This window comes from Colletotrichum gloeosporioides (genome assembly GCF_011800055.1).
Source record: "Colletotrichum gloeosporioides strain Lc1 chromosome Unknown consensus_42, whole genome shotgun sequence".
Lineage (NCBI taxonomy): Eukaryota > Fungi > Ascomycota > Sordariomycetes > Glomerellales > Glomerellaceae > Colletotrichum > Colletotrichum gloeosporioides.
In genome coordinates, this window is record NW_025544687.1 from 1,957 (window position 1) to 270,540 (window position 268,584).

Here is a 268,584-nt window from a genome sequence, read left to right on the forward strand (position 1 = left end):
TTAGTAGGCATCTATCGAAGCATAAACAGTTTTCTTCATAGTGTGACGTAGACCTCCACAAATTGGATGTGGCTGGGCTCAAAAGGTAGAAGATCACAGAGTTGTCGGAATATCTTGTCTATCTCGATTTGTGGTGTGACAATTCTCGTGCTCCGCGGACACGTAGAAGACGGCCTCGGCAGACGCGATTGTAAATAAGCCGTGGCTTTTTCCAACCATGTTGCAATGCTTCCTACAATTGTGCCTGCTTGTAATTGCAGGACGGACGCTCGTAAGTTGAGCTCACCAATGGGCGAAGTTATGTTACCTCAAGAATGCCCGACATGGAGTTACAGATTCTTCTGTGAAGAGAGTAGAACGAAAACTGTGGCTTCTCATGAGATCAGATGAAGACTTCCTCATACTTTCAGAAGTAGCATGGACTGTTTTCGAGGCATCTATTCCACCATGACATGGGACTTACTCGCTGCAACACCCATTGTGGTTATTCGTCGGCAGGGCTGGGCCCCGAACCTCATTGGCTTGCGTTTCCAGAACACGGCATCATGAGCCGTTGTCTATGGCGATCACGGCATACCGGCAGTGACGAGGATGGCCAGTCCGGTTCAATAGCATCTGAACATCCAAGAAAGCCGCGAAAAAGCCAGCTCAGTCCTGCGATGACTATGCCGCTCTGCAAGTCCAATGAAAGGCCAATTCCTCGTCTGTGAATACATCTCCATAATATTTTCACATGTTTGGCTACATGTATAACGTGCTTTCCGAGACTATCTTGCTGATTGATACGCGAACAGGAAACTTGTGACCGTATATGGGTGTAAAGATGTATGTTGTTGGATAGCTTTGCGTAGGATCTGTATACTAAACTAGACAAGTGGTAATAGTCAAACTCTTCCCATTTCACAGTGTCTCTATGTTCTCTTACTTCGTCAAAGATAATTTAGATCGTATGCTGATAAGCACGTATTATGACGAGCAAATGGAAGGCACTATAAAAAACCACGGGATACAACTAGCTCGGATCCTGTAAGTCTGGTCGCGACACAATTGTAGACCATGAGACAGCGTAAAAAAAACACGATAATCCCACGCAGAGACACAGAGAATAACAAAACCGCAGGAGGCGGTAACGGGGGCATCAGTAGAGACAGGGAGGTCATCAGTAAGGTTTTGAATAAAGTTGAAGCTGGCAGGTAATATTGCTGATTCATAACCTTACACTTAATCCAGATGTCGAGAAGTGGCTGCTGGTATAGCTCGAGTGGTGCAGCCCTCCGCATAAGGCAAGTACACGGAGTGAGCACACAACAGGTCGATATCAAAGGGGAAGGGAACCCGTCATATCCCCACCCAGTTGTGGCAGTTGAGTGCCTACCAAGCCTCCTGCGTACAGCTTGCGTGGGTTTCGGGCACGAGAGTCCCCAGGGCGGGCAGCGAATATATGGGCGTGTGAAGAGTACGGTGCGAGTGTTATGTAAGAAACATTATCAACATTTGCAGTTGCGAGCTGGAAGCTATCTCGGTTATACCCAAAGTAAGACGTGCTCACTGACGATGGTTTGGGACGAGTCAACTTGAACCACCGCTCAAGCATTATCTCAAGAGACGAATCTGGGCAATAGGTAACCTACAACGGCCTCGCATCAAGGAACAAAGGACACCAATCGCATTCAATCATTGTTTGGTAACCGAAGTCAACATCACATTATAGAGCGTCTAATTATTTGCTCATCTGATCGTCGACCATGCCCTCCATACATACGATACAAGGACCCGACCTTCGACTTCCCCGTCAAAAGGTATTGTGCACCAGCCGTCATAAACACCGTAAACTTGCAAGCGTACAAGAAAGTAGGCAAGATGCCGTCTCGAGCACCAGGCAAACCTTCCTTTCATCTAACCCTTTGGGTAATTTCTTTCTTCCGCCCGCCAAACACACGTTTATATCTTCATCACTCCTTTAACCCTGGAACTCCTGGATTCCGGCCGCCTCCCACTTGCCGGGGACGAGAGCCAGAGGGACGATACCGGAGACGTGCATCTCGGGGCCGAAGATCTTGGCGTTCAGGCCGAGCTCCTGTGTCGCGGCCTTCATGTTCTTAAGACCCTCCTGGTAGTTGGGGCCGGCACGACGGACCCAGATCTGAACGTTGTGCTCGTTGAGCTGCTTGGAGTAGTCGCGAAGCGCCCTGATGACACCCTTGAATGTGCTGGCGACGTTGGTGAAGTTGGCAATACCACCACCGATGAAGAGAACCTTGCCCTTGTCCGACACAGGTGCGCGGAGCATGAGGTCGAGGACGGTACGGGCGTAGTGGTAGGTCTGAGACTCGGTGGGAGCACCAGAGTACTCACCGTAGTTGGCAAGCTCATCGGCGAAACCAGCAGAGGCGATAGCGTCGGCGTAAACGACGGAAGCACCACCACCAGCGACGAGAGTCCAGATGCGGCCGTTGCCGTTCAGGACAGTGAGCTTAAGGGAGGCACCGGTTTTGGCGTCAAGGTCGGCAATGTAAGCCTCCTCCTTGGTCAGCTCACGACCGAAGGGAGCAGGGAACTCCATCGGCGGGCCGGCGTCGATGTTGACCTTCTCGCCGTTGGTAGAGGCAACGTTGGTGAGTCCGAGAGCGGCGGGAGAGCGGGCAATGGCCCACTTGACACCGCACTCGAAGTCGGCGGTCTGGTCGAGCTTGGCAGCAAGATCCAGGAAGTGCACGGAGGCGGAGGTAGCATCCTCGTTGGGGATGACAACGAGGGGGTTGATCTCGAGGTAGGTGAACTGGCAGTCAACGTAGACGGCGTACAGGCGGCTGATGAAGTCGATCAGGACGTTGTGGACACCCTGGGGAACCTTCTTCAACAGAGTAGAGGCAATCTCCTCGTTGGAAGGGTATTGTGAGAGGTCAACGGGGATCAAGAGCTTCTCAGCCTTGGCGTCAACATCACCGACATCAACACCACCCTCGTGGGTGAAGAGAATCCAGTCGCCCTATCACATCATGACTAATTAGCATCGTCTATCATGGTGTTGAAGCAATGCGGCGTTGTGCCCGCCGCGTGCATACGGGCCTTCTGCAACGGGCATGGGTGGACGGAGGTGGACGGGTCACAGGCCCTTTCTCGTGGCATCCGTTCGTCCGGTTCGGGTGGGAAATTACCGGAAAAGGCAGTCCAGCGGCCAGAATCCACTTATTTGACCCATGGGCAGGAATTGCCATAAAGCATGCAAATTCCTTCCAACGTTGCCAAACCAAGTTTCCTCCTTTCGCCTCACTTTCAGCAATCGACAAGTCGACTTTGCTGAATTGTGGGTGTGCGTGATGCTATTCACAGCTCACCGATGGACTGCCCCCCTAGGGCCCCGCCTACCACGTTGGAGAAACGACGACCCGCCGAACATCCACCACGACTGGCAACCAACCAACAAAACAGCTCAGGAAATCACGGCAAACTTACGTCTCTGACGGACATGATGTTGATGTAGTACTCGGTGTCTTGGGGGTGAGGAACGAAGGGCTCGACGAGGAACTGGCGCAGAACACCGGTGGTGTGCTCGACCTTCTGCTCCTTGCCGGCGCGCTCAGCGATCCAGGCCTTGGCCTCGGGCCAGGTCTTGTTGAGGGCCAGGAGACCGCTCTTGCCACGGCGCTTGATCAATTGATCGGGCTTCGCGACGAACTTGGCGCCGGACTGGAGGAGCCAAGGGTAGGTGACCTCAGCCTGGTTCAGAACACCCTCGACGTCGGCATCCTCAGCAAAGTGCAGAGAGCACAACCTGGGGGGAGGGTTGTGCTTGGAGGGGTTGGGGAGAGGAGTGGGCTTGATGACGGGGGCGCGGGTGAGGTGGTAGTTGAGGATGGCCTTGCCGTCGGCCTCGAGGATGGACTTGGCGGACATTCTGGCGGTTCTGAGGTGAGAATGAGGTGAGGTTTCTTTGGTGTTTTCCCTGCTTTATTCTGGTCTGGATTGGAAACGGACTCGTCAGCAATTGCGTCGGGAACGTGGTGGTATTTGTGAAGAGGTCGAGTCGGGAAGTATGCTGCCGGCAACCGCAGGATTTTGGGCAGAACGGAGCTTGGGGGGAAAGCGGCCTTTTTGCTTCCTGGGTGGGCAAGTGACACCGCAAGCGGAACACTTCAACGAGCGCTCGAGTTGAGCTTGGAGGGGCTAATTGGAGCCTGGTTGGGATGGAGACACGCCGGCGGCACTGGGACTGCGATTGGGAGATTTGGGATCGGGGAGGAGGGGGGCAGCGCAGCAACATACCGTGAGAGCGCGAGAGTTAGAGCACCGGACGACGACGACGATGTCAAAGTCTGGGGGAAGGAAGGTGAAGAAGTCCTGAGATCGAGTGAGAGTCAGGAAGCAGATCAAGACGGGTCGAGTCGAGTCGAGGCGGGCGGTGAGAGGAAGAAGAGAAGCGGCGACGTTGAAGGAGAAGTATGGATGGGGAGGGATGGAGCGAGTGGTAAGAGGGAGCTGCGGGAGGGAGAGATCGTCAGCCTTTCACACAAAAATTTGGACTCGACGAAGCTCCCAGGGATTATTTGTTGCTGGGAGAGGACCGGCGACGGGTTGGAGGGGAAGGGGAGGGGAGGGGTGGGAGGAGGGGTGAGTGGATGAGGTACATGATTGGGGGCACGCAGCGCCGCCAGGTACCGACCGGGGGTGTGAGTGGGAAATCGGGTGGATGGTGGATTCACCTTTTGGAAGCTAGGGGACCACGCCAAAAAGTTTTGGGGTGAGGTGCGAGGTGGTACGTGCTTGCGCACAGGGTGGGGTATCTGGCGGAGTGTGGCACTGTGGGAATCCGGCCGAAGGAGGGGAGGAGGGGAGCTCTTCTTTTTCGGACCTTGAGGGGGAATTTGGGGCGGGCCCAGGTACTTTGGGCAGGGCAATTTTTATTTTTGGGAGGGGGGCAATGACGGGCGGTGAAAGTGACGGCACCAACGAGGGGCAGCACCAGCAGTACCAGCAGCAGCTTGGGCCGGGCGAGCTTTCAACAGCACCGAAACGGACTGCACTTTCACTGCACGCAGCAACAGCAACAGCAGCAGCAGCAGCAGCAGCAACGGCACCGGCTCCAAGCAACACCAGCGGTAGCCCAAAGCTGGGCGGCTAGCTGGTCAAGCAACGGAACAGGCGGTGCACGCAGAAAACACCACCAAAAAAAGAAAAAGAGAAAAAAAAAAGGAGGAGGAGGCGGGAAGGACTAGGAAAGGGGGGGCAAGTACCTGTACCTGGAGCTGGCAATTCCTGCACCTGGCCGAAGGTGTTTCTCAGTTCTCGCGTGAGGATGGAACAGGAAAGGAAGGGGGAAGCCAGCAAGGGAAAAAAATTGTCTGGGGGACAACAGGCACTGGTTGTTGAGAGGTTTAAGTGGACCTCGCATCTTTTCAAGTCACTCACTGGATTCACTTCTAGCTTCTGTGAGAGGGCGAGAATTTGAGGTGGGCTGGCCTGCTTGCCTGGAAGAGGTGACGACTGGGAACCAGGAACCAGGGCGGTATTTTTTGCAGCAAGTGTTGGACCACACTGGCCTTGGATGCAACGCCAAAAAGCCCGCCGAATTTCGCAACGACAACGCAACGGAACGGGACCCGGCGAGTGCGAGTCTAAGGTACCTGAGGTAGGGACTGTGGACAACAACAATTGGACACACCACACCGGGCACCACTCCACGACAGACACACACAACCGAGCGACGGGACGGGAAGAGGAGACAAGATGGAGCGCGGCAATCTCGCAGATGATGGCTATTGCGGTTCCAGACGATTCTCTCATCTCAGATCCGAAGCCCTCCGTCGTCCTATTCCCGAAACCTGTCTTTGCACCGCGCACTTGCACCGGTCGTTGACACAATGGAATCCCAGTTATGAGGACCGCCGTTTCGTTTGGACTCGTGCGCTGCGTGCGATAAGCAGTTGGACTTCGGACGTTTCTCCTCGCAGTGGCACAACGGACGGCGACGGTGGCCCGGCTGTGTCAAGTCCCGTCCCTTTCCCAGTCAGTGTGCCTGCTGCCCATGGCGTTGGAACGGGATCCGATGGGAATCACTGGACAATTCCCAAGGGGACGAGGACCGGTGAGGTGGCACAGGCACAGTCATCCAAGTTCCGAGTGAGACCTTTGACCGACCAGTGGCACAGTCAGACTCCCTAAAAAAAGAGATGGTGTGGCATGCCATGGCATTACAAGGACTGGCAATGAATGGCACGGCGTGGCATGGGCATGCTTGATGGTTGGGCATTCTAATCAATATCCTCCAGCAAGGTGCCCAAGCCACGATGGAGCCCTCGCAAGTCTGGCCGACTGTGTGTAGGACCGATCCGATGGAAAATGGGTGCGGTGCATTTCCTCAGTGAGGGTGCAGAGCGCAATGCCCGGTGGTCGGAGTCATGATGGGGAGCACCGAAAACCGGCGGAGGTGGACGCGGCACGCCGGGTTTCGGGGCATGCGAGGTTTGAACAAACATGGATGCGAATCGATGTCATGCCCGTTTGGGCTGCTGGTCTGCAAGATGTGGACATGGGCTGGAATCGAAAACTTCGATCATCGGCGGCTTCGAAAAAAAAAAAAATCCAGCGTCGAGTGTCAGGTAGAGGGCCCTCGTCCTTGTTAAGCAAGTGCGAAAGTGGCCCTCGCCTCCGTCCGCGTCTGTTTCGGCCGTGGTTTTGCAGTGTTGCGCTTCGCAGTTACGATTATCGCCGTCTTGTTCCGGTGCATTTTCAGGTTTCTCGATTTTTTTCCTCCCATGCTTGAATTTTTTTTTCTCGCGCAGAGGGGCAGATGCGTCCAGTTTTCTCTACCTAACTACATAGGTAGTTTCCTGCGGCAGCGAGTGGCCCAATACTCTTGTCATGTATTCGTACATGCAGGACTTACACGCACACTCGGGCACCCTCTGCAACTCTCTTACACACACAAAATACCTTAGCTGACGGATACCACCCCCAACCGCACGCCGCAAAAGGACCAGGAGGGAGGCTGTTCTAGTGACCGCTTCGCCCCCACTAATACAGCTGAGCGCCTCACAAGACGAGTGTTTTCTTGCAGGAGAGGAGTACGAAGACTAGCATGAACAAGTGTTCAGATTGATTGAGTGACTATCGGCCTGCCTGCCCATCAACTCGGCTTGGCTGGATGGGATGGCTGGCCCTGACACCGACCTGGGCACCGTCGTGGCGACGCAGGCCCCGAAGCTGTCGAATGTCGATCCTCCCTGACAATCCAGTCCGAGGGTATTGGTCGAGAGACGAAGGTCACGAAAGGAAGGGGAAGCATCGCGCAGCAGCAGATGCAGACAAGAGATGCGGTCAAACCAAACCTTGAATCTGCCGCCCTGCCGCCATGCCGCACGCTTTTCGAGACAAACCAGCCAGGGTAGCACTGACTGGCACGCGCCTCCCGGCCATTGTTGCGGTCAAGCGCCAGCCGGTTGGTCTCAACTTGGACTGGTCGGGGCGGGGAACCCACGGGAGGAGGGCTACCTACAACACCGACACACCACATTGCGGTGACTGGCGGGCGGGCGGTTTGGACTTGTCGATGCCTCTCAGTACTGCTTATTGCCTTGCAAGCATGCAAGTCTGCTATTCCTTCCTTTTGAGTCTCAATCAAACTCTCAGACCACGCCAGTCCTACCTTGGTGGCATGGTACTCCTCCTCCGGGGTTTCATTTGTTAGCTCAGCAAGGGGGCCACTGTTTATGTCAGCACCCGAATGTTCTGGTCACGTTAACAGTGGACCCCTGTCCAAGCTAACATATGAGATCCCGGAGGAGGAGTACCTTGGCCTTAGTGGGTGCAGGTCGTCTGTTCGTTCGTTCGGGTTTAGTCCGTCGATGCACACCACCTATGTAGGTACCTAGGCGGGTTTGCTCCGTTTAGAAGCTTTGGAGCTCTGGAGTTTTGGAGCTCAGTAGCGCTGGGCTAGGGTCGATTTCTCTCTTTCCCGTATTCTTCTCTTGCAGGCTCACCGTCCCCAGTGAGGGTGAGGTGTCGCTCTCAGCTAGGCATGGGCATAAGCTACCTACGATAGGCATGGGCGTAAGCTAGGCTTGTGCAGGTACGCCGTGAGACGGGGTGCGGACACCACTGCGGCACCGCGGACGGGGCAGGTATCGGTACATGCGTGGCCGCCCTGTGAAATGCCCCGGAAGCTGCGCTGTGCAGCTGTGGCATGGAAAAGTTCATCTTCACAGGGCGAACCGGGCATTGCTCGCAGGGCTGCCAAGTGAGTGTGCAGGCAGGGCAGAGCAGCTCACATTTTGTCCTGCCCGTCTAGCTCCTCACCCTGTGCAAAGTGTTCCAGCGTCCTGGGGTCCGCCAAAAAAGAAGCGGGGACCAAGGGTCCAACCGGTACCGTTTGTCGTTTGCTTGCCGCTTCCCTGCCCGTCCCATCGCTCCCTCCCTTCCCTGCCCGCTGGAATTCAACACTTCAACAATAACGCGGCCAATCAAAACGCCCCATTCAGCCTGAACTTCCCCAACTCTTCGGCCGTCGCATGACGGAAGTCTCCATTCCCCTCCCCATCATCCCCCATTCCACACACCACCAGTGACTTTTTTGTGGTCACTGCGCCAAATTCAGCATCAGTGCCAGCAGCTCCAGCACCAGCACCAGCAACACCCGACAGCACAGCACAGCACACCTCACACGCCAGGTCCGTCATCCGTCACTCAATCTGCCCGCCTGTTCCTGCCGCCGCTGGGCATTGTTTGGGGAAATAACCTTGCACGCGTCTCAAGCATTGGGACTGAATTGGGATTGGACCTTTTTTCTCGGCGTGGCCTGGTCTGCTCCGTTGGTCTCAAGTTCCTGCTTTTTGGCTTGGGCCTGTCTCCCTGACCAGAGATACCGCCCAAAGATACATCTCGACCACCGAACGACGCCGTCAACAATCCCTGCTCACCATCACCTCACACAAACCGCACACCACGCATACGTCCGTCGCAGTGAAGTATCCGTTCTCCTGCGCCCACGCCTCACACCGTACCCTCCCTGCCGATTCCCGCTGGAGAAGAAAGAAAAAAAAGATCCCACACACCCTGCTGTCGTCGACTCAACTACTTACGCCCTCGACCGCCGTCTTCATCCCCTCCCTTCGCATCTCCGACTCTCTTTTCTTCCCTCTTCTTCTCCTTCCTCTCGCCAGCTCTCCTCCCCCGACGTCCTCGAACCTCTCGAACCCTCCGTCAGCTCGACAAAAGAAAGAAGCTGGACTTTGCTGTTGTGCCGCCATCACCAACATCGCTCATTGCCAGGTCAGTAACACCGTCACCAGAATCCATCCCACCACACCACCCCTGTCGTGTCATTCTGCCACCACCTCCGTCGCCTTCGCACCCGCTTCGATCGACATACGCACCCGGTCGCACTACTCGTCTCCCCCAAGGAGCTGGGGCTTCGCCAATTCAAAGGTCCACTATTTGTCTGGTGGTGTCCCCAGCTGCCGATGAGCAGTAGCCTCGCAGATCCAACGATTTCAGCTTCTGCGAACGTCGTCCTCCGACTCCCTCCTGAAATCTCACCTACTCCCCACCACAATTCCGACTCGTTTGTTTTCTGCCACACTTCCTCCTCCTCCACCTACAACTTGAAATCCTCACTTGGAGCAACTTTCTCTCGCGGGCAGACATCTTCTTCGTTGCTTCTGGCGTCCATTGTCTGCTTTGACAAGCTTGCTGACCGAGTTACCCCTCGCCAGACTTTTTTTCCCCTTTCCCCTCCTGTTGTTGAGATTTCCCCCAACGACGAAGCTCGACTCTCACAATGCCTGCGGCCACTCCCTCCGCTAACGGTGCCAATGGCGCCAAGGCAGCCAGCGGCCTGTCTGCCAACGACAACATCACACGCTTCAGCGCTCCCAGCCGTCCTTTGAGCCCCCTCCCCGAACACGCTCTGTTCAACGACAAGACCAGATGCTTCGTCTACGGTCTGCAGCCCCGCGCCGTCCAGGGCATGCTGGACTTCGACTTCATCTGCAAGCGCAAGACCCCCTCCGTTGCCGGTATTATCTACACCTTCGGCGGCCAGTTCGTCAGCAAGATGTACTGGGGAACCAGCGAGACTCTCCTGCCCGTCTACCAGGAGGTCAACAAGGCCATGGCCAAGCACCCCGATGTCGACGTCGTTGTCAACTTCGCTTCCTCCCGTAGTGTCTACAGCTCCACCATGGAGCTGATGGAGAACCCTCAGATCAAGACCATTGCCATCATTGCTGAGGGTGTTCCTGAGCGCGTAAGTTCCTGCCATTGCCTCAGCCAATTGCTCGTACGGGACTAACAAATCTCCCAGCGTGCCCGTGAGATTGCCCACAAGGCCCAGCAGAAGGGTGTTACCATTATTGGCCCCGCCACCGTTGGTGGCATCAAGCCCGGTTGCTTCAAGATCGGCAACACCGGTGGTATGATGGACAACATCGTTGCCTCCAAGCTCTACCGCAAGGGTTCCGTTGGTTACGTCTCCAAGTCTGGTGGTATGTCCAACGAGCTGAACAACATTATCGCCAACAACACCGACGGTGTCTACGAGGGTGTTGCCATTGGTGGTGACAGATACCCTGGAACCACCTTCATCGACCATTTGCTCAGATACCAGGCCGACCCCGACTGCAAGATCCTCGTCCTGCTTGGTGAGGTTGGTGGTGTTGAGGAGTACAAGGTCATTAAGGCCGTCGAGGACGGCATCATCACCAAGCCCATTGTTGCCTGGGCCATTGGTACTTGCGCCAGCATGTTCAAGACTGAGGTTCAGTTCGGTCACGCCGGTGCCTTCGCCAACTCCACCCTGGAGACGGCCAAGACCAAGAACGAGAAGATGAAGGAGGCTGGCTTCTTCGTCCCCGATACCTTCGAGGACATGCCTCAGACCCTCAAGGGTGTCTACGACACCCTCGTCAAGAACGGCACCATCAAGCCCCAGCCTGAGCCCGTCGTTCCCAAGATCCCCATCGACTACTCCTGGGCCCAGGAGCTTGGTCTCATCCGTAAGCCCGCTGCCTTCATCTCCACCATTTCCGACGACCGTGGCCAGGAGCTCCTGTACGCTGGCATGCCCATTTCGGACGTCTTCAAGGAGGAGATCGGCATTGGTGGTGTCATGTCTCTCCTGTGGTTCCGTCGCCGCCTTCCTCCCTACGCCTCCAAGTTCCTCGAGATGGTTCTCATGCTCACTGCCGATCACGGTCCCGCCGTGTCCGGTGCCATGAACACCATTATCACCACCCGTGCTGGCAAGGACCTCATCTCCTCGCTCGTCGCTGGTCTGTTGACCATTGGTTCTCGTTTCGGTGGTGCCCTTGACGGTGCCGCTGAGGAGTTCACCAAGGCTTTCGACAAGGGCCTGAGCCCCCGTGAGTTCGTCGACAACATGCGCAAGGCGAACAAGCTCATCCCCGGTATTGGACACCGTGTCAAGTCCCGCAACAACCCCGATCTCCGTGTCGAGCTTGTTAAGGAGTACGTCCTGGCCAAGTTCCCCAGCCACAAGCTCCTCGACTACGCCCTGGCTGTTGAGACCGTCACCACCTCCAAGAAGGACAACCTCATTCTCAACGTCGACGGCTGCATCGCTGTCTGCTTCGTCGACCTCATGCGCAACTGCGGTGCCTTCTCCTCCGAAGAGGCCGAGGACTACCTCAAGATGGGTGTTCTTAACGGTCTGTTCGTCCTCGGCCGTTCCATCGGTCTTATTGCCCACTACCTCGACCAGAAGAGACTGCGTACTGGTCTGTACCGTCACCCGTGGGATGACATTACCTACATCCTTCCCCAGCTTGGCTCCGGCCCGCCAGGCGCCGAGGGCAGAGTGGAGGTTCAGATGTAAGGGTTTTGAGGTTAGCGGGGGAGGATCATGGGTCGCCACGGGATGTGGCTATAGAAATGGAGTAAATGATTTTAACGTCATGCGAGGGATGATGGTGTGCTAAATGGCGTCTTGTACGACAAGCTATATACGTGTAGTGCTGGTAGTCCTTAAAGGACTGCATTAATGGTTTTGCCCGTTTTCATCATCCAATGGTCTTCTTCTGGTGACTCTAATTTGCGTTGGCCGTTGTTATGCCCGGTCGGAGTTGGCTCCGGCGGGGCCTCGGTTGGATCAGAACACGCCTACGAACAGGCCCAACATGAGTGTCGCATGCGCAATTCAATGTGTCTCGACCAGTTCTAGTGCTGGGCCTATTGGGCTTCTTCAAAGGCGTCTTTCGTGTTGGGAGCCTTGCGGAGAATGCTTGGATTTCCTGTACATTGAATTCAGAGGCTAGCTTACACATGGGGACGCGGAATAGCGCCAGCCATCGTGGTTTTGTTGACATTGGGGAAAGTATACAGCATTAGACTTCCCGAGGTTTAAGAGCGGTAAGCTTTGCTTGAACAAGCACAAAACCGTACGGTTTCGCTCGCTCACGCCGTGAGCTTTGTATCTTTGGAAAATGGACCTTACGTTTGAAGCCATTCTGCAGGGCTTGGAGAGGACAGAGGCAGCATCTTCCGCTTGCTATGCTTTTGTAGATAGACATAGAAAGAAGAATGACCAGCTGAGAGCTTTATACGGACATTGCAATTTACTTGCGATTGAAGATTGCGTAAAATCTGCGCAATGGAACGAACATATGAGTGTCAGATGTTAAGCGATTACAAGATATGACGAATTATTCTAGATTCAAGTGAGGATCGTAAGTTCTTGCGAAGCATATTCAATATTAATGACGAAAAAAATTGAGTCTCATCCAGCGTGCCTGCGCGCATTCGTCTGTGACCCGATTCGGACGCTTTTGAGGCTGTTACACAAGCTTGCCCAATTTCACTGCGATTTTCACCCACCCCGAGGGAGCAAAAAGGCTGGACCCACTATCCGGCAAACTCCGTCCGAATGATGCACGGACCACCAAAATTCCAACGGGAGCTTCAGTGATTTTTGGATCCCTCCAGACCAGCCTCAGTGCCAGGGTGCTTGAGCCTCACGACATTTACGACGGGACGAACGGAACTGCCACGGCAGGTAGTCAATTGTACGCTTTCCAAGCCCTACCACAGTCAACTACTCGGCGAAGCTAACTCTCCCCGCACAGAAACACCACCAAACCACGACCCACGACGCCAGCGATCGAGGCGCAGACCGTCCACCCATCTACCTACCCACCACACACGGCCACCAAAGCCACGCGATCACAATGTCCTTCTTCCGCATCACCCTGCACCGCTCGGCCATCGGCCTGCCAAAGAACACCCGCGGCGTCCTCGAGGCCCTCGGCCTCCACCGCCGCTCGCAGACCGTCTTCCACCCCGTCAAGCCCGAGTTCGCCGGTATGATCATGAAGGTCAAGGAGCTGGTCAAGGTTGACGAGGTCGACCGCCCGCTGAGCAAGTTCGAGATGAAGGAGGCGAGGAGGCCGGATCCCGGGTTCTACGTCGAGAAGGCTGTTGCGCGGTGAGATATTGGACGAAGGTACGGCAACGGAGGGGGGAGGGGGGCGGAGACGGCTGCTGAGATGGGGATTGAATCCGACATGCGAGAAACGTCGCAGAGTATACTGCGAGGGAGGAGGGTAGCCAGATATCGTTGCTCTGGTTATGGGACTTTGGAAAGTCCAGTCGTGTACTAGCATCACGATCTGTACAAAACATGACGGCATGTACAACACCTGCGACTCGAGAATCGGCGCAGTCTTTCACACCATAAACAAAAGTTCACTCAATTTCATGATTCTCTGATTCATCTGTTCTATTGAGCCTGGGTTTGCTAGTAATGACCAAGGCTACCTGACTGATTGACCGTTTGCGGGGAATCACCAAAAAAGTGACTGAAAAGACTTATGCTAAGAACCATGACCAATTTCCCTCTCCCATCGCAGAGGTTCTCTGCGCAAACAAACCTCCGCGAAATGTAATTATGTATTTTCTCAAACTCCATATCGGTTGGGCGAACCTGAGACTAGCAGTCTCCTCTCATGACGACCCTTCTGCTATTCTCAAAAAACACTTCCCCCGAAGCTTGAGAGCGGGGCCCAAAATGATATGAGGGGCGTGCAACAAGTTGGCAAGTCGAATGTTATCAGTGAGGCTTACGCCCGTTGAGCACATCGATGGCAGGTACATCCTTTCTCTAGAAACCCCGTGCCTTATCGATATACTCCTGGGAGGGCGTCTCGTACTCGCTGACGAAGTAGTTCTTCGCATGCTTGCCAAGCCAGACAGTGAACTTGGAGAGCTCCTCGCGAAGACGGCCAACGGACTGATGATCCATGTTCGTCTGGGCAACCAGCTCAGGTAAGGAAACTGCTTCTTGTTAGTGCTGGTACTCGGTGGGATATTCGCTGAACTTACCCATCAGGCGGCACAAGTGCTCGGCACCATAGGTGTCGCACACAGATTTGTGCGTGTCATTCTCACCGGCCTTCTCCCAATCCTTGCGGATCTCGTGGTATTGGGGGCGCTCAAAGCTTGGGTAATATTAGCTTGATGTGTCAATTGTCAGTTATCAGCAGGACTTACCGGTACAGAAGAATGCGGCTGAGTGACTTCTCAAAGTACTCGCGGAGACCAGCGAGGACTTCCTCGAGGATGTCCATGTTGGCTGAGCCGTCCTCTCTGTTAGGCTTCTCGAAAGCCAAGTAGTCGTTCAAGATCTCATCAACAGGATGAGGATGGGGAAGAGGTACCAGCTGGTTGTTCTTGGTGATGTTCTCCCAGTCGTCCACGAGCATCGCCTTGATGTGATCAGGAATGGGCAACTTGATGGATGGACGAGCATGGAAACTATCCTCCTGAAGACCTATTAGCATTTTCACCAGGTGTAATCTGGCAATCGCAACATGAAAAAAAGGAAAACAAAATGCCGCAGCCACTGGGCTCCTGGCCGTGCGATTTCTCCCAGTTGCATGTAGTCCAACATACGGTTACTGGTAGCCATGGGGTTGCAAGGTCATAGTGCTCTGGGCTGACTTCTTCCTTTGGCTTGTCCATCGGTGAGTTGGCACCTCGCCTCTGACGGACCGGCTGTTCCCTCTTGCGGGGCTTGGGCTTGAGAGCATAGCGACCGTCGAAGTTGGTCCTTCCATCCTTGGTGACATATGTCTTGGTGCGAGGAGCCGGCTGGCACAAGTAGTCCGCAGCCAGGCGTGGTTCCTTCCAGCCAGTGTTTTTGGAATCGCGTGCTCGCCGCCTTGTGGCATCCGCTGGTCGAGGTTTGCGGATGCGTCTTTTGCCCGTGGTGCTAGTCGCCATGATGTGTGTGGTTGAGAAGGTATTAAGAGGGATAGCGAATGAAGTTGGAAAGAGCAAGTTGCAATTAGTCGAGGCGGCAGACATTTTGATGTGAAAGGCCAAGATGGAGAACCAGTTGTGTTTGGAGGCTTCGGAGATGTGAGGTGTGGTTTGGGGTGAATAGAGGCTTCGGAGATGTGAGATGTGGCTTGGGCAAGTGCGTTCTTGGGTAGTTCCTGCCAAAGCGTCGAAGCCGGTGCGGAACCAGCCGCGCAGTACCTGTTGTGCAAATTGCTTGTGAAGGATTTAGATCGAATTGTTGTATTTCAGTCTGACATTGCGTTCAAATTCGAAGAGAAATTCGACGCTGTCCTCCCGCTTTCGCTTATTGCTCTCGCTGTGAATAACTGCGCGGCGTAGCGAGTTCACCTGGACTGGATCTTGCAGGCCCTCTAGCGATTCCGACCTCTCACGCTTTGAAGCGTCGGAGAAGGAAGACAGCTGAGTGTCGATGCTGCTAACACTGCGGTTTGTTGACGAATTCCAGGCTTGGCATTCAAAGAGGAACTCAACGCTGGAGTCACTGGAATCGCTGAGGTCATTTCGGTCACTGAGACAACTGGCAGGGCTACCAGGAGGACCAGCTCTGGTTCGGGGCGAGATGGGCGTGTCCTCGCGTTGCCTTGGCTCTTGGTGCCAGTCAACAGACCCCCAACGCTCGAGAAATTCGTCGTGACGGTATGCATTGTCGTCCAGAACCTCGTTATCGTTACTCTCATCGTACCACCAAGACTCGTTATCCTCGCAGTCTCCGTCGTAATGGTCGTCTTGGACGGAGGCTGGGCGAAGAACGTTCTCGTCGACACCGTCGTAGCCACAGCTTTCGTCAGCGACTCTGTAGTTGCGTCCCTCTAGTTCTCTGAGAAGGTCGTGTGGGTCTATTTTGAAGTGGCTTCCGATGTCGTTTTCGCCGTCTCTGAGTCCAGCGGGCTGACTCGACTCGGCTTCGCTGTCCTCTGCGTATCCGGCCCAATCGTCCTCGCCAGTAGAGGGGCTGCCGGCGCCGGCCAACCACTGCTGACGCCTGTACACGTAGTCCTCTTCCTCTTCGTCTGTAGATGATTCGGGCCGACGATAGTCGTAATCCTTCTCTTCTCCCTCGTTCTCATTCTCTTCCACGACCTGCTGTTGGCCGGCCATGACAGGGGCGCGGTAGTAAGTCGAGAATCGAGCGAAAACCTCTGGTGAAGGTTCACGGGTATGGAGGTTTCTTTGCTGTTCGTGCCTCCAGCCACGCTGGGAATCGGCCGATACCCAAGACACACTCATGTTGGCGATGGGAATTTCGGTGTGGACGAAATTATGGAAGAAAACGATTACTGAGAAAAGAAGACCCGAAGCCAGCGGGCTGTATGTTTTGGTGTTGAAAATTTGTCGAGACCAGCGACCAAGGTATCGGAGAAAGGATTTGGTTGTAAAAGTGGTTGGCAAAGAAGAATTGTGTCGAGGGAAAAAGCTGCTCGTGGGCAGAAACGTCGAGGAAAGTAAAGACCCTTTCGCCTTCCGCTTTTGCTGTCCTTCAGATGAAAAAAGACCCAGCCACCTCGACAGGTCAAGGCCTTCGCACAAAGGCCCAAGGTGAGTGGTTCTGCATGCCCTCCGGGTCTGCACGTCGACCCTAATGGCCCCACCCGACCTGAAGCTATTCACCCCTTGTTGTCCCCCAATTCGTTTCCTTTTGATCGTGTCGTTTCACGAAACATCATGACGTGCCCAGACCTTGCAGACACCCAGAAATGAACCAGGCGGGAGAAATCGAGGCCCGAAGAACGCAGACAAAGGAACAACACAAAAGGAAAGGACATTTCAAGCTCACCTGTTCCAGATCAAAATCTCTCGCCCGTCGAGGGCCACGACCGCTGGCAGCAACTCCCGCAGTCCGCTCCTCACTACCGCGGGCTGAGTCGGTTCCGTTGGCGCGAGCTCCCTTCTTTGGGGCCTTGGCACTGCTCTTCTGGCGGAGATCCTTCATCTGGGCGTGCAACTGGCTGGCCAGCTCCTTATTCTCCTCAGTGAATTTACGAATGCGGTCGATAGAAACCCAGTCGTCCCAAGTGTTCTTCCATCCCTTGTAATGGATGCGGTACTGGAAGCCTTCGCCAGATTCAGCGGTCTGGATGTCGAGAATTTTTGCCTCATACAGCATCTCGCCGTGGAAGCAGAGGACCTTTTCGTCCTTTGCGAACGGCTGAGGCGGTTGGCGTGCGGGCGCCATGGCTGCTGCAGAGTGTACGGTGATCTAATATGGGTCAAGCTGATAGAAAATCTGTTTTGCTAGGCCGCACAACCTTGGTCGAACCGGACTTGATGGCGTGTGTGGTTGACTGAATGCTTGGTCAAGGGGGCGATGAGGTTAAATTCTCGGACAGTGTGCAGGACGAAGATGCACAGTTGACGGTGGTATTAGGAGACCTTGCAGGCAGTCTTCTGCGGGCCTCGGCCACTGGCACAGTACGAGATGTCCACTCGACGCGGCAGCTTGGACAGATCCGGACGACAGTGCTTGCTGAGTCGCTAGCACGGTATGCCTATCTCTTGGATCAGTTATTTGTTATTTTTCACAAGGATCATGGAAGAAAGCGGAATCTCACCGTTGATGACCAGGTATGCGGAGTATGATTATCCACGAAAAGAGCTGCTGTTGGAGATTTTGGCTTGAGGTGGTCTCGTGCTTGTATGGGATGAAGATGGCAGCAGAGAGGCACTTGATCAATGATGGGTAAAAGGTGCCACGGAGCACGGAGTGAAACGCGCTGGGCTCATTAACGCGTCCCGCTGGAGCAAGCGCGTGTTGTCCGGCACTTCCCTGATGGACTGCCTACCTGCCTTAGATGCATATATCTACCCATTCTATGCAGCTAAGACATGAGGAAGGATCAAGGGTACCTCAGGTAGGTACCGTACCCATGCACGCTCACTTGCCTCGCTCGACTTGCATCTCATGTTGCTTTCTGGAGGTAGGAGGAGTCGAATGCTAGACAAAAGTACTTAAATGCAGGTAGTCGCTCCCATGGCTGCGAAACACCCGGCTACGAGGCTCCTCGGCTCTCGTTCTGCAACTCAAACCGTCGCACGGTTCTTTCCTCGCGATGCTGGCTAAATTGGTTCGGAAACTTCACAGGCCTGGTTCGTCGGCATCCAGGCAGTCACAGCCAGATTCGTCCCCCTCAGCTCCAGAAGCAGACCTTCCAGTGATTCCAGCAATCCCAGCAATCTCAAGCCCTCGGTCGCGACCGATTACGCCTCCTTCCTGTGAACCAAGCGGCACCTTTGGACTCTTCGAGCGCATCCCCCTCGAGATCCGCCGGCAGATTCTCATTGAAGCGTTTGGAGAGCAAACCATCCACATTGATCTCGTCTACGACCGCCCTAGGATTGAGCAGCGGGATGCACCAAACGAGGAACATCGTTTTCGTCGAGCACCGCGGCCTACCGGGAAAGAACTAGCAGCTGCGTCTGCCTTGTACAAGCTCAAAACGAAGCGATGGCAGTGGTATAGCTGCGTTTGCCATGCGAAACTCCTCTCGGGCACATCTAGCTGGTCACGTTTTAGTGAGCCTTGTGATGATTCTTGCGCGAGCAACGACAATGTCTGTGAACATTGGCCCGGTGAAGCTCCCTCGAAATGCTCTTTGGGCATCATGGGCTGGCTGCTCAGTTGTCGTCAAGCGTAAGCCATTGATCCGTCCCCATCTGGAGGCCTTACCTTAACATGTGTTGCAGCTACGTCGAGGGCCTGGATGTGCTATTTGGAACCAACACGTTCCGCATCCAAGACATGGTGATCCTCCGCCATGCACAGCAGCTCTTCCTACCGCATCGTTGGGCCGCTATTCCGCGCCTGGAATTACAGTGTTTCTTCTCTCCATACGGCTGGATGTTGCCTGCCGAAAACACGCCCCCTGTTAATCCATTACCTCTGTACTGCCAGAAGGAGCCCTTCTACGACCTGATGGGCCACCTGCCAGACGCTTTCCGTAACTTGCAGACCCTCCACCTTTCCTTGAGAAGCACGACGGCGAGGGCGTTCTCCCCTTGGAAAATTGCCTATACTCATTTGCAAGAGCTCATGAAGCCTGTCGAAAGTATGCTGCGGCAACTGCCTCCGACAGTTCGTGAGTGCACTGTCGCCGTCCCTAGCTCCCTTTTTTGGCAGAGCCGCGACAAGGCGAAAGAGGATGGCCGTACCGTCGAGCACTTCTACAAGAAGCAAAAAGAGCGGCATTGGTGTGAGTTATCCGGTCCAAACCAAGGGATAAACGGATACTGGCTCCAGCTAGGAAAGACGGACTTGTCGGCCGAAACCATCCTACCTAATTACTGCTTTGGAAGTGGCGCAGGTCGAAATTGGAGAGACGACATGAACGTTAAGGACGAAGATCTCATTATCTACGGGTTACACTGGCTATGATCATATGAATAGGAACACCTTTGAGCACACCATTATCATCTCAAGTTGGCACGGGTGGTCCACCAGAGATTGTCGTCGCTGGACCGCTAATACCAATGCAGTACCAAGTGTCTCTCCAGAGATTCAAGCAATCTGTACCAACAGCCGGATTCCAGGCATAGAAGTCACTAAGGGAAGTTCAAGGTCAGCAGCGCACTGGATGGCAGGAGGGATTCAGTTGCTTACTTGAGGTCTATGCCAGCGGCGTTGGCAATGGCCCAGCAGCCGTCGCCGTCTAGAGTGAAGTAGAATCTGCGGCAACCAGACACCATACCCTCCTATTACATACAGTCAGCCAATTCTATCCTATACGGAGTTTTGAAAAAGGCAAGGAGAGCCATTCTTACCTGGACTGGAGACGGCGTCTGAATCGTAGCCTCCGTCGTGGTTGTTGGAGGCGCCGAAGATGTCGTAGCAGTGATGGGCGGTGCAGTCAAAGTGGCACTCCCGCTAGATCCTCCAGTGGCAACACAAACATAGACGTCTGCTTTGAGGCCACTGCATGACGTTGTACCGAGGGCAGGGTTCCAGGTCAAGAGCTGCTCGACAGTGATGCCGTTGTGGTCGGCAATGCTGGCACATGTTTCGTCACTACAAAGATGTTAGCGCATCGAGTCCAGCTAGCAACACGGGTTACGAGCTCACCTGGAGACAAGCCAGAAGCTACTGCAATCCGTGGCGATGCCTGTCTGAGTAGGCGTCCCCGTCGGAATGGACGGCTGATCAGGCTCGCTCGTGGGGTCAGTCGGCGTGCCAGGAATGGCAACACAGTACGACCACCCAGCCTGGATGCCAGAACAGTCGCTTCCCACGCCAAGATTCCACTCTAGAAACTCGGCGAGTGAGAAGCGCCCGAATCGTCCAACAATACTGTCACAGGTATCGACTTTGGATGCCTGATACCAGATGGTACACAGGCCTGTGGTGCCGCCGGCAACATTGGAAGGCCGCGAGGTGACGGTGGCCAGAGGCGGCAGGTTGTCGGTGTCCAATGGATCGTATGCTGCTATGCAGTAAAAGTAGTCGAGCCAGAGACCGTTGCAGTTGCCATCGAGGGCCGGGTTCCATTCGAAGAATTGTTCTTCGGTTGAAACGCCAAAGCCAAGGATCACTTGACAGTTGTCATCCTGTCGGGTTTCATGTTAGCAATACTAGAGAGGATGGATCGAGGGAACACATACGGCCTGCGCCTTGTAGAATGCCCGACAGCTTGGTGACAGACCAGGCTGAGTTGGCGAAGGCGTAAGTGTCTCAACAGGCGGGAGAGATGTAGGAGTGTATTCGGTTGGCTCTGGAATGGGTATAGTCGAACCGTTTGCAGTGGGAAAGTTGTATGAGAAAGTGGATGTCTGTGGCTTGATACTGACACAGACCCATGTATCCCAGATCAAACCACCACAGTCAGAACCAATTGCTGGGTTCCACGATAGACTGCAGAATCGATTGTCAGAGAAGATGTATAGTTCCAGAAAGGGGGAGCGTAACATACAAATTACTCATTGTGAGCTCCGGCCCTCCGTACGACTCGACGATGTACGCGCAGGTATGGGCATCGGCCACGTAGTGCCAGTCAATGCAGTCAGCGTGCTGCCCAGCCTGCGTCTTCTGCGGCGGGAACGTTGTGCCGATGGTTGTGCCGGTGATATCCCACTCGGTTACGGGCACTCGAATTGAGTATGTCGCGTTTGGCGTTGTGACAACCGTGGTCTGGGTTATCGGCCCACTGCTGGTGCTCACGACTGAACTCGTCGATGAGGTCGTCACCGCTGCCCCAACGCCAACACAGTAGGCGTTTCCGAGCCAGAAGTTCGTCAGGCAGTCCTCGGAGACGTCAGGGTTCCAGGCTAGAAAGTCCTCGGCGCTGATGCCGTACTTTTGCTGGATAGACCAACAGCCATCACCGTCTACGACAGTGTGAAAGGCGTTGCAGTTCGGTGCAATGTTTGGATGTGTTGGGCCGCCCGGCGTTGATTCTTGAGCACCGACTGTCCCCAGCAGCACTCCGACAGAGATGGCGAGAAGGCTTCGTGATAGCATCATCGCAACGCCCATGGGCAAGCTCTCAGGGTTGTCTCTGAAGTTGGGAAGTTGAGGTATTCTGAAATTCTCGTTTAGCCCTCTCACGCTTCGGAAGGGCAGAATAACTTACAAGTTGATCTTCGATGAGTCCACAGACACCACAGAACCTTCGGAAGTATCGGTTGTTGGCTAAGCTGGAGAGCCATCTGTCCGTGATCACGCCCAAGTAAGGACCCCTTGATGAACTTTCACATATCCGGGACTTAGGTATTGGCTCCTCTGGACAGAATCCTACGTCTGGTAAATGCATAGACTTTCACGAGGACATTTGTAAGACTCGTCACCTCAGCTGCTCATCATCACCCCCGGTGGTGTGCAGCCTAATTAGCAGCCGCCCGCTCGAAATGAGACTTTCCGTCACAAGAGCCAGTAAGAAAAAGACCTCAAGACATTTGAGCCGGTTATCAACATGCCGTTGGACAATAGTTCAAGATCATGGTAGCATCTTGCCTTACTGCCAAGGCGAGCCTTGGATCAGGAAACTCGTAAGGCTGCAATATTCACTGTTGATTCTTCAACCCAGACATTGCAAGGATGAACAAGGATTTGTTATGAAGGGACGGATTTTGAGGTTCAAGTACCGGTACTGTCAGCATCAAGTTGCATTGGAACTCATCACTACGCCGCGCCAAGAATTATATCGGGCCAAGAATTGTTTCGGAGGGACTTTGGCATCGTCCTCCAATCGCCAACAGCAAAACATACGATATATCCGGTGGCAATTACTTAGGGGAGAGGCAACCTTGCATGAGCCCCTGACTAGTAAAGGTTCTCAAGTATTCCTTCATGCTATGCACCGGACCAAATATGCATGCCACCTTAACATCCTTCGCGCCTTGGCGGTTGCTCCCGAATGACATGAAGTAACATCGCAGGGAAGATGTCTTTGGGGGTCGGAACGAGCCATGTGGAAGGAAGGCCGGCGTTAATTTGGATGACATGGCGATGTCGACGGGATCAAGTTGAATGGGATAGGGTCAAGAGCAAATCGTGGCACTCGGAGCCTTGGTATGCATCGAAATATTCTTGAGAAGTTTGGGTTTTCTCTCTTCGAATCACGTTTGTTCTCCACGCTCTAGTTTTCAGTCTTGTACTTTCCTTCAACAATATTTCCCGGGTGTTGACAATGGCCTCTTCTGTCATGAAGGGGTTGCTGTTGCTATCTACATTCGTTGGGCTCTGCTACGGCAGAGTCAGTCGTCAAAATGGGACGTCGCCTTTCGCTCCATCTGCAGTCGAGCTCGTTCGACGAGATGATCGCGACCCAACTGATTTCAACTGGGTCAACCACATGGCTGCGATTGGCGACAGCTTCACAGCTGGAATTGGCGCAGGAGAGCAGCTTGGAGACTTCGTCCACCGACACAACGACTGGGTTTGCTCCCGCTACGACGGCACATATCCTATGATGGTGCATGACAAGATTGGGAGCAGCATCGACAAGTTCCAATACCATGCCTGTAGTGGTGATCGATCCATGCACATCTTCGATCAGGCGAACAATCTGCACAACAATGATGTTGACCTAGTTATTATGACTGCTGGGGGAAACGATCTATGTCTCGTGAGTCAATGTGTTTCGTGATCATGAAAGGCCAGATATGCTGATTCGAATACAGGCACAAATGATCAAGATGTGCATCATGATCCCTTTTTACTCGGAAGATCAATGCAACCAGGTCATTGCAAAGGCCCAGGAGAACATTGACACCATCCTCAAAGACAATCTCAAGCAGATCTTGGAAGCTCTTGACGACAAGATGGCTGAGGACGGCATTGTAGTCTACAATGGCTATGCCGAGTACTTCAACGAGGAAACGGACGCGTGTACGGACGATGAGATTTGGTACATTCCAAAGAAGGGGCCCTTCACCGGTCTAAAACTCACAAAAGAGCGCCGGAAGAGGTTCAACTCTCTCGTCAGAGGCATCAACGACAAGATCAAGACGGCGATCGAAGAGGTGAAAGACAATGTCAGCTACAAGATAGGGTTCTCCAACTGGGATCCTTGGCCAAGGAGTAAGACAGCAACTTTCCACCCGGCATACAGTGTTTGGCTAACGGCAATAGATGGTGTTGACGGGCAATACTGTAGTCCCAGCTCCACAGGAGAGTATCCTGACAAGAAACAACCGGACCTGCAGTTCTTCAAGCTTGATACTCACGTCCAACCTTATCTTCATGATGAGCTCCGTCGCAGAGAGGCAGAAGCTGCAGAGGCCCTCCAGTCAGAAGAAGTCAGGCGCAAAGTAGAGGCTCTGAAAACACGGAGCATCTACGAGAGCGTCCTGTACAAGTCGCCTGATCCTCGAGCCGTCGCGCGCTCCAAACTTGATTCTCGTGCTCCTGAGCCTCCTGGCTGTCCTGGTGACGACAACCCCGATACACTGCCCTTCCCTTACAACAAGCTTTGGGACTACTTTGGTCTCGGTGCCCCTGACTCAATGGGCAAGCTGTTTCACCCCAACGAAGAAGGCCACCGGACTATCGCGTCCTTTGCCATGGCGAAGATTGTTGATCTGCGTGCTGAGATTCTTGGGGTTGAGAGCGATACCTGCACGCCCCCGGAGAAGTTCACCTGTTGGTCTGGCACAGGTAGCAAGGGGTATGCTTCAGTGAAGCGTCTCGATGAACACTACGGCAACTTCTGCGACGGAGTCAGTCCTTCGACTGGGTCTGGGGAATGGACTGGCAAGGAATCTTACGACAAAGGGACGCCTGACGAACACGAATTTGTTGTCAAGCTCGCCGAAGGTGCGGGTAACTTCGACAAGGCAATTTGCAAAGAAGCGTTCGCGCGGATAATACATGGCTGTGATGGCGGAGACCAGTGAGTACCCTGTTTTTTGCTTTCCCACAGCTACAAAACTGACTTATGACAGCAACCCATTGAATTGGAAGTATGGCGGCGAATATCAGCAAGGGCTGTTCACGTACCAAATCAACATCAAGCGCGACAATCGACCGCCGCTGATCAAGGAGCCCTACGGCTCCTGCTTTGGGACCTGGTATCCTTTCGAGGCCAGCAGCGTGTACAAGCTCAAAGGCAAGTTTCATTGTCTCCAAGTGTGATGAAATGAAGATGAAAATCATGGCTGACAGAATCGCAGGTGCTGGATGGAGCACTTGGGACTGGGGGCAAAAGACTCTGCTTAGCAACGCAAGGAGTTGCGTTGGTGGCGGCCTGACCCAGTGGAAATTCAAGTATTATGACGAGCCAGATGAGGATGGCATGGAATGGGAGTCGTCCTTCCGAACTGTAGTCTGGGTTGGCCGTTGCTTCAAAAATGAAGGAGTTCAGAAGGCAGCCGGCGGATTGACCAACGGGTGTAGTGGGACAGATGTGTTTTAATTGAGTGATGGGTGTTGAAGCAGTTGAATCTTTCAGCTCCCCTGCTTCGATGAGTTATCAATCATCATGCCATCTCTCTCGTGCATTTAAAGTAGCTTTGCGTTATGTCCATCAATCCATTAAATCATGTATAGTTGAGAGTCAGGATTCAAATACTATTTCAAAGTAATTTTCAAGAGGCAGACGAACGAAAAAAAAGAGACCGTGGTATGAATAATATATTGAATGGTTTAGGACTATGAAAGACTAGAACTGGCCATATTGGTGGTAGCATCATCGAAGTGGAAAACAGCTGCGTGGCCGATTCAATCCCAAACTTCCTTTAGGTGTTACAGCTAGAGCCTTCATCCTTCAGGCGTTCGTCCGTGAATCTGCTGTTGCTGGGATCCTTCAACTCACTTAAGAGCGACTTGTAGGTCTTCCTTGGCACACCATAAAGCTTCCTGATGCCCTGAACATCTTGCTCAGAAGGCGCCGTGTTGTAGTCCAACTCCTTACCGTCGGCGCGCGTGAGGACCACGGCGCGTCCGTCATCAGCGCCCTGCCCGTTGGCCGTCCCTGAACCGCCTGCTCGAGATGGATAGAGCATGATGGAGCGTTCGTCAAATTCCTTGACGCTACCGACGAAATCTTCCGACGGATCGAGGGGCAACCACTCAATCGCGCCTCTGAACTCGTCCCTTATAGCATGTTTACGCTTTAGACAGGACTGCCTCAATCTCGCGTTGCCTTCGCCCTCCCCATATCGTTCGACAAGTTTGGTCTTGGTCGCCTGGTAGTCGGACAGGCTCTCACAGCGAAACTCGCCGTACCCTGGGCCGAATTGGACCCGATCGCCTTTAGTCTCCGTGTGGGGGATGGCCCAAAATTGGGGGTTCTGATGTTCATGATGCAATCCCCAAGCGTGCTGTGACGTACAATTAGCTTCATGGGCGTTTTGAGATGCCGGAGGCGCGAGCATGAGGAATTTGGACTTACACCCAACTCGTGAGCAAAGTTAGCCACGATATTGAGGGTACCAATCTTGTCTGAATCACAGAGATCCATCATTGGTCTTGTGCCACCGTCGTCTTGGGTTGGAAGGCCAAGGGTGGTGCCGAGATAATTGCGGTCATTGTACTTGATCTGCAGAATCTGTCCCTTTTTCGCCTCGTAGTCCGTCTCGCTGGTCACTTCTTCGTAGGTGAACTCATCAGGGAGACCGGCCGCTGACCAAAGGGCTTTGGCGGCATCAAGATAGACTTCCAATTTCTCCTTAGCTTCTTCTGTCTCGTAGTGGAAGCGGATCTTCTTGTTTGGCCATTTGAAACTTCTCGCCAAGCGTCCGCCGCCGTCTTTGATGGTGACCCATCGCTTCTCTGTGCTGTTGATCGAATGAGTTCCGACTTGGGTGACGTTGACGCCTTCGAGATTCAGGGTGATTTCAACAGGAGCGTCGACAGAGGGATAGTGAAGAGGCGCTTCCCACATGCGAGAGCCCGCGATGACCCCGTGGGCCAACACTGCGGCGAACATCAAAGAGCGTAGGCTGTACATGACGACTGGCCAACTTGTCCAACTTGTTCTGGCTCCTGTGTAAGAAAGAGAAGACGTGAAGAACTCGGGACAGAAATGAGTAGATCTTGGACGGGAGGCAGCAGGATACCCAATCTCTCAATTTCAGGCATTACAAGTCGATTTGCCTCTCGTGAATGCCTAGATAATTACCAACAGGCAGCTGTACACAGAAGTCCCTTTCGACGCTGCGACCTCAGTGTCTTTCGGATGGGCCCCATGTCGATCACAGGTCGATGTTGTTTACATAGGGGGCGGCGCAATGCTGACGCCGAGACGGAGGCAACTCTGAAAACAGGCCATCGTAACGCTCCCGTTTCTCTGAAAGATTGTTCACATCGTTGAAGAATCTCCGAGGCGTTTCTCTGAGTACTCGAGTAACCGCCGGTAAGACTATTGTTTTCGTGCATCGGGAGGATCAAAGTTAATCATGAGGTCTGGTTTATCCATGTAGCCAAGACATGTAAGCCTGCCGATGCTACTGTAAGGGGTTCAGCATTAGTTTGATTGTATTCCTGTCTGTACCGGTACAAACTCGTCTCGTTGGTAGACGATGTGACGCTGAACCTTAGCCTTCATCAGCCCTGTCAACTGAACCAACAACATCAGATGACAATTTTCGCAAGGTTACAGCAGAATCCTTCCTATTTCTGGGCATCACAGCGAAAGGATCTTTGGTTATAGCATTCTTATGCAACATATCGAGGATATCGTCAACTCGAGTCAATATGACGCCTGAGACTTCTTTCCTAGCTCTCTCAGGGGGTCTGGCCAGTGAAGAGTTACGTTGACGAGTTTGCCTATTGGGTTCTGAGTCTCCTGGTCTGAGAACCTTCCTTCAACCCGTGGATTCCATTTTACAACTGCTCCTAGTTCATCACATCCGCACTTCAAGCCTGGCCGCAGAAAACCAGATTGATTGTTCATCATGTTCGCAAGGTCATGGAGCTGTTTGTGGCTCATCCTCCTCTCGTCAATGAGCGTTGTTCAATGCCAAGACGACGAGAAGTACCAATGTTCAACAAGCGAAGGTTGTGATGTTGGATGCTGCGGTCCACTGTGAGTAAACCCGAAAAATTGCGTCCTTTCATCGTGCACATGTATAACAAGACGCTGATCTGCAAATGCCAAAAGCAACGCCGAGACTGGCAAGGGAGTCTGTGGCCTTGGCCCTGAATACTGTGGCGAGGGTTGTACGTCGCAATGCGATCAGAAGAGCGAGTGCGATCCTGGCTGGGGAATGGAGTGGTCGGAACTTGCTGAATGCCCATTAAATGTCTGCTGCAGCAAATATGGATTTTGCGGTACGACGGCTCTCTTTTGCGGTAGCAACATCCCGCCTCAGCCTCAGTGCGATGCTGGCGCGAGGTCTTCCGATGGCAGGACGATTGGGTACTACGAGGGATGGAACTTGGCAAGGCCTTGTGGCAGTAAGTGTTCTCATGCTTCCATGCTGTCTCGTGAGTTGAACGAGACTGACAATGAATAGGAATGGCACCGGAAGACATTCCATTAGGTAAGTCACATGTGGCTTAGAGTATGAGGAATATTCTTTGCTCACGCGTAGACAGGCATTTACACGCACATCAACTTCGCCTTTGCTCTTATCAACCCAAAAACCTTCCGGCTGGATGATATGGACGCCGGGACTGCATCGCTGTATGGAGACGTTGCGGCACTGAAGCTCAAACAACCTGATCTGGAGGTTTGGATCGGTGAGAATCAGGCCTCCTGCAGATGACCGAGCAAGTCGATTCTAATCATACTCTTAGCGATCGGAGGCTGGGCCATGAACGACCCAGGCCCGTACCAAACTGCATTCTCAGACATGGCCGGTTCAGAAGCCAACCAAGACGCATTCTTTGATTCCCTTATCACCTTCATGAAGAAGTACAACCTTGACGGTGTTGATCTTGACTGGGAGTATCCTGTGGCAGATGACCGTGGGGGCATTCCGGAAGATTTTGATAACTATGTGAACCTGCTTCGAAGGTTGAGACAACGCCTCAATGCCTCTGGGCGCAAGTACGGCATCAGTCTGGCCGTGGTAAGTGAACAGAATGACTAGACAACAAGAATGAAGCTCTAACCTTGTGCAGCCGGCCTCCTACTGGTATCTGAGAGGCTTCAATCTGCAAGAGATGGAGCAGTATGTGAGCTGGTTTAACATCATGACATATGATATCCGTAGGTCGATCTTCCAAGCTCGTGACGTTCGCTGACATTTCCATCTTTCATCAGACGGGGTATGGGACAAGACTATTGATGTGAGTTTGTCAATCGGCTTAAGTCGCATCCGCAACTGACTTTTCGTGTAGGCTCTGGGACCATATGCATTGGCCCACACCAACTTGACTGAGATCGAATTGGGCCTTGAGCTGTTCTGGAGAAACAATATCAACCCGGAGCGCATCAACCTTGGCTTGGGATTCTACGGGAGAAGTACGCGGCCCTCTCAAAATCCAAGACGTGGTGTGTCAGGTAGCTAACACGAGCCCGTCAGGTTTCACAATGAAAGATCCCAACTGCATGACGGCGGGCTGTGAGTTCACAGAAGGTGCCAAGGGAGGAGAGTGCACCGGCACCCCTGGTGTCCTGTCCGCCGCCGAGATTGTGAAAATCATCGACAATGGCGCGACGCTTACATTTGACGAGAAAGCGGGCGTCATGATTGTGACTTGGGACACGGATCAATGGGTCAGCTGGGACGATGCCAAGACTCTGGGGATGAAGGTCGATTTCGCGAATCGGCGTTGCTTGGGAGGGTGAGTCTTGCATTGAAGCGGGAACACGATGACTGGGTTCGAGCTAACTGGGCTGCAGGACGATGGTATGGGCGATCGATCTGGACGATGGTACACTCATTGATGCTTTGGGCGAGAACATTGGACGACCGAAACAGGATACTATCGATGAGTGGCCTTTGGTGTTTCCTTGTCTTGGAACGGAGCAGCCAAAAGACGAGTTGTAACCATACTCGTAAAAGTTGGGTGGCTTCATAGCAGCTTAGTGGTAGCAGGCAAGGCAGTCCTAGTTGTTGTAAATGCAAGAGTGACATTCCATGGCTGCAATGACGCCGGAGCTCCACGGGGGTGATAGCGACCCATTTCTATTGCTGCCCGTGGCCTAAACCGGGCAAGCACGGTGGGGCAGCCTAAAGTGCCCTTAACGCGGGGTGCTTTCAGCACTTTCCTTCTGTCGCGTACAAGCATGTTCAACCCCGATACGCGCCGGCGATCATCAAGTCCTTCTGTGGTCATCCAATTTGTACTCACTACATCACATCCCTCACCAACCCAACGGCCAGCATTCCACCATGGCGCCCACCGAGTCTGCCATCCTGCACAACTACCTCACGGTACCGGCCCAGCTGCCGTCCGTAATCAGCCTCGAGGAGTTCACAGAGCTTTTCCCAAAGGCGCAGCGGACGAACCCACAGATTCGCCTGCTGTATCGCGACCTCCAGCACCAGAGGAGGGCGCTGGTCGACACGGTCACGGAGAACATCGCCGTGGAGGAGAAGCGAGGAAAGTACATCAGACGCGACATCGCAGTTGCCAGACGTAAGGCCGCGAATGAGGATGCGGACCAGGAGCTTGAGATCGAAAGAGCGGTATGTCGCATGTATTATTGTGGCAAGAGGTGGGCGGGCTACTGACACGAAAGGCAGCTTTTTGGTTCGGTAGGCGCGGACCCCAAGCACACGCTCAATTCCATTATCCCGGAGATGGATACCGCCATTGCAGATTTGGAGGCAGAGATTCAGCAGCTTGAGGCGCAAGAGGCCGCGCTGCTCGAATCCGTCAAGCAAACGGTCGGCACCATGAGCGATCTCCGCTACGGCAAGCTCTCCAATCCCCGGCTGAAGGAGGACGTCCTCGAAGGTCTCAAAAGCGTGCAAGATGCATGTGAAGGGAAACGCTGATCCAACTATAATTACTATTTGGCGCTACCTGGTCCAAAGGGACGTGAACCTTTCCTGGCCATCCAGGTGTCTATATCGCCTGTCATGCCTACCAGACCCATCCTCTCACTCGCTCCCCAACCCAAGTAGCATCATTTATCGTGCAGCACCGGCAGCAGGGGCGGCGCCACCGGCAGCAGCCTGGCGGCCGTCGAGGGTGTTGTTCATGCGGCGGTTCATAAGGGTGCGGCTACCGAAGGAGACAAGGAGCATGAAGAGCCAGTTGGGGATCAGGTTGAAGGCCCAGAAGAAGTAGCCAACGGGGATGGACAGGTTGTTCTGGGCGACCCAGCTGTTGAAGGGATGGAAGATGTTCTCGGTCAGAATCCAGTCCTCCTTGTTGCCCTTCTTCCACAGGTCAATGATGTCGTCAGACGTGGTGGTCGTGACGTTGAGACGCTTCCTCCAGATATCGACCTGCGCTCCGGGGGGCAGCATGCCGATAGACCAGAGAGAGGCAGAGCTGGCGGAGAAGGCATTGCAGAGAACGGGCTCGTCGTCGCAGTTGAGGAGACCCAGGTGAGGTGACTCGGGCAGCTTGGCGAACTTGGACGCGGACTCGTTGAAGGCGGTCTCGATCTTATCGCAGTGACCTAGAATAGAGTTAGCACCCAATGTAGCCTGGAGGCAAGATGCGAAAGCGACGTACCGAAGCAGGTCTTGTTGCGACCAGTGATCAGAACCCACCACTCCTCAGGTGTTGTGGCCTCGGCCTTGACGGGCGCGTAGAGGACATCCTTCCAGTTGTCAACAGTCAGAACTGAGATGGACTTTGCGGCGGCGTCGGGGGCCGCAGCCTCGGGTGTATCCTGCTTAGTCGCGCTAGGCGCAGAGGCACCGAAGGAGCTGAGGAAGTTCTGGAACTGGGCCTTGTACTGCTCAAATGGCGACTCAGCCGCGGCCGCGAGGAGCGGCAGGGCGAGGATTGTGGTGGCAGACACGCGCATGTTGTCGGTTGTGGTGTGGTTGAAAGGAGTTGTGAGCTGTTTGAGACAGGTGTCGCGGTTGAGCGTCCAAGCGACGGGATGCTGGGTATGCGGAAGTTGGCGTGAGGGGAAACAACGCGAACTAGCGGATGTGCAAGAAACAGGGCAAACGGAGATGACGCCGATTACACACGCTGCCGGAGGCCAAGGGAGGGACGATGAACGGGATGGGGGTTTGAGGGAAGGAGAGGAGAAAGAATTATCTGTAATGGGATCCGGTTGGAGACAAAGAGGACACAGAGTCGGGACGAAAAAAAAGTGGAAGGGGCGCAGAGGTGCAAATGCTGAAATGACCCTTTGGCACCTCCTGAACCTTGCCCACTTCCGCTGTGGTGTGCTTGCCTTTGGTGATCCGGCTACCTGACGAAATCACGGTGCAAGGAGCTTGGGGCGCCTGGGGGGACCAGAACACTGTGAAACCCACTGGCCGGGAGACCAGCAGCTGCAGAACCACTGGGCCAGTCGCTGGAACGCCAATGGAAAATGGAACCCTGCCCGTTTGCTGCTTCCGTAGCCCCTAACCCGAAGAGGCGTAGCGTCCACCGCCAGCTAGGACAACGGTCCGGGGAAGCAGCCACATTCCGTGTCACACAGCCACATATGTCTGTCGAGCTGTGGCTGAAAGCTGTATCAGATACGTACCTGCTGCAGTTCCATTGTCTAAGGTAGAGGGGAACGCGTCTGAAGCTCCGAACCGACTTGGTGATTTCTAGAGCAACCACCAATGCGCAACCCAGATAGGAGTGCATCCCATCACAATGGTATGTGGCCCTGAGCATGATGTTCTGACATATGTCTGACACCACTACAGCCTCCAAAACCCGCAGAGCAAAAGAAGAAACGCGGTCGTCCTTCCAACGCGTCCAAGGTCGACGACGCGTCGGCAGCATCCCCAAGCGCTGCGGATGCTGAGCCCACTGCTCAGGCCGAGGATGCCGACGAGACCCCAAAACCAGCACGGCGAGGGAGACCAAGCAAAAGAAAGGAAGCAGAGCCAGAGCTCGAACCTGAACCCGAGCCAGAGCCATCGCCTACAGACGCCTCCAAGCCCAAGAAGCGGGGCAGGCCGCGGCGCGAAGAGGCCAACGAAGCTACGGCCGAGGGACCCGAGCCTTCAGAGTCATCCCAAGCGAAGAAAAAGAAGAGAGCCGCTGTAAGGGAAGAAGATAACGAGCCTGAGGACCAAGAATCAGCTCCTGCAGAGAAGCCAGGCAGAGGGAAAGCCGGCCGACCAGCCGCAAAGGAGTCTCAAGAGGAAGTCGAGGTCGAACAAGCGGACGCAGGAAATGCGGGCAAGAAGAGGCGCGGACGGCCAATCAAGGTCGCTGAGGAGCAACAAGAGGAAGAGCCGGCACCGGAACCAGCTACCAAGCGGAAACGTGGTCGTCCGTCACTGAATAAGCAGGCCGTTGAAGCTATAGAAGAGCCGGAGGCTGCAGAGGAGGAGGCAGCGCCTAAGAGGCGTGGAAGAAAGCCCAAAGAAAAGGCAGTTGAAGCTGAAGGGAACGCCCCTGAGGAGGAAGCATCACCTGAAGCAGTCCCGAAGAAGAAGCGCGGACGTCCAGCTGCGGGTGACAAGGAACAAGCCTCGCCCGAAAGAGGAGCGCCCGAGAAGGAAGCGCCCACGAAGAAGAAGCGTGGCCGTCCCTCTCTTCAATCTCAGGAGGATTCCCAAGAAGCCTCACAACCCGAACCAAAGGAAGGCCGCAGGCGCAAACCCAAGCAACCGACCCCGGCCGAGGAGCAGCCCACAGAGAAGCCGACTAAGAAGCGGCGTAACAAGCCTTCTCAGGAGGAAGAACCTGAGGAGCCCTCGCCAGACACAGCACGCCGCCGCAGAGGTCGTCCGCGCACCTCTGATGCATCAGTGGACCAAGAGGACCAACCTGCAAAACCTCGCAAATCCAAGAAGCGCCCCGCAGAACCCTCTGAAGAAGCCCCTGAGCAACCAAAGAAACGTCGCCGCCGCACATCCGACGAGCAACAAGAACAGCAACAGCAACAACAAAAACAGAAAGACGCAGCCCCAACCCCCAAACCCCACCGCCCGCCTGCGAAATACCGTCACATCGCCGAACGCGTCCGCCAGATCCCCCGCTCGACAATCGAGGAAAAATGGTCCCCCCTCCTCCCCCCTTCCCTTTCCCTCATTTCGAGCATGCTGCGTCTCGCAGAACGCCCCGTCCTCCAGCGCCTCGCCTCCAACGAGAAACGCCGCGACCAGGCCTCCTCCGCCCTGCGCCTCGTCACGAACCGCCTCAACAAGAAACTCTCCCGCGGCCTCCCCTTCCCGCCGGCCTCGGCGCCGCCCCGCGCGGGCAGGAAGAGCCAGAACGACGACGCCGGCCGCGCGGAGGAGCTCGACTTTGAGCGCGTCGTCGACAGCGTGCGATCGCTCGAGAGACAGCTCGATCCGCTGCTGCACGCCGTGCGGCTGCTCGAGACCGAGAAGGAGCGCGAGGAGCGCGCTCTCGAGGAGGACTACAAGACTCTCAGCACCCTGGAGGCCAATGCCAAGTCCGAGGCGAGGAACTTCAAGGACAACCTGCGCAAGACGCACGTTCTCGTTCCCGAGCAGAACAAGGGCGCCAAAGACTGGGCTGTCGGGGATGAAGACTTTAAGTTCGTCCCCGACGAGAACGTGGGCGACGGTCTTTTCAAGGTGAGCAAGCAGCCTCCCACCCCGCATAGCGGATGCCTCTTTCGTAGAACTACAAGTGCTAACTTTTTCTTCAGGATCTCGAGGACGAGGAGCTCCAAGGACTGGCCAGCCAGGTTGGCAATCACATGGAGAGCATGCGGAACAATCTCCAACAGATCGAGGGCGTTGTCCCGCAGATCGGAAAGAGCAGGGCCGCGCTCCAGGACGTGCTGTTCAGGCACCTCGATCAGCAGGCTTACGAGAACGTCTTGTTTGGTTAAGGTATAGGAATCCTTATTAAGGCACTTGTATTTCATTTCGAGTTGGCTTTTGGGCGGTTGTGTCTATGTATGTGGAGTTCGGGTATCACGTTGGTGTATTGGAGATTACGGACGGACATCTTATGCAGGTCTTGGGCACTTCTGGGTGTGCTCGGCAAGACTTTTAATTAATGAATCATGACTACACAGACTCGGCAATGGGGGCCGCATCGTCTGATCCAGCAGATTTGGCGTCATCGTGAAGTCGCCCGATATTACCTACCCTAGGCCGCCGTGGCGTTTCTATCCGTGTTTCGTGTCCGCCAGCTTACTCTTGCTTAGTTTCCATTATCGGCCATCATGAGGACGTCTCTTCGAACCTCAGCTCGTCGACGAAAAAGGGACGGCAGAAAGGCAAGAGCCTTGCCGTGCCCAGTTTGAGCTACCACTAGAATTCGGTGTCTATGAAACTATACACTTGGGGAAAATTCCAAATTCCATCCTTCGACCCCAATTTATACCGTACAAAAACCGTGATTCATGCCCTGTTGATTTCTCGCGTACGAGACCTCCAAGCCACAAAATCACTTCGTTTACTCATGACATTAAGAGCCCTCGATGGGCATTATCGTTGGTGCGAGGGTTGAAACTGTCGTCAACCTGGATGGATGATTAGCATAACACAAATGGCCGCGAGCCAACAAGACTGACCAGGAACACACTCTCATTTCGTATCGGCTGGTACCAATCCTTTTGCCAAATCTCAGTCTGGCCAAATATGAAGAAACCAAAGCGTTGAACTTCAGCTTCGCTGTTCAAGTTCCTGGCATGTCATGTCAGCAGGTTCATCCAATTGTCACATTGCAAAGCAAGACTTACCCAATTTTCATCTTGCAGCTGAATTTCAATCTCGTCTTGTGATCTCCTTTCCCGTCCTCAAGAAACAAGACAACCAATATCGAGTGGCCCTCGGGTCTCACTACAATTTGCCACTGGACTCGGTGTCATCCACCGCCGAAATGTATCCCTCCTCAGTGTGGGAGGTAGAGCTGAAAGACAAACGGCTAGCTGGAGTAGCCCAATGATCCGTTGTGGTCGGGGTCGTCAAATCACCGTTGGGGGCAATGGCCAGGCTGGCAGGCGTGACCGGGCGAATAGACAAGGCAACTTTGGCGGATGTAGCAACATCCTTGCTCACGTCGTTTCTAAGAGCAATGGTGTCAGCAGAGCCGTCGCTAGTGTGGTGGGCTCCCCCGTATTGTCTCGATTCGTTCTCCATATCAGCGAGCGCTTGGGCCGGATGAGTGGCCATCTTGGCCCGCAACCTAGGGCTCAGCGTCGCGACGCTTCGCTGAATGGCCTCGACGTCCTTGTATCCACCCTTGGTCGGCATAATCTCGAGTTCGGGATACTCCAGCTCAGCGGACTTGCCCTTCGGCTTGGATTGCACCATCTTGGTTAGACCGGTCTTCATCGCCTTGCCAAACTTCTTCGAGAGCGAGTGAGCTGCTTCCTCGTCCTTGTCACCATTGGCGCCCATCTTCTTGTCTGTAACCCAGCCTTGCTGATCGGTCGTGCTGGCCAGAGCGAAGTCCTTCTGCTTGACAAGGTCGGTAGAGCCAGCAGCGGCGTTGCGCTCCTCACGGGTGTGAGATGCGAATCTAGCCCACGAGGCAGGAGGTGTTGCGCGCTTCGCCGGGCCCGAGTTCTACTGGGTGCCTGCAGTGACTACGACGTTGCCTCCGTCTATGTCTCCGTTGTCCTTGACTGCAACATCTTTATCCGCATCATCATCAGGGACTGGACTGACAATTGTGGTTTCAGAGTTAGCCGGTCCGACAGATTTGTCGCGTTGATTGTGCTCAAGCTCGAAGGCACGTTTCCAGACAACGGTAGCACTCTCCTTCAGCGGGGGGGCAGCGAAATCATCAGCAGCTGAGATCGGTTGCATATGGGATCTGATGCTCAAGTTGGAGAGCTTCTTAGCATGGCTGAGCCGCTTGGGAATATCCAGCGCCTCGGACGAATTGTTCAGGGAGGCGAGCTTAGCGGACGGCTGGCTCTTCGACTTTCTATGGCCAATAGAGCTTGACTCAGCGCGATGAAGCAAAAGGTTGAGGAATGACGACTTCCGGCTGTGGATGTTGGTGGCAGTAGGCGCAGTTGTTCCGGGAGCAAGCTTGTTCTGGGACTTCTCAACGCTGCCCGAAACAATTTGCTTGACTGCAATGGGGGGAATCACTGGGTCTGATCCAGAACGTTTGCTTGCGGCCGTGCGGTAGGTATCGTCGGAGCCCTCCTGGCGGGCGTCTTTAGGGACTGTTTTTTTTTTGTTAGCTGACTGCGTTTCATGGACCATCATGCAAAGTTCCTACCGCTGAATGGGGACAACTCAAGCCCCTTGAAGCTTTCCAGGCTGTATCTCGCATCTTCGTCGCTGCTGGGTTGCTTGGAGCCGACGGGGGAAGGATGACGAGTGTTCTGCGTCGAAGAATAAACAGAAGAAGACTGATACTGAGGAATGGAATCCAAGTTGGTAGCAACGATGATCTTGCCCTTCTCCTCATTGTTGTCGTGGCGGATCGGATCCTCCTGGGCGGGAAGCGCCTTACCCTTGGGCTCGTGTTCGTTGTTCTCAGCAGTCTGCTTGGAGACTTGCTCCTGGTCGGGCTCTTGAACGCTAACACTCATTTCCTCTGACGTGCGAGTGTTCCGATCCATCTCGTCTTCCATTTCCAAGTTCATGGCCAAGGCACTCTCGAGATCGGTTGAGGAGCTTTCATCTCTTGGGAAAGCCTTGATTGTGAGTTCACCAGAAGTTCCAGACGCAGGAAGGCCAGCGGAAACCGGGGAGTGGGTGTTCTCCTTGTCAGTGTTGGGCAAGTTTTCGTTGCAAACAGTCTCGCGAGACACAGGCTCGCCCTTCGCAGGCTGTTCATTAGCGGGAGCTGAGGTATCTTGGGAGTCCTGAGTAAGCAGCCAGATATTCAAAGCCTCGCCTTCTTGAGATTGCGAAGACTCTGAAGCGCGAGAGTAGTTGGAAGCGGTGACACTGTCAGGGGTGCATGCTGCCTGCTTGTTTCCTTGGCTGAGCTCACCGCGACGAGTGTTCGACTGCGAAGTGCCTTGGATGTCGGAAATGGAGGTGTTCTGTGTGGTTCCGGTAGAGACATCTCCAGTGCGGTTGGAAATTGTGGCCTGGCTGTCACCCTGAATGGTGTTCTGGGAAAGGTTCCAGCTTCTGAAAGAAGCGTCATCCTGGCCGTCGGGGGTCTGTCTGGCAGTCAAGACCGGAGGAGGGGGCATAGCAGGCAGTGAACCGCGCTCGCGCAGCACGATCTGAGACGCGGAGGCCCTACCGAGGTCGGGTCTCGGGAAGCTGCCTCGACGGCGGTCACCTCTGATGTTGCCGGTGTGGTCGTTCCTAAGTCTCGCAGCAGGGGGCCTCGTGATCGGGTGTTGGGGAGTTCTAGGTGGCTGATATCCGACGCCTCTAACTCCTTCGCTAGTAGCAACATAGAACTCGAGTCCCTTTCGCCATTGCTGGCTGTGGTGACTGGTAATGCTGCTTGTCCGATCGTTGGCGCCCTGGTCGTTGGCATCTTCCATAACTGTTGCCAACTCGCGGACTCTCTTACTTCCACGCGTAGACACAGACCGAGAACCGCTGTTCTCGCTCCTAATTTCGGCCTGAATCCGCGCATGGTTTTGGAGCCTCACTGATGCCCGATAATCCTCCGCCGCCTTCCTTCTCTTAAGTTCCTTAAGAGCCTCAGGGTTTTGGTTGGCCGGGGGGTTCGAGCCAGTGACGTTCTTGTTGTCTGTGGACAAACGTCGAACCAATCTGACGATAGGGCCATCGCGCGGGTTGGGTCCGTTGTCGTCATCCTCCGCGTCGTCAGCGTATTCAGCAAGGTTGATATCCCCATCGAAAAAAGAGTCGGGAGTTCGGGCATTGCCGCGCGATGAAAACGAGCCCGTGTTAGCTCTGTTCATCGGGGCGGCCGGGGGGTAGTGATGGGGACCGGGGGGCACCGGGAGGGACACATTGGAAGCAGAAACAGGACGCGAGCTCGGCACAGGGTCGGTCTTGGGAGTGTCCGACTCGGCCTTCTTCGCGTTCCATCGATACGGCACGAAGCCGCAGCAGGCGAGCTTCTTCATTGCGGCTCGAAGCTGTCGTTGTTTTTTTGCCTTACTTGCGCTGATCTCCAAGCGAACGTGAGGTGGTGATAATCGGATGGGTAGCAAAATACCGAAAACCAATCCAAAGATAATTGCTCAACGGCCCAAGGAGATGAGATAATGCAATGAAGGTATCGAGCGAACGAAAAAAGAGTGTCTTGGGAGGCCAAGAAGCCAAAAGTGAGAGTTGTCAAAATCTTGGCGAGGTCTGCTGGGGGAGATTGATGCAGCAGGAGGGAAGAGGGAAAGGCAGAGGTAGGGCAGAGGGAAAACTCTGAGGCCAGAAGGCGAGGGGTTGAGGTGGCTCGACGATGTCATACTTTGGTTTCATGGGAGGGAAAAGGGCGAGAGCCAGTGGGAGGTCCTTCTCGATGGCTTCTCTTTTTGCACTTGTGGCAGTTACCAGGGGCGACAGCATCCCAAAAGGCGGGCACCTAGGAGGTCAGACACCCCTCAAAGGCAAGCACCTTCCTCCCCTCTCGATGCTTTGCAGCTGGTGAAAGCGGGTATCAAAGACATTGTGATATCCAGTGAGCAGTCCTCCTTCGTGGTGTTGCAGCTGTGCTTTTGCTCTGGCGCGGCCATTACTCTGTAACCTAGTCCAGTCTGTTCCAAGCCTGCTCGTTTTTGATGCCCTTTCCCGTCGAGACACACGTCTTCGGATACGAAACGTGGCGGGAGTGCAGGTTGCAAACATTGTTTGGAACATTTCGCAAATGGGAGCTGTACCGATGATGAAAAAGAACTCGAGTGTCTTTTGAACGCTATGCATCTGCTCTTGTTGAAGTTCGACATGCCGAGATCATGTTATTGGAGTCATCCCATGGCGTGCCGAGAGTGGCCGAAGACGGGACTCAAGTCAGATCAAAGTATCTGAAAACGAGCTGCGTCCATGTCAATGTTGCTGTAAACGCGCCGTGCAATTCGATGTGTGTAGTAGCACCGTCGAAACATGACAGACTGGACTTCTTAGTCGTAGTCTCCGTGCCTTGACCAAGTTGTAAGTCGCCACGTCAACGGATACCCAGTCTCGAAGCCAAGTCGTTATAAAACGGGGTTGAGTTGGAAGGACGCGGATTGCAGCTCTTTCTTGAGCATCGTCACATAGCTTGCGTCCTTGGGCGATGTAAGTTATCCTAGGCTTCTGGGATCAACTTTAAGTGATATCGTCCGTTTCAAGGCTCTCAAGCTATAGTGGTCTCGAAATGGGCACACGCAAGCTTCTTCGATCTATGATGACAGGCAAACGCTGTGCGTGCTGTCGCTAGATATAGCCAGTCTCAACGGGACAGAGAAAACTTCCTCTGCCAAGCGAACCCTGCTCATCAAGCAGAGAGGCACCTGGAATCCGTACATCATCCCAACCACTCGGTTCGGAAACAACTCGCCAGACTTAAAGTCATCTCAATCAGCGTCATTAACAGATGAAGTCAACAACAGAGCCTCTAGTTGGTGGGCCAATTCCACCAGGTCCAGTCTTTGGCCCAGCCAAGACGCGGCCACCCGTCCGCCCTACGAGGACGATGCGGTGCGAACCCTGTGGCGCATGCCACTTGGCACGGGGCGGCTTCCTCGCATGCGGACGGCAATGCGGAAGCGATGTCAGAAGATGCGGGCAAGAAAAAAAAAACCCTAAGCCTCATGTTGCAGGTTGAGTGTCGCAGTCTGGACTCTCCTTCCTCCTTCAGCCTTTTTGAGAACCCGGGGTCCTGACTTGTTCGAGATGGAGGTGCGGTGCGGCGGGCTTGGGATGTCGTTGCCGGGTGTTTTATGGGGCAACGGAGCTTCCGCATGAACTTGGCCGACAGGGTTCGGGTGAGCGACCCGAATGTGTGTTCAACAAACAATACGGAGAAGGGGTGACTGAGGTGAGAGAGGGGGGGGGGGGGGGGGGGGGGGAAGGGGNGGGGGGGGGGGGGTGGGGGGGGGGGGGGGGGGGGGGGGGGGGGGGGGGGGGGGGGGGGGGGCAGACAGGAGAAGGGCAAACCAACCCCCCTTCTCCAGGTAAGCAATCCAAGCCTCGAAGGAGGAGACGGCGCCAGGGAGCTACCGTGTTTGAAGTCTGCGACGGCTGCGCCGGCCTGGATCGCCCGGTCGGGCAACTTTTGATTAAGACGCTGTCAAGACATCGGATGCAGGAAGGAACGGACGGCAGAGCTGCAGCCTTGAATACGATGAGCTGCGAGATGCGGTGTGAGGGAGGTGAGGTGGCTAGAAGTTGGAAGAAGCAACGATAAAGGCGGGGTTTGTCTTTGAAAGTCAATACACTAGGTAGGTGGCGACGAGGACAACGACGATGGCGGGGCAGGCAAATTGTGCCTCGCGCGCGCGAGATACGAAAAATGCAGCGGGAGTTTGAGCCAGATATCTCACTCTCGGGCAATTGTGCCTTGAAAGCGGGCTCGTCTCATTTCAAGCAACTTACGCGCCCCCAGGCGGTGGTCCGCGATGGTGTTCGTTCGTAGGCGAGCGAGAGACAGGCACCACCGAGAGCACCAGCTGGGCCGTGTTTCCGCTGGCAGCGGGGGCTTCAGGCCGCAGGCGGTGACAGCTCATCTGTCAATCAATCGATCAAAAATCGAAGCGACCCAGCAAAGGACCGAACCCAAGGCGTATCCGTAAGCTCTCACGCAATCATCCAACGTAGCGCCTACAGAGCGAAATCAGCCGAAGTGAAGGCGTACGAATCCTTCATAAAGGCCTGTCCGGGGTGTTCAGGTGAAGCGCGAAGGACATGTCAGCTCCTCGGCAGGGCAATTTCCAGCGCGAATTACCTGCGAGATTAATCACGTCTAATTGACCCAGCATGAGCAGTTGGCAGAGGCGCAGAAGCTGCAAAATGTAGGGCAGATGGATCATGGACCAGAAAGTTGGGTAAGTGCCGGGAAGCTGGGATAAGGGACGCGGTCGGCTTCATTTAATCAAGTGGGTGAAGATGCAGTAGTGAACTGGTGAGCTGGAATACGGTCGCCTGAAGCTCTGGAGACGCATGTCGTTGACATAATCTCTGCACAATCAGTCTGTGACACCACTTCTGGGGCGAACCCTGAGGGGAGAGATTTGTTGTCCTGATCCCTGCAGAGATATCAGAGTGGGAGAGACTGCGCTGTTTTCCCGCAACCTGGAAGTTTTCCCAGAATCCCAGATGAAGCCCCTGCCGTCAATTCCGGGGAGAAATCGACGGCAGCCTGCGACTTGAAAGAGGTCCCGTTCATTGTTCCATTGTCAAGAGAAAAAGCCCCCATTCCGATGGGCCGTCCACCGGGGCCATCGTCAAGGTCAAGGTCGAGGTCGTTGGGGGAGCAAAAGGTGGTGGTGGAGGGGGAAACAGGGGAGAAGAAGAAAAAGGGGATCGCCTCGGGGGTCTGAAACGGCCCTTCTCGGGGGTTCAATGCTTGGCCCCCGAGAGATGCCAGGCTCTGTGGCTTGCTGGGCAACGGTACCTGGATGAGCAGGTCCTGTCAAGCAAAATACTTCCGTCTGATGATGGTCAATTTCTCGTCAGATCATCCCGCTGTTTCGATCTCACGTTTTCCTGCTGGGTGTTTTTGCAGCCAGGGCCATCCCGGGCTTTTCGTCTGTGCCAGTCAGCGTCTCACAAAAGAGCAGCGACAATGAGAGAGCGCGCAGCAGGCGACCGTTTCGCAGCAGGGCATTACAAAAAAAAATGTTCGGCAGGTCTCTGTTCTCTCTGCCCAGGCCAGCTGAGGACATGGGCTGAAGAAGGGACGAAAAAACAAAAGTCAATTGACGGCATTCTCAGACGAAAAAGCCCCGACGACAAAACTCAAATGCGCTCAGAGAGAACAAAACCAAAACCAAAAACAAAACAACAATGGAAGACCAGACAACAAAGCAAAGCAACCCGCTTTGGAAAAAAGCCTAGACCGCCCTTCATCTCGATCACCGCTGGCGATCATGGAGAAACGGAGATTTCTCGACTCCACGGGACACGTCTTGGCTCTACGGCTTCTCGTGGGCATCCGGGAAGTTTAGAGGTTGCATCCAGCAAAAGTGATTCGCAGTATCCGTAGTGTGCGTGCGCGGTACTTCGTAGATGAGGATGGGACTGAGGAGGAGAAAGCGAGAGCGCATGCTGCACCCAGTGCACAGCAGCGTCGCACTCAATGAACCATTTCAGGACCACCTACCGCGCGCCGATCTCATTCTCCTCAAGAGCCGGCGCCACATCGCCGCCACGACCCCTTGATGAAGCACTTGCGTAGCGAGAGCCTGAAGGAGGAAGAACAGGGACGACGATTTTGACGGCTGTCTTTCGCTGGGTGCGATCCATCTGGAGACTTGCGGTTGGAGAGAGAGATGGAGGAGGGGGCCAAAGGGGCGTCAGGGGCTGAGCGCAGGCTCCATGCTGGTCGGTGCTGCGAGGGTCGGTTCCTGGGCTAAAGCAAGGTACCCGACCTGCTTTTTCGTCCTTAGCAGCGCCTAATAATGAAAGGGAATCGTGACACTGCCGAAATGCTGTAATTCCCAATCCCCGAGCGACGGACCCGGGTCACAGCAGACCAATACCTATGTACACGACATTGCACGACATCCGGTATTGCAGAGGTGATTATAGGCAGGCCTTGTCGGACTATTACCGACAGATAGACGACAGCCGCGATGCACAACTCCTGTTATGACTCGGAGCGATGACGGTATTCGTATGTGCGGCGTTCCTCTGCGGCACTTGTCTTATGCCGGACTCCATCATTGGCATGGCAGAGATGCCGGTGAGACTGCGATGCGAGTAATATGGAGATGCGCGAGAGAGTTGAAGGGCGCTTCTCTTACGATGCTGCAAGTGCTTTTGGGGGGCGTCCAACGGCGTCATAGGATCGACTGGCTGCGGGTGCGTCGCAGATATTTCTGGCTGGCGTTAAGCAAAAAAAAGCCTTCAGCCACTCCGGCACGCGCTGGCTGCAACCCTCCCCCTTTGCATCTTTGCATCTCACGTCACATCTCGAAGCGCAGGGTCAAAACGGTCGGGCTAAGAGCGATTGAGGTAAAGCGAGTTAAGGTCGGTCGCTTATTTTACCTGTCTTACGCTCTGTTGGCGGACGGCAGGGCACGCTACGATGGGACGAAGAGACAGACGTCAAGCAAACGGTCACGACGGTGCCCCCGGCTAAGCGGCAGGTGGACAATTTTAGCAGGTCTGGGGGTTGCGCTCTTTTTTGGCGCCGGGTGAGACTTTTTGTAGCCAACCGTTGGAGATGGCGTCTTTTCTTGTTATTAGCTGCGAGAAAAGAGAGAGCCAGCAACGGGGAGGAGGCTGGTAGTATTAAAAGGGCCGGAAAGAATTACACATCATGCTCAAGACCAGCGTGATCCAAACGGCGGACAACGGATCCAACCAAGAGTTACCTGCATCGAGCTGCACGAAATACGACATCTACTGTCGGTGAGGCGATACGGGCTCAATGTGTTCAGCCGTCAGCCCAGGACGATGCTCACTCACCTATCCTCTGCATACGCGCACAGATTTAGGCGCATACGAGCACATGTTGGTGTCACCGTCTTACTTTAGAGTCGGACCTTACATAAAAATAAGGCTCGCGGATCCGGCTCGGGACACGGCAACAGGAACAACAGAGCATCTCCACAACAACTTGTGTGTTTTTCCCTTTCTTGGATGCGAAAACGATGAACGAGCAGTAGCCAGCAGGTTGTGAGGTGAGATGAGACGGAGATGGGGAAGTGAGGTGATGTGAGACGCGAGAAAGAGGCTCATCATCCCGCGCGACGATTATCCGTGTCTATCAATGCCCATCGGTCTCCATCAGTGCCCACTGGATGAGTTGCAGGTTCTGGACTGCGCCAAAATGCTGGAAGATCTCATGTTTTGGTGGCCTGCAGAATGTCATCCCATCCCCATCACTGCTGATTTTTTGCTCTTTCCGTCTTTGCACGACAGAAGCTCAGGGGCGCTGCGATCTGGTGCCGGGATTGAGTGTTCGGCTCGCGGTGGGGTGGGTGGATCGGATGATTGGCCGTAAGCGTGTCTCATGTTGGGCGGTACCTGCATATGAGGGGCGGATAACAGCCCAGGGGGTTAGCCCCGACAGGGGTGTGCTGGTGCTGCCGCTGGACTGCCAGGGCAGGACCACGACTGCCAACTGGTGTGGACCTGGCAGCAGCAGCAGCAGCAGCAGCAGCAGCAAGAGCGGAGCACTGGGAAATCGCGAGGAAGGTGCCCGCGCTTGAGGGAACGGTGCAGGCAACAAGCAGGCGCGGGTGCGGTGACAGGTGCAAACAACCGTCCGAGCCAGGCGCTACCCAGCCGGCTGCGAATGGGAGGAAAGCATGCCAGGGTACGTACCTGTCTGCACTATGTACCTGAATGTCCGTGTAAACGAACCCCTCCTCCTATCGAGCGGTAAAGGGGTTCGCCCCAACTTCATGGCAACAACAAACTTCTCCCAGAGCCTTAACACAACCACATAATCCCATTGACTTTTCACCTCCTTACCGCTCGCTGCCTTGCCTACCAACATCATCGCCATTATCACCGCAGCTATCACCGCAACTACCACCACCACCACTACCACTCACACGTCGTCGAATGCCGTGCCGTCATCACCGGCGCGGGTGGAGCCCGGACACTCCTGGATTTAATGAAGAGGGCTCCGTCTGTGGGCTGGGGGAGGCGGCTTCATCTCTCGTCCCATGCGAGGGCTGTGCGTGCAGTGGCCGCACATCGCGTCTTCCTTAGCTTCTCCCATGAACGTCGAGAAAGTGAGGGTGAGACGTGCCGCCACACCCACCACCACCACCACCGTTTCCACGGGTGGCGTCCTCGACCCCGAGTCTCACAGTCTCACTCCTGCCCTCTTTTCTCCTCCCCTTCGTGTGCTTGCTTGGTGCGGCCCCTAGGTCCGTCTCTGCCTGCCCTGCTTCCACAGCCAAAAACCCATGTCGTTCTATGCGGGCCAAGCAAGCGTTTGGCTCCATATTCGGCCCACCCCTAATGCGGTGCGATGCGCCTGCGCCGCGGTGCCTGGCGAGAACCAGAACCTGAACCTGGCATGCAAGTCGAGGTGTGAGTGGCCTCGGCCTGCCTGCTCAAAGGCGACCCTGGACCTGCAATTCCAAAAGTCCATCCAACTCTGTGGTCTTGTCACTCCTGGCATTCGCGGTCCCCAAGATGAAGGGCCCACGGCTCTAAGCTGGCTCCAGCAAGGCCCCTCCCTCCTGCTAGGCACCCTAGCCTCCTCCTCCTCCGAGGATTGAGATCCTATCCACAGCCTACAGTCCAGTCCACCACCGTTCGCTGTCCACGTCCGCGCCCCCCCTTGACCCTGGACCAGCTTGCTCACACCCCCATGTCACTTCACTCACATCCACCACCGTCCATCCACATGCTGCTCCACGGGCTAAAAGGACTCTGGCCTCCTCCTCCCCTTCTAAATATCTTCTTTCCCTTCCCTCCCTCACCCGCGCTTTTGCTCTGTTTCTCTACTCTCCACAGTCTTTCGTTGTCAGTCCTCGGACACCTTACATTCCTTCACACAAACCGACGCTCACTCTCGAGTATCCCATTCGTTCTTTAGCGCAACTGAGTCTTGCAGCCACAACCTTGAAAACCAGCATTCGCGGAATTGACCTTTCGCCCCTTTACGAACCCCCTCGATACCGAACATATCTATCCTGTTGGAGATTTATCCGAGAAATCCTCAAATCCAAGCATTCAAGATGAAGTCTACCGTTGCCGCCGTCGGCCTCATGGCCACCCTCGCCAGCGCCAGCGCTCACCAGCCCCGCCACTTCCACTGGCGCCGCGACAACTCGACCGCTTCCGCTCAGCCCGGCTACACCACCCTTACCGTCGAGGTCACCGAGGTCGCTACCATCACCTCCTGCGCCCCTACCGTCACCAACTGCCCTGCCCGCAGCGCTACCCTCTCCGCCTCTGACCTCCAGACCTACGTCGTCACCAACGTCGTCCACCTGACCGAGACCGTCTGCCCCGTCTCCGAGGCCGAGAGCATCTCCAAGTCCCTCGTCCAGGAGCACTCCACCGGCTCCCTCCCCGGTATTACTCGCACCGCTCCTGCCGTCAGTGCCACCCCCACTGGCCCGGCCGGTGTTCCTCTTACCACTGGCGGTGCTCCCCCCGCCGCCGGCGTCCCTTCGCAGACCAACTCTGCCCAGGACCCTACTATCACCAGCCCTCCCGCTGGCGAAGATGAGGATGAGGACGATGACTGCCCCGCCGATGGCGAGGTCGAGACCACCGTCACTCAGATCGTCACCACCAAGACCCTCACCATGACCGTTGGCAAGGGCTCTACCGCTTCCGTCGTTACCACCGCCGTCCCCACCACCATCGAGTCCACCGTTCTCGTCACCAAGCCTGCCACCGACGGTGCCGTCAAGCCCTCCGCCTCTGTCCCCGCTGGCGGCTCCGTCACTGGTGCCGTCGGCTCTGAGGAGCCCACTACCACCACCACTGCCACCTCCACTGGCACCCGCACCGTCACCATCAAGCGCCCTGGTGCTTCCGGCACCCCCGGCTCTGGCTCCGGCTCCGACAACGCTGACGCCGAGTGCTCTTGCCCCGCCCAGGTCACCGTGACCGTCCCCGCCTCCACCGTCTACGTTACCATCGGTGGTGCCTCTGCCACCCCCTCCGCCCCCGTCAACGGCGCTGGCTCTGGCAACAACGGTGGTGCTGCTGAGCCCAGCAAGACCGCCTCTGCCTCTGCCCCCACCACCACCGAGACCGCTGACGACGGTGAGGACGACGATGAGTGCCCCGCCGATGAGGATGAGGTCGTCACCCTCTCCACCACCGTCACCGTTGCCCCCTTTCCCACCAACGGCACCGCCCCCGGCGCCGGCAGCGCCAAGCCCACCGGCGCTCCTGCCTACCGCCGCTCCAACAAGCTCTTCTAAAGTGTTTGATGTAGATTCCCCCCCGCATGTCAAGTTATCATTTTTATGAGAAGAATCTATGATTCATGAACAAACACATTTTTATCCTTCTTCACCACATCTGTCTTGTATACAATTCTTTGGGGCCGTGAAAAATAAAGCGAAAGTTCTTTTCAAAAACAAGTGTACACCAATGTTTCACACGATATACATATATGGGGGGGAGAAGAACTTTCTGCTTACATCTCGGCTGTTCCTTTGTGGTTGCGACAATCCTTTTTAGAAGAGAGGGGCGGACAAAAAGGGACGACACCGGGCGTGGCCAGTCCACGTGTCTTTTGGGGTGTTTCTGGTATTTTTATCAAACGGGTCTTTTCGAATCCATCGAGAGGGAAGGAAAGCATTCTGCACTTTTCTCGCCTTTTTTGCATTATGGCGTGCGTCGCGTGTGTCCGATTTTGCAAAGAAGAATCCAGAAAATTTCAGTTCTTTTGTATATACTTTTGCTATCAATGGGGATGAGGTTTGGTGAAATCATGCTCTCTCCCTCCATGAATGAGATATCTGTTTGATGCCTACATGAAGTCTGCTTTCAAAACCGAGTTTGATATGAGATGTTTGCGTGTAAGTGAGCTGGGTCAAGTGAGGTGAGGTGAGATTTGACTTCTGAGACATGAAACATGAGGGTTGCCTGTTTGGGCAGGGACGATCTGCAAGCAAGCCGGCGTTTGTCTTGCAACTGGAATGGAGTGACTGGTTCCGAGAGCATGTCACCTCGGCTGTTGCCGTCAATCCTAAAAATTTGATGAATTTGTTGGTTTGGTTCTTGGTTGAATCTGTTCTGCAATTCGTCTATTGAAAATGCTTGATTAATGTCTGTTATGTTATTCTAAATATTGCTTCATTCTCTTTTTCGTCATGAATCATCGTGATCCTTTTAGCTCTCCGGTGGCAGCTCATGGATGTTGCTGCGCTCTGTGTGTTATCCTCGTGGACCTTTGAACATACTGTTCCTATATCGTAGGTCCCAATACACTTCGAGAGCCCTATTATGCACCTAATCGATATGCCATCACTCTGGGATTACGGCCATTCCTCTTGCTTCGGTGCCTTGCAGTAGAAGTTTCCCGCAACCATCGGCGGAGACCCGGCCAAAGCAAGACCTTCCACCCGTAGTTTATACCTCCTCTTCCTTCCTCAAAGCCCCCCTCCTCATCTCCTCCCGCCGCCGCTGCGCCTCGACCTTCCGCTCCATCTCCTCCTTCCTCTCCCTCAGCGCGATACAGAACCTCGACCCGGCACGGATCTCCTCGCCCTTCCATATGAACACAAACGGGATGACGCACATGACGGCGCTCAGCCCGCCGAGGAGGCTGCACGCCCCCGCGATGCCCAGCCTGTTGAACATGGGCGTCGTCGCGAGCGGGAGCACCACGGCAAGCAGCGAGCGGCTCGTCGACGCCGCCGCGTTGGCGGACGCGGCAAAGACCTCGTACGCGTCGGTCAGGTAGTTGAGCAGCGCGATGAAGATGAGCATGAACCCCGCGCCGAAGGGCAGGCCCGCGAGCATGGGCACGACGTAGCTGACGCCATCGCGCGCGGACCAGCCGAGCCAGAAGAGAGAGATGAAGAAGAGCGGGCCGCCGACGCAGGCGAGCGGGAGGCGGCGGTACTCCTCCTGCTTGGCCCACGTGTGGCCGTCCGCCTGCGCGCGCAGGTGCCACCGCTCCCAGGCGAGGAAGACGGGCACGGCGAGGAGGGCGCCGCCGCCGATGGGGAGGTAGGCGAGGCCCGCGACGCCGGGGGAGAGGCCGTAGAGCTTCTGGAAGATGATGGGGAAGGCCTGGAAGGACATGTAGAAGATTGTGTAGACGAGGGCGAGGTAGGCGCAGGTGCAGCTGACGATGGGCTCGAAGAAGATCATGCGCAGCGGGCGGGTGAGTACGACGGTCGCGAGCTGCTTGAAGTCTGTCCTCTCGAGCTCCGACGGGGCGACGACGGAGGCGGCGAGCGAGGGGTCTGCTTTGCGGATCCTGCGGGCTCGGCGGACGAGGAGGACGGGGCCGTAGGTTTCGGGGAGGAAGACGAGCGGGAGGAGGGTGAGACCGGCGTAGATGAGCGCGACCCAGAAGGACCATCGCCAGCCGATTGATGTGGAACAGAAGCCCGAGACTATGGGTGCGAAGAGAGGGCCGAAGGTGGTCATCTAAAAATATTTAGAAAGAGCAATAGGGGGGTTGAGGGGACACATACCACCATGAATGCCGTCATTGCACGGCCGCGGGTTTCGTGGTTGCCGTAGATGTCGGCCAGAATGCCTGTCACGATTGCGATGGGAGAACTGGCGAAGACACCGACGAAGAGGCGGAAGACGAGAAGAGAGGGCCAGTTCGGGGCTAAAGCGCAAGCCATTGTCCAGATGGTGAACATCACAAAGGTGACGATTGTGAGGGTACGACGGCCGATGTGTTCGCTCAGAGGAGCCCAGAGGACAGGGCCAAAAACCTGTCATCCTCCACTTAGCCATAGTCACAGAACAGCTGATGAATTTTACGCACATAGCCGATGAGGTAGACCGAGATGGGGAGGACTTGTGCCTGTTGATTTGTGACGCCGAATTCTGCGGTAATGAAAGGGATGGCGTTGGAAGGGAGCGCTGAGCCGAGCGTGCTGTTGATGACTTGCATCATTGTCAAGCAGAGGATGAAGAACTTTTTCTTCTAGAGTCTGCGTTAGCTGTGTCGTTGAGCCAAGGTGCAGCATCTTACATTTGACCAGTTGTATGGGTTCTCAGGGTCGTTCTCCTCCCACGACACTATCGTCTTCTCATCTTCGTCGCTCGATGAGTTGGGGCTGCCGCCTTTCTCGTCATCAAGACCCTTCTCTTCACATCGAGCTTCGTATCTTTCACGGGCGTCATACTCGTCTATTCTCCTGACAGCGTCGGTCAAGGAGGAGCGGTTCCCTACGAAGATCAGATTTGGCAGCAATGGTCACGCATTCTTGAACTCACGTTCAAGAGACGGAAGTCCGCTTTCTATGCCCTCTCTGGGTTCGCTGCTATGTGACATTACGAACCGTTGGTGAATGCGCAACCTCTTGGCAATGGCCTCAAGTGTGCGTTGGGGTTTTCATAGTAAGGGCACTGAGGGGGAGGGCTCGAGGCCATTATTAAGATGCAAATGGATGAATAATGAGCCCGAGGAACATGGGGCCCGAAGATCGGGTGTCTGCATGCTGCATGTGGGTGATCACCCTTCTAGACTTGTGGACTGAGACGTTTTAGCCTTTGTTTCCACCACCTTTTCAGACTCAAGCAACTGAGGGCGCATCGTGAGTGGGCCGGGTGTAACAGAACAAATTGAATCGTTATCCCCGTCATCGCTGACGGAATGGGGGGAGAGGCTAGATGGCGCAAAGGGCGTGGCAATTCATTGGGTCATCGACCACATCGGAGCCGAACCGCAAGTGTCTGACCCACAGCATGCCTCATCCGGCCGTGCTGGTGGAGGATCTTTTCCGGCGTATTCCCCGGGGCCGCCCCTCCATTTGGCGGTCACTCGGCATCTTTTAGGTAGCCCGATGGTTTTGGGCCGATTCGCAGTAGTCCATTTGATGCCGTCACACACGAGACCGGGTCTAGAATATGCAGCTGCTAGTCCCGCGCTTCGTAAAATGTTGCAGCGGGAAGCCTGGCCCGGCCCTTGGACCTCGGAGCGGTGTGCTCGCGAATCGTCTGTTGGTGCAGGGTTTTCTGCGATGGCTGGCTGTTGCAGCAGCGGACTACTTGCGTGTCCCATCAAATTCAACGTTGACTGTCTGTGCCTGTAGCTAGGCGGGGTCATGTGCGCGAAAGGCCTTGTTGGTCGTCCAATTTGTGCTTGATTCATGTCTCGAGGTTGATGCTCTTCCCGAACCTGGCGTACAGCTCAACCTTGAGTTGGGTCATTTCCTCCTTGATTGTCTCCAGCTTGGATTCCAGCTCCTCAACCTCCTCCTCGATCTTGGATGATGCCTTCTCAAGCATCTCGAGTGCCTGGGGTTGCGGGACGTGGAAGTAGGCGTCGCCAATCTTGTATCTGTCGCTCGTGTCAGTGCATGCGATTGATGTGGTCGTCGGAAGGGCTCGTTTGCGTACGGCACGGCCTCGTCCTCGTCGGCGAGCTCCAGTTCTGTGTTGAGGTCGTCGAGTTCCTCCTTCTCCTTCTGCATGTCGGCTCGAGATTAGCTGGGGTTACCGATGCCATAGAACAGCACCACTGACACTCTTGTTCTTCAGTTCATCTTCGATACCGAGCTCGCGCGAGTGCAGACGGCTGAACTTGTTGATCTTGTCCTGGTCCTCCCTCCGGACCTCGACCTCGTCGCCGATGGCCTCCTCGTCGGCCTTGCTAAGCTGTGAGATGACGTTAGCGTGAAACTCTGTCAAATTTCTGCTACATATCGAAGCTCACCATGCGCCTTGACAGCATCTTGGTGGTGTGTGATGCGACTCGTCGTTACGGTCGGAAGGGTGCTGGCGATGCTCCTGGCGGTTGGCGACTGACGCAGGAGCTCCCAAAAAGCTCAAAAGGAGGGTCACAGTAGCTGCACACAGTGCGGAGGGGTCCCCAGCACCAGGTGTGTGCTCCTAGCTCATGTCTTCACCTCGGGAACTGCCGCCCCCAAACAAAACAAACAGCGTCCCCCCACCCTCGGAACGTCACACCGAACTGCGACACAGAGCTCACCTCAGCCAGCCTACCTTACTTTGACATCTTCGCAACAACGCAATACCCTCGCTCGTCGACAGTCATCATGGCGCCCGGCCAGAAGGCTTATCCTCGCGGTACGGTCAAGAAGATTGTCAAGGCGCATTCGAACTGCAACCTCAGCAAGAATGTGGACGTCATGGTCGGTTAACTGCTTTCCGACGCGTCGCGACGCGCCGCTGACTTGCTGGCAGATTTATCTCGACTACGTCCTCTTTATGCAGACGTGAGCATACCCCGCAATCGCTGAGAAAATCTGATTTGCTCACATTTGCCAGTCTCGTCAAAGAAGCGGCCATCGAGTCCAAGAAGTCCGGGGAAAGAGGCATCACCGCTAGAAGCGTCAAGAAGGTCACCGCGGTAAGTTCATTCAGGCGCCAACCATCTGCGTGTTTCACACAGAGGCTGACATCGATTCAATAGGACACTTTGACCAAATTCAAGGGCTGAATCAATCTTAACCCATCGAGAACCGATCCCAGAAATCGCCCGACCGAATTTCGAGTGGCACTCTAAACGTATAAACAATCGGCGCGTTTGACATCGCCCGGAGCAGCTTTTCATTTGAGCGCTGCCCAGCAGTCAGGATTATTGAGCGCAGCAAATGCCACGCTTGGGGATAGCATGCTATAGGCGCGTCCGGATTGGTTGCCGCGTGGTGAATTGGAGAAAATCCATGAACCGGCAAGCCACATGCCTATGATTGGGCGTTTGTTCTGTTTCGGAACCACCATGTCCGTTGGCAAATCATCCATCAACAAAGGCTGGTAAGCGTCGGTTCATCTGAAAAGACGGATAACAGTCTCGTCAACTTTGGATGGCTGCATTGTATGGCTTTGAAATCAGACCATCTCTAGGAGAGAAGATGGTTGGAAAATATGCAGTTGCGTGCAATGAAAACAAACGCTGCGCGGGTGCTCCCAGTCACGAGATGGGCTCAGAGCAGCAGGCGCAGATGAAATGCGGGGGATTAGCGCCCATGTACGGATAAAAAACGGGCAAGGAAGTCACTTTACACTTTATCCATGGGCGTTGGTTAGCTGCCCTGTCTCGTACGTCATCCAATTGATGCAATTGAGTGCCGCAATAGTGCTCCGCGTTTTCTTCCACAGCGATCGTACCAAGTGAGACGGCAACCAAATTCCATTCAAACCATATTATCTGCTGGTCTGATAATTGCTGCTGAAACCAGGCACCCGTCTTGCCGTCGGTACTTCATCATGTACCTTTCCTTCCTCTCAGTTCTAGAACCCAGCTGGAGACAGTGAATGCAGGGGGGCGTAAGGGAAGGAGGAGGGAAGGAGCCCGCAGCCGGCCGCCGTGCAGGGGTTCCAGTGTCAGTCGGGCCCCTAGAGCCCACTTAGCCTCAGCGCACCTCAGCTGCCTTACCGGACCTGACCTCACTACCTACCTACCTGGCCTCACGGAATCGGCCTTAGCCTCCCGTCCCGCCCTCCAGGTCACCTAGTAGCTCTCGCAAACATCCAAAAATCGCACCCGACCAAATCTTGCTCACCTCATCTACAGCTCTACCTGACCTGACCTGCAACTCTCCCCATCACCATCCCTTCACCCTAAGTATCTTTTTCGATCCTAGGGCCGGCCTTCCATCATCACCCATCGAATAGCCTGTTCATCCATCTTACCTGCGCACGCCTGCTACTGTAGCTGGCTACCACGTCACCCGGAAAAAATCCCACCAAGCCCGAGCTCACGCGACCCCGACTGTGTTGTTGACTGCCATCTCACCCAGCTTCAACATGGCCGCCTCTCCCGTCCAGAACCCTGCGGTTCAGTCCGAATCCAAGTCCGCCAAGAAGAAGAAGGCGAAGGCCATCGAGCGCACCGAGTCTCCTGCTCCTACTGCCTCTCCCGCTCCCGAGAAGGCTGATGGCTCCGATGAGTCCGGCGAGAGTCCCTACATTCGCGAGCTCCAGAAGTGCGCACCACCCGTCAATTGATGCTCCTGGTCTACTGTTCTAACTCTTTACCGTGTTCAGGAACCTCCGCAACACCAACAAGAAGCTTGTTCGTGCCTCCCCTTCCCCTCTCTGCGCCAAGCCTCCCCGCTAACACCCTGTCCTACAGACCAATGCCTCCAAGATTGACAGCCTCATCGCCGAGAATGCCAACAAGACCCTTGACGAGCTTGTCGCGTCGCGCGTTATTAACGCCGACCAGAAGGCTCAGTACTTGAAGAAGCCGGCTCTCCAGGCTCAGGCCCAACAATACGAGGAGCAGCTTGCTCAGTACAAGAAGATCGACCAGGAGTACCGTACCCGTGCTGCTAACGAGAAGGCCGAGCTGGAGAAGGCCTTTGCAGAGAAGTTGGAGAAGGAGAAGGCCGAGGCCGTTGCCGAGGTCAAGGCCAAGCTCGAGGGCGACTCCTCCCAGTCTATTCACAGCAAGCTCCTGATTCTGTCGCAATTCCTTCGCCTCGCCGCTGCCCGCCGATCTGAGGAGGCCGACGCCACTATCGACGAGAACGCAGCTCTCGAGGGAACTCTGTTGGCTATCTATGCCGGTGACGATAACGCCGTTGCCGCCATGTTGAAGCTGATTGACGGCACCGACGACAAGACCTACGGAGTCGCTGGCGAAGAGCTGAACACCACTTGTAAGCCTCTCGCCGAGATGAGTCCTTGCTGATCATGCTAACCCTTCCAAGTTGCGCAGGTCAAGCAGGCCTCTCTGGCCTTCAAGGTCACCTACGACGAGGCCGCCGCCGTCGAGGCCGAGACCGCTGCCGCCGAGCCTGCTACCGACCCCACCGTTGCCAACGCTACCGTGAACGAGATCGAGGCTGGTGATGATGTTGCCTTGACCAACGGCCACCCCGAGCAGAACATCGAGAGCCCTGCCAACGCTAACATCACCAGCGGCTCTGGCAACGCTGCCGGCGAGAGATGGGACCAGAACGACAACAGCCTCTCCGAGTCCCAAGAATGGGTCTCCGTGCCCCGCGACCCCGCTGAGACGGAGACTGGCGTCGAGGCCACCCCTGCTGCCGTGTCCAACACCCAGTCCTGGGCTGACGACCAGCCCGAGCACCAAGAGGCTCAGCCCGAGGTTTGTAGATCGTCCAGCCGAGCTCTGACGGGTTTGACTAACTCTGTCCAGGCTCCTGCCCCCGCCGCTGCTGACCCTAACGATGGCTTCCATCAGGTTCAGGGACGCAACCGCGGTCGTGAGGGTGGTTCTGGTCACCGTGGTCGTGGCCGTGGCGAGTGGCGCGGCCGTGGTGGCTTCCGCGGCGAGGGTCGTGGTGGACGTGGTCGCGGCGGCCAGCGTGGAGGTTCCGTTTCGATGCGCGGACCTCGTCGCAACGAGGAGTCGTAGAGGCGCTCTGTTCGACGGCGTCTTCGGGCATCCCGGCGACAGTCAATGGGGTCTTATTCCTACGCGTCGCCGCGTGTCTCCCGACGAAATCTTATGAATGAGGCATGGCGACGCCCTACGCAACGTGATTTACTGCAAGTGCTTTGATCGGTGTCAAGGCCTAGGGTATTGGGTAGGGGGATGTTGTTAATGAACATATAGGCATTCGGTTCCCCTATGGTTTTGCGGTTTACGGGCGGTTGGCATGGTCTGGGGTGTCGGGTGGCGTGGCTTACGCTTGTACAATACATAGCATGACTTTGGGCCGGCATACAAAAAACCTGGAATGAGATGATAATACCCACGATTTGAACTGAGAGAGACCATATGCTGGTATAGATGTGATGAAGACTGCTACCTGCCTAGGAGCATGGCATGGACAACTGAAGGCGAGTCAACAGAAACGATGGAGCTCCCATTAAGCCTTATGTTGCTTGATAAACTCCCCCAAACAAGAGAAACTACCCCCGACATTATAATTGTGCGCACAGAACCTGCTGTTGCTGCTCCCAAGTGGAAGAATCACATCCGGTACTTGACACTGGAAATCAGTCCCAGCTAATAGTTCAAGACTCAGGACTGACACACCTAGACGCCAGTGTAGAATGATACGAGACAGAGTTGTGCAAACCAGCCAGAGCTTGGTCGTTACCGATGTGAAAGTTTTGACGGCGCCCGCAGCAAAGACAAACTTCAACATCAGTGAGTTAAACCCCACACTCCTCAGTCTCGGAGACAAACTTACTGAATCGTTTAGCAGTTGCGGCGTGTCAATTTGCTCCCGCACACAAGGCTCTGCTCCTGGAGGCAGACATGTTGCGAAGTGAAGGGCTCCATGCAGCGAGTGCAGAGTCGCCGGGTGAAGTGCCCGAAGAAGAAGCTATGAGATTGAGTACAGCTGCTCATCTTGAAGAAAATGCGAGGTGGGAATGTCCTAGTCAACCGGATCCTTTCTCTCTCAGACCGCGCATCTCTGGTTGTATAAGTAGCTCCTTTCTTTCCTCCCTTTTTACCACGTTACGCTCATATCGTTACGCTCACATCACGTTCCGCTGTAGCCGCATCACGAAACACGTAATCAAGGCAACGTGCATGTCAGCCGCCCGACCAGGCTACGGGTGAGCTCGAGGACGAGTGGTTGCTGTTAAGCATACCGACATTCTCACCAAGGCTCCCGGGCTCGTTTCCGGGAGTTGCTGACTGGTTCGCCGGCACCCTTGGCGGGCGGCTTACGGGGGGAAACGGGGGGGAAACGCCTTGGACTGCACGACGATTCTGGATTGGGCGGGTTGGGGTGGCTGTTCTGCTCGTCTGACGTGCGGGGGCGATATGCAGCAAGCCTGTCTGGGCACTCGGTGAGCCTGGACAGCCGTAAGCAGTGTTTGAGGTGAGGTGAGATGACGATTCTGAGCGGGACGGGTGATCGTAAATAGTCTGTGTTTGTCGAGGTGTTTGGTACACTGCATGAGGCTCTATGGAGATCGTGCAATTGCTGCTGGCTACCGAAGATCGAGGGGCACCAGGTGAGTGTAAGTGATTGCTTTTGGTGTAATTGGGGTTTATACGAGGCTCTTTGGTTAGAAGGGAGAAAACAATTTATTGGAAGTCTTCGCGGAGTTCCACACGGAGATACGGAGACTTGCATGGCAGAACTGCTTCGAATACTGACGAGAGCATTAGGTTCACCAAAGACATCTGCAGAGCTTCAAACAAGATACAAGTTGCTGTCATCACATGGGCACTGCACAATGCCGCTGCTAATACACAGACGCGATTCTATCATGTCCTTGCCTAGAGACATCAGATAAGCGAGTTCGGATTCACGGTCCGATGTTGTCAAGTTAGACTTCAGACAACAAATACACTGCCATCTCTGGATGACGTCAGAGCAGACGGTCTCGAACCAATCCCGACACCAAAGCTGCAACTGCTTAAGCATATCACAGTTTCGCCGCTGACTAAGAGTTCGCATTCCTCCAACTCCCCGTTGATCGCCAGCGGCGCTTGCGCGTGATGGGCGCTAGACGTGCTGGCGGCTTCATAGCGATAGCGCCTCTCAGACGCCAGAGTATGAGGGTGTTTCCGACTGCATGGTCGGCCACTCAAGCTCCGACCACCGCGTCCATTTTCGAGGCGTCGATCCTTTTTGCAGAGACACTGTTGCAGGGAAACACGGCCGCAGCTGCGGCCGTTGGCCGAAAGACGTGTTCGGCCCGCGAGATCTATGTTCTATCGCCGGGGACTACACACGGCCCGAAGGCAAGCCACTCAGCACCATCTTGAAGATGATCTCAAGAGCTTTGCATCGTCTTTCTTTGGACATACAAAATCATCACTTTAATGACGTCTATAGCGAGAATGTGCGTTGAGTTGCTCTCAAAAACTTACATAAAGGCTTGGCGTTCCGCCCTTGGATTTTGACAGTAGGCATCATCAACACAAGTGAACTCAAACACCTAAAGCACTTCATCTCAAAACGCTTCCGCAATCACACAAGCTTTTCTCTTAATTTCAATAAAAATGCCTTTCACAAGTTCCCATTCTATGCTGGCCGGCGGGTGCGCTGCGCTGGCTCTATCATATCTCATCCTCCGCACTATCTACAACATCTTCTTCCACCCCCTGGCTAAGATCCCAGGTCCCAAACTCGCTGGGGCAACCTCTCTATGGCTCTTTTATTCCGACTTTAGGGGTTATGCATGCAACGACCTCTCAAAGCTTCACAAGCAATACGGCAAGTTTTCATCGCTGCTACCCAGTGTCTGAACGCCATACTAATTCCGAACTCATAGGCCCAGTAGTCAGAATCTCACCAGACGAGGTCTCAATCCACGACATCGACGTCTTCCACAAAGAAATCTACTCCCAAAACACAAAATTTCAAAAGTCAAAGTACTACTATCACGCCTTCCACAGCCCAGACTCGAGCGTCTTCTCCGAGACCAACAAGGAAGTCCACGCAAAGGAGAAGCGTCTCATGTCCCACGCCTTCTCCCGTGCCAACCTCGTCGGCTACCAGAAGAATATGTACGAGAATGTGGCTGCCTGGGTGAAGCAGTTGCGCAGCTATGCGGAGGCGGGTCGTGTCATTCCATTGTGGCATGCGACGCAGTGCCTTACTCTCGACACCGTCTCTGGCTTCAGTTTTGGATCCAAGGCCGGGGCGCTTGAATCGGAGGATTTCCATCATCCCTTGTTTGTCGGTTTTGAGACGTTCGCGCCGCTGGTGGTGATATTCCAGCAGTTTCCGTTGCTGCAGCCCATCTTTGGCGTGGTTCAGAAGTTCATGTCCTTCGGGTTTGGACCAATTCACCAAGTGAGTTGATTTCTTGCAGACGCTTGTGTTCACATGCTGACTCTGAGGAACAGGGAGCGGAGAAGGCCCTCGATCGTCTCAAAGAGAAGAAGGAGCAACAGGAAGAGGAGTCCGGGATGATCATGTTCGACAGCATGGTTGCCCGCGCTGAGAGCAACGGTATTCACATCACACCGCAACGCCTGGTGCAGAACGGGAGCTTGATGCTCGGCGCTGGTATGTCAACTAATCCCTTATATCACACCGTATCTATCAAATCAATGCTAACCATGGTTGGTTTACAGGCACGGGGACAACCGCTCTCGTTCTTACCACAGCCATTTACCACCTCAACAAGCAGCCCAACCTGTGGAGCAATCTCCAGGCAGAGTTGCTGAGCAACTTCCCCGACTCGCTCAATGAGCAGCCGGATATTGTACAACTGGAGAAGATTTCCCTTCTGGAAGCGTGCATCAAAGAGGCCATGAGGATCAGTATTCCGATCAGGGGCAGATGGCCTCGTGAGGTGCCCAAGGGAGGCCTCAACACCCACGGATATTACCTTCCTGACGGCGTAAGTTTCCAGAAACTGATGACATTCCTTAGCATCGTGACTGACACCGTCGATAGTACAATGTCTGCTCCTCAGCTTCGTTCTACTGCAACGACGCAACTGTCTTCCCGGAGCCCAAAAAGTTCACGCCAGAGCGCTGGATTGACGCCGAGAACGCCCACGATATGCAGCGCAACCTTGTCGTGTTTTCTCATGGGTCTAGGGCTTGCATTGGACAAAAGTAAGTTTACAAGTTTCTTTATCGCAACGGCCTAGAGCTCTACTGATACTTGCTAGTTTTGCCCAAATCGAATTGAAGATTGCCTTGAGTCAGATTGTGATGAACCTGGACCCTGGGAGAATAGTCGACCAGGGACTCAAGTTTCACGCGCACAGCATCACCTCACCAGACGGGCTGGCTCGTGTTGTTCTTGGAATCCCTGCATAAGAGATACTGGCGTCATCAGGGTTTAGATTATAGGACCAAGGATTTGTCGGGATGAGAATGAGGTGTTTTGATGGCTCAGCGATACAGTCATGCATATAGATCAACGTCCCAGAGTTCGATGCGTTTTTGTTCCGTCATTAGGTTTTCATTTCAATTAATCTAGTACCGTTACTTTGGAGGTCACGTTTTGCATGGAAGAGGATTTGTTTGTGAACGAGTGAATGAGAGCATTTTAGCCCCTGTCAGCATTAGATATATGTACTACAACCCAAATACGCCTCCCATAATCTCATCATAATCATGCACGGCACATCCTGCCATCAGCGGCAACGTCCCAAACATCGCTACCGACGGTCTTGAGCGCGTAGAAGACGCCAGTGGAATCCCACTTCTGCTTGATCTCCAGCAACTTGTCGTACTTGCTGCCGAAGAACTTCTCCTTCCAGCCGTCGATCCTGAAGTCGACCTCGTTGACGTAGTTGCCGCTGCCGGGGGTCGCGGCCTCGATGGGCGGCATGATGTCGTCCGTCATGCGCTTCTGGTCGGAGATCATGGTGTCCCACTGGGCGGGGTCGTTGCTCCAGGCGGTGGAGTACTGGACGTGGATGGTGGCGTCGCGCCAGTGCGGGTTGACGGCGTTGTCGACGCCGGCGGGGGCGGAGGCGTTGAGGGCTACACCGGCGGAAAGAACGCCGTAGGTGTCGGCACCGTAGCGGATGGCGTCGATGTAGGTCGCGCGGGAGGCGGTGTCAGAGAGAACGGAGCGGGGGACGAGGCGGGAGCCGAAGTTGTAGGACTCGACCTCGACGTGGCCGTAGGGGAGGGGGCCCATCCACTTGTCGTAGTGGTCGCGGTAGCTGGAATAGTTGGTGGCGGCGGAGGAGTAGGGGATGGAGAGGTCGGCGAGGACGTCGAGGAAGGGCTGGAGGATGGCCTTGGCCTCCTCGGCGGTCTTGTTGTAGGCAGTCAGGGGGTTGATGGCGAAGATGGAGCTGCTGTAGAGGAAGACGACCATGGCGCCCTGGTCGGTCATGTTAGGGAGGAGGGAGTGGAAGGAGTCGAGCATCTGCCACCACTTCTCCTGGGTAGTGTAGGACGCGGCGGTCTGCAGACCGACACCGCCGATGTTGGCATCGGGGTAGGCGCGGACGGTGACGGAGGTGACGACGCCATAGGTACCGGGGCCACCACCGCTGAGGGCCCAGAAGAGATCAGAGTTCTCCGTGCGGGAGGCAGTGACGATCTTGCCGTCGGCGGTGACGACCTCAAACTCAAGAGTCTGGTCGGCAGCCATACCGAAGTTGGTGGTGAGGGCGGAGTGACCACCACCCTGGATGTAACCACCGGCAGGGCCAACGGTGGGGCACTCGCCGCCGACAACGACGAGGCCGGCGGACTTGCCAGCCTCGGTGATCTCATAGCCGAGAACACCGGCGCCCATCTTGATAGCGGGGCCGGACCAGAGATCGTCGGACCAGGTAGTCACCTCGATATCCTTGAGCTTGTGGGTCCAGGCGGCGAGGGCTCCGGCGCCGGTTGATCGGCCGAGGTGGCTAGGGGACAAGTGGGTTAGCGGGAGTGTGGGAGAGATTTCCGGACGAAATAAGCTTACTCATGACCCGTGTTTCGGACGAGGAAACGGATGTTGTTGTCGCGGGCAAAGTTGACGGTCTCGACGACGTCCTGGGCGGAAGTAACCTCGACGGCGTACTGGACGTAGTTGCCGATGAGACAGGGAAGAGTGCGGTCCGTGAAGGGGTCGCAGGACTGGTTGGCGAAGTAGCTCTGCATCACGGAAGACGAGGAGGGGAAGCTGGGGCTTGTTAGTGGTTGCGACTTTGTGGTGTTCTACTGTGTGTGGCCTGGACATACTGGGTTTCGGGAAGGACCCAAGCATCTTGCAACGCTGTGCACGCGGCCTCATCGTAGTTGGGGTCGTGGCAGACGGAGCCGATGGGCACGGTCGCGATGAGCTTGCCGCCGACGGTGGTGTTTAGGGTGTTCCACGAGTCGGTAGAAGGCCAGGCGGCATCACCGGGGAGGACACGGCAGGTGTCGTCGGCGCGCTTGGGAAGGACGCCGGCGGCGGCGAAGGGCGCGGCAGCGAGGGCCGTGGCGATGATGGAGGACTTCATCTTGGCAGGGCTGGAGGGGGAGCGGAGAGCCTTGAGGAGAGGGTGTTTAAAGGAATGACTAGGCTGCTGCAGGGAAGACTCCTGACGGCGAGATGAAGCGAGAGGGCCATGACGGGATGGTCTTTATATTGAAGACGGTCCGGCTTTCTTGGATGACCCAGGAGCAATGCACAGTTGGCAGTTGGTTCACTGGTTCTTCCTTGATTGCGGCACAGGCACAGGAGCAAGAGCTGCGAACATCTGGACCGGGCTGTGTAGACGAAGGCCCAGAGGGGAAGGGGATGCTGTCAATCTCCCTCCCGGCCGCAGACTCTCAATCCGCGGCGCCAGGGCCGTGACTAGGTTTATCCCCTTTTCGGCAGCTTGTCCGGCATTGTGTGGCGGCCACGGGGTAAGCCTGCGGAGCTACAGTCCCCATTGTTTTCTCCTTGAAGCAAGGTCCGGGGTCCTTTGGCATTGCGCTCCGCTTGAGCCTTTCTCGAGTTCTTCGGTCTCTATCCTGGAGATCGACACGAGGGTTCTCTGGGCGGGTTCGTGCGTGCGGTTGAAGGAATCCGACAAGTTGGAGGCCAGCGGTTCGGGTTTGGGGCTTAGATGCTGGGCGCTGGAAATGAGTCGTGCGTGTCTGTCGTTCGATCCATAGGGCAGTCTTCTGGAAGGTTTATGGAAGAAAATGACTGGGGGCGTCGCATAAATTCGAATCTCGCCAAGTGCCGGGGGTGCTGGTCAGGGGATGCGCATCGCATGCATCGGACGAACAGCTGAACACGACAGGTCGCAACGTCCAACACACATGCGCAGCAACAACTCGATGTGTGCTCACTGGATCACTGTTGGTGCTGGATTCTTTCGGCCGCCACTGCATCTTCTGCCCTGCAAGTGGGAGACATGTCGATAAGTGATCCCTGACTCGTGGAGTTCACCTCGGTTGCGCCCCCAATCGGCCCTGGCAAAGGTCGTTGGCGGCGAATGCAGCCCTTGCCCTTCCCCCTGATCTGGCCCCATCTCCATCTGGTGTTCGTCCTGTTCCTGCAGCACAGGCCTGATGCTGGCTTCCAAGCCTTCTTCAACGGGGCACTGGCTTCCAGCTTCGAGAATTTCGTAACGACGTTTGAGCCAGCCGAGTTAACGTTGGCAACGGGAAGGGCTGACGGTTTGTGCCCTACGCCGTCGGAACGCCACACACAAACATGCTCGTGTTAGCGGCGCAAACATCTCAATCGTTCGTCGTCATCGAGTGGTCTATTTTGAGTTGACGCAGGGAGAGACCAAGGTTGGTCAAGACATGTGCATGTCAGTCCGTAAGCGTGTGGGGTGCATTCGGTCCCCGAAGAGAGGCGCTCCTTTCTTTTTCTCCTGTCGGATTTCGATAGTCTCAGGGACATGTTCCTTCTTCCGGTGATGGCGGCCATGTTTTCGCAGCACCAACGACAACATGTGCCGATGCGAGATGCGGGTGGCAGCTTTGCCGCCTCTCCCGTCCACACCACCACGAAAACCAATCTTCTCGAATGGCATTCCTTTTCTCGGCCAATAGCACCCACTAGCGTCGCCGTTGCATGGCCTAAAATGGCTCCAACGTCTAAACATCCAGACTTTTGCTCCGAAGCTTAGCAGGGCCGCGATGTCACCGGCCCGGGGCGAAAAGAGGAGGCCCAAACGTTGCAGGTGGCAACATCGAACCATATAACTTCGGCGATATTGATAAACATTTGGTTTAACCCCTCGAACAGAGTCACCAACAACCGTAAATCCGCGTACGACCACTCCGTATCGTCTTCCTTAGCCTCGGATGAGTCCCGAAGTCGGTAGCTGCCGATACACCTGAGCTCTGCAGGAGAGAGAAAAAATACCCCGGCCCCATGCTTCGAGAAGGGCCCCCTCGTCTCCTCCACGCCAGCACGTGTGTGTGTTCGGGATGAGGGGCCGGCGGGCTGGTGGGCTTGGAGTGGACAATTGCGCCGGGATCAAATCTCGGTGGTGAGGTCTGTTTTGAGCTCGTGCGCAACGTGGACGGTCCGTTGGGCTGACGCAATGTCTTATTCATTCCGATGGTGGGACTATCGTTCTATCTATCCTTCCGATTTCTTCGGGTCCGAAGGGTGTTGTGGGCGCACAAAAGAGTTGAGGCTCTGCTGCATGCCTTGCGTTTCCTTATCACAGGCCCTGTCGCGGAAGACTCGGTGCTGCGCCAAGCCAATGGCTTACGTCCTGTTGCATTGCACGAAGCCCACTTCTTCCGGCGGACTTAGCTCGATAGTCGTCGCATGAATGATCGAGACCGCACCGAGACCCTGTCTCCTGGGCTCTGGCTCGAGAAACGCGCAGCGCGCGGGATTGTTGCCTGGAGAGTATATGAAGACGTTTGTCACGATGCCGTTGCTGGCTGTCAAAAGTGTCAGCAGGGGGTCGCTTTGCCTCGGCTCCGGGGATGCGCTCGATTAAGGTAGGCTCACCGACGGGATATCCTGAAAGCGTCTCAGGTACGTCAAAAAAAGTCGGTAAAAGTGCCATTCTCATAGGTGAACGATATGCCGAACACAACGACGGGGTCGTCGTCCTGATGGGTAGGGGCTGTGGCGGCGAGGGTGGCAAGGAGACTCGCGAAGGCGGCGGTGAGCTTCATCTTGACTCCTGATGTGCGCGCTTGTCGCAAATGCTCAGGAGATTGTTCAAGACCTCAAGGCTTCGGTTCATTATATGGGATTGAGAGTCTGGCGTGTGCATGGTGCTGACATAGAGCCATCTCGATGCGAGCACTTGTTCTCGTTCGCTTTGTGGGCGGTGAAGTGGAAATCCGCTCCTGAGTTTGATCAAGTGATGTTCAGGACGTAATGTGCCTCTAGAAAGGCGCTGATGTATCTTCTTACGGCAGTTCGCTGGCTGGCGCATCACGAAGAGGCGACTGGAGTAGGCTTTCAAACACCGCCGAGATGCACGACTTGAAATCCGGCAACTTTCACCCAGCAATTTGGGATAAGAAGTTGTCCAAAATCACATCTAGGCGAGGTCGTGCTCGGTAAGGCCAATGCAACATGGAACTGAGGTCATGACATTCTTGGGGGCGGAATTCCATACGACGCTTGCGGGGCGATATGCCAATTTGCGGGGTGTAACACTGATGATATATTACCCTCGGACTGAATCGCGATTTTTAGAAACTTAAACAGGGTGCAACCAAGCTGACTCGTAGTCCATCACGACGTCAGTTCAACGACAATTCTTGAAGCGATATGCATTTCTCCTAAGTGAACCGTTGAATGAGCCAGTCCGGATGCCACTGGCCGCCATCAGCATCCTGACATCCCGTGTTCCCACCCACTGAGACTTGGCTGTTCTGAGAGAAACCTGAAATGGAATCTCGAACCAGGTCGGAGACGTCGGTGTTGCCGACGTAGCCTGCCGTCGCTGGGCGTGGGTTTGCCCGCACCGAAAAGCCGCAAGTGTTGATGGAGACCAAGCGCGACCACGAGAGACCGTTGACATCGAGGTCGGAATTCTCGACGCGAAAATAGCCGCCAGTGCTCGAGAAGTACTGCTGCAAGAACTGGCAATCATCCACTAGGGGGGCGTTGGAGTTCCAGTTGTTGGTGAACGTGCTGCCACCACATAGATCGTAGAAGGGGGAACTGGGCGTCCAGCCACGCTTCGCACTGGGATGCAGAGAAATCGGAGCCGGAGCGTCAGCACTGTTTTCTGGCGTAAATTCGGCGAAGAACGTGGCAGTTCGGGTGCGGCCGTCTGGGAGGGTGATTTCTTTGGTCACCGGGGTGCTGGACTCGAAGGTCGCATCGCGCCTGGGCAATGTGACTGCCGCCGTGGCAGACGTCAGAAGGGAGATGGCGAAGAGATTGTCGAGACGCATATCTGCCGTGTAGAAACCTGGGTTCATCGTGGAATATTAAAACCACGGCCAAGTCTTGAAAATTGGCCCCTTTTATATGCCCCATTCTGAGAGGGACATGTGTTCTAGCGCTGGAAAGAGATGTTCGCTCTCGAGGGCATCCCGTCGATATGCATCCCACTAACAGTCGAAGGTGCCATCGAAGGAACGGCTGGTCGAACCAGCGCCGTGCATTGGTGCAGAAACTATGCCCAGGAAGTTGACTATAGTGAAGGAAGAACTTTGGTTCAGTCAGATAATCGCACGATTGAGAAGTGGTAATGTGTGTACATGACGGCCGACCTGTGCCATATTGCCAAGGAATCTCGCCGCGATCTTGCATGAAACTTGCTTCATGACTTGCCATATTGGGCAACCGATCCCACCACCGGGTCGCTGGAAAGCATCGAAGCTCTTTCAATGCGGGCAACACAAATTCCAGAGTTGGCTTGTTCTTTTACACACTAGCTGAGTTTTGCGAGGAAAAGTTGTACTTTACCCGGAGCCATTCATAAGAAGATACGACGAGGGTGTAGGTTACCACGACATGCGTTTTGCACAGAATCCATCAAAGCAATCGAGTTTGATTCGAGAGTGATCAATAATCAAATGAAAGCCATGAATGGAGTCCCCAGAATCCTGCCATTCGGCCCGAACTTGATCCCTTCTTTCCGCAGAAGCGACCTCTTCTCATCCAGAGTGATACCCTCTCCGTTCTTTGGCCGCTTGCCCTTGAAGCCTCCAAGGTCTCCACCAGTGGCAATGACTCTGTGACATGGAACTTGTGGTGCGTACGGATTGCGGCGCAACGCGTTACCGACAGCTCTTGGTGATGATTTGAGATGGCTGGCGAGCAGGGCGTATGTCGTGATGTGACCCCTGGGTACTTGGCACAGGGCGGTCCAGACTCTCTTCTCGAACTGCGTGCCTCGATGGGAGGCGGCGATGCGATCGATTTGAATTTGCATCTCTTCGCCCTCAGGAATCTTGCAAGAAGTGATGTCGCGCGCTACTGGCGACGCTTGGGCGACAGCGGTTCTGGCCATTGTGGTGAAGCGGCGGAGAAGGGTGTTGGGGATGTGATGCAAGACGTCGTATGTCGATGATTTTGATCTTCCAAGAAGATATCGGAAAGTTGAAAGGATGACTCGATTAATAGATACGCAGCTGCTCCGTTCTCTGAGTCAACGGCGAAGATTTGGGGATTGTCAAGTGAAGGGCGCGTCGTCAACGCGAAGGCCAAGGGGGGCAGAACGCGAGTCTTGCGCGAGCCACGTGACCTTAACTGAGACGCTTGCTTTCAAAGTGACCAATGGCAACAGTCTCCAATGGCACTGGCTGGCGGCCTGTGTCATAAGTCTTGCTCATGCCCTGCTCATGTAATAATCAAGGGACCGCCTAAGTACTTTTTCTTGTGTTTGCACTGCAATACTTCCTGTGTATTTCATGAGTTCGACCGAGGACGACTGCGTAGAGATAATGACAGCAACGACGATGACGATCGTAGTGCAAATTGGAAGTAAACCCGCAGGCAACATAGGCGGCTTCATCATTAGCATTGAGGCAAGAATCTTAGAGCTACGCGGGCGAGAGTTCGAGGAATTCGACGCGGTACGGCCCAGCCTAATTTGCAGTATGTAAGCATAAATGTTGTTGGAATGCTTTTTACACGTAATTTAATACCTGAGTACACAATGCCATTTTGCACAAGTCTTTGCAAGTCGTTCGAGAATGGGTATCCTCATCTCCAACCATTCAACCCATGATTTCGTGGTCTTCCGATAACGCCAAAGTGAAATCAGTCATGTAGAGGTGCATGCCCAGACGTTCCAAGCCTCCCAGGCAGCCAGCCTCAGCCCCGACTTTCGGTCCATCCACCTGAATCGTGCTTTATCCGCAATGCTTGCTCCTTAATCACCAGTGTCAACCTCCAAGTCGATCTGCACACCGTTGCTGACACCGTAGTCCTCCAGCGTAAGGTGGTCCTTGAATGGCCGCTCTCCCTGGCGCTTCAGCAGGATCTCGTGGGGCTCCCGACCGACTCTCTGCGCCACCAGGATCTTGAACATCTTGACGGGATCCGAGGCGAGGCAGGGAATCGCAGCCTTCGTGCCGAGACGGTCGTTGACGTGGACGATGATCATCTCTTCGCCGCCGGCAGCAGCAGGTGCGGGCGCGGGCTTCTCTCTCTTGGGTGGCTTCGTCGTATCCTTTGAGCTCGAGGAGCCGGCTTTGCTTTCTCTTGGGCCTGAGTCGCGATCGCGGTCACGGTCGCGGTCGCGCGGGCGGTAGCTGTCGTTGCGATCACGATCGCGGTCGTTGTATCTGTCGCGATCTCTGTCTCGGTCGCGGCGTGGCGAGCGGGATCGATTGCGGTAGCCGCGCTCGAGGCCCCGTCTGTCGTCGCGATCATCGCGGTCGTCTCTGCGGCTCTTGTCCTTCCATCGGAAGCCTCCTTGCTTTCTGGGCCTGTCTCTGTCTCGGTCGCGATCGCGCCGCGGCGAGCGCGATCTTGGGCGCTCGCTATCTGCCATGTCGAGTTCGGATGGGTTGTGGCGTTGGAGATGGGCACATTGATTGGCACCGTTGGACGAAGAAGCAGTGACTTCACTGTTCAGGCGAACCTACCCACTAATTATGCACGAGCCACCCGCCGAAGCTGGCTGCTGCAGAGCAATCCGGCTTATGTAATACAGCGAAAGGTCCTCTGACGCTGTTCTACCGACAGTGTGAAATCCTCGTTCCATTCTCATCCCACTAACACTGGACTGACTGCCTCCGAGTGGACGCAGGTCGTAGAAGTTATCCGGATACGGGACCGCATCTACCTGGAGCCCCACGACCGTCCAAGCGCGGAAACTCTTGTGTGATTGCCGTCGTATGAAGCTTTCTTCATAAGGTGCCGACTCGAACTGCATCGATCTGTCGTTCGAGAAGGGCTGAGTAGCTAGAGGGTGTCAGTCTTTTCCGTTCCGAGGGCTAGAGATCAGTCGAACATACCCTGACCGAAGCAGCGCCGTCGGCGGTTGCAGCATTTACAGATGATGAAGACGGTCGATGGTAGTCCCACAAAAAGCGAAACGATTGCGATGATAGCCTCCAGGGTCACCTCCATTTTAGCGATGCCGTCAATATGGTTTGTTACGGAGAGGTTGTCGTTCGAGATCAGACTGATAGTTGGACGGGTTGACGATAGGAAGATATCCGAACCAGACCATGCGTCGCGCGGGTAGAGATCAATGAAGAAATCTAACAAACATCGACGTCAACAGGAAGGAACGAATTGCGACATCAATCCGTATGTTGGGGACTGACAGTGGTGGAGATGGTTGACGAGCTTTAACATAGGAGACTGGAAGGAAGTTGAAAGGTCACGATCAAAGCAGCCTTATATCTTCTCAAAGTGTCCCATCCCGCTCTCACAGGGAATGAAGCATAACAAAGTCAGAGGCTGCTCGCTTTTCAGACATTGGTGTGAGCGAATGGGAAAGCGGCGCCGCTGGAGACTACAGGCGTTGCGATGCGATCTCGCAGGCTGCACAGGTGCTCTGCTAGATCATGTCAATTACTACCATCCAAATCATTTTCAGACTGCGGATTGAACCAATGAGAGTCATCTGTCGTTTCGTTTCGCTCGACTTGGCCAGCTATCCGCTCTTCTCACTTACCTGCCATCGGGCGGAATGTGCAAGCGTCCCAGATGAGCTGAGGCGGTGGGGGAAAACTTGTGCGGACACTGCCTCGTCTGCCTTTCAGATACCGGGTTGAACCAATGGGGTTTCTCGCACCCAATTCAACGTCATCCTTGTAGATGAGTGTGCAGCATCTGCAGAGGACCTGAAGCGACCCATTGCCAAGAGTAAGGCAGGCCGCCTTTCAGATATGGGGTTGAGCCAATGAAGGCCTGACAACACCCACAGCCTCATTCGAATGTTCCGGTATTGGCCACAGCCAATCACGAGATGTTGGCCCGTTTCTGACCGGAATGCCATTTTCGAATAAGGCTCTGCATTTCCTCTTCGCAACACTTCATCAGTGTGATGAAACGAGCCGCAAACCTATAGCACTATTACCTTCGTCTTAGTCCATGCCCACGGTTGTAACGATGGCGCCCACCCGACTGACTGACGCTGAATGGCTTCAGCACAAACCCAGCATCAGGCGAATGATCATCGATCAGAACTTGACTCAAGATGAGACGAGACAGCAGCTGAAAGATGGAGGGATTGAGGTAACGTAAGTCTGCCGTGTTCTGCTGCTAGTTGCTCCTATTAAGTAGATTTAGTAAGGCTCAACTTGAATACAAGTTGAAAATTTGGGGCTTTCGCAAAAAAGCTCCAAAGGAAAAGAGCGATGCGATTTGGCAATTCATCGCTCATCGTGTTGAGAAGAGGAAACGACAACAGAAGGCAAGCGACGTGTTCCTCAACGGGCAACGCGTCGATCCTGCGAAAGCACGCAAAGAGATCAACCGACATCGACCAACTTCCCTCGTCAAACTCAAGCAAGGTAAGATTTTGCCGATAGGTCGAACTTTTCAATTCCACAGACTGACAGGCCGTAGCTGGAATGAGCCCGAAAATGCCCGAGTCATCGGAGGTAATCATTCGCACTCCGGCGTCAATCCCAGATATATCACCTTTGTGGCCAAGTTGCCTCCCATGGTTTCACTTCGAGCGCAGTCTTCCCCTCTGTGAGTGTATCGAGCAGAAGGTCTCGCAGCTTTCATGACTCATCCAGTGTAGCATGGGGCCTCTCCACATTGTCAGTCGCTTCTGGCAACGCACCAACTCAGATCGTTATCAGGGCGGAAAGACCATTTTTACACTCAATATCCCATGTCCAGGGTGGCTTAAACAAGCAAGATCCATCTCGGTTAGCTGTCGAAATCGGCTTGATTATGCCAGAAGCTCACAGAGATGAAAATGCAACGCGTGCGCAAGTACTATTGCATGGATCAGTAGCCGACGTCACCACCGAGCGTTTGAAAATTTTGCTCTACCAGGCATCAAACAAGTTAGCCAATCCGCATATCGACGATGAGGTTATCAAATTACTTGAAGATTCAGGCATCATGCAGATGCCTCTTCAGCTGGGGAGGATGATGGACACGGCACTTCATTCTATAGCGGAAAGCCTTTTCCAGCAAGCCCTGAAGACTCTGTACAGCCAACGAGTCAACACATCAAAAGAGTTCATGTTGAACGGATTGCCGAGCTGGAGAGTCATCAAATGGCTACTTTCATCCGGACAAAACCCAAATGTTCCGATACAAATCAGCGTAGGAAAGCACCTCACGCCTCTCGAAGTAGCGGTTGACATGAGTTGTCTCCCCTTGGTGTCTTTGTTGCTCGACGCGAAGCTGAATACAACATCAGCCTACGAGGATCCCATGAATCTTATCCAGGGAATTATCCAAGCAGGTATCAGCCACACCGAGAGAGTACAACTACTCAAACGTTTCCTCAAAGATGAAGCAATCATCAGCTTTCTCAAAACTGGACGACAATGGCGTCTGCTGGCGAATATTCTTGACGATATCCTGCCCAACTTTGAAGCTCCGAGTTTGGAGTTGATTGACATTCTCATGGACGACGGAGCGAAAATGTGTTTGAAAGGCAAAGATTACCCTGCTTTGGGCTGGACCTCTTCAAGCTGCAACATTTTGGGTTATGCAGCTGGGCTCATCACAGAATCCGTGGCTGTGATCTGTCTGTCGCACTTTTTGAGCAAGGCTCAGCAGTCAGAACCACTTCTCCCTCCGGCTTCCTTCATCACGCCAGACGTCATTTTTCATGCAGTTTTAAGCGGTCACAATAAGATTCTTGAGTTCCTGCTTGAGATTCACGTTGATCTCACATGTTCATATCAAGGAGTCACTGCTTTGCACGTTGCCGCATACAGTGGACGCCTTGAAATGTGCCAAAAGCTTCTCCAACTTGGTGTTCCAGTCGACGGCTATCTTGATTTCCAACACCCCCCAACGCCACTACACCTCGCAGCGTACTACGGCCGTCTCGAAATTATTCAGCTGCTGCACAGTCATGGAGCTGATTTGACCAGATGTCTGCTGGGCATGCAGCGGTCACGAATTGAGGAGATCGAGAGTATATATACGGAGCGTGCAGCCAGCCCCGTCGGTGCTGTCTTACTTAGCCGCAATCATCAAGCGTCAAAGTTCTTTGCCCAGCACGGTGTACCATTTCCCCCTTGGGCTGCTCACCATGAAGTATGTGAACGTGACCCTCAGCCTTACGCTGTGCGATTAGCTTTGGAGATGGGTGCTGACCCAAACTGGACGGAAAATGGCTTCACTGTACTGGAACGCTCTTTGGGGCAGAGAGCATTTGGGAGTGCGAAAATGTCCCAAATGGTTCACATCGCAATGATACTGCTTGATGCAGGTGCGGCTTTGCGTGGCGGAGAGATTTATAGAGCTGTCTTTCTCAACGATTGGGACTTGGTTTCTCGGCTGCTCGAAATGGCTCATTTTGGCACTAGCCAGCAAGACGACCTAATGTCAATACTCCAGGCCGCCATAGTCACTGGCAACCAGCATTTCATCGATCGGCTGCTCGACATGGTTCATTTTGACACTGGCCAGCAAGAGAACCTCATACTAATACTCCACGGCGCCATAATCACTAAAAACCAGCACTTGATTGATCGGCTGCTCGAAACGGTTCATATTGGCACTAGCCAGCAAGGCGACCTCATACCAATACTCCAGGCCGCCATAGTTAATAGCAACCAGAGCTTGACTGATCGGCTGCTCGAAATGGCTCATTTTGACACTAGCCAACAGTTCGGCCTAATGTCAATACTCGAGACCGCCATAGTCGATGGCAACCAGCACTTGGTCGCGCAGATTTTCACACATTTTCCAGACGCCTACGACGCAGGGGCTCTGTGTGCCGCTGTGCTTTTTGAAGATCATGGCTCTGAAACCGTCGAGCTCTTACTTAATAGTCGTCCAAAAGTCGGGGATGCGTCTCCCCTTGAGAGCTTGGCCATTGGAATAGCAGCTGGGAGAAAACGCGATGATTTGCTCGACCTACTCCTCGCTAAGTTACAAAAGCCTTCGCTAGCCGCACTTCCCGAACGCGTTATCCATAGTCTCACAGGCTCTGAGCGCGTAAGGGACTTTTTCGACACATACTATATACACCAGCTCAGCTATCACCGAAGCATGAGTAGGGCCTTTTGGCGAGATGAGCCTACAATCCTTGGTTCGCCCCTGACTCTAGCCCTTATGTCTGGGAATCCGCTCTGCCGGCTTCTTGACCATGGGTTTCTTCCTGACCGGCTCACAATGTCCATCGCAGCCAATCTTGATAGACACGGTCCCATACAAAAGTTGGCACAATATCGGATGCTATCTTCTGGCTTCGACGATTATGAAGGGCCACTTGCAACGGCTGTAAGGAGAAACCACATCGATGGCGTGAGATCTCTTTTGGATGGCAATTATTGCGTCAACGAAGACAACAGTCACGTCAGAGTTGGTCGAAGTCCTCTGCAGATAGCAGTTGAAAATGGCCATTCGGATCTTATTGAATTGCTCTTGGGCGCAGGAGCTGACGTTAATGCACCAGCAGCTCGAGACCGTGGTGCGACCGCTTTGCAACTTGCCGCAATTCAAGGTTATATTGGAGTTGCTAAGATGCTGATCGATCTTGGCGCTGATGTTAATACGCCCGGTTCCGGACGCCGCGGTCGCACTGCGCTTGAAGGTGCTGCAGAACACGGAAGGATCGACACTATTCAGTATATCCTAAGCCAAGGAGTTAAGACAAAGGGTGAAGGGCGGATTTCATACCTGCGGGCTGTAAGGTATGCCGAGCTAGAGGGACACATGGTTGCTGCGAAACTACTCAAAACTTGGCGAGGATGGACTGTGGACGACAATGCGTTGTGGGCCAGATTGCGCTCCTTGAGTCGATGGGAATGTGAGCAGATTATCGAGAAAGTTGAGTATGATGGGGACTTGGAATCGGAATTGGAAAGTCACGGTCTAGAGGAAGTTCATGGCGGCGATGGAATGGCGGACATTGTTTTTGATGGCGCCCCTTTCGGCGATGGAGTGCCGGACGTTGTTTTTGATGGCGCCCCTTTCGACGAAGTGTCTGCACATGAACTCTTGGATACAGCAAACGTCCTTGGTGGAATGGTTGAACTTGAAGATCTGGAGATGATGACAAATGACACCTTTGCGTTCTGGTCTGGATTAGACTTTGGAGTTGACGGAGTTTAGAATCAAGCGTACAACCAGGGCCCGCAAGGTCAAGTTCTTCAATCCATGGAATAGGATTTGTCGACATTCATGGATTCAAAGGATATGTACCATGATGAGCCCTCTGAGGTGTTGCGGATGATTGAATGGCTAAAAGGACAAAAACAAATAGCACAACCTGGTTTCGATCCAGGGACCTCTGGGTTATGAGCCCAGCGCTCTACCCCTGAGCTATTGTGCTTGTATTACTTGTTGAAAATGAGCTCCGTTTGCCAGTCCATGAAGGTAGTGGAGTGGGTGAGTCATTCTCAAGTCACATTTTTCACTTTGGCCAGTCCGGCTCCGCTGTGGGAACAATTCTGTGAACGAACGGTCGGCGACGACTGGATCTGATCGATGGGGCGACTGGAGAGAAGGTCTCGTGAGATTGCGTCGTCCTACACCAAGATCCGGGGTATCTCCACACCTCCAACCCATCCATCCACAAAATCTCCGATACCAAAAACTTTTAAATAATATCCCCGTATGATACAGCGCTTCAATCATCGAACCCCTCAAACTCGTCCTCCTTGTCCTTTCCGCCCGCTGCCTTGGCCTGGTTCCGTTTCCTGACTTCGGCAATCAGCTCGTTCAGCTCCATGGCCTTGATCTTCTCGTCCTCCGTCATCGTCGACATCCTCTCGGCCTCCTTCTTGCGTCTCCTCTTCTCCCGGCGCTCGACTCTCAGATCTTCCCTGTCAGTCTGTTTGCTCCACGCCTCATTGGTCTTGCGCTTCTTCTTCACCGCGTCCGCCGCGGCTGCCTTCTCTCCGTTCCTCTCCGCCTCGATCGCTGCCTGTCGTGCCGCTTCGCGGGTCTTGTCCTTGTATGTGAAGTTGTCCCAGTCGAAGCCCTCGTTACCGAGCCACTTGTCGCCGTCCCAGGTCTTCGTCTCGGGCATGCGCGGGAGACGAAGCAGACCCCAGCCCTTGCCGAGGTCAGCCCAGTCGAGGTCCTTTACGCGGAAGATGGAGGTTGTCTGGTGGGCGCCGTAGCTGCGCACCCAGCTGACGAAGGCTTTTTGAGCCTTGTCGTGGTAAGCGCGATCGCTGCGCAAGACGGCGCGGAACTTTTCTGATGTTTCGTTTGCTTCTTCGTCGGAGATCTCTACTTTGGGTTTCGTGAGGGGGTGAATGGGCGTCTTGCGGACTTCGAGGAAGGGGATATAGTCCTCCTCGTGGCCAGGCTGCAGGAAGACCACGGCCAAGCCCTTTCGGCCTGCTCTGCCTGCGCGTCCGCTTCTGTGGATGAAGACCTTGGGGTCTGCGGGAGGGTCGACTTGGCAGACAAAGTCTACCTGGGGGATATCGAGACCTCTGGCGGCGATATCTGTGCAGAGGAGGATGGAAGGTGAAACTGAGTTGACGAACTTGGCGAAACTCTTTTCTCTAGCCTTGGGAGGAAGCTTTCCGTGCAGCGGCACGAGTGTAAAGCCGTCGGGGAGAATGGTTGGGAGGACGTGTTGGAAGTAGTCCACGGCCGCGCATGATGACAGGAAGACAATGCTCCGTTGCGGGCGGGGGTTGAGGTTCTCCAGCAACTTGCAAAGCGCTGGCAGCTTCTTGCTCGCTGGCGTGAGGAGGTACGACATTTGCAGACTGATGGGTGTCTTCCGGTCCTCGATGATTCCTCCATCCCGCAAGCTCTTGACTCTGACTGCGATCTTGACGGGATTCCTTAGACCGACGGTGATGATCTGAGACACAGCCTCCGAAACCGACGCGCTGAACAGACCCGTTCTCCTCTGCTTCGGCAGATACCCAAGAATTCTCTGAATGTCCTGCTTGAAACCCATATCCAACAGACGATCCGCCTCATCCATGATGAACAATTCGAAGGTCGCTTGCGTGCAGTGGACGTGGGGAGAGGCCAGCAGCTCGACAAGTCGGCCAGGTGTAGAGACGAGGACATTGGGAGCATGTCTGACGAAGAAGCTAAGATCCTGCTGCGTCGTCGTGTTTCCTCCTACGAGCAGTTGGGGGACGATAACCGGGACGTTGGTGTCGGGGCGCTTCTCGTCCTCCTTGAGGTGCGGGAGGATCTCGGCAGAGGGTGGGTGGAAGCCGACGAGGGCCTGGAGAACGGAGTGAATCTGGATCGCAAGCTCGCGGGTCGGTGAAACAATAATGGCAAAGACGTGGCCGCGCTTCGTAGGCTCGGAAAGGCGCATGAGCTTCTGGACTAGGGGGAGGAGGAAAGCAAGAGTTTTGCCGCTGCCAGTGACGGCCTTCAAGAATTAGTCTGATATCGCATTGTGTTGAGGCATTCTTGCATACCTCTACTACAACGTCCTTGTTTCCAAGGAACTGCGGCAGACATGCTGCCTGGACAGGCGTCATGCGCTGGAAGCCTTGACTAGAGACGAAATCGAGGATCCATCTGCGCGCAAAGGTTAGCAGCGCGTCGTCGTCAGATTAGACTTGGGAGTCGTACTCGGCCAGAGGAGGTGTAAGTCCACGCCAGGACCTAGGGTCCTTCTTCTTCTCGTCGGGCGCCATTGCGACAATCGTCCAATTGAGCCTGGGGCGGTTCAGGAGATTTTGCGCCTCAAACTCGGCTCTGCGAAAGTCGTCGCGGCTGGCTGCTGTCTGCTGTCCGAGCTGGAGGGGCCGAGATTTTTTTTTTGGATTATCGATAAGAGCTGATCTAATCTGTTATCGATTGCGATGCAGAGATAAGAGATGCTCACGTGGACTTTGGCTGCTTATCAGACCACCCAGTAACCGGATTTCTTGGCGCAAGTGCCTGCTCCGACCGCCGTCCACGGACAAAGCTAGTGATATCATCCCGTCTCTCCGCCCAACCGTCCTGGGCCACCCCGAGCCACAGATTTCAGATTTCGCGGGTGCAAGTGTCGCACAAGCACCAAGACAAAGTGTCATCGCCCTATGACATGCCACCCAAAAACTCTCAGCCATGATGCCAGCCAAACGCCCGCTTGGCACTTGCACACCCGCACTAGGCGGTCAAGAAAAATCAAGGAAAGACAGTGTGTCTCGCGTCCATGATGTGATGATGCACGATGGCAGACTGGGAGAGCGATATCCGCAGCAGAATCCTCCTGCGAAGAACGACATGGAAGCGGCGGGATGGCCGGAGATGGCTTCGTGGGTTTTGGGTTTTTCTCACATGCTTGCCAGAGGCAGCCCGTACGCAGTAAAAAGCGCTGCCATTCAAATTGGATCGCACTGCGGACCCCTGCAAACTGCCCGCTGCCGCTGGACTTGACACCATCCGACAGGCCGTCCCTAGTATTAGTCGCGTGCACCGGACGGTGTTGGACTTGGGGAGTGGGCTTCGGGGGCGGTGGTCATCCGGGCCTCGGCACACTGTACAGAGGGGTATTGGGACTGTAGGTGTTTGGCTGTCTCGAACGTTATAATTGTCCATCTTGGAAACCAAAACCATGAATACACCATGGTTCATGCCGTCAGAAATAACCATATCTATTCTAAAGTAATCTTAAAGTAAAATGTCCTAAAGATAAACCACCATAACGATTAAACCAAATGGCTGGATATGCCACTACCAAGACCACTACCAAGACCATGTGGGCTTGCTAACAAACAGTGTCACCGGCCCGGCGCACAGTACGCCCCAGGTACTCGGTACCTTAACCTTACGGCGAAAAATCCTCACCTGCACAAGCCCATGTATTGGCACTGGACTCGCAGCGCAACAAGACACCGACGATCCGGTCCAAACTCCTCGTTTTAAACACATGTCACGCCGTCTGCTGACCGACCGCATGTCTGCGTGGTCTTCTTCTTCTTCCTCCCCTTACCAGCCCGGCTCAACATGCGGCGGAGACCTTCTCTGCTGCATCCTCAAACATCACCCTGGATCCGATAATCACGCCCGCCTCCCTCCTCGAACCCCAGGCCCAGCATAGCCTTAACCATCAAAAACGTTATCCACGTTTCGACCTGTACCGCACCCACGCCCGCGCCTCCCAAGCCTCCCACTACGCCGCCGACGCCCTGGCCCCCCACGACCGCCTTTCGAGAAGAGACAGCTATCTCCGGTCCTCATCTTGGCCTCTACAAAGGCTCCTCCATCCCCTCCAACGCCTATTGACAGGGGCAGTGTCTTGCTCCCCTCTGCCCCCATTCCCGTACAACAACATGTCTGTCCGCGCCGTGCCCTCGACACCGCGTGTCATCTCCCCCAGCCCGACACCGTCAGAGATCGACGCAATGTCACAAGACAACTACTTTGGCCCTACAACGAGATCAGCAACGAGAAAGCGTCTCACTACTCCTCAGCCGGTAGAGGAGAGGACAGAAGAGGATGATTATGAGCCGACGACCATGCGCAGATCGCGCACACGAAGCCGGTCCCCCATCGAGTCTCGCCGTATTACACCGATGACGACCGTCAAGACGCAGACGAAACCACCCAAATCACCCGTCATCCCGAGCGAACCGATCTCGAATGGCGTCGCTCTTAACGGCGATGCGAACGGCAACGGCAAGACACCGACGGCCAACGGCCACCTGGCCCCTCCTTCAGCCGCTCCCACAGGATGGAGCTGGCGAGACTTCAGCCGAAGCCCGAGTCCGCTGGGCTTGATACCCATTCACAGGAAATGGAGGACGTTTGTGCACAAGCACGAGGTGCCAAGAAAGGTGTTGCACGTCTCGATCGGATTCTTCACACTATGGCTCTACATTTCGGGTATTCAGACAAGCTCAGTTGCACCGTGGCTCATGGCTGCGCTGATGCCTATCGCGACGGCCGACTACCTGCGTCACAACTACGCCTCCTTCAACCGATTCTACGTCTCGGTGCTCGGTGCCTTGATGCGCGAGAGCGAGTATGCGGGCTGGAACGGTGTCATCTTCTACTTGCTCGGCGCCTGGGCTGTCCTCAAGTTCTTCCCCAAGGACGTCGGCGTCATGGGTGTTCTGCTGCTCAGCTGGTGCGATACTGCCGCCAGCACCTTCGGTCGCATGTATGGCGCATACACCCCGCGCATTCGCAAGGGCAAGTCTCTTGCCGGATCAACAGCGGCCTTCCTGGTCGGCATTGCATCGTCCTACTTCTTCTGGGGCTGGCTCGCACCGAGAACGGGACCTTTCCCCGGCGACGAGCAGTATCCCTTCATGTTCACCGGGGCACTTCACTTACCCCGCGCCATCGCAAGCGCCGTGGGGCTCTCGGATGCTCAGGCCACCATCACCGGACCGCTAGCGCTTGGTGTCATGGGTCTGTGGTCCGGCTTTGTGGCGGCCGCCAGTGAGGTGGTGGACATTTTTGGCTGGGACGACAATCTGACGATTCCAGTGCTTAGCGGAGCCGGTATCTGGGGATTTCTCAAGATCTTTGGCTAGAAGGGTCAGGGAAATAGACTGGGCGGAAACCAAAAAAATTACGCACTAAAGCTCACCGATCGCTAGCTTCATCGTCAACGACGACTAGCACACCGACGGCAATGGGCTGCGAGGCGGGGAAGGGGCGCCAGCCTCCAACGGGGGAGAGGCTGGGAAAAGGAGCGCCCTCTCTGCCTCGTGCAAACGGCTGGCATGGCGTTATACATGCATGATTCATCGGCGTTTTTTTACCGTGCCCGTTGGGATAAGAATCGGGGGAAGGCGGTCGAGGGCGGGGCATGGCATATGAGGGTCGGCGGCCGGGGAGGGGTTCGAGGAAACATACCATACTTATCATCAACGACAGGTACTTAGTCTGTACTTTTTTTGTTTTTCAATCTCCTTGGGACGCGATACAGGATCGGAAATTCTATGGGAAACCACGGATGAAGGGACGACTGCGACGTCCAGGCCCCCGAGGGTATATAATGTTAGCTGCTATTACAAGATAACGAAACAGAGCTTTCCCTCTTCTCTCTTGCATTTTACTCTCGGTCCCCCTCACCCATCTGACATGCATTTGACTTTTTCTCGCGCGATGACACCGGTTGCAAGGACAAGGCTTTTGGGGATTATCGTAGGATCCGGGGCCTTTGAGATGCGGTCACGCTTTCGTTTACTAGCGTTCGAAGCACAGGGAGATCGCCGGTGCAACTTTCAAGTTTGATCCACTCGTGTTATGGCGTAGAGGGCACGAAAGATAAGAAAAAGCCTGGGAGAATCCTGGATGGAAAGGGCATTTGGCAGATTCTCGCAGAAGAGGATCGCTGTCTGAATCGCAACATCTCGGATAATATCCAGCCAGCAGGCAGACAGAGACGAAGCATGGAAGGACGACGTGATGTTCGTCACACTGCATGGCAGCGCAGCCGCAGCAAGAACACAGACCTTGGCCGGGGCTGAGGGGCTGAAGGCTGCGTGCGCTCTGCGTGGGCTGGTGATGTCGTGCAGCTGTCGGGACTTGTGGTTTTGTAACCTCGCTTTAACCATGATTTGTCTACCTTACACCCGTATCTCATGGAGAAGTTTTTATCCCGAGCGAGAGATGTGAGGGACACGGCATCTGGCAGCTCACGAAGTTTACGAAGGAGACACACACGAGCCGGTCTGATGGGCGACACAACACGCACGCGGACTTTTTTTCTTGTTGGCGGACGGAGGTGGTGGACGTGGGATGTTGGATTGACCTTACACGACGGTCGATCCGTGCAGGGAAGTGCAGTGTGCTGCGTTGCGTCGACTTTGCCGTGTGCACCTTTCTCGTTCAAAGTCCCAGGAGAGGGAACGGCGGCGGCGTGGCGTGGCGTGGGCATGAGCATATGGCGTGCGGAGTGCGGCGTGCGGCGTTGGCAAAGAGGCTTGCATGCTGCATTTCGTCCTTGCGAAGGGGAGGCGGCCAGTACCCGGTGCAGGTGGACGGGTGTTGTTTGGAGGAGAGCGAGCAAGCGGATCGCATCGCAGATTTGCTTGGGTGAGAAGCGACGCGGTGAGAAATGGGTGATGCGGAGGGGTATGCGAGTGTATCTGCGGGTGTTGTTGGCGATGGGGGCGATTTGCGATTTGGGTGGAGGGGGAGTGAGAGATGGGAGAGACGACGACGACGTGGGCGACGTTCGAATGTAACGTCGACAGCGAACGGAAGGAAAAGAAGGGCGGCGAAGCGGGATTTGTGGCCATGTTGGTTGGGTTGAGAGATGGCGCCCTCGTGGGGATTGTCCAGTGAGCGTGTGCCCCATCATCAAAAAGTCTACCGTAGTCTCGCCCGGCCTATCCTTCTCTTGTGTGTAGGTGTGTGTGAGTGTGTGAGTGTGTGTACTGCGTGAGTGCGTTTGACTGCATCTGCATCCAATCTCACTTTTTTGCTGCTGGGCTTGCGTTGCGGTTGCGATTGCGGTTCATGTCATGGCATGTTGCATGTGTTGCGCTGTCCCACCCCTTGTCTTGCAGCAAGAATTATACGACTCGTTTGCTTGCCATGCCATGCCATGCGTTCCGGGATACAGCAGACCCGGAGGTGAGGCAGGGCCCCGTCATTCTGTTTGGAGTTCGGCGTCCAACTTTTTGGTGTTTTCCCGTCGTAGACAGCACTTTCCGCATCCCAATGTTGAAGAACAGGACGGGAGAGACAAACGGGCAAAACAAGGTTTGCGGGCTCGTTTTCCGTGCCACAGACCGTTTTCGTTTCACCCGTCACCGCTCGTTTCTCCCCTCTTTAGTCTCACCTCACCTCACATGGCTTGCCGTAGTCTCTCTCACTCTCACGCTCTTGTCCGAACCGGTACGGCCATGTACTGAGCGGAATCTCGGAGTCGATGATGGCTCTGGCTCTGGGTCAGTGCCTACGGTTGCCGTTCCGATTCACCACCGGGATGCCAGAACCGCAGAGTGGCGCATTCGAATGCGGACAAGCCTCGCCAAAGAGGTATTGGTCAACCACCACTCATGCAAAATGAAGCCCCGTCATCCCAGAGTGAGTCTCGACCTATGGCCGGCACTCGGTGCCTCACCTCAAAGCCCCTGACGTGCGTCTCTGACTATTGGCGCTCATCGATGTCAAACTCCAGGTCTACTGCGACATTAACCGGCTAGTCGAGTTCGAGAATGGTCGTCAACGAAGCCCAGACGCCGATTCCTTCTGTCAAGAGTGCCGTTTGGTCTACGAAGAAGTAGTTGTAGCCAAGTCCAAGTCGTCGACGGTGGATCCCGGTGCATGGAGAGCAAGTCATGCCCCTCCCCCTCCTTTCCCTCGCCCAAATTTCAAGGTCAGGGTACATAGGTATCTACTTAGATGTATTTATCCTCAGACCGAAAGGAACTCCCTTCCGGCTCCGGATCAAGGCCCCGGCAAGCCCTTGGTCTGGTGTTTTTTTTGGACGACAAATTTTGCTTCCTTCTCTCTCTCGCACGATTGTTTCTTTTGGAGAAGGCTCAAACGTCAGACTGGCTTGCTCCGGGGTGGCCCTGGCTGGAGACCTCATGCAGCCCGTTCCCCCTCCATTCACACGCTCTGTTCGTTTGGCATGTTTCCAGAACGACGTTCGTCATCCCGGGGATACCTTGCGTGGGGCACCTCGGATCCCTGCCGGCCAAGAGACGAGACAGAGATACATCACGGCGAACCGCGGGCCGGGATGAGGAACGACGCTCTCCTCTCCTCGACTGCCCAGTCAAGTAGGGTTAGCTGCGTCGTCAATGTGTTTTGACCGTTGTCTGTCACGCCCGCATCACCTGTGCCAGACAGACATGCGTCCGGATAACTCTAGGACATACATGTCTTCAAGTGACGATCCCACCTTCGACCGATGCGAGGACGTTTTGGCGTTTTTGGCTCATGGTGGCCGACGCCGGGCCTCGGAAGTGGTCACTTGTATGCCTCGTTGGATGCCTTGCCATGCTCGCTCACCATCGTCGTTGCATCTCAGGTTCCACCCTGGACCCAGTCGACTGCAAGTCCCAGGTCCAGAGAAGAAGTCTCATTGATGAACAGAAAATCAGCCAGTACCGGCGCCAGTAGTTCCAATCCGAGGTACGGGCGTATCATGGCGCACGACATGCAGAGCAGCAGCAGCAGCAACAACATGAAATGGAGTGATGCAAAACCAATGCGCCGCTAGATCAGATCGGAAAGTAAAAGGGCCCCCCTTGGTCGCCCTGTCCTGGGCTCGTAACCCATGACATTAGGCAGATGGGGGGCGTTGGTGGTTGAGGGAAGTCCCCGTCCCAGGTGGTGATGCAGGTGGTGATGATGCCGGTTCACCATTGGGCCTCCCTCTTGGGGCTTGGGTTTGGGTACCTCTGCCTTACGGTAAGGTCGAATTTTGGGCTGCCTCTTCTCACTCACACGCGGCCGGATTGTCAACCGTCGACGGCTGACGATGACGGATGTGGATGTGGGACTTGGTTGGGTGCCCAGAGAGAGAGACCTTGAAGACTTACACCGCCGCTCTTGGGACTTGCAGGTGTAAGATTGCCCCAGGTTGCTTGCCTGCGTCTTCGTCTCCGTTCTGCGGCAGCCTTTCAAACTGACAAGAGAGGAGAGAGGGAGAAAAAACGGTTCGTGTCCTGACTTGTGTAATTTCGGGTTTTCGAGGTTTGCATCTCTGAAGCTCCATCTTCTCGCATATCGGCCTCTGGAGATGCATTCACACCCCCAGTCGTATGAAACTTTCGAGGGACTTGGGAAAACTTGGGGATGGAGTTCCCCCCATCGCCCCCCTCCCACCTTGCATCAGTGATGGATGCTCAGAGGGGCGAAATCCAGCAAGTCGGCGCCGCTTTTCTGCATTTTTAACCAATGGAAAATACAAAAACTCCGTCGATTAAGCCGACGAAGGACGCCCTGGTCAACCTTCTGCATCAGTGCATCTCCATCAGGCCGGGGTGGTGGTGCAGGGATGTCTGGGAGCCCTGCCGGAGCCCTGGACGGGTTCCAAGACTGGCAAAAGCTGGGAGTCTGTTTTCTTTTGCACCAATGGAAAATTCAGAAAATGAACAGATATCGAGTCAATCAGCGAGGGGGAGAGGTCACAGGTAGAGTGTCAAAGAGTCGGTGGGAAAGGTGACCAGAAGCCAGGAGGCCCAATTGGGACAGGCAGCCAGCGGTCGACCACACAGGATGCGGTAGAGACGAAGAAAATGGAAATAAAAATATTATTTGGCTAGAGGGGGGGAAACTAAAAAATTAATTGCTCTTTTTTTCGACCCAGGAAAGACAAAGACAAAAAAAGGAATTAAATAAAAACGGTCATGGTTATCACCTTGACAACGCATCACCACAGAAAATGCCCGAATCTGCTGCACTTCTGCCTGACCTGACGCCAGGGTCAATCAAGTCAACCACCACGGGATACATCACTCCCTCCTTGTCTGCAACTCCAATGCGCATCCGCACGGCAGAACGCAACATTGCCGTTTTGAATGAACAATTTGGCTTCGCCAAAAGTCAGGTTTCCCAAGGTCCGATCAGCGTACATACAAGGGGGCCCCCCATCATTTTTCCCGCATTCCCGATTCTTCCAAGGTGGTTTCTGTTGCAGTCCAACGAGACGACGACACGAGCCGGGTGGGAGTGGAAATCCCACGCTGCTTTTACAAATGGAATTGAAGCCGTCAAAAGGTACTTTTTTCTTGGCATTGCTTGAACATTGACCTGGTTCTGTTACCTTGTTTGTTCTGACCTCTCGTCCTCTCTCTGTACCTGGTCGTACCGTCGAAGCACGCAGACAGAAAAGATATGGCGGCCACGTTGGAAAATACATGCCAGGAACGCCAGGTTCGTTCGCAATTGCGAACGAAGGAAACGGAGAGAACAGACAGGCACACATGGGCGCACACACACACCCTGGACCTCACTGAGCTGCCCCCGTTACATTCCCATCCCAAGCCGTTCTTTTCTCGACTTCTGTCCTGATCCAACCCGCCCTGCCCTGCCCTACTCTACCTTATCCTGTCCTGTCCTCTTCCATCCCGGCCCATCCTCCGCCCTCGTGGCCTCCTCTCTCGTTGGGCCATAGTTTCGATCAACGCCGGGCCATACCTTCCCCGTTGGTCCTGGCTCTGTTTGACTCTATCCTGACGTTTCCGCCTTGTACCTCCCCAGGCCCGAGGTTGCTTGCTTGCTTGCTTGCTCGCTCTCTCTCTCTCTCATTCTCTTTGCAACCCACATTCCTCGCCCACAGTATTCCATTTCCTCCTCGCCCTCTCTCCATCCGTCACGAATCAGAACGCACCCCTCCCCGGTAGGAATACCTTCCATGGCCCCCGTCGGCTTGCGTCTAACTGGGTCGATGGAAACGTTCGACCCGCACGGCCTCCGTCATACTCCCATCCACGGCTCATGGCGTGGCCCCGGAAGGCCGTCATCGTTCGACCCGGAAGCCCTCGACGACCTTCCGTTTGCCTTGCTTCCGAAGCCTTCACCTTCCCCCCTCCAAATGTCTTAGATCCACGCCTCACACTTCAACACCACCTCCCTCATCCCAAGCTAAAGCAACCTCTTCCCATCTTGACACCGCACGGGCGTGGGCGGAAAGAGGTCCCAGGGAAAGGAACCCTTCACGCCATGGTCCATGGCCCACGGCCGCCGTCCCCGTCCCCGTCCCTGCCCACAGAGCCCCATGCCCCTGGCTTGCAGGTGCATCCACCCTCTCCTTGCCTTGCCTTACCTTAGCTGGTTAAAGTAGTTCGGCGTGATACCTGTCGAGATGTACCTCCCCTGCCCTGTCTTGCCCGGCGGTCCATCAAAAAAATTAAGAAAAATTGTGTCTCTGTCTATCTGCAGAGCCCTCCGTCGCCGTTTTACACGACATGCCTTACATGGCTTTCCAACCCGCATCTGTCTCGCTGCTCTTCGCCGGTCTGCACCGGCTAGTCCGTGCCAGTTTCCACGCGCCTCTTTTGTTTCTCTTTTTTTTCCCTTCCCTGGCCCCGGTTGTCATCTTTCTCAAGCCCAAACAGATCCATTGCCTCATCTGGGCCACCCATCCTCCATCGTGGTCCATCTCCACCAATACGACCCATGATAGTCGCCCCTCGGCATATGCAGACACCTTGCTCGGTTGTTTTATTTGCCTTCGATACTGAGCTATTCCTATTGAGTTTTTTTCTATTCTGTGAGGGAAATGGACACTCGGCTTGCAGATGTAGCAATCTGTTTTCCCTGTCTTCTCCTTGGCCAATGGCTCTGTCCATCACCCTTCCACATGCCCCTCAACGTCCCCATTATCCACACCCTCGAGACAACCACTCCGTTGCCTTCGTCTTTGACTATCACTGCCCACCCCGCGAGCGACAGCCATGGAAGCAAGCGGCAAGCGGGTGAAGACAGGGTTTAGCCTCTTTCTCTTCCCTGTCACTAACGCACAGGCTAGCCCAGGTCCAGACAGGTCGGCCGGCTGTTGCTGTTGCTGCTCATGCTCATGGCCGACGTCCGTCCATGTCGTTGCGTGTGTCTGCGGCCATTCTCACCATCCCATCACATCATGCCCAGGGACCATTCCGTCCGTTCCCTCCCTCGGGCGGGGTTCAGTCATGAAGCCATGGCTTGCAATCGGACGAATCGAGGCTTGATGTCTTATCCCCTCCCCCGAGCAAGAAGAAGAGATGGAGTCCGGAATGGGTCTCGGAAAAAGTATAAAAGGGCACAACTTGAGCGGTTGGAATCTGTATTCTTCTTCTTCCTTTCTCATCACCATCTCGGACTATCTCATCATCAAGCTTCTGCCCAACTTCTCCAAGTCGTTCTTCATCAAGCTTCATCCAAGCAAGCACCTTCCTTGCGCCCCGTCATACCAAGTGGCCAGCCATCCCCAGTTCACAACACAACGAACTTTAGTCATCCCTTGTTTGCTTCAAACAAGTTCCCACATCGCACACAGGCAACACGTCACAAGTTCTTAACCGTCTTCGTCGACTACCCGGATATCCATCGCCCATCATGTCTGCCCACTACAACTCCTACGCCATCCCCATGCCCGTCCCCAACCACAAGGGCCAACAATACCCAAGCTACAGCAGCACCTACTCGGTCTCGCCCCCAGAGACGGACGAGTCCGTCAGCTCAGGAACCGGAGCCTCATACAGCAACAGCGGATACTCTGGCGGCTACTCGGTTGCCAACTCCAGCTACGCCGGCAGCAACAGCGGCGACTTTGACAGCCACCACTCGGCCAGCGGAGTCGACTTCAACGACTACATGCAGGACCGCTTCGCCCAGACCTTTGACCCCATCCCTCTGGATCGCAACATTGCGGTCCAGGCGCAAACGTGAGTACCCCATTGAGAACTACACAAAAATCCCCGAGCGGTGTTCCGGCGGCCGGTGCCTGCATAAGCCGCGGGGGCCGATCGCTGCAGCAGTCCGGAAAAGACAAGCGCAAGCAGAGAGAAAACATTTGGCTGACCGGAAAACGCAAAAAATAGATCCGGCAAGCTCAACGCAAAGCACCGTGAGCTGCTGGAACTCCAGAAGAAGGCGCAGGCCCGTCTCGCAAAGACGCGCGAGCGCTTCAACGAGGGCTACCGTGACGCTCAGGACGTGCGCGCGGACCTCGAGTGGACGCAGAAGAAAGTCTCGTAAGTTTGGATCATTTTTTTTTTCTTCCGGTCTCCGAATGCGGGATCCGAGACCTCGAAACAAAAAAAAACCAAGCAAGCGGCAGAAAACGATGGTCAAGATTGACGATCTACCGGCAATCTCGCAACTCCCCTCTTCTCCCCGCGAACTGGCGGGGAAAATGGAGGCACGGGAAAAGCGGGTTTCGGTGGCTTCGGAAGAAGCAAGCTTGTTCGACAGAAAACCGGCGGCGGCGGCTGCGAGATCTGAGACAAGACAGAAAACCGGGCTAACACCTCTGCGCAGATCGCTGAAGAGCAAGACTTCCCGCAAGCACACCAAGGAGTACAACAAGGCGCGCGCTCGCTACCCTTCGCCCGAGTACTAGACGTACCTTGCGAATGCGCTCACTCGTCTCTTCCTCAGCCGCGCGACATCGCGGACGTTGAAGAAGCAGAGACGAGCAGGCGACAAAAGCGTTTCTTTCAGCCTTACCTTTGGGTGTCGGTCTTTTCTAGCGTGTCATTTTCAAAAGCAACCTCCTTTACTCCCGCCACACCAAAAATCGACGCACGACATACACACATCCCTGCCTGCACAGAAACTGCAGGAACCAAGATACCAAAAATCCCCGGATTTACTTTGCATCTCTATTTTTTGCTCGACGATTGATCAGCGCACGCCTCCTCCACCTTGTTTGTTTATTTTTCTTGGGTACATATTGGGCTGTCAAGGAGGTGAGGGGCGGCGAGAAGCAGAGACAGGGGGGCGGGTGGCCAGCTTCTTAGGCGAGCCTGACAGTCGGGATCGCGGTTGACGCGCAGCGGCACGGCGCGGGGCGAACATGGGGCCTGCTAGCGGCCCATCTCACGCTGCTTTTGCGAGCTTCGCGGAGGGCGGCAGCGAGGTAAATGTGTGAGCCGTGGAGATGGATGGGGGGAGGGATTCCGCCCGCGTGGTAGACCCTCCACTAATCCGTCCTCCACACACACACTCCCGTCGTTCTCGCCGAACCTCGTGAGCTTTCCCGGGCTGTTGGATTTCCTCTGCTCTTCAGGACCTTGTTTGGGGAGACTTTGTTCCATGGAACTATGATGAGATATGATTGGATGAAATGGGTATGATTTTGGGCGGTCTTTGTAGTTTAAAAGCACACCTCCCCCTCTTCTTTCCTGGGGACCCAGGGTAAGCGCCCAGGGTGGCCTGCAGTAGGCCCTCAGAGCCGAGAGATTGGTTCGGTGGAGACCTGTGGCCTGGGGAGGAGACAACGGAGACGGAGACGAGGGGAGGGAGGTGAAAAATGCGGTGTCTGTAAGGGAGGCGCTTGTCCTTTTCGGGGCGGTGGGATATTGCTCTTTCGGGAAGGGGAGGCAGCGAGGGAGAGGGTGATGGATCTCTTTTGCGGGCTGGCGTTTCCTGTAGCACCCCGGGCGGTTCTCTAGTGACGATAGGTCTTTTCCATAGTAACATCGTATGCCTCCTTCTTATTCGGTTGAGGGGCCAGCGGACGGGGGGTCGCTGGTCCGTATACTGCTCCCCCCGTAGCGGTGCCGTCCAGCTCCATCGATGCCGTAATGCCACCGTAACGACTCCCGCGACGATGGCCTTGTCTCCGAGACCCAGTGGTGGATCATGTGATGAACCGTAAAGTCCTTCCACGCCCTGTGATGTCTATCCCTGTCCGATCAGGGATGTTGATATCACGTGATGTCGGTCTGGGTCCGGTGAAGGTGACGCTGGCATGGCCAAGAGACGGGTGAACAAAGGAGGGGCTATGTATCAATTCTAGGTCGATACGTAGCTGACAACCTTGTCCGTCGCTCTCTTGACCCATACAACCCTCCCTCATGTCGATAGTTGCTCGAAGGAAAGTCCTAGGCAGTCTGCGCCTGTCCCTCCAAAGCCCAGCTCCCCCTCGGCTCAACCCCAGCCGCCTTCTCAAGCTTCGCCCACGGGTTCTCGTTGGACTTGTGGTCGTAGTATCCCTCCCACCACGGCTTCCCGTCGTCCCTCTGCTGGTGGTGGTGGCGGTTGTTCCTCGCGCCACCGCGTCCGCCCCGTCCTTCGTGCGGCGCATCGCCCTGGTTCCGGCCCGGCATGCTCGTCGGCGCGGCGCCCATCTCCCGCCCCCACGACGCCTCCGGTCTCATGGGCAAGCTCGCGCCCGAGGGCAGCGCGTCACCGTCACCGGCACCGGCACCGCCTTGCTGCGCTTGCGAGGCGGCGCTGCCGACGCCGCCGCGGACGGTCAGCTCGTCGATCAGCGACTGCGCGTGGGCCAGCGCGGGCGCGACGGTGGGGTCTGAGTAGAGGCTTGCGCCGCCTTCTTCGTCGTCGTCGTTATTGTCCGCTGCGGCGGCGGCGGGGTGCGGCTCCTCCGCTTTGGTGGTATCGGGTTCGGCGTCGGAGTCTAGTGTGATCTCGTCCGTGCTCGTCGCGCTGGCTGCTGCCGGGGCAGACGAAGGTGTGCGGGTTGCGAGGGCGACTTGGTTCGCGCCGGTTGCAGAGTCGGAGGCGGCGACGGCGTCGGTACGGTGGTTGTATTTGCGCTTCTTCGCGGCGGGTTGGGTCCCGAAGGAGGCGAAGCCCATGAAGGCGGCCATTTCGGGGTCGATGTCGGAGGCGTCCATCGTGGCGGTGAGAGGTGGGACGGATGGGGGGGATGTGAAAAAGATGAGAAGCGGGTGTTCTCCGGGTGTTGGTTGTAGGGAGCAAGGTCGCACACAGGTTTCCTTTCGACGAGCAATTAATTAGTTGGCAACGAGCGAGTTGAAAAAAAAGAATGGGAGCTTGGGGCGCGGTTAGATCCGTGGCAAATTGCAGCGGGAAAAGGTCGAAATAAGCTGGAGACCCTTGCTCGGCACTGGGGCGCTTAATCCCAGCCTCGTGGGGAGCTCTCTATATTAAGGTAAGGTAGTCCGAATCAGGGGTCCGAAGAGATGACGAGGTTTTACCTGGGACGAACCACAACAGGTCGACTGTCGTGCATATGGCGAATTTGGGAGTGCGGTCGGGTATTTGCGGCTGTTGCGACGGCCTATGAGAAGAGACATGCAACCTCTCCGCGAATCGTTCCTCTGTCTTCCCCCCCCAACTCCTCAGAGATGATTTTGGGGTCAATTGCATGTCTCAGGGCACGCGGTTGAAGCTCATGTGGTCCGGGCCATGCACTGATGTCATTTTTTGAAACGCGTTGGGGGTGCGAGACCCCTGGCGCGGATCTCGGGAGCTTTGGGCGGTGGTTTGCGACTTTGTTTGACCACACGTCTTCCGCTGAACAACATTTTTTGCGACCATTACTATTGATTGTATGCTTATAGACCCGCGCGCGAGACTCTCGCCCCTCTAACTCACACATCAAAAAGCTCAATTGACTCCCCAGCCGACCTCATCCGCCGCGAGCCAGCCCGCCCATCATGGCCACCCCTCCGACCGACGTCGCCCTCATCTCCCCCTCGAAATACGCATCCTCCCCTCCCGCCTCCGCCTCCGCGCCCCCGATAGACTGGCTCCTGCGCACCTGGACCGTGACGCACTCCACCCTCGCCATGTGGCGCGACGCCCGCAACGTGCGCATCACCTACGCCGCCCTCCCCGCGAAGCCCGACGGCACCGCGCGCGTCGACGACCTGGTCGAGTACGAGTCCAACAAGAGCACCCCCTCGACGGGCGTCAAGTCCGTCAAGGGCGTCGACACGGCGTCCCGGCCCGGCGGCGACACGGGCGCCTGGGACTGGAGGGGCAAAGGGTGGCTGTTCTTTGTGGGGAGCCACTGGGAGGTCCTCGGGTGGGGGGAGAAGAAGACGGCGGCCGGGGAGACGGAGAGGTGGGCTGTTACGTGGTTTGCGCCGACCGTCTTTACGAAGGAGGGCGTCGACATCTACTGCGATCGTAAAGAGGGCCTGAGCGAGGGGACGTACGAGGAGATCATGGCTGGGTTGAAGGGGTTGGAGGCCAAGGAGGTCGCCGAGATGGTTGAGAAGGATATGAAGCCTGTTGAGATACTACTGCCCTGGAAGGAGGCTTGAGGCAGCGCAAGAGTTGGGACGTCATTTTGTGGCGGCAGAGACAGCATACAGATGGGATGAGCAGGGCAAGGTTGGGCTTCCCCTTCTTCTTCGCGCCGAGACTCGTTGTCGAAACTATCGACCGCAGTGGTGGATTGCCGGTTTGTCTTTTTGGCTCGACCATATTCTGAGACCATTAGAGCAAGTGCCCCTTCAGGAGTGTCAGATCCGCAGCCTGGACAAGCTCTGTTTATCTATTTACTCTATTTACACATTTTTCGGCAAGGAAAGTGGCAGGTATGAAACGCAAGGCTGAATGTAAAGTAGGATACAAGCACTACGTGAAGGCATGCGATTGGTTAACTTCTGTTTTCTATCAACTAGATAGTAACACAGGAATCAGTTCAATGTCGATGACGTTTTGACGATACCGAAGGAAACGTTGGCCCAGGGTGGTGCAGCCAGTACAATGAGGCCGAGAATGAGGCAGAGGAGCCATCCGCTTACACTGCAATTTCTCATGTCAAGAAACTGAAGTATGGATTGGAATGTGTCATGCGTAAGATGAGTAACCTTGTTGCTCACACCTACAAGGCAGGCATGAAGCTGGTTGACTTTCATCATCACACAACACACGATGCTTATGTGGGAAAAGTGGTTATGAAATGGTTTCATTACTACTGAGCCATTACCATTACGTCCTCCAACGCAAAGCGAACGAATTGGGTATTCTACAAATCATATCGAGCCTGTCCAACCTGGTCATGCCGATCTTGGGTATCGTCTCCTGAACAGGCCAAATGTCCTCCCCGCCATCCGATTCGTAAAAGTACATCGTGTATTTTTGTGTGATTTTGTAGGTTGTATATGTCGTGAAAGCAGGGGTATTGGGAAAGCAAAAACAATCGTGTCGAAAATGTCAAAGCACAAGAAAGCATGTCGTCGACACCGTAGGTGTCATCGCAGAAGCCGAAAAGGGGCCGGCTTAATCAATGGGACCAAGCTGTTCCACATACGACGACCTCAAGTCAGCACCTGGAGCAAACTCAAATGTTTTCGATGACACGAGAGTTGATGGCTTGCTGGAAGCCGGAGTCCTGACCTCCAAAGTCATTGTAGCTGGCGTCACCGCCATGGCCGCTCGACTCGCCGGTGGTGTTCTTGGCGAGGGCCTGCTGGATGTCGGGCATGGTCTGGTTCGCAGCAGGCAGGAAGATGACCTTGCTGTTGGCAGACTTGGCCATCGCCTGCATGGCCTCGAGGTAGCGGATTTGCATGGCAGGTGCGGACGACAGAATGTCGGCAGCCTGGCGCATAAGCTTGGCGGATTCAACCTGCAGGATGTGTTAGTGACGTTCGGGGTTGCAGAAAGCGTTCTCGAATGAAGCTTACCTCGGCCTTGGCGGCAATGATCTTGCTCTCACCAATACGCTTGCTCTGGGCGGCCATGGAGAGCGACTCCTGCAACTCCTGGCTGAAGATGATGTCCTTGATGAGCATGCTCTCGACCTGCACACCCCAGCCGGCAGCGACATCCTCAATGATCTCTCCGATGGACTGGGCAATCTCCTCGCGGCGCTCGATGACATCCTGCAGGATGCGGGCACCGACGACGTGGCGAAGGGTGGTCTGGGTGCGCTCCATCAGAGCCTGGCGGACGTTGGAGATACCGAAGGCTGCTCGGTGCGGGGCGACAATATGGTAGTAGATGACTGAGGTCAGGTGGAGGGTGACGTTGTCCTTGGTCATGCAGGTTTGCTGAGGGACTTCGGCAGTCTGAATCTTGACATCGACCTGAATGAGCCTCTCGCTGAGAGGGTTGACCTTGACAAGACCAGGGTCGACGGCCTTGTAGAACTTGCCAAACTTGGTAACGAGACCAACGTTACCCTGCTGGACGTTCTTGTAGGGGTTCGGGCAGACGACGCAGCAGGGGATAGCTCCCACTGTACCAATGCAGGAACCAACAGCGTTGACTGGATGATTGTTAGCATGAGGCGCAAAGATTGGAACGACAAGGGCGATGCTTACTCATGGTGCCGTACCAGCCCTTGGGGTTGGCGTCGTTCTCGACGATTCTGGCATAGCTGCGCTGGAGGTCCTCCTTGGTGGGAGGTTGAACGGTCATGCCGCCCTGGGCCTTGAATCCAACGTTGCCATTGTTGCCGCCGTTGGTGGTGTCTCCATGGCGTTCCTGGTAGTCGGGAGCGCGGCCCTTGCCGGTGGAGGAGCTCTCGTGCTGCTCGGGGTTGTGTGTGGGAGCGCTCATTGTGGCGGGGGACTGCGATCGGGTGGACGAAGTGGTTGCTTGTAGCAGACGGCGTGCGGAGTTGTTATCAGATGATGAAGCTTGGTTGTGATGAGATGTGTCGGAAGCTTCGTGGATTGAATCGGAGCGTTGAACCATTGAATGTGGAGTGGTTTAAGGATGTGGGAAGACGGGGACGGGAGTCTTAAGTAGCAGATGTGTCACGGCAGAAGAACAGATGTCTCGAGGATGGAAGACGGCACGACTAGGGCGAGAGTGACAATGGAGGATCATAGATGGGGAAACGTGTGCCGGGGTTTGAGTGTCACCTCAAGGTAAGGTAAGGTAAGGTATCGGGCGGACGAGGGCTGTGTTTGCGCCCAGGAGCTTTTGGTCTCTTGGGTCTTGGGCCTGCTGCCTCTTGGGTGTGGAGAGCTTACCTTTTCCACAGGTCATAGAGGTACGTACTGCGTCAGTATCGTTCTCATTGGTCTTTTTGGTCACACTGAGCGTCGATTGCCACTGGTGATAGGCTGATGGGCAGCTGCATCTGCGCGCGAGGAAGTGAAGGAGAGAGAAGGAGCCGGCAAAAGTGGAGCAGGGGTCTCGTGCAGGTGGTGTGTTTGGCAGGGATACCAGCTAGAGGTTAGTGCTGTTGGCCTGGGGTGGGACCTCCCTCGTTAACCTTGCGGGGCTCATTCCACCAAGTGAACTGTGAGACCACGGTGCAGGCCCCAGAGCCACAGAGCCCACCCCCAAGTGCCCGACAGTGGAGAGAGCGAGCAAGGTGAGCATCCAAGTCCAAGACACAGCCCGCGATGCTTCAGTGCGCACTGCAGGCCATCCACTCGGCACGGACATGAGGGGAAGGGCCTCAAAATTGACGATACCTTATCACGACGATACAACGGCGGCTTGACTTTGGTGCCGCCGCCAATCACCAATCGACCGTCTTACTGATCAATGACAGTGTCTCCCGGCTCGTCTCTTCCGCAGACCGAGCACTGCGCCCGATCAACCCGAGCAGATTTGCCTTCAACCTTTAGCTGCCTTTGGCGCCCATCACGAAATACGGTCGCCTGGCTGTGGCCAATGTGTTGGTTGGCTTAGTGGGAAAAAGAAGAAAAAGGCACATGCCACGATTATCTTGAGCGAGGCGATTTTGTGCTCAGCCCTGCGCATCCTTCGCTGCCTAGACAACGACGACACCGACGACCCCATCGATGACCAAAATCACCAAGAATGCGAAGTACTTTAGCTTATTCCATCCGAATCAGCCTTGGCTAACAACAACCCGTGCGAGCCAGTCACCCGCCAGGGATGAACAGACAGACGTGCCTCTCCACATCCAAACGCCATCCCATCTCGACTTCACGTACCTGCCAGGGGTCTCTACTCAATTTGCGCAATCATCGGAGAGCATCTTTTGCGAACGGGAAACGTTTCACAAAACATTCATCTCTGTGTCATGACATTCGGAACCCTGTCGCCTCCTCGATGCGACCCGCCAATCACCATTGCCTTTCGGTGCCGAATTCCGCCAAGGGAGGGCACGGCAAAATCGGATGATATCATGGAGCCACACGCCGAGAATGAATGCCACCCTACGGCCATCATTTGCGCCGTCCCGGCTCCAGAGGCATCGTGACAAACCTCGCGCCGTTCTCGGCTGCCCAGATGCCATGCTATGGTCAATCTTTCTCGCAACTCCGAGGACCACCGGCCTGGATGACTTCACTGTCAATCCGCCAAAGCCTCACTAATGCAATGCGCCTCCTCCCGACCGCATCCGCCTCACACTCGCTCCCACGCTCCCAGCGTCAACTGTGCCAAATTCCAAAGTCTCTTGGCTCGCTTACCCGCCCCGCTTTACTTACCGACCGCTGCGGCGCCCAGCTTCTTAGGCAACACCATTGAGACCACCAGCCTCCGGGTCGGCCAATGCTCGCCGGTGCCCGGTCTCCACACTGCCGAATGTGGCTGTAGCGTCTCGCCGGCACGCCAACACGCGTGACCCGACACTGCCTGCCAATATTTGCGCCCGACAGACCTCGGAGGGGCTTTTTGTCTTTGACAATCACAATCTCCAGCGCCCAACAGCTGTTGACATCATCTCTCAAGGGCCTCAATTCTCAATCTCGGCTGATCACCAGGGCGATCAAATGTGCCACATTGCGCCAATTGCAATTCTGCTCAATCTATGCCATGCTGGGCTCGACACGTTCTCTCAGGGTTCTGGTCACATGGCTGCGGCCTGACTGGGCTTCACTCACTGAAGATGTTCCCGAAACGGGTATTCTGAATTTCGCAGTCGACACGTGGCTCACTTTTTACTGTGTAGTACAGACACCGCGGCAATGGACTACCTTTTCGAAGAATTCTAGAGCTCTTTTCCTCTCGAAAAAGGACAGGAACCCGTGGGAGAGCTCTCTTCGCATCAAATTCCAATCAGCTGATGCAGCGTATGCCAAGCACACGAAGCCCACTCTTCGAATCCTTCCAGAAGCCTTCCAGTTCCGCCACCCCTGCGCCCCTCCGCATCCAACCACACAACACCGTCATCCCTGGAAATCGTTGAAGCCTGGAGTTCCACCATCTCCGTCAGGCACTGCAGATCCTCACTCTCACATGGATCTTTTACACGGCCACGGCCGCGGCCAACACCAGCGCCTTCCAACTGACTGATCCCTCGCAACCCTGCCGGGTCGCGTTCCACCATCTCGGCCGAGCCGCTCACACAGATCGTGGGGATCACCAGGCTAAGCCACGACCAAAGTCCCGAATAAGAGGGTTCCCACCCTTCTAGGAATCTTTCTAGAAACGCTGAAATGCATTAATATGAAGCTAAGCTCGAACGATGATGACGTTGTCGGAGAATATCGCAATTGAGATGTTGATAGCCTAGCGCTGCATTCTGCAGTGCCCCTGAATCCTTCCAGCGCCGATGCTACCAAGAAAGGAGAAATCTTATACTACCAACAAGGCAGACAGTACACACATTACCCGCCTCTAGCCCCACGTAGACCGTCAAAGTCCTCGACAATGGCGGCATGGTCCATTTTCCACGTTGGGCTCATCGACACCATCCAATCACCTTCCAGCAGCTTCTCGTCCTCGATGCTTCTTCGCGTCTTGTCGTTTGTGGCAGACCATATGCTTCGGTAGATCCCTTGAGCAGGATAAGTCACGAGGCCGAACGTGGCTGCCGTGCTCTTCGTCACAAGGCTCACGACGCCCTTGCCCAACCCCTTGACGGCTCCGGCTGCGCCATGCTCCTTTTTGCCCGTGTAAGTGTGCACAAAGATGTCCGTAAACCCGCCCTTCATGTCGTGACAGAAGGTCTTGCCGGCGACGGACACGCCGCTGCGGAAGTCCTCCACGGCGTCGTGCTTCTTCACGGTATCCCCGTAAAGGTTCGGGACGTTTCTTAGACCCTCCGTGACGGCGAGGGGAATGTCCACGAACAGACCCTTCGTCGCATTGCCCGCGAGCTTTCCAACACCGTTCGCTGCTGCTACTGCCATCGCTCCTGGCTTGCTGGAGGACTCATCTCCTCGAGATGAGGATGACGCCGGGCGACTCATGGGTTTGAGGTCTCCGCCCTCTGGAACGCCTACGCCTGGCAGAGGAAGCATCGCGAACGCCGGTGCTTGACTATGTCTGCGAATCTTTTCGGCATCGGCTTCGGCCTTCTCGTCCAGCTCGCCGTTCGACGGTCGGCCGGGCACCGCCAGCTTATCATTAGACTCGCTGCCTCGTTTGTATTCTTCAAACGGCTTGACAATGATGTCCGCCGTGGCGCCGGCCATCTTGACTATTGTCGAAATCGAAGCCGCGGATAGTGCCGTTAGGGGGTCCCATCTCTGGTTCTCGATATTCGTCGGTTTCGACCGGTATCTGATCCCAAAACTGTCAGCGACAAACTCGTAAAAGGGAATACAGCCGACGCTCACGATTTGAGCTGCTTCCTCTCCACCTTGCCATTCTTCACCAAGATCGAAGCAACCGGCCGGCACATCTTGACCTGCTTCTTTCCCCTGCCGTACATGAGGGCCGCAGGCTGGTCAGGGAAGAAGTCGCACTGCATCTTTGGCTGCGGTAGGTGCTTGTGAAACGAGTCGACTGCAGATTGTACACCGTTTTCCTTCTCCATAGACTCGGCGAGCTGCCTTGCGGCCGTCACCGCGTCTGGCGATAGACAGTATTGGATCGCGTGGATGAGTTTCTGCGAGGTGAGGGAGCGGTACGGGATAGGATCTGGGCCGGCGCCTGCCTTGGCTATGACGGCGCCCCAGAAAGGTTGACTATGATTCAGATGTCAGTCTAGATGCTGTCATCTCAGCAAGGGGCTACTTACTCTCCAAAGAACGGCACGATGGTCGTCGGCTTCCCGTATCGCAAGCCGCATGCCGTCGTGCCAGCCCCTCCGTGGTGAACCACCGCGGCAACTTGCTGGAACAACCACTCGTGTGGACAATCACCCACGTAAAACACGTCTGAGGACTCTTCTCCCGTCAAATTACTCCATCCACGCGAGATTATGGCCCTGACGCCAGTCGCCTTGATAGCGCTGAGAACCATGGTCATCAGGCCCTCGATTCCCCCGACTACAATGCTGCCGAAGCCGACGTATATAGGCGGAGGACCAGCCCTTAGGAATGCTTCGAGGTCTGGGTCTGGTGTATACGGTGCCGGGTCTCGAAAGAAGAAGCCACTGATGTCTATATTACAGTTAGTTGAGTGACGATACGAGTTTGAACAGACCGACCTATGTGCGAGCCCCAGTCGCTGGGTTTCGGAACGAGCGATGGTGACCAGCAGTAGGTGAACGGGACTTGAAGAACCTCCAGCAGGCGATGGCCTTCTGTCGAGGGGACCGGCTCCAAACCTAGTGAGGCAACTCTCCACGCGTTGACCAAATCTCCCAACCTACTCAATTGTCAGCAGCAATAACGTACTTGAATGTCACGCAAACCCACCCCTGCCACGTCAGGAACTCCACAGCAGCGTACGACGCAAAGTTTGTGCTCTTCTTATCCTCCTTCGAGTACCCCACGTTCGCCAGAGGGTGCGGGAACGCCTTGGTGCTGCTCCACGGCATCGTAAACATTAGGTGCGCCGGGATCCCGAGCGCCTGGGCACAGTGTACATGCGCGAAGCTCGGCGGGTTGGCAATGATGGCGTCGGCTACGAAGGGCACGTTGGTCAGCGGGTCCGGGTGGACGCAGGAGCGCCAGAAGCCGTCGAGCATCTCGGTGTACATGTCGCGCTTCCGCTGGATGATGCCGGCGCGGATCTGGGACACTTTCGGGATCAGAGAGGGGGATTCGACCATGTAGGCCATCAGGTCGGCGGGGTCGCCGCCCACGGGGAAGAACTCGAGGTTCGGGGTGGCGAGGACGAAGGAGGAGAACTGGGGGTGCGTTGCGATGCGGACGCGGTGGCCTGATTTGAGGAGCGTGGCGGCGAGGGCGAGGAAGGGCTGGACATCGCCACGGGATCCTACCACTTGGATCACGATATTCAGGGGCATTGGAAACTGTTTTTGAGGTGTGTATTCGGGGGTGTAGGCGGGTGGTGTTTGGGGGGGTTGGGATGTTGAGGATTCATCTGGATGGTTAGTTTTTTTTTCCTTTGGAGAAGCTTACACTGGGGCGTGGGCACTACCTTCGATGTAGAGGTCCTCCAGGCCGTAGGCTGAAGCCTTTGATGCCCGGGAGGAGTCGAACGTGTCTCTGTCTTGGTTGCCCATAGCGGCTATCACGTGTGAGATTGGTACGAGAAGGTTTACCAGGTCAGAGAAGGGATGGAGGGTGGTAGGACAGCGGCAATGTCCATACTTAAGCATACGGTGACATGCCAGCCCACAGAGGGGCCGACGCAGCTGCCGCCCTGCCCTGGCAAGCAGGGGAGCCGGCTCTACTTAGCCTGCGGCTGTCACAGATACGAGTTCCGCGCTTGAGTACGCAGCCCTAGGGTGTTCGGGATGCCCGTGGAGTCTAGTTGGCCCAACCCTGCCAGGCTGAGGTAGTGGCTCTGCCAGAAGTGTCCCGTTTGTTGAGCGGGTTGCCTATTTGGGGTCGCTGTGTTTTGTCGGACAGAATGGAGGCGTGAAAATTTTCGTTCCGGGCCTCCAAACACCGGAAATGCCCCTATTCGCAACTATGCTGTTGGAAAAATCTCGATTATGATTGTACTGAGGACATCGATAAGTCGCCCCTTTTCACGATCTACGTATTATTACTGTGCGGTGCTCAAGTCTATCTTCCGCTCGCCTCTTGCCAAATCTTGTCTCAAACCCCTGGATCTAGTATTACAATGATAACTCGAATCTCAAGCATTTTGAGAATCTCTGCTTTGAAGCTCCTCCGAGTTGGTCTTGTTCCTCTGTGGCACTGTTCTGGTGAACTTCCTAGACGCACAGCACCAGGCGCAGCCGTGGATAGCGTTAAAGAGGTACAACACCATAAGCACGCCCGCGATCCATGATCCCGCTGTCAGTCTTGATTTTGCTCCGCCGGTGACTGCTCTTCCTTCTCCCTTTGCTATGACGTCCGAGGCCGAAATGCCGGCGAGCGCGGCCCAGAGGATGGCGAGGACAAAGTCCCAGACGCACCAGACCGCGTGGGTGACTGTCGCAATAACGTGGTACGCGCAGGTCAGAATAGATAGGACTGCCGGAACGAGAGCGAAGATCCAATCCGTGCGACCGATTTCCGAGGACTGGTCCCAGGAGGCGAGGGTCGCGGCGTAGAGGCCGATGACGACGATGGAGAGGATGAATTGGAGGATTCGGAGCGTTGCGCGGACTGCGAGGCCAAAGGGGCCCGCGAGGTCCCAGTAGTCTCTGATCATATTTTTTTGGTTGATTGGAAGAACTTTGGGTGGGTAGATGGTAAAGAGTGTAGTGGTATTAGTGGGGGATGTGGGAGTTGATCTCAGGGGAGGAGACTAGAGGTGGATGTAGGGAGAGCTAGGCCTCGGTAGTCCCTCCAGAAGAAGTTTTTTTGAATTTGAGGAGAAGAAGAAGATGTGAAAGGGAAAGAAGAACAAGATCAATCGCAAGAGTCTTCAGCCGTCCGAGAACGTGTAAGTCGTCAACAGGGGCTTCCGACTCGCGCAGTCCGACCAATCGCATAATTTTCGTATTGAATACGAATATCCGTCGTGTTGGGTGACGGTCTCATCCCCACCGCCCCTGCTTAGCCTCAGCATTTTCCCTCTTTTTCTTCTGTTCATGTCATTGCAAAAACCATGATCGTCTCAAAAAGCCCCATATCTTAGTCAAGGGTTCCTGCAGATGGCTGACGCGGTAGATGGTAGAGTGGCTCGCATCTGCCGGGACATTGCCGAACGGACCCCAACTACAGATGACCCTAACCGGGATGGATTCAACCTAGGACTTGCGGAGAATCTTCCGTTTTGGTCGTCTGGGACTCTTTCTACGAGTCTCTTGGTGTCGTCACTTAGTGACTTAAACACCGATGCTGGTCTAAAGGGGGACTCGGCAGACTTCCCCGTTTTTTGTAGCATAGCCCAGCAAACGTCACCCCGGAGTTGTTTATCGAGCACGAGATTGAACGGAGGGGCGGCATAAGATTGCTGCCCCGAAGCCGCTGAGCCTCATCGTTAAACGAACGGGCGTCATCGGGTTCGAATACGAATATTCCGAGCGGGAACGGCGAGGTCTGGAAATATAAAATGTGCCACTAGAAGAGACATCATGATATCCAGAGGCACAGCACACGCTCCTTACTTCTTTGGGATACATCTACCATGGCAAGCACTGCCGTAATTTCGTTCTTCACACTCTTGTCCGCCGTTGGCGGTGTTTCTGCGCAGGAATCCTGCAAGGTCACACCATTGGATGTCGCTTGGCCGTCCGACGCCGACTGGGCTGCTCTGAACACCACCATCAACGGTGCCCTCATCAAGACTATCCCGGTTGCCTCTTCTTGTTACTCTGGAAATCCCTTTGACTCCTCGGAGGCATGCGAAGATGTCGAAAAGGGGTGGACGAGTTCTGATTTCCACGCTGCTTTCCCCGAATCTATCGACTACCCCCTTTACGCCAACAACTCGTGTCTTCCGCCCGGCGCGACGGGCTACTCGGCCGCGCAGGGCTGCGAGCTGGGTGGCCTGCCAGAGTACGTTGTGAATAGCACCACGGAAGAGCAAGTCGCGGCTGCCATGAGCTGGGCTAGCAAGCGGAACATTCGCATCGTGATTAAGGGAACTGGCCACGATCTCAACGGACGGTACGTCTCTCTCTTCTGGATTCTAGCAGGCTGTTATTGACGAAACACGAATAGCTCTTCTGGCGCCTACTCGCTGTCTATCTGGACTCCTAATTTCAACAAGCTCGAGTTCCAACCCGAGTGGATGAACCCCGCCGACAACACTACCGAAGTCGCCATGATCGTTGGCGCCGGCAACAATTGGGGTTCCGCCACTCGCGGCGCGGCAAAGTACGACAAGGTTCTCGTCGGTGGCACCGTCGAGTCCGTAGGAACCGGAGGCCAGATCCAAGGAGGCGGGCATGGGCCCCTTTCAAGCACCTTCGGACTCGCGGCGGACCAGATTTTGCAGGCTCGCGTGATTACGACGGAGGGTCAAATCCTCGTTGCCAACGACGCCCAGAACCAGGACCTTCTCTTCGCTGTCCGCGGGGGTGGAGGTGGTCAGTACGGTCTCGTTACTGAGTACGTCCTCAAGGCTCACACTCCTCCCGGCAACGTCGTTTCCCTCAGCATCGCTCTGTCCACAGATAAGAACGACACAACCGCCAAGGAAGCAACCTGGCGCAGTTTTGCCGCCCTCCTGGCGAGCATCCCTGATCTGATGGATGCGGGCTTGACCGGTTCCGCACTCTTTAGCACCGATGCCCTGACAAACGCTTCGCTCGCCGCCAACGTCACGCACAAGGTCTCGGGCTCGCTGGGCTTCTTCGCATACAACACGACCGCCGAGAAAATGACGTCGCTCCTCGAGCCCGTCAGATACCGCATGCTCGCCGCAGGAGGTGGTAATAGCTCCGTCTCAGTCACGCTGGGCGAGCCTTCCATGCAGCCTGACTTCATCAGCCTCTTCGAATCCGTCAATGGGGCGTCTAGTGCAGCGGGGGCCTACAGCCTGATGACCAGCCGTCTCCTGGGCCGCAAGCACCTTAGCGACATCGAGCAGCCCACCTTGGTCACGTACCTAAAGCAGATCATGCAAACGCAGAACCCCACGGGCGGAGGCATGATGGTCATCGGGCTTCAGGGCGGCCCCGGGCCGCGCAGTGTGCCGGAGAAGATGCGAGGCGCCGTGAACCCCGTGTGGCGATCGACCTACATCCACATGATGAGCTACGGGGCGTCTATCGACACCACCAACGCTTCGCCGCAGGAGGCGCTCGATGTTGCCGCCAAGTGGTTGGAGGAGACCAAGGAGCCTATTTGGAGGGAGTGGGCGCCTGGTTCGGGGTCTTATATGAACGAGGCCAATGCTTTCAATAGTCAGTTCAAGGAGGACTTTTACGGCGAAAGCTATGATCGTCTTCTTGAGGTCAAGCGCAAGTATGATCCGACAGAGAGCCTTTTTGTGTTAGCTGGTGTTGGGAGTGACGCGTGGAAGTACGACCTCAACAGCGGCAAGCTTTGCAAGACGGCCTGAAATGTGGAAAGAATGATGTTATTGGCCAGATCTGATGCTGCTGTTGAATGATAGGGTTGGTGCTGGGTATATAAATTCGCTTCAGTGTACAAACAATTGGAATAAGTTTAAGCAACGCAAGTATTGTTTTTAGTCGTCACTTCGTTTCTTGCCATCTCTCAACCTGTCACCTCCCCGCGTCAAGTCGTCTCTTCGTCGACCATCGTCACGGCGTCTGGAGGTTGAATCCTTCTCATGTCGCTCTCTGTGTCTCGAGTGGCCCCTCTTATCGCGGCTTCTATCTCTGTGTTGAGACGTTTCGCGCCGTTCCCTTTCTTCGCCATGTCTGCTGCTCCTCTCGTCTTGGTGGCGATTATCACCACGATGCTTGTCGCGGTCGCTCGTGGATCTGTGATGGTCGCGGTCGCGGTGTTCACTGTCGAGATTCTCCCTGCCGCGATAACGGTCACGGTCTTCCCTGTCGCGATGACGATGTTCCCTGTCATCCCTGCTGCTCTCACGCTCCTGTCGCTCCGAGCGCCTCCTGTGACCCCTCTTTTCCCTTTCGTGCCTCTCCTTTCGCTTCTCCTCCTTACGAAGCTGTTCGAGATCCCTCTGCCGCTCGGCCTCGACTTTCTGCCTCTCCTTCTTCACCTCTCGGACCTTGGCGGCACCTCTTTTCATCATCGCTAGTGGGTCGCTCGCCACGATCCTGTCGGCATCTCGCTTCTTCCTTCCTGGGTCCTCGTTTCCAAATGCATCTTTGCCTGGTGGTTCCAACTCGGCGGGCTCTGCTCTCGACCCAGATTTCGCGTACCAGGCACTAACAAGGCCGTCCTTGCCTGCCGCGTTGGAGAAGCGCATGGTGTACTGATCCTCGAATTCCTTCTTCTTCTTTGCGGCCTCCTTCTCAGCCTCTTCGTTCTTGAGGTGCCGACCCTGCTTGCGCTCCTCGCCAAATAGGTCAATGTGCCCCATGCGGTCGACGATGGGCGCGGAGCTCGTGGACTTGCGTAGCGCGTCGTTGGCTGCTTGAACTACATCGGAGCGCTCTTTCGCGACGCGTAGCTCAAAGTCGGTATCGTCTTCACCAGCACGCTTGCGCTTCTTCCGCTCTCTCGGACGGGCTTCCCCGTCGCGATCTCTGGCTCTGGACTCCGATTCATCGGCTTCAGCTGGTGGCAACGGGGGTGGCACTTCGCCGCGGAGGATAGCTAGACGGCGCTCGGCATCGATCTCCTGCATGCGCTGCTCCTCGGCCTCCTCCTGGGCCTTTGCCGCGGCCTCATCGCGACGGACGCGGGCGATGTTGTCTGCATTGTAGACGTTCCAGGACTTTTTGCCCAACAAATGGCTAGAAAGAGTCAGCTTATACGATTAGAATAAGAGATTAGTGCCGGCTTACAGAGGCATGATTGAATATTTCCTATGTCCGATGAGATGACATGCTGCAGCTGTAAAGATTCAATCAATCAAAGCTGTCTAGGGCGTTCCAGTGACGTCCAGGCAGATCAGCGTAGGTAACAGAGGGCAGGCTTAGCGTGCTGGGCGGCATTAGTCAGGCAGTCCCTGAGTGCGTTGGTGGGGTTATTCAGCTGCAGGACGGGACACAGCTGCGGCTGCCCCACTCAAGCTTCGTCTCGTCGCCCATCAGCCCAGCTGAAGACACCGCTGTGACATACGCGTGTTCCATCTTTTCCAGTGCGCTGAGGACACGTTCCACCACTGCAAAAAGGGACCGTCAAGGGAACCCAAATGATTATGTTCGACATGTTCTCACTAGGCAGCACAATTTAAAGAAATACGTGTTTGAAGGCAAACTGAACACATCTACACACCAGAAGTCAGCCACAGTACACGTAACCTTCAGCAGGTACCTTCCAGAGACAGATCTCTCACCTTACCCAACCGACCCCTCCATCAGGCCCCACCCTTTCTCCAAAGAAGCCATGACTCCTGCCTTCCCATTGGCCAGATCCGTCGCATCGGCGACTGTCATTGGCCCTCCTTCCGGGGGGGGGGGTGTCTGACGTCTGTTCGAAGTTGGACCTGGACCAGATGGACATAAAGCCCTCCGCCACTCCTACACCTCAACATCCCTCGACAATCCTATAACAACACCCCATCGTTCGTTTCGTTGACGATTTCCGACTGCGCAGGCAACGAAGGACAAGGAAACAAGCAGACAACCCCTTCCTCACACCAAGACCAGTACCGACACCGCCAGCACGAACCATGGCGTTCGTGCCGAAGAAGGTAGCTGAGCAGGAGCTCATCTACGCCAACGTGTGAGTACATGGGAAGCCTCTTCTGTCTGTGGTGGCCCTACTAACGTTTGCCGGAATCACAGCGTCGGAGTCAGCTACAGAGACTTTGCTCCCCGCAAAGAAGTCGCCGAATGCGACGTCGTCCTCCGCGTCCAAGATCCCATCCGACGATCCGTCTCCGAGTACGTTGTCAGAGCCTGGCCCCGACCCGATATCGAGTCTGGCGCCGTTTGTCTGTCCAACCACCAGAGACAATGGCTAAAGATCGCCCTCACCGACCGTTTCGACGCCGAACCCTTCAACGCCGCTCAGCGCGGTGTTCCGCCCTTGCTGGCCATGGACCTTGAGCTGTCCTGGGCCTCTGCCAAGATCGACCCCAACTACATGTTCAACTACCAGCGCATCCAGAACCTGGTCTACCAACAGTTCATCAGCTTTATTGTGGCCCCGGGACAGCCCTTCCTTGCAGACATCGAGTCCCGCAAGATCATGATGACCGTCAAGTCCGTTACCCTGCCTGGCCGCAGCAAGGCCGACGCCCCAATTACCACGAGCGACCCCCGGGCCCGCGGAATCATCACCCAGGAGACCATGATGAGCCTCTTCAAGGATTCCAACTCTCCCATGAAGCTCGAGGTTGCCGATCACCAGCAGCATTCCGAGCCCATCATCTCCCCCGACTTCAAGTTTGAGGATATGGGCATTGGTGGTCTTCATGACGAGTTCTCTACCATTTTCCGCAGAGCCTTTGCTTCGCGCGTCTTCCCTCCGGCTCTTGTCCAGAAGCTCGGCATCCAGCACGTCAAGGGTATCCTGCTGTACGGTCCCCCGGGAACCGGAAAGACGCTTATTGCCAGACAAATCGGCAAGATGCTGAACGCCCGCGAGCCAAAGATTATCAACGGTCCCGAAGTTCTCAACAAGTTTGGTAAGTTTTGATTGACTCGGGTGGTTTGATCGTGTTGCTAACTACAGTACAGTCGGTCAGTCCGAAGAAAACATCAGAAAGATGTTTGCGGACGCCGAGAAGGAGTACAAGGAGAAGGGTGACCAGAGTGGACTGCACATTATCATCTTCGACGAGTTGGACGCTGTCTGCAAACAGAGAGGCTCCGGCGCTGGAGGCGGCACTGGCGTTGGCGACAGTGTGGTTAACCAGCTTCTTACCAAGCTCGACGGTGTGGACCAGCTTAACAATATTCTCCTCATCGGTATGACCAACAGAAAGGACATGATCGACGAGGCTCTTCTGCGTCCGGGTCGTCTGGAGGTACAGCTCGAGATCAGCTTGCCGAACGAGGAGGGCCGCAAGGAGATTTTTATGATTCATACAGCCAAGATGCGCGACAATAACATCATGGACCCCAACGTCAATCTCGATTCTCTGGCGGCCCAAACGAAGAACTACTCTGGTGCCGAGATTTCCGGTGTCGTAAAGGCTGCGACTTCGTTCGCCTTCAACCGACACACTGAAGTCGGCAACAGCGCTAAGATGAAGGGAGACGTCGCATCAATGAAGATCACCATGGGAGACTTCGAAAACGCACTGACGGAAGTCAGGCCTGCGTACGGTGTTTCTGAGGATGAGCTATCTAATGCTTTGGCCATGGGCATTATCCACTACAACGAAAATATTCCGGCAATTATTCGCACCATCAAGGGCTATATCGACACCGTCAAGGAGTCGGACGTCCTCACAAGGATACCAGTACTTCTCCACGGTCCTCCCGAGTCAGGAAAGACTGCATTGGCAGCCCACACTGCCTCGATGTCAGACTTCCCCTTCGTCAAGCTGGTCTCTCCCCAGCATTTGACCGCTTACCGAGACGAGTTTGGAAAGAAGGACTACCTGACCAAGGTTTTCACGGACGCTTACAAGTCAGAAAAGAGTATCGTCATTCTAGACAACTTCGAGCAGTTGATCGAGTGGAACCCCATTGGACCTCGTTTCTCCAACTCCATTTTGGACCGAATCATCTCCCTGATCCAGACTCAGCCACCAAAGGGGCGTCGTATTCTCGTCATGGTCACGACATCGGAGCGTTTCGTCCTCGGCAACTTGGGTATTCTGAAGCACTTCCGTCGTCAAGTGCCTGTACCTGCCATCTCTGACGTCCGCGAGCTCGCACAAGTGATGGGACAAACTCGCAAGTTCCACACGAGCGACATCCAGCAACTCATTTCCAACCTGCAAAACGATACCAGGTCAGACAAGGTTGGACTGGGTATCAAGACTATTCTCGAGTCAATCGAAGAATCGAAGATCGAGGCCGCCTCGGAAGGTATCAACATGCTGGACAGTCTGGCCGCAAAACTTTCCTCGGCCATTTCCTCCAACGCTTTGGACGCGCAGTAAAAGGATTGCTTCGTTGTTTATCAGTTAGAGTAGAAACACAGAAATAGAGAGGGCGGAAAAGAACCCTAATGTTTCCAGTTTCAAAAACAAAGCTCCCGATCAAGGGCGCACCGTGAATCACGCATTCCGTGTATCTCGATTTGCGACGACGTTGACGTTTACCCATACTAACCCTCCATTGTGTTTGAGAGGGATGACTATTGAGGAGTTATACCTGCATGATGTCTATGCCATTGAATGAAGTGGTGTGGGAGTACCATCGAGGCTACATGTCGACGGCGCTTCCACGTTGCTACTTTATCCGGCAAACATCCCTATCTCCATTGTGCTTCCATAGACTAAATGCACGTATTAGAGCACACCCAGAACTGTTGTAAAGGGAGAAGAGAGGGGAGCGATCGAAAAGGATTGAACGTGGTGCTTTGAAGTTGGACGCTAGAGCTACCCCTTAATGATCATTATCTTTCGTCAAGGCTCCGAAGTTTGTAGACAGGATAGAGCTTCATGGTCTTGTCCCCATCGTGTCAAAGTAACGTTTGGAGTCCCTCATTGTGCTCTGGATTGTATTCTTCTCTCTAATACATTTACTAACAGACGAATTAGGTACGTTAATAGTGTCCTCCCGCACCAGAAAGTCGAGGCCGCCGTCTTCCCAATACCTCGCTCTTCTCGCCTGTAGAGTTTGGACCTTGATCCGCGCCGTGAATTGTTGGACAGGACGCCTGAGAGCTGGAAGCTGAGTCGATTAGTATCAGACCGGCCAGACGGTCCATCCGTGGCAGGCTATTCGCCCGTATAAGGACGTAGAAAAGCCTCAGGCTAGAACTGACTGAACAAAGACCCGGCGTCAGTATGCTCAGTTGTCACAAGACTCTTAGACGCTGTGCACGACGTTAACCTGCTTGGCAGTCCTCGGCTGACTACGTGAATTCCTTCTAGTCATTTTGTGGCTTGTAGCAAAGACACAGGCCTCTGACCAACTTAAATACAAAAGACGGCGATAGGACATTCTCCAATCCCTCTTAGTCGAGTGCCAGTAGAGCAGCCACTCCTTAAAGGTCGTCAATCCAGGCCTTGAAGTTGTCAAGTAGGTAGCCGTCGCAAGTACAAAAGACCAATACTGACGCAGGCCAAAGCCCGGCAATACGTGGTTCGCCAGTTGCGTGAACTCTGAAGTGGACATGTTCAGCCAGAGAAAGTAAGCCTGCCCAAGGAGGTGATGGTGGCGGACTGTGCTACTCAAACAGACTCAACTCACCCTTGGCTCTATCAGTTACAGACGCGTATTTGGTCGAGAATAAGATAGCGATGATGGAAAACACATCAGGCTTCTGGAACCCTGTCCGAAGGCATACTCCAATGTGGACAGTGTGCCAAAGACAAATGAGATTGCAACTGACGGTTCCACAGGATCCAATGTGATCTCGAAGAGCGTCACAATTGCGGTGCTTCTTTCTGTCTGATATATCATGAACTTATGTAGGTGTTTGGGGTCCATAGTCTTGCCCCCTACCACAGCCAGACTTTTGCCATCTCGCGCTGGTGTCACAAGCCTGCGGACTTGTCTCCATGACGGGCTCGTGCGATGCTGCAAACAAACAGCTTGAAAAAGGGCATGGCATAGAGTAGCTCTGACTGAAAAAGCCAAAAAGCAATGGAAATTGCTCTCGATTGGGCGACTCGGCTCATCACGATGACCAATGTCCAATTTCTAGCCCAACCCAACAAACTCCAGTGTTGTTTCGTTAACACAGCAGATTAGTAGGTTTGAGGAATCACTAGCCCCATAGTCAAGAACCACTGCACAACGACAGTGGCCATGTCTTTGGCTATGAGATGGGTGAACGGTCCATCATCGTCTTCTACATCTTGCGCGGCATCATGGAACGAGAAGTGTTCTATCCTTACTGAAGCACAATCCATTGGTGAGAAGAGTTACATCAGTAGAGCTCTCTGAGCTCACCATGCTAAATTAAATTTGAATGAAGACAGCAGGCCAAGTTCAATCGCGAGGTCTCACGAAGCTGAGACCCGCCTCGAAGTTCGAAACGACGACGAGACCTCAAACAACCATCAGCATCTTCCATCCGAACATCTCGGCATCTGAACCACTCATTGTCCCATGAGGTCAAGATCATCGACAGCCCCGTTTTCGCAGAGTCTAGACACGACCATTGTACCCCAAGCGGAAGGTCCCAGTACGCAAGCGTGCCATCGCTCATGCACGGCAGACCCGCAGCAGTCGCCAGCATGACCTGTGGGTGCGAAAGGGCGCAAGACACACAAGCGGTGAGCCGTAAAAAGCGTGCAACTCGCGGCTAATCCATCACACAAGGGCAACATACTCGACAACCTTAAACCGTCTTCGCAACGTCGTCGACTCGCAGAAGCGCGCCCCATCTATTTGATTTCGGCTCTTGTTACGGCGTATGCAGGTTGTGCCCACCACGAGGACTTACCACAGGGTGGAGCGCTTCTGGTGAGCGTACCTGCAATCATCTGGCCTTGCATATGTGATGCCGGCAATGAGCAGGCCGTTGAGACAAGGCGGGTTCAGCGCAGGGCCGGGTCAAAGCGCGCGTGCAGATGGATGGATGCGCCGCTTAGGCCGTCGCCGCCGGCCGCAAACGAGTTGTGTGATTTGCTCGAATGTCGTCGACTCCGGCCGGGTCTCGAATAGACTCGTCGGCCCTTGACGTTATTAAAGCGATCTGCCGGCGAATATAGGTGTCAATATCAACCCGCTCGACCTTCAGCACCCCGAATTAGTTTCCTGACAGGTCTCGTTTAGAGTTCTCAACGGCGGGGGACCCGTCCTTGACAGAGAGACAGAAAGCAAGGCACGCGGCATATAGGCCCCAATCAATCCAGCGGGCGGCAGATTGACGCATCCCATGCTTCGGCTCGCGTGGTTAGCAAGGCCTCCATTCTGTGGTGGCTGTTGCGTGACATTCGCTGTAACGGTGACCAGGGCAGAGGCAAGACCGCCCGCCACATTCTCCCGCCACTGTTGCCACGACGGTGGGCCGCTGGACCAATACTCGAGATTGATATAAGATCTTAGATGGACGAGATAAAGGAAAGACGGTGTGATTGTGTGACTGGCATCAGCACATTTTCGCTCACACGTGCGTTTACCCCGCGGCTGGCTGATACTTTCGCGATACCCCCACCTGTCATCGCAGAGGGCGGGTGTTGCGTCTGTTGCTACCACTCAGCTGCAGTCTGCCGGGATGGAGGATGTCACCGTGAGAGCGACTGGTCGGTCAATAACAGGGTCGGAGTGCTGAAGAAACCGTACGGCTGCGCTTGTCGTTCGGATAGTGACCGACGGGCGACAGCAGACGGAGCAACTCGAGTGCAGCATGCAGGAGAAAGCTTTGGGCAAGGGATTTCTGTCCATGGTTTGGTCAGGGAAGCAACGCGAAGACCCGCGTGCAACTTGCGGTTGCAAGCGGCACCAGTAACAGGATCACTCAGCGGAGCGTACTTTGTTCTTGCGGCAATTGTGGTCCTGAGAAATAGGTTTCTGTCGGTGCTGCCCCTGCCGACAGGCTTCACAGATGAGATTGGGCCACTGCTCGTAGGCGAGCGCCAGGGCATATCCAGGATACCGGGAAGGCGGAGTCCTGATGTCGTTCAAACCCAAGTGACAAGATGGTTTGGCAGTTGGCCAATGCTCCGGGATCCGGATATTGGACGAGCGAGCACTGAGCGAGGGCAACTCCAGGAGAGCATTGTGCCGCAGGAATCACTTCGACGAACCCGGCTGAGGTGATTTCGGAGCTGATGTTCGTCGGAGGATCGAGACGGGGTGACACTCGTTTGCGACGTGCAGATTTGGAGCAGGATCAAGGTTGGTTCCAAGGGTCGAGGGGTAATATGTGCCACCTGTATTAGCCAGGAGGTTATCGCTGCCGCGTAGTCTGATTGTGATGCCAATGTGAAGTAGAAAGACGGCATGATGGCGCCAGGCGACCGGATGGAAGTCACTAGTCAATGCCGAAACCTCCGGGTGGGGGGTTCAACCTTGGGGGACGACCAGTTCGCAGCTTGTTTGCTACGGGCTTCAAGGGTCCTGCCTTGCCCTTAAGCTCAACTTTTTCGTTTGCAATGCCTGAGCGGAGAGCAGACGCAGTTGAAGCCTGCTGAGTCTAGTAGGGACGAGCAACGGATGTTTGGCCTGGCAACGAAGTCCGTCTCGCTGGAGGCCGCGGAAGACCGGATCTGTGCCGATGAAGCTTCAATATGAGATGTGATGACTTGGCGACAAACCAGGCAACGATGAGTCTATTGAAATTAGTGATGTTTCCCACTATCCTGGTTATGGGATGTGAGTCGGTCGACGGCGGAACCCCAGTTGCTGTTGGTTCAAGACGTAGTGTACGGCGATCAGAAATTGAGAATCGCTGACTTGATTATGCAATGACGTTATGAAATGGATGACAATGCAAGCAAGATACATGGAAAGCTGTATTCGAGAGCTGAGCTGAATTGAATGTAGCATTCTCCATATGTTCATGACGCTTGACTCGCGGAAACCTCAGCTGGAGTCTCTGGAAGACATCCGAGCCAGTGAATTGGTCGCCACAAGGCACTGTCAGGGTCAGCCTCCAACACTTCGGGCCATAACGCCGCAAATACCTGCATGCAAGAGGCGATCCAGAAAAATGAGATCCTCATCCTTGTGCAGCATCTGTGTTTTCTCCAGGTTGGGCGTTGGGCATTGAGATCAGCAACGCGAAGCTCTCGCGCGAGTCACTAGCACAGTCTACCAGATGCTCTAGGCTTATCTGCATCGCAATCCCACACGTACCGGGAAAATAATGTGCGTGATATTTTTGACATGGCAGCGAGATCATATGACGGATTAGCGGTCGACTCTCTTCGCACGTCGCTGTTGGCCGTAGCCCCGGGACCTGCAGCAACTTGTGCTTCCTCGCCTCTTGACCGTTGAAGTCGGAGGTTCAATACCGGATAACACGCCGTCCGGTCACGACTTGTATCAACTCCGGCGTTTTCCCGAAAATCGGTCACAGACTTGTTGAGCCTCTAAGCCTCGTACTCAAGTTGGCATTGGCACCGATGGCGTTGCTACAGCATTGCAGAGCGGGACGGCGGTAGTACCCTTCATTGCGCTTCTAGACCGAGCTATGAACAACCGGCTAGCAGACGCTGCTAAAATAAGATCTTTCGGGGCCGAGGTGCTCAACGCCTTGATGGCATTGACAACAGTCGATGGTGGAAGCAACCTTGGCTCCGATCCCTTAGATGGAGACGACTGAATTTTCTTTTCGACCCTCTTCGACGCATGGCGTAGCAAATCTTGACCCAGCTGGCAAACCCGTGCAGTCTGAGAAGGCAAAATTTGGACGGAAACAGGCGTGGCGAACGTCGACAGTCTGGTCGGAGTGTGCGAAATTCGGGCGCCGCCTTAATCCACTTCCCGGAACGCAGAATTTGTAATGGCGTGAAGCCGTTGATTGTTGGCGTCCGCTGGCGGGCGCTGGTGGAGAGCAGAGAAATTCGACTCTAAGTCTTCATATCTCAAGCCCGTCACGTACAGCAGCTTCAGCGGTCAGCCCAGCGAAGACGCTTTTTCGCAACGAGTCCACAAGGCCACAGGGTTGTTGGTTGGTGTTCCGCTCCGGTCGCCGCGGTTTGGACGGTCAGAGGCCGGGGAATCTGGAAGGATGACGAGGAGGGGAAGCCCGGTGAAGGTGAACGGGACCACCTGAAAAAGAGATTCTCGCGTGGCTGCCAGTGGCTGGTGTCGCCAACCCCTGCAACAATTTCCGATCCTGGTCTCTGGTCATTTAAAAGTGTGATATTAAAGGAATCCCAGCGGGCGGGGGCACTGCGTTCTCGAGACCCGTCAACAGCCGGCGAACAGTGAATCAATTGCAAGACGCGCTTTGCTCACTGCTGTGAGCCCTGTATCGTGAAAGGACACGCCACAAATCGACGATGGATTCTCGTGGCCAAGCTCAAAGGTATTCTGGAACACGTCGTGGGTGCGACCAACTCCTTCCATGACCCCTGCCATTCCTTATTTAGCTCCACGCACGTTTGGACCGACGACGCGTTGGTGTCGTCAGTCCCACTGAGACACACAATTGAAGCTTCGTCATGGCCCATTGGTTTCTTCGGAAGACAACTGGATTTTGAGACCACCATGTCGACGGTACCTTGGTGTGGATGTCGGTGTTCTGCAGTGTGTCAAGTTGTCGAGAAGACTGCAGTTGTCATTGACCGAAAACCAGGGAAAAGGTTTGTTAGCCGACCCCGTTGCTGCGCGTCTGCGGGGTGTTTCCGTCCCTTCTTTCGGACTCTCTCAGTGGATGGCCGACGGATGCCACGCGGGTTCGGAGTGACAGTCCAGGGTGCCTGAGGGGTAGCTCAGCATCCCTTTTTGCCCTTTTGAATCACCAGTGTCAGAAGGGCGGGGTGCGTCCTCGGGATAAACACTGAGGGGGTAAATTCGTCGAGCCCTGCAATCCTTTGTGCGTCTCATCTGCAAGTGTACGTCGTGTCTTGGATTCCGGTCCAGCCAAAGAACCTTGTATTGTGCGAGTGATCATGGATCGACAAACTCGTGGCAGCGGCGACAAAGGACTAGGAGGGATTGCAGATCTCCATGCCCGAATGCCTCGTCTGAAGATGGCTCACATCGCATACGTGCAAATTCTTTGGCGCGCGACTCTGGCGCCAGCCCGTTTCTGTCTATCATCAGATGAACAGTTCTCTGCGGAGAAGCCGCAATCGCGGGCAGATTTCCATTGTTGAGTTTTGTTTGTTCCTGCTAATGGTGTGGCATAGCACCAAAGCGACGCGCATCAGAAGGACGAGTACGAATACTTGGTATGACGAAGGAAGGTACTTCTATACAAGAAATACCAAGAGGACCGTTGTGTGCGCTGCAGGCAATGTGATCTGAGTGCATCTCGTGCAGGCCTCCTTCCCCTTTCCGGAGCCCCCCTTCATCTGATTCTGGGCACACAGCCCTAACCAATATCCTTGACTAGAGGACATTCCGTGAGTGTTCTGGGAGGTTTCTGTCGAGGCCATCTCAGGTACCCGTATCTGTGCTGTTTGCGGCGGCGTGGCCCGTCAATCAGAGCCGGTTAAGCGGGCAGCCATCACGGCGAGGGGCACATTGCGATGGTGATTGGCCAGGGAAGGGCTTGACAACGCTGCAGCGTGCATGGAAACGACAGAGGCACAGGCAAATGCAGAGAACCGGTGAGTAGCGCTGCTACAGCATGCTGCGAGTTTCACGCGCATCGTGATCCGGAGTCTTCCTCTTCTGTGCCTCTGTGCCGTCCCTCCGTTTCGGCACACAGCAGCAGAAGCAATGGCTGTATCCGTAATCTGGCACAAATAGGAAATACTTGTACTCTGTAAATACCGAGCAGCCTAGGCGTGGTGCAGGGTATCCATCCACGACAATTGCGCAACACGGCGGCTCGTAGCGAGGTGGATTGACACACGGTCGTGGTTTTGGGGAACGGTGAGCGCGGGATGTGCGTTTGTTGTTGTGGATTAATTAGGACTCGGACGCAGAATGGATCATTTTGGTTGAGCAAGGAGGACCTTTTGACGATGCTCGAGTGGTGTGCGTTTCAGTGCGGTTCAATTGCAGAGACCCAGGGCAGGTTCTTGAGCCCCATTTTGGTGCAAGAGACAGCGATGAAAGGTCGTCGGTTCGCGTGAGACAGAGACAGGGCCGGGAGAGCGGTGCATGGCGACATGGGCACTGGTGTACGTATTGGTTGGTGTTGGCGAAGGGAGCGAAGCGGAGAGGCGTCCAGTTTTGATCGGCTGGGTGCTGGATCTGGAGGTTGCCCTGTCAAATGCTGGGGTTTGTGCCGTCCTCTTGTCTCGCTTGGTCTCGGCCGCCTCGCTTCGTGCGACCGGGAGGTTGGATGCAGAAGATGACATCAATGGGAGATTCCAAGATGTGGCGGCCATGGCAGAGGAGAGGGCGACGGCGAAGGAGAGCGAGGGCGACGGCAATGACGGAAAAAAGGGTCTCGACTGATGGTGTCCGTACCTACGCAGTATCAGTAGGAAGGTACTGCGTAAGGTTGCAGGTGGTGTTGACGTTGGGGGTCCATTGGCAGGCTCAGGAAACACTCCTTGCGTCAGAGAACAGGTGGAAGGATGGCAAACAACCGCCTGCCATTGCCGTCTCGTTTCTTCTTTTCAGATGTTTCTGGAGGACCCCGGTCGGCATGGTGCCTGGCACCGAACAGTGCATTTCGCAAAAGGTGAAGCATTCGGGGCAGGGCGAGATATTTCGTCACGGGATGGTGTCCAAAGCCTGGCACAGAACAGTGCACGTATTGCGCATTGTTGCTGTTTCCTCAGATGATGGACCCAGATCAGACCAGGCACCTCGCGTGATTTGTTTCTCCTTTCTCGGATCCGATTTCATCTTCATCCCCGTACAAGAGGCAGCGGCGACGGCGGCAGCGGCAACGTGAGAATCAAGGTTAAAGGGCCTGTAAAGAAGGTGCATCCGTACTTAAGGTAAGCAATAAGGTGGCAGGCAATACGCAATAGGTGGTGGTCGTGCATGCCATCAATGCCATGTGGTTTGTCGGACGGCAGAACTAGGTTGTAGTTGCTGCATCTGCGTCTGCATCGGTAGTCTTTTTGGATTGGTGCGTTGGTGGTGGTGGTGGTGGTGATGGTGATGGTAACCACGTTCAGTCGGCGATGGATGACTGAGCAATTCAACTGGAGGAGTCAAATGAAGTAGTCACCTCACTGGAGGAGGAACTGCAGGCCGAGGGGGAGTGGTGGACGGGAAGGTACAAGTGCAAAGGACCCTTGCCGTGTACGGTATCTTTGTACCTTACCTACCATAGGTACCTTAAACCCCTGCAAACACAAGACTGGAGCCCCGGGGGCCCTAACCGTGCGCGCGGTACGTCGCTAGCAAAACTCTCAGCACTGAACAGGGTGGCTCGCCCCTCCCCGTTGGCGGTGCCTCGTTGTTGGCCCTTGCTCGGCATCCCAGGACCAGTGGCCCGACCAGCCACAACGCTTGGAAAATTAGCTGGTGGGGTCCGAAAGGTCAGCCCGACAGAGTACGTACCTGGTGTGCCGTTCTTCGAGTGCAATTTAGCAGCCGCTAACCACGGTGGCCCACTGGGCAACCAAGCAACCACGCGAACCGCCGCTGCCCGCCGTTGGGAGGCGCACCCGCAGTTCCTGCTCCAGACCAGACCAGAGGCTGTTTCCCATCCTGTCCACAGTCCAGGCTCCCTGTGCTGACCTATGTTCAACTCACTAGGTACTGCGTAGGTTAGGTTTGTTGTTGCTCCTGGCTGCCGGGCTGGCTCCTGCTTCCTCCTGCTCAGGTCTCCCCGTGGTGTCTGCACCAACCTATGTATTCATCCCGGATCATGTTCCTCCCACCTCTGGGCAATCATCCGGTTGCTTCTCTCAGCGCATTGAGCAATAGTAGAAGGAATATTACACGCTGTTCCCAACCATCACATTATGCCATTGACCACCCCATTGATCAGCTCCTCCAGCCTCCAAGACCTCGTCCGCCGCATCTTCTTATTCCTGTTCCCTGTCCTTGATCTCCCGCCTGACAGAGAGACACCGAACCCGCCAGTGAGGGAACAAGGGCAAGGGACAGGGAACAGGGCACGTTGGGCCTGACAATCAGTCGGCGGTACGTACCTAGGTGCCTACCAGTATCACAGTATCACAACACCTCAGAGTCAAGTCTTCTCCAGGGCAGTGGGCAGCACCCACTGCTGCAGGTCTCCTGCGGTAGGTAAGGTACGGTACCTATGCAAAATGAGAGTACAAGGCAAGGCAGGGCAGTCCCAAGTCCCGTCCAACAGGCCAGGCCCACGGACCACCACCCTCGCGCTGAACTTGGACTTGCCCATTTCCCGTTGTACACAGGTACCTTACCTTATTCCTGGCTTATTCTTCTGCCCTTCCCTCCAATTCCGAAATGCTTGTTGGTCTGCCTCACCTACCTTACCCTCCTCACCCAATTCACCTCTTCTGAGGCATCCTACTTCATTTCTTCCTTCCTTCCAGCCTCGAATCTGCTTCTCCGAATCCCTCGAATATCTAATCTTCAGCAGCAGCACCCGACGAACCCGATAGACCGACGGCCGTTGCGCGATCGAGCCCGCCCATTTGCATCTGCGTCTGCGTCAGCATCAGCATCTGCATCCTCCAGTCACTGTCGAAGCGCACCACCATTCCCCGGCGCCCATCAGCCCTCAACCCTCAGCCCTCCACCGACCGACTTCAAGGTACCTTACTCTGAGGTGGACTATGCCCGTTGGACGCCTGTGCTTGGGTCTTGGTCTTGGTCTCGGTTTCTGCTCCTGCAGCCTTTGAGCTTTGCTTTGCTTTGCGTATCTCCTGCCATCTCGCCGCTGTTGTTGCTTCTTTATGGCGTCAAAACGTGAGTTACCACCACACCCGCCCTGATCCCATCTTTCCCTATCGCCGTCTGTGTCTGCCTCCCCGTTCCACCTCTACTCTAAACTCGCCTCTCGGGTCTTGGGACACCACGGACCCGTGAGGGCCCTTGGTTCAAGTCTCGAACCACTGCTCAAAACCCGTCTCGGTCGTCCGGAGTCTGGAGCCTAGAGCCTGGAGCCTTGACGCAAAATAACCCGCCCTTCGCTTTGACTTCTCTCCAAACTACTACCCTTTTTCTACGCCGCCTGGCCCATCGTCACATTCCGTCGACATTCCACCCTTGGTCTCACCGTTATGCTGACCAAAACACCTCTGCGACCAGTCACTTCAGCGAGCAATACCTGCTGTTCGCAGCTGTAAATCATCATCGCGATACCGGCCGCGGCCATGGAGGCCACCGAACCGCTGTCCTCGCCAACTGGACGCGGCTTCAGCGTGCGCTCTCCCCAGTCGCCTCACTCTCCCCGCTCTACCCATCGCGATCAGCCTCCCCAGAGTCCTCTGAGTCCGAGAAGTCCCATTTTCAGCAGCGCGAGGTTTGGAAAGCCGCCCAAGTCAGCTGGCGGAAAGGAAGGTTCTGGCGCTATTACCGGGGGAAAATGGACCAGCAAGATGCGCATGCCAGGCGCCTCGGCGAAGCCGTTGGTTCCCGTGACTGAGAAGAAGTCGGAAGAATGGAATCTGAATCAGTCACCCGCTCGCCGTTTGAGGGCCAACAGTTCGGCCGATGACAATAAGTTCGACATCACCCCTGATGGAGGCTCCGCTGGTCGGGAAGGAAGGCAGTTTACCGTTGCCAACGTGGGGAACAATGGACGGATATACTTAAGGTGGGCTTCCCCTGGTGTCTGTTTTGCTGGTTGCGGTGACCGTTGTTTATTTGGTCCCGCACGCCGCGGCAGGAATGATGAGACCTGGGCGCAATCTCGCATTTCGACCGGAAACGTACTGACAACATACAGACCGACAGTGCGGCCCGCCAACCAGAGGTTTCCTCAGCCAAATTTTGTTTTTCCCATAACGCCACCTGGGACAGCCGGCCTTGATGCCTTGACCGAAAAGCAGAGACAACAAGACGCAACTGATCTTCATCTCAGCCAGTGGACAGCCACGCCACCTACTCCCGCAACGCCTGCAACGGCCACATCTCCTCCAACGGTGAACAACAAGCTCTTTTTCCCTAGTCACGCCCCACGGCCTTCCCAGCATAGACGTGCACATTCCGACTCGACGGCACATGATGGCGCGACGAGCAGGAACTCCGAGGCCGAGGGCTTCAAAATAATCATTTCCAAGCCAGGAGAGGAGAAGCGATCAAAAACCACCGAGGATCTGGACGCTCCCGACATTCCTTTGCTAGACATCGAGATTCCAAGCTGGAAATTGGGCAACCCACGGTTTACTGCTAGAGGCACGGCTTTCTTCAGAGGATCGAGTTATGCGCCGACAGAAGAGTTTCCCCGCTCGAGCAACGTTTCTTTCCTTCATCGAACTCCCACGGGCGAACTTACCCCGAGAATACCAGAGTCGTTCTCTTCCAGGAAGCCCACCCCCATTTCGATACCTCAAATACGACTGCCACCCTTGGAATCCATGGGGCCGGCCGTATCCTTCAGTCCAGCTCCCATGACAACGCCCCGGTTGCCCCCCATCCGCTCGACCTACCTGTCCACTCATCTGGTCATTGAACCGGCCATGTTCGATGCTCTTACTTTCAAGCCGGCATGCGATGACCGATCTTTGGTTCGCTACTCGCCGTCTACAGGCGCTGTGACCGCTGCAACGCCACCCCGCCTAGTGGCTGAAATCACTTCGCCCAGCTTCCTCGACTATGAGCTTATATCCGACTTCTTCCTCACGTACCGGGCCTTCCTGGAGCCGGCCGACCTGCTCAGGATGTTGCTTGCTCGACTAAGATGGGCACTGGGCCGAGATGATGAGATTGGCATGGTTGTGCGAGTTCGCACCTTCGTGGCAATGCGCCACTGGATCCTCAACTACTTCATCGACGACTTTGTCATCGAGTATGCTCTTCGAGTGACTTTCTGCAACTTGCTGAACGATATGGTTGATGAGCTTTCCACCGATCCGCGAGGACGAAAGGTTCAACTGAAGATTCTTGCTGAGCTGAAGAAGTGCTGGCGACGTGTGTGCGCGCAGTTTTGGGATGGACCTGAGTTCGATTCCTCCCTGGGCCCGAACGTACCCATCGCCCCGGGTGGCATTGCGGGTCATCGAAACGCCAGCCTGGACCCTTCATTTTGGGAGCAAGACGGTGCTGCTCCTCAGCTAGATTCTCTCTTCGTCCCTATTATAGAGGACAAGGAGCAAGCCAGCTTCTACGCAGACGTTTCCCGCGCCGGACACTTTGGGGACTCTCAACCCATTTTGGAGAGACCCTCTACGCCGGAAAACCAAAATGTCCAAGAATTTGACAGGACGCAAGCAGCATCACCCACTAGTATTGTGAGCATGGACGTCATTTCCTGCTCGTTTCCTGGTAAGACCACACGAGGAGCTCAGCCGGCTGGCAATACTACGTTGGGTGCTCACCCAGTAGCACCATCCAGCTCCGTCTACTCGAGTGCTGGTCCGGTAGCAACGACACCGAGAGCCCTGGTCGGGAAGCGCGTCAGGCCCAGCCACGGACACAAGAGAAGCGGAAGCCTGACTGATTCTCTCAGAGAAAAGCAGCATGCAGCGGAAAAGACGATATTCCAGGAGACCGAGTTTCTCATGTCGCTGCCTTTTGCTGGCAGTCTCGTCAGGGGAAACTTGATGCCTCCTGGCCAGCCGTACGTTGAAATGATGTCTCCTAGTCTTAGCGGCGAAAACCAGCGACAGACCACCCTATTCCAAGTGCCCCCTGAGCACAGAAGCACCGCATCGGCGATGTCGGGACAAGGTATGAGGAAGCTGATCGGCAGCGTACGACGTGCGCTCAGCACGCGAGGACAGAACGTCTCCCCAACCCAGGGCAACTTCATCAACCTTTCGCCCATTGGACCCCGTGGAGCCACCACTAACCGGCTGCCTGGGACCGCCATCGTCCCGCAAGCTCAACCACGACTGAATGGCACCCGGCCCCCTGTTCGACTCGACCTATTGGGTGCAGAAATTGTGGAGGACTTCAAGAAGGCTGTTCGAGAAGACGCCGCGGTGGAGGCTGCGGCAGATGCTGAACGACGCGGCTATCTCAATCCGACCATCGGAGCGCTGCATAGTGCACTTCCTGATGGAGCCCTGGATTACTCCGCGGCCCATATCACGTCGGCCTTTGGCAGCAGCATCCACGACAATGACACCCTTAGACCTGTCAGCGACATGGCCATTACCACCGGGAGCAAGTCGATTGTCATCGTCGACGACACAGTGACCAGCCCTCTTCCCGCAATGCATGGAGCAATTCCAGTCAATGATTCCGTGGAGGCCTTTGCCGATTCTTTCATGCCGCCTGCAGCTGATCCGACACCGCCGAACACGCCGCCCGGACATCTGATGGGTACCCCTAGACGGTCTTCATATCTTCTCAATCAGCATGTCATAAGACCGTCTCTATCTGCCGATCCCTTACCGCCATTCGTTCCTGACTTAGCAACGCTGGGCGATAGTCAGACACGTCCCTCTGTAGACACTGATCGTCCCGCATCAGACACTGTAGGACTGATTTCAAGGCGTCCCACTCTCAGAAGATCCGTGAAGAGGCATATTCGTCAAAAGTCGAGCAGGACCAATCGCTCCCTTGATTCTGCTACGATTCCCCGACGTGCTGCCTCTTTCGGAAGTGCTTTCAACCCACGCTCGACAGTGAAGAGCTTCGATGCGACGACTTACTCGGAGAACTCGATTTCTGACGAGGACGAGCCCAGTCCTGTGCCTGAACCTCTCCGCATCCTGAGACGACGCCCCGGCGGTGACCTGCGAGCTGTAAATAATGTCGGCGATTTGGACGCCTTCCCACTGCGTAAGTCGCGGTCTGCTGGCTCCCTCACGACGTACTCGGAGTCTATGCGAAGCTCCTATCTGCAAAGCTCGAACCATGATACCAGTGCCTTCGTCGACGTCGTCTCTAGCGAGTTTTCCCACCAGGACAACGCGGAAACCTTCTCGCTCGGGGCCCTGGCAGAACCGTCAGCCAAACGTCAAGTTTCTCTGTTCAGCACACACTCGTCTAAACCAATCATGCGTCCATCTTTCGAGGCGGAGGCACAAAAGCTGGCACAAATTCCAGACGATGCTGACGATGACGGCGGAGTTGAGTCGGCTCTACTTAAGCTGGAGGGCAAGTACGAGAAGAGAACATTCAAGCTGTCCATGGAGCCCGCCAACACCCCTCTTCCAGGTGTGATCGCAGAGATGGTGGCAAAGAATGACATGGAAGGATCACCCAAGCAGGGCAGACAAAACCGGCACTTGCATGTCTTGCCTGGAGATGCGATCCCGACTCACCAGCATCAAGAGGGACCTGATGCACATGCAAGTTTCCTTGATATTCCTCAACGACCGCCCACAGAAACAGGCTCGTTCCTATCCGAAAAGTCGGGAGGATCGTATTGTTCGATCCCCCTTTTGGAACGAGATTTCTCAGATGACGGCCAGAGCAAGGCAAGCGTTCGCGAGTGGACCAATATGTCCATTCTTCAGGGACCAGACGACGATATCACGCCGGCTGTGACACCTCGTCCCATGGAGGACACTGGATCCCATCATTCTTCCTACGAGTTCGTTCGTAAGACAGAGAGTATGGAGAAGATCAAGTCAGGTGACACAAAGGCGCCGCCGAGCGAGCAGTCATTCCTGGAGGACGATAGTGATGGAGAGGACGACAATGTTTCCGACCTATCTTCCGAGCTTTCGGCAGAGGTTGTCGAAGCAGACGAGTTTGTCGCACCGAAGCCGCAGGCGCCCAAGTCACATCGCAGCGCCTCGATTTTGGAGTTCGACCCTCGTCCTCTGCGAGAATCAGTCGTTAGCCCTGTTGACAGCCAAAATCCTCCCTCGCCGCCAATGACACTCGTCCAGGCTCTTCGTATGTCGCCTGAAGCTGCCATGATCCCGGAGCTCCGCGAGAGTCAAGTCTTCCAACGGAAGCCCCTGCCGCTAACTCCCGACGCAACTCCGACTGATGCTTTGTACCTCAACTCCCCTGCTGATCCCACTGGTACGAAGGAGGCCTTGCGCGGGCAGCCAAAGATACCTGACGAAGAGCGAGAGTCGTCATTGAGATTCTCGGTACATCTGCCCTTCATCCTTGCCTTCGATTCAGAGATCTTGGCCCAGCAGTTCACTCTCATTGAAAAGGACGCTCTGAACGAGATTGACTGGAAAGAGCTCATCGAGATGGGCTGGAAGAACGCAACCAACAATGACTCCAGGTCTTGGGTTGACTTTCTCCGGAACACAGATGCTCATGGCGTTGAAGTAGTCATCGCTCGCTTCAACATCATGGTCAAGTGGGCCTGCAGCGAGATTGTGCTGACCCAGAACATTGAAGAGCGGGCGCGCTGTATCATCAAGTTCATTCACATCGCAGCTCACTGCCGCCGCTACCGCAACTTTGCCACCATGAGCCAAATCACCATTGCTCTCACGTCGATGGAGGTGTCGCGGTTGACGAGAACTTGGGCCATGGTACCGCCTTACGATATGAAAACTTTGCAAGAACTCGAGGGTCTTATCTCCCCCACACGAAACTTCTACAACTTGCGTGCGGAGATGGAGGGAGGCTCAGACGATGGTTGCATCCCATTCGTCGGCATCTACACCCATGATCTTCTATTCAACGCGCAGCGGCCGTCTGAGATTGCTAGCTCGCCGACAACCGCCCCTCTGGTCAACTTTGAGAGGTGCAGGTACTCGGCTACCATTGTCAAGACATTACTTAGGCTACTGGAGGCCAGTACTCTGTACGAATTCCAGCCTGTTGAGGGCATCACTGAGCGCTGCCTCTGGATGAGTGCTTTGAGCGACGAAGAGATTCGCAAACACTCTCACCGCCTAGAGTAGGCCAACATTGGCACTGCTCGCGGCATCTATTACTTAATTACGTCATTTTCATAATGACGGAGCCTATAAGGCAATTACGACCATCGAAAGATACCCGGATTTTGTACATGTGCTTCTTACGGATCACGACCTTCGCTCACGTTTCCTTCCCCAAACCTGTATAACAAGCACATACCCAAACTACACCTTCGTTTAAGGCTTCTTTCAGCGATCGTCGTTCTACACGACCCTACTTGAGGTGGCATCCTCGAGGTAGTGGAAATATACCCTGTACTGTTAATTTTAACAAGATATCACAAGAGCATACACGGCTCGGATTGGAGGGTGAAGTAAGAGGTGGCCATGGTAGGCCCAAACATGCACATAGATACTTATGGCAGTCTATACCCCAACTCAGCGTCATTTGAGCGAGCGAGCGAGCGATCAGGCAAGCACAAGGAGTTGTTAGGAAATGGGACTTTTGGGACGGAACGAAGATGTCGGGCTTCCTAGGCTCAGGGCTTTGTCTCTTGAGCGACGAACGTTCAATACCCCCTTGCATGTTAGATTTATACTCTAGGCGAGTAAATCAGAGAAATGTTTCCAAAATTAATAATGCTACTCCCATTCGTGACTCTTCTGGTGGCCCCTTGCAAGTCATACGCGTGTAGTGATCCGGTTACCACTCGCCAACAACCATTGTTACTTCCACAACTGTCCAATCATGAAACGCGACCAAGGAGATGACCGAGGAGATGACCGGCATAGACAACAAGCCGCCTTAGGCTCGCCTTTCTGCTGCCTTTAAGCCGTCTTGGTTGGGAACGGATTTCAAGATGTCGCTTGACAAACCAAGGGCTAGCTGGGAAAATTCGTCCTGCCAGATCGGCGGATTTTGGTCTGATCTTTTTGTTTCTCGGTAGACTGTTACGATCGACGCATTGGAACGAATGTTTGGCATGCCAATACCGGCAGTGAGATGGCTTACAGAGAACAGCAGATGGATGACAGGACGTGGGCGTTCAGGACAGTTCATGGAGGATACCGAAGTCACGTCACCACTCAAACACATGTGGAAGCGCAGGTGAGAGACCAACGACGGTTGTGGTATTTTGCAATGCGAGTTCTTCATCAACCAGAAGCCTCGAAGAGTAAAAGGGCGGGATAACGATCAAGTCCACCCCTACTGGGCCCACAGGGCTTTCCCTCTCCCCCAATACATGCACAATCCAGAGTATAGACTATATCACGGATTTGGTTCGAGTATCTTTCCCTCATTAGTGCGGCCGAGTTTGAACCCTTTGCCCCAAGATGCTACCAGCAATCATAAACAACTCCGGGAAGACGTATCTACCATTTTTCCATGACCATTGCTGTGTTTTCCCGCCGACCATTTTTGCAAGTGTTTTGACGAATCGCTTTTTCAATCCCACACTCAAGGGAGGGATCTTTTTCTCGTGTTCGTTTTGTCTTTTTGGTTTGTCATTGTCCGAAGTCCCTTTCGTTTGGTCCACTACCTGACCGACACCGCAATATCAGGAAGTTTACCACTGAGACTCCTTGGGAGCGGCAGCGGCAGAGGCCTCGCCGGCCCAGTCGCCAGCGGTGCCGGCAGCGCCAGCGGCAGCCCAGTCACCCTCAGCACCGTCCCAGTTGGTGGCGGCGGGGGCACCGGTGAAGCCAGCGGCAGCAGGGGCAGCGTCCCAGTCACCACCGGCGGCAGGGAAGCCGGACTCGATGGCAGCGGGGCCCTCCTCCTCAACGCCAGGGAGCTTCTCCTCCTCAACCTTGTCCTCGGCCTCGGCCTCAGGGTCGCGGTCTGTTACGGCGCAAGCGCGCACTCGGTTAGCCATTGTCCAGCACCTTTGTCATAAACAGCGAGAAACACATACAGAAGTACAGATCAACCATGACGTCCCAGGGGGTCTCGCGGTTGTAGATGGTGCCGCGGAGGCGGAGGACCTCACGGGCGAGCATCCACCAGACGAGACCGATGGAGTGACGGCCCTTGTTGTTGGTGGGGATGGCAACGTCGACGTACTCGGTGGGAGAGTCGGTGTCGCAGAGGGCGATGACGGGGATGTTGACGTAGCTAGCCTCCTTGATAGCCTGGGCGTCGGTGCGGGGGTCGGTGACGATAATCAGGCGGGGCTCCTTGAAGGAACGGGTGATGTAGTTGGTGAAGGAACCGGGGGTGAAGCGACCGGCGATGGCAACGGCACCGGTGTGGGAAGCGAACTTGAGGACAGCGCGCTGGCCGTAGGGACGGGCGGAGATGACGCAAATGTCGGCCGGGTTGTCAATGGCGGCGATGATGCGGGCGGCCAGGACAATCTTCTCCCTGTAGGTTGGCGCAAAAAAGTCAGCGAATGCTGCAAATCGCTGCTGATGCGCGCGCAAACAGGCCAAGGAAAGAATTTTGGTGTATGATTTTCCCTCCTGCGTCGCAAGCTCGTCGTCTCGGATCGGTTTCTTCTTACCAGGTCTTGCCAACGTTGATCACGTTGACACCGTCGGCGCGGGTCTTCCAGAGGTAGGGCTCCATGTGAGTCTGGAGGTTCTTGCTTCCCAGGTGGGCTTGAGCTGCAAGCAGCATCTCAATGTCCTGGGAAGTGGCATTGAAGACCGAGGGCAGGTTAGCGGGAGCCATCTTGGGCGATTTGGGTCGATCTTCCACGGGGGTGACGAGGGGCGACTTGGTGGTGATGGAGGAGTATTTTCGATCAAGAGCTTCTCGTGAGGAAAAAAGTTCCAGGCAATATTCAGAGAAGTGTGCGCGCTCGCCTGCCCTGACCGCGCTAGCCGAACCGGGACTAGCCGGACTTGGGGTCGCAGCTGGTTCTCCCGGCACGTGATGATACGCACTAGGCCGAGTATGGATTATGGCCCCACCCTTTCGAGCGATTGGAAGACGGGGCCATTGAGGCTGGAAATTTTATGGCGACCCTCCACGCCGATGATCGTGTTGAAGGGGAACTGTCGCCGCCATGCCTCCCAGATTACAGAGCCTGCAACGGCTAGGCACCGTTAGCCGTAAGCTCCAGCTGCGATTCAATGTGTGAAGGACGTGAACCGACGGCTAATTGCTCGAGATAGTGTGCCTGCGCCCAGCTATGAGGCCAGCAACCCCGAGCTTCCTCCCCGTGGTCCAAACCGCCAACCTCTCCCTTAGGGAGCGGAAGCGCAAGGCGAAGTCAGACCCGTACCGATACCAGCAGGCGCAGCAGCGCAAGGCCGCCAACGTGAAGAGGCAGGCTGAGATCCAGGCGGAGAAGGACGCGAACTGGGGCGACCCGATCCATGGCATCCCATCTCCCTTTGTCGAATCGTTCGACTCGGCCGGCCAAGCGCCCAAGACACCCGATATCAAGGACGGAAAGGGCAAAATCATCGCCGAAGGCCATGCGCTTCCGACAACACCGGGACTGCTCAACCACCTGGTCACCCGCGACGAGCTGGAACAAGTGATACAGAAGGCGTACACCCTCACGAAGCCGTTGAAGAGCGACAACCCCGAGACGGCAGACCCCGTCAAAGAGCAACAGGCGGAGCAGGAGCACGAGAAGAACCATGCTAAGGTGGTGGAGATTCTGAACCGCATTCTCTCTCTGGAGAACGCCAACTCCAAGATCCTTCTGCACAGTAACATCAAGAGATGCGTGGAAGAGTTTGGACGTCACAACACCGACAAAGTCCTGAGACAGAAGCCAAAGTCGGCCCTCGCCGACCCCAACGCTCCCCCGAAGCCCGAGAGAGCCGGGCCCGACACAGGAAGCTCAGAGGTGCAGATTGCGATCCTGACGGCCAAGATCAGGAAGCTGGCCAAGGAGCTGGGCCAGAACCGCGGATACAAAGACAAGCACAACAAGAGGAATTTGAGAGTGCTGTGCCACCGGAGGCAGAGGTTGATGAGGTACATGGAGAAGAAGGAGAGAGGCAGTGAGAGGTGGACAAGCATGCTGGAGAAGCTGGGTCTGTCACCAGCAACCTGGCAGGAGCAGATCAGCTTCTAGGGAATGAAGATAGAAGACTTGTAAAACTCAGACTTGTAATTGTCCTCTATGTACAATATAGCGATCGGTACAGATGCTGATCTCCCCGTCATGAACCTGAGCTGCCTCCTTGCGCCGTGATGAACCTGCCATTGAAACGATGAAACACTGGTATTCTACAAAACTTAACAGAACAGTGGGAAACACCAAACTCAGAAAACGCTGATGTAGTTGCCGATCCGGTCCTTCTGGTTCTGGGCTATGCACTCAGCGATCCAAGTAATGTTTCGGATTTCCTGTGGTACGTCAGTTGAGGTTCCAGGTATAGTAACCGGAAGATCTTACCTGCTCACGAAGCCTCACCCAGGCGTAAACAATGGCAAAGGTGAATTGTCTGGTGAAGGCGCTCTTGGAAATTTCCATCTCCTTCTGGTAGAACATATCCTCCAAGCTCCTGCCATCGGCGCTGGAGCCGCCACCCATGTTGCCGGGTCCAGAGGGGCCACCACCAAGACCGGCGGCCTCAAAGAAGCTTTTGTAGTCCGAGACACCATCAACAGCCAGGCGGACACCTTCGAAGTCATCTGCTCTAGAGAGCATCAAGGTGCCCTCCGGATACAGCTTGCCGAAGCTGGGGTAGAGCTTCTTACGGTCGGACTTGTTCAGCTCGGTACCGAAGGAGTTGAGGGTGATGTTAATGGCACGGCGATCGGCCTCGAACTCGAGGATTTCGGACATGATCTCGGAGGTGGGCGAGCCGGACATCTCAGGGTGCGTGTTGACAAAGTTGTAGAAGTCCTCGAGGTAGTTCTTGTACAGGGTATTGCGGACAATCTCGATGTTGAGCTCATCGAGATCCTGGTGGCTAAGACTGCCCTTGAAGTAGGCTGCAAGAGGCGTCTCGATCAAGACACTGTTGTACAGCTCCTCGATGTTCGTTGCGACGCACAGGACGGGCATGGTCTCGAACCAGCCAAGGGGATGGCATCTCTCGAGAAGCTCACGGGTATCTCGCTCGTGAAGGGTGCCGGTAATCAACAGGGCGACGTTGTCGATCATGTAGCCGTAGGTGAGATAGTCCATGAACTTGGCGAGAGTGCCAGTAGCGTTGGCTCGAACATAACGGAACTCGGAGACGAGCTTATCGGTCGTCTTCGCGGCCAGGGCTGACGTCGAGGGGTTGGGAGGGAGGTTGCCGAGGAAGTCGCCATAGGCAGGGCCAAGCTGCAGCTTGAGGTCTGGAAACGAGTCAGAATGTCATCGCATCAGATGGAGTGCTGATACTGACCATCGATGGTCTCGCACTGGGTCAAGTTGCTGTAGCTGGAGCTTGTAAGGAGGCCATTTCTGTAGCCACGGACAATGCCCTCGAGGAAGCTGTAGGATGATCAGCGACGAGCGTAACAACGCCACACGCCATGGTCTGCTGGTGACCTACCCGCTGTTGACGTTGAAGAAAAGACCCTCCATCTTGACGTTGGATATTGCTTGCTGATGCTCGATGCAAGAGAGCTGTAGAGGTGACGCCGGTGTTGTGGAGGCGCAAACGGAGACAGCTGCGGTCGTGGATATTACGCTTAGGACTCGGCCAAACACTGCACTCGAAGCATCCAGGTCCCAGCCTGGCGTCCCAGTCCCCATCATTACCGTGCAGAGAGTGGCGCACGGGCCCACCGGATTCAGCCAGTCGGCGAAACGGTTTTTACGCGCTCCGAGCCATCCCACTTGCCAATTGGTCTAGAGTGGGGGCGCCCAGTTCCGCCGTCGAAAAAAATTAGGTGGAGCTTGGTTCAGAAAAAAAATATTTCCAAACCCATCAACTCGCTTCTCGAGCCTGCCTCCGCGGACAACAACATTTACACCCACGCGCGGAGGATTTTACCCGAGGGATCTGTACGGCTTGCTTGGAAGGGATCAGACAAGATTTCACAATGTCTCTCTTCGTTCTCGCCGAAACGCCGGCAGGGTAAGTTTTTCTACAACAAGAACGAAAAAAAAAGATGGCGTTGGACACCCGCAAGCTAACACGAGACACAGCTACGGTCTGTTCAAGGCTGCTGACAAGAAGCTCCTGAAGCGCGATGAGCTCACTTCTGGTCCTACCTCTTCGGAGAAGATCAATGAGATGTAAGTCGCGTCCACAAAAGCCAATGGCTAACCGTCCCTCGCCGACCAGCCAAGGCGCGCCTCGCGGTGCAGCTCTGGGCTGGAGACCGCGAAGAACGGCCGCACAACTGCGAAACAAGGACGCAAAGCTGACCGTCGCATAGGCTCAAGCTCAAGTCCTTCGTCAAGTTCGATAGCTCCGCCGTCGCCGTCGAGGAAGCCGCTGGTCTCAAGGAGGGTCGCGTTCCCCCATTGCTCGCCAACCTGCTCAAGGAGATCAAGGACGAGAAGAAGGCCTCGCTCGCTGTGGCCGACATTAAGCTCGGTACTGCGATCGGAAAGCTCCCCGAGTTGAACATTCAGGCCGTCTCCGACGCCGTCACCCTGGACCTCTTCCGTGCTGTTCGTGAGAACATGTCCTCTTTGGTGCCTGGCCTCACCACCGAGACCATGGACCGCATGGCCCTCGGTTTGTCCCACTCCATCTCCCGCCACAAGCTCAAGTTCTCCGCCGACAAGGTCGACGCGATGGTTGTTCAGGCTATCAAGCTGGTGGACGACCTCGACAAGGAGCTGAACGTCTACGCCATGCGCACGAAGGAATGGTACGGCTGGCACTTCCCCGAGTTGGCCAAGATCCTCAACGACAACCTCGTCTACGCTCGTCTTGTTGTCGCTGTTGGCATGCGTCAAAACTTCGCGGAGACCGACCTCTCCGACATCCTCCCCGAGGAGCTCGAGGGCCCTGTCAAGACTGCTGCAGAGATTTCCATGGGAACTGAGATCACCCCTGAAGATTTGGACAACATCCAACTGTTGGCCCAGCAGACCATTACCTACTCCGAGTACCGCGCTCAGCTCTCCAACTACCTTGAGACCCGTATGCGCGCTCTCGCTCCCAACCTGACCGCTCTGGTCGGCTACCTCGTCGGTGCCCGTCTGATTGCCCACGCCGGTTCCCTCATCAACCTGGCCAAGGCTCCCTCCTCCACCATCCAGATTTTCGGTGCTGAGAAGGCCCTGTTCCGTGCGCTGAAGACAAAGCACGACACACCCAAGTACGGTATCATCTACCACTCTTCCCTCGTCGGCCAGGCCACCGGCAAGAACAAGGGAAAGATTGCCCGTTCGCTCGCCGCCAAGACTGCTCTCGGTCTTCGTGTCGATGCCCTCGGCGATACCGAGAACCAGGACGATGAGGAGGAGAGAAGCATCCTCGGCCTCACCAACCGCATCAAGCTTGAGAACCTCCTCCGCAAACTGGAGGGCAAGCCTCTCCTGCCCAAGGGTGTCGGTGTCGGCCCCGACGGTCAGCTCACCACCCCTGGTGGCTTCAGCCTGAAGGAGAGCCGCAAGTACAACGCCGACGCCGATGGTGTCGAGACCAACGGCAAGCTTATCCAGGTCGTTGACGAGGAAATGAAGGATGCCGACAGCGAAGACGAGGATGAGGAGATGAATGACGCGAGCGAAGAGGAGAAGAAGAGCAAAAAGGACAAGAAGAAGGAGAAGAAGGAGAAGAAGCGCGTCTCCATCGCCGCAGCCGAGACCCCCGTCAAGGAGAACAAGACCGTCAAGGGCACCCCCGCGAAGCTCAGCGAAAAGGACTACGAGCGTTTGGCCGAGGAGGCCGGCATCAGCGTGTCCAAGTTCAAGCGCAAGTTCGAGCGCGGCGACGTCCAGCTCGGCGAGGACGGCTCTCCCGTCGTCTTCAGCAAGAAGGAGCTCAAGAAGCTGCGCAAGGACGGCGAGGAGGCCGACGCGACGCCAGTCAAGGAGAGCAAGAAGAAGCGCAAGCACGAGGACGACGAGACGCCCAAGAAGGAGAAGAAGCTGAAGAAGAAGCGCAGCTCTCTTGGTGCTTAGGAAGGGACCAAGCAGAAGCGGCGTCGCATTTCTTATTCATAGACGGCACCTTGGGCCTCATGTGGATCAAAATCTTCTTCAATGCGCTGTATGATACCTTGATCTCTCTGGCCGGCGTTATGGGATGGACCTGGGGGTTTTATATGGTCTGATCATTGGATGGGCATAGTTTCTCTTTTTACTGGCAGGAAAAATGCAATGTAATTGCTCGCTTGACCGACGTCCCGCGTCGTGTCCTGTGAACCAACCTCCGTGACATGTACAGCGCGCACACCGCGCACCAAACCCTCGACTACACTCCGAGATCTACCACGCTCCCCATGGTTTATTTCGATTTTTGTTTCGAGGAAGATGAACAGCTCTTCGGAGCAGAGCCCAATACTCACCGCGACATCCAATACACCATGGAAGTCGAGGTCCACCAACGTGGCTCACATGCTAAGACATGTGTGTTTCTTGAGACATAGGTATCCAATCCTTACGACGTGTCAACTGGCAGTGGCAAGATCGTCTGTTGAAACATGAATCACCGCCGATGGCAACGTTGCAGCGTATCCCTTCACATGCGCAGAAGCTATCAAGATACACCAGCAGAAGTAGTCAATTCAATATGATAACCTAAAGTTTTCCCTTGCATAACTGTGCCAACTCTATGTTCACGATCCGACGGGAATGCAGCGGCGGCCCTTGTCTCCCCTGGTACAAATCGGTGGCTTCTGGGCCCATTTGCAGCACTGTTGTCATGTCAGACAGATGGGCGCGGATAAGATGCAGCTAATGACTTACGCGGTAGTGTGCCTTGCCTGGGCACTCGCCACTGCAAAAGCATGAGGTTAGCAGGTTCCTATTTGGAGTCGATGATTGTTCAAAACGACAGAGAGAGGGCGCGCGGTTGACATACGTAACGTAGCCGCCGGGGCAGGAGAGACTGTCCTTCTTGCAGATGCCGCTTTCGGTTTTGCAGTCGGGGTAAAGACAGCACTTGACATTGGCTGGATCGTTGGGGCATTTATTGTTCACGGTGAGACCGTTTAGGGAGCTACACTTCGACGTTTTTTGACAGGTCCCGACGTTCCCCTGGAGAATGTCAGAGTCGGCGGACAAAAGGCTCGACCTTCACCCGCTTACATTGCTGTCCGTGCAATAGTCGTCGATGGCTCCGAGCGCGCTGGAGATGAGCAGAGCTGAGAAGATGACAGACGCCTTCATGGTGATGTACGGTCAAGTAGGTTTACAAAAGATGTGTCTGAGCTGATGAATGACAATGGCTTCCTGGAAGGAAATGGACGGTCTTTTATAGATTTCGGGTAGTTAGCCTCTTCAAGAGCTGGCGAATGAGATTTTCATCAACGTGAATCCTCACGCCCTTAACATACCATCTGGAAAGTGCAAACACCTGGTCTTACGTCCATCGTCTGCATATTCTAGCTGCCCGTCTGGGGTCGTGTAGTAACTGGAACATGCACGTCGCCGCTATCAAGACCAGGGCTCCAGGCCAAAAGTACCGGGCATTGAGACCAGAATAGACTCCAGCTAGTTGCTTTGGGGGTGTTGAAATGTTGTCATTGGTTGACTTAAAGTTGATCGGGCGGTGGACAGATTGGGCAACAACTCAGGGTCAGACAGATGCAGCTGGTTTGAGGCAATTCGCAAAGTTCTTGTACCATAGACTGAGTAACCTGAGAGAGGGGTTGCATTAGTCTCGCGATATCCTGAGACGGAATTGGAAGGAGCTGCTGTTGGTCCAGCAAGGCCGGAATAGATGGCTTACACGGGTCGGGGTAAAGTTGGGCCTGGACCATACAAAAAGCAAATGAGGCTTTCAGCTGAACTGCAGCTTGTTAGCGAAGAACAACTCCACCAATCAATAAAAAACTGGCTAGAGTGTTCTTGGATATCCTCAGCCAACCCTCTCCAGGGTCAGTCAAGTTGCTCAACATCTGGAACTAGGATGTTGCAACCTGGGACAAAGGTCAGGCGACAACTCTGGGCCACCCTGCGAAGTAAGTCAACGCATGCAACCCTGAGACTATTTCAAGAAGTTAAAGCAACGCTGAGTCACCTCGCTAAGACTATTCTTACCCTTCATACCTTGTATTATGCCATAGCCTACTGCTGTACCGTAGACGATGTCTCGGTGAGCAATTCTTCACCGACAAGCGAGCACGTGACTTTGGTTGGCCCCACGGGGTGCCCGTTGCTGGTGCTCTCACCATCACAGTGCCATTTCAGATCACATTTGGCACCCCGATCAGTCCCTGCATTCATCATTCGCAATGGTCAGCGGTATGGATGGCCAGAGGAGGTCGAACGTGAGTGCCACTCTGAACAGGCCAACGCTTCATGCTTCTCCAGGAGGGGCTGAGGATTTCGGCAGCGGACGGAGCTCCCTGGGCCTCGACTCCGGGCGTCAGGAACAGTGGATGAACGATTATTATGATCGCAGGGCGACCAGAAATCACGGCCCAAATGGTAGGTCTGGCAGTTTCCTTGTGTCCAATCAATGCAGCAAGACAGAAGCAGGGTCGTCTTTGCCACCGCGCCAGCAGCGACCGCAGCGCGTACCTTCAGGTAAGGTAACCAGCCCAGGGGTACCTCCCTCATCGGCGTCATAAAACTAGCGCCGCGTCTTTGTCTCGTCGTCTGGCAACGGTTTCGCTGCATGGCGGTCTGCCTTGAAAACGGCAGGCAGGCAGGTGAGGTTGAGTTTGCTCTGCTGCCTCCAATAGGGACCTACCTGCCTAGCTTGGGAAATACCTACGTTACTCTTTCTGGTGGAAAGAAACAAACGGGCAGCGACTGGCAACTGCAAACCAGCTGCGCCTTTTGACGCGACCCTGTCATCGGTTTCGGACGATTCGACAAGCAAGAACCCAGTCACGCAGCTGTCCCTGTTTCAACATCCGAATTCTTCTTCACCTCACCCACGCATTGGATTGGCCCTGCTGCTGACTCATCTCTCAACCCAGGTGGCTCGCATGCAGACGACGACGCCTCTGATGACGGCGAGGCATTCCCCCCACAACGCGTCAACTGGGCTGCTATGAGAGCAGATGCAAGCATGGAAGAGTATCTACGAAATGCACAGATTCCCGAGTACTCGGATGAAGAGGGCGGCAGCGGCCCTCTGGAAGACCTCGGTGACATCTCCGCCGAGGACACCAGTGTCGAAGACGGCGAGAACCACATCGGCCAGCAAGAAGAAGAACCCGAGTTCGATCCTGTTGCTGCCGGCCTGAAGGAGATCTCAAACCTGGGGAAGTTCACCGTCAGCAGCCACAAGCAGGGGAATGGCGTTGATCAGCTCCGGCATGACAGCCTTAAGAGTTACTGGCAGTTTGTCTCCCTCTGCGCAATGCATTGGCAAGGACAGCACGAGACTGACGGCTTGCAGATCCGACGGGCCTCAGCCCCACAAATTGACCGTCTACTTCATCAAGCGTGTCGGCATCAGAGACATCCGCTTCTACGTGGACTATAACGAGGACGAGTCCTACACGCCCACCAAGATCATCTTCAAGTCAGGAACCAGCGAGAACAATCTCATTCAATTCGCCACTATGGATCTGTCTGCACCTTCAGGATGGCAGCTGGTTCCCATCGCTGGCTCCGGCGGTGGTCCTGACGGCAACACCCTGGTGTCGTATGTGTTCCAGATGCAGATACTCGAGAACCACCAGAACGGCAAAGACACGCATCTCCGTTCTATCAAAATCTACGCAGCGGACACCGATGGCGCGAATGTCGAACGCGAACGGGACTCTAACAACGTCTCTGTACACAGCGTGAGTATGATTAATTGTATTGTAATTCGCCCGGCTGACAAGTTCATGCGAAGGACCTCACCATGGAGGACGTTGCTGCGGATGAAAGGCCAGCCGACCCCTGGGACATTTCTGTACTTGAAGCCGGCCTTCCTATTCCCGACTTTATGAAAGAGCCTGAGATTCGGTGAGCGATGGGATACACGGCAGCCCCGGCTCTTGACATTCATTACACCGGACAGTCGTGCCGGAAGCCTGGTTTACGAATTTCACGAACGAGAAAATGCGAGTGTGACGGATATTAGTAGCATCAGTTCTTGTTTTACTGTAATGATACCCAAATCGGACACGGAAAAGACCCGGATGAGAATCAGGCGTTGGATGGGGAGGTGCAGGTCAGGATCGAACGTCGGACGGTTGAAGTCACGCACCACCACGATGATGTGAATCTATACTCATTCACTGATTACTCAATATAATAGGTTGAATCCCATTCCTGCTCCATGGTCTTGGCGTCGTTCAACGACTGGTCGACCCCCGCAGGTTGCAGCAGCATGTAGGGAGCTTAGCGCGAGCGGCTGAGTTTTGGTGTGGCAGGTTTGCTCTCTGCATTCATCGTGATCCCTGCAGAGCCGGACGAATTAACCCGTATCTGACAGCGCGACGGGATTGCGACAACATAACACACGTGATGTGGTGGTGAGCTACTCGCATCACAGTAGCGGACGCGAGGCTGACCTCTGGAACACTCAGATCTGAAGCATCGAAGTCTGCGATACCCAACACCTTGCGATGATGGAACAAGATGAGTCGTATCGTTATCAGCCTCTGCCACCTGTTGTTGAGCAAAATCGTCCACCGCCTTTCACACGGCTGCTGTTACTCAAACCAGGGTCAGCTGAAGACCCTTTCGAGGCACATCTAGAGCTTGTCCACATCGAGCAAGCTCCTCCCTACGAAGCCTTGTCCTACACTTGGGGCAAGCCGACAGAACAACCGAGAGACTACATTTGGCTCGACGGCCATCCATTACCCATCAAACCAAACCTCGAAGATGCGTTACGGTCACTGCGTTTCCCGAACCAAGCTCGGCGTCTCTGGGTTGATGCTCTCTGCATTGACCAGTCGAACCTGGACGAGCGCGCTCGTCAGGTTCAATACATGAGGCTAGTCTATAAGAATGCCGCCCGTGTCATTGTTTGGCTGGGCCTCAAGACGAGTGGGACTCATGAAGCATTGCAAGCTGCGGAGAAGATTGCTAGACTCAGAGAATACACAGACCCGGTTCGCAACGGCGCGGATAGTGCTCCGCCTGACTCGGATACTCTTCAGGCTCTAGTCTCTAGCATGATGGAAGATATCCCTGAGTCTGCCATGACGAATTTGGATGAGGTGTTCCAACGGCCGTACTTCACTCGCTGCTGGTGCGTCCAAGAGGTCGTGGTATCGACCTGGGCCGTAGCCAAGATTGAGGATTTGGAGATGTCGTTTTTCGACCTGATCGCATCATCCTTATTCCTAGTACAATTGAAACAAGAAGTGGCGGTCAACGCACCATGGGAGCTATGGAACAATATCTTGATGGTCCGGCAGCCCAACCATCCAGTGTACCAGACAGAGGTGCAAGGTTCTCTGGGCGGCTTTCTGCACCTTCTGGAACTCACACGAACCTTTCAGGCGACCGATGACCGCGACAGGATATTTTCTTTGCTGGGGATCTGCGACGAGGGAATCAATCCTATACTGGCTTTGACAGCGACTGCGAGTGGCCAGGTAAGCTGGCGCGGCCGCCTGGTCCGTCGCGGGTTGAAGCGAATATCTGATTTCATCAACGACTTCCACCCTCAAGGCACTTTCGGCACGCCCAAGGCGCTGATGCCGGACTACAAGCGAGAGACAGTGGCGGTCTACTGCGACTTGGCCAGGTTTCTCCTCCGCAAGACACCGCGGGTGCTGGACGTCCTTGACCATGTTTCGCACAACGAGGAGCCTGGGACGGGAGAGTACCCGTCTTGGGTACCTAAATGGTTCGAGGGAAGAACGTGTCTCGTCTTTAGAGGAGTCTTCTTTACTGGATTCTACTCGAAAGGCCGCACTGATCCATATCTGGCCGATCTGCACGATATTCCTGCGGTAGCTGCGCCGACGCGACCGCGGGTCCTCTCTGTCGATGGATACCATGTGGACGTCGTGGAAAGGATGAGCGATATATTTGAGTTTGTCTCCGGGTCCAGGCTCGCAGGGTTTGCCGTTATCAAGGCCTGGTTTGATCTCTACGGCGTGCCCATCAACCCCAGGAGGGGAACATTATACCGCGACGGAAGTTTGCTCGACATGGCGTTCTGCAAGGCAGTCTTGGGCGGTTTCTTCGGGGCATCCATAGGATCCAACTACTCCTCGATGATGCAATATGGCGGGTTCTCCATGGCCTTGGACCAAAGCCTGTTTGGGTCGGTCGAAGAAATAAAGCAGGATACACTGGTCAAAGATCTTTCTGAGAACTTCTTGGCCTTTACAACCTTCTTGGCCGAGTCTGGAGTCGTGCAAGAGTCGTTCGGAGACCCCGAGCGCGACAGAAAACTTGTGAGCTTCTTGGTAGGGGTCGCTGTTGCTGCCAACCACCGCCGCGTCTTTGTGACTCGAGACGGGCGCATAGGGATCGGCCCCAAGATGATGCGGCCCGGGGACGAGGTCATCGTGTTGTTTGGCGGCCGCATGCCTTTTGTCGTGCGCCGAAGGGAGAATCACCATCTTCTTGTGGGAAGTTGCTATGTCAACGATGATGAGCTTATTTGGGGGAAAATCACGGATAACGTGAAGCACAACCGAGGCGGTCCTCGGACAGTGACTTTTGAATTTCATTAACACTAGTCTGCAGAGAAACACATTCTCTGCTGCATGGGAGACGATATCGGAACGATTTGGCTGCAAGGCAAGTCAGACCCTCGGCCTAGCCCTCTTTGAGCGTTGAGTAACACGGGCATCAGCTCGCTGAATCCGGCGCCGGGAAGGGCCGAAGCTGCTCTGGCCAAGATCGCAAGAGCTTGGGCCTCTACCGCGAACTATGTTGGTTGATAGGTCGAGAAGTTGGGACGACACATGGAACCGGCAGAGCAGAGGGGGGAAATTCCCCGATGTCGCCCCTCCACCATGCTTTGGCAGGTGGAGGAGGAGTCTCGAACGCAGTCGAAGTTCATGCTTCGGGCTCAGCTGACAGGAAAACTGGGCAATGAAGCAGGCGCCCTTTGGTGAAGCTTTAAGCGTGAAACATAACGCAGCCACTGACGCATCGACGGACTGCGATGCGGGGCCGCCCGGCCACGTCTAGACCGTGGCCCATGATGTCATTCCAGTAACTTGTATCTTTTATATATATCCATCTTGAAGTTCCCGTGAGGCTTATTTCGGAGATTGGGTGATATATGGCCGATGAGACGCCGGCGTGTTCTTCCCGTCACATCACAACCGAAGGCGGACAAGCAAAGTGCGCATGATGCAGATCGTCGTCGTCCCCGCGTCGCCCAAGACTGGGCAAGCCACAATACGAGCGTTGTTGGAAGATGCATCAGAATTGACAGTGACAGGGGTCTATCGGGATATTGGAAGAGTGCCAGCCGAATTCATGGAACATCCCCGGTTCAAGGCTGTCAAAGGCGATGTCGCGAATGTTGGGAGTCTCAAGTTTTCCGGAGCAGACGCAGTGGTGACCATCACGCCGCCACTACATTCCGAATCGAAACCGCTGACCAGGGCGCGAGAGATGGCGGCGAATGTCAAGTATGCCATTGGCATGGCTGGGGACTCGGTCAAGCGGTTGATTTATATCTCAAGCGTGGGGGCACAGCTGGAACACGGCACGGTAAGCTGGGATCTGAACGAGCAGCAGGTAGGAATCGGGGCGAGAGTGGTCTTTTTTTGCTAAGATGCGAGTGTAGGGCGAGATAAAAACAAATTACGAAGCTGAACAGGCACTTGTTGGCTCTGCGCCGGAGGTTGTGTTCGTGAGATGCGCGTACTTTATGGAGAACTGGGCGGCGGCGCTGGAGACTGCCAAAAGCGAGAAGCACTGCTTCTACTCTGTTATATCGCCTGCGGACTACAAAATACCCATGGTGAGTGAGCGTGGTTTATACGCAAAGGTAGGTTTGATGGTTGCTGATGATCTTCATAGGTCTCGGTACACGACATCGGCAAGACTTGCGCCGCGCAAGCGCTCGCAGCCGGTTCCCCCCTCGGCGAGAATCCTTACGTCTTCGATCTCCACGGGCCGGACACGTACTCGACGGAAGATGTGCGAAGTATTTTTGAGGGGAGGATAGGAACGAGCGTCGAGGCGAAGCTGGTCGAGGGCGTTCAGCTGGAGGAGTTCTTTGGCGAGATCTTCCTGCCCCCAATGGCCGGCATGTTTGCGGAGATGACGAGAAGCTTCTTGCCTGGCGGGGTTGCGGTTGAGGAGATTGTGGAAGGTTCAAGAGTTCAACGAGGAAAGACGACACTAAGTGAAGCTGTTGAGAGGATGATGGGTGGAAATAGGTAACGTCCTCGAACGAACTAGCGAGGGCGATGTTAGTAGGGGATACTGATTGAAAATGTAGCATCGAACAAGTCAAACTGCACAGTTGGTAGCAGGAAGCATCATCGTATATTTCTACAAAAGAACACAGATGGACCAAATATACTAGAGGGGAAAAAATCAAAAATTAAGCTGGATGTCAATCGCGGACGGGAATTGAGCCCGACGTGGGGGTCGAACCCACAACCTTGAGATTAAGAGTCTCACGCTCTACCGATTGAGCTAGCCGGGCGACTGGACCCAGCTGATCTGTTGAGGTCATTGGCCGTTTGGCAACCTATGTCGCGTAGCTCAGTATCCATCGCGCCACGTCCGCCCGAACGAGGTTCGAGGTTTTGATGCCGCATGTCGAGTGCGCGATGTCCAGAGTGAATCAGAATTTGTGCAATCTTTTTTTGATTTAGAGAAGGTTTCGTTGCATTCCAGTTAGGTTTGTTTGTCTTGCTTTGCTCGTTCCCGAAAATTGACCCAATTCGTCGAGCCGGAGCCGAAGCCGACACTCCTAAACTCCCATTCCTCCCCACAGATTGGTCTATTCAAAATCTCAATCTTTTCCCCCTCTCAAAATTTCCTTATTCATTTGATCACATGAATTTAAATTGCTACTGACTTATATATAAAAAATACCTTTTCAAGACATTCATCCCCTTAACCGTTACGAACAAGCGCATCGCATTCCACCGATTCGGCATCGGGTCTCAAAGTTCACGGCTTCGTAGGATTCGAACCCCTGCCTCAGTCCCTAACCTTCGGGCTATACAGGGGTCTGCGGTTCCACCCCCGTCGAAACAAACAGGACCCTGAAAGTCTTTTGGCTTTCTCATCGGTTCTCAGAAGCTTTACATTCCCAAAAAAAAAAAAAAAAAAAAAGGAAAAAAAAAAAAAAAAAAAAAAAAAAAAAAAAAAAAANAAAAAAAAAAAAAAAAAAAGGAAAAAAAAAAAAAAAAAAAAAAACCAGATCGAACAAGACCGCAAGCTGTAGTACATATCGCTCTAGGTAGTCCACCAGGCGACAGGGGATTTACGTTTGAAAGAAAAGAAGTTTTACGCCTGCATCAGGGAGATCGTGCAGAACAGCACGCCTTGTAGAGCTCCATGACCCCACAGTCAGCCGGCGGAAGCAGCAGACCCCATTCAATAAGCTGCGAACAGCATGGCAATGCAGTGTCTCGTTGGTTAGTCGATGGTCATCGTGATGTTGTCATATTCTTGGCCCACTGTCGGGGGACTTTGGTTGTGGAGACACATCGGACTGACTTCTCGGTTCAAAAATGCCATGCTCGGCTCAAAATCCCATGCGAGGGGTTGGGCGGAAAATAGCTATTGTATCATCGCACAATATAAAACGAAATCGGCATCCACGCTCATCTGAAATGTTCTCGTTCTCCTTTCCCGCTGAAACGTCGAAAACAGCCGGCTCAAGATGTCAGTGTTAAGAAGTCCAGAAGACATAGATACCGTCACGGTCATGATGGACGGCGAGAAAGCACAGAAAGTATCTGACGCTAGCAGCCACAACTCAGATAAGAATGATCAGGAGGAACTTCAGATGGATCACGGTGCTGTCGCCTGGCTTCAAGTCTTGGGAAGTTGGATCCTTTTTGCCAACACATGGTAAGACAGCAAACCCTCTATACATAGTCGACTTCAACGCCAACTTTCAAGGACGCTGACAACATCAGGGGTCTCTCCAACTCCTTTGGAGTCTTCCAGGCATACTACTCCACGAAACTCCTGCCCGACACCAACCCTTCGACGATTGCATGGATCGGCTCCATCCAAATCTTCCTCATGATGCTGATCGGGGTCTGCGCAGGCTGGCTGCTTGACGCGGGATATCTTCGCTTCATCCTAGTCTGCGGCACCGCCATGACGTCCCTGGGTCTCTTCATGCTCAGCTTGTGCACGAAGTACTGGCAGATCCTGTTGGCGCAGGCCTTCTGCGTGGGAATCGGCAGTGGGCTGTTGGGATTGACCTGCGTTGCCGTGATTCCGCTGTACTTTCGGAAGCGAAGGATGGTCGCGACAGGAATCGCGGCTACAGGAAGCAGCTTGGGTAGGTGCACCTTTGGCATGGTTGGTACTTATCGTCTTACTTTGATACAGCTGGCGTCGTGTATCCCATCATGGAAAGACGTCTCATCGCCTCAATCGGCTTTCCTTGGGCCGTCCGAGTGTTTGCCTTCATCGTCACGGCAAGTCTCATGGTATGCATCGGCGTAATGCGTCTTCGGCCAAACCGCAAGCGCCGCGGTGCTCTCTTCCGGCTGAAGCACTTCCATGACGTCCCCTACGTAACCTTTTGCGTCGGTAGGTCTCTGTCAGAGCATCCCATCGCGATACCTTCCCTAACACATGCCAGCCTTCGCCCTGATGATCGGCTCCGTGTACATCCCCTTCTTCTACGTGGACGCTTACGCCATCCGCCTGGGCGTCGACGAGTCCACGTCCTTCTACATCCTCAGCGCGATGAACGCAGCCAGCCTCTTTGGGCGTCTCGCGCCCAACTGGCTTGCCGACAAATACGGCGGTATCAGCATCATGATGCCCTGCTGCCTTGGATCTGCCGTTATCTTATTTCTCCTGCGCTTCGCGCATGACCTGCCTGGTCTGATCGCGGTGTCCATCGTCTACGGGTTCGTGTCCGGGGGCATGGTCTCGTTGCCGCCGGCCACGATTGCGAATCTTACGGACGACATGGCCGACTACGGGACGAGGATGGGCATGGGGTACACGATTGCGAGCATCGGAGCGCTGATCGGCAACCCCATCGGAGGTGCTGCGCAACGGCATCGGGGAGATTTGGTTGCGGATGTTCAAAAGGAGTTTCAAGGGACCTGGATCTTTGCTGGAGGGTTCATGTTAGCGGCTGTTATTTCGATGGTCTTTTCAAAGTATTTGAGAGTAGGGTCCGTCTTGCGAGGGAAGTGCTGAGGCTTTGAGCGCGCTATGTCTGCAGTAATGACACTGGATCGCGAGGGAATTCTTCAGACTAAGAAATATGTAGCATCGAGCTTGAAAACAATGACGACAGAAACATCAACAAACATCTGAAGCTGGAAGAATTCGTGTTATTCTACACTGTGTTCGGTCAAGACAGTACCAACGGGCTTGCCCGATTTCAGGGGTAATGCCCGAGCTTCTGGGATTTCGCCATCGCCGACCTGCCCTCTTCAAGCTCAAAGAACAACAACTGTTTCAGAAAAGCAACAGTCATTCTCGAAAGATTGAAGGTGAGAATGTTCTCCATCGACCTCAGGAAATGGCAGGTTCTCAAGACCAGCGTCGCACAAAAGAAGACTTCCGTAATGGACACAACTGGCTTTTTCGATGTTCCAACGACGACGACAACAAGATGATGATTTGATACCCCTGAGCCCATTTAGACGAAAGACACGACGTTGGGTGAGCGATGGCTCTTGGACAGAAACCGCTTTGTCGCAGACGTGGTCATTCCAGGCATCCGAAGACAACGTTAGGCCAAAGTTACGATTGAATCTTCCGACAAGTCGTCAGACACTGCATGATATCACACACGCGGCTTAAACAAGAGCCGTGAATGAATGACATAAGTTTTGCTTGGCTCAAAGGAAAAAGAACAATCCGTTGGTCTTCAAGCTCAATGTTTCCCGTCTTAGACGTAGGGGTTTGAAAAGGCTGTGATCTGACATGTCGCAACCTGAGATGATGGAGCAACGTTGCAAACTTGATTTTCCACATCATTGCTTGATACACCACCAAACTGTCATGTCAGAGTCGCACGTTCGAACCGTCTTCCTCACAGAAAGAGAGTCATGATGACACCACATTATATTGACCTAAGCAAGATAGCCCAAAAGCTGTCTGCGGCGGTTATCATCAGGCCGCCCGAATGCCGACGAGATATTCAGGGGTGTGTATTCATGGTCACTTCGTGTGACAGCTACTGTTAGGAGAAAGTGCAACTGCCGCGCTCTCCCTCCCGACACCCAACGCAAATCTCGGCATTTATATCGGACTACCTCGTATTTCTCAGCTCTGGCACCTGTTGGACTATAGTTTGCATCGCAGATACTTCAGAGGGAAACGAGCAGTCGTCACCTGGGTACCGGACGAACCGACTAATGACGAACCCCGTCGGCTCAGAATATTCGGTCTTTGGGAAAATGCGCAGTCACATCGTCACCTGTCGCCCTGGAAAGGGGGAAGGGACCGGCCTAGTTGGTCTACCGGACAGATGTTGATTGTCCAAAAGTTACGTCTAGCGTCGCAACATTTCTCATCACTCACAAATCACTTCATCAAGGGATTCCCCCAGCCGAATGCCCCAAAAGGGCCGACCAGAGGTGACTTGTTAGATCGTTTCTTCACCGCTCCCAACCTCGAACCAACCACTTTCCCCAATTCCCCATCCTTAAAGTATACACGACACACGCCTCACCTCACCGGAGCCCCCTCCGATCCCTCAAGGTCGTTTGGCAAGAACCAACATCATCATCGCGTCGCCCAGCCTCGCGACATTGCTGCGCCGCAGAAACCTCATTTCGCGCGAAAACGGATGGCGAGGCAGACCGCAAAGAGAGAGGGCGTGGGAGTGGAGATGGGGTGCCCTGCACAAGCGAGTCACCCTTCAAAAGGGAGGGGCTCGTGAAATGAACTCTCTCGCGCCGCTGTGCTGGTGGAAAAGAAGAAAAACCAGCTCGCAGTCTCGTAGTTTACGGCGTGGTTCGGGGTCGATCGTCATCCGAGGACGGCAGAGGACGGCGCGCTCGCCGAGATACTCGAGACTCGCTACCACGAGACTGCGAGCCTTTTTTAGCCTCAGACCATTGTGCATATGGAAAGGGTTCTCTCTGAAGATTCTGAGGTGACGTAATGCATCTCATCCATCGTCAGTTGAAGGCTATGCCAAATACTGAGTCGTATCACCAAGCGTCGGTTTCTCAGGTAAGTATGTCGATGAAGCTTGATTTATCCCACCGAGCATAAGTGAATCCCAAAGGAGCGTCCAACATTGTGCATCAGGCATTGGGCACTAGCGTGCAATTCAGACCCAAGGCCCGCAAGGGGGTGGAGGTGGAGGGCATTCCGGCTCCCCGGCACCAGGCCGTTGGAATACACTCAATTACACTGCTTACTCGGGATTTGCAGCTAACTGCCATCAACTCCCTGAATAAGAAGGATGATCTCGGGGCTGACGTTGCCTCGGCCACGAATTACCGAATGACCGATCTGCAATCCCTGAACGGAACGATATTTAGACCACCACTGGGGGGCATGCTGTGCGCCGCTGGAGAAGAGCGACGGCCTGTCGTCTGCAACATGATTCCGGAGAAGGCGAGTACTATGCATTGGGAATCTCGGACCGTGTTTTGCTTCAAGACGTCTAAAGTAGCGTTCTGTCCGTCGCACGCCGGAGGTGATACCGGATCGATCACCAAGCTTCGAGCGAACCGTGGTTATGGGCCCTAGGCCGGCCCCATATGTGATGTTTGCTTCCCGCCGTGCATAACCGGAATATGTAGGTCGCTTCCGCGTGTCACATCGGTCACGTGGCGAGGGAAGCTCGCAAATTCGCCAGAGGCCGCTGGACCTCGTCGCAGATCCGTAGATGCTATGAAGAGGTCACCTGTTTCCTCATGGGCTATCCAATGCAGAGTGATCGTCCGGCGATTCCAGAGACTTCGAGAACGGCCCCGTGCCAATTCCGTCGGACCTGACAGAAAGAGCAGTGCCGCCCCGTCGGATGTCTGTGTTCTGGGGCATTGCATCGTTGTGTTGCCTCACGATCCTGGCGGACCATGTCTTCTGCAACTCGCATCGGCGAAAGAGGATCGCAAAGGCAGACAATTAACGCAATGACTCTGGTGTAGCTACGGCCGATCTTGTGGAGAAGGTACGTAGTTTGGAAGCGATCATGCCCTTTTGAGCTCCGCTCAAGGAAGTGATCTGGAACATTGCAGAAAATGTTTGACCAGGACCAGCACTGGGCGGCTAGGTTATTAAAGATCCAATAAAAGAAGAGCCAGGTCTTCACGACAGTGAGTGTAGGGGTTGGGTAGCGGTGACGGAGGACCTTGACCGAGACAATGATCAGGCGCTTTTCCAGAGAACCAGCCTAAATGGGTCGCTTCGCTTGAGGAACCATTTTGAGATCGTCAAACGGCAAGCTGCTTAGAAACGACAGTGACAGTCAGCGGCGGGCAATATTGTTGGAGTGGAATGTTGGACAAGCCAAAATCTCGAAACCTGGGTACAAGATATTGAACGAATGAGAGTCTTTTTGGGTGGAGGAACTTGGGAGGGAGGTTCATTTACACAAAGACGCGTTCTGCATGTCTGAGTTGAGTGAAAACGGGATGAATGCTTGCAAGCGCCGTTTGATGCAATAATTATTGTTGGCAATATGTCCGAAGAAGCGAAGAGGCATGCCGCTCTCCGAGAGTGTCGTTGCATTTCTGATTCTTGGTGATGTTGTTGCATATTTTCTTGCTTGCAGACAGCCGCATCTAGGCAAGCAAGCACGCCCATTGGGCTTGATTTCAACACACATCTAGGAACGGTTGTAAGCAATCTGGCTCATGGCGAAGCCGCCACATCTCGGCCGACGCAACTCATTGGACAGAGCCAACTTGCCATCTTGTGCCAGTAGCTGCCGGACTGCCCAATCGAGGGCGAGACCCAGCCTTAGCTGACTGTTTTGGGGCGAACTGGTGACCCATGACACCCTTGCTGAAGCGTATTCGTCGAGCTCAACTGTGAACAGGACGCAGTATTTCTTCGCAGGATCTCGTGGCCAACAGGAACAACCAATCGGAAATCCATACAACAATCCTGTCGGATTCGAGTTAGTGGTCGCAAATATCGATGAAGGTAAGGCGATGATAAGAGTGGTCAATCAGCCAGCGAGTCGGGGTGGCTCCGGAGACGTTGCTGCGGCGGCGCACCGGTCGGTGGGTAAGATTAAGCTCCATCTCCATCTCGCATCTCGTGAAGAGCAGGGATATTTGACGGGGATGCGGAGCATGGGACGCAAGGGTCCGGCACATTTATGAAAGGTGAGTGCCGCGCGATGGTGCGTGGGCGATTTGTGCGACGGTGCATCCCAGTGTTCCATCCCACCACCCAACGCACAGTTCAAGCCGCGGGAAGCTCAGGCCAGACTTAATCGCGTACTGATCGTGGTTAGCTGGGATGCGATTGATTATACAGGACGACATCTCTGGATCAGTCGGAGGGTTGAGGGAGGCAAAGCCTGCCGCCGTTGAAAGCAAGCGAAGCATTGGAGATTGCGCTGCTAGCCTCGCAGACCTAGTCGTTAATCCAGCGGAAAGGGGGCTCCTCAGCAAGCCTGTCTAGTTATCGCGGCGACTTCCAGGGGCCAGAATAGGGGTTCCTGAACCCTAGAAGATTACGAAGGAATCAACGGCGGTAGCATGGAACTTTGGAAGCAGTGGAGCAGAGCCAGCGTCTCCGGGTTTGCATCCGTTTGTCGATCTCGCTCCGTCAGACGTTTTCTCCTGCCTTGAAATCGACGGCCGCTAGGGGCAGCTTAGGGAACGGCGAATGCTAGGCCTGTAGATCTGGGTCCAGCGTGACGGCCCGAAGACGTCAGGGCCGGAGTGCCAGGTTCTGGTGCGAGGACAACCTAGAATGTGAGTTGCCAGGTGGCGGTGGTACCGATTCAACCATTCGTATCGTCGCCTTCTTTGCTTGTTCATGATTGCTTTTGAAGGTGACAGCGGCTAGTTTCCCAGCGCTTGGGTTGGGTCGTCACACCAGCGTAGAGTGAAGCGACGAGATTAGAAAAAAGAAAGAAAAAATCCCGACGATCCGTATCAGACACACGAAAGTGCTGCGTGAGCATAGATCTGCCTTGACGATTCTCGTTGGGCAATACCAGCAGAGTTGGATGGCGATGGCAAGTGACAGATGAGATCCATGGATGTTCATCTTCGGTGGGTTCGGCGGTGCGGCGAGTGCGAGCACTTATCCGTGGAAGCCCAAGACAGAAAAGAAACAGGAATCGGGGTCCAAGAACCTTGACCAGCGTGCCACGCGTATTCGACTCCGCGACCAAGGTGCTGGATCGCCAATGGGCTTGCGAATGATGTGGTGCGGTATCGGTACCGGTGGGCGGCGGCGACGGGGTGTTACCTAGGCCAGGTACGTATGTATGTTGGCATGTAAGGTAGGTGGTAGACATGGAGATAGGTAACGCAAGGCATCCGAATCTCAATCTCATCGACCCGTCATGACGGACAAGCCGTACGCTCCTCACTTTTAGTGAAACGGAAGGGGGCGAGGGATGCGGAGTCTTTGTGCTGCCAGTGTCCTGATATTTTGCAGCTTGCACGTACGTGGTGAGAAAAAGAAGTCGAGGGTGGAAGCGAACCTGTGCCGAAAAGGGGTCTGGTACGAATAGGAAACCGCGTCCAGGACCGGACAGGGAACAAGGCGGGTGGAAATGGCGGAGGGCGGACGGACGGCCCATGAGGTGGGCGATGGACCACGGCGGCCACGGTGAGTTGGGGGAGGACGGCGCGCTTCAGCCCGTGAGAAGGTGACATTGAAGTTGCTTCTCGCGAAGGGCCTGTCCATGCAACCGTAGATGATGTACCCTGGGTTCTTCTTGGGGCAATGTCTCAGTGACAGCTTCAGATGCAGTGTCTTCGTATCGTGGAGGAATGGATGCGCATGCATGTTTGATGTGTTTATTGAGATTGTGTGGGCGTGCAGGAGAGATGGAACCAACCCAAGAGATTGGCGTGCCGCAGCACAAATTGAGGCAGGTAAGGTGCGTCCACGTCCACGTCCAGTGCGAATACACGAGGCCCGGGTATTTGTTTGCTCCAGGAACGAGCAACACGCGGAGGTGAATGGAAGCCAACTGGAACCTGTCCGAGAGTGCAGTGCAAGTGTGGAGGGCAAGGAGGAAGTCCAGAACAGAAACTGACTTAGCTGCCTTGCCTAGGTAAGCGACCTATTCGTAGTTGAGAGGTCGGAAGGCAGGCGACATGGCAATGTCTCGCACCTGCCGCTCATCGCTGCTGCCCCAGATGAATTCGGACTGGTGCATTCGCTCTACTGGTGGTTGGTGGTTGGTGGTGCCGGCTGCCCCTGTTGGGTCGTGAGTACCGGTTTCGACGTGGGGAGGCTCGGCATTTCCCCGGCTGCGATTGGCTGTCGCCCATGTGTCTGGGGGTCGCGGCCGTGGTTCCCTCCATTTCTGCACAACACAACTCACCGCAGGATACAACTCATGCAGGCACAAGCACCGCCGTCGTGATTGGCTGCTGGCCGGCTATACAGTGCTTTGGTAACTGTGTTAGAGACATGGGATGCGATCAAAGTCAGTTTCGTTGCCGTCAAACCGCAGTGCCAATCTGTTTGGCCTGACGCCGACTGGAAACACGGGGACCCTATTCGATTCGGAACGGGGTGCATGTTGTCGGCGAAATGAGTTGATACGGTGTTCCAGCAGATCGCCATCTTGCGCAAACCTAGCTGGTTCAACGGCGTTCGATGCATTAGTATTACTGTCAACAGGTGGGCAGTCATGGCCGTCATAATGTGTTCGTCTGATGGCAAGCCTCGAGGACGCTAGCGGTGTCAACAGTCAACTCAGGAGTCACGGACGGCAGCCTCGCATTCTGGAAGAAACCCAAGGCACAGTCAGTTCGCGGCAGTTGCAACCGTGACCGCACTGTCCTGTGTGGTGGCCCAGTGCTAGCCTAGTCATGGCGGCTTCCCAGCAGCGATTGCCATGTCTAAGGTAATGCAGCCCAGCATATCCGGCAAGCGCGGTGGATTATTTTGTGCGTGTTTCCCAGCAACGCCCGGGACGGTGACGGACTACTGCCACTAGGTAAGGTACCTTACCTTACTTCAGTGTTTGGAGATGGGAGGAGGCAAGCAGCAAGGAGCGCGAGTGATCGGTGAGGTTTTCTGTTGGTGACAGGCAGGAACAGACTGGGGCCAACGCTCTTTCTTATTCGCCTGGAGTCGTTTAGCCCTGCGCACTGGCGCAGGAGCAGCCAGTGACAGCCGGCGCCGTCCAGCTGACACTGTGTTAGCGCCATGTCTGTTTCTCTCCCCGTGCCACCTTCCCGTCCCTCCTTCCGCTTCGCCATGACCACCACAATACCTATCTTATCTGGGTAAGTGCCTTCCTTCGTACAAGGTAGGAATTGACTCTGTACAGAAGTTGCGACTGTATGTTTCCCGACTTTCAAATAGATCTTGCAGAAAGTGGAAGGATATGCCTGCCGTGACCGAGGTTGCCTCAGCAGTGGACGTAGGGCGACGCAAAATAATATCAAGCTGCAGCAAGTGGGAAAGCAAAGTTTGAACGAGGCCCATCTCCATCTGCATCCGCTGCTTCCTGGTAATTTCCTCATATTCGCACCTCTCCGATTCCAACGCCAGCCGTTTATTACAGTGTCTGGCGCAAATCACTCAAAGCCATCCACTTTTAATAAGTTTGCCGTCAGAAAAGACGATACCCGAAATACGTGGTTCTGGCGTATGACCACCCACGGTTGACTTCTTCGTAAGGTACGGATATGGAGCACCATGTCACCACTTTCCTTCCGTTCCATTGCTCAAGTCAACTTGCCCCTTTTCTCATCACCTCCACGTCTTGCCTCCTCTCCCCTCGGCCCCGAGGCCCGTCACCTGTCGCCCATGCGCTGCCCCCCTGCTGTGTCCGTAAAAGATGCTGCTAGAGACTCCAGTCTCCAGTCTGTAGAGCCAAAGCTCCTGCTGCTCCTGCTCAAATATCCGTCGAGGATCCCCGTCCCGCTGTGGGCTGTGGACTTTCTCCAGCGGCGGTGTCGAGGACCATCGTCGTAGCCGACCACATTATTTCGTGACCCGGCCGCGGATGGTCGCGAGGACGGAAAGAGGAACGTGAAAAAAAGGAAGGAAAAAAGTCTGGAGAGACGGACCCAATTTTATATATAGGGATTACCTACTTTACGGGTACGGTTCTGGAGTCGTACCCTGCTCTGGCCTGGGCCTTTTGGCATGAGCATCGACAAGGGACCGGCATGGCATTCTGCCTACGGTACGGTCCAGCACTTACGGGTCTTGCCTGCGGGTTATTACTTTGCCCTTTTCGGAGACGATGGACGATGGGGCGCATTTGGAAAACCCTTGAAGACTGCTGGAGACGCGACACCCAGCAAGCAGAGCAAAGAGCGGTGGTCACGGCCATGTCCCTCCACGACCATGGGTGATGGTGCAGAATGCTGACCGTTCTTTTGCCTCGCTCCTCATCTCAGTAAGTATTCAGACCCTCAGCACTCCGAAAGGTACGGATATTCCCTCCTCCATATGGAATTACGGGCACATGGCAAAACCGTCCTCGCAGGCTCGCACGCGGCAAGACGACACGAGACGACACGAGACGAGACGGCCCTTCCCTTCCCTAGGTGCCCACCGCCCACCCGGCAACAACAGTTTCGATAGTCGGCCTTATCTCACCGCACACGGGTATCCCCTGACGAGGCCTGCCTGCCCTGGGTAAGGTACTTGGGTAACACGGTAAAAGTACCTTTCCTACTACTGCATAGTATTCGCAAGGTGCATGCATACCTGCCACTGCTACTTTGCACCCTGGCCGAGGCACTTGGCTTGCACAGGGCAACGCAACGACGACGAGCCAACAACAGCAACGACGACAACGGCAGGAATCAAAGAGTCAGTTGGCGTCCAAGCTAGCGACAACACAGTCAGTGCCAGCGTCAAGTCGCGGCTCCTTCTCGCATCAACAGCCCAACTCTCTTTTCTCGACACATGGCCGACAGACACAGAGTAAGAGAGTCTGGACGCGCAGATACGACGTACTGGCGACCGCAAAACCTTGCTTTCCCGCCGTTCGATGCAGCCGGCTGGCGAGCTGCCATCCCAGTCTGGAAGAAGTCGTTTCTGTAGCTGCATCTGCGTGGTGCATCCATTCATCGCGGAGCCGACTGCTGATCGCCGTTCTTCTCCCAGGCAGCGTGAGCCGCATGCGCGTACGAGTACCCCAGGTTTGTCCTCTTGAGAGTCTTGAGAAGGTGGCCACCTGATTCTCCGTCCCATCATTTTCATCCACGCATCGGGTCAACGGTCCTAGGGCAAAGAAGCAGAGGCAAAAAGAGAGACAGTAGATACAGAGTGTACCTGGCGCGGTGTCGCACCCGCACCCGCACCGGCGCCGGAGCCAGACCAAAGCCAAAGCCAACCCCCGTCGACAGGTTCATCAGAGTCCACAGTCCACACGAATAACAAACCCTGACAATGACTGACCGCACTGGACTGAGCTAAGAGAAAGGGAACTGGAGCCTGTGCAATCCGACTGGTTGCAACTCCTGGTCTTCCGGGACCCCCAATTCCTAATATTTTCAATACTCTGACCAACTGAGGACGGCGGGCAAGATGGTGCTTGGTTTGTTGTTTTTGTTGCTGCAGTTCCTGCCGGCCATCTGCGCCCAGACGAATTAAATCATACAACTGCTACAGCATCCGTGCTTCTGATACCTCATCAAGGGTACCTGAGGTGGCTACCTTGGTCTGCACAGACTGGACGGGAGTCAGTTCCTCTGGGATAGCTGTCGGCGGGAGTGACACGCACACGCACACGCCTCAGATCGCCTTTCGCACAAGCATAGATACCGTGCTATCGACTAGTATTCGTAGATGGAAGGAAGATACCTTGGTAGGTCCCGCTGCCAGTGCTGCCACGGGCTGTCGTTCCTGTCCATGCACGCTGTAAGAGATGGATGCTCTAGGCCTTCTATCCATCTAGCTGCTCTGCCCTGCGCCGTTGACACACCTGTCTACCTGACTGGGTCTCCTAAGGGTGACATTCTGTTAATTCCATGACAGGGCATGGCCGAGGTGAGGTGATGGATGCTGGACATGGACCGCCCGCATTCGTAAGGCCCAGCACCTACTGTACCTCTCTTACCGCTGTATTTCTGCTGCCTTGTGCTGGACAGCGGGCAGCCCAGGGCAGTCACCTCAGTCATCCAAGCCAGGCAGTTCCGGCCCTGGCCCCCGAGCTCCCTGGGCCCCCCTCCCCTCCCCTCCCCTCTACTATGCAGTACTTACCTAGCAGTGGAGGTTCCATTGCTCTGATGAAGATGAAGAAGAAGCCCTTGTCATTCTCAGCGAAAGTGTCCTTTCTTTCCTTCCATTTCCCTTCCGTAGCCCCCCCGCCCCGTCCTTCTGTCTGCCAAAAGCCCACCGTCTTTCTCGCCATACCCTGTCTTACCCGTCCGCATCCCAAATGATCCCTCCCTCCCCCTCCCCTGGCTGACCTTCCATGGGGATTGGATTTGGGGCCTGTCCTGCCTGTCTCCCGGGGCCCTCTTCGTCTTCTCTTCGCCTTCTGCCGTTGCCACACCCCTTCTTCTGGACCCCCGTTGGCTGGCCCGTTCAAGGTGGGCCCCCAGTCATCAGCTGCGTCCGCTGTCCACTCTTGTTCCATCGTCGTGGGTGAGGGAACCATAGTACTGCCGTTAAAAAAAATAAAAAAAAAAGCTCCCCTTTTTAGCCTCCTCACTCCAGCTTCTTTTTTTTCGCTGCAACAATTTTTCCCTCTCCTGCTGCCCTTTCCCTTTCCCTCATTAACCTCCCTCCCCTCCCTCCTCTCATCCTCGACATCTTATTGAGCATTTTCAGCCTCAACAACGGGCGTCATCACTGCCTGTCCTAATCACCACGCCCACAACATCCTCTTCCCCCCTCCCTCTCTCCCCCTTCCCCCCCCCATCCGAAAAGGTGCACCACCCTTGGGGATCGCGTGTCTGCGACTGCGACTTTGCTACTGCGACTAGTCTCTCACTTGCTGGCACTGGCAACCGGCACTGACTGCCAAACACAAAAAAAACCTGCGCTGCGTCTTCGGCGGAGAAACGAGCGAGCGAGAAGAGGGACCAAGAAAAGAAAAAAAAAAGCACCAGCCCGACTGCGCCCGTCCCGCAGCAGTAGCAGCCCAGCCCGCCACATACCACACTTCCAAATCCCTCCCACGCCCTCCTGTGTGTGTGCCTTTACTTCCGTCGCCCACGCCCCTACATAACATCCGCCACGGCATTTTGTTCTGGTCCAGTTCTGTCCCATCACAGCGTGCGACTGTCGGCTACTTGCATCTTCCCATTTTTTGAGACCCAACTCTTGGGGGGCCCTTTTTTACCCACGAACAAGAGCGACCCGAACGGATCGAAAACGAACGGCCGCCGCCGCCGCCCTGAAGAACCTTGTTGCGACTTGGAGGCCATTTTTTTTTCTCTCTTCCTCTTGTTGCATCAAACGGCGTCTATCCGGTGATCCCCAACCTGCGTCACCAGACGAACCAAGGAAAGGGAAAGAAAAAGGAGACCAAGAGGACGACGACGACCATACCTCGTCCCCTCCACGTCACTTTTCTCGCTTGCGGGCTCTGCATCTGCTGCCGCCCCTAGCCCTCCTGCGCCCTCCCTCCACTTCCGCAATTTTCTCCCTTTCCACTCCCAACGGTACGAGCCGGTTGCTGGATCTCACCCCAGTAACTGCCAACCACGGGGACTAGAGCTCCATCACGACAACAATGAGCCAGCAACACGACATGTATCTCGACTACTCAACCCCCGCCAATCGCTCCCCGAGCTCATCGAGGGGCTACGGCGGCAGCTTCCAGTCCGGCTTGTCCCTGCCCCGCCAGGCACAGCGCCCCTTCGACAACGGCCTGGGCTCTTCAGCCCTCTTCCCCTCCGACCGTCTCGGCTACAACCCCAGAGCGATGGATCAGATGTCTGCCAACGGAGTGCCGGGAGGATACATGCTGGACAACAACCAGGCGGCCTGGAGTTACAACGCCGGCGGTGTCGCGACTGTCAACGGTGCCATCAACGGTGCCAACAGGCAGAGGAGCGTGAACCGTCGTGCCGCTCTTCCTACAGTAAGTTTCATCAATCACGGCCGCTCCATCTGTGCCGACGTAATCTGACAATGCGTAGAATTGGACCGATCAGGGCCTTGGTATGCAGAACTCGTACGGCTCCAGCCTCAACGGCGGTATGTCCAACGGCCTGCGTTACGACGGCCACGCCGATATGCGACCCAGCTCGCAGACCGAGGAGCAGCTCATTCCCACCGCGATTGTAATCAAGAACATTCCCTTCGCCGTTCGCAAGGAGACTCTCGCTGCCGTCATGATGGACATGCACCTTCCTCAACCCTATGCATTCAACTACCACTTCGACAATGGCGTCTTCCGTGGCTTGGCTTTTGCCAACTTCCAGTCGCCCGAGGATACCAAGATTGTCATTGAGGCCATGAACGGCATGGAGGTGCACGGCCGGAAGCTCAGGGTCGAGTACAAGAAGATGCTGCCCGAGGCCGAGCGCGAGCGCATCGAGCGTGAAAAGAGGGAGCGACGCGGTCAGCTCGAGGAGCAGCACCGCGCCCCCATGCTGCACCAGCAGCCTTCTCTCCAGACGTTGAACAGCATGTCCAGCAACAGCAACCGCAGTGCGCTCGGTACGTCGCCTCTCACGAGCCATACGGTGTCGCACGCTAACGTTGCGACAGGAGACGTGAACCTGAACGACCCTGAGACGCTCGAGTTCTACACCGAGCTCACTCTGTTCAAGCGTGACAGCAGCCGGGAGATCCTCATCTTCCCTGCTTCCGTCTCCCCCGAACAGCGTCGCCAGATTCACATCTTGGCTCACAACATGGGACTCGAGCACAACTCCATTGGAGAGGCGGATTCGCGACAGATCCACATTCTCAAGCGTCCTCAGCCGTCACCCACAACCCAGAACCACCTGCCTGCTGTTGGGCTGGACTATCACAAGAAGGGCCTGAGCAGAGCGGCCACGTTTGACTTCGCCGCTGATCGGGAGGCTCGCAGCGCAAGCACCAACTACTCCCATGCCATCGGCCGCCAGGGCCCGACCCTTGAGCTTCCCGGCAGCCCAGATGGCAGCGGCCTGGCCAACCTGCGTGCCGCCAAGAGCTTCGCCGACCTGCGATCATTCAGCCCCAGCCCGTCTGCGTCTTCTTCGAGCTACCTGACGGCCATGAATGGCATCGGCAACATCCCCCAGTCTGGCAATCCTGGTGCTCGCTTCGGCGACTACAACGGCGGTGTCAACCAGGCCGGCGCTCTCGCGACCCCTAACCTCACCCCTACTTCCGGCACAGTCGGCACCCCTGGAACCGACAGCAGCCTGCTCAGCTCCCTCGGTGGCTTGAACCTGGGATCCTACGACGCCTCGGCTCACACGCAGGCGCGCAGCACGCCCGGTGCTATCGGCAGCCAGCGTCCTGGCGCCAACGGCTCGAGCCGCAACGCTCCCGACAGACAGCCCCGGGGCCCTGAGTGGGAGCCCTCCGCCGGATTCAACGGACGCAACCGCTCCAACGGCCATATGCAGCGTGGTAGCGGTGAGTTTTTCTGCCCGTGATGCTTGACACGAGCTCGAGGCTAAACAGCAGCAGACTCCTCCGACAACGCTCCCCGTGCTGGCAGCGCGTCTCGATTCCACTAGACAAGAACCCTAATTTCCTCGCCGAGACTGCCACGACAACCACTACAATGAGGACACGATTCATGACTCGCGACGTATAGACCACTACAAACGACTTTCGACGAGTTCACCCAGCCCCCCCACAGCTCGGTTACCGGCAACCCTGTGTTATTCATGCCATTTGTTGTCTTTCATTATGGTCACTCTCCCACCCATACTGCTTATAATGATGATTTGTTGGACACGAGCCTTTGGCAGCGTCATGATGTTTCGCTCGGCCGTCTCGGATTTGGTGGATAGAAGATTCCTACGTCGCGGCGGCATCCTTCGTTGGATTCACGTCACCTGCCCGGCAACGGAAACCTCAGCTCATCGTTGTTTTCACGACCAGAGAAGGATGAACGGAAAAGAAACCTGGATACAAGAAAAAAAAACACTTGATATGGGCAACCATTTCGACATGGCACGGCGCCCATGGCGGTCCCCTATACCCCTCTCCCTGTTTCCCCGCCATACCTCCTTTCATGGCGCGCGGAAGCATATGAACCACCTTTGACGATGAATACGCTGTTACGACCTTTTTATGTCTAGATAGCTGTACCAGCATGCTCGACAAAAACCGTTTTTTGGATGACGAGACCATGCTTCGGCGACCATGACTATACCCACCTAATATCGCGGTCCGGCATCATTTTCACACACCATTGACGACTGAGGATGGATGTTTCAAGCCTCTCATGGGCTCATCTCACGGCCAAGTTTTTCGATTGAGCCTCTACCCAAAGCACCAAAAACCCAGGAGCGGGTCATTGAAGAAAAGAAAAAAAGTTTGATCTGATTCTTGGCGTTGTTTCTTCTCATATTTGGCATTTTCTGTTTTCAATTTCGGGTCCCATTTTTCCCCCATCGATCTTCTCTCGGACTTGACTGAGCCTCCCAGCCTGAGCCTGGCTCTTATGGGATGGCACTCTGATAGAAAGTTTGATTGGGAAATTGGCGTTGAGGCTGCATTGGGGCTGCTTGGTCGTGTTCTATTTACTCGGGTCTTTATAGGGACCTTGTTAGAGTTTGCTGCTTTTTGTTATTTCCGTCGGATCTTTTTGATATGCATTTGCGAGCATCGAGGTTGGATGACAGGACGAGATCAGTGGATGATCATTTGTCGATGTCTTTGGAAGACACATGGGAGAGATGAGATGGCAGAAATGCGAGGACGGCCAGACCTGTTTTGTAATGTGCATTGGCACAGAGCGAGAGAGATAATACGATGACAAGAGGATGATTGTATGGAGAGCCGCACACACTGGGCCGCTGTGCCGTTTTGCGCGTTGTCAAATATACTGCGTTTGATTTCATATCTGAGGTCCTAGTCATAAGTGAATGAATGAATGTGTATGCTGCTTTTCTGGAAACGAAGCTGTCTCATTGATGATATGTGGCTGACTGGTCCGAGTACTCGGCCGCCGTACTTCGAACTCACGGCGTTTTGTTAGACGTGGACCTTCTCTCGGCCCCCAAAACGCATCAATGTTCAACCACACAAAGATTCTGTCTTTGAACCGGGCACGTTTCGCACCACCTCGGCGGTAAGGAACGCCTTTGATGAACCAATGTGTCGGAGCCTAGGTCGGAAGAAATCCATGCTGTGTTCTGATCGGGCGAGGATGAGATGTGAGAACTCGTTGGGTTAAATAGATGTTTGGTCTTTCTCATCCTGCCATGGACTCTGGACGACGACAAGCGGGTTTGGTTTGATCGTTCGGTTTGTTCGACAGTCACTGGACGTGTATGACGCTCATCCCATTTGGGAGGACTCATTCACCTACCTGTCAGGCTCGGGAGTGAACAACATCTTCATCTTCTTGATAATCGATGCTTGGTACTTCTACGTCATCTTCTTGAGCGAAGTTCTGCTGCCAACGACCACCTCACTAGATCAAAGCTCTGCCAATATCCAGATCTCCCCGCTCCAATGACGATACCGCCACTTCTCCAGCATCATCCCGTCGGGCGGAACGGTATGCCAACGAGAACAACCCTTCCAGATGGGACTCTCCTCCAGCGACGAGACTCAACGGCCATCTCACCGACGAGCTCCCAAGACAGCATCAACACCGCCCGCTCTTCCTCGTCGTCACCGTTGCCGCCGCCGCCGCCGCCGACACCCCAGGCCTGGATCTGGCGCTGCCACATCTGCAACGCAACCTTTCGCCTCTCCTGCACCCGCCGGTGCCTCCACTGCGGGCACGTAATGTGCACCACCCCGCCTCCGCCCCAGCCAAGCAGCAACAGCAGCAGCCGTCGCAGAAGCAGAGCCGGGCCCTGCGCCATGGAGTTTGACTACGAGCGCTGGGCCGCGTGGGGCGACTGGCGTCGGCTCTGTCGCACAGCAGAGGAGGACACCTTACGGCAAGAGACAAACCCGTCCTGGGGCGAGCGGGAATCGCAGCGTAAGACGCGGCTATACGACCGCGTGGGAAGCTGTCGGGACGACTGCGACTATCCCTCCGAATGTCACCACCTCAGGTCGGAGATGCGGCAGCGGTTCACGGTGGTAGACAGTGGTGAGGTGTCGCCGATTAGCCCGCCATCCATGGAGGAGGCTGCGAGGTCGATTTTGGGAATGGGTGTCGAGGAAGCGGACTGCATTTTCGCGGCGGCGGATTATCTGGAGAGCAGGTTTGCCGAGGCTCGTCGAGGCGAAATCTCAGGATTGGGGTTTGACGTATACGCAGACGCGCCTGAGAGAGAGGAGTGGGAGGAGTGGTGGGATGACGACAGTGGGTACGGAGCGGCTTCCGAAGACGAAGACGTTGACATGGTGTATGAGGATATTCGCGGATAGTTGTCAGGAGAGACGCAGTAGAATAGCAGCAGTCACACCGAGTTTGCAATCATGAGTGTGCACCCCATTACAATTTTTATTCGTCTACCTAAGCCCATCAGCCAGTGCCATATCCGCGTGCCTTCTTAGGAACCGAAACAGGAACCTTGAATTGTTGTACATGTGAGTGCCAGATTCGGGGCGCATCTGCGCGGGCCCCGGGTGAGTGTGCGTGTGTGTGCAGGTGCCCTTCATTCCTTGGGAACGAGGCGCTCTCGGCTCCTCTACGGCCCCGTCAAGCATCGTAGCCCATTATACGTCGAGTGCAAAAACACCAGCACGAGACGCTGTGTCGCGTGTGCCTCGTCTTGCGAGACGTTATTCAGAGCACATTTTTCTCCAACAGTGTCGTTCCTGACCAGGATAAGGAAAGCCAGAAACAGCATCCCTTCAAACTAACCTCACCCCAAACTACCAGGAAAAACAATAAGACAACCGGGAATATCAACAGTTTGCAAGAGACATTGGAGTGAGCAGGGTGGGAGTTATGACAACTCTTTGCCTCGGTGCTTCGTCTCCCATCTCTTAGGCCTCGAGGGCCTTGGCCTTCTTCTTCTGCTCAACCTTGAGCAAAAGCGCGCGGTTGATGTGTGGCAGAACACCACCGAAAGCGATGGTGGCGCGAATCAGGGTGTCGAGCTCCTCGTCTCCGCGGATGGCGAGCTGGAGATGGCGGGGCGTAATACGCTTGACCTTCAGGTCCTTGGCGGCGTTCTGTCACGGTGTTAGTTTGCACGTTAGGCAGACGCCGCGATGAGTCAACGCGGGGCGTCGGTAAGGATGCACTTACGCCCGCAAGCTCGAGAACTTCAGCAGTCAGGTATTCGAGGACGGCCGTAACGTAGACCGCTGCCTTGGCACCAACGCGCATCTTGTTTTGCGTGTTGGCCTTCAAGAAACGCTTGACACGACCGCAGGGGAACTGCAATTTTTTATTCTGATCAGCAGGCTGCGCAGCCAGAATGATGGCCAGATGCGCCATCCGGGTTTGCGCCGTCGAGTCTGAGCTCCCGAAGTATCGTGCACGCGACCAGCACCCGTATCTAACATGCCGTCTCTGCATGGGTGACGGACGGCGCGCAGCAGAAGTTGATGGCAGAGGGCGCAGTATGATCGAGAGCGACGGATGAAAGAGGCGGTTGTCGTGGATTGAGGTTGGGACGCGTCGGAAAGGAGTGGTCGGTCGATGATCGATATCGGGGCCCAGAATCGACGTGCAAAGGCGGCGCATCATCATCAGGTCGCAAAACTTACCTGCAGCCCAGCGCGGGCAGAGTGGCTCTGCTGCTTCTTGGGGGCCTCGGCGGTGGCCTTGCCTCCAGACGTCTTTCCGCCAGACTTTCCCTTGCCGCCAGCCATTGTTTATAGTGATGCGAGTGATGCGCGAAAAGATCCGACAGGGTTTTCAAAAGTGAACAAAATCGATGATTCGATCAAAGCGGGGATGCGCGAATCGAAAGCAATGTTGGAAAAAGAAGAGCTCTACTCGAAGAAGCTGTCTCGGGTGGTGGTTGAAGATGGAGGGGTTGTCGAGAGAAGCTTTGGTGGAGGTGGATGGAGGTGGCAGAAATTTAGCAGAAGGCTGACCGTGATTGTTGTTGTTCGTCGGTGACGGCAGGACTTGGAAGGACAGGGGGGGCGAATGGGAGCGGAGGGCGAGTGGTGAGTGGGAGGGAGCTTTTCGGTGGGTGCTGCTACGGTGCGGTGCAGAGGTGCGGGTGCGTTGCGGGTGCGGGTGCTGCAGGAAACTCGCAGGGCACCTTCTTCAGGTTCGAGTTCGAGTCGGTGTGGTTGGTGCCCGAGTGCCTTTTTTTTTTTGTCGGTTTCTCCTGCTGCAGTCCAGTCGTGCTTCGGGTGCTAATCTGTCTCTGTGGTTTTGTAGACGTCCACGGCAAGGCAAAGCGAGGCGAGGCGAGGCCAGTGCTTCCTGCGACGGTCCAGCTGGTGGTGTCTCGTTGCCTTCCCGTCTGCTGCTGCTGGTAGTGCTTCGTCCTTGCTGAACCATGGAAGCCTGCCTGCCTGGCTGGTGCTCCTCCCCGTGTAAGGTACGGTGGGCAGAGTTTGCTTGGGAGTTTGCTGAGCTTTCGTGTTTCGGTCCTCTGATTGGCTGCTGGGAGCTGAGCTGTGGATGGCTATGTTATGGCGCTAGCGGCAAGTGCCCAGACTTCCTTGACAGAATGTTATTGCCGGAATGCAACGGCACCCGAAGTAAACCCGGTCCGTTGCACACCACACAACACAATGGCCGAGGTGGACACTGCGGGCAGAGGCGTGGAGGCTGATGGGAGTGCGGGTGATGGTGGTGAGCCGCATGGAAGACGCTGCCACTTGCAGTGTCTCCAAGATGCGGCTTTGCCAACCGCAACTCGCTGAGTTGACGAAGTCGCAGCAGACAATAAGAGAAGGGCTCGTTCAGCTCGAACAAGCCAGGCAGAAGCAAGGAGAGGACACAGCCGTCGAGAGACACATACCTTGACCTACCTTGAAGGTGAGGCTCTGCGGCGGATGCCAGCAGCAGCCCTCGCCTCAGCCCGCTGCATTGGCGCGAGACGGCGAAAAGAGTCTCAGAGAGTAGAGTGGATGGTGTCTGCATCAGTCTGCAACCATATGCAGCCCGCCTCGGGTCGAGGACGTGAGTGTTGCCATCTCGACAGTGATGTTGCTGAGGCTGGCCTTGATGTCGACGCAAAACGCAGACCAAGGCAAGCGTCCCGCACGAGGCTGGTGGTGTGGCGCCCGTCACATGATGTGGCTTGACTCCCTGTCGTCTTATGTAAGTGCCCAAGAACACGGGCCGTTCGGATGACTCCACGCTTTTGCCGGCAACCCCAGGCTCCCAAGGCTCCCAAGGCTCCCAAGCCAATCTGGGCTCGGCAGTCACGGGCAACACTGGATCTTGGTCTCCTTGCAAAGCCGGAGCCCGGGCAGGTGCCATGTCCTTGTTCCTGGAAGTCCAGCAGCTGCGGCCAAGTGCCAAGTGACATCTCCCCCTCCTCCAGTGCAGTGCATCGCCGCCCCCCATTTCTTTTCCCCTCCAGTGTCCCCTCCCGTCAATCAATTCCGTCCCCTCTTCCTAGCTTGACTTTGAATGCGCATCATCACGCGCTGCCGATCGAGTTCGAAACTTTGCCCAACCTAGATTGAGTCAGCTGATGGCGCGGACCGACCGCAGCAAAGACGACGATGGAACCCTCACCTCTCACCTCACCAGCCGTTGCCTGTCGAATGGTTGGCTGGTCGACCTCTGCCTTGGCTCTACCACATCGCGGGCCAACATGTGATCTCATCAGTCATCAACTTATAGTCATTCTGGCGAAGCTCTCCTATGCACCGGTTACATCGCGTCGTGCTGAGTCGATTTTGGAAACAAAAACACAATTTAGCCAAGCTATACAAACTCCTCTTTGCCCAGACAACCTCGTGTGATACGCAGCCGCCGCGTCGGCTCACAAAGCTTGATTGATAGCTGCCACAGCATGTCCACACCAGGCACAGCCAGCCCTTCCGCGATCCGGAGTGCTGGAGGCCGCGCTCTCCGTATCATTGGTCCTGGTCAAGCAGCAGCAGCAGCGACAGGACGCTTCTTCCGGGAGCTTCAACGTCGCTGTCTGCTGACAAGCTTGCGGGAATGGAAGGCAAAGGACACATGGGAATGCGGGGATGGCTTCTTGCGCGTTCGGTGGCCGACTACTCGCTGCCCAGCAAGCTGGACACTGGTGTTGACAAGCTCACTTGAAACGTTCCTTGACGACAGCCGGGATGGCTTGGCCAATGCGAGCCACCACTGCAGTCTGCCATGGTGTGCAATGGCCTCCAACAGCCCTAGCTAGACGGGCAGTGGCCAGCAACAAGCAGCCAAAAGTTGCTAAAGATGGACATGGAGATGCTTGGCCACGTTTTGATGCCGCCTGAGGCTGATCTGAGCACCCTCAAAGTGGTGCACCATGCAGGAAGGCCTCCTGGCTTGGCGTTGCCTCTACTGGCGTGGACTCTTAAGACCAGAACAGTCTCGTCGTCTTTGGTCTTGGGTTGAAGGGCTGCCTGCTGTGGACTTGACATGAGATGGTTGACATGACCAGTGTGCATCCATCTACTTCCTTCCACCACTATCACACGCAACTGACTCTGACGGGAGAACCTTGCTGAACCAACACTGAAGGCACGCTTGAATCAAGCAAGCGGTATTTTGGCTGTGTGGTCTTTTTATCTACCTACCAAAGCTTCTGCCCTCTCCTTATTTTATTATTTTCTCCAACTCCTCCACCTCCTCCTCCGTTCGTTCCAGGAACAGGAACAGGAACCAAGCAGCCACCAGCCAACAAGCGTCCCCTCGACCCTGACGCTTGTTGTTGACGCCCAAACACACTGACGCCGGACGGGAAGCTCACACGGGCACAACCCCACCTCGAAGCCGCGAGCAACGACCCACGTGGTACCTCAGCCGCCACGGCGTCGTCATACGATTGGCGGGTATCGTGCATGTCACACCGCTGGCTCCCTCTCTCGTCTCCTCTGCTCCCCTTCTCCTCCCTCGCGGGCAACCAAGACGCACTACCACCACTTGGGCGGTCCCAACCCCCTTGCGATCGCTGCGTGGCGGTTGCTCATTCCAGCCCGTTCGTTGCAAACTTGCAGGCCGCCCCTAAAAAGGTGAGACCACTTTCGAGAAGACTGGACGCGAGTGTGCGTTTGTGTGCTTGCTGTGCTTTTGCGGTCTGGTCTGCCCCTCGCCCGACTCCCCAGTCCCCCCATCAACTTTGGCTGGCATACATACATCCGAACCGAAGCGAACGGAATCCCCAAAAAACCAAGGGGACAATCGACAGAAACCCTGCTTTACGTCGAATGAGGCCTGTCGGGAGGCACACGGGTTGCTTGACCTGACCTGACCTGACCTGACCACAGCGCACACCAAGTTGTTGTGGAAGAAGAAAGCAAAAAGGTCCCTGTCATCGGTCTGGGCGGGCTACCACATCACCATCGATCATCACCGATCATCCGTCTCCTCCGCCGTCCGTCTCCTCCGCAAGGGCGCTTCTTCTTGTTCTTCCCTACCTTATTACTACGTCTCCTTTTCCACCCTTCCCCTCCCTTACCTTACACTTCCGCTTTCTCTTGAACCAGAATCATGTCCTGCCGGTTTACAGCCACCGAGGCTGCCTTTGCAGACGTGGGCTAAGACCAACCAACAAGCAAGCCAACACAAGACGCTACGCAGAGAAGAGACAAACCCACCTTACACAACGCAATACACCTTACACACACGGCATCGCACCTCCTCATACGCATAAGCAGGCACATGCGCATACGCATCCTCAGTATTTTACACTCTTGTCAACCTCACACCACAGTCGACATCGCCCCAACTTTCGCCTAGGATTCCCGGTGCGGATTGGAAGCCCGTTTCACATCGGCTTCTCTGCAGCACGCCGGGTTCCAGCAAGTTTCAACCGTCCGTGACGAGGGAATCCCCGGTCGCCCAACCGCCCGCACCAGATCAGATCTGCCCTTCAAACCGTCCCGTTCACGGCAGCAGACTCCCGTGAGCAAACCATCCAGACATTCGCAGTCCCGTGCCGGGCGCACTATGGATGCCTTCGAGGTAGTCCGCTCTTTCGGCAGAGGCATCAATCGCGCTGCCCGCGGCGTGCGCAACAAGGTGCGCCGTGACGGACAACCATCATCATCTGAAAGCTCCCCCACCTCGTCGGCCCCATCTCTGTCCGCTTCATCCACCAGCGCCGAGGAACCGCACCACGCACCGACCGGCCAGCAGCCCGATCTCGAGGCTCAGATTCCTCCTCCAGTTCAGACGGCCTCTTCTCAAAACCACTACGAGGCCGTCCCGCTGGCTTCACCGCCGCCTTTCACACCTACCACACCGCACCACCAGCCAGCATCACCTCCACCTCACACGGCAGCTCACTCGCAGCATGTGCTCCCAACTCTTACCCTTACCCTGGGTCCCTCAGCCCAAGCCCCCACTCACGATGCATCTGATCACTCGCATCCACCTCAGTCTGCCGGGTCTACCGTCTCGGCCATGTCAAATGCCCAGACATTGAACAACAGCAATACTCATATCCAGACTCTCAATGTACCGGCAGACCTGTCGCAGCCCGTGTCGCCGCTGTCACCACTGCCTCCAGCGATTATACACTCGCCAGCTTCGCCCTCATTCATCCCGTCTGCCATCTCGTTTGCGCCCCAAGTCCACCCGAACTCACCCGTTCCTCAGCCTCTCAACCTATCGGCAGGACCCTCACCCTCCGGTCAATACCTCCCATCGCCACTGAACTCTCCGCTACCGCTGGATCTTGAGCGATCTTCGCGATCGCTTCACACCAGAGAAAAGGATGCCGTATCCCTCCGATCCCAGAGCGCCCGGCCCCGCACGTCCCGCTCCCGGCGCGACTCAGTCATTGAAAAAGTGGCCTCCCTCGACCCCCGGCTGTCCCGTCGGCGCTCACGGATCCTCGGGCCCAAGACGGGCAACAGTCTGATGGACTTGCCCCCGGAGCTGCAGCTTCTCATCATCGACCACCTCGAGTTTGGAGAACTGGAAAACCTGCGCCGCACGTGTCGCTTTTACCGTAACTTCCTCACCAAACAAACTATCCGCGACCTTTTTGGCGAGCAATTTCGCCTGGCTCTGCTTGCCCACTGCTATGTCTGCCTCAAGTACGACCCCACCCGTGGCAGTTTGCTATGGGCCGATTACAACCACCCGCGCTATCCGCTTGCCAGCAAGTGTGTCGACTGCGCCTATCAAAAGAACGAACTTTCTGTTGGAAAGAAGGTTGCTCTGGGAAACTACGCCAGCGTGTGGATCTGCCGATGGTGCGGTTATCCCGTTACTAATGCATCCGCGCCGAACCAGCCGGAGTTCCACAAGGGCTGCTACGAGCACTACAACAACGTGCTCTTGGTTTACTTTGTATTGGGATGGATCCAGCTATGCCTTGGCGTCGTCGCCGGCGCTCTCTGCTGGAGATATTTCAAGGACAAAGTATTGGTTCTAGCGCCCTCTATTGTGAGTGTCACGGCCTTCCTAGATTTTGAAACGCTCTCGTTAACACTCGTAGGTCAACTTTATTCTACTATGGTGGTGCTTGGCGCTCCTCATCACGAGAGGAGAGCACAAGCGCACATATCACCTATCTCTGATCCTCGAAGCCGCGATTCTCGGGCTCTGGTGCATGCCTCTTTACGTCTTCATTAACCTCAACGAGGAAAATTTCAAGGGCCTCGAGGATAGGCGCGTCACCGTCACCTTAGTCTTTGTCGTCCTTAACATGTTCTTCCGCCTGCTCAACGTGCTGGGCAACCTCATTCTCGCGTGCGAATGGCGACACTTTGCCAGAAACAAACCCCGCTCCACGCCCATCACGAAGGCGCTCAGCTTCGTCCTCGCGGGACTCGTATATTGGACCTATCCCCAGAGCATCGAGCAGGAATACCCCGCACAGTACCATTTCTTCAACACCGGCCGCCGGCGTATCAAACGCATCCTCGCCGAGCGGAACCACCAGCGACAACAGCAGCAACTTACGATGATGATTTAGACGAAACAAAAGGAAAGAATGGTGGGCTTGGCGGATATCGGGAGTTTCACACCGGAAAGGCGCATCGATATCGAATGAGTTTCATACAAGAAGCGTAATGGGTGGCGTGCTTTGGACGGAAAGACTCTTTCTCATTTTATTTTTCACCAGGGATATCGACGGGCTCAACACGGCGTAGGAAACTGACTCGGGGGAAGGAAGCGTGCTTGAATTTTCCTTTCCCTTGTTAACGATACCTACACCCACAGCAGCCTGTCGGATCTCACAGCACGACACCGGCGCTGGTAATGAAACGATGCAGCATGATACGATGCGCCTCAGCAGTTTGAGACGAATTGAAAGAAAGAATTTATTTAGAGACATTTCCTGTTGACCACCTCAGGACCCGTCTCGTCGTACTCCTCTCTAGAAATACACATGTCTTTGAACGTGGAAAGCTGGCTGACGACGGATCCCCCTATCCAAGCGGAGTAAATTCTGTTGCGCGGTGAAATGACGTTAACCTCCGTGTCTTTCGGAAGCATCTTCCCCATCTCCTTCTTAAGCCGCTCGCCGTAGCCTGGTATCATGGTGTTTCCACCCGCCTACATCTACGTCAGCGATTCCCCCACCAGCGCCTCGATGCGCACACTCACCAGCAACACATTTCTCAACAGCGTGCCTCCCAACTCCTCCCCCGCTTTCACCACACTCGAACAAACCCCGTGGTAGAACTCGGGCACATCGAGACCTAAGATGGCGTGGTTGAACATCACCTCGCCCGCCATCATCTCCACCGGCCGCCCAGGCACCACGCTCTTCCCGTCCGGCAGCGTCCACCTCTTCTCGTCGTCGGGCGCGCGCAGGGTCCACTCGACGTACTCCTTTTCAAAGTCCATCGCCACGCGCACGCGCTCGAATTTGGCCAGCCGGACAAAGTCGTCGGCGGCGCCGTTGGAGGGGAAGTGGACGTGCTCGTCGGCGCGGAGCGTGTGCGCGAGCCAGTCGTCCACCGCCTGGCCCGCGACCTCGCAGCGCCGGGCGAGGGCGTGGAGCGGGGCGAAGTCGCGGACCGGGAGGATCGAGGTCGCGGTGTGGCCTGAGTCGACCACGAGCGCCGTCGGCAGGTTGGCGGCGTAGGAGGACAGGAGGGCGGGGGTTGTGGTGAAGTATGAGGGGGCGTGGAGGCTTTCAAAGACGTAGGTTGTTTGGCGGAGGCTGAGGCGTGTTAGACGTCCCAAGGGGTGGGGGGCTGTTTTGGTACCGTTGGTCCTTGGGAGCGTGGACTCCCGGCTCGGTCATAACTACCGTGTGCGATGAAGGGTTGGCGCCGATTTCTCTGTAGGTATGTCTCCATATTTTGTCCATGTCGTCCCATGTCTGGATGATGCCGTATGGATCGAGAGGACGACGGATACGCTGGAGTCCCGGGATGGGGGGATCCGGGTTGACCGCATGGCCAATGTTGTAGATCGACTTACTCATATTAGTCCTTTCGAAATTGAAATGGAATGTACTTCGACCTACTTGCCATTCATTAGCATTAAGCTGCACGTCTAATGGTGACCTCGTGGGATATTGAATGACGCTGGCTGATACATGTCAGACGTGAAGTCAACAGAGACATGTTGCCATGGACAAGGTACGAAATATGGTTGAAGGATGTTGATCGCCTCCGAACCCAGCCTTGATGAAGCCAGACCTAGCAAGAGTCAGAACCTGCCCTCAAATATGCGAGCTCTCGGAATCGCACAAACCCATTATCTATTACGACCGCCGGTACGCTCATTCTGCAAAAGAGGTGTAGTCAATCGATGTAAGACCGAGCTGAACCTTGCTCGAGGGGAATCCTCGGGTTTATATGCGCCAAGATCTAAGCTTCCACTCCCTGCTGAGTTTGTGCCGCCTGACAGCGGAGGCTAGGCGTTCATGCAGGCGCCCACAACAGGTTTGTTTGCTACATTGTTGCGCTTGGTTCAAGCTGACAAGCGAAAAAAGAAAAGTTGGGCAATCAGAATTAGACCCTTACGTCAGGCTTGAAAATAAGAAAGTTTGCGCATGCTTTGGGATCATCGGGCGGTTTGTACGCAGACTTACATCTCACAACGTCAGTGTGGAAGGAAATGCCAGTCGTCTCGTAAGCGTGGTATCTTGGTTCTTCTTAATCATGAGGCGAGTCAAAGCAAAACGCCGCTCCCTGACTCCGTCTGACTAGCTAAACATCATGAACTTTTCAGGGTCTATTACACATGCTTTGTAGCTCTGTAGGGGCAAGGGGTCTCGCTCTAGCGCATTTCTCATCTCCGTCGGGAGCGGGTGGTTGGGGCAGGCTCAAAAGCGTCGTCCTCGGAAATCTCATCGTCACTAATCTCTACTGCCTTCTGCGAAGCGGCAGCCTGAGAAAAGTTGAGTTTCGTCTGGCGCGTCGTCTTGGGCGCTGCGCGTGCCGGTTGCGATCTCTTACCGCGCGTGGGGGCGGGTACTTCCTCAAAGTCATCATCGTCCATCACCACATCCTCTTCCTCTTCATCTTCCTCCTCAAACAAGGGCTTCTTGCGGCCTCTGGCAGGTGCCTTCTTTGCCGGCGCCGCCTTCTTCGCCGGGGCCTTCTTCGGTGCAGCAGCTTTTGTGGTACGAGCGGCCCCCCCTCGCTTTGCAGGTTGACGGGCAACTGGCTCATCTTCCAGGTCCATCATGTCGTCGTCGTCGTCCTGTGTCTGCGCCCGTCTCGATCTCGCCTTAGCCGTAGCGGGCTCTGAGACCGTCTCTGTCTCAATGACGCCAGGCTGGTCTTCCCAATGACCATCCATATCAGAATCCCAGTCGTCTGGCTTGGGCTTGAGTTTCCGCTTCGAACGCTCCTTCAACAGTCCCTTGGAGAACTGCTCCTCAAGCTTGGATCTGTACATCTCCATGTGCTTGTCATAGTCCTCGTCGTCGGAGTCGAGGCTAAGCATTTGCTTGACCTGGCCAGCCAGTGACTCGCTAACGAACTCTTCCATTGCGTGCTTGTCGTCTTTGTTGACGAACTGGTTGACAGCGTCTCCAAAAGGAGCCGTAGGCAAAATCTTCAGGGACTGCGCCGCTAGGAACTCTTGAACCAGGGCCTCCACTTTGATTGTGTCTAATCCTAGGGCTTCTTCCAGCATCTCGGGGATATCTGTCTCGGCGTTGCGTTCTTTGGAATGTCAGCTTGTTTCTGGTGGTGGGTGGGTAAAGTACACTTACTGGAGGCACCGGCCTTCTTCCGGTGGAAGTAGACGACGTCATTGGTGTTGGCAACCTTGCCAATAAATCGGTTGGAAAATCGTTGCGGGTTCTCGCAGTCGTATTTACCACCCTCCGGGGCGGTGTACTCCACCTTGAGACGGATCAAAGGCAACGGAGGTTCTTCCTCTTCGTCCTCCTGTATGGCAGCCCAATCCTCGTTCGCCTCCTGAATCATCTCCTCCACGACCACCATAAGTCTCTTGGTGAGTTCTTGACGGTTGTCCTTTTTGGCGTGCAAACCCTTAAAGCGCGAATCACTGGAGAGGACGATCTCCCTTGTGATGAAAGGACGGACGGTTTTGAGGGGAACTTTCTCCACCTTGAACTCCTTTCCAGATACATTCAGGATGGCGACGTGCTTCGGGACGGCCTCGCCTGGTACTAGCGACGTGGCGACGGAAGAGCCAGGCTGCATGACATGGAAGCCAGTTTCGGGATTCTGCGAGGGATCGATGAGGCACTCGTGCTCGTGGCCCCAGACAACAAGATCCAACCAGTTGGGCAGGACGGTCTCGGGGAGGTATGAGGTGGCGGTGTGGGCGTGGTGGTTTTGGTGTACGGTAAGAAGGTTGAACCAGTCCCCCTCCTGGATATCCGGGCGATACCACTTGACCTTGTTGTCTCTGAAGGTACGGAACATGCGCTCGTCGCGCACGTTGCTCAGTCCGTAGAGGGCCAGCTTGGTTTGACCCTTCTGCAGCATGACTGGTTTCGCCTCGATATTGTCGGCCTCTGCGATACGACCAAAGTAGTTGACGAGACCGGCGACCTGGAGAAGGTCCAGAGAGCAGTAGTGACCCTCGCCGCTTGGGTCGTCGTGGTTGCCGTGGATGGAGAAGACGGGAATGGAGATGTTGATGTCAGGGTCTTCGTAGTTGACGTTGGGGAATGCGCCCTCGAATACTTCGTTCGCGTCGCTGAGGAACTCGAGTTCGCAAGGTTTCATGCCGAGGCAGTTCTTTCGCAGACTGCGCATGACCTGGTACATGGACTTTCGCGAAGGCTTGTTGTCGTGGAACAGGTCACCGCCGAGGAGGACCATGTCGACCTGCGACACAGGTTAGCGGGCCGAGTCTCGGTAGTAGTAAGGCAAGCTTGCGTACATCTTGAGCCTTGGCAATGTTCAGAATCTCGTCGAACGTCTTCCAGCTGTCGTCTTTTCGGATCGGATCGCGCTCTTCGTAGCCGACATGGTTGTCTGTCGCAACCAGGATGCGGATGGTGTCCGCCTCTGCATGGGGTCAGCAAACGGCTGTGAGGGGCCACCAGTAGAGCATACCTGTGAATTCGGGCATCTTGTCGAGCAGACCGGCGGCCAGTCTTGTCGATTGAGAGCCTGCTTAGCGATGCTGGGAAGAGCTGTGAGACGACGAAGGTGTGGTCGCAAAACAGCAGCACCTTGACGGAGCGGCTTAAGTGGTCGTCGCGTGGAGCAACTCAGAGCGCGCCACAGCAGCAGGCAGCGACGCGAAACTGCCCCAAGCTGCAACTCGCAGGCACGTGTGGTGGGGAGCTCCCAGGTGGCTCGTGCACTGAAGCAGGCGGGGTGCTGCCTAGGTAGCTGCTGAACCAGACCCTCTAAGGTGACCTGGATACCTTACCTTTCTTTACCTGGAGGTACCTTACTGAAGGGATAGAGCCACGAACCTCCTCCACTCGGCTTCTTTCCAGAGCCTTTTACTAACCATACCTAGGTAGATGCACGTCACGCCGATCTTGCCTGGAAACTGGAAAGGCGAGCCTGTAGAAGCAAGTCCACTTTGGTACTCAACGAAACCACTGCGGTAAAACGCTTTGCAACAGCGGGAAGGGGTCCTGATACTGCCGCTGGCCGACAGGGGGCGTGTTAGCCATCTCTTCACCGAGTCCCTCATGAATACTTTCGTAAACATCATTCTCTTCCTTTATGAGACTTCTTCACATCGACACATCACTTAAAAATCGAGAATCATCAGCTACTTTGTCATGCGACCAAAGCCAGTGGCTGTTCTAAGATCTGACGGGTTGATCTTTTCCCCGCATCTTCATCCCGACCTTAAATACCGGCAGCATCCAGTGCCCAATGCCGAGCCCCTCTTGTTGAACCTCGTCCCAATACGCTGCAATGAACAAGACAGATAGTGCCACCGTCCTCGACCTTTCTGCATGGCCTACGGCCGAGAAATTCGTCTCTCGATGCCGAGAATTCCTAAGTGAAGTGCAGGACTTGTAAGCCACCCCGACACCCGCCGCTTAGACGTCAAGAACTAAAGCTTTATGCTAGGACACCGGGGAAAGATCTAGAAGAGAGACTGAACAGAGAATATGGCCCGGGAAATCGGTTTTATGAAGACTTCTGTACCTATATAAAGCAGGGCCTAGTGGAGGGTTGGGTGGCCCAGACGGAGATCGACGGGCCAAAGTACCGGCGTGGCAAGATAGCTCTCCCCTCAGAGGAAACGCGATACTTTAGTATCACGACTGTCTACATGGAGAGTGAGGAAGAGTACACCGGGCAGTACCATGCTCATCCTTACGGGGAGATCAACTGCGTTATTCAGCTCGACGCCGCCGCCGAGCTGAAGGGCATGCAAGGTTGGCAGGGCGCAGGCTGGACGTCGCCAGGTCCCGGAACGCATCACTATCCCGAGGTCAGAAAGGGGGCTCTGGTTGCGTTGTTCTTCCTTCCAGCTGGGCGTATCTCGTACAATGCTACGCCAGGCATGCCCCAGCCGTTGTCTACGTGACGTTCGCCAACACATAGCTTAGGAGCTTGAGACGAATCATCAGACTAGCTGTAGATATCGAAATACAGCGGACAGTGGCTTAGTGCGTAGAAATCATGACCGACTAAGGCGGACATATCTCCCACACGAATCTCCGTCATCTGATGCCACTGCGGTCTTTCGGAGGCCGGTCATACCGCTAGATGCAACGCCTTGACACCTCGCCTCCGCTACAGCCACACGTTGAGTTAAGCTCTTTTGACATGGGATGGGGGACATCTCCCCCAACATGCTTAAAAGATTATCGTGGTGAGCCGCAAGATTGACTCCAAAAGGGGCGCGTCCCGCGTGGGAGCCGACAACTATGCAACGGGGACGTCACGGGCAGACGCTACCGAGGCCGTGGCGATGCGAAGTTCGAGTGCTTGGACATTATTGACGGCATGCGCAGATAGAAAAATCATACGTTCTAGTGTTCTTGAGGACACTGCTGATGTATTTAAACTGAACGACCAGCCGGTAGTCTGGGAAGATAACTTACGCATTATAGGTTTGCTCAACTTCCTTGGTCATATCACTGAATATCAGACCATTCAACCATCTTCATCAGCTTCTCACCAGAATGATCGACAAGACTGCCGAAATGCCTCGCTCTCGCGATGGGTTTGTCTGGACCCCCCAATCTGGGTTCTCATATGGTGCGTGCACCGGAGTCTCGCTATTCTCCCACTAACACAGGTCAGGTCTTCGCACACCAGCAGTTGTCTCATCTACTCCAGAAAGCGAATTATTCGACAAATACGATGTAATCGTTATTGGAGCCGGTTTCGCAGGCTTATCAGCGGCCCGCGATCTTGCCCTAGCTGGCAAGAGTGTCTTGCTCGTCGAAGCTCGCGATCGCATTGGTGGTCGCACGTGGACCGCATACAGCGAAAGGGGAGAGTCGTACGAGATGGGCGGGACTTGGATCCACTGGCAACAACCACACGTCTTTGCTGAGGTTCAGCGATACGGTCTCGATGATTTCATTGAAACCAATGCTGTCCCGGAGGGATGCACCATCTATTCCAAAGCAAACGCCATTGATCCGGTTGTCTCACGAAGCTCACAAGAGGCGGACAAGACTCTCGCCAAGATTGAGATGCTCATGGCTAGACTTCTGGATGTCGATGGGAAAGGTGGCCGCACCGTTATCCCTTTCCCATTCGATACACGGAGCAGCATGCGGAACAACACGCTGTATTCGCAAATCGATGAGCTTAGCATCAAGGATAGAGTTGCCCAGATGATGGACTTATCACAAGAGGAACGGATCATGATCGAAGCCCACGCGTCTTCTTTCTTCGGAATACCCTCGAACGACGCGGCATTTTCGGCGGTGCTCTATACGTATGCTCTTTGCGGCTTCGATCCGAAGACAACCGAAGATGCAATCATGAGGTACAAGCTCAGCAAGGGCACAACATCACTGGCCCTGGCTATCCTAGACGATTTCAGGGGTCATCGGATCTTCTCATCGCTGGTCAAATCCATCTCTCAAAAGGATGAGCCGTATGGCGTGAGTGTGACGCTGGGGTCTGGGAAGCAGTTCTACTCTAAAGCCGTCATCACAACCATCCCGATGAACGTCCTCTCGAGAACCGAGTTCAACCCGCCATTGTCTCTCTTGCGCCAAGCTGCGTTCAAGGAAGGCGTCGTGCCGACCAAGATGGGAAAGCTTCTTGCCACGACTTCGACAAGTCTTCCCAGCGGTTATAACATCATATGCGACGGCGGAAGCTTGCCTTTTGCCAGTGCTTTCGCCGACGGCACGAGGAACGGTGAGCCACTGCTCACATTCCTCACCCATCCTGGACACAAGCTGGACTCTGATGAGGAGAAATTGCGCCTTATTGAGACGTTGCATCCACAAGGACTGACACTTACGTCTGCCAGAGCTCACCTGTGGTCAGAGGATCCTCTTGCTGGGGGGATCATGCCTGTGAGGAAGGCTGGGTTCCTCAGAAAGTATTATGAAGAGGCTCACAGGCCGCATGGCAGAGTCTATTTCTGTGGTTCCGACTTTGCTGACGGGTGGCGAGGATTTATCTCGGGTGCTTTCGAAAGCTCTTATCGTGTTACAAGGGAGGTTTTGCAGCATTTGAACGAGTAAATGCCTTCTTTTCAGATTCCCAACCCAGATACAAGGGGCAAGAGACTGGTGTCCAATATAAGTAGTGAGTATTCAATGTTTTTTACTCTACAATCGAAATGCATTCCCAATTTCTGGAAGCTGCACTACATCCACCGAGACACGAGCCAGGTTCATAATCTTTGTGTATGGTGTTTTGAGATCACCTTCACGTTGTGATGTCACCCGCAGACCAACAATGAAGGTACCTGGGGTATTGTAGGCAAACGCGGTATTTACATGGACTTTTGAGCTTGGAACGCCGAGGTGACCATATGTGAATCGCCCTTTTCCGAAAAAGTCCCACTCTACAAAGACCACCTTTCCAGCCCCAGGAGGGACTTCAATGGTGGCCTGGAAGTTGACGACCTGTCCAACCCTTGCTTCAAACTTTTCTTTGCCTTCAACGGTCAAGCTGACGGTGGGCTGGATGCCCCCTCGCTCATGTGCGGCTGAAGGTATCTGTATCGAGTTGTCCTCGCCCACTTCGTAAGACGTAGGATTCGGCGGCTGAACCCCCTTCTCGACCCAGGCACTCAAGTCTCGCAGTGCTTGCTGAATCATTCCGCGATACGGCACTACTAGTGACTTTCGATTGTCTTTGGGTCCTTCATAGTCATGGTCGGAATTCTCGTTGAACCATAGTCGGTAGTTGCTGTCGAACTGATCGCCCAGAGCTTGCTTGACTTGACCCCTGTACCAGTCGGCGTGCCAAGGAAACGCATCGCTGTCGGCGAGGTTTTGGACAACAATAATTTTGCCCTTGATATGACCGTCGTGAGCCGACTGCGAGGCACCTTCCGCGAGACGTGCAGAGACATCCACTGTCCGTCTGGGGTATATCAAAGATCCCTTGGGTCCACGCAGATGGTCAAATCCGTAGAAACCAGGCCGCTCAGGGACTTGATACCGGTAATAGGCCCGCATTGCCAGCGACCGGCTGTTATCGATGTTGAGTTTGGTTCCTCTGGTGAGACACTTGAGAAGAGAAGTGTCGTTTTGACCTACACGTTTGAGGTCGAATGTAGCTATCTTGGTGATGATGTTGAAGGTCCCCGTCAAGCTACCAAGAGCGGCGTTGTCCGAGGAATAGACTGTGAAGTCGTACCAGTATTCGTCAAAAGAAGCTCTTGAGGAGGGCATAGTTTCCACGTGAATTTTGATGGGAACCCCTGCCAAATCAACAGTGACATGTCGGACGGTGGCTTCAAAGCTGACCCTCGCCCTCCTGAAGATGTCCCCGAGGGGACTCAGCTCGGTGCCTAGGTACCCTGGTTTAGACCAAAAATCGTTCGCATAGGTTGGATCTAACATATTGACGATGGGATTCGTTAACAGAGCTAATGTTGATGCATCTGTTGCTGCCGCAAAGTCCTCGAAGGTGCTGAGTGGGATCCCGAGTTTTGTCACCTCATCAAGGACATCTTTCTCGACAGAGTCTAGAAGAGCATAGACATCGCCGCTGCCACCGGGTTTCAATGCTTTATGAATATCGCCAGCCTTCTCCCGGAGAACTAATCCAGCCATCGCTCTGATTGAGGGGTTGTTGGGGGCAGAAATCGGCACCGCCTGGACGAAAGGAACAGCCCCGTCCCAGATACCCCTGGATCGCTCCATGGCACCAATGGCTTGAAAAGAGCCGCCACTTCCACCGTAGATGTAGCCGTAAATGCGACGCAAAGGTTCATCATAGTAACTTCTGGCGATTATCCTCGAAAGCTCAGCAGCGGCAGCCTCAGCCTCGAAGCCACGGGCGCCAGTAACTTGGACGGCATACGCATGGCTGGCTAATGCGAAGCCAATGGTGTCGGGAGTGGCGTGTTCTGACTGAGTTGGGAATACAAGCTGAAAGAATCTCCCATCCCAGGACTCTTTCGGGGGAAAGTAGAAGTTGAAGCGGATACGCGTATTCTCGAAATGCCCAGCGATTTGAACATGAGCTGCCGGTGAGGTATGGTGAGACTCACGGTCGATGACGGGACAGCTGTAGATCGGGTCGATAGAATCTTTGGTCATTATATTTTCGGGTTCGCAGTCAGATATCTGGTCCATGGTTGTTGATGTTTTCAAGAAGTGATTCAAAGGTTGCGAATACGACAATACGAGGGGGTTAGGAAGCGCTCCGGTGACGGGTCCTGAGAAAGCTCAATCGCCGCTGGTGATGCGCAATATCTTGAATTAATAAATAACCAATTACTGCAATGCAATGAGAATAAGAGGACATGTCGGATTATATACGAGAGAAAATGGCAAAAGCGTATCGAAGTCAAGGGAATCGCTGCGGCGCTGCCTCCGTGTCTTCCGCGTAACATTCTCGTATGCAATACGAGAATGTCTTGGGCGACGCCTGCGGAAGTTTTGGTCTTCGTTTCGAAGCTGCTCACCAAATGAAAACCGAGACTTTTGATACTTATTTCAATTTCGCAACATCAAAATTGCTATGCCAAGTTGCAGCGCCGGTACTGCGTCGAGGTAAGAAGTGGTCTCCATAGGCGGAAAGGCAGCTTCTATTGCTACAACTTCTGTTTATGACTTTTGTATGATTGGACTTTGTTTGTATCCATCATTTAGAGGGTTACATGACAATATCTCGTCGCCGAGTCGTACTCCAGCAACACCTCAGCCTCCATTTGTTCGACATCTACAACCACCTGACGCCACATGCTGATCTCGTAGGAGTCAGCCATGAACCCGGGAAGAACCATGGAACACAGGTACTTCGTGCCCTTTGGCTCCTGTCCGTCGGCCATCTCTCCATTCACCTGGCTGCCGTCAAGGTCTCGTGCGTTGGGCCCCGCGGCCAGCTGGGGGCACAGGATGACAACCATATTCAAACCGGGCAGGGTACCCGAGAAACCAGCAGGCGGGTTCCAACGAACGACCATGCCGGGACGGATGCGCTCTTTGAAAGGCAGCTTTGCAGCACTTGAGTCGAGGTCAGCACTAGAAGCAAGCTTCTGGTTCCTCGAAATGGTTTCCTCAGCCTTGGTCGGCGGCGCCTCTTCACCAGCTATGCCAACCTTCTTAGCGGACGACTTCTGAGAGTCAATGTGAAGACGCCAAAACTTTGCTTGGAAAGCGCGGGCTTGATCCGGCGTTACATCCGGAGTCTTGAGGCAGCGAGTGAGGAATTCTGGAGTGGGAAGACGGAGGAGTTGCGCGCCCGTCTCAGATGGTGCAAGAAGGTCGCTCGAAATGGCAGGAGCCCCGGACTGCTGAATATTAAAATGCTGCGACCAAGGACAGAGAGGGACTGCTCACATTTTCACCGATCCATTTCTTCAGCTGATTGTTGTTCCATGTAAAGGGCACATCCGAGTCATACGGCCAAGGCTTAGCCTTGGGCAAGAGGACCCTTAACATCTCGGCGTACTTGAGCGTGTTCTTGCCGGCGGGACAGTCCGGGAGACATGGGTTGACACATGCCATGACCACGGTCTTGCAGCTCCGACGGCTGGTGGGATCAAAGACGTGCTTGAGGATCTTGGTGAGGGAGCTCTGGCGGAAGGGAATGTGTGTTGGCTTCTTAGGCTTCCCCGTCAAGGATGCTGCATCCACTGTCGCTCTGCCGCGAATGCAATCCTTCAGGACGGACAGACTGGTGTTGATCTCGCGAGCTTCCTTCATGCGGTCGGCTGTGTGGTTAGCCCTGTCTCTAGCAGCTTCCGAACCGGCCAGGTCGATGAGGTACAGCAGCCCGTCTTCGGCAGCGGGCATGGCGGGATTCTCGATGCGCATGCGACAGATTGCGTGAGATCGAGACGATGCATCGTTCTTCTCGGTCGCTGCTGTCCGTCGGTAAGTCGCCGCTTTCTCGATCAGATCGAGCAGGGTGCTTGCTTCGGTCACCTCAAACTCCTGCGCACCCGCCAGCTGGGTGACACCGAAAGAGTCTTCCAGGACGGAAATAGGCTTGCGTGAATTGAGTAGATCTGGGGATGTCATGTTTAGTGGTGATCGACCTGCTGCTGTGAATGAAAGAGGCCCTTACCAAAGGCACGATTGCCTGCCAGCTCGATGATGCAGGCGTACACCTTGCGTTCGCCATCGAGGTTTTCTCGCGTCAGAGACTGAGCGACCAGCTTCTCGATGGCGCTGACGGTGAAGGTCTTGCCCGAACCCGTCTGGCCGTAGGCGAACATGGTACTAACACCGCCGCTCCAGGCCCATGGGACGAGGGGTTCCACCAAATCTTGGTAGATCTTCTCGGACGTATCTTCCGGCCCATATGCGCGGTCCAAGGCAACCGACGTTGTCTGCTTCCATTAGTATTGCTGCTCAAACTGTAGGAGAGTTCATTGCTTCTGACGATCAGAGTAGGAGGGCCAAGAGGCTTGATGTGCTTTCGGATCTGGTGGATATCGACAGCTCCGTCTGTGTTGTCGCGCGTAAAGACACCACGAATGAGACCGGCAGAGACCTCGTCTTCAAGCATGGGCCGGAGCCGGGCGGCAACAATCATGTCCGGGTTCGGTGTGGTATTCGGATCATCGGGGCGGGCCAGGTCTTCCTTGGCCGCTTTGGCCGCGAAGGCCTCAACGGAGGCCTGGAACCATGGGGTGTGCTTGGTGTGGTACTCGTCCATGATTCGGGAAGAAAAACCAGACAAAAGTGGTACTGATGCGGACTCCTGTGTCTGGGTTCATTCTCTGCTTCGTCTGCAAAGCGACGCGGTCTTGTATTTGAAAGAAATTCTCCCCGTCAGCGAGATGCCGTGAAGCAGGAGCGCTGAACGGGGACGGGGACGGGGACGGGGACGGGGCCCACCTCAGGTAGCTGCAGCGGTCGTGTTCTTGCCTCTTCCGGCATGATACGGCGCTGGGCGGGGGTACCTCCACATCCAAAATACAGCGAGCGAGTCGAGTTTGTTACCCGTGGACCGCTGTATGGAGGTCCCTCTATGCGCCGTGCATACCGACATCCATGACATGAACAGAAATCACACACGGTTGTCGTCAAATGGATGCCTAGCCAGTCCACCAGGCAACTAGACAGACATTTTGAAGTCGCGGTGAAACGGAATCTTCGTCGAGGCCGCAAAGGGTAGGTAGTTATCCACCAAACGTGTTGCCCGCTTCATGCGAGAAGCGCAGTTGATAGGTGCCTGGACACCGCCGACAGGGATGTTGATAACCATGCATTCGGCGCCAATCTACTGGGACACGCCGCTAAAGTGCTGAGGTGACTACGGTGCACTATTAGGGTAGATCCGCTAACCGCTAGTTTTAGGGTTCTACAGACGAAAGTTAGGCTGACTTAACCCCACACCTTATTCAAATTAATTAACGCGGGTCGAAGTTAACCTGATTTTGACCCTGTAATTACGCGCAATTATAGGCGAATAATTATAATTACACCTAAAGCTATTCCTATCCTAAAGTAGTAATTATAAGCTTATAGCTCTATCCTAATATACTTTTATTACTTATACCTTCTTATACTGCTTTTTTATCCTATTTTACGCTCTATTATACCTAATACCCTTTATATACTCACTTTAATAATAAATTATTAATAGATACTCCTTATAGGATAGAATTAGATAGCTATTTAGTCTAGTTAGTATTACCCTCTGCTAATAAAACTAATAAGTTTCTAGAGCTAGTAACTCTAGAGGGTTACTATTTAAACCCTGAAAATAGTATAATATGCTGTAATAATTACCCTAGTTCTAACTTGCTGTATCTTAATTAGAAGTACTAACTTATATCTAAAAACTAAGTATACTAACTTATATATTAAAACTAAGTATACTAACTTATATATTAAAACTAAGTATATATTATCTATCCTCTCTTAACTAGCTTATATCTAAAAACTAAGTATTATTTATTAAGTTATAGTTATCTTATAAAAGTCCTTAGACTTACTTATCCTCTATCTGCTAATTATAATAAGGTTAGATTTAAGATCTTATTAATCTTTAGCTTATTCCTTAAGATTAATTTAATAGATTTATTCTATTAAATTAATCTTTTGCTTTTTNTTAATTTAATAGATTTATTCTATTAAATTAATCTTTTGCTTTTTTAATTAATCTTTTATTTTATTTTAGTTAAAGTAAAATATTACTTCTAAAGTAGTATTATATCTTTAGAGATACTTTATATATATTCTTTATATATACTTCTTTAATATTACTTTATAATAATATAAATAACTATAAAGTATCTACTAAAGGAATTATTTAGATATAGAAACTTTAACCCTTTATAACTTTATGAGTAATTAACTTTTATAGTTAGCGATTTCACTATTAGAAAGAGTGAATTAAGGCGATCAAAATAATTAAATATCTAACTATAAAAGTTATCTATAGTAGGAGATATCTAGGAAAGAGGTTTATAAGTAGGATAGAATAAAGTGATCTTTTTATTTAAGGGCTTCTCTAAATATATTTATCTAAAAGGGATACTTTCTAGCCTTAATATAAGTATAAGTTAATACCTTAAGAGGTTAAGCAATTATATATAATTACTTAACTTTAGTTTAAGCTACTTAGAGTAATAATAATAAGGATAATAAGAATAATAAGGATAATAAGGATAATAAGGATAGCGAGGATAATAAGGGTGATAAGGACGATAAGGATAATAAGGATAATAATAACTATAAGTAATTATATATAATTACTTAGTCTATTCTATATTAGCTAGAGAGTATTATATAGTTAGGTTATATAAAGAGAGCTATAGCTATACTATAAATTTAATTAAGAGGCTAATATAGCTTCTATTAAGTCTTTATTATACTTCTTGAGAAAGCTTATAATCTTATTTATAAATTCCTATAGTATAATGATATTTACTAACTTAAGTAGAATTATCTAAAACTTAGTCTAATTCTTAGGTGTTATGCTAGAGAGAGCTATTAGTGTTAATAATTAAGACTAAATATATACATCCTTAGCGAAAGTTTTTAATTAAATCTATTTGATAGGTCTTAAATTCTGCTTAGGAAATCTTATAGAAATTATTATAATTATAGGGAAATCTTGCCTACTTATTTATTCCTAATAATAGTTGCTTAGGCGTGGAGGTTAAAAACTAGCTGCACTATAATAGTAGATATAGTAAAGCTGAAAAAGCGCTTACTTTTTAAGCTAGCTGCTTTACGCTAGAAAGCTATACTGAAACTAGTTATTAATAATAGTAATAATAAAGATAATAATAATAGGATTAGCCTCTTTAACTATAATGCTAGTATCTTTATCTTTAAGTAGGAATAATAGCGTAAGTATAAATAGGCTGAGTAGGAAAAGAGTTTATAAGCCCTTTCTCTTATAAAAAGGGGCTCCTTAGTAAGATAAGTAAGTAAAGAAGTGTTTACCTTTTAAGCTAACTACTTTACGCTAAAAGGCTATACTAAAAGGCTACACTAACTATATTAGCTGCTTAGAGGTTATTATATATTAATATATTATTAACTTTATTAAAATTTCACCTTATAAATTTAATATCCTCACTCTTAGTATTATAAAGTATTCTATACTGAAAAGATTACTTAGAGGTTTTATAAAAAAGTATTATTTACTCCTTAAAGGAAGAGAAGGCTATTAAACTAGAGGAAGAGTATTTATTAGAGGGGGAAGTAGAGTTTTATGCAGAGTAATAGTAATAATAATAATAGGCTTATATATTAGGTATAAATAGCTTAAACTTATTGTGAAATACTAGCTAGCTTTATAAATTAGTTATTATACTGCTATTTAGTATTAGTAAGCTCTACTATCTAAGGTAACTTTATAGTAACTTACTAGAGATTATAATGTTAAGTAGTAATAGAGCTATTTATATTATCCTCTATTATGTTATAACTTAAATAAAAGAAGTATAAAGTAGCCTATCTACTTAAACCTTCTAAGTTTAAATATAGCGCTAATATAGTTTCTAACGCTTAGAGGAATGCTCCCTGTGGAAGGGCTGCTTATAGCCCTTCTTCTAGAGTATTAGTATTATTAGCTATAGCCTGCTAATATTACTCTGCTACTTAGTCTATTTATTCTTATAAAGAGTATATCACTAAAGCTAATACTAGTAAAGATAGTATTAGATATTATAGAGATAGGGAAAGAACTCTAAGTTTATTAGTTTTATCTTTAATAGTATATTTATAAGAGGAGAAAGGAAATAATAGTAAGTAGGTAGAAAATAAGCCTTTATATAGATAACTAGAAACTATTATAATATTTCTAATATTTCTATAAGTAGAGTATATATAGTATTATTTAAAAGAGGAAAGAAAAGTATATCTTTTATATATATCTACTACTTAATTATAGCTTTAAGTATAGTTAAGTATCTAAAATAGTTAAAAGCTATTAAGTTATAAATAGAATTAGTAAGTAGTTTTAGTTAAATATTAAAATTAAATAAATACCTTATTAATACTATTTATAGAATATTAAAGACTACTTTATATAATAAATATAAGATATTTAGGTAGAATAGTTTATTATAGCCTACCTCTTTATATATTATATTGATATATCTTATATAATAAAAGATATTATCCTAAAGGCACTTTCTATTCTATTCTTCCTAAAAAAGACTGTAATATCTAATAATACCCTTACCTTCTTTATTATCCTTATACCTTCTTTAGTATATATATACTTTTACTATATTTATATCTAATATTATTTCACTTTCCCTTTAATATTCACCTTCTCCCTACTTAACCTTATATTCACTATAGCAGACTACCTTACTTTATATTTACTATAATAAACTAACCCTACTTATTTCTTTTAGAACCTAAAAAAGACTTATTAATCCTTCCTCAGAATATATCCTATATTATATTAATAATAGCAGCTTTAATAGAAAAGATAGCTAACTAATATAACTATAATAATATCTCTAGATCCTTAGAGCAAGCACCTTCTCACTTTATTAGTCTTAGTATTAGAAAGCTTATAATTAAGCAGGCGTATAAGAAGTATTTCTTCTAGGAGTAGGATGATAATAAAGCTACTAAGTCTACTCCTTCCTATCAGCAGAAAACTACTACTACTTAGAAGCCTACAAAAGCGTCCTCTTCTTAAGCTTTAGCTTAGACTAAAGTTCCTAAGAGTATATCCTTCTCTACCTATTTATTATATATTATATACTAATAAAAGAATCACAGCTATTTAGAAGTATATCTATACGAAAGGTCTTATTAAGGACTTCTAGAAGCCTATTAAGGGTACTATAAGCGATCTTGCTAATACCTCCATCTAATGTGATACTAAGATTAACACTAAGATAAGCAGTAAGTTTAAGAAAGGTAAAAGCTACTATAATACTATTATAATAATAATTTAGATTAGTAGTAATAAGGCTAAGAACGCTTACGTTAAGTACAGTAAAGGTGAGGGTATATAGGTTAGATATATTCTACCCCCTAATAGTAAGAATAGTATTACTTCTAGCATATATACTAACTACTATTATAATAGCTAGGGTAATAATTACTCTTTCTATATATTTAACTACTAATAGTTTAATACTTTAAATGCTAACTTTAGTAGGTAAAGGTGAGCAAGCTGCTCTTATTACCCCTAAGAAGTATAGCTAATAGGTCTCCCCTAATATTAGTAGCACTAGTGCTACCCTAGGTATAGGCTAGCTTAATATTAATATTATAAGCCTAGCCTACTGCTGTTACCTTAATACCTCAGTTTAGACTGTAAGCCCTCTCTAAGGTGGTAACTATTAAACCTTCTGTAATTATTATACTGCTATATCTAATACTAAGCTTTAAGAGGTTAAGCGCTTACTAGAGGTTATAAAGCAGGCTGTTATTAAGGCTTACTAAGATAGAGAGAGTGCTAATAATAGTGATAATAGTAATAATAATAAGTAGATATATTATTCTTACTACTATATCTCTAGTTTGCTATATTAGTTATTATATTTATAAGTAGGATTTATATAAGCAAAGAGGATAGCTAGATGTTCTTAGGTATAGGTAGAAATATTACTAAATTATTAGACTACTTAGTATAAATATATTTAGGATTATAAAAGTTTTAACTTATACTACTATAAAGTATATTATAAAGCTCTTTATATACTGCTAGCTTATAAGAGCTTTATAGGTATATTCTATCACCTATATAATTACTTTTAGGAGCGTATTTAGCTCTTTAATAAATATCCTATTATTAATCTTACTGTTGAAAAATATTAAGCTTATTAACCTTATAACTCTAGATAAATCCCCTCTAAGCAGCCTATACGTATTAAACACTATAAGCAGGCTGCCTCAGCAGCCTTATGAGAGGTAGAGGCTTAGGGATAATACCTCCTCCTAGTACTTTGCAGCAGGAGAGCACCTATAATAGTAATAAGTAGCTGCCTCCTCCTAGCCTATTAAGCGCTAATAAGCGTATTAGTAATAGTAATAAGCAGCTATTAAGTGGTTTTTAGGGAAACTAATATAGAGCACTTACTTTATATTAGTAGAAGGGTTATATTACCCTACTAAGCCTTACTGAAATAAGATAAGCACTAAAATAAATACTTATAATTGCAGGTAATTATAAGTAATTTTAAGTAATTACTTAGAGGTTAAGCTGTAGTTAGGTTAAAAAAAAAAAGGCTATCTATTAAACTTTAGAGGTAAACTTATACTTTATTACTATATAAACTATAACGCTAAGAGGGGCTTATAGCGCTCTGAAATAGCAGAATGCCTAACTAGATGAGATAGTAGATATAAGGGAGACTAGCTTAATATCTTAACTAATCTCTCTTATATACTAATATTATAATAAATTAGCTTAAGATACTATCTCAAACTATACTAAGAGGTATAAGAGGTTTATGATAAGTATATAATAGTGTTTAGAAAGGGACACTCTAACTATATACCTAACTATATATATATCTTTATTTATCTCAGCTTAAATTAGGAGTTATTCTACTCCTTAATAATACTAGATCCTCTCCTTTTAAATATATTATCCCTCTTATTATTATTATATTAATATTACTAGTATAGCACCTTACGTATATAAGATATAATGTCTAAAACACCTTAAATGTTGCTTTTACTGTAATATTAAGGATAAGCTTATTACTTATAGTTTTAATAACTGCCTATAGTGCAGCTAGGTATTATTACTAACTCCTATTAAAATTATTAACTTAGCTACTAATAATAAGAGACTACTTAAGCCCTATATTTAGCAGCCCTCTAGGGCTTATATTTAGCAGTCCTCTGAGGTTTAAAATAGGCTTTCTGCCCTATATAATACACTAGTATAATCTATTAACGTTTTAGATAGGTCTACTCAACTAGGTTTTAGATATAATAGCTCTTTTCAGTATAGCTAATTTATACTAGCTACTACTCTAGCTTAAACTATTATATAACCTATTTACTACAATTAAATATTAAACCTTAAGAACTATTACTAAAAGTAATAGATTAGTAAATCTATAGAAAGGTCTTTATAAATCCTTATTTAGAAGAAAGGAGGGGCTATAGTAACTAGGGAGGATCTTAGCCTTATATATACTATTCTTAATATCTAGGTTAGACTTAAAGAATTATTACCTAGTATATAAATGCTTATCTTTTTAAACTACTATTTAATTTATAAGTCTTCTTCTTACTTATAATGCTATAAGCTAAGCTAAGAGATAAATAAATAGTATAGTAATACCTCTATTTAACTATATCACTTAAGTGCTTCTAACTTTATAAGATTAGGTTTTCTAGTTTATTAGGTTATCTATTAAAAGGCTTACTACTTAGCTATTTAACAAATAATAGGAATTTTAGTTTACTACTAATATTTATATAAGGAAAGGACTATCTGTTATTAGTATATCTAAAGATTATAATATCTTTTTAAAGGTGTTTAGGGATTATTAGTTAATATTAAAGAAGGGGGAAAAGAATAGTAAGCTTCTTTAGCTTTATTTTTACTTCTATTACCTAGATATTAAAGAAGTAGAGGATAATTACATAGCCTCTATTACGCCTTCATCTAAGTATATAGCCTCTATAACGCTTTTATCTAAGTGTACAGCTTCTACCCCCTATTAAGGGAAGTAGGAGTTAACTAAGCTACTAATTAAGCAAGAGAAGGAATTTATATTTAACATTAAAGACTTTAATTCTTCTAATATTAAACACTAAAGCTTTAAACAGCCTAAGAAGCGATAATACTACAACTTATAATTAATCCCTAAAGTAAGCCTGAACGCCTAATAAATAGGATCTCCCTATAATATCTAAGAAGTTATATCTCTATTATCTCTTCCTAATCTTCCTGAGATTATTACTAATCCTTTAAGTAATAGTAATCCCTTAAGTAATAGTAATCCCTTAAGTATCTTAAACTCCTTAACTATTTTAGATCACTCTACTACTTTAAATAACTCTATAACTTTAAATAACTCTGCTACTTTAAGTAATTCTACTATTTTAAATAACTTTACTACTTTAAACAACTCTACTACTTTAAATAACTTTACTACTTTAAATAGCCTCCTCCCTTATTCTAATAATTAGAATAAGGAGTACCTTAATAAATACCCTTACCTGCTTAAGTCTAAGCCCTATAGTCTCTATATAAACCTAAAGTAGAAGTAAGGTATTAATTAGTTATCTATCTATAGTAGTATGTTTTCTACTGCGTTTATAGCGTTTATTTCGTCTAGTTCTAGCTTATTACTGTGAAGGTTCTATAATAGTATAAGGTTAGGATAGTTTTAATATAATATATTAAGAGGGTTTTAATTTAGGAGTTTAAGTTATTTATATCTATTAGAATATCTCTTACTAAGTAGCTTATTATAGTAATAACTTATATATCTTTTTATCCTACTTATTAGCTTCTCTATGAGGCTGAGCTTTAGTTATAATCTTACTGCTATATACGCCTCAACTTAATCCTAAAGCTTTAGATATATCTTTATATAAGGCTATTCTTAGTTATTTATATTCTTAAGTGAATTTAGGTTAAAACCTATCTTATCTAATTGCTACTAGTATTAATCCTTAATGTTATTTAGAAGGAAAGAATTAATATTAATATCCTCTAGTGGTTTATTTATCTTAGTGAGCAGTTTATTAGCTTTAGAATCTACCTCTATTTTAACCTCCTATTTATTATTTTCCTAGGTTAAATTATATAGATCTATTAGTTAACTTAACTTAATATAGTCCTAATTTCCTTAATTATATATATATTTAGTATTCTAAAGGTCTATGAAGTTAGTAACTTCCTCCTATATTATATTGCTATAAATAGTATATATAGTAATTAGATAGATAATATTATCTAAAATAAAATCTCTAGTATTAATTATCTCTAATAAAAAATACTAATTTAGTATAAGATAATAATACTTTATAAGAGGGTTAAAATATTTATAATCTATTAGTCACTAAAGCTTATATATAGGAGCTTCTATTATAACTTAATCCTAATATTACCTATACTTAGTACCTAGATATAATAAGATAATATTTAATTACCTTATTAGTAGACTTAGGCTTTACCCTCTCTATTAGTATATTTAATTCTTATCTAATTAACCTCTATAAGGAGTGCTTAGATACCTATAAAGAGAGGGGTTTTACTCTTATAGTCTACCTTAGTGAGAAAAAGCTAAATCCTAGAAGCTTAGACTATATATAGATATTATTTTATAGTACTTAATGCTATTATTATAGAGCGTTTAATATAGATTTATATAATATATTTTAAATATACGTTAATATAGGTATAAATCTAGAAGCTAAATCTCTTTAGTTTTTTATATCTATCTATAAACTATAGGAAGTTAGGTCTAAGGATTTTAAAGTTAGTGTAGTGTTACTAATTACCCCTTTATTACTAAGCTACTTTATCTAGGAATATTTATATATAATAGTTATAAATCTAGTTCTTTCTAATAGTAATACTAGCTATAAAGTAGATATACTAATAGAGGTAGCTCTACCTAAAGTTTAGGATAGCTAGTATCCTCTATAGATCCTTCTCTATAAACTTAATTACTACTACTTTAACTTTAGCTCTCTCTTCCTTATTAAAGTATTATTACTTTATATTATATTTTTACTATATTTTCTTTAACTATTCCTATAATAGAGTGCTATATCCTTAGTAAGTAAGCTCTCATAAGATCTAATTATCTTTTATGTTCTACTAATAGAAGAGATATTTAATTATGAGAAGTATATTCTCTTTCTATTCTAGATTATATCAACTATAGCGCTATAATCCTTAGTTAGTAAGCTGACGCTTAAGCGTCCTTTTACTTATATTTATACCCTCCTCTAAGAGCATAGTTACTATATTATCTATAAGGATGCTATTAAAGAAGAGGCTTTTAATAAATAGACGATAAGGCTTTAGGTTAATAGGTATACCCTAACCTATAATAAATTTAGTGAATATAGCATAGAGAGGGCGAAAAGATATTAAGCTTAACCTTATAATTACTTATAATTATAGGGGGATTCTGAGTAGGTAGAGGGAAAAAATTAATATAGTTATTGACGTAGTAGTAAGGGTATAGGGTTAAATTAGCCTAACTTTCGTCTGTAAAAACCCTAAAATCTGAGGTTAGCGGATTTACCTTAGTGGTGCACCATAGTGACTGATGGTTCACATATGGCAGGCCGTCTGTCATACATCTATCTTCTGGACATATCTATCTTCCCGACGCCTGGAATCTCAGTTGACCTACCTGTTTGTGTTTGCAGGTCTCTGAAATTTGGCTGCCTGTTCTAGGTAGCCATAATAAACCGATGAGTTCCTCATCTTCATATTAAATACACAAGCTTTTGTAACATCTGCAAGTTGCCGGCTAAACAGCGACTCATAACATTCAATTCGGCCGAGCAACCCAGGCAACCGTCAATGCCCACTAATGGATCTGCTTAGACCCAAAAAACAAGCAAAATTTCCCGAACGAAGCTCCGTTGCCCCTCTTGGAGATGCAGCGTGAACTAATTCACGCGACAACACCTTGTCTTTTGAGCGTGACAGAGCCCAATGCTGTGATACCTCATGTTCCGGCCCTGGGTCGGCAGCGAGTCATCAACTTCACGAATACAGCATTCATGTGGGAAATGGGCGAACTTGCTTGCGCATGATTTGTTACTTGGTTCTCTAAACATATACTCGTACAAAATTAGGCCATTAAATCCTGTTATCAGCGTCAAACACCGCGCTGTGCGCCGATGCTCTCTTCGAGTTCCTCTTCGGGCCCCTGGCAAACGAAAAGCTCCGAGGCGACACGCTTTTGATGTTGCCGTTCGCATCAGGCTTCAGCTCGCGAACCTCGGTCGTAATGGCGACCTCGATATCCTTCCTGATATTGCCATTTCTATGCCTGCTGGCGGTGCTCGCACTTCTGCTCATGCTGTGGGACCTGGTAGGCGGTCTTCCGTCGGCGTACGGGTCACCCCAGGCCTTGACGTCTTGCATCTTGATCTCATTGACCATGCGCTCCTCGCTTTCGTTGAAGGTGATGTTGGTGATCGGGTATGCTGAAGGAGGGCCGCGTCCGCGCCAGCTCTGGTTGCTGCCGGCGCCAAAGGTGCGCACTTCTCTTGGGGTGTTCTCGGTCTGTCTTTGCGACGAACGTATCGAGGTGATGAGGGAGCCGAAGACTGGCGTCAGCCATTGTTTGACGATGGAGAAGACCATAGGCAGGTTGGCTGTAATGACGGCAACAAATGTTTCCCGAACAGCCCACGAACCGGCAAGTTGTGCTCCATTTTGGGGATCCTGAGAAGGGGACTTGGATCAGCATTTGCCGGCACCGGACAGGGGGCAGCGACTTACAGTTACAATCAGAACACATCGAAGGGTGGCGCAGACAATGACGAAGAGACCACCGCTGAAGAGAAAGAGCAGACCCCATTTCTTCAGGGGCTTTAGCTTGGCCTGCCAAAGCATAGGAAGGGGAATCGACAACAGGTAAAGGTCCGTCGAGACATTGAATGAAAGGTAGACCCAGACGACCTGGTTGGAAATTGCTGGCTGGCAGACATCTAGATATCGCAAGTCAGCAAAACGGCAACATGTCATCGCGGGAAGACAATGACTTACTACCGGGGTCCGGATAGATCTGCCAGTTCTTGTGAAAGGGTCGACACGCTAAGAAAAGGTTTGCAACGACAACGATCCAGCTGACAATAAGGAAACCAAAGCCGACATAGATACGCATTCTAAAGGCTTTTCCCAGACCAGCCTATGCAATGTTAGACAATCACTTCGTTCGCAGGAAGACGCGAGTAAACGTACTGTCAGCCTGATGTAGAATACCAACAACGAGGCCTTCAGAGACCACAACAGAACGGAATAACTAGACCATCCACAGATTTGAATGATAGAGCCGATTACCCTTCACAAAGATCATTAGCCAAGGCCCATACTCATGTGGGGTGAGGCTTCCTACCTTAGGCGATACTCCTCGCTATCTGGCGAGAGTGCGGCTCGTTGCTCGTCAGTCATGCCATTGTTAGCCATGCCCTTCGCGATGGCTCCAACAGAATGTGCAAGGACCGTCTCTATGACATAAAAGATCTGGCCATCTTGGGGTCAGCGGGTAAGCGAAAGTCTAAGAGATGGAGAAACTGACCACTCCGACCCAGACCAGGTAGTCGTCAGCTTGGAGGCCTTTGAAACCGACTGCCCTCACTCTGGCATAGGTTCTGAGGATGGTGAAGAGAACGCCAACAGCCAGAAGCGTCCACGCCTCAATCGTGAAGGACTTCATGGCTGCCGCGGCAGCAGCAGCCGCAGCCGCCGCCGCTGCGGGATCCATTGCTGCAGCGTCGGACATGTTGAAGAGGGATGATTAACGACCGACTTGTGTACGAACCAAACGAAAGACTAAGAAAGCAAAACCACCAAAGAGAAACTCCAGGCGAGGATGTTGGCTTCCGGGGTGTTCAATTTGTACAATATTCTGAGCGCAACCCAGCTCCTGCCGGAGTCCGAATGCGCTCTCGATCAACGCATGTCAGCCCCAAAGAGTTCTGTCGATCCACTGTCATGGGGTTCCAAGGTCCATCATCACCGGCACCCTGCCATTGACTTAGCGGAGTTAACCCTGGAACGGCGTTTGAGATGTCTGTGCCTGAATCGTCGACGGGCGGGCAAGAGGGGCGCGAATCCGAAGCCATGGTGACGGATGAGTTGTGAGTGAATACGGGCTGAGTGACGGCTAGGGAATTGCAACCATTTGGTACTACTTCACCGAGGTCGTCATGCCATTACCTTCTAATCCAAATCAAGTCTCACCAAGCATCGCGATCACAAAATGTCATGCCATCTCATTCAATTCTCGCTCAATTCGATCAGTGCTCGCCAACCAAGTCTTTCTTAAGGTTTCCAGAAACGAAACATCTGTTGGATCATTGCCCCAAAGGGGGAAAATGACCCCGGTCAGCGCAGCTCACCCCAGAGAAAATAAGTACGAGCCGGTCGGGCTCAGGGGCCGTATTGTGGGAAGTAAATAAATGTGCAGAGTTCCAACTTGCTGTCTTTTCGGTAAAGTTGCCTCTGAATAAATGTATCAGCAGGACACAAGTGCCCGTTGGACACAATTTTGTCGCCATCTCCCGAACCATTGCCCTACAGAATGACTCGCTCAGTGCCGGCCGTCATATCGAAGGGTAGCATTCGACTCTTCAAGGTGACATGCGAACGACTGTGTGTTGGCGCCAACATATTCACACCCTGTTCATAGTAACACTGCCGAGACCAGAGGCTATCATTGGTCACTCGTGTTTATTGGATCCTCAATGCAGGTAACCCCGTGGGACAACGTCCAATCACGATTGCGGCCGCGGGGAACCTTGAGGAAACGCCCGGATAGCCCCGACAGATTTCCCGCGGGGACTAGTCAATAAGTAACGCCCCGATGCAACGGTAAGCAAATTTGACAACGCGTTCGGGCAGGATTGGGATGAAGACGTCGTCTGTTGGTGGTGGACCCGGGGTTGGTATTTTGGAAGTTTATTAAAGTGGTTTGCGGCCAAGGCACGAACATCTGTCGAGATCAGGGGCTGCAGACCCTGTCGCCACGCCGAAATGGGAAGTGTCCAGGTCTTGCAGAGCAGTTCACCTTCCAAAGGGAGGAGATCAGCATGCCATGGGGCCCCGGTATGCCGCTTCCGCGGTCGTCTCATTCTAATTTAGCCAGATGCACCGCGAAATCCTTCCGCACCCTTGATGGAAAGTAAGCACAGAGAGTAAGCAGAGATTCATCAGGATGACTTCTCCGACCGATTGCTTACTCTTTCTGCCATCCGGCAATTCGTCTTTCTCGAGACAGCTGATCCATTGCCGAAAAGATGGAAAAGTTTGATTGCGTCGTTGTGGGAGCCGGTAGGTCTTAGACCCTCGTGTCAATCTCAACGCTACCGAGACATTCTAGAAGGTGTTGAGGGCACTGAGACACGGAAAACCGCGCACGAAGACGTGAGATGCTGACAGAACACCGCAGGATGGTACGGTCTGGGTGCCGCGAAGCAGTTTCACTGCACGCAGCCAGAAGCCTCGCTCGTCGTCTTTGACTCCCAGCCCTCGCTTGGCGGTACATGGGCCGAGAGTCGCCTGTATCCGGGGCTGAAGAGCAATAACCTATGGGGGATGTTCGAGTATCCTGATTTTCCAATGGACAGTGAGACTTTCAACATCTACCCTCGTCAGCATATTCCTGGAGAAACTGTCAACAAGTACATCAAAGCCTATGCGGAAAAGTTCGGCATTGCCGACAAAATTCGTTCCAGCCAGAAGGTGCTCACCGCCGAGCACCAAGAAACGGTCGAAGGTGGATGGATTCTAATTGTGTCGAACGCGAGCGGAGAGGAGTCAAAAGTGTTTGCTCGCCACCTCGTCATTGCGACGGGGCTCACATCTGAGCCATGGCTACCTCACTTCGAGGGTCAAGAGTCCTTTGGTGGCAAGATCTTCCACGGCAAGGACTTCCAAAAGAACGCGGACACTCTCACAACGGCGAAGACTGTCACAATCTTTGGTTCAACAAAGTTCGCGTGGGATGCTGCATATGCTTATGCAACCGCAGGCGTCAAGGTGAATTGGATTGTCAGATGTGAGTCGTCATTATGCATTTTGTCTTGTTTCTATCGCTGACTGCGGTTGTAGCCAAGGGCCATGGCCCGTGTTGGATGGCTCCTCCATTCGTTACACCACTCAAAAAGTGGCTTGAGAAGCTTGCTAGTAAGTTTTCTGCCGACCTCTCAGACACCTCAAGTCTAACATGCTCCTACAGATACGCGGATGTTGACATGGTTCAGCCCTTGCGTATGGGGAGATGCTGATGGCTACACTGGCATTCGAAATTTCTTTCACGGTACTGCGGCGGGACGAACTATCGTTGACGGCTTCTGGAAAGTACTCGGCGACGACGCTAAGACGCTTATGGAGTACGACTCTCATCCAGATACTGCTAAGCTCAAGCCATGGACCGAAGCAATGTTCACTTCAACCAGTTTCAGTATTCTCAACTACGACACGAACTTCTTCGACTTCATCAGGGATGGTACAGTGAAGGTTTATGTCGGTGAGCTTGATCATCTCAGTCCTGGAAAAGTCCATCTTTCGGACGGAACCGAGCTCGACGCCGACGCACTGCTGGCTCACACTGGATGGAAACATGTCCCGCCGATCAAGTTCCTCCCTGAAGGTATTGAGAAAGATCTCGGCATCCCTCATACACCCGTCGACAACGCCCCACGTGAGGATCTGGCCGGCCAGAAGGATCTCATCGACTTGGCCGACAAAGAAATCTTGGAGCGTTTCCCCAGACTGAAAAACCAGCCGGTTTGGAACAAAGACTATACTCCCATGACTGACATGAAGGGCATCGATAGTGAGGATGAGGTTACACCTTACAAGTCTCTCACGCCATACATGCTTCACAACTTCATCGTCCCAGCCTCGGAACGCTTCCTGCGAAGTCGCGATACAGCCTTCGTGGGCATGGTCAGCAACTTCAGCAATGTGATTACCGCGCACATGCAGGGTCTGTGGATCAGTGCCTATTTCTCTGGTCGTCTGGCGAAAGATCCTGCAGCAGCGGTTGGCGACGATGTCGCAATGCAGAAGTTGAAGTATGATGCAGTTGTCATGAACCGGTATGGATACTGGCGTTACCCTACAGACTGGGGCTCCAACAAATGCCCCAGCTTTGTCTTTGATGCTGTTCCATATCTTGACCTGCTGCAGCAGGATTTGGGACTGACGCCCTGGCGTAAGAAGGGGTTCTTGGCGGAGTGGTATGACCCCTACGCCCCGGAAGACTATCGTGAGGTCAATGATGAGTGGGAGAACAAGTACGGAAGTCGAAAGGCTGTGGTGGCTTCCCCCTAATATTGTGGCTAGTGCCGGGCAGGTTTCTTTTGTTAATTGTGGGATCATGGAATGATGTGTAATGAAGTTTGGTCTATGGGGAGATACAGTTTTATTGGGCACCGAACGTTCATTTGAAAAAGGGCAAAAACCAAAAACCAAAATATCCTTGTGGTCGTGTACCTCGGCCGAGCCCCTCACATAACGCCCTTGGTTTCTGCTATTTTCAGCAAGTACTTCTTCGCCGAGTTTTTGCCCGCCTCGAGATCTCCGAGAATCTGCCCCAAGGCATCTAATCCTCCAGTCCGGACTTCGTAGGGATGCCCATGGAACCAGCCTTCTTGCAGGCCCCGCCCGAAGAACGAGAAAAAGAGTGCCCCAAATTCTTTGTCGCCAAGAGCTGGCCAAGGTTTGGTGGACTTGGAAGTGTGTACAGTTCCTACCATCGTAAACATCAACTCCGAGAACAATTTGTGTTCAGGCGAGCTTGGTAGAAGATTTGCAATTTTGCCTTTGCCGGGTACAAGCGCTCGATCAATCGTTCGAAGCGTGTTCATTTCAGACACAGTGTCAAGGGCGTAGATGATCGGATTATCGCCGGCAGCTTCCTTGATTTTCTCCAGCATGTGAGCCTCCCCTTGGCGGTAGTCGATCACCATGTCGCCCTTAGACTTGTCGAGTAAGGTATTGACGTAAGGAGTGCCGTTGCCTGCAATGGCAATGATGGGGTGAATATTGGAGAGAGCTGCAAGCTTGATGGCAAATGATCCGACGGCTGTGGCCCCTCCGTAGATGACCAACGGCAGGGGTGTTGTGGTTGTACTCCAGGGTAGGGGCAAACCGAGTCTCTGGTAGAGGCCCAAAGCAGCTGTCATTGCAGCCAGAGGGATCGTCGCGGCTTCTGTCATCCAACGTTATTAGACCCTGGGTCGGCGACGGTATTTAGCTTCTCAACTCTCACCTTCGAAAGTGATGTTGGCTGGAAGATGGAACGCGGAGTGAGCCCATGCGATCGAGTATTCTGCGTAACTTCCGTGGGGTGCGCCCATTTCGTGAAAAGCAGCCACGCGATCGCCCTTGCTGAAGCCTAACACACCCTCACCGACAGCCTCAATGTAGCCGGAAAGATCATCACCATAATTGCTAGGCGAAGCTTGGGGAACCCAAAGTTTTGGCATTTTCCAGTCTTTGGGGTTGGTTCCAGATACAATTGTCCGTATCAAGAGCCGACCAGGGCCGGGTGTAGGGATGGGCACATCGTGAATCTTGACCCGAAGATTGTTGTCAATCAATGCCTCTTTCATTTTTTCCAGGATTGCAGAGGAGTTTGGGTGAGTTGATTTCAAGTTCGATGACGAGAGGCCTGCAATGTCTTGCTGCTCTATTAAGCTGTTCCGGCTACAAAGGTACCGGCTTTCCCATTTATATCAGCTTTCAATGGAGTGAAACCGGCGAGTTGTTTACTCTTATCCTTGATTCTTGGGGATATATCTCGGACTCTAGTTCATCCCGAGTTATGACTACATGTCTGGTCCTACGGCGCCTCTGTTTGAGCTAATTCATGTATTACCAATCAGACGCTGCGGGTGGACTTGCTTGAAATGTCCCGCACTCCGAGGGAAGGCACTTGAAAGACAGCACCCGTCGACAACATTTCTTGTACTGTGTTATCGGACACCAGTACCCATTTGACCAAAGAAAACTTCAAACGTGGTTTTCGCTTACAAACACTCTCCTATGTTTTCAGCACAACGTGGGGCTGCTCAGGTTGGGGACATATGCAGGAGTTGGAGACTTGGAGACGTTGGTCCCACATCAATTGGGCCTTCTTGATTTGTAGATCCATCACTCGAGCAGACATGGTGCCTCGCCCGAGTGATCGTACGTAAACCCATCATCCACGGGAATTTGCACTCCCTCTTGATTTCTGAAATGTTTACTCAAAAGCGAAAGCGAAGCCATCCACTCAAAGGTGACAAATTCAACACAGATGGTGTCATCGCAGACTCTGACTAATGTCGAATTTCATTACCACGAGGCACGATAGAATGCTCCTTTTCAATGGCACAACTCTTCTGAGTAGGCGTCTCTGGACTTTTGAATCTTACCATCCAACCGTCGTTTCTTGACCTTGCCTTTCAGCCCGCACCAAGCGTTTTCAGTGTCCTCTCGACCACAATCGGGAACTCTCTTCGGTCTTATGTGCACAAACCATAGCCATGCCCAGCAAAAACTCCTACGAAATAGTTGGAGGGGTTTCCACACAACTTATCGACGATCTTGAGTTGAACGCCACATTCGAAGCAACTTTGCCGGTCCCCTTTAGGGCTTCTACGGATGGCACATGCCTTGAGCGACTCCCCCCTCCAACCCATGTGAACGACCAATTCAGATCGCCAGAAGCTTGGAGCAGACAACGAAAAATCTCTGTGTTATGTTTATTGTGCGTTGCTACCGCATTCGCGTCGGTAGCGGCGAGCTCTTACGCTTCTGCAAAGGATGCCCTGGCTGCGGAATGGAGCATCAGTCAGACAGCCGCCGCAGTTGGTATCACGACTTTTACGCTGGGTTTCGCCATAACACCCATGATACTAGCGCCTTTGTCCGAGATATGGGGTAGAAAATTGGTTTTTACGCTCACTGGTACCTTGTTTGTCATCTGCCAAATTTGTAGCGCCATTACCCAGTCATATGGAGGGTAAGTTTTGGATGTTGAAGGAATGCCTGACGTCGCAGACGGGTCTATAATATCTGACTGTATTTTGAACCAGGATGCTAGTTGCGCGCTTCTTTGCCGGCGTGGGTAGCTCGACATACTCCAGCATGATCGGAGGCGTCATCTCGGATATCTACAAACCTCATGAGCGCAATGCACCGATGGCCGTATTTTCTGGTGGAGCCCTGTTCGGGACGGGGTTGGGTCCTCTATTCTGCGGGTTCATCGTCCAGTATCTGAATTGGAGATGGATATTCTGGGTTCAAGTCATTGTCAATGCACTCAATGCACTAGCATTCCTTTTGTTCCTGCCAGAAACCCGACAAAATGTCCTGCTCCGACGAAAAGCAGACGTTTTGAACCAGTGGTACAAGGAAGAAGCCGAATCGGTGTCCGGATTTGAGGTGACAATCAGCGGAGAAGGGCAGACCGTTTTATCCCGACAGATCAAGTGGCGCACCCAGGGTGATGAAGGAAGAGGATCAATCGGCCAGATGATTGCTGCTTCCATGACCCTTCCCTTCGTCCTGCTCTTCACTGAGCCAATCGTCTTCTTCTTCTCATTATGGGCAGCGTTTAGCTGGTCAATTCTGTACCTTGGCTTTGCCGCGGTTCCCCTCATCTTTACTACGGTATATGGTTTCGATCTCTCAACTGCTAACACCATCTTCACAAGTTCGTGTATCGCATCGCTCATCGCCACTCCGATCAGCATCTACCAGGAACGCTGGTTGAACACGACATCCAATCCCAAGATCCCATTGGACAGACCGGAAAGAAGACTATACTTCAGTTGCGTTGAGAGTATCTGTCTACCGATCGGCCTCTTCATCTTGGGCTGGACGGCTCGAGAGCAGGTCCACTGGATCGTCCCGGCTATCGGCCTCGGCATCTCGACGCTGGGGATTTTCTCCATCTATTTGGCTGTTTTCAACTATCTAGCGGACAGTTACCACGGTTACGCTAGCTCTGCTTTGGCAGCACAGTCATTTTGCAGAAATTGCTTGGGCGGTATCTTCCCGCTTGTTACAGTGCAGATGTACACCAATCTCGGGTACGGACCGGCATCTAGCCTGCTCGGTGGGATCGGCCTATTGCTTACCGCAGGTCCTTGGATTCTTGTCGGATATGGCGAGACAATCCGGGCGAAGAGTCGATTTGCCAACAAATTGAATCAGTAAAGCACAATCCGGAGTTGCGATCCACTCCTCGGCGCCGGATACGGGATAGGACCCGGAGGCGCCCCGCTCCGACAGCCGCGACGATGGGCCCAAGCTCCGAAGTTTGGAATTTGCTGGAAATGTCGAACTAGCCAGCCCCCCTCAACATGAACGCTTGGTTACGTCACAGACACGGTATCCCGCTGGCGGTGTGCGCGTTGCACAACAGGGGACGTTGCAAATGCATGAGCTTTCGAATCGATGGAATCACAAGGATACTCCTCGATGACAATAAATACTCTTCGGCTTGACTGAATCTTCCCCTCTTCCATGAGTGCCGGATGCTCTCTGACCTACGTGTTTATGTCCCTTCAGCCCATTCTTTCAAACCGCCTAGGTTCTGCCAATGTCGCTCGCGCAGCACGTCACCCAAGCCGAAGGCTTCGACTACGAACGTCCTGCAGAACAGCCCGACCAATCCGGTGATAGCGAGGCCGTCTTCGGCACACTCCAACCCTTGTCGACTGACAGCCTCGTCAACAACAATGATCCACAATGGCGACGCTTGAGCTTTGCACCTGTTGAGCAGACTCACGTCGAAAAGCCCATTGCAGCATACAAAGTCTCCAACGCGAAGAGATGGGGTAAGCGCTGTGCCAAATCTTCAATCTGTTTCACATGAAGCCGCTAACACGGCATAGCACAGGTGGCCACTGGCATCGTCGCTTGTTGGCTAGCTGCAGGCATCGTCTTCGGCTTCGCTGCCCTCAAGCCAATTCTGATTGCCGAAGGAGTGTACAGCGATCTTTGCGATGCTAACGACCTAGTTACTGCCGATGGCGGCGAGTATATTCCCTGCACGGAGCAGGATTTGCGCCTTAATCTCTTTTTTGTCGTCGCATCTGTCACTGCCAACGTGTCGTCTCTTCTGGCTGGTTCAGTTCTTGATCGCTACGGTCGACGGACCTGTTGGATCTTATCCTCCATCTGCCTCACCATTGGCTGCGTTCTGATGGCCGCCTCTCACAATTTTGAAGGCTACTTCGATGGCTACTTCCTCGGCAACATTTTCCTGGCTTTGGGCGGCACATTTGTTTTTGTTTCCAGCTTTCAGTTGGCCAACGCATTCCCAAAGTATAGTGGGCTCATCATTGCCCTTGTCACCGGAGCTTTTGACGCATCCGCTGCCGTCTTCCTCATCTATCAGATGGTGTATGACGCGACTAACGGACAGCTGTCCCTCGAAAAGTTCTTCTACGCATACATTGCCATCCCCGTCCTCATCTTGATTGCTGAGATTGCCTACATGCCGGCCCGATCTTATCATACCATGCCGCAATTGGAAGAGAAAATTGAGAGGGCACAGGATGAAACACGCGATGCCCACGACTCGGATAACGAGATTTCTGACGACAGAGCGCTGAGGAAGGTCCGAAGCGCTAGAGCCGAGCGGCGACTGTCGAAGTTGGACCAGATTGAAGAGGTCGCCGGCGATGCACAAGCCCGTGAGGAGCGCGTCAAAGTCAATGAGGAGCGACAAGAGGCCAGTGGTGTATGGGGTGTACTTCACGGTGTCCCTGCCCACAAGCAGATTCAGAGTCCATGGTTCATTCTTATTCTCCTTTTGACGATCGTGCAGATGTTGCGAATGAACTACTTCATCGCAACCATCCGCGCTCAGTACCGCTTCATGCTGGGCTCTGAAATTGAAGCCGATGCAATCAATCACTTCTTCGACATCGCTTTGCCTGTTGGTGGGCTGGTGTCAACTCCGTTTATCGGCTTTCTCCTCAACAATCTTAGCGTGCCCACAACATTTGGGGTCTTGACTGTTCTCATTGTGGCGATCGGTCTTCTCAATTGCCTCCCCTTCGTATGGGCGGGCTATGCGACTGTTGTCTTTTTCGTCGTATTTCGACCTCTCTACTACTCAGCTATTTCGTAAGTACAGAACACAATTTCTTGTTTACAAAGATTCAGAGGGACTCACAAGGCTTAGAGATTACGCAACGAAGGTTTTCGGCTTCGCTACCTTTGGTCGCATCTATGGCACCATCGTATGCGTTTCTGGGCTGATCAATTTCTCTCAATCCGGCCTCGATGCCCTCACTCATGGCCCGTTGGGTGGCGATCCAACGCCCGTCAACATTACTCTTGGCGCTGTAGGCACTGCAGTCGGTCTCATTCTGACCGTATTTGTGGCTATTAAGGGACGGACTTTTGTGAAGGAGGAAAAGCCTGCCTTGGATGCTATGGAGGAGAGGCAAAGATTGCTGTCAACAGCGGGACAAGATTATGGAACTCGGGAATAACGGCACATTTGCGTATCACAGGTAAACAGGTCATTGCTAGATTGTGGAGAACAAAAGGTTGGACAGAGTAATGTTCTATGGATGCCTGGTACTTTGTAAGATCAGAACTCATTTGATGACCATACAGCCCAATTTAGACATGTTCATCTCAACCCAATCATCCAGGAATAACCGTCTCCCTCAAGCGCCAAGCAGCTCAGCGTCTCTGCGAACCTGTTTCTTCTCGCGCGAGTCTACGCCTAACCACAAGAGATCGGGTCGGCTGTAGTGTCCGTGAACATCTAGCATAGCCTTGACTTTCATGATTTCATCCAGATCAATGTCGGCAATCACAAGACCCTCTTCTTCCTCCCCGAGATCTTCTGTGAGCTTCCGACCATCGGGTGCGATAATGCAAGCGCAGCCGCCACCGCCGATGTGGTAAAGCTTTCCATCGCCGAGCTTCTGGCGATCCACGCCAGTCTGGGTGTAAAAGGAAGACGACAAAATCACGAAGCAGTTACCTTCGATGGCGTGTGTAGTAGAGAGGTTGCGGGCCCCTGGGACAAATTGTTAATTGCTTCATTCAGGTGGGGACAAAGGTTCTTGAGGCACGTACCTTCGCGACACTGAGACCAAAGCGCCGAGCCCTCGGGGAAGGAGTTGAAGTAGTTCATGGGGCGCTAAGCAGCGCAGCATACTAATTAATTAAGTCAAAACTGAGGCTTAAGATTAGCTGATTAAATGACTTTTTGTGATACTTTTAATTATTTTGATTAATTTAATTTAATTTAATTTAAATTACCTAAATAGGAAGTTAGTGAAGCTTTTATAATATTCTTAGAGGGTATAAACTTATATTATATAATAATCTAAGGTTATATAGCCCTCTATTAACCTTTCTACTTAAAGTAGTAGTTACTAATAGTAATATTACTACTTTAAATTTAGTTTTAGAGGTATTAGGTCTTCTTAAGTTATAAAGGCTTTATTAATAGCTTCTATAATATTAGAACTAATTTAGTAAAGTTAAATACCCTCTTATAATTTATTACTATTACTAAGATAGTAAAGATATTAAGGGTAAGTTTACTAAGTATTAGAAAAGTCTATTAATATAAAATCTATTACTAGATAGGGTTATTAATAGGCTTAATAATTAAGAAGCTAAAGTATTACTTTAGTTTATTAGTTTTATTAATAGTAGTATTATAAGCTTTACTATTTAATTATTAATAATATTTAGAGTTTTTAGCTTTTAGAGTAATAATAAGTAATAAAAAAGTAACTTATTAGGGTTTTAGATAAAGTTAATAATTAATAAAGTTAGATCCCTTAGTATACTATTATTCTTAGTACTCTTAAAGTTCTTTTTAGGTATTATAAAGCTATCTATAAGTTTTTAGTATATTTTAGCGTTTTTTAAGCTATTATAGGCTTTAACTAAGATATAAAATCACTATAGTAGTATAGAGGGGAGACTTTATAAGCTTAGTATAATATTTATTAAGTACTTACTAGCTATTAATAATTAATAAGTATAAGTAGCTATAAGAGTTAAAAATACTATACTAAAGGCGTTATAAAGGTATATAATTAGACTAAATATAAGTTAGAATACTATTAATTAATAAGGCTTATAAAGCTATTACTAAAGCTTTTAAAAAGTATTATAATACCCTTATAGGTTAAAATAGTATAAGGGACTAAATACCTAGCTAGAGGGCCTAGGGACAGCTTAGCTAGTAGAGGCTAAATAGATAGGAAGGTCTATAGATCTAAGGTATAGAACCCTCTATAGCGAAAACTTAGTAAGTACTTACTAAAGACTAAAAAAAAAAGAACTTAGAAGAAATAAGTAAAAGTAATATAATAATATTATATTTACTTTTTAGGTACTTCTTCTATTAATTTAACTTAATTATAATTTATAGCCCCTAAATACTTTTATAATTCTTTTACTTCTATTCTATTTTAAGAAAGTTAGTAATAATAATAGTACTATATACTTAAGTAATACCTATTAATTAAATTAAAGAAGTTATATTTAGTATTTACTAAGTACTAAGTAAAATAGTTTATATAAGCCTATATAGGGAAGATAATTTTAGTAAATAATTAGAGGATAATATAAGTTAATAAGGGGAAATAAGAAGCTATATTTTAAATAAAGTTAGAAGTTCTAAAGAGGATAAACTATTTATACTAAATACTTACTAACTAAGTAGTAAGTATATATAGGAGAATAGGGAATATAAAACCCCTCTTTATAGATTAGATAAGCTATAAAGCTAGATATCTATAGCTATAACTAATAGGCTAGCTTAAACTAAAAAACTAAATAGAATAACTAGTTAAGTACTAATATAATAGATTATAACTATAATAGCTAATTAGAATAAGCTAATTACTACTATATTAAGTAACTAAGTACTTATTAAATAATTACTTAAAGTTTATAAGAAACTTCTAAACTATAATATAACTTACTTTACTAATAAATCTATTAATATAAAAAGAGAAGATTAGCTTATTATAGTAGAGGAAACTTATAAGTATTATTTTAATTACTTTAATAGTTAATATATTTAGTAAGTTTTAAGTATAATAAAGTATATTTTATAAATAGAATAGTAAACTTATTAGTAAATACTTATAGATATATTAGAGAAGTAAATTAACTTTATATAAGATAACTTTAAAATCTTTATAAAAAAGTAATATATAGTATTTAAGTTTTAAAAATAGAACTACTATAATATTTTAAGATAGTATTATTAAAAAAATAATAAGAAACTTATTATATACTAAGCTTATTAGAAGTCTATTAACTAAGCCTTTAGTAAGTTAAATATAGGTAATATAAAGGCTTATATATTCTTTTAGAGTTTTACTAAGATTTTAAAGGATAAACTTTTTAAATAAAATATTAATTATACTAATATATATATAATTACCCTATATATATAGAGATTATAGGAGATTATAAAAAAGAGGTATATAGGAAGGCTTATTAACTACTCTAAGTTATATAAGTAATTATATTTAAGTTCCTTAAACTACTCTTATAAGAGTAACTTATAACCTCTTTAATTAGTAGATCTAAAGGAGTACTATTTAGAGACCTTATCTTAGAATAATTATCTAGTAAATCCTTATATAACGCCTAGTTCTAATAGTAAGCTACTTAACCTCTAGAGAACTTAATATTATAATTATAAGAAATATAAATATATTTCCTCTAATTATATTAAACTTTATATATAACTTATAAATAGTAATTAAAACTTAAACCTAAAAAAGGGTAGGATTAATATTATTATAGTTTCTTATATAACTAATACTAAAGATTTAAGAAATAAATAAATATAAAAGTAACTTTAAAGGGTATTATACTAGAAATTACTTTAGTCCTTATAGACTAAACTATTAAAAGTTAAGTAATTATACTCTAAATATATAATAAACTTAAGTTAGTAATTAATATAAATACCTATACTATAGTTAACCTTATATAAGAAGACCTTATTAAGAAACTCTTATTAAAAGAAACTATTAATATTATAGCTCTAAAGCTAATAGACTTCTAAGGGAGATTTATACCTATTAATAAGGTTTATTAACTTATATTCTTCTTAATTAATAGCTAAGGCTACTTATAAAAAATTCACTAAGTATTTATAACTAGTTTATACTTTAAAAGGATAAGAGATATCCTTTTATCTAATAACTTAATAAGTAGAGAAGATATCTATATAAATACTTATATTTATACTTAGTTATATAATTATATTTTATTTATTAAGCTAAAAGTAATAATATAAGAAATTATTAAGAATAGCTAAAAAACTTATATAATATACCTAATAAAAGTTTTAGTTTTAAATAAAAAGGATATTAATACCTTAAGTGAATACTTACTAAAGAATAAATATAAAAAGAAAATCCTTAAAGAATTTTAAATTTTTATAGATATTTTTAATAAAGAGAATATAAAGAAAATCCTTAAACTAAAAAGAGTAGTATATTATATTAAACTTAAATTTAGTAAAAAACTTCTATATAAATTAATATATTTTATATTAGTAGAATAACTATAAACTTTTACTAAGTATATTTAAGAAATAAAAATAACTAGATATATCTATTATTTAACTAGTTCTATAGGAGTACTAATCCTATTTATATTTAAAAAGGATAGTAATTTATAGCTATATATAAATTATAGAGGATTAAATAAAATTATAGTAAAGAACTAATACTTTCTACTACTAATTAATAAGTTTCTAAATAGGCTTATTAGTATAAAATTTATCTTAAAAATTAATTTAAATAAAGCTTATTATAGAAACTTATTAATTAGTAGTAGAAAGTATTNAATAAAGTAGATAGATAGAAAACTATATTTAGGACCTAATATAAGTACTTTAAGTATATAATAATACTATTTAGGCTTATTAATACTTTAGTAATATTTTAAGTATATATTTACTAAATACTTANTTACTAACCTTCTAAATACTTACTATATTATATACTTAGATAATATCTTAATCTATTTAAATATTAAAGACTAATATATAAAAAACTTATACTTAGTCCTATATTATTTAAAAACTATTAAACTTTTTATAAAATTAAAGAAATATAACTTCTACTAAATAGAAGTTAATTTCCTTAGGTTTTATATTACTTAAGATAATATTAAGATAGATCTAAACTAAATTTAAGTAGTTACTAAATAGCTAATACTAAAATCTTTCTAAGATATCTAAGTTTTCCTTAGTTTCTATAATTTCTACTATAAATTTATTATAAAATATTCCTATATTATAACCCTTATAAATAGTATACTTAAGGGAAACTAAAATAGTATAAAGTTAGAAACTTTTATCTAAATAGAGGAAATATAAGCTATATTTAAAATATTTTAGAGAGTATTTACTAAAGTTTTAATACTAAAATATTATAACTTAATATTAGAAACTAAAATTAAAATTAATATATCTACCTAAGTAGTATTTAGTATATTTTTATAGAAGTATAGTACTATTTAATACTTAATAGCCTTTTAGTTAAAGAAGTTTTTAGATATAAAAAGATATTAAACTATAAGGTAATAAAAACTTCTTATAATTATAAAAAGCTTAAATTACTAAGTATAATACTTATAAAAGCTTCTTAAGAAATTTCTAATACTTACTAACTATATAATATTAAAAAGAGTACTTATTATACCTATATAGGATATTTATAAAAGGTTTACTTAATAGGTTTACTACCTATCTATATTTAACTTTAAAATCTAATATTAGTTAGAAGTTATTAACTTAGTAAATAAGTTATTATAATACTCTAACTATATAGTAGAGAACTTTAAAGTAGATAATATACTCCCTACTCTTAGAAAGAAACTTAAATTTATTAACTAGCTTTTAGTAATAAATTATTAATATATTACTAAGCTTAAAAGGATTATAGCTATTATAAGAACTTATATCTAAGCTATTTAGTAAAATATATAAAAACCTTACCTAAAAACTAGCTCTAAAGTTAAGAGATTCTTACTTTTAAGTTAATATTACTTTATAAAAAGTATTAATAAGTTACTATATTAAAGTATATATATTAGTATTATTACCTACTTAAAATTATATATAGGTATTATACTAACTACTCTATAAGAGAATAGTAATATATTAGAGGACTTAAGAGAAACTAAGGTTATTATACTAGAGTAATATATCCTATATACTATAATAAGAGAACTTATTTAAAATAAAATAATATATATATTATAACTAAGTATAAATCTTAAATAGATAGTTAGAGGATTATAAACTAAAAACTACTTCTATAGAGAACTTATAACTAAAGTTTACTAAGATACTAAAGAATATTAAAAGTACTAACTTAATAAGAATAATATCTTTTAATTTAAGAGAAGATTAGTTATTTTAAAAAAAGGATCCTTTTACTATAAAATCTTAAAAAACTATTATAATATACTTAGATTAAAGTATATAGGGGTAAATAAAATAATAAAGCTAATTCTATAAAAGTTTTACTAACTATACTTAATAGAGGATATATAGTAATATATTACTAAATACTTATAAGTTATATTACTAAGGGGTATATATACTATAGTATAAGTTATATAAACTACTATAAATATTAGAACTATTAATATACTTATTCTAATAGATTTCCTTAGATTTCCTAACTAGTTTATTAGAGAGTTACTAAAATAATAAAATTATATATAATATAATTCTAATAGTTATATACTAAATAACTAAAATAGCTTAATTCTTAGTAATAACTAAGTAACTAAATACTATAAGTTTAGTAAGAATCTTATATTAAGAGGTTAAATACTAATATAATATACTTAAAACTATTATTAATAACTAAGATAAATTAATTACTAGCTAGTTCTAATAAGACTAAACTAAAACTTAAGATATAGAAAGATATATCTCTATTATATAATATCTATAAATAGATAGCTAAACTAAGAGAATATATTAAACCTTAACTATATACCTCTTAAAGTTTAGTAAAAGTTTATATAACTAATAAGTAATATAGCTAATTAAAGCTAAATTCTTATATAATAATAGTAAATATACTACTATTAATATATTACTATTTAAGGTTCTTATAGGTTATTACTTTTAAATAATTAATTATTACTTATTAAGTATAGAAATTAAAACCTAAAAAGTTAATAAAAAACTTAAAAAGTTAATAGAGGTTTACTAAAAAATAGCTAAGAACTAATAATATATAATATAAATATAAGCTAAAAATATAAATATTAAAAAGAAGGTATAAATATATAAAGTTAGAGATATTATAAGACTTTTAATAAAAAACTTCTATTTTATAAAAAGTTAATAGAAACTTACTTTATAATTTATCCTTATATTAGTTATAAAAGTTATAAACCTTAATACTTATAAAGTATAGCTCCTAAAAAAGTATAATAAAGTATATAATATCTTCTTAGTAGCTCTACTAAAGCTATAATATAACTAAAAGCTTATTAAAAGATAACTTCTAAACTTAAAAGAAGATTTTAAAGAATAAGAAGTTAAGGATATTATATTATAAAAGGATATATTAATAAGCCTCTTATATCTAATTAAATAGAAAGGCTAATTAATAGAGTATAATACTTAGGAGTTTAAAAAATACTTAGTAAATACTATTTAAATCCTTACTAAATTTAAGAAGTAGTAGTATAAGTTATATTATAAGTAAGATAATAAGTAATATAGTATAATAAGAAAAGTTAATTAATTATAGAATAGCTTAGAATATTAGAGAAACCCCTTAAATCTCTTAGTAAAAATAACTAAAAATAATAAGTATCTAACTTTATACTTCTATAGAAAACCTACTATATACTTATTAAACTTTAACTAGTACTACTACTACTTATTACTATTATTATTACTATTACTATTATTATTACTATTATTATTACTATTATTACTATCTTCCTCACTACTCTTACTATTACTTTTACTCTTTAAGCTCTTATTAGTAATACTATTATTACTACCTTAACCTCTACTTCTAAAGGTACTATTAAAGTCACTATTACTATTTTTAGAAGATATATCTATATCCTTATTATTAACTTAATATTAATAAGCTATTACTAAATCCTTACTAACTTATTTATAAATATTAAGCTAAAGTGTAAAACTACTACTAATAACTTTATAGATAAGTATAGAAGTATAATAATAGGTATTATAAAATATATAATAACCTTAAACCTTTAAAGGATCCTATATAAGAAAATTAGATATATAATTATTACTTTTTAAAAGATATATTATTAGAACTTTACTAAAGTAGTTAAAGAACTTAACTTAGTTAAAGATATAAGTCTTATTATATAAATAGGCTAAAAGAATATTATTAATCTATAGTATAATTTCCTTAACTAATACTTTATTTTTAACTTAGTAAGCTACTTATAAATAATATATTAAATAAATAAAAAGAAAAAACTAATTATAAAGTAAAACTTATATTAAGTATAACCTATAGGTATATCTAAGTATATAAAGTAGTAGTTTTCTCTATATTTATAATAAGTAGCTAGTTATTATAGTTTTTAAAACTAAATTTAAAACTAATAAGGTTTATTAATTACTTATAGAGATATTAGAGAAATTTAATACCCTACTCTATAACTATAAAGATATAAAAAATCTTATATTAATAATACTACTTAGTAGTAATAATATAAGTATAATACTTAATCTAGTTCTAATAGAAATAAATAGTATTAATAAGATAGGCTAAGATTTAAAAAAGAGAAGAGTTAGTTTATACCTTCCCTAAATAATTACTAAACTTACCTTATAGTACTTAATACTATAAAGATAGTATAACTTATATATATAGTTACTATCCTTCTAGTAAATATAAATAACCTAAGTATTTTTAGGAAGTTATAGTATATAACTAATATAAAATTTATTACTACCTACTTAGTTATACTAATAGTTATTATTACTAAGCTCTTCTTTATTAAAACTATACTCTTTAAGAAATTAGTAAATTAAACTTTTAGTACTTATAATATTAGTTATAAAAAATATTATAAAATAAGGGAAAGTTTAGTAAATATATTATAAAAACTTAAGGAAAAACTTATAAAAATATAAAAATTATTATAGATAGATATAATATACTAAAAAAAAAAAGAAATAAACCTTAAAGGTAGAAAAAAGCTATTACTTTATAGATAGCTAGAAGACCTTATTAAATAATTATAGAAATAACTATAACTTTAGATAATAAGGGATAGTAGTTATTTACTATAATAGGTACTATATATAAAGAGGTAGGAATAGTAAATTAATAATAATAAGTACTATCTAACTTATTTAATAACCTTATAATAAACCTATTAAGAAGGGGAATAATAAGATAAAAAATAAAATTATTATAAAGATATTATATAGGAGAAAACTTATTAAATAAAAAGTAAAATACTAAAAATAAAACCTATAACTTAAAAATAGCTATCCTTTTTTAAAAAAATAATAGGATCCCTTTAGAGTATCTCTAAATAGGGAGTATAAAAGAGGTTTAAAAGAAAAAGAACTTTAATAAATAGAACTATAATCTAGTTACTATAGTTATAGTTCTAAAAACTCTATTATTTTTTAGTAAATATATAATAAGTAAATACCCTACTAGATAATAAAGATAATAATACTAAGTTTAGTAAATATTACTTAAATAAGAGGAAGAATTTTAGTAAGAGGCTAGCTATAGTACTTAGATATATAGTAGGGATTACTATATTTAGAAGGGAGATAATTATAAGGGACTAAATATTTAACTAAAAAGCTTAGGGATAACTTAGTTAGTAGAAACTAAATAGATAGGAAAGTCTATAGGTCTAAGGTATAGAACCCTCTATAATAAGGATTTAGTAAGTACTTACTAAAGATTAAAAAAGAAAGAACTTAGAAGAAGTAAGTAAAAGTAGCGTAGTAATATTATACTTACTTTTTAGGTACTTCTTCTATTAGTTTGACCTAACTATAACTTATAGCCCCTAAATATCTTTATAGGTATATTTAACTATTATATATATTAAGTTTTATTAAGTAGTATTATTTAGTATTAAGTTTAGCTTTTATAATAACTCCTCCTATAGAGTAAAGGTCTTATTATTATTATTAGTTTTATTATTAATAGATAGGAAGCTTTTAGATTATTATAGTGATAATCTAATATATTTAATAATATTCTAAAGCTTGCTAATAAGGCTTTTCTACCTCTAATAGGTTAGGTCTTTTTAGGTTCTATTAGGACTAAGAAGGAAGTTAGACTCCTCTTTAAATACCTTATTATTAATACTATAAATAATAGTATAACTAATAAAGTTAAGGATATAGCTATAGTATTAAATTTAGCGTTATTTAGTATTAATTTCTATATATATAAGTAAAAGAGAAGGGAAGAGAGCTTTAAAGTAAGAGTTATTATTTATAGTATTATTAGAGATAGCTATACTAACCTTATTAAGTAGGTCTTAGTTATTAAGAATAGTATAAATAGTAATAGTAATATTCTTACTAGAGTAGGTGTTAAATTAATAATAAAGAGCTAAGAGGTATTATATTTACTTACTTACTTTATTAATAAAGTAGCTGAAGATAGTAATAATTATATATTAATTAAGTGAGGTCTATAGATTAAATAATATATAAACCTTAATAAGTGCTTTTTATATCTCCTCTTAGATCTATACCTTCTTAGAGGTATAAAGTTAGTTAAGTAGGTCCCTCTAACTGAACTTTAACTAATATATTTAGTTAAAAATATTATAATTAAAGAGACTAAGTATATACTATATATATTAATTACTAAATATTAAGAAGGGGTTATTAATATTAACGATAAACCTAAGGGCTAGCTTTTTAATCTATAAGACCTTACTCTAAGGTATAGTAATAAGAATAGAGCGTTAGTACTTAGGGAGGGGCCTATTAGTATTAGAATTATTATTAGATATACTCTTAATATAGGATTAATTTTAGAAGATATAGTAGATAGTCTTAAAGTATACTTTAGTACTAGATATAGTAGAGGCCTTCTGAGGTATATTAAGATACTTAGCTTTATTATAGTATTAGTAAACCTAATAAGTATTATTTAGATATATTATTAATATAGTTAAAAGTAGAGTAAAGAAGTAGTATACTTTAAGTATTATTTTAAAAGATCTTATAAATAAAGAAACCCTTATTCTTAATCTAAGAGGTATAGCTTTAACTATTCTTCCTTAAAATATACTTAATATTAATAAAGTAGTAACCTTTCTATATAGTATAAAGTAGAGCTTTAAGACTACTATAAGTAGTAAGGTTAATAATTAATATATTATTAGTAGTTAATAAGGTATAGATCTAAGTAGTAATCTTATAAGGAGTTAATAAGTTATAGCTAATAAAGTAATTAAAGTATTAATTATAGACTAATATAGGTATTATAATAATAAGCTAAAGGTTAAAAAAGATACTAAGAAGTATATATAAATAAGGCTTTAAAATATAGAGGTAGGTATAATAATAGTAGTAGTAATAGTAGTAGTAGTAATATTACTAGTAATATTAAAAAAGGGTTATTTTTAAAAGCTAGTAAAGGGGTTAAAAATAAGCTTTTTTTAAACTTTAGTAAAGAGGCTAAAAACATATTAATTAAACTTAATAACTAAAAGTGCGTTTTAGCCTTATAGTAGTATATATTAAAAAAATAAGTATTATAAGGTATTTATTAGATAAAAATTACTTTACTAATATATATTAATACTTATATAGTTAAATAGTATAATTCCTAACTTTATTTAATAAAATATAGGGTTATAAGTTTAAATCTTACTATAGGTCTTTATATTATTAATAGTGAATTTCTTTAAGTATAGTTAGTAATATATTTTTATTTTTTTTTAAAAATCTTTTAAAAATTCTAATTAATCTAGAGATTGGATTTTCTTTCTTCTAGCTAATTTTAGATTAATTAAAATATCTAAAATGAGGGTATTATCGTTTTAGCTAATTAACTATAAAAAAAGCCCTCTTTTGATTAGCTAATTAGTTAAATTGATTAAATAGGATTAAATAGGGTACTACGCTGGGGCCAAGCAGCCACATAAATTTCCTCGCCCTGAGAGTAAGTGTGGTAGCGCAGTAAGGGCTGAGAGTGTTCCCAGCAAGACAAGGCACCGACCTTGCCGATGCCAGGCTCTTCGACAACATTGTGAAGAGAAGCACCGCTGCCGTCCCCATACAAGGTTCGCTCGACATGGGTAGGCTTGATCTTGCGTCGGTTCATTTTGATCTCTCCATCTTTGCCGATGAAAGATTGAGATAGGTACAAGGAATGATTCGCATTCTCCGAGTATCCCAGCATAACGGCAATTTTGTTCTTGCCTGCGCAAGCACAGATTCTAGCCATCTCCGGACCGTCCCGTTTGAGGGAGGACTTCATGTATTCCTTGACCATGTCAAAGTCAATGGGCCTCTGCCTGTTGCATCCGTTTAGCACTCTATGCATAGCCACAGGAATGATATTGTGTTGAAATGGCTCACCAGATCCAACCTGGATAGTTCGGGATCCAGACTTCGGGAAAGGCAATCAAGTCGCAGCCTTTACCAGCAGCTTCCTCTATGAGCTTGCATGTCTTCTCGACTGCAGCTTTCAAATCAAAGTAGCAGCCTTCGGCCTGAACCGCGGCGACGCGAATAGGCTTGACGGACATTTTCAGCAGAAAGAAGTTTCAGGATTGATACGGTGTTTGAAATAGCTATGAGTTGGAGGCTCTTGGAGTTGATTTCAACATTCCACGAGGCCTGGCATTTTATACTCTCAAACGTTATAGAACAGCACACCTCTTATCTCCTTGTTAATGTCGAGTTGTGACCCAAAGCTCCATCGCCACGCCCCCGTTGGCGATAAGAGCTTCAGAACTTGACACGTTCCCACTCAACCGAGCCATTCCGATGCAGATAACACATTTAGAATGCTTGGAGATTACCAATTATCCCGGCGATCGCCACTCTAAATAAGAAAAAAAAAGATAAGAGTTATAAGCATCAGTGAAGAAACTGTGAGTGACTACACATCAAAACATACTGGAGTTGCGGGTCGGGTTTGGTTCAATCCCCGATTCCAATGCATCCATCCAAGATCGGCCCCAGATTCAATTGGCGTCGGGTCATGCAAGAGTTGGGGTACTCCAACTCCACTGTGGAGGTCTCCAACAGCCCCGAAACAGGTTGGGGTCCACGGGGCACATCCACTAACACGCGTATTCGGAGGCATGTTCAGGAGCTCAAACCCTTTCGTTCGACGGCATTATGTTTCCATGTTCAGATGCTTACTATAAGACCAAGAGTAGCCTTTCAAAAACATAGATATGAGACTATCTCTAGGCAAGTTTTATACCCTCGTGACTGAATGAAGTTTAGGTGTTGACTTGGACGCTAGACTTTGTATGCGCACAGCACGGGCGGGCACCCAGAGCCCGGGCTGGGCAGTAGGAGCTCGAAAGATGAGGAAGTACATGCAATCATTTCCAGGTTCCAGTTGCTTGAATCATTCTAGCGTTGATTAGTAATGGCAATTCATCATTCTCTCAGACACCCTGAGAAATCCTCGAAGAGTTTTCTCCGTGAAGCATTTCTGTCTAGTGAAGCTTTGATAGCAGTCGCTCGAACCTAAACAGTCAACTGAACAGTTCAACCACACCATCATGCCACCAGAAGCTGGACGCCCCTATGTTTCGAAGATATGCCACATTTGTCATCGTACCTTTGTGAGAGGCGAGCACTTACGGCGACATTTGCGAACACGTGAGCGCTCTATTTACTCCGTTGCCTTTCGCCCAAATTGACGTAGGAACCCGCTGTAGACACCAAAGAGAAGCCATATGGCTGTCACTGCGGCCAGTCGTTTGCAAGACGTGACTTACTCACTAGACATGAGCGACTCTACCACTCTGCTGTGCCTGAAAGTTATATGGCGACCACGGCATCGCCTTTAGATTCGGCTCACAACTCGAGCACCGCGGGTGTCTGGCTTTCTGGCGGCGATGGTTCAAGCACCAGTTCGCACAGCGAGCCCCAGCGCAACACCATCGCCAACAACCCACCTAGTCGCATGCTGCCTGTTCCAACACCGACTGAGTCAAGCACATTCATTGCCAACGCCGAGCTTCTGGACCCTCCTTCTCCCATGGAAGCCATGCTCGACATATCCGATTTCTTCGATTCCGTGGGACTTGACTTCGAATACGGATTTGATTTCTTTGGGCCTGGCGACCACGTGTCCGCAGGGTTGACTTCGGCCACGGAGGATGTCTCGACTGGCGAGCCCGGCCAACAAGAGAACAATGAAATTCCATATGCAGGGTCGAATTCGCAAGAGCCACTTGCAGAGCATTTGTGTAAATGCATTCCTGATGGTGATACAGGAGAAGGTAAGCTAAAATTCCACCTCTCTGCAGATACCATATTCTTACATGCTTGATTCAACTAGACGATTTCTGTGAACTGAAGCCCATATCACAGCCCTGGAAAGTCAGCGAGCCTCAAAGACTTTTATTTCAAGAGTATCTCAAGTCTTACGCATCCTGTCTTGAAGTCTTTAGACTGCCCTCGAGATTGTCCATGTCAAGATACATCGCCGGTTTTGTGGATGGTTATAGTAATCACCACCCTTTCATTCACATGCCCACTTTCTGCGTCACCAAGTATCAAGACTCACCAGAGCTGGTGCTAGCTATGATGGCGATCGGTGCACAGTTTCGCTACGAGTCTCGCAATGGCGCTGCACTATACCGTGCAGGAAGGGCAATCATACTGCACCGGCTCCAATCCGGGCAGTTTTCCGTCCAGCCAGCAGCTTCTGCTGTTGGTCAAGAATCGTTCCTCGCAGCTGCCAATACTGAAACAGACTGCGAATCGCCAAGCGCCCGCATGGAGAGCATCAAAGGTATATTGTTGCTTGCTACTTTCGCAACATGGCAGCAAGATCGAAGTCTTGTACGGGAATCGTTCGAGTATCAAGGCCTCCTGGCAAGATGCATCCGTGAGAGTGGACTGGCGGAGACGCTTGCCAACGATGGGGACGATTGGCATGTATGGGCCAAAACCGAGTCAGACAGAAGGGTGAAGCTGGCATCCTTTTGCTTTTTGAACCTCCAAAGCCTAGTGTTCAACGTACCGCCTGTTCTGCTTGGTAATGAGATCTTTCTTAGATTGCCAGTGACCTGCGATGAATGGCTAGCACCGGGAACGTCCAGGTGGCGTGAAGCTCGCTCCAAGGCAACGCCAGTGATCTCGTTTCAAGAGGGTTTTGTACCACTGATTCACAACCATCCCGGGAAAATTCCAGCCACCTCCCCATTCGGCAATTTCGTCCTGATGCACGCGCTCCTTCAGCGCCTCATCGTGTCTCGACAGCTTTGCCTGGATCCTCAAGGACCGGGACTATCTCCACATGAAGTAGCGAAGTTTGAAATTTCACTGCATAAATGGCGAGAGCAGTGGTGCAAGGCCCCGGAATCCGTCCTGGACATCCGGAATACCAAAGGCTCGCTGTCTTGGACAGCAACATCTTTGCTAGGGCTCGCTCACGTTCGCCTGCACTTTGATCTTGGGAACAAGAGACAAATTTATTCTGGGGATCCTCAATCTATCGCAGCAGCTGCATTTGAGGCTCGGCCGCCTGAACGTGGCCTACGCCTTGTATTTGCCCTCCTACACGCCGTTCATGCCCTGAACATACCGGTTCAACTCGGCATCGACTACCTGGCTAATTGCCAAGCGTTCTTCTGGAGCCTGCAACATAGCTTTTGCTCATTTGAGGCAGCCGTGTTTCTCAGCAAGTGGCTTTTGGTACTCGCCGATGGCCCCGATGTTGGAAGTATGCATTGTAAGTTGAATCTCATGCAGCGACAAAAAGCTCGCTGGCACTAACACTTGGATTTAGTCAAAGAAAGGCAAATAATCAGATGGTTAGAATTCATCGTAAATGAAGCACTGGCCTCCGTCGACGAAATGCAGGACACTCTCCAGAGTCCTGACAGCCCAATAACAGCGCAATCTTTGAGGTTTCTTGGCAATATGGTCATTAAGTTATTCGCAAAAATGTTCCAGAGATGCAACAGCGCTTGGCCCATTATGAGAATCGTTGGCGAAAGCCTCCACGAGTACTCCAAATTGCTAGACGGAATTTCCGGACCGGGCAGTTCGACTTCGACAGGCAGCTTTAGTTGTGCGGTTTCGAATTAGTCGCAGGTTATTCCGCGGCACTGGATCGACCGAGACCAGGATTGACCAAGCCGAAGCACCTATGAAGTTGCCAAGCAATCCGGAAGAATATGGGACGACGAGAGGACGAGCTTATGTAGATCATTAGTTGATCTTGATAAAAAGGCAATCATACTGATCTTTCCATCCCTATATCTAGTCTTCCGATGAACAGCTGGTGCAACTGATGTCTCTGCATTGACAATTCGTGGGCCAAACATGGATCAGACGACGATCAAACCGCAAGTGGCCGACCAACCCGTTCGGATGGCAGCTGCCATCATCCGAATCAGATGCATCGTGGAGAAGATCGTCGAAAAGTGACCATGATTCGACCAGAGCTTTGACTTTTTCCGAGGCGAGTTTCAGTGAGCCCGGCATTGCCTCGAGAATTATGGTTCCCGTCATACGGGTCTGTATCAAGTTCACCGAAAGCCGCGAGAAACACGCCGGCCCATCGAATGAACGGCATCCCACAGCTGCTGCGACTTTGGATTTGACAGAGCTTTCTGGGTTATTTAAGTGTTGGCGTCCTCGGAGTTTTCAATGTTGTCATCTAGTCCTTCACTGACAACTTTGCGACAACTTCAAACATTCACTTTGCTGTGCAAACTCTTTCGCTTCTTCGACCTGGTGTCATTTTATTTCTTATTACTATTCAATCATTTTCAAGTATTAAATAACTTTCACTCAACTACCGCGAAAATGGTCCGCATCACTCTCTTCACCACTCTCGCTCGTGAGTGCACTCAGTCTATGCCATCTTCAGGAAACAACGGCTAACCCGATGCAGTCGCCATGACGGCCTTCGCGCAGATCAAGCCTAACAACGCCGGTGCGAGCAAAGTCGGCAAGGGTGACGGCTCTCAATTCATCACGGGCGGATGCGTCAGTGATGCCGACTGCTCTTCCGCGTGCTGCGCGAACGCCAGCGGTGTCGGCGTGTGCTCCGCTGAGGCGGCGCAATTCCAGAACGGCAAGAACGGCTGCGGTTTCGACGACCCCAACGCCGCTGCAACTATTGCTGCTGCTCAGGCCCAAGCCAAGAAGCAAGGTTTCTAAGCTGGAAATGCAGAAACTAGGGCCGCTGGGGGATTTCGCGCTGTCAAGCCATGGGAAGGCGAAGCTGCACGCAGGAAAGCCACAACAACCTTGGTTTAGCAACCGAAAACAATAAAGTCCAAAGTACACAATCAGTCGAAACCATTGAAGAATACTCCCAGGATGTTGTTAGCGCTCATTGTGAAACTAACTTGACAAAGTATCGGAAGCGTATATCAGTTATGAGTACCCGGATATCTTTTCAGACAAGCTACATCTTAATACTTGATACTTTGGCAGCGTGTTGAACACCTCGCTGATCAGGAGACACCTGGTAACGTTCATTTCCTATCGAAGTTCATTGGCTACTTCGCCCGAGCTTTGAGTGCATGGCGGAACTTTCCAACTCCCTCCCCGTCGCACTGGCTCGCACTCCGTACCGCCAATAAGCGGCATTACATTTTAGGCAGTTGACAACTGAATGGGCCCTAAGCGAGCCGAACCGCCAAGTCGCTACTGCTGTTTGAGGTTGAGAAGGGCATGCCAAGCTTGTGAGGGAACTTCCTAAATCGAGGCGGCATTTTGTAATTCTCGGGTCTGTGTTACTTGATTGATATCTTACGACGTCCTCGTCACTTGACACAGATGCGCCCTGGAAAGCAATGAGGTACGTGAGAAGTAGTTTCCATTGGCCAGTCTTCTAGCTTTAAATGACGAACAACCGAGCCTATGCTGAATTTGGAAGCTAGAAGTTGCTTATTCACTTGGCGACCCGTTTAAGCTTAAAAACAACACGTCTCCTGCCCCATGTTTCTCCTCGCTCCGGCCAAATGCCATCATGCCGATGTTTGCCCAGAGCGCGCTACTAAGCGTTGCAACGTCGGAGACTAATCCAGATTCCTCATCTGGCAGCTGGGAACTATCGCGGTGATCACTAGCGGGACCATCCGACGATGGCGCTGTTGAATCCCCGCACCATTATGGAAAGTTTGGGTGAATCAGTCGTTCGACGCCACAGACTCGTGGCCAACACAGAATGGTATATAGGCTTGTTGGCATTCCCTAGAAAGACGAAGTTAGCGATGTCTCTTCGTTGTCGCCGCCCTCTAATACTCGACGTCGAGCACGCTCAAGAACAGACAAGATGCGCTTCATTGCAACCCTCGCTCTCACCGCGGCCTCGTTCGGTTTGGTGGCCGCCGCCCCTGCCACCGAGGCCCCCGTTGCGGACAAGGCCGACTTAAGGCTGATCAAGACGTCCGAAGAGGACGCTGGCACATGGGTTACTGAGGACGAGAAGTTCGAGAAGTACACCTCAAAGGGGATTGGCTTCATCGACATCACCGATATCACTGTACGTCAATTAGCTGGTCATTTTCTACGTCGGGCCGCGCTACGATGATTCTTCAAACATACTCTTCCCGACGTAGTCTCGCTTGATGCGCAATGCTGATAATACCATAGGACGAAGAAGTCTTGGCCGCACTCTCCACCGCCGATGATGTTCAGATTTCCAAGCTGTCTGCCCGCCAGGCGGTTACCTACCCCACGACTTTGACCCACATCACTGAGGCCAACTCGCTCATCAGTCGCGTGAGCAACGCTGGTCCTCAGTCCTGGCTGAAGACCTTGACAGAGTAAGTGACAGAGCAGAGAAACTGAAGTATGGATGTCAAGTCGGAACTAACACACACTGCCTGAAGCTTCAACAACCGTCACTACCGATCCACGACCGGTAGTCAAGCCTCCACCTGGCTGTACAACCAAGCTGTGAGCATTGCTTCTGGTAACTCTGCCATTACCGTGTCCCGATTCACCCACTCTTTCAACCAGCCTTCTATTATCGTCAAGTATCCCGGTACTACTTCCGATCTGGTCATTGTTGGAGCCCACATGGACTCTACCGCTGGATCCTCGACTGCTCGTTCCCCTGGTGCTGATGATAACGGCTCTGGCACTGTTGTCGTTCTCGAGGCCCTTCGCGTGCTTGTTGCTGCTGGATTCAAGCCTAAGAACACTCTCGAGTTCCACTTCTATGCTGGAGAAGAGGGTGGCCTTCTAGGCTCTGCTGGAATCTTCTCTAACTATAAGTCTGCCGGTAAGCGTGTTCTTGGTATGCTGAACCAGGACATGACTGGCTACTCCCCTGGTGGTAAGGCTACTGTGTACACCGATTATGTCGACACTGCCTTCACGGCCTACGTTCGTCTTATTACTACTCAGTACACCGGTACTACACCCGCTAGCTCCTCTTGCGGCTACGGATGTTCCGATCATGCCAGCGCTAGGTCCAACGGATTTCGTAGGTGTTCCAAGTGGTTATTGAGTGATATCCAGCTAATGAAATCTCAGCTTCTGCCTTTGTCAACGAGGAGCCTTTCAGCACTTCCAACCCCAACATTCACACTTCCAGAGACGTGAGTTACGAATTACTCCTGATTGAGGATCCACAACTGACATGTACGGTTACAGACATACGAGAGCATCCAATGGAACTCAGTTCTGCGTCACTCCAAGCTTACTGTCGGCTTCCTGGTGGAGGCCTCTTATCTCTAAATGCGACGATGAAAGCATTCAACCTGTGCATTTGCCACCCAGTATTAAACATAGGCTTTGAACATAGGCTTTCATCTCGGTTTATCTTAATTAAATTTGGTCGATGTTCTAGACAGCCCGCTTACCATCGACGATCGTCAGTGACAATGAGGTGCCCAAGTTTCGTCAGCTGCATTGAGGCAAAAGAACTCTGGTTTTAAACTCCAAACACTTTTTTGTAATTGATTACATTCACGACCCACCCTCATCGTTGCCCTCTGACCGTGCCGTTTAACGCCGTGTTTATACCTTTGCACATCTTTGCTTTTTCATGCATTCTATGTGCATTATCATCCAAGTTGACAGACAGTCTGTTTAACCAGAACCTCGTGTCCCTATCATGCGTTATCAATTAAATGTAGACTGTTATGGGCGTGCTGTTGGCCGGAGAGTATATCTCTACCTAGATTTGAGGAAATCTTTCCTTGACAGCGAAAGCAATCTCTTCAAGAGTCACACACATGTAGCTTCTAAGGGTCTTCGATTTTTGAGGGAAAAGCAAGCAATGCTCTTTTGACTCGTCGTAAGCTCAAGGGCTTGGACTCAGTGTCGCATTTATGCTGTTGCCCACGTCGTGCCCGAATGAAAGGGAAGTGCTATATCGGAGTGCATTTCTGCAGCTTTCAACAACGTCTCTGCCCGAGGCACGGCCGAAACATCGATATCGCGCAAGCAGATCAAAGTAGCCTACGCAAAAGCTTTAGCTTCTGATAATGTATGTATTCATGAACCTCTTTCTATCTTGGGTGCACCCCTTGCCGCCTCACGTGAAATCAATGCCGTACTTACACGTACATAAGGCTTATCTTTTCAGGCCTGCTCGGGATTATCGAGTGGCAAAGTTGAGACCAGGACGCATGAAGAAGTCGTGTTAAACACGTTCAGAATCATTTCCCCGTTGCGGTTGAGTCTGCTTAAGAACACTCCAGAAAATCCGCACAAAAACGATCATCGAATCAAGTATTCCCCAACACTACTTAAGACTGTTCACAGTGTTTGTGAAGTCCGAAATGAGCGTCTCAGCTGTCATCAGCCCGGACATCAGCAATGATACGACCGGGAAGCACGTCACGTAATCGGACTAAGAAAAGGCGCACATCGGTGCTTCCGGCCGCCCGGCGCCGGGCATGGCTTGGCCACCATTCATGGCCCCCAAGCTCCACTGTCGCCATCCTTTAGGCTTTTCGAGTTGGTCTACTAACGGGCGTCGTTGACTCTCGCGGCCCAATTTTTGGCCGATGTTCCTTACCGGACTTTGGGTTTAAGTCAGCCTCGGAGGATGGAGAGCTGTGTAAATAGTAAGTTGTCTTCAGCGCTAAATAACGAGATTAAGTTAATCCAGTCTTAATTCATCGATATCGTTGTTGAACAAGGCTTCTCTAGATTGGTACGCTGATACCTAGGTAGTCGATCGGAGACAGGGAGACACCAGCTGGCAGTGAGTGGCATTTAATGACGGTCGCTTCCTTTCCGCAGTGGAAGGATTCTGGAAGGATTCAGTTGCAGGGTTCTATGGTGGTTGTGGAAGAAACCCTATTTCTCAGCTGCGCCGTCTTACGTACGGCCAAAGGCTCAACGACACGACAAATGAGCAGCTTCACGCTTAACGGTCGATCGCCTTCCCGCCGTTGGCCGATGCCTTATACTTGGCAGGTTTAGCACTTGCATTGGCATCGGATCAATGAGCCGGGGGGAAGGCTTTAGACATTCTAGCAAGTCAGTTTTCTTCGGCGTAACATACCGGACACAAGACTGGCAGATCGGGAGGAGGCGATTGCGAAGCCTTTATCACGCATACACTAGTGCACTGTTGATAGATCGCCAAGAGTCCAGGATGAGAACGCGCTGTTATCAATGAAACGGAGCATCCAGCCACATCCCGATGCAACATCCGTGAATAGTGCGCTAGAATGAGCGGGAGCGGGGATTGTCAATCGGCCCTGCATCCTGACAGCACGACAACAATCTGGAACAGCTTAGCGTTCAGCCATTTCCCGTTTTTTCAAATGCCACGGGCGCTATTAGCTAAAATCTATTCATGTCAAGGAGTTTTGTGGGCTGAAGAATGGCGACATCCTCATGGGATAGATCGTCATGGGCATACTTTTCAGCGACTTTACGGCCGGTCCGAATGGTGTTTCTTGGCTTTCAGAGAACCTGAGAATAAGCTTCACAGGGCCCCCCATCCTGTGCCTGATTATGGCGAAGATGTCTGCGTACAAATTGCAGTGAGCATTTCTTTGGTCCAACGGTGAAGGCGAGCCCACTTTGCCTATCACGCAATCTCTCCCGAATCATGGAAGACGTCGGCAACGGGGAAGATAACACGCCCACTGCTATCTGCTCAGGTCGGGGTTACTGGGACCAGGGGTTGGGAGGTCCATCAAATGGCAATGGCGCAACAAGCTTTCCCAAGCTCGCGATGCCTCTTGGCCCCGCCTTGGCCCCGCCTTGGCCGCTCGAGCCAGGGAGCCCTTCCCAAAGGAGATGCATCGTACGCGGTGTTCGTCTCGAGTCGTCCGGGGTTGTTATCGATTCCGTGGGGGAGCAACGTTGCCGTTGATGAATTTGGGCAATGCTGGGTTGATCAGGCCAGGCCGCTGGCTGGGGCTGCCTTGCACTGCACCTCGGCTGGCGCAATGTTGGTTGTTGTATATAGGGGGTTGAAAGGCAGTCCCGGAGACTTGGATGTGCGCTTCACTCACTTTTGCTCTTTCTCGCTATCTTCACTGACAATCTCAAGATAGAAAGTCTGACACCATGTGTAAGCCAGGATGTTATTCGTCTGTCGTCCAGCTTCCCACTGACACTGCAGTCCACAGCTGAGAACGTGGTTGGCCTCAACGTCCAGAAGGTTGTCGAACCTGACGCCGACCAGGGCGTTCACTCCGAGAAGACTCGAGAGAAAGTCGACCCGGAGGCCCAGACCAACTCTGTCGAGGCAACGAGCGTTGTCGACTATGAGACCTATCCACTCCCGACCGAGGAGGAGCGCTCGACACTGCGCAAGGTCCACGACTCCATCCCTCTGACAGCATGGTCTCTCTGTGTTGTTGAGATGGCTGAGCGAGCCTCCTTCTATGGTGTCAAGGCCGCCTTCAACAACTACCTCCAGTTCCCGCTCCCCGAGGGCGGACCCGGTACGGGTGCCATCGACCCCAGCAAGCCCAACTCTCACGCCGGTGCTCTCGGTCTCGGTCTGCGTACCGCCTCGGCGCTTGGTCTCTTGTTCACCTTCCTGGCCTATGTTATCCCCATCTTCGGCGCCTGGATCGCAGATGTCAAGATCGGTAGATACCAGGCTATCGGATGGGGTGTCTTCATTGGTGGTGTAGCACACGTCATCATGGTCGGAGGCGCCGCTCCAGCCGTTTTGCAAGCTGGCAGGGGCGTCGCTCCCTTTCTCATCAGTTACTTCCTGGTAAGGACTTTGTAACCTGTAAGACATCAGTCCATGAAGCTAATGGCTGTGTGCAGCTCGCCATCGGTGCTGGTATCTTCAAGCCCAACGTGGCTCCAACGGTCATTGACCAGTACAAGCACCAGAAGGAGTACACTAAGGTTCTCAAGTCCGGTGAGAAGGTTATCGTTGATCCAGAGACGACCATCAGCCACATTATGCTCATCTTCTACGCCTTCATCAACGTCGGCGCATTCTTCTCGATCGCTGTCGTCTACATCGAGAAGTACCACAGCTTCTGGCTGGCGTACCTCATCCCAGGCATCGTCTACTTCCTGCTTCCGGTCTTGTTGGCTGCTACGTACAAGCGCACCGTCAGGCTCCCGCCCCAGGGCTCAGACCTGAACCGCTTTGTCAAGATCACTGTCGCCGCGCTGAAGGCCAGTAAGGGTAACATTTTGGCCAAGAACTTCTGGCACAAAGTCCAGCCCAGCACCATCTACTCTGAGACCAGCCTCCGCGTCAGCTATTCCGAGAAGGACGTCGACGATGCGAGACGTACCTGGGAAGCCGTTCAGATTTTCCTCTACATCCCTATTTGGTATCTGAACGATGGCGGTGTTGGTAACGTTCAAAGCAACCAGGGAGCTGCCATGACCTCTGATGGTGCGCCCAACGATCTGCTTAGTCACTTCAACCCCCTGGTCATCATCGTCTTCTCGCCTTTCATGGCGCAGGTCGTCTACCCCTTCCTCAAGCGAAAGGGCATCAAGTACGGACGCATCAGCCGCATGACGACCGGCTTTATCCTCGCTACTATTTCGTCCGTCATCGGTGCCATTGTCCAATGGAAGGTGTACGAGACCAGCCCTTGGTAAGTTCTGAAATATTTCCCACTTCACTGAACACCTTGCTAATATGGCTTGGCAGCGGCTACTACGCCAGCGACTGCGATGGCGTCTCGCCCATTTCCATCTGGTGGCAGATTCCCAACGTCGCCCTGGGTGCCATGTCTGAGATCTTCGTCAACGTCACCGCGTACGAGCTGGCCTACGCCCGTGCTCCCGAGCACATGCGTTCGACGGTCGTCGCCCTCTTCCTATTCATGACGGCGCTGAGCAGTGCTCTGGGCCAGATCTTGCTTCCATCGATCGCTGACCCGACTTTGGTGTGGGCTTGGGCTGCTCCCGGAATCGCTCTTGCCGTGCAAACCGTCGTATTCTGGTTTAGACACCGTCACATGAACGACGAGGTCTTCATGACGTACAAGGAGGACTACCAGAGCGCCAGCTCCATTGAGAAGAAGAGCCTCGACAAGGAGGAGAAATGAGGATCTAGAATCTGGGTCCGCCTTTGCGGCGGTTGAAGAACTCTCACGTCAATGCTTATGAGTTAGCTATTCGAGCGTCGTGCTTGGTTAATACGATATAATGAACAAGCAAGTCTTCATCATCACTAATCAAGTGATCCATTGCGTACGAACCTGAACAGAGCATTAAGTCGCCTTTCAGGGAGCCGTGTCGCATGTTATCGTGATTGCGCCTCCTGTACGGTAGTGCCAAGACCAAATCCTTCGCCGAGATATTGATCTCACCGATTGCCTGGCCATGACTCGACCCCCGCCGACTGGCACCAGGATTTTGAGTCGTCGCACTTCTGGGCACTATCAATAAATTCAGCGCACGCCGGGTCCCGTCAACCAAACCAATAACCTTAGGGTACCTGATCACGACAAACTGCTGCTCGCTGACGTCACCGGAGAAGCCGTTGGAAACATTTTCTCCCGCCTTAAAGCTCCCGCATCAATTGTGTTGACGCCAAGCTCTCAGTTGAGTGACCATTGACCTTGAACGGGGTAGTTTACAGGGATTCAATCCCAGAGAGAAGTGAAGTATTTAGAGGTAACGCCGCAAATCTATGCTCAAAAGTCTATACAAATTGTCGCTGTGCGGTATATGTGTTGAGATATATGTTCTTGACCGCAACTTACAGGAAGAACATGACGCTATATTCTTCATTATTTATCCCGGCCTAGTCTTTCTTCGTCGTCTTCTGTCAACTCATAAGCAGGCCTGAAACCCGCGCCATTCTGACCTTCTTTCTTAAGTTGAGGATTCGGATGGGTATCTTGAGTTCCGCCTAAACTTGTGTAGCCCTGGTATATTGTAAGCATGCTAACAAGGGCATGCTAGAGTCTCGGACGTACCTGGTCATATAGTGGACAGTACGGAATCCCCAAATGACGGATAAACTATGAAAGTCATTAGCGGCCGTTCGGTTTGGCCGAGGAGCGGATAGCGAAGTTGTCGGCCCGTCATATCCACTTAGTTTGAGATGAAACTTACTGCCCAGATTTCGGCTGCGTACCGGGTTAGCTTTGTTTCTCCAAGTGGGCTGCCGATGCGCCCTAGGTGTTCGACATCCGGAAGAGCCGGATTCTGGGGGTAAACAAACGTACCATAGTGCCAATCAATCACCGGGTGCACCCGCATGAAGTCGGGCCAACCCGAGTCCGTAGGGTCGAAATGTGTCAGCTTCTCGCCGTGCGGGTCTGTCCTCCTCGTTCCAACAAATATCGCCTTGACGCTCGGTCGGTCTGCCAGATAAGCCTCCAGTCCTTGCTTCATGGACATTGCATAACGCTTCACATTCAAATGGTATATTGAGCTCGTCGTGGCGACAAAATCGTCTACCTCGGCGAACGGGTGCTTGGAAACGATGTAGACGGCTTGAAACTCGTCGGGGAAGGACTTGGCATCCGCAGCGCCATTTGAGCCATTCGAAACGTTGGTCTTAGAAGAGGGAAACCGACGCGCAAGACAGGCGAGGAGCATGATAAGGAGGACGAGACCTGGGATCATGGACATGTCAGCATGCATTCGGAAAAGGATTTCCTACGACCGGGAAACTTTGCGGCGCATCTGAGTCGAGGGGCCGGTCGTATTGAGATGGTTACTTACAGTCTTTGCCTCCGTTGTAGGAGAGCGAGATCTGTTCCAAACTATCACACGTCGGCGCATCAGCAACTTGCCCGGTCTGTGCCGAGGCACACGTGGTGGGGGTTGCACACCTGTAGGTCGCTAACGCCTCGTCTACCACGCCCATTGATACGCGGAGCTGTTCCTGTACATTGCGCAAAACATCTGTCTTTGGGTCTTCGGCCAGGAAAGCGTCGACCTTATCTCGGAGCTCGACGCAGACATCGTGAAAGGAGCGGGGAGGCGACTCGGAAAGGTGGGGTTTCGCGGGGTAGCCGTTGGCCGCGGGAGCAGCGCTGACGGCGTGCTGGCCTTGGGCGTGAATCATGGTGATTCCAGGCGATACTCGAGAGGAATGCGTGTCGCTATTACGGGTATATGGGGGGAAGGAAAAGGGTCGAACGTAGTGTCTTTTTTCGGCGGCGGCGGGGGAGGCATAAGACGGAAGACATTCGGTGTCCTCTCGGAGGCGGCGATGGCGGGGGACGTGCGGCGGGCGACATCTTTCCCATTTTGCCGGATCAGGCGGCTACCGCCTTCCGGAAGAGGAAAGGTCCGGCACGTGAAATTCTCCACTTGGCCTAGCGGCCCAAAGACCCCGAAAATGCAGGTAACGCCGTGACCAACCGTTCCTGACTCGGCAATCACTCATTCCTCGTCTTCTTTCTTCAGCGAGCGTCGGGCCATTGTTCTGCACCTCGCCCTTCATCAAGGAGGCGAAGTCGCGCTCCAATCCTTTCAGTCGTCAATGAATCATATGTTTCACAACCAGATATCCGCTTTCAACACCTCGAGACGGATAAGTGTCACTGTATGCCGAAGGTGATAATGATGACATAGGACGCGTCTCTAAGACATGAAGTCATCATCCCGCACGCGTCGAACTCATCAAAACTTCCATGAAGTGTTATGCATTGATTTGTATGATGACTTTCCACATCACACCCTTTCTTAATTACTGTGTTGTGATTACCTGGTATCCCTAAACGCCATGCTGAGAAGCAACCTGCACCACATCCAATGTCATTCTTATCCTCGAGACCCGACGCTTTCCTCATCCTCCGGAGTTTCAGGCAGTCAAAATCGATTCCTCGTCGGACTGGAGTAGGACTTTGGCGGCGGGCTTAGTGGCGTGCCGACCTCTTCATCTGCCTCACCAAACCCGTCAGACCCATCATCCGACTCTGCTCCTGCTGTCAACGCCGGGCTGATCGCCGTTCGGACCATAAGGCCACCTCCTGGTGAATGTTCAACCACCCTAGACCTTGGCTCAACTTCCATCACATCCAGATAGTCTGGGCTCGTAATCGTTTGTTCGCTTGAGACTGTTGTTGTCGCCTTCAGTGGCCTCCGAGTGAGTCGAGTGCTCCCGCTTTGGTATAAGATCTTTTGGCTGTCCGTGTTCCTACCCATCACGCGTAGTAGAGGGCGGAGAGTTGGGATGCATACGCAGATGACGGCACAGCAGACCTCCACCTGGGACCAAACCAGGGCTGGAATGACATCCCACGTAACATCCGCCGTGAATACATGCGTGATCGTCACTATCCTCACAATTGAGATCGCCGTCGTTCTGTTTCGCATCAGCTCCGTCGCAAACACCTGGTGCCAGCTTCACTCACATGAATCCAAGCCCGAAGCTCACCATCAACGCGACTTTGAGCATTGCTCTGAGCTTCAATCTGTGCAACATTGGAATCGGCATCAGAAAGATGATGATGTCGGTCGCCAGATGTACGGAGGATGTCGCCAGCCACCAAGCGCATTGGTCATATCTCTCTGCCTGGAAGGTGTCACCCCTCCAAGTTGGAGCTGCCATGACGATGGACGACACAACTACAGCAATTCCAAAGCAGCAAATAAACCCAAACATGATGTCGCACACGAGTCGAAACTTCGGTACCGCGAAAACCCGTCGAAATTGAAGCAAAACTGCCATCTTGACTGCAATGAACGTGGCGCTATAGCACAAGGTAGCCCCGATCGTTATCTGTCCCAGAATGTTAGGGTTAAAATCTTTTGAGTCTCGTCTTTCAATTATCTCACCCTGCGGCCCTCTTGTTGAACATCGATCGGGATGGTCCAGATGTGCATCCCAAGTCCTTTGGTCGTACCTTGCATTGGATATCAGCAATGAACCTGTCCACAGAGATCTCAACAAAACTTACATATGGAGAAAATGACACCAGTCAAGATGGCAAGTATCTGGGATTCTATCAGAGGCCATGCTCACTCCGGTTCCATCGACCAAACTCACAAATGAGATGACAACGAGGGTATCGTCGGCGCCCCAGCTCTTGATGACTATTGCCCGTACGTAGCCCCGCAGTAGGACGAACATTAAAGTGACCGACAAGCATACCGCGGTCGAAACAATGAGCCAGCTCGCTCGGCTGGCGTCCGTGTACGGCGGGGTCCCATCGCCAGACGTAATTTCCGACTCGTTATGCATCGTGGCCATGTGTCGTATCCAATCACCATCACCTGGTGAAAATAATGATGCGTCCTGAGCCCTCTCCTTCAAATAAAGGCTTAAGACGGAGATAGGGAAGCAGCCGGTTTGAAACCCGTGCAGCAAGCTGCGCACGAATGATGTTGATGGCGGCCAGGCTGCGACGAAATTGTGTGCTTTCTGCAGGATGGAGCCAGGAAAGTGCTCCGCGCGAACGGCGACATGGAGAGGACGCGACCACGTGTATATGAAGAGGGCAGAAGAAAATCTGGAACAACATGAGGCTGGGGCTGTCATCAGGCACTTGACCGTGTTCAGCGAGTTTTCTGCCCGTGGCGTGGGAACATCGTATGTCTCACCGCATGCGGAAACGCCACGAGCGATCGCAGCACCATCAGGGGTGAGCAGCTGAATCGGTAGGCGTCATGTTTACGGGCAAAACTCGACCTTGATCCGAGATTTTGCATATGAGAAGCCGCTAGACACTTAGCATTGCTGTCAAAAGTTCAGTTGCACAGGAACCAGCCAACCATGAGACTCGACCAGCTCAAACTTTCCAAGCAGACACCTTAGCCCCGGATTGATGTGCAGGGGCGCTCAACCTCGAGTCAAAGGATAATGGTGCTCCAAAGGCTACTACATAACGATCTACTTCTCCTGGGCCGTCTACCGGAGCGGATACCCGGTCCACCGGGTCGATGTTGGGGCTGGACTATCGGCTCGTGGCGCCAACTCCGATGTGCCCGAGCTCGCTTGACACATTCATTAGCATGCGGCGACCAAGTGTCTCTTTCGAGCTACTAACGGTGGCAAGGTCAGCCAGAATCCAAGTGGGACAGCCTTGGGCAAAATCATCAATCATTGCTGTTTAAGTACGGCTATTGTAGCAAGCATTTGAGCAGCTCAAGCTGACGCTATCACGATGAAAATTGATACATCTGAACATCTTAGAGCTTCTCCCATCCGATAGTTTGAGAGATGACTTTGAAAAGGGCGAGTGCGGAAGTGCAAGCCAGCATCATACCTAGTTTCGGAGTTGACCTGGGTAACGACCCAACGTAAGCACCAACAGTCTGACTGTGGCTGCAGTATCCCGCACTAAGATCTAGCCATGGCTTTCAAAGGGTACCAGGTATGCCACCGGCGACAATGAACGTGCGCCACACAGAAGCCCGATTATGTCGTATCTGGGGCCTTACCTAGGGGGCGGCAATGCCTATACTGGAATCGGCAGATCAACGGCACCAAAAACTACGTTCTATGTCAGCGCCCGCACCCAATGACATGGAGATGGGCTGCCTCCCACACGTTGAAATTGGCTCACAAGATCTACGGATCATTGCCCATTATTCAAGGCCCGGTAATCCACAGAGCACGCCTGGCGTTTCTTACTCGACAGGAATGACAGGCATCTTGGCCTAGGAGCTTTTGCTCTTGTTGAATTAGCGGACAGATGCTCAGTTCACCATCATATTGAGTCTAGTGGTTTCTTTGGAAAACAGCTCTTTCATTATTCATACTGTATGGCTCACATGCACATGCTATCTTCGCTTTACATCATTTTCCTTCAGGCGGGAAATCTAGAGTTGAGGGCGTTCCACTCGGTCTGTGTCAACGGCGTGACTGACCCATGCTTCAGCCCGTTTGGGAACCCAGAAGTACTTGAAGCCTGCCAGTTAGGTGATTGGATGTTGCTCGTCTGGAAGGGAACATATTGTGTGTAATCGTCCAGCAAGAGATGGTACAGGCCGGGGGTCGTGTTATCCGCGAATGCTGCGGGGCCCTCACGCGGGCTCTCGTTCCGAACATATCCCGGAATGCGTGTCCAGGTTCCAAAGAGACCACCGGTGGTAACCTCCTGGTAGACTTGGTTGGTAGTCTCGTTCTTGAGGAAGCGAGCAAAGTTTCCAGGTGTGCCGAGATACTGGAACTCTTGGTCGATGAGAGGGGTATCGGCTAGGGCAACGTAGTCTCGGGCAGCGCTGAAAGTTACAAAGTCCTTGGTAGCCGTGTAGCGAATGCGATCAAGCGTTGCGGTGCCGGTGTGACCGGTGTCGGTTGAGCGGTAGTGTCTAGACGCCCAGAAGACGTACCAATGGCCCTTGTCGGCATCCCAGACGGCAGAGGGAGCCCAAACCATACCAGCCGTGTCGGCTTCAACGCTGGGAAAGGTGTAAGCATTGGTTATAGTATTTTATCTGAAGTACTTACATTCTCAGAGTGGGGGCAGACCAGTCAACCAAGTTAGTCGACTTCCAGACAACAATACCACGGCTGCCGGTCCGCGTGGCCTTGTCCCAGTTGAAGCCAGAGGCATTGATATCGAGATCTTTGTTCATCACCCATCAGTTACATTCCTGCAATGCATGAGGTCTAAGTACTCACCTGTGGCAATGATGTACCATTCGGATCGGGCAGCATTGGTCGTCAGGAACACGTCGCGGACCGCTTTCGTGCCGACTGTTGAAGTGAGGACGGGCTGTCCCTTGTTCAAGAACTTGAAGCTCGAAGCGCTGTTCCCGTTTGAGAGGTGAAATTGAACCTTGGGGTTGGCATCACTGAACGTCGAAATAAGATAGCCAACATAGTTGGTGGCCTGACGGGGAACAGGGTTCGCTGCCACGAGAGCGGCCGAGGCCACAGCGGTGAGGATTGAGAGAACGCGCATTTTGAACCGAATCAGCCTGGTGGATCCACAGATTCCACTTCGTCACGAATTCAAAGAGTCATGTTCAATTTGTTGGATATTATCGACATTATATACATAGTACGTTCTTAGTGATGTAGTCTCGCAGTCACGCAGAGCTCCGTGGCCTTGGCAATATTGGCATTGGCTCTGAGCCGAGTCAAGTTCACCGCGCCAAAGCATTCAAGTCAGCCGGCGTGAAACTTCATATACGGAATGCATTTCTATGGCGCGGCTAGACCTCTAGTTCACCGTCGGGGTAGCGTCTTGCCGAGCTCTCTCGCGATGCGGGGATGGGCGACTCCACAAACGGCGTAATCGACTCCGTCAACGGGACTAGCGTATGGGGAAGATGCACTCTTCCGGTAGTTTACCCCATGGCACACCATGTCATGTGGGGTTTGGCATCTGGAGAAATCGCTCATCAACCTTGTTTCCTTGATTGTGGTACTTGGGCGAAAGGTTGCACCCAGGGAAGGAAACCGCCATCACATGCCGTGCCAGCGCAATCATGGTTTAAGCGCCAATGATCTTCAACGAACATCACGTAACTTTGCTCGCCTTTCTACCTCATGGCGAGGTCGCATCCGCCTAACGTTATCTGACGACTCGGGCCAGCCCACCCAATCACACCAATGGTAGCGAAGCACCTAGTACCTGGGTCAGTTACTAGTTCACACTCTGCGATTGGTGGCTTTCGGCGTTGAGAATGGAATTTGATTCTTGACAGGTGCGGGATATCCGCGTACCTGCAGCAGTATCCGTTATCAGCATCAGATAGCGTCCATGGCTCAATTGGTCTATCGATGCACCTGTGAATTCTCTACCTAGCACTTGTATCGAGAGTGGGCGGGGATTTATTGTACTAAGACACCTAGTCTACTTTCTAATCGAAGTTCCGTGGAGAAGTGGGCAAAACAAGACATGGCCCTGAGAAAAGGAGAGCCCAAAAAGGGTAACTAGCAGAGACGAAAAGCTTCACGGGGGTAAATAACCTGAAGAGCGTCATCTAACACTCAAGCGAGTCCAGATCGAGTTCCTCCTTCCGTCGCCTGATGAGAAACTTGGTGGCCGGATCGGGAATAATTGACATGCCGAAGGTGGTGGCCTTCGGCTGGAAGCCGTCGGGAAGCTTCCAGTCGTACTTGAGCAGGATATGGCACAAGGCAATCTTGATCTCGTTGGCGGCAAAGAAACGGCCGGGACAGGCATGGATCCCATGCCCGAATCCAAGATGTCTTGAACTTGTGCTCACGAGATGGGCCGTCTTGCTGTCTTCGTCCCTTTCACCCTCTGCCGCCTCCCGCAGCCTCAAGAATCGATAGCCATCAAACTTGTCGGCATCCTTCCAATACTCAGAATTCCACATGTGAGTACCTTCTCCAAGGACTCTCTGGCCCTTCTTGATTACGTAGCCGTCCGAAAGCTCAACGTCAGCGAGTGCTTGTCGACTCCAGAGTCCTTGATGAAATCTATTAGCAACCTTCGTTCAAACAAAGATCCATGTTCACTTGGAGACTTACCTAGTAGCGCCGGCTTCATACGTTGAGACTCCTTGATGACACTGTCCATCAACTTCAGGTTGTACAACGCCGTCTTCTTCAACCCTTGAGATCCCAAGACAGTGATGACCTCTTCTCGGAGGGGGGCCAATATTTCGGGATTCATGGCTACGTCAATCATCGTTTGTTGAAGAAGATCAGAGGTTGTGTGAATTGCAACGACGGTTAGAGTGAGCTTGGATTCAGAGTTAGTTGTCTGCTAGTCTGTGATTCTTCTTTAAGCCAAGATGCTTACTTGGTGCCTAGCATGCTCATTCGATGGACCGTACTCTGTTTCCCACCACTCGACCAGATCATCGAATGGGCTCGGCTGTCCTTTGGCCAGAGCAGCAGCTTTGATGGCATTGCGCTTCTTGATATGGGGCTCGAGGGCATTATTGGCCTTGACCAGCTGCTGCCGAAGATCCTGGCAAACAGGCATGGCCCAGTGAACGATGGGCCTAAGGAGTCGGGGCCAAGCTCTGACTTCATCGGTAGCTTTGAAGGCAGTGATGGTGTAGTCACCGGATGCTTTTGTCCATTCCTCATTTCTACAGAGCTCCTCGCCCATGAAGATCCTTGTAGACATCTGGGACACAACACGAACGAGGTCTTCCTTGGGGCTCATGACGTGCCATTCTGACAAGGTTAGTTGGCTTCTGCTACAGCATTGGAGGACACTCGTACCTGGGGAGTCTGTCAACACTGCCCGCATTGCAAACGTTGCTTCTTGAGAAATTGGGGCCGTAAGCTTAGCTGTAGACAACGACAACTTTGGTTAGTCTTGCAAGATTGTGATTTGCCGAGTCCTGAACCACTCACTCAGAGCCTTGGTCAAATACTTCGTGACTATTTTGGCCAACTTATCATCCAGCGAAAAAGCGTCGAAGCCGGGGATATACCCATGGGTATCCTGCGAGTCCATGTGAGCTACTGTATCAATGACGAGCATCGCTGAGAAGATAGGGTATACATCATTTGCCGGAACAAGGAATGACAGTCGCGCATCACTTCGAAGCTCTTCGATGTGCTGAGGCGACAGTACGATAACCTCTCCCCAATCACAGTACGCCTTATAGAGTTTGTTCCCAAAACGAGACCTTCCCTCGGCCAGCAGTGCAGCACTTCGGGGGAAGAATTCGGAAACTCGACGTCTGTTGGTGAATTCAAACGCCTTCTTGGGGTTAAGCTCCGGGAGGTTGCTCTTTTGGTCACCAAAGGCGCGCGCAAAAAACACCAACACGGCCAGAGTGAGAATATAGACAGCCGGCTGGTCAGCAAAGGGTATGTCAACCCTCAGCTCCTCCCACCAAGTTGGTCGAGAATTCATGTTGGTAAACCTTTCGGGGCCGTAAGGTGTTAGGCAAAGAGTTCAAATGTTGCGATACAGAGTGAAATAGTCGTGTTGTAAATCTGGCTGGGCTCTAAATCTCCTAATTTCAATGAACTAACCGAGCGTTTTATCTAGAATCTCTACAGTGATGCATTTGATACGCGTGTAAGTCGAGTCGTATTCTACGCCCTATGCAGCCGCCGTAAAGACCGGATTCCGGCCGCTGGGCTCCCCCGAATGCGATACCGAAATAGGCATCTTCCCCGGCTACTTGCTACGCTCATACTCAGAAGCCCGTCCCCGCTGACAAAGCTTGCAGATCGTGAGCTTGCGTAAGTTCTGATTCAGCCCAAACCTCGATCGGCAGCCAGCCGACAACTAAACCAAGGATTTGTCCGACAAGTGCGGAGCAACTGCCGGCACGGGTAGCTCCTTCGATAGACCGAAACGTGCATCACGGGCCGCTGGAAGGACTCCGGTGCATGGATCTGAGGGAGTAAGCCACCGGAGAAAACCCACCGCACGATGAAGCAGCGCTGCATAGTAGCCGAATTGGGGTAGTAAACGGCACAAACAGTCATAAACTGCCAAATGCGCACAGTTTGATATGATAAAGTCAGGTCAAAGAACACCAGGCCGTCGTTCCCCAGGAGCACTTGACAGAAACGGGCATGTCGCATACAGAGTTTGGAGTTGTCCCGGCCTTTGCCATCAAGAGGCCTGAAAAGCTCAACTTTCAAATCTCCAATTTGCAAATCGAAACCCTCACAGCACTTCTTCGACTTTGTCCCATAGCTCCAGAAACATGGTACAACAGGCAAGAAGATCTCGAATTTGGCCTCAGTCGCCGATGGATAATCGAGGCTAGAGATGAATGGCTCGAGTTCAACTTCCATCAATTCGAAGAAGACGTCAACCTCTTTCCCAACTTCAGGATATCCATCGAAGACCCTGACCATGGTACAGTACCTATACACTTCGTTGGTCTCTTTTCGAAAAAGGATGATGCAATTCCAATTATCTTCATGCATGGCTGGCCTGGGTCTTTCCTTGAATTCAGACCAATGCTGCGACTACTCACCCAAAGATTCACTCCCGAAACTCTTCCTTATCACATCATCGTGCCCTCAATACCAGGTTACGGACTTTCGTCAAGTGGCAACCTGGAAAATGAGCTCACTCTGGATCAAGCGCCGCGCCTGATGCACCAACTTATGATGGAGCTTGGTTTTGGTACTGGGTACGTCGCACAGGGAGGCGACGTTGGTAGCAATCTGGCTGGACAGATGTCCGCAAGATTCGAGGAATGCAAGGCGTATCATCGTAAGCAGACAGAAACAAGAAGTGCCGAGATGGGGCATGGACTAATGCACACATAGTCAACTTCTTAGGCCCCGAACCTGGGGACGATTTGTCGACTGTCCAGAGTTCAACCCCGGAGGAACAGGAGCAGATGGATCGAGGGAAGAAATTCGCTTTCAGTGGTTCTGCATACGTTTTCGAGCACGGTTTCAGACCAGCTACCATAGGTCACTGCATTGCGTCGAGCCCAATTGCATTGCTAGCTTGGTCAGTCATTACTCACTTGGTTTTGAGCCCATTCACCTGAAGCATCCTCTGATTATTGCCATGAAGGATTGGTGAAAAATACGTCCATTGGACCGATCCCTTCCACCGACTAAGCATGCAAACCATACTCGAGCTCACCACGCTATACTGGTTGACGGAAACATTTCCACGGAGTCTTTATCCGTATCGCCACCTGGCTCCAGTGCTAGCATCCGGTGACTCGCTTTCAATCAGCAAGTCTACGATAAAGCCGTTCGGATATGCGGCATATCCCTTCGAGTGTGTTCTCATGCCAAAGACATGGGCACATCAGGTGTATCCCAATTTAATACATTACAGTAGACATGACAAGGTACGAGAGACATGACGTCACGCTAGTGTATGGGCCTAAATCTTGATTAGGGCGGTCACTTCGCAGCTCTAGAGCAGCCTGAGATTTTCCTTGACGATGTGCTCAGATTTGTGGAACTAGTAAGGTCAAGGGGCATTTTCGTGTAAAAAAGCCTCAGAGGCTTTGCCTAAAATATAAAGGTCTATTTACCTTAGCTAGAAATACTATCTCGTATCTGTTGATGTTTGGTATGGTCAAATCTGATGTCCGAAGGAAGCAGTCTTAATTCCATACAAGAACCTGTCTATATTATATCACGCCTGCCATTTACAAGTACTAAAACCTATGGAGCCAAAGGATAAAAGATGTTGCAGTCACTAAACTGCTAACCTAATGAAGTTTATGCTACCTGTTACTTCTTAGCTCCCCACTGCTGGTGTGCAATCATCGCCACAGACCAGGAGTCCCACACTTACCTAGTAAGTTGCAAAAGTTGCAAAAGACAATTCGTTTCGCCCTCTCACCGAGGCAGAGACAACATTTTTTTAATAATGCCTGAACATGTCAGTCGTTGAAAGCAGTGACAGTAGTTGTTTTCCGAAGTTTGATAGCCTTACCCACCCCTTCCTAATGCAACAAATAGATATGTCCGGGTTGCGCTGGACTGTCGTGGACAGAGCAACCGTCTATCTCGTTTTAGACCGTTAAGAGTGACAACGCGTCATCTCACCGCCTTTTGGAAATGTCTCTAAGATTTGTAAGAAGTGTTCGAAAGTGGTCTGTAATCCTTGGCCACCCCCAATCGGCCCCAGACGACCTCAATCCCACCGGCTGAGATCGGTGGTTCGGTCCGTGCCAAGTGCCGAATTATAAATCACAGTGTGTATATATGTATTGCCATCTTGTTCTGCTTCAATGATACAATTTGCAATTCGAACCAGCATCAGAACTTCAGCGTCCTAGCCTTACACTGAATAACTACACGACACCGCATCAGCCAACCAACCGGAACTAATACCTACCAAAACTGCAACACTATGACAGACTCAAAGGTTTGGCTGATCACCGGGACAACCTCAGGCATGGGGGCTGCCATGATGGAGCAGTTCGCCGCACGAGGCGACCGGGTGATAGCAACTGGGCGCAGCGCAAGCATCAGACTCGCAGACAAGAGGTCGAACAGCATTGTCCCTTTGGATTTGGATGCTACTGCCCCACTAGCTGTTGTCAGAGAACAGATCGAAAAAGCCATCCAGGTCTTCGGTCACATCGACTTTGTTGTCAATAATGCCGGCATCTCAGTTCCTCAGACGATTGAAGAGGCAGAGTTAGTACCTATCTGAGCTTATTGTGACGCGAAGTTGACTCTGATCCTCTACTCAGCGACGCCTTCACCCAAAAGATGCTTGATACCAATCTTATTGGTGCAATTAGGCTTGTGCAGGCCGTCCTTCCTCATTTCAGAGAGAGGAAGGCCGGTACTTTCGCCTTCATTGGCTCTGCAATGGGCTGGCAAACCTTCCCGTTCTTTACCCATTATGGTATCACAAAAGCCGGCCTCTCTAGTAAGTCAAAGAGATTTTCCCTGACCAAGGTACACGAAATCGCTGATCGTCGAAGTTTTTGCCGAGAATCTCCAAAGAGAAACCGCCCACTTGGGACTGCGGACCGTTGTTTTCGAGCCCGGAGCCTTCGTGGCCGGCATTGGGCAGACAAGGACCGCGGCTGACGAGGGTCTCGGAGGGGCACCTAGCATCCCCGACTACCAAGGCTTGTTTGGGGAGATAATGGGAAAGTTTTCCTCGCCGGAAATGGCGGAAAGTATTCCATCTACCGTTGAGAAGCTCCCTTCGGCTGTTTGGGATGTAGTCAAAAGCGAGGGTATGGCTTCCGGGAAGCCATTCCCTATTCGGGTACCTTTGGGCCTCGATGCGCTGGCCGTAGTCAGACAGAAGTGCTACGAGCAGCTCAGGCTGTGCGATGAGTGGGAGAAGGTTGCCCTGAGCACGACAAAAGATGGTGCGGATACTATCCCGAACAAATATCTCCTGGAAAAGATGTCTATTATGAATTTGGCCAAGTAGGCCACGAGTGGGAGATCCGGCATGAGCGACGGTATACCGAACGGCATCTCATCTTTTGTTAAGTAGGAACCGCCGGGGCATATGATAGTTGTTTTTGATTAATCAACATCACGTGCGCTGAGAACTGCACTTTGCCTCAATGCCGGTGGGATACGCCCACGATCTCCCGGACGTAAGGTACGCAAAAAGCTTCCAATACTTGCCCGCAGGACATCCACATCACCACAGAGCATCGATTGTCCAGCTGGAGCGACGTCTGCCTTGAAGAGTTTCGGAACACGTCGGAAAGGTTCCGAATGGTATCCTTACGGTTAGCCGATTCTACATGTCCATCCTCAACTGACAGTAGATCTGAGTAAATGACAGAGTCTATGCGCGAGGGGCCCGCAGCAGTGATCCTCAACTACAACCATGGGCGGGTAGTTATGCCAGATTGGGAAGGTACATGCGCCCCGAGGACGCTACCCACCCATCACCCCTTTCTTGATAATCAATACCACAATAAACATATGGGTTGCAAACAAGCAGTCAAAATAGAGTTCAACTGACTGTTTTCGTCCAATACTTCTGGATCCATAGAACCAGATCGTGGTTCACACCTGTCACGGACGTGCAGACTATGGCCTCGCCCCCCTAAAAGACCCAGTTAGTCCTTTCGAACAACAGGTATATAATGAGCCTCGATCCTCGCTTCAGCATCATATCTGGAATTCAGACAACAATCTCATTCCTTCGTTATTCTGATCATCATGCATCTGCTATTCCCACTAACGGCGGCCCTTGCTGGCGCTGCCATGGCCCTCGATCCTATATGCGACAGCGAGTGCCAGGCCAGTTGCGACGCGGAATGCCAGACTGCCATCCAGACGACCTATGAAGCAGAAGCAGCACTTTGGGTCGGCGACATTGTCTCTGATCCTTTCTATTCGACACCTGCCAACGTCACGGGAGCAAAACCTGGGGATATTCTCCGCTGGGAGAACGTCCCTGCAGCTCAGCTGGCCTCCAATTGGACACTCCCGGCCAGTCTATCGCTCTCGCGCGTTCTGTACATGACCGAGGATATCGATCGGAAGCCCATTCCGGCCTCGGCTTGGGTTCTCTTGCCATTCACCAACCCGTTTGCCAAACCCCAGGGAACGCCGGAGGAGAACAAGCTGCGAACCATTGTCTGGACGCACGGAACAGCAGGCCGCAGTAGACTCTGCGCTCCCACTAACAACAAGGGTCTTTACTACGACTGGAAGGCTCCCTTCATTCTCGCCGAGTCGGGATATGCTGTTGTTGCTCCAGACTATGCGGGCCAGGGGTCAGACATACCCCAAGGATTTATGTACGAGTCTGGATTCCTCCATGCTGCCGATGTCGCCTATGCTCTCATTGCTGCGAGAAAGGGGCTTGGAGATGTTCTCAGCCAGAAGTGGATGGTTTACGGTCACAGTGAAGGCGGAATGACTGCCTGGCGAACCAACGAGCGTTTGGCCATGCCTGACCAAGAGGCCCTTTTGGCTGCCGGCGAGTTCGTCGGTTCCGTTGCCGCAGCCCCTGCCCTGCGTCCTCAGAAGCTGATCCCAGCAACGCTTGAACGAGCTCAGGGCCAAGCCGCTCGGGATCCCTTCTCCGTCTACTTCCTCCAGTCTCTGTCAAGGCTTTACCCAGACCAGATCAAGGTAGAGGATTATCTCGGCGAGATTCCTCTACAAAGACTTGGAGCTCTGGACAAGTCATGCTTCCAGACAGGGTTTGCCATTGTCGGTGGCTTTACGCCTAATCAGCTTTACAAGAACACTAGTTGGCTTACGCATCCCGCAACAAACGACTGGGCTGTCCGCTACAACGGCCAGGGGCCCCATGCTATTGCGGCTCCCATGCTTGTCATCCAGGGCTCGACAGACACAATCACTCCGGCCAACCTGACATTGGACGACTTCAACCAGACATGCACCGCCTTCCCTGAAAGTCCGGTCCATGCTCGCGTGTATCCTGATATGGGACACGGCCAGGTTTTGGAGGCCGCCAGGGCTGATATCGCTGCTTGGATCGCCGCGAGATTTGAAGGAGTTCCCGTTGAGAAGACATGTGTCCACGAGGACATCAAGCCTTTCACCGATCGCTACGCCGTGGGTGACATTTTCTGGCATGGCACGGCTGTGCCGTTTTAAGAGGCTACCTATGCTTGGGAAAGTGATGTAGTTGATGGTCCACTTTCTGTTTACCATCGAAGGCAGACTAGGATAAATCTATCACTTCTATGTACATAGTTAACGCAAAACCCTTCGTTTATCTCATTTCAGAGCCATACCATGTCAGCTCCCAAGTCGTCCGAAGTTTAACTTCTTCTCTCCTCTCCTCTGTCGCCAGTAATTTGTTCCTTCTAATATCTCAGGGCATCCGCGGATGAGCCAGGCCCATTTTCTGAAGAAGGCTTCATTTGCCTCCCATCCCCGAGGGTCCCAAGACTCGCCCCAGACTATGAGACGAGGTCGCTCATCGCCATCATTAGTCTTGTGGCCAACGCCAAAGACATCAGCACAGAACTCATCCTCATCGAAGAAGCCAAGGTCTTCAGCCCGTATCGCACTTTCCCTTAGCGAAGGAATTGGGAATAAGTCCAGAAACGGGTGGTGAGTGATTTGATACTGGGCTTCCGTGGGTCGAAGAAATGGAGGCCACAATAATGCTTGCCGCGGCCCGCAAGGAAGCTTGGGTCCCTCCAAGTTGAAGGGTGAAATGAAATGATCTGCGCAGAGAGATTGGGGGACGAAGCCTAGTACCTGGGCGTTTCGAGCCAAGGCATTCAGTAGGTTCAGGCCAACAAGAGCATAGAGCTGGGTTGGTTGCGGGGTTCCCAGTGAGTAGTTTGTCTGGGCACTTCTTGCGAGAATGATCATCTCGGCCCTCCTATTCGGACACGAAAGAAGCACATAGCCTCCATCTCCATCGACTGAGCTTGAAGACTCACGCTCCCCTTCGCCACTTTCCAAGTTGTTACATAATTCGTTCAATTTTCTTCTTCCTATGCGCACAAAGATAGTGTTAGCGACGCAAGTTGACGATCCACGTAAAGTCTTGGGATTACTAACGACGCGCCCTCTGGTTAAGGCGATTTTGTATCTTCCGCCTTTCTTTACTTGATGAGACCCCGGTCCAATCGTCTGCGGGATCCTTCATCTCCAGCTGATGAGGTATCAATTCCAGCTCTAGCTGGGTAGGCGGATTTGCGCTACTCGATGCACTCAATTCTGTAGGATTCGACATTTCTTTAAACAGGTCAACCATTGTGGAGTTGTGGAAGAAAAAGCGACCTCGCCCGCGTTGGGCTGGGCTTCTTTCGGTTTTAAAGCTCCTGAGTCGTGAGCCAAAGCTTGGCCGGGCCACTCAGCGCCCCGAGATCGCACTAAGGAATTACAGATAGAGCAGAGTGGGTCGGCTGAAGCCTATTTACTATGCAGGTACCGACCTCACCCGGGTACATGCATGATGTCAGTGAAGACTGAAAGTGGCGTGCGAATCCGCGCGAGAGTGGTTCTCAAATTTGAATCACACGTTGTCGCAAACTCTCACGAAAACTAGGTGTTTACTACCCTTCTCCACAACTCGTCTAGTCATAGCCTCATTCTCGTATTCTCTCAAATCTCACGTTACATGTAGTGTTGTCATCGCCGAAAGGAAGATCGCAACTAGCATCCGTTGGCTCAATGTTGCGCTTCCGTAATCTTGATATTGCAAAGAGTTACTTTGGGACCTGAGAAGATGACTTGAAGGAATTAGACTTGTTTCAAAAGTTCCAGAGACTATCATAAAACCCGCTTGCTTCCTCTTCTGTGCCGAAGTCACCCATGATTCCACTTAGAAGGCTCCCGAATGCATCAGGCATATTGTCATCGGCAATTTGAGACGCCCAATTTGTCATGTCTTCCATATTCGGTTCGTTGGAGTCCAAAGAGGATGGCTGAAAGACTGGTCTGTCGACTTGATTCCGATCTACCACCATTGCCATGGTTCTAGCAGACAGCGCTTCAAACAGGTTTCGGTATGGTGCTGCAGCCTCCCAGCGTTCCGCCATGATGGCCAAGAGCATTGTACAAGTCGTGAAGATGGTGCTAACGTTGTCGACTCTAACTGATCTTCGAACGGCTGAAGAGGTCCAAAGGCAGTGCATGTAGGTTAAACCCGCCAAAAAGAGAAGGTGTAGCGTTGACCACGTGTAATTGATCGGTTTTCCAATGTACAGGCGTTTGCAGCCTTGGCAGATACTTGCAGCTGCTTGAGCACACTCCAGGAAGACATCGTCTTCCTGATCCTTTTTATCAGTCAGCTGGCCGCGATATAGAAAGAGAATAGTTTCGTAGTAGGTCAACTTGTAGTCTTCCATGTTGGAGAACACGGTCAGTGGAACAGCTGCTCGACGCGGCTCTGGAGGCGTCCGTGCCATCCAATCATCGAGCTCTCTGCGAAACGTCTGCACTTGGCGTTGGTGCTTCTCTTTATCCGAGTTTTCGATCGAGACATTGGAGTAGAAAACAGCATAGATGCGCGCCCAAATGCATCTGATGTCAAACTGGTGAAGCGCATGGGAGACGGTGGTTGGAGGACCCGTTGGTGAGGTTCTTGGCGACCCTTGGACTTCTGTTTCGCTTATCGCAGAATCATCGATATCAAGAGGAAGCTGCCCGGTCAGTAAGAAAGTACACGTATCACATAGATCTATGGGATCTCACTTCGGCATCCACCTCTTGGATCGGAAGAGTGAGAGGGAGGCCAAGATTTACGGAGGCAGCGCAGTCCATCTGATACGCGCACCAGAAGGCTCGCTTTCGCAACTCTAAACGCAGAAGGTTGGTCCGAAGATGAAACCTCTTGACGTTGCGGTGATAGCCAAGTTCAATGCACTGGCGAAGAGCAAGTCCCGAAAGATTCCTGTTGAGAGCGTTTAGTCATGATTATGACAGGCCAGGGTTATTGGTGAACTAACCACACTGACGGGCCAGTAGCTGACCTGATAGAGAATAGTGCACAGCATAGCAAAGCCTGAATGGATTCAAGGGTTTTCTGTGAGAGTACACTTTCCAAGTGCAATAGCGCTGAGGCATAGAGTTGCTAGAACAGCATAATGTTTAGATTTATGCGATGTTGGCGCATTTGAATCTGTGACTGACCTGTGACAGCAATTTGGGATTCGACTTCAACAACGCGCCAATAGCGTAAACCTGCCTAGTCTTAGTGATACAGCCTAAGCCTACGGGAAGAGGCCAATGCAATGATTTGATCCCGCATCACTCACCATGTTGACGAAAAACAGCTCGCTTGGGGTTGGAGACTTTGACCCTAGTCCCGCCGCGTTTCTCTCCCACTGTCTAAACGTAGGTTCATGCAGGAATGGGTATTGCAAATGAACGTTGTCAAAATAAGCATTGCTCAATAGCAGTCCCACTTCATATCGTGGTAGCCGGCACGGTGATACTGATGAGTTCATCTCACCCGTGTGCAAGTCGAAATGGTCATTAGGGTTGCTCTGTGCGACCTGACGTACGCAGGCATGAATTATCCGGGAGAACGAAAACATCGACGACGAACCGAGGTATTGTGGTTCGGCACCGGAAGCATGTAGACTCAAGATGCCTGCCTTGGAAACAAGATCAGCAGCATCATCCTGGTCACCCTGATTACCGCTCGGAGTATCCGTAGACTGCTCAGAGATGACAGATGCGGAAGGTAACCCAGACACAGAAGACGATTGATCTTGCTGCTGCAGCATGCCTTCCAGAAGCTGAATGCGCTCCTCTAAAGTCTCAACGTAATTCCGTGGGAGGTGCCGCTTGGTGGAGGAATCTTCCACGAGACATGCTAGCGGCTGTTGAGCATTCGCATGCACTAAAAATCGGCGTTCCAGGGGACTTGACTTACCAATGGCCAGACGACTGCAATTGGCGCAGGATGGGACTTGGTCATCGCACTAGTGATCTGAGTCACTGGAAATCCAGATGAAAATGCCGTGCAGACAGAATATGCGCGATCGAGTTTACCTTCAGTTTCCTTTCTTTACAACCGATGCAAGCTCCTTGGGCTCTGGTGCGTGTTCGACGCGGGGGACGCGCCGGGCGTCTTTGGCGATCGCTCATCTGGCGCAATGGTTAGCCTGAGGGGACAGAAAGAGCGCTGCGCATGCTCAGTACGAAATAGTCAGAGTCATTTAGCCCTCAACTGGCCTGGACCTGCTTTTTTGTTTGGGGTTCAACCTTTTCAAAGCTGGATCCTGGCTGAAGGACTGCTGGTCCCTGAGGTTTTGGAGGAGGAAGATATTTCGCAGCAATGGGAGACTCAATTCGCTGTCATACACAAAGCATGGATTGATAAGGGATTTGGAGCCGTGATTGGTGCTATCTTCCTTATCTCGCCGCCATGCCAGGGATTATTAGCTTGGCACAGGTCGTTGAAATGGCGCCTTACAGCGTTCAGATTTCACTAAACCTAGGTAGCACGAGCTCGTGGTAATGTCCTTGACTCGGCATGACACTAAGTTCAACTACCCCCAAATGAAAGCCATCGAACTTCCGACCACATGTGTCCCGTCAGACCAGACAAGCCTCCCTTGAGATTTAGCATCGGCACCGGGTGATGAACCCAATGTTGCGGAAACTACGAAGCTCTGCTTCTCGCCCGCCTCGCTGAAAGTGAGAGTCTCAGGGGTGACAGCAACCTTGACCAGTGCGGGGTCAGTGAGAGAGATGTCAACCTTGTAAGTACCAGCACCTCCGACGTTGGTGACGGTGCGCTTGAACGTGGCAGTATACGACCCGTTCGTAGAACTATCGTAAAGCGCAGAGAAAGAAGGATAATTAAGGTCGTAGACGCTGTATGTTTGATTGGAGGCGCAGGTAAAGTTGCTTCTTGTGATGCCGCTGGTAAAGGCAGATGTGCTGTTGACCGCGCAGAGAAAGTCAAGGTAGTCATCCGGAGAAATGTCGTATATGAGGCCAGGGTTCAGAGCTGCGACGGGGTCAACGTGGCCGTTTCCATAATCGAAGACAGAGGCCGCCTTGTCGTTAGCAGAGTCCAAAAGAGGAGACTGAGTGCCCTTCGTCGTGGTGTATGCAGTAGTCATGATGGCTGACCGGATAGCTGCAGGGCTCCATTCAGGGCGCCGGGCAAGAATGAAAGTCGCAATCCCAGACAAATGCGGGCAACTCATACTTGTACCGGAAATCACGTTCCAGTCAATCTTTCTTGTGTCAATGTCAAGTCCGGTCGGACCGGTGCCAGACCACCCAGCCAGGATGGAGACGCCTGGGCCAGTGATATCCGGCTTGAGAAGTCCGGGGACCACAACGTTGGGGCCTCTAGAGCTGAAAGATGCCATGAGAGGAGCCGGAACACCCAATCTGGTACCTTCAAAGTCGATCACTGCCGTCCCATTGCCCGTCTTTGCGTAGGCTTCAACTTCAGATCCGTCTGAGTAGCCAAGGTGCAGAGCAGGAAGAATATGGGCATCAGCAATGGTACCATCGCCATCGGTTTCGGAGTTAACAAGTACCATCGCACGACCTCCAGCAGACTTGACGACGCCGCCCTTCTCTGTCCTTCCGTTTTGGCCCCTGACGCAGACAACGGCCTTGCCGGCCACCTTGGCAGGATCAAGGCTGCCCGCAAGGCAGAGCGATGCTGTTGTGGCGTTTCCTTTGCCCGCTTGACTACCGTGAACCAGAGGAAGCACCTCTCCGTCGGCTAACGGCGTGATGTCTGTCACTGATCCGTTGCTGTAAAGAGAAAAGCCGGTGTAGTTCTTGCCGTTGCCGAGTGTGATGTGGGCAGGGAAGTCACGGTCCAGCGTGCTGGCGGCGACGTTCAAAACCCACGGGGCAAGGTTCGTGACGGTCCCGGGTCCTGGGCCGCTGTTTCCAGCCGACACGGCAACAAAGATTCCCTTCTTCATGGCTGCGTAGCTGCCAACCACGATACCCTCCTCCTCGTTGAAGCTTGGCTGGTCGGGGCCCAGCGACAAAGACATGACATTCACTCCATCCGCGATCGCTTGGTCGAAGGCCGAGAGAATATCGGAATCGAAGCAACCCTCCTTCCAGCAAACCTTATACATGGCGATGCGTGCATCCTTAGCCATGCCACGAGCTGTACCGGAGGCTTGTCCAAACAAGCTTGCGTTGGGGACTTCATTACCAGCAGAGGTAGTGGAAGTATGTGTTCCGTGACCGTCGTCATCCCTAGGAGACTGAGATTCTCCAGTCCAGTTAAAAGCTCCAGTTCCGTTGGTGACAGCGGCAACGTATCCCTTATAGAAGGCTCTGGCGCCCACAAGCTTCTTGTTGCAGCTTGTGGCCGGGAAGTCTGGGCCAGTTTCGCATTCGCCCTTCCAGTGAGAAGGAACGGGAGGCATGCCATCGTCCTTGTAGCTTGGGTTTTCAGGCCAAACCCCAGTGTCAAAGATGCCGACGACCAAGTTTGACTCGGCGCTTGTGCCGTTCACGTCGTCACGCGCGTCGAGGTACATGCCCGTGTCGACGCCGGGGCTGCGACCAAGCAGAGCTTCAGAGTCAAGCAGTCCTAGAAACGCAGGAGTACGACTCGTATGGAGGTGATAGACCTTGTCCGGTCTAACAGAGAGAACATCTGGCTGTGCCCTCAATGCGTTGGCCTGATCATCGGTGATTTTTGCTGCGTACCCATTGATGGTGTGTTCATAGGTGTAGATGACCGCAGCAGGGTCGGCGGAGACAGATTGTAAAGAAGTATCGATGAGAGACCTGCGGAGGAGGCCGCTTGCCTGTGTGTCGCGCATCGTGACGATGTACGTTTTCTTCAGTTCAGCCCCTGAAGCAATCCCTGTGAGGAGGGAGCTCAGGAGCAGCAGCCAAGAAGTTCTCGCCATGATGTTCGTGCGCGACAATCTGATGTTGTTTGGACCCGAGAGTCTGGTCCCAAGATGCAACTGGTACATGCAGCTCGGAAGGACCTTCAATACATATAGTTCACTCCTATTGACCACCATTTCGGGATTAGATGCCCCACCAAGAGGAGAGTGAGCGCATTTCCAATGCACAAGCCCCTATTACCAGCAGTAGAGTTCTCGTATCTGAAGATCCCGACTGAGCCGAGATGGACTGAAAGTCCGCCGGTCAGGATTGGTGCATATTCAGTTGCATTCGACCTCCCTCTTTTGATTCTGAAGTTGACGGGCCAAAGCTTATCAAAGTAGTTCCAGGGGTTCGTCCTGCTGCTATTGGCCGGACTTCACGCCAACGCTCGTTATGGCAGTCGGCAAATACTCAATTAAAGTGTCAGATAACCTTAATTTCGAGAACTAATGTTCATCCGACAGCGCGCGCCTTAGCTGTGATCACGTATAGGCGGCTAGCTTATTCGGCTTTTAGCTGAGTTCATGCATTTATTAAGCACTGACCCCCGCGGTACTTTGACTTCGCTAGGCGGCGGGGGCAAATAAGGAATTGAAACCACGTGGAATCCTTCCGCTTTGCAGCAATCAGCAGGCGAATGTTCAAGGTCAATCGTGTCCGTGGATCTCATTTACCGTATATACTCAAAAGATCTGGAATCCACACCCCCCCTACCAACCCACCACACTTAACCACTTCAAAGCCTCCTCCACGCCACCACTTCAAGCCTTTTTTAGTAGGCAGTCAACACCACAGGTACATCTTTTTTAGTGTTTTCTTACCACAGCATCTAACCTTACCTCAGATACATATCACCAGCAAGATACCACCTCTCGCAGAGAAGGATCCTAACGCTAGCACCAGCGCCAGCATTACGTTTATCACACCAGAAAAGAAGCCACAGAGAGGCCCTCAGGCGCATACTCTCACCACCTCACCATACGCAGGGTTATCACAGCCCATCCAACGCATTAAGCATACATACTCACATCAGAAGAAGCATAAAGTCCTACTATTTCTTAAACACCACCACATCCGCCACAGCCTCCTCACATCAACCACTCAAAAGATACACCTCCAAGGCAGCAAGAAGCAAAGCCAAGGTCTTCACCACCAGCCAACCTACCAAGAAGCCTCAAACTAATTCAAAATCCCCACCAACACTATCAGCAGCTAGTAAGCTACCCAGGATAAAATCCTCAACCCCAAAAGCCACCACTACGCCTACAAGCCCAACTACCCTAAACTAAAAGTCACTCTATACGCCAAGTTTAGCCAGCTACATACCCAAAGCAAAATCATCACTACAGGCTAGTTTCACACTCACGCAAGGGCTCTTTTCAGATCGGTATATCAACCTCAAGATAAATAGGGCAATCCTATTAGCCCACCACTTAGCCACCTCTTTACCTTCTCAGCAGGCTAGTTTTTAGGCTTCCACAAGCAATTCAACATCACCAACCACCACATCACCAAGCAGGCATCAAAACTACCCTCTAAATACATCAACTACATCAACTCCTTCCTACGCTTCTGCCACCACATCAACCAACCCTACCTCCACAAACTACCTCAGCCCAAGAATAAGCCAGAGGTTAATCCAATCACAAGCTCACCATCACATCACCACGCCCTCTCTCACACCCTCAACTTTAACAAAACCCCCATCCCATAAAAGTATAGGTCAAAGTCAACATAAGCTAACAGCAGCAGCAAAACTATAGCTAGCAAGACTAACCACAATAGCTAGGATAAGCAGCAAGCTACTCTTATACTATATATCTACGCTAACAGCATACAACACATCAAACCCAAGCTAATTTTTCATAATACACCTACCTCACAAAGCAGCAAAATTAAGGCTAATAAGGGGCATCTCTACAACACTAGCATAACTATCAAGTTCAACAAGACAGCCTATAATAACAAGATCTTATTAGATAAGTAGATCAACAAGAAGTTAGCACCTACCCTCAACAGCCACAAAACTCTACTAGTTATAGACATTACCACCTTCCACAAGACCCCATATATTATAAGTAAACTCAAAGATCTCAACATCACACCTACCCTCATCCCACCTAGCCTCACTTACCTCCTACAACCTCTCAACACTACTATCAACAAGCTATTCAAAGAGTAGCTTCATAAAACTACTAATAACTACATCAACAACCTCAAGTAGCACTACACTACTACTAGCAAAACCCTCAAATAAAACATCAGTATAAAGAGGATTATAACCACCCACACCATCACTTTAGCATACCAGCAGCTCAACAAGAGGGCCAAAATAGTCCAAAAAGCCTTCCGCAAGTATAGCATCTCCATACACCCCAACAGCAGCAAAAATCACCTCATTAACATCAAAAATATCCCAGCTAGCAGTATCAACTTCACAAGGTAGGATACCATCAACTTCAACACCTACATCAAAAAAGAGGCTACTAACAAAAAGCTTCCAGACTTCTATAATTAGTTTAACCACACATAATACATTATAGGGGCAGAAGACGTCAAAAGCAGCATCTCTAGCACGTCAAAAGCCCCCATACCTATCAATTAACCATACCACCAATCAGTATACCCAGCTCATCACCCCAGAAAAAAAACCCCTCCACTTCCTACCACTCACGCTCAATAGCAAGTCTTTTATCCCACTTACGCCAACACTTACCTAGCCACTTAACAAATATATCAACAACATAGCCTACCAGTAGGGCAGGCTCAACAGCACCTCAACTACGCTCTCTAACCCAGCCAAAATACCAGTTATCATCAGCCTCACCAGCCTCATTAGCAACATCATTTTTAGTCATAAGAGAGATCCCTATAGGCACGCCAAGAGAGGAGGGTTTTCAATAGCTAAGTCAGTACCATTACTAAACCTCAAAGCAGGAAGAATCAGGGTAATCATCAGTTACATCTTATCAATCAGTACAATCTCTACTCAGCAAAATACAGCCTTTTTAAGGTACTCACAGACGAGGTCAATCTTACCGCAGTCCTCCATTTTTAACACCATACGCAAAAACATAAAAAAAACACGTTTTTCGCTACATACGCCAATACCATAAGTCTCAGATTCTGCCGTTTTAGCTGCCACCAGCCCTAACTCAACCCCTAGCCACACCCCCTTGCCAGCCCCTGCCACACCCTAGCAGGCCTCAATTTAGGCCTCCACAGGCCTCTACAGCTGGCCAATCGGTCGTTGTGGCCGGGGGGTGCGGATTCCAGATCTTTTGAGTATATACGGTATGTGTGTTACTATCTCTTCAAAGGAGCCGGTCGGCATCGCGTTGATGTTGCCCACATACAATACTAAGCAGATCCATTAATATCAGAGCGCTCGAGGCTCGAACTGTCTCCGGGCGAAGTGACGGTACATCAAGCGAAAGCGGAACCTCCACTTCTTCCCAAAGGCGATAAATAGCCCACTTCCGAACAGAATGGCAGTGATTAAGACCCCAATTGTGATGTACACAGTCTGAACTCCTGAAGAAGCGATCCACTGAGGCAGAGCGAAGATGATGATGAAGGAGCATATGTTCCGAACGAAGGTGACTCCGACCATAGCATCGCCAACAATCTAGCAAGTAGGGTGTGTCAGCTGTTGTTTTCACTCATCATGTGGAAAAGAAATGTGCTGACTTCTGTGTAGGCATCTGTGATGTACGTCAAGGATATGGTCCCTGCTGGAGCTGTTCCGAAACTGCACATGGCATAGCTCACAGCGAGGGCGGGCCAAGACCAGCCGTTACTGAGCCCGACACCAAACAGTATCATGCCAATTGGCGCGAATGGTGCAAATGCTGCCATCACCCAAAGTCGCATTTCTGGCTCATAGATTCCCTTATTGCGTTTGGACGCGAACAAAATCCACCAATCGCTGAGCGGACCACAAAGTAAGGTTCCCAGGGTCGACCCTGTGAAGGGAGCCAAACTCATCAAACCTATTTGGTCAGGGTCAAAGTTGTATGGTGCCCGCGTCATCCAATTTGACATTGTTGTGACTAGAATGTTGGATGAGATCATCATCGCACCGTAGACGAGAGACATGTAGAAAACGCCTGGTACCGAGAACAAGATTTGAAATGGTTGATAGCAATGACGGGAAAAGGTGCGGAATGAGCCGGGCGATGACGTCGTGAGTGACAGGCGCTGCCTGTAGCTCTTGCGTTGGATCTCGTGGTCAAGGGATGGACCGTTCAGCTTGAGGCTGGTCCTCCTGTTCGATGGAGCATCTCTGTGTAAGTCGGGACTTTTAGAGTTCTCGTCGACTTTCCCTGTACCCTCATCAGAATGGCCAATGCCACTAATCGGAGGCAAGATGAACTTCGTCTCCTCGTAGCCAAATACCATGGCCAGCAAAAGCAAACCAAAGAAGATGGCAATCCACCACCATACCCAGCGCCAACCTTGAGACGTTGTCACATAGCCAGCCGCCAAGGGCGTGAGTGATGCCCCTATTCGAGTTGACCAAAAGAACAAAGCATTCATGGTGCCTCGCTGATTGACGAAGAATACGTCGGCCACGGTCATCTGCACAACCACTTCAGCGAGGGCACCCACGAAACAGCTTATTATGTTGACCATCATCAAATCTACCACCGTTTGCTGGTGTGCAGACCAGATCGTTACACCGAACTGAATGGCTGTGCTGAGGATGTAGACTGGTCGTCGGCCATACTTCAATGTGAATGGATTCAACATGACAGCGCCTATGGCAAGAGCACCACAACCTACAGCATAGCTGGTGTTGAGAACGTCGTAACTGAAGCCCAGTTGCTCATGCATAGGAGCCCAAGTCGGAGTGGCCGCATCGATACTGAGGTCTTGTTAGCGGCTGGCCGGCGGCGTGTCAAAGTCGGGAATGTCAAGCATACAGTGCAAACACCATCAAGGTGTAGAAGGCGGCCAGTCCAAAATTCCAATACTTCAAGGGTCTGGGCCAATTCTGAAATTTTGGTAAGTCATACGGGAGCGCAGGGATTAAACTAATGTAAGGCAGAATTCAGCTGCGGCACCTTACCAGAGGGTCGTTAGGGTCTCGTGATGGTAGCGGTTGTAGGATGATCTCCATAGAACCCCTTTCTTCTACGGGAAAAGCTTTAGTCTGTTGTCTGGACGTCTAGAACCGAAAAGAAAGACGATGATTTACCTACCTTCCAGTCGCACGGTACCGGGCGGCCACGCGGGATCGTCATGTTCCTCAGCAGAAGGCATCTGTAATACCGTTGCTCAATAATGCCCTGCTGTGATTGTTGAATGTCGAGAGGTCTGCTATTTCGGTTTTTTCTAAATATGGTGTGCCGACTTTAACTCCAAGAAGCGCAGAAGATGAGTGCCTTGTACTGGTATTTGCCGGACTTTAAACAAACATCCTGATGCATGGTATGAAAAGCAGCCTGACAGTTGTAGAATAAAGCATTATGATATCTCGCCAAGAACCCTGTGTCAGAGAAGATGGCATCCTCGTCAATGTTGAGATAAGGCGGACGCTATCGCAACGCTTGTGATGAATGTGATCCCCGCAGAACAGGGCGGGGTGAGGCTGATCCTCGCTCTCTCAAGGCAGAAGGTTTGCTGCATCTCGTTACATGTTTCCGACGGGCCGGTGACACTTGGAGGAGAGTCGAAGTAGCTATCGGGTGTACCCGAGCTCGGCTTCCGATTCGTTGCAACATGACGCTTGGATTGGAGATACTGCATCATGATGGAGCACTCGGACGACCGTTTGGTTTTCATCGACCAATGGAATTCAGCCATCTTACTCTTGTGCATCGGTTCTTCCCGGCGCAATTTCCGATGCGTGAACGTTGCGGGGCAGTCCTGATCCCCGACCGGTCACGACCAGTGTGCCCACTTCAAGAGCAGTAGGCGGGCCAAGTGTTGTAAGAAGAGTCACTTGTGGCAGGTTCAGTGGGGGAAGCATCGGCAAAAACACCGCATATTGCAGCTTCTCTTCGAAGCTGCGGGTATCGGACTTAATTCGATTAATCAACTGATGTTGTCATAGGTATGATCCCCTCGGATACCAAGACTGATGGTCGAGTTCATAACAAACACTCATGTCCTGCAAAGATTTCCATGGACATTTCCATATCGTGATTTTCTTCTTGATCTACACGAACAGTATGTCTGTTGAAACCGCTCCTTTGGCCAAAGACGACCATGTTGTTGTCGTCGGTGCTGGCATCTTTGGGCTCAGTACCTCTATCCACCTAGCGGAGCGCGGATACACCAACATCACTCTCTTGGATAAACAACCGTATGAAAAAACCAATTATTCCTACTTCGAAGGCTGTGACGCTGCATCTGCAGGTGAGATTTGCGAGGATAAGTTTAACCGTTCGTCTTGGTTAACCTGTACTCCAGATATCAACAAGATCATTCGTTCCGCGTATGGCTCTCAGACTATCTACCAAAACCTGAGTTTCGAGGCAATCAAATTTTGGAAATCATGGACCGAAGAGCTTCGACAAGGAGGAGAAGCTGTGCCTCCGGGAATGAGCGCTACCGAAGACCTCTGGATCAACAATGGCGATCTCTCGTGTACCGACGGCGATACTTTGCCGGACTCCGACAAAGCAACAATTGACAACATGGAGAAGGCCGGTCATCGAGATACTCAGCTCGTCAACAACAGTCCACAGGACTTGGAAGCTGCAATGAGCAGGGGCTTTCTTCCCATGATGCAGCCATTCTCCAAGAACCTTCTGGGAGTACTGGACACCACTGGCGGTATTACTTTGGCTGATAAAGCCTGTCGCTTTGCTTTGCACAAGGCAAAACGCCTTGGTGTGCGACTGATTCTCGATTCAACAGCTGGAAAGGTGGCTTCATTGATAAAAGGTCAAGAGTCCGATATCATTGGTGTGCGCACCACAGATGGAAAGTCACACAAAGCTGCCCTGACGATCATTGCCAGTGGCGGATGGACTCCAACCTTGGTTCCTTCTCTCGATGGGCTTGCGGAGACAACTGCAGGGTCTGTCGTCATGTTGAGCGTCCCAGAATATCTTCGTGGAAGATTCGCACCGGCACGCTTCCCAGCCTGGTCCTACAAGATCGGTGACGGTGCAGAAGGCGGACTGTATGGCTTCCCCGTGGACGAGAATGGTGTACTGAAAATTGGGTACCGCGGCACTAAGTACACAAACCCGAGATTGCAACTAGATGGCCTAGAGCGCAGTGTGCCAGTTACTCGGTGGACCGAAGACGAAACGATTCGTCAAATCCCTACCCAGGCACTCGAGGTCATACGAAGATTCATCAACGAATTTCTTCCAGAGCTATCAGGCATTGACGTTCTAGCAACACGTTTGTGTTGGTATACTGACTCATTTGATAACCATTTCGTCATCGATCGAGTGCCCCAGAAGAAGGGCCTGATGGTTGCCACAGCTGGAAGCGGCCATGCCTTCAAGTATCTGCCCACAATTGGCAACTGGGTGGTGGATATTATTGAAGGAGTGAGTTTGGACAGACCGGCGGTGAAGGCGTGGAAATGGAGGTCTCAAGAAGATGACACCACGCCTGTCAACCAGCTCATGGAAGGTTCTCGTGGTAGTCGTGCTCTTAAAAACATAGAGCTGGCGCCAGGTGATGCTCCTCCTGGGCCAAGGCTATGAGCACTTGGTGGACCCAATTCCAAAATCTATTATCTTCAATCTCTGGTCGACATATCATTGAAATGTGTCTTGCTATCCGTGCGGATACTTCTAGCTAACCGGGCGGATAACTACCTATATCAGGTCTAATAGTTGACTTTATCTCAATTTACTTTAACTCCTTTCGTCGCTATTTCTATTCCTCTTTCTATCCCTATTATTATCGTCATCGTTATCGTCGTCGTTATTGTCTTGGTCGTGGATTATCCCTATCGTTATGTATCTGCTACCCGCCCGGTTAGCTAGAAGTGTTCGCCCGGACAGCACAACTCTATTGAACTAACCCGTCCAAAATGGCTCAGACAACACATGGAGCACAAAAGCGGCTCATCGTTTGCTGCGATGGGACATGGATGGACTCACTGGTAAAGAGAGAGCATGCCAGAAGAGCCGTTTAATCTATTTAGCTTTGATAGTCTCATACAACAAATATAGGGCTGAGCCTCAATCCAACGTCACGCGAATCTCACGAGTCTTCCGAAGAACCTGCCATGACGGCACCCACCAGATCATCATGTATGATCCAGGCGTCGGCAGTTCGGATATTTATGTGTACAGGTTCACCGGTGGCCTTCTTGGGACTGGACTTGCTCAGGTACGCCCTTTTCGTTATCATTCGAAAGTTTCCACGTCTGATTAGCATCCAGAATATCAGAGAAGTATACAACTTCATCTGCGCCAACTATGTTGACGGAGACGATATAATCCTTATCGGCTTCTCTCGGGGTGCATTCACCGCGCGCTCTGTTTCGACATGACTCCAACAGTCGGCTTACTGACGCCATTGGGGCTGGACCGCTTCTACGCGGTGTTCGAAGATTATGAGAGCATGACTGACGTGAATCGCAATCTCACCCTCTTTCTGGATCCCCAGGTTCTGCCATATGACGGCGAGAAAGGAAACGCCAAGCGGGAGTGGGAAAAGAAGCGAAAGCTGCAGTATGAGGAGTGGCTTAAAAGGATAGGTGTGCTCCAAAGTAGTGCAATCGAGATGGTGGCTTACACCAACAGAATGGCTACACTAGACACAAATACCAAGATGGTACGACGGAGATCAAAATCAAGGCAATCGGTGTGTGGGATACCTTTGGAACCCTGAGCATTCCCCCAGCGCCAGTCATCAGTTTACGCGGATCCTCCAATAAGTTACCAAACTACTAAGCGTGAGACTTCTGCTGACTCCATGTACATGGAAATTCTCAAGTACTCAGATCTCGGACCACGTAGAGAATGCATTCCATGCCCTTGCTCTTGATGAAGGTATGCATTCAGGCCAGCTCTTTGGGAAAGGCTTGACAAACACCAAGACAGATCTCAAACAGATGTGGTTTCCCGGAAGTCATAGCACTGTTGGAGGTGGATGGCATGAGCAGCAAATCGCCAACATATCTCTCGCCTGTACGTGCTTGTTTATTTGATTGGGAAATGAGTGAAGCAGACATTCATCTGACATTCGCAGGGATGTGTGACCAGTTATCGAGCGTCGGAATTGAGTTTAACCCAGGCCGCATGGAGGACATCTTCAACCAAGATCTGCGGTACTCTGCAGGTCATCGGTTCTCTTACGTAACCCAAGGCTCATGGGTATCATGGCTGTCGGCGAAGAAGCTCCTCCAATGGGCTCAGCCCGAGATCTGTGCGGCGAAGATCTGCAGTGTGAAGCGCGATGCGGCTGAATGTAATGGCAAGGATTCTCACCCGGCCGGCAGCGAGGAAGATCTCTGGAAGCTTGCCCGACCTTGGGGACTAGGCCTAATGCGAGACCCTGGCGGCCGCCTACAGACCATTGGCGGGACCACAGTCCGACATCCTGGAATCTTCATGCGTACTGACCCAGATACGAACCAAGACGGCGACGAGGCTCTGCTGAACACCAACGAAAGAATCCACAGCAGCGTTCGCGTCAGGTTAGCCTGCCAAGGGCTTGCTCTTGACGATGCAGAGATCTGGGACTGCAAGCCCCTTACCCGGGCGGCGGACGGCAGTGCGCTCTGGAAGCTAGAGCGCGGGTCTGGTTTGACCGCCTCCGAACTAAACCAGACCAACAAAAGCTTCAGACCCAGGGAGTTGGATCTTGGTACGGGCGAGTTCGACGGAAAACTCTATCCGGGTGGGGACAGGGACGGGCAATGGCGGTGGGTGCTTGTTGATAAGCGCCGTGGGGCTGTGTCTCTGGAAAAGGTCTTACCTGAGGAGCCTGTGACGGGATACTGGGAACGGTATCTCCTTGCTTTGACAGCGGGAAAACCCGATGTGTGTAGATGGGCTGAAGAAAACCCTCCCTTGGACGTCGCGGGATCTAAGGCTTGATTTAGGTCATCTTGTCTCAGTCAGTGGCGCTTCGGAGGCGAAGCCAAGTAAGGAACAAGGGTCAAAACTTACGGATACGGTCGAACGTCCTGATGATCACTGCTTCTTCAGAATGACGGCAAATCAAAAAGGTTTCTCCTGGGTGATCGGCAGTCCTAATGCTTACTCCCACGTTTGACCTCACGTTCCACGACAACGTGCAGCAACATGCAGGCCACACTCACACCACGAGATGTCCACGAGAGAAGAGCTTTCTGACGGGAGTTCAAAGAAAAACTCTGAAATTGCACAGGGACTCCATCTAAGACATGATTGCGATATTTTCTCGAACAGTTCGAAACCGATTTGCGCAATATGAGGAAATTTTAGGTATGGCTGCATGCGACCATTTGCCTAGACTTTCGTCATAAGCAAGCCACGGCTATGAGCCTCGTCCACTACTAACGGGATCTACCGACCATCTGCTAGAAAGAAGCCCAAAGCCATGTCTCGGAAACGGACTCCAGATTGGTGGGCTAGCCAGCATCAACGGCCATGTGCGATCTTGGCGCGCTCCTCCCGTCTCGGCCGTGAGCCATCTCCGGGACCAGACCCAGCCATCCGGGAGGAGCTTTTTTAGAGCTGAAAGGTTGTTGAGCTTTCAGCTTCAGCCAGGTTGGTGATAGAACAAACGCCTGGGCTGGGAGTTGGTGATCACGTCAAGCTCACCTCCAGACATTGACTGTTTTCAGCCATTGAAGCTGCCTGCGACAGGAATATCTTAGGCTTCATCGTGAGAATCGCGACAAGGAACACTTATAAAGCTGGACGAGAATTCCGTTCTCTAGGTCTCTTTTCTTTTCACCAGCAACAACTCAGCTCAGGTCTTCACCACTACTACTACTACATCTACTCTCTTAATTAATACTTAATACTCTTAATACATCCTCTTACCCCTAATTTTAATCAATACCTTCATCACCCTTCACAATGTCTACCATTCGCAACTTCACCACTCTTGCTCTCGCCCTTGGCGCCGCAGCAGCCCCTCAGCTTGTTCAATTCACTCCGGTCCAGCCTCCCCAACCCGACGTCCCGAAGGTCCACGCTCCCACTGTCACCCCTCCCGCATTCCCTACGGTTGAACCCACGGCCCCGACTGTCCCGCCGATTAACATCAACAAGGACCTTATCGTCGAGCCGGCTTTGCCGAATGTGGAGTTGAAGGGCCCGAAGGTAGCGCGAGACCTTCCGGTCAAGCTCACTCCGCAAGGCCTCGAGATCTCGGTCAGCGTCCCCATCGTCGTGCCCACCGCCGGCGCGGGTCTTCCGGCGTTGGCTCCCCGCGAGGATGAATTCCCAGTCGACTTCAACGCAATTCAGCCACCCAAGACTGCGCTCCCAAACGTTTCCACTCCGACCCTGTCTGTCAAGCTCCCTGACGTCGCCATTCCCTACCCAAAGGTTCCCAATACTCCTAAGCTGCCTCGCCGCAACATCAAGGTTCCCAAGGCCGTCATCCCCACCCAGTCCGTGGATCTCCAAGCGATTAGCAGCATCATCTCAGCCCTGGGCGGCCTCGTCACTGCCCGCAACGCTGAGCCTCAGCCTGCTAATGTGGTGCTCGATCTTCCCGCAGCCACCAGTGTTCTCTCTGTTCTTGGCGACATCAAGGCCTCCGTTGCAGCTCGCGAGGTTCCGACGCCTCTTCCTGTGGTCAGCTCGGTTCTCTCTGTCTTGGGCGACATCAAGGCCGCGATGATTCCTCGCCAGACACCCGATGTGCTTCCTATTGTCAGCTCTATTGCATCAGTTGCTGGCGGTGTCAAGGCCGGCATCAATGCCCGCGAGACCCCCGAGGTGCTCCCCATTGTCAGCTCGGTTCTGAGCGGTGTCAAGGCTGCAGTTGTTCCCCGCGAGACTCCGGAGGTCCTCTCCATCGTCAGCTCAGTTGTCGGCGGCATCAAGGTTCCTGTTGTTGCCCGCGAGACTCCCGAGATCCTTCCAATCATCAGCTCGGCTGTTAGCGGCATCAAGGCTGCGGTTGTCCCTCGTGAGACTCCTGAGGTCCTTCCCATCGTCAGCTCGGTGCTCAGCGGTGTCAAGGCCGCAGTCCTTCCCCGCGAGACTCCTGAAGTGCTCTCCATCGTCAGCTCGGTTGTTGGCGGCATCAAGGTTCCCGTTGTCGCCCGCGAGACCCCTGCCGCACTCCCCATTGTTAGCTCTGTTGCCTCTGTCGTCGGCGACATCAAGGCCTCGCTTCTTCCTCGTGCGCTCCCTGTTGAGGTTCCCAGCACCACCGTCGACATCGCCGCTGTCAAGACTGTCATGGCCGTCTTGAAGAGTATCATTGCATCTGTCGACTCTCGCGATCTCGCGGCCGTTGACGTCACCATTCCTAGCGTCACTGTCGAGCTTCCTATTGTCAGCTCTGTCCTCTCTGTCTTGAGCAACGCCGCAGGCACTGGTCTGCCCATCAAGGCTGCTCGCGGCACCCTCCCCGAAGTTGCTGGCCCCGTTATCGCTCTCGGTGTTGACGTTCCTGCCTTCACCGCGACCGTTCCCTTGGTGGTGCCCGTTGTTGCCCGCACCGCGATCGACCTGCCGCTTAGCACTCTGATTCAAGTCCCTTCCATCAGCAAGACCATCGAGCTGCCCGCTGTCCAAACCCCTGAGTTGAAGGGCAAGTTCACCGCAGGCAAGCGCACCACCGCTGGAGTTATTGGCGATGTCCAGGGAAAGATCGACGAAATTCTGTCTGCAGTTCCTCAGTAAACATTCAATAAGTTACTCAACAAAGCAAGACGAACACCGGGGAATAGGAGACGGGGGGTGGCTTGGCCGGCAGATGTACCCCACACAAAGATTGAAAACAAGGGAGGCCGCAGTAATGGGAACTAATAGGATCGGCGCTTAAGGAACGTGAACTTATAATTAGCGGGGGAGATAATTGGGAATTGGGAAAAGTGTCAAACTCTAAAGGAGCCCCTGAGGCATGAATCTATTAATTGCTTAGAAGCTAATTGAAAACCATCATCGCCCACGAAAATGTGCCAAGTCGCGCTGATCATCTTCGCCCGAACGTGCCGCACGGTGATTACTACACATGACTCCCATCAAAAAGGTCTGTTCCCTATTCCCTGGCCGTAATACGGCCGTCCGAGAGTCCGTTTTTCACGTTGTTTTAGAGTTAGGCCCTCCTGATGATATTATTGGGGCGCGCCAACGGCGTCTCCTAGCAATTACTCTCAAACCGCCAAGTGGCACTGGACCTGAGTCGCTCCAAACTCTGCGCCTTACGAAGGCCTCTCTGAGCCATAAAGGCCAATGGTCTCCCGCCTTACTGATCAGAGCCGTCGATACTTGCCACCCAACTCCAATCGGTCATTCACTCTCTTTAAACCAAAGTCCAACTCAACCAGTCAGTCTTTTAGTCATTCGTTTCCCACATCAACCATCCATCAACATGATGTTCATTCACTCCTTCATCGTCGCTCTCGCTGCCCTCGGCGCTTCTGCCGCCCCGGCTCCGCAAACCTCCGGCACCCCCGACGCCCCGGCGGAGGACCGTTGCTCCGGCGTCACCTGCCCTGAGAACTCGTACTGCAAAGTCTTTGACTTCCGCCTCGAAAAGCCCGTAGCTTGCCAGGCGAACGGCACCGTGTCGGAGGAGTCCCAGGCGTGTGGTAGCGTCATCTGCCCTATCGGCACGACCTGCTGCAACTCATCCTGCGGCGTCTGCGCCAAGCCGGAGGAGTCGTGCCTGCAATGGGTTTGCTAGTGGTCGTTCTCGAGCGGCACTCGGAATCACCAGGCATCTTTTTCAAGCGGAGTTGAGGCGTTTAGGACGGTCTTCTCATAACAACGAATCGGTAGCGATTACCGTCGCAAAGTTGACAGCATTGCAAGGCCCCCATCAAGATATCCCACGACAAATTGAAAATTACTTCCACGCAACAATTCGCAGTGCAAATCGTGCCATTTCTTCATGATCAAAGTGACTTTCTTGGCGACCCATGTCACAAAATGAGGACGGGGTACGCGGTGCTTCTTTCGCTCTTTTGAGAACGGCCTCACCGAAGCAAATAATGAGGGTCAATGCAGAGTTCTTGGCATGGATCTGAAAACGTGCAGCGATGCAAGCCGTCATTGGATTCAATGTAGACTGCGAGAATACTTCAAACACTCCTTCTTTGAAGATGTTACATCTGTCACAAATGAGCCACTTTCAATGGTCCATGAAGAGAGTCCCCCCTTCCCTTCGGCGCTGATCGTAAACTTGATGGACCAAAACGCTGGAAGGGGTAAACCCCACAATCCGGAAGTCATCTGAACTGAGTCGTCTGATGTTCACCCGTGTGCTAAGCCTTAGTGATGGGGAACTCTGGTGTCTGGGTCATCCCTGTCTCCGCATAGTACCTCTCCCAGTGATTGACAAGCCGGCGCATCACCTCGGGCTCTTTGTCTGACACATCGTTCATCTCGGCCGGGTCCTCCTCGACGTCATATAGCTCCCAATCGTCCTTTCCCCTCGGCTTGTTGAGCCAGACTGCCTTCCACTTGCCCTCGCGAATGGCTCTGAGACCGAAAAGCTCCCAACCGTGAACATGAACATCCTCTCCATGCACTGTCGAGTCGGCTGCGGAGTAGTCTGGGGAGGACAGGTGGGACAACCAGGACTTGCCGCGGGGTATGACGACTTCGCGGCCCCTGAACGAGGTTCCGGGATGCTGCACTTGAGCCATTTCTAGGATGGTAGGGAGAATGTCCATGACTGTCGTGAAACGATGGGTGATGGCTTCTTCCTTAGCTTGGAAAGGGGGGTATCTGATGAGGCATGGGCATCGAATGCCGCCTTCGGTAATCCAGCACTTGGATCCTCTAGATGGCGCGGTCGCTGCGCAAGCCCATCGAGCTCCTAAGTTCTCGTCAGATCCTACTTTTAAGAAGATGCTGACTGTGGATCACGTCACACACCGTACCAAGCGAAGGATGATTTCTCCCCGATGTTTTCAAGGCTGTTGTCGTAGTACTTTTGAATCACGCCGGCAAAAGTTGTTTCTCCGCCCATCATCTGCAACAATTGTCAGAGCGGTCGAGAGACTAGTTGGCGGGAATGGCGCATGACTTACGGGGATTGCTTCCAGCGCCGCTCCTTCGGCTCCGTTATCAGACATGAAGAGCACGAACGTGTTGTCGAGTTCGCCAGTGGACTCGAGGTGGTCAATCACGCGGCCGATATTCTCATCGATCAGCTCAACCATCGCAGCAAAGACTTCCATTTTCCTTGCTGACTCCTTGCGCTCAAGGTCTGACAAGTCCTTCCAATCCTTTCCTAAAACGCCGGTAGGGGGCGCGTGCTCAACACCCTTGTCCACGAGGCCCAACTCTACGAGCCGTTGCAGACGACGTTGGGTCAGAGCATCCGGTCCATCGTCGTACTTTCCAGCTGTGATCATTAGCAGCCATTCACTGGGAAAGTTAATCTTCAACTTACCATACTTCTCGACAACCTCACGAGGAGCTTGGAGGGGCCAATGAGGGGCAGTGAATGGGAGGTAGGCAAAGAAAGGCTCGTCTTTCTCTTTTTCGTTCCTCTCTTCCAGGAACTTGATCATGCGATCTGTGAAATATCTTGTCGAGTAAAAGTCTTCAGGGAGGTCCGTTCTGTGGTTGATGAACTTGTCACCGTCCATCCAGTGGCCCTCGGTGTTGAGACATGGGATCTTAAACTCGTCATCGTCAAGCTGAGGCTCGTACGCGTGGTGATTCCCAGATCCGGGCAAAAAGGAAAAGCTCTTGGTGAACCCGCGGCTACATGGGGCTAGTTCTTTGGACAAGCCGAGATGCCTACGCCATTGATCAGTATGTATTCAGATGTCTTCAGCACCGACTGGCGCTTGTTCGCACTAACCATTTTCCAGACATAATTGTGTGATAACCATTGTCCTGGAGAATCTCGGACAGAGCTGCAACTCTCCAATTCAGATACCCCTCATAGCCGGGCTTGTCCTTGAAGTAGTCGCCGAAATGCCGCATGTGTTCCATCATTTGGCCTGCATACTGTCAGTCATTTGTTGTCGGGAAATCTCTAATTGAGAACGCACCAAGTCCTGCGATGTGATTGTCGGTTCCGGAGAACAGCATTGAGCGAGTGGGAGAACATGCTGATGCCGTGTGAAAGTTGGTCATGCGAATGCCGTCCTTCGATAGTTTCTTCAACACGGGCGTGTTGATCTCTCCGCCATAGGGGCTGATATCAGAGAAACCGAGGTCATCGGCTACGATAACTAGGAAGTTGGGCCGTTTGCTTGCCATATTGGAAGTGCGGGGAGTTCAGGAGTTGGAGTAAGGAGATGGCGGGCTGGGAAGTGGCGGTGGTGCTGCTCAAGAACTTCTCACCATGGCAAGATCAATGGCGACTAGAACATTGTAATCCGAACAGCATGTCGCAATCACATTTTAAGCTGACGCAATGACTGCTAGTTCTCATCTGGAAATTATTTTCCTGATTTTTGAGGGGCTGAAACTGCAAGGAAATGGAGTCTGCGCAGGTCGTTCCAAATCCGCGGGTAATTCGAAAGTTATCTCCCCGTGCTTCCCCGTTGACGATCGAAAAGTGGTGGCATCAACCCCACACTCGAGATCCGCCGAGATCCGGGGGTGGAAACTGCAACAACATCGGGACCAGTGATGTAGCCCGCTGTATCATCCTTGTGTTTGCTCTTGACATGCTTTCGACACTGACTTTTGGGTATCTCAGAAGCCTTTCACATCTTCAACATTCACACAATCAGCATCGTCTCAGGGGCCCTGGAAATATCAAAGACACCATGTCTTCTTGCCCAGTATAAATCTCGCAAACTTGCCAATGAAATGTCCCCAGATGAATGTCTCACTCCATAGAGAAGTCGAATGTGTTCTTTGACTGGCCGCAAGCGTAAATCATCATTCTTCTACAAAGGTCGGGCATTGCCCGTTCCTGACCAGGAGTCTCAACGGGGAAGGACGGGGAGAAATGTCCCTGAGACACGGACGCTATGTCGATTTCGGCTTAGTTCAAGACCTCCTCCTGACACTAGTGGAGGCGCGGACCCATCACGACTCGGGAGGGCAGCTCGCTTGGCATCTCGAGTTGCAACTTCGCACATTGATGCTGGGACAACTTCTCCGGCATCAACTTTCTCGACTTGGAGGCCGGCAAATCGTCAATCGAAGTCGTTATGGCGCAATTGCAACCCGGAAAGTTACAAGATACCAGCTCTCCGGGATGATCAGTATAAAATCGGCTCAGTCGACTCCTCGCGGAGAGCAAGGCACTTGAGCCGGGCTGAACAACAACAGTGTCTCCGGCAGAATCAGTCATCATGTTTGGCCATCTGAAGTTGAGAAAAACCTTCAACAGGTCATTATTCACCACGGTGATGTTGATCGCAGTGTCTCAATTCAACTTTGGCTTCGACCAACAGGGCTTCAACTCTACGCAAGCCATGGACGCCTTTGAACGCCAGTTTGGGTGGTACAACCCTCAGAAGAAGGTGTACTACCTGGAAAGTTGGTGGCTCTCCCTCTTTGCAGGCTTGCCCTACATTGGCTTTGGGATAGGTAAGAGAATTTGGCGGTTGTATGGGGCAAAGCTGAGATTGACATTGGATGTTAACAGGCATCTTGATCGGAAGCTCCGTAAGCAAACGGTTCGGCAGACGCATGTGCATGTTCTCCATGAGCGTATGGTCTTGCATCGCGACAACGGTCATCATGACGTCCAAGAGCCGAGATCAGATACTGGCAGCTCGCATCCTGGCATACATCTACATCGGAATGGAGCTAGCCGTGGTACCCATCTACCAATCCGAGATCACACCTCAGTGCGCCCGCGGCTTTGTCGTCGGGACATACCAACTAAGTCTTGCAGTACGTCTTCGTTCTCAGAAATGGACGGACTAAATGCTGACGTGTATAGGTTGGTGGCTTGGTCGTCAATGTTGTTGCGCGGGGAACGGGTAGTCTGAACTCGTCGGCCGCGTACCTGATCCCATATGGGCTCTTCTATCTAGTGCCGCTGATAGTGATAGCTGGCATTTGGTTCGTCCCAGAGGTATGTTCCCCCCGTTTTATAGGCTCGCAGCCGGTGGAATGCTGACCTTACTCGTCTACAGTCTCCCAGATGGCTTGCTATGCAAGGTCGAAACGAAGAAGCCCTCATCGCCCTCACTCGCCTCCGCGAAGGCAAGTTTACCGAAGACGAGATTGCCGCTGAGATGGCCCACATTCGTGCCGGAATAGACAGAGAAGTCGAGAAGGGCAAATTCAAGGACATGTTCCATGGGAAGCAAATGACCAAGCGCACCATGTCCGTCATCGGCGTCAACTTCTTCCTGCAGGCAACAGGCTCCATCTTCGCCAGCGTATACGGCGCCATCTTTGTCAAACAACTCGGCTTCATCAACCCCTTCACCGTAACGATCATTACATCAATCATCAACATCTTCATGTGCCTGTGCGCAATGGTCTTGCTGGACAAGATGGGACGAAGGTAAGTTTGTGCTCTCATCTGCTGCACCCCGCAAGGATTCTCCCAGGTAGTTACAAGACCGATTGGCTGACGCGGACACCAACATCGCAGGAATGTCATCTTCTTCGGCGGATCGATTCAGACGGCCGGTCTGTTCGCCATGGGTGGTCTCGGACTCACCCAAAACCCGAGCGTTCCCGTCAAGTCTGCCATCGTCGCCATGATGATTGTCATGACCACTGGCTTCACCCTGGGATGGGCGCCCACTTCGCACGTCCTGTCTGCCGAGATTCCGAGCATGCGTCTTCGTGATATCACTTATCGTACCGCCAGCGTTGTCAACATTGTAATGCAGTTCACAATCGCCTTTACGCTGCCATATCTTCTGAACGCACCATATGCAAACCTGGGGTCAAAGGTCGGTCTGATCTTCGGCAGTATCGGTTTTCTGTCCCTGGTGTTTGTCTATTTGTGCGTCCCGGAGTGCAAGGGCCGGACGCTTGAGGAAATTGATACGCTGTTTGAAATGGAAGTTCCTTTGCGAAAATTTCAAAAGGTAGACTTGTCACGGGTGGATGCACACGTCAGCAGTCATAAGCAGGATGTAGAAGTAGGGTCAGATGTTGTCGTGGCCCTCCACGTGGGAGGAAAGGACTAGTCTACACGATCCTTGAGGAAGAATCCTTAGGCTAGATGACTTTGGTAAATTACTTGAGAAAATATCAGTCACATATCACTCAAGAA

The 268,584-nt window shown here is 51.6% G+C and overlaps 80 protein-coding genes and 1 pseudogene across 81 annotated transcripts; 42 read left to right on the forward strand and 39 right to left on the reverse strand.

Annotated features, from left to right (window-relative positions):
* Positions 1-1,960: 1,960 nt before the first annotated feature.
* GCG54_00002764 (putative ATP-citrate synthase subunit 2) lies at positions 1,961-3,897 on the reverse strand (the record flags this gene model as incomplete). The annotated part of the gene is made up of 2 exons (XM_045402847.1): positions 1,961-2,989; positions 3,457-3,897. The coding sequence occupies 2 exons, from the start codon at positions 3,895-3,897 to the stop codon at positions 1,961-1,963; spliced, it is 1,470 nt and encodes a 489-aa protein (XP_045264578.1).
* A 5,878-nt stretch (positions 3,898-9,775) lies between these two features.
* On the forward strand, positions 9,776-13,439 carry GCG54_00002765 (putative ATP-citrate synthase subunit 1; the record flags this gene model as incomplete). Its single annotated transcript, XM_045402848.1, is given in 4 exon segments — positions 9,776-10,243; positions 10,301-11,826; positions 12,942-13,016; positions 13,031-13,439. 4 exon segments carry the CDS (start codon positions 9,776-9,778, stop codon positions 13,437-13,439), a joined length of 2,478 nt encoding a protein of 825 aa, XP_045264579.1.
* Positions 13,440-14,110: 671 nt separating this feature from the next.
* GCG54_00002766 (Chromatin modification-related protein eaf3) lies at positions 14,111-17,485 on the reverse strand (the record flags this gene model as incomplete). The annotated part of the gene is given in 6 exon segments (XM_045402849.1): positions 14,111-14,283; positions 14,332-14,447; positions 14,500-14,779; positions 14,796-15,182; positions 16,293-16,776; positions 17,087-17,485. 6 exon segments carry the CDS (start codon positions 17,483-17,485, stop codon positions 14,111-14,113), a joined length of 1,839 nt encoding a protein of 612 aa, XP_045264580.1.
* An 874-nt stretch (positions 17,486-18,359) lies between these two features.
* GCG54_00002767 (uncharacterized protein) lies at positions 18,360-19,681 on the forward strand (the record flags this gene model as incomplete). The annotated part of the gene is made up of 2 exons (XM_045402850.1): positions 18,360-18,940; positions 18,994-19,681. The coding sequence occupies 2 exons, from the start codon at positions 18,360-18,362 to the stop codon at positions 19,679-19,681; spliced, it is 1,269 nt and encodes a 422-aa protein (XP_045264581.1).
* Positions 19,682-19,721: 40 nt separating this feature from the next.
* Positions 19,722-21,772, reverse strand: GCG54_00002768 (LysM domain-containing protein; the record flags this gene model as incomplete). The annotated part of the gene is made up of 6 exons (XM_045402851.1): positions 19,722-19,848; positions 19,907-19,998; positions 20,068-20,311; positions 20,366-20,847; positions 20,902-21,151; positions 21,210-21,772. The coding sequence occupies 6 exons, from the start codon at positions 21,770-21,772 to the stop codon at positions 19,722-19,724; spliced, it is 1,758 nt and encodes a 585-aa protein (XP_045264582.1).
* A 1,153-nt stretch (positions 21,773-22,925) lies between these two features.
* Positions 22,926-25,151, forward strand: GCG54_00002769 (uncharacterized protein; the record flags this gene model as incomplete). Its single annotated transcript, XM_045402852.1, has 5 exons — positions 22,926-23,363; positions 23,419-23,818; positions 23,870-24,629; positions 24,682-24,857; positions 24,910-25,151. 5 exons carry the CDS (start codon positions 22,926-22,928, stop codon positions 25,149-25,151), a joined length of 2,016 nt encoding a protein of 671 aa, XP_045264583.1.
* A 322-nt stretch (positions 25,152-25,473) lies between these two features.
* On the reverse strand, positions 25,474-26,687 carry GCG54_00002770 (uncharacterized protein; the record flags this gene model as incomplete). Its single annotated transcript, XM_045402853.1, has 2 exons — positions 25,474-26,058; positions 26,130-26,687. 2 exons carry the CDS (start codon positions 26,685-26,687, stop codon positions 25,474-25,476), a joined length of 1,143 nt encoding a protein of 380 aa, XP_045264584.1.
* Positions 26,688-27,633: 946 nt separating this feature from the next.
* GCG54_00002771 (Killer toxin subunits alpha/beta) lies at positions 27,634-29,676 on the forward strand (the record flags this gene model as incomplete). The annotated part of the gene is made up of 10 exons (XM_045402854.1): positions 27,634-27,764; positions 27,840-28,135; positions 28,195-28,221; positions 28,277-28,420; positions 28,478-28,752; positions 28,805-28,892; positions 28,947-28,972; positions 29,024-29,147; positions 29,209-29,470; positions 29,529-29,676. 10 exons carry the CDS (start codon positions 27,634-27,636, stop codon positions 29,674-29,676), a joined length of 1,521 nt encoding a protein of 506 aa, XP_045264585.1.
* Positions 29,677-30,021: 345 nt separating this feature from the next.
* GCG54_00002772 (uncharacterized protein) lies at positions 30,022-30,630 on the forward strand (the record flags this gene model as incomplete). Its single annotated transcript, XM_045402855.1, has 2 exons — positions 30,022-30,318; positions 30,376-30,630. The coding sequence occupies 2 exons, from the start codon at positions 30,022-30,024 to the stop codon at positions 30,628-30,630; spliced, it is 552 nt and encodes a 183-aa protein (XP_045264586.1).
* A 135-nt stretch (positions 30,631-30,765) lies between these two features.
* Positions 30,766-31,616, reverse strand: GCG54_00002773 (uncharacterized protein; the record flags this gene model as incomplete). Its single annotated transcript, XM_045402856.1, has 2 exons — positions 30,766-31,262; positions 31,319-31,616. 2 exons carry the CDS (start codon positions 31,614-31,616, stop codon positions 30,766-30,768), a joined length of 795 nt encoding a protein of 264 aa, XP_045264587.1.
* A 797-nt stretch (positions 31,617-32,413) lies between these two features.
* On the forward strand, positions 32,414-34,577 carry GCG54_00002774 (uncharacterized protein; the record flags this gene model as incomplete). The annotated part of the gene is made up of 3 exons (XM_045402857.1): positions 32,414-32,416; positions 32,467-34,317; positions 34,392-34,577. 3 exons carry the CDS (start codon positions 32,414-32,416, stop codon positions 34,575-34,577), a joined length of 2,040 nt encoding a protein of 679 aa, XP_045264588.1.
* A 576-nt stretch (positions 34,578-35,153) lies between these two features.
* Positions 35,154-38,720, reverse strand: GCG54_00002775 (uncharacterized protein; the record flags this gene model as incomplete). Its single annotated transcript, XM_045402858.1, has 5 exons — positions 35,154-35,216; positions 35,268-35,367; positions 35,537-36,217; positions 36,269-36,875; positions 36,932-38,720. 5 exons carry the CDS (start codon positions 38,718-38,720, stop codon positions 35,154-35,156), a joined length of 3,240 nt encoding a protein of 1,079 aa, XP_045264589.1.
* A 7,716-nt stretch (positions 38,721-46,436) lies between these two features.
* Positions 46,437-47,639, forward strand: GCG54_00002776 (uncharacterized protein; the record flags this gene model as incomplete). The annotated part of the gene is made up of 1 exon (XM_045402859.1): positions 46,437-47,639. The coding sequence occupies one exon, from the start codon at positions 46,437-46,439 to the stop codon at positions 47,637-47,639; it is 1,203 nt and encodes a 400-aa protein (XP_045264590.1).
* A 1,156-nt stretch (positions 47,640-48,795) lies between these two features.
* On the reverse strand, positions 48,796-50,689 carry GCG54_00002777 (Efflux pump FUBT; the record flags this gene model as incomplete). The annotated part of the gene is made up of 5 exons (XM_045402860.1): positions 48,796-49,824; positions 49,872-50,123; positions 50,177-50,338; positions 50,387-50,583; positions 50,632-50,689. 5 exons carry the CDS (start codon positions 50,687-50,689, stop codon positions 48,796-48,798), a joined length of 1,698 nt encoding a protein of 565 aa, XP_045264591.1.
* An 815-nt stretch (positions 50,690-51,504) lies between these two features.
* Positions 51,505-52,090, reverse strand: GCG54_00002778 (putative prefoldin subunit 4; the record flags this gene model as incomplete). Its single annotated transcript, XM_045402861.1, has 4 exons — positions 51,505-51,697; positions 51,757-51,824; positions 51,883-52,014; positions 52,073-52,090. 4 exons carry the CDS (start codon positions 52,088-52,090, stop codon positions 51,505-51,507), a joined length of 411 nt encoding a protein of 136 aa, XP_045264592.1.
* Positions 52,091-52,415: 325 nt separating this feature from the next.
* GCG54_00002779 (Histone-fold domain-containing protein new1) lies at positions 52,416-52,819 on the forward strand (the record flags this gene model as incomplete). The annotated part of the gene is made up of 4 exons (XM_045402862.1): positions 52,416-52,511; positions 52,564-52,595; positions 52,648-52,729; positions 52,793-52,819. The coding sequence occupies 4 exons, from the start codon at positions 52,416-52,418 to the stop codon at positions 52,817-52,819; spliced, it is 237 nt and encodes a 78-aa protein (XP_045264593.1).
* A 1,310-nt stretch (positions 52,820-54,129) lies between these two features.
* On the forward strand, positions 54,130-55,708 carry GCG54_00002780 (uncharacterized protein; the record flags this gene model as incomplete). The annotated part of the gene is made up of 5 exons (XM_045402863.1): positions 54,130-54,308; positions 54,370-54,397; positions 54,458-54,986; positions 55,038-55,438; positions 55,490-55,708. 5 exons carry the CDS (start codon positions 54,130-54,132, stop codon positions 55,706-55,708), a joined length of 1,356 nt encoding a protein of 451 aa, XP_045264594.1.
* Positions 55,709-58,267: 2,559 nt separating this feature from the next.
* GCG54_00002781 (Cytochrome P450 monooxygenase sdnE) lies at positions 58,268-60,043 on the forward strand (the record flags this gene model as incomplete). The annotated part of the gene is made up of 6 exons (XM_045402864.1): positions 58,268-58,505; positions 58,540-59,063; positions 59,117-59,279; positions 59,348-59,616; positions 59,673-59,836; positions 59,893-60,043. The coding sequence occupies 6 exons, from the start codon at positions 58,268-58,270 to the stop codon at positions 60,041-60,043; spliced, it is 1,509 nt and encodes a 502-aa protein (XP_045264595.1).
* A 298-nt stretch (positions 60,044-60,341) lies between these two features.
* On the reverse strand, positions 60,342-62,178 carry GCG54_00002782 (FAD-linked oxidoreductase ZEB1; the record flags this gene model as incomplete). The annotated part of the gene is made up of 3 exons (XM_045402865.1): positions 60,342-61,596; positions 61,656-61,856; positions 61,916-62,178. 3 exons carry the CDS (start codon positions 62,176-62,178, stop codon positions 60,342-60,344), a joined length of 1,719 nt encoding a protein of 572 aa, XP_045264596.1.
* Positions 62,179-64,382: 2,204 nt separating this feature from the next.
* On the reverse strand, positions 64,383-64,804 carry GCG54_00002783 (uncharacterized protein; the record flags this gene model as incomplete). The annotated part of the gene is made up of 2 exons (XM_045402866.1): positions 64,383-64,590; positions 64,707-64,804. The coding sequence occupies 2 exons, from the start codon at positions 64,802-64,804 to the stop codon at positions 64,383-64,385; spliced, it is 306 nt and encodes a 101-aa protein (XP_045264597.1).
* Positions 64,805-65,422: 618 nt separating this feature from the next.
* GCG54_00002784 (uncharacterized protein) lies at positions 65,423-66,070 on the reverse strand (the record flags this gene model as incomplete). Its single annotated transcript, XM_045402867.1, has 1 exon — positions 65,423-66,070. One exon carries the CDS (start codon positions 66,068-66,070, stop codon positions 65,423-65,425), a length of 648 nt encoding a protein of 215 aa, XP_045264598.1.
* A 596-nt stretch (positions 66,071-66,666) lies between these two features.
* On the reverse strand, positions 66,667-67,107 carry GCG54_00002785 (Methylated-DNA--protein-cysteine methyltransferase; the record flags this gene model as incomplete). Its single annotated transcript, XM_045402868.1, has 1 exon — positions 66,667-67,107. One exon carries the CDS (start codon positions 67,105-67,107, stop codon positions 66,667-66,669), a length of 441 nt encoding a protein of 146 aa, XP_045264599.1.
* Positions 67,108-67,971: 864 nt separating this feature from the next.
* GCG54_00002786 (Ubiquitin-like modifier HUB1) lies at positions 67,972-69,176 on the reverse strand (the record flags this gene model as incomplete). Its single annotated transcript, XM_045402869.1, has 3 exons — positions 67,972-68,685; positions 68,824-69,008; positions 69,062-69,176. The coding sequence occupies 3 exons, from the start codon at positions 69,174-69,176 to the stop codon at positions 67,972-67,974; spliced, it is 1,014 nt and encodes a 337-aa protein (XP_045264600.1).
* A 990-nt stretch (positions 69,177-70,166) lies between these two features.
* Positions 70,167-74,315, forward strand: GCG54_00002787 (uncharacterized protein; the record flags this gene model as incomplete). The annotated part of the gene is made up of 5 exons (XM_045402870.1): positions 70,167-70,297; positions 70,347-70,570; positions 70,619-70,754; positions 70,802-72,644; positions 72,765-74,315. 5 exons carry the CDS (start codon positions 70,167-70,169, stop codon positions 74,313-74,315), a joined length of 3,885 nt encoding a protein of 1,294 aa, XP_045264601.1.
* Positions 74,316-74,832: 517 nt separating this feature from the next.
* GCG54_00002788 (ATP-dependent rRNA helicase SPB4) lies at positions 74,833-76,831 on the reverse strand (the record flags this gene model as incomplete). The annotated part of the gene is made up of 3 exons (XM_045402871.1): positions 74,833-76,560; positions 76,610-76,712; positions 76,767-76,831. The coding sequence occupies 3 exons, from the start codon at positions 76,829-76,831 to the stop codon at positions 74,833-74,835; spliced, it is 1,896 nt and encodes a 631-aa protein (XP_045264602.1).
* A 1,626-nt stretch (positions 76,832-78,457) lies between these two features.
* On the forward strand, positions 78,458-79,666 carry GCG54_00002789 (CTP-dependent diacylglycerol kinase 1; the record flags this gene model as incomplete). Its single annotated transcript, XM_045402872.1, has 1 exon — positions 78,458-79,666. The coding sequence occupies one exon, from the start codon at positions 78,458-78,460 to the stop codon at positions 79,664-79,666; it is 1,209 nt and encodes a 402-aa protein (XP_045264603.1).
* Positions 79,667-87,140: 7,474 nt separating this feature from the next.
* GCG54_00002790 (uncharacterized protein) lies at positions 87,141-88,146 on the forward strand (the record flags this gene model as incomplete). Its single annotated transcript, XM_045402873.1, has 3 exons — positions 87,141-87,469; positions 87,626-87,778; positions 88,065-88,146. 3 exons carry the CDS (start codon positions 87,141-87,143, stop codon positions 88,144-88,146), a joined length of 564 nt encoding a protein of 187 aa, XP_045264604.1.
* Positions 88,147-89,632: 1,486 nt separating this feature from the next.
* GCG54_00002791 (uncharacterized protein) lies at positions 89,633-90,388 on the reverse strand (the record flags this gene model as incomplete). The annotated part of the gene is made up of 1 exon (XM_045402874.1): positions 89,633-90,388. One exon carries the CDS (start codon positions 90,386-90,388, stop codon positions 89,633-89,635), a length of 756 nt encoding a protein of 251 aa, XP_045264605.1.
* A 786-nt stretch (positions 90,389-91,174) lies between these two features.
* On the forward strand, positions 91,175-91,786 carry GCG54_00002792 (uncharacterized protein; the record flags this gene model as incomplete). Its single annotated transcript, XM_045402875.1, has 1 exon — positions 91,175-91,786. The coding sequence occupies one exon, from the start codon at positions 91,175-91,177 to the stop codon at positions 91,784-91,786; it is 612 nt and encodes a 203-aa protein (XP_045264606.1).
* A 1,025-nt stretch (positions 91,787-92,811) lies between these two features.
* GCG54_00002793 (putative band 7 family protein) lies at positions 92,812-94,172 on the reverse strand (the record flags this gene model as incomplete). Its single annotated transcript, XM_045402876.1, has 3 exons — positions 92,812-93,099; positions 93,158-93,741; positions 93,797-94,172. 3 exons carry the CDS (start codon positions 94,170-94,172, stop codon positions 92,812-92,814), a joined length of 1,248 nt encoding a protein of 415 aa, XP_045264607.1.
* A 2,840-nt stretch (positions 94,173-97,012) lies between these two features.
* On the reverse strand, positions 97,013-99,765 carry GCG54_00002794 (Sterol 3-beta-glucosyltransferase UGT80B1; the record flags this gene model as incomplete). The annotated part of the gene is made up of 6 exons (XM_045402877.1): positions 97,013-97,910; positions 97,967-98,317; positions 98,371-98,734; positions 98,782-98,942; positions 98,993-99,623; positions 99,681-99,765. 6 exons carry the CDS (start codon positions 99,763-99,765, stop codon positions 97,013-97,015), a joined length of 2,490 nt encoding a protein of 829 aa, XP_045264608.1.
* A 581-nt stretch (positions 99,766-100,346) lies between these two features.
* GCG54_00002795 (uncharacterized protein) lies at positions 100,347-100,868 on the reverse strand (the record flags this gene model as incomplete). The annotated part of the gene is made up of 1 exon (XM_045402878.1): positions 100,347-100,868. One exon carries the CDS (start codon positions 100,866-100,868, stop codon positions 100,347-100,349), a length of 522 nt encoding a protein of 173 aa, XP_045264609.1.
* Positions 100,869-101,789: 921 nt separating this feature from the next.
* Positions 101,790-103,670, forward strand: GCG54_00002796 (FAD-linked oxidoreductase apf9; the record flags this gene model as incomplete). Its single annotated transcript, XM_045402879.1, has 2 exons — positions 101,790-102,271; positions 102,326-103,670. 2 exons carry the CDS (start codon positions 101,790-101,792, stop codon positions 103,668-103,670), a joined length of 1,827 nt encoding a protein of 608 aa, XP_045264610.1.
* Positions 103,671-103,799: 129 nt separating this feature from the next.
* On the reverse strand, positions 103,800-105,062 carry GCG54_00002797 (uncharacterized protein; the record flags this gene model as incomplete). Its single annotated transcript, XM_045402880.1, has 2 exons — positions 103,800-105,003; positions 105,055-105,062. The coding sequence occupies 2 exons, from the start codon at positions 105,060-105,062 to the stop codon at positions 103,800-103,802; spliced, it is 1,212 nt and encodes a 403-aa protein (XP_045264611.1).
* Positions 105,063-105,884: 822 nt separating this feature from the next.
* Positions 105,885-108,272, forward strand: GCG54_00002798 (Vesicular-fusion protein sec18; the record flags this gene model as incomplete). Its single annotated transcript, XM_045402881.1, has 3 exons — positions 105,885-105,937; positions 106,000-106,844; positions 106,897-108,272. The coding sequence occupies 3 exons, from the start codon at positions 105,885-105,887 to the stop codon at positions 108,270-108,272; spliced, it is 2,274 nt and encodes a 757-aa protein (XP_045264612.1).
* Positions 108,273-119,126: 10,854 nt separating this feature from the next.
* On the forward strand, positions 119,127-124,745 carry GCG54_00002799 (Guanine nucleotide exchange factor LTE1; the record flags this gene model as incomplete). Its single annotated transcript, XM_045402882.1, has 1 exon — positions 119,127-124,745. The coding sequence occupies one exon, from the start codon at positions 119,127-119,129 to the stop codon at positions 124,743-124,745; it is 5,619 nt and encodes a 1,872-aa protein (XP_045264613.1).
* A 1,523-nt stretch (positions 124,746-126,268) lies between these two features.
* GCG54_00002800 (40S ribosomal protein S0) lies at positions 126,269-127,374 on the reverse strand (the record flags this gene model as incomplete). The annotated part of the gene is made up of 3 exons (XM_045402883.1): positions 126,269-126,543; positions 126,617-127,065; positions 127,205-127,374. 3 exons carry the CDS (start codon positions 127,372-127,374, stop codon positions 126,269-126,271), a joined length of 894 nt encoding a protein of 297 aa, XP_045264614.1.
* A 337-nt stretch (positions 127,375-127,711) lies between these two features.
* On the forward strand, positions 127,712-128,737 carry GCG54_00002801 (30S ribosomal protein S15; the record flags this gene model as incomplete). The annotated part of the gene is made up of 2 exons (XM_045402884.1): positions 127,712-127,757; positions 127,821-128,737. The coding sequence occupies 2 exons, from the start codon at positions 127,712-127,714 to the stop codon at positions 128,735-128,737; spliced, it is 963 nt and encodes a 320-aa protein (XP_045264615.1).
* Positions 128,738-128,928: 191 nt separating this feature from the next.
* GCG54_00002802 (V-type proton ATPase subunit d) lies at positions 128,929-130,360 on the reverse strand (the record flags this gene model as incomplete). The annotated part of the gene is made up of 4 exons (XM_045402885.1): positions 128,929-129,012; positions 129,062-129,954; positions 130,005-130,093; positions 130,155-130,360. The coding sequence occupies 4 exons, from the start codon at positions 130,358-130,360 to the stop codon at positions 128,929-128,931; spliced, it is 1,272 nt and encodes a 423-aa protein (XP_045264616.1).
* Positions 130,361-130,647: 287 nt separating this feature from the next.
* On the forward strand, positions 130,648-132,688 carry GCG54_00002803 (Nucleolar protein 58; the record flags this gene model as incomplete). The annotated part of the gene is made up of 3 exons (XM_045402886.1): positions 130,648-130,682; positions 130,754-130,843; positions 130,987-132,688. The coding sequence occupies 3 exons, from the start codon at positions 130,648-130,650 to the stop codon at positions 132,686-132,688; spliced, it is 1,827 nt and encodes a 608-aa protein (XP_045264617.1).
* A 656-nt stretch (positions 132,689-133,344) lies between these two features.
* On the reverse strand, positions 133,345-133,897 carry GCG54_00002804 (uncharacterized protein; the record flags this gene model as incomplete). Its single annotated transcript, XM_045402887.1, has 4 exons — positions 133,345-133,422; positions 133,475-133,505; positions 133,590-133,765; positions 133,817-133,897. 4 exons carry the CDS (start codon positions 133,895-133,897, stop codon positions 133,345-133,347), a joined length of 366 nt encoding a protein of 121 aa, XP_045264618.1.
* Positions 133,898-134,964: 1,067 nt separating this feature from the next.
* GCG54_00002805 (Anaphase-promoting complex subunit 10) lies at positions 134,965-139,423 on the forward strand (the record flags this gene model as incomplete). The annotated part of the gene is made up of 7 exons (XM_045402888.1): positions 134,965-134,974; positions 135,658-136,024; positions 136,083-136,473; positions 136,527-136,639; positions 136,695-136,741; positions 137,345-139,179; positions 139,331-139,423. The coding sequence occupies 7 exons, from the start codon at positions 134,965-134,967 to the stop codon at positions 139,421-139,423; spliced, it is 2,856 nt and encodes a 951-aa protein (XP_045264619.1).
* A 522-nt stretch (positions 139,424-139,945) lies between these two features.
* Positions 139,946-140,989, forward strand: GCG54_00002806 (uncharacterized protein; the record flags this gene model as incomplete). The annotated part of the gene is made up of 3 exons (XM_045402889.1): positions 139,946-140,338; positions 140,388-140,564; positions 140,624-140,989. The coding sequence occupies 3 exons, from the start codon at positions 139,946-139,948 to the stop codon at positions 140,987-140,989; spliced, it is 936 nt and encodes a 311-aa protein (XP_045264620.1).
* A 1,459-nt stretch (positions 140,990-142,448) lies between these two features.
* On the forward strand, positions 142,449-143,959 carry GCG54_00002807 (Fujikurins efflux protein; the record flags this gene model as incomplete). Its single annotated transcript, XM_045402890.1, has 4 exons — positions 142,449-142,639; positions 142,708-143,081; positions 143,132-143,335; positions 143,388-143,959. The coding sequence occupies 4 exons, from the start codon at positions 142,449-142,451 to the stop codon at positions 143,957-143,959; spliced, it is 1,341 nt and encodes a 446-aa protein (XP_045264621.1).
* An 11,605-nt stretch (positions 143,960-155,564) lies between these two features.
* Positions 155,565-157,530, forward strand: GCG54_00002808 (RNA-binding post-transcriptional regulator cip2; the record flags this gene model as incomplete). Its single annotated transcript, XM_045402891.1, has 3 exons — positions 155,565-155,933; positions 155,992-157,426; positions 157,481-157,530. Coding segments are annotated over 3 exons (1,854 nt in total), but the record flags the coding sequence as incomplete, so codon positions are not given.
* Positions 157,531-159,760: 2,230 nt separating this feature from the next.
* On the forward strand, positions 159,761-160,354 carry GCG54_00002809 (uncharacterized protein; the record flags this gene model as incomplete). Its single annotated transcript, XM_045402892.1, has 1 exon — positions 159,761-160,354. The coding sequence occupies one exon, from the start codon at positions 159,761-159,763 to the stop codon at positions 160,352-160,354; it is 594 nt and encodes a 197-aa protein (XP_045264623.1).
* Positions 160,355-160,918: 564 nt separating this feature from the next.
* On the reverse strand, positions 160,919-161,752 carry GCG54_00002810 (Histone H2A.Z; the record flags this gene model as incomplete). Its single annotated transcript, XM_045402893.1, has 3 exons — positions 160,919-161,107; positions 161,184-161,450; positions 161,648-161,752. 3 exons carry the CDS (start codon positions 161,750-161,752, stop codon positions 160,919-160,921), a joined length of 561 nt encoding a protein of 186 aa, XP_045264624.1.
* Positions 161,753-165,980: 4,228 nt separating this feature from the next.
* GCG54_00002811 (uncharacterized protein) lies at positions 165,981-167,958 on the forward strand (the record flags this gene model as incomplete). Its single annotated transcript, XM_045402894.1, has 2 exons — positions 165,981-167,426; positions 167,479-167,958. The coding sequence occupies 2 exons, from the start codon at positions 165,981-165,983 to the stop codon at positions 167,956-167,958; spliced, it is 1,926 nt and encodes a 641-aa protein (XP_045264625.1).
* Positions 167,959-168,311: 353 nt separating this feature from the next.
* On the reverse strand, positions 168,312-169,422 carry GCG54_00002812 (Actin gamma; the record flags this gene model as incomplete). The annotated part of the gene is made up of 3 exons (XM_045402895.1): positions 168,312-168,542; positions 168,594-169,155; positions 169,202-169,422. The coding sequence occupies 3 exons, from the start codon at positions 169,420-169,422 to the stop codon at positions 168,312-168,314; spliced, it is 1,014 nt and encodes a 337-aa protein (XP_045264626.1).
* An 812-nt stretch (positions 169,423-170,234) lies between these two features.
* Positions 170,235-172,502, reverse strand: GCG54_00002813 (Double-strand break repair protein mus-23; the record flags this gene model as incomplete). Its single annotated transcript, XM_045402896.1, has 4 exons — positions 170,235-171,115; positions 171,166-172,255; positions 172,311-172,438; positions 172,487-172,502. 4 exons carry the CDS (start codon positions 172,500-172,502, stop codon positions 170,235-170,237), a joined length of 2,115 nt encoding a protein of 704 aa, XP_045264627.1.
* An 809-nt stretch (positions 172,503-173,311) lies between these two features.
* GCG54_00002814 (uncharacterized protein) lies at positions 173,312-173,933 on the forward strand (the record flags this gene model as incomplete). Its single annotated transcript, XM_045402897.1, has 2 exons — positions 173,312-173,415; positions 173,471-173,933. 2 exons carry the CDS (start codon positions 173,312-173,314, stop codon positions 173,931-173,933), a joined length of 567 nt encoding a protein of 188 aa, XP_045264628.1.
* Positions 173,934-174,534: 601 nt separating this feature from the next.
* Positions 174,535-176,064, forward strand: GCG54_00002815 (Monoamine oxidase N; the record flags this gene model as incomplete). Its single annotated transcript, XM_045402898.1, has 2 exons — positions 174,535-174,610; positions 174,656-176,064. 2 exons carry the CDS (start codon positions 174,535-174,537, stop codon positions 176,062-176,064), a joined length of 1,485 nt encoding a protein of 494 aa, XP_045264629.1.
* An 87-nt stretch (positions 176,065-176,151) lies between these two features.
* On the reverse strand, positions 176,152-178,134 carry GCG54_00002816 (uncharacterized protein; the record flags this gene model as incomplete). The annotated part of the gene is made up of 1 exon (XM_045402899.1): positions 176,152-178,134. The coding sequence occupies one exon, from the start codon at positions 178,132-178,134 to the stop codon at positions 176,152-176,154; it is 1,983 nt and encodes a 660-aa protein (XP_045264630.1).
* A 515-nt stretch (positions 178,135-178,649) lies between these two features.
* Positions 178,650-180,667, reverse strand: GCG54_00002817 (Kinesin-like protein KIN-13B; the record flags this gene model as incomplete). Its single annotated transcript, XM_045402900.1, has 4 exons — positions 178,650-179,294; positions 179,344-180,014; positions 180,074-180,338; positions 180,392-180,667. 4 exons carry the CDS (start codon positions 180,665-180,667, stop codon positions 178,650-178,652), a joined length of 1,857 nt encoding a protein of 618 aa, XP_045264631.1.
* A 10,566-nt stretch (positions 180,668-191,233) lies between these two features.
* Positions 191,234-192,884, reverse strand: GCG54_00002818 (uncharacterized protein; the record flags this gene model as incomplete). The annotated part of the gene is made up of 6 exons (XM_045402901.1): positions 191,234-191,824; positions 191,882-192,090; positions 192,149-192,290; positions 192,344-192,443; positions 192,498-192,625; positions 192,681-192,884. The coding sequence occupies 6 exons, from the start codon at positions 192,882-192,884 to the stop codon at positions 191,234-191,236; spliced, it is 1,374 nt and encodes a 457-aa protein (XP_045264632.1).
* Positions 192,885-194,400: 1,516 nt separating this feature from the next.
* Positions 194,401-196,441, forward strand: GCG54_00002819 (FAD-dependent monooxygenase DEP4; the record flags this gene model as incomplete). The annotated part of the gene is made up of 4 exons (XM_045402902.1): positions 194,401-194,434; positions 194,553-195,161; positions 195,215-195,289; positions 195,342-196,441. The coding sequence occupies 4 exons, from the start codon at positions 194,401-194,403 to the stop codon at positions 196,439-196,441; spliced, it is 1,818 nt and encodes a 605-aa protein (XP_045264633.1).
* A 176-nt stretch (positions 196,442-196,617) lies between these two features.
* Positions 196,618-197,724, reverse strand: GCG54_00002820 (Trans-enoyl reductase fsr4; the record flags this gene model as incomplete). Its single annotated transcript, XM_045402903.1, has 2 exons — positions 196,618-197,321; positions 197,382-197,724. The coding sequence occupies 2 exons, from the start codon at positions 197,722-197,724 to the stop codon at positions 196,618-196,620; spliced, it is 1,047 nt and encodes a 348-aa protein (XP_045264634.1).
* Positions 197,725-198,639: 915 nt separating this feature from the next.
* Positions 198,640-200,317, forward strand: GCG54_00002821 (Efflux pump FUBT; the record flags this gene model as incomplete). The annotated part of the gene is made up of 2 exons (XM_045402904.1): positions 198,640-199,118; positions 199,192-200,317. 2 exons carry the CDS (start codon positions 198,640-198,642, stop codon positions 200,315-200,317), a joined length of 1,605 nt encoding a protein of 534 aa, XP_045264635.1.
* Positions 200,318-200,702: 385 nt separating this feature from the next.
* On the forward strand, positions 200,703-202,608 carry GCG54_00002822 (Protein FMP42; the record flags this gene model as incomplete). The annotated part of the gene is given in 3 exon segments (XM_045402905.1): positions 200,703-200,940; positions 200,998-202,237; positions 202,248-202,608. The coding sequence occupies 3 exon segments, from the start codon at positions 200,703-200,705 to the stop codon at positions 202,606-202,608; spliced, it is 1,839 nt and encodes a 612-aa protein (XP_045264636.1).
* Positions 202,609-202,788: 180 nt separating this feature from the next.
* GCG54_00002823 (Arylacetonitrilase) lies at positions 202,789-203,264 on the reverse strand (the record flags this gene model as incomplete). The annotated part of the gene is made up of 2 exons (XM_045402906.1): positions 202,789-203,147; positions 203,207-203,264. 2 exons carry the CDS (start codon positions 203,262-203,264, stop codon positions 202,789-202,791), a joined length of 417 nt encoding a protein of 138 aa, XP_045264637.1.
* A 10,972-nt stretch (positions 203,265-214,236) lies between these two features.
* GCG54_00002824 (Arylacetonitrilase) lies at positions 214,237-214,891 on the reverse strand (the record flags this gene model as incomplete). Its single annotated transcript, XM_045402907.1, has 2 exons — positions 214,237-214,657; positions 214,722-214,891. The coding sequence occupies 2 exons, from the start codon at positions 214,889-214,891 to the stop codon at positions 214,237-214,239; spliced, it is 591 nt and encodes a 196-aa protein (XP_045264638.1).
* A 993-nt stretch (positions 214,892-215,884) lies between these two features.
* Positions 215,885-218,426, forward strand: GCG54_00002825 (Zinc finger protein rst2; the record flags this gene model as incomplete). The annotated part of the gene is made up of 4 exons (XM_045402908.1): positions 215,885-215,984; positions 216,044-216,610; positions 216,670-218,067; positions 218,125-218,426. The coding sequence occupies 4 exons, from the start codon at positions 215,885-215,887 to the stop codon at positions 218,424-218,426; spliced, it is 2,367 nt and encodes a 788-aa protein (XP_045264639.1).
* Positions 218,427-219,149: 723 nt separating this feature from the next.
* On the forward strand, positions 219,150-219,506 carry GCG54_00002826 (uncharacterized protein; the record flags this gene model as incomplete). Its single annotated transcript, XM_045402909.1, has 2 exons — positions 219,150-219,183; positions 219,238-219,506. 2 exons carry the CDS (start codon positions 219,150-219,152, stop codon positions 219,504-219,506), a joined length of 303 nt encoding a protein of 100 aa, XP_045264640.1.
* Positions 219,507-220,626: 1,120 nt separating this feature from the next.
* GCG54_00002827 (Leucine aminopeptidase 1) lies at positions 220,627-222,041 on the forward strand (the record flags this gene model as incomplete). The annotated part of the gene is made up of 5 exons (XM_045402910.1): positions 220,627-220,839; positions 220,950-221,122; positions 221,189-221,787; positions 221,838-221,902; positions 221,958-222,041. Coding segments are annotated over 5 exons (1,134 nt in total), but the record flags the coding sequence as incomplete, so codon positions are not given.
* A 2,788-nt stretch (positions 222,042-224,829) lies between these two features.
* Positions 224,830-226,810, forward strand: GCG54_00002828 (Peptide transporter PTR2; the record flags this gene model as incomplete). The annotated part of the gene is made up of 3 exons (XM_045402911.1): positions 224,830-225,501; positions 225,558-226,354; positions 226,411-226,810. Coding segments are annotated over 3 exons (1,869 nt in total), but the record flags the coding sequence as incomplete, so codon positions are not given.
* Positions 226,811-227,497: 687 nt separating this feature from the next.
* On the reverse strand, positions 227,498-228,786 carry GCG54_00002829 (FAD synthase; the record flags this gene model as incomplete). The annotated part of the gene is made up of 5 exons (XM_045402912.1): positions 227,498-227,635; positions 227,687-227,731; positions 227,826-227,839; positions 227,939-228,331; positions 228,441-228,786. The coding sequence occupies 5 exons, from the start codon at positions 228,784-228,786 to the stop codon at positions 227,498-227,500; spliced, it is 936 nt and encodes a 311-aa protein (XP_045264643.1).
* A 749-nt stretch (positions 228,787-229,535) lies between these two features.
* Positions 229,536-230,910, reverse strand: GCG54_00002830 (uncharacterized protein; the record flags this gene model as incomplete). Its single annotated transcript, XM_045402913.1, has 5 exons — positions 229,536-230,031; positions 230,081-230,448; positions 230,505-230,572; positions 230,627-230,663; positions 230,716-230,910. The coding sequence occupies 5 exons, from the start codon at positions 230,908-230,910 to the stop codon at positions 229,536-229,538; spliced, it is 1,164 nt and encodes a 387-aa protein (XP_045264644.1).
* Positions 230,911-232,477: 1,567 nt separating this feature from the next.
* GCG54_00002831 (uncharacterized protein) lies at positions 232,478-233,578 on the reverse strand (the record flags this gene model as incomplete). Its single annotated transcript, XM_045402914.1, has 3 exons — positions 232,478-233,072; positions 233,122-233,239; positions 233,296-233,578. 3 exons carry the CDS (start codon positions 233,576-233,578, stop codon positions 232,478-232,480), a joined length of 996 nt encoding a protein of 331 aa, XP_045264645.1.
* A 1,027-nt stretch (positions 233,579-234,605) lies between these two features.
* On the reverse strand, positions 234,606-236,467 carry GCG54_00002832 (Cytochrome P450 monooxygenase eqxH; the record flags this gene model as incomplete). Its single annotated transcript, XM_045402915.1, has 5 exons — positions 234,606-235,057; positions 235,120-235,333; positions 235,394-235,776; positions 235,825-235,893; positions 235,960-236,467. The coding sequence occupies 5 exons, from the start codon at positions 236,465-236,467 to the stop codon at positions 234,606-234,608; spliced, it is 1,626 nt and encodes a 541-aa protein (XP_045264646.1).
* A 674-nt stretch (positions 236,468-237,141) lies between these two features.
* Positions 237,142-238,114, forward strand: GCG54_00002833 (annotated as a pseudogene). Its single transcript has 2 exons — positions 237,142-237,793; positions 237,850-238,114. Coding segments are annotated over exons 1-2 (917 nt in total).
* A 40-nt stretch (positions 238,115-238,154) lies between these two features.
* On the forward strand, positions 238,155-238,537 carry GCG54_00002834 (putative epoxide hydrolase; the record flags this gene model as incomplete). The annotated part of the gene is made up of 2 exons (XM_045402916.1): positions 238,155-238,391; positions 238,442-238,537. The coding sequence occupies 2 exons, from the start codon at positions 238,155-238,157 to the stop codon at positions 238,535-238,537; spliced, it is 333 nt and encodes a 110-aa protein (XP_045264647.1).
* Positions 238,538-239,407: 870 nt separating this feature from the next.
* GCG54_00002835 (Dehydrogenase/reductase SDR family member 7B) lies at positions 239,408-240,454 on the forward strand (the record flags this gene model as incomplete). Its single annotated transcript, XM_045402917.1, has 3 exons — positions 239,408-239,697; positions 239,754-239,935; positions 239,991-240,454. 3 exons carry the CDS (start codon positions 239,408-239,410, stop codon positions 240,452-240,454), a joined length of 936 nt encoding a protein of 311 aa, XP_045264648.1.
* A 749-nt stretch (positions 240,455-241,203) lies between these two features.
* Positions 241,204-242,616, forward strand: GCG54_00002836 (uncharacterized protein; the record flags this gene model as incomplete). Its single annotated transcript, XM_045402918.1, has 1 exon — positions 241,204-242,616. The coding sequence occupies one exon, from the start codon at positions 241,204-241,206 to the stop codon at positions 242,614-242,616; it is 1,413 nt and encodes a 470-aa protein (XP_045264649.1).
* Positions 242,617-242,760: 144 nt separating this feature from the next.
* Positions 242,761-243,733, reverse strand: GCG54_00002837 (uncharacterized protein; the record flags this gene model as incomplete). The annotated part of the gene is made up of 2 exons (XM_045402919.1): positions 242,761-243,470; positions 243,538-243,733. The coding sequence occupies 2 exons, from the start codon at positions 243,731-243,733 to the stop codon at positions 242,761-242,763; spliced, it is 906 nt and encodes a 301-aa protein (XP_045264650.1).
* A 499-nt stretch (positions 243,734-244,232) lies between these two features.
* Positions 244,233-249,338, reverse strand: GCG54_00002838 (Subtilisin-like protease SBT1.7; the record flags this gene model as incomplete). Its single annotated transcript, XM_045402920.1, has 6 exons — positions 244,233-245,123; positions 245,176-245,374; positions 245,430-245,554; positions 245,614-245,664; positions 245,739-246,375; positions 246,985-249,338. 6 exons carry the CDS (start codon positions 249,336-249,338, stop codon positions 244,233-244,235), a joined length of 4,257 nt encoding a protein of 1,418 aa, XP_045264651.1.
* A 3,365-nt stretch (positions 249,339-252,703) lies between these two features.
* Positions 252,704-254,589, reverse strand: GCG54_00002839 (putative MFS-type transporter; the record flags this gene model as incomplete). Its single annotated transcript, XM_045402921.1, has 5 exons — positions 252,704-252,952; positions 253,015-254,191; positions 254,250-254,320; positions 254,396-254,472; positions 254,529-254,589. 5 exons carry the CDS (start codon positions 254,587-254,589, stop codon positions 252,704-252,706), a joined length of 1,635 nt encoding a protein of 544 aa, XP_045264652.1.
* A 1,283-nt stretch (positions 254,590-255,872) lies between these two features.
* GCG54_00002840 (Peroxisomal sarcosine oxidase) lies at positions 255,873-259,346 on the forward strand (the record flags this gene model as incomplete). The annotated part of the gene is made up of 7 exons (XM_045402922.1): positions 255,873-256,838; positions 257,545-257,631; positions 257,684-257,762; positions 257,804-258,078; positions 258,248-258,296; positions 258,348-258,434; positions 258,496-259,346. The coding sequence occupies 7 exons, from the start codon at positions 255,873-255,875 to the stop codon at positions 259,344-259,346; spliced, it is 2,394 nt and encodes a 797-aa protein (XP_045264653.1).
* A 969-nt stretch (positions 259,347-260,315) lies between these two features.
* GCG54_00002841 (uncharacterized protein) lies at positions 260,316-262,100 on the forward strand (the record flags this gene model as incomplete). The annotated part of the gene is made up of 1 exon (XM_045402923.1): positions 260,316-262,100. One exon carries the CDS (start codon positions 260,316-260,318, stop codon positions 262,098-262,100), a length of 1,785 nt encoding a protein of 594 aa, XP_045264654.1.
* Positions 262,101-262,791: 691 nt separating this feature from the next.
* On the forward strand, positions 262,792-263,106 carry GCG54_00002842 (uncharacterized protein; the record flags this gene model as incomplete). Its single annotated transcript, XM_045402924.1, has 1 exon — positions 262,792-263,106. One exon carries the CDS (start codon positions 262,792-262,794, stop codon positions 263,104-263,106), a length of 315 nt encoding a protein of 104 aa, XP_045264655.1.
* A 580-nt stretch (positions 263,107-263,686) lies between these two features.
* On the reverse strand, positions 263,687-265,643 carry GCG54_00002843 (putative sulfatase PB10D8.02c; the record flags this gene model as incomplete). Its single annotated transcript, XM_045402925.1, has 6 exons — positions 263,687-264,243; positions 264,303-264,399; positions 264,458-264,774; positions 264,823-265,175; positions 265,240-265,381; positions 265,433-265,643. The coding sequence occupies 6 exons, from the start codon at positions 265,641-265,643 to the stop codon at positions 263,687-263,689; spliced, it is 1,677 nt and encodes a 558-aa protein (XP_045264656.1).
* A 1,028-nt stretch (positions 265,644-266,671) lies between these two features.
* On the forward strand, positions 266,672-268,498 carry GCG54_00002844 (High-affinity gluconate transporter ght3; the record flags this gene model as incomplete). Its single annotated transcript, XM_045402926.1, has 5 exons — positions 266,672-266,930; positions 266,989-267,239; positions 267,289-267,423; positions 267,485-267,861; positions 267,952-268,498. Coding segments are annotated over 5 exons (1,569 nt in total), but the record flags the coding sequence as incomplete, so codon positions are not given.
* Positions 268,499-268,584: the final 86 nt, after the last annotated feature.